Source organism: Sarcophilus harrisii, chromosome 2 (assembly GCF_902635505.1).
Source record: "Sarcophilus harrisii chromosome 2, mSarHar1.11, whole genome shotgun sequence".
In the NCBI taxonomy this organism is placed as follows: Eukaryota; Metazoa; Chordata; class Mammalia; order Dasyuromorphia; family Dasyuridae; genus Sarcophilus; species Sarcophilus harrisii.
In genome coordinates this window covers 244,815,292-245,046,123 of record NC_045427.1, presented here as the reverse complement: position 1 = coordinate 245,046,123, position 230,832 = coordinate 244,815,292, and the positions used below count along the sequence as shown (strand labels likewise).

General features: G+C 37.0%; 5 protein-coding genes, 2 long non-coding RNA genes and 1 pseudogene across 13 annotated transcripts; 5 read left to right on the top strand and 3 right to left on the bottom strand.

Annotated features, from left to right (window-relative positions):
• Positions 1–22,281: 22,281 nt before the first annotated feature.
• On the top strand, positions 22,282–61,234 carry STMN3 (stathmin 3). 2 transcript variants are annotated; one of them, XM_031951790.1, is made up of 5 exons: positions 22,282–22,499; positions 45,119–45,214; positions 46,419–46,594; positions 55,136–55,327; positions 56,223–61,234. In XM_031951790.1, the coding sequence occupies exons 1-5, from the start codon at positions 22,481–22,483 to the stop codon at positions 56,280–56,282; spliced, it is 543 nt and encodes a 180-aa protein (XP_031807650.1). In that variant the 5' UTR covers positions 22,282–22,480; the 3' UTR covers positions 56,283–61,234. The 2 variants fall into 2 exon arrangements, with proteins under 2 accessions (XP_031807650.1, XP_012409540.1); XM_012554086.3 differs by lacking the exon at positions 22,282–22,499 and adding an exon at positions 24,215–24,362.
• LOC116421531 lies at positions 50,080–125,726 on the bottom strand. Of its 3 annotated transcripts, XR_004231925.1 has the most exons (5): positions 124,392–125,726; positions 124,021–124,179; positions 100,453–100,506; positions 51,078–51,128; positions 50,080–50,215 (listed from the first exon to the last, which is right to left on the bottom strand). It is a non-coding gene; the product is annotated as an uncharacterized LOC116421531 (long non-coding RNA). The 3 variants fall into 3 exon arrangements; XR_004231926.1 differs by lacking the exons at positions 50,080–50,215; positions 51,078–51,128 and adding an exon at positions 73,150–73,564 and having other exon boundaries at positions 124,392–125,723; XR_004231924.1 differs by lacking the exons at positions 50,080–50,215; positions 51,078–51,128; positions 100,453–100,506 and adding an exon at positions 103,820–103,928 and having other exon boundaries at positions 124,392–125,223.
• Positions 63,673–119,316, top strand: GMEB2 (glucocorticoid modulatory element binding protein 2). 3 transcript variants are annotated; one of them, XM_031951787.1, is made up of 10 exons: positions 63,673–63,860; positions 71,051–71,242; positions 81,267–81,364; positions 82,866–82,993; positions 88,435–88,538; positions 92,876–93,033; positions 98,370–98,441; positions 103,798–103,935; positions 104,571–104,693; positions 115,155–119,316. In XM_031951787.1, the coding sequence occupies exons 2-10, from the start codon at positions 71,112–71,114 to the stop codon at positions 115,799–115,801; spliced, it is 1,599 nt and encodes a 532-aa protein (XP_031807647.1). In that variant the 5' UTR covers positions 63,673–63,860; positions 71,051–71,111; the 3' UTR covers positions 115,802–119,316. The 3 variants fall into 3 exon arrangements, with proteins under 3 accessions (XP_031807647.1, XP_031807648.1, XP_023350214.1); XM_031951788.1 differs by lacking the exon at positions 98,370–98,441; XM_023494446.2 differs by lacking the exons at positions 63,673–63,860; positions 71,051–71,242 and having other exon boundaries at positions 82,871–82,993.
• On the bottom strand, positions 63,855–64,583 carry LOC116421530 (annotated as a pseudogene).
• Positions 125,727–147,168: 21,442 nt separating the features above from the next.
• Positions 147,169–187,982, top strand: HELZ2 (helicase with zinc finger 2). Of its 2 annotated transcripts, XM_012554098.3 has the most exons (20): positions 147,169–147,393; positions 153,007–154,201; positions 155,451–155,634; positions 155,789–155,896; positions 156,208–156,731; positions 156,992–157,630; positions 160,196–160,979; positions 161,992–162,067; positions 162,922–166,543; positions 167,115–167,197; positions 167,482–167,625; positions 169,102–169,269; positions 169,486–169,630; positions 169,997–170,113; positions 172,978–173,173; positions 173,463–173,597; positions 176,058–176,276; positions 184,024–184,180; positions 184,587–184,754; positions 185,348–187,982. In XM_012554098.3, exons 2-20 carry the CDS (start codon positions 153,162–153,164, stop codon positions 185,470–185,472), a joined length of 8,634 nt encoding a protein of 2,877 aa, XP_012409552.1. In that variant the 5' UTR covers positions 147,169–147,393; positions 153,007–153,161; the 3' UTR covers positions 185,473–187,982. The 2 variants fall into 2 exon arrangements, with proteins under 2 accessions (XP_012409552.1, XP_023350215.1); XM_023494447.1 differs by lacking the exon at positions 147,169–147,393 and having other exon boundaries at positions 153,993–154,201; positions 155,764–155,896.
• Positions 187,983–210,409: 22,427 nt separating this feature from the next.
• LOC100915643 (inositol monophosphatase 3) lies at positions 210,410–212,913 on the top strand. Its single transcript, XM_031951786.1, has 5 exons — positions 210,410–210,863; positions 211,295–211,457; positions 211,714–211,809; positions 211,987–212,148; positions 212,462–212,913. Exons 1-5 carry the CDS (start codon positions 210,531–210,533, stop codon positions 212,737–212,739), a joined length of 1,032 nt encoding a protein of 343 aa, XP_031807646.1. The 5' UTR covers positions 210,410–210,530; the 3' UTR covers positions 212,740–212,913.
• Positions 212,914–214,117: 1,204 nt separating this feature from the next.
• FNDC11 (fibronectin type III domain containing 11) lies at positions 214,118–217,677 on the bottom strand. Its single transcript, XM_003757564.3, is given in 3 exon segments — positions 214,118–215,192; positions 217,538–217,619; positions 217,621–217,677. Coding segments are annotated over 3 exon segments (1,116 nt in total). The 5' UTR covers positions 217,663–217,677; the 3' UTR covers positions 214,118–214,200.
• Positions 217,678–217,713: 36 nt separating this feature from the next.
• Positions 217,714–226,547, top strand: LOC116421529. The gene is made up of 4 exons (XR_004231923.1): positions 217,714–217,882; positions 221,874–221,985; positions 225,888–226,147; positions 226,235–226,547. It is a non-coding gene; the product is annotated as an uncharacterized LOC116421529 (long non-coding RNA).
• The last annotated feature ends 4,285 nt before the right edge of the window (positions 226,548–230,832 follow it).

Here is a 230,832-nt window from a genome sequence, read left to right as displayed (position 1 = left end):
CTATATTCCCCCTAGTTTATTCTATTCTTTCTCTCCTTTTACCCTCTTCCCTTCTCAAAAATGTTTTGCTTCTGACTACTCCCTCTCCTAATTTGTCCTCTCTTCTATTCCTCCCCTTTTCCCTTTCCCCTTCTACTTTCTTATAGATTTTTGATGAGAATAAAGTTCACTCACTCTCCCTCCCTTTCCTCCTCTATCCTTCCACTTTAAAAACTTTTTCTTGCCGCTTTTATATGTGATGATTTCCCCCTTCTACCTCTCCCTTTCCCTTTGTCCCAGTACATTCCTCTCTCACCCTTAATTTTTTTAAGATATCATTCCTTCACATTCAACTAATTCCTGCAACCTCTGTCTGTATATACTCCTTCTAACTGTACTTATAATGAGAAAGTTCTTATAAATGACAAGTATCATCTTCCCATGTAAGAATGTAAACAGTTTAACCTTATTAAATCTCATATAGTAGATATTGGTTTGGGATAATTTTTTTATTTCTTCCACACAGACAATACAGAAATGCAAAGGATATATAGGAACCAATACATACATAAAATCATCAAATAGCCAATTATATTTATTACATTGCCTAGAAATATAAAAACTCTTTGTGCACAGTTGAAATTTCCTGGGGCAGCTAGATGACTGTGGATAGAGTATTGATCCTGGAGTTAAAGAGTACCTGAGTTCAAATCCAGCCTCAGATACTTAGCATTTAATAGCTGTGTGATCCTAGGCAAATCACTTAACCTCAATTACCTCTCAAAAAAAAAAAAAAAAAAAAAAAAGGAAAGAAAGAAATGAAATTGCCCATTGACTTCCCATCTATACTGTCTGAATGACTCATGGAAGTTATTAGAGAAGGTTAGCAAGGTCCAGCTCTCCCATCCAGCCACAACACAACTTCAATCCTTCAGGTACAGAATGGTCCTCCTGTTTGTGGTTCTCTTATCTTGCAAGAAGCACACTATTAAGGAAATATTACTCTGGAAAGCTGGTACAGAATCATCAGAGTCAACCTCAATATAAGCCCAAAGCCTCCAAAGCTTAGGATTGTTACTCAATGACCTAAGAGATCCATACTTGGGGATCTTATCAAAATGACTTGAGAGAAATTTATCCTTGCTACATAGTAATATGAGGTAGAAAAGGAGGTCATTATTAAGGATGATGGATGTTTCATGAAAGAAATGGCATTTTAGTTGGGTTTTAAAGGATAGGTAGGAGTTCAATAAATGTAAATTGGAGGTCAAGGGAAGAATGGACAGTATTTAATACATAGGGGTGACTTATGTGAGTAAAGGCACAGAATTGAAAAAGTACAAGGTAGTTACAGAAAAATAGTTGAGTTAGGGAGTAGTATGGCACCAGTATCCAGAAGGTCTGAAGAAATGTGAATTTTACTAGAAAAACAATAATGAGTCTTTGAAAGTGTAGAGGGCAGAGATGGAGTGTGAACACCAGTGCAGGCCAGAACTTCAGGAAAGCCTGTACTTAGGAGAACATGCTCATTCATCACCTAAACACAGCTCTCCATGACCCTAAGAATTTGATTTTGTGCGGACTTCAGACTGAGAAAGACAAGAAATTGGCTAAAAGCATGTGTTCAGCCAGAAGGAACAAGGAACATAACTTCCACAGCTGTTTATATGCTATTGTGATTTTGCTCTATAAAAATCTTGTGCCTTCAACAAATAGATTACTTAATTGCATCCCCCTGACCTTAATGTGACACCAAGCTAGGGTTGTGTCTGCTGGGTGGACCTGATATGAAAGATTCTGAACAGAGGAGTAACATGATAGATTTTTGCATAAGGAAGATTAATCTGACAGTGGTAAGATGAATGAATAAGAGGAATGAGAGAATAACAATGAGAAAACGTGCTAATAGGCTATTACTAGACTTGAAAATTTAACTGATAACAACGGCCCAATGTACTAGTATGGTAGCTGTGTGAATTAGGTGGAGATAGATATCAAGATGGATCCAACTGTATATTAAAATCCTTTGCCTTAAAAAAAAATCCTTTGCCTTGACCCAGAAAGAATTACCTGGCAAAAGCTTTCTTGCATCAGTCATTCTCCAAAGATCAAGTCAGCCAAGAGAACCAATGTTTTTGTAATAACTATATCATGTTATCCTTTTTAAGTTTAAAAAAAGACATAATGACAAAAAGAGAGTACATTTTTTCTGACAAAAGGAAACTGGCATGTGGTAGAGTAATACCAAGACATTTTGCCCTGCTAGATTTTATGTGTATTTGTTTAATTAGTTGCTCTTCATAACATTTATCTGAAGTTACTGTTTTCCATGTTTCCCCCTCTGTGAATGAAATAACTAAGGAGAATACAGGGAAATTAATTGTCCAAGGGAATAGCAAAATGTAATTTTAACCCATAAGCATCAGTCTTCATTTAACTTATTAAATGAAATTAATTTATTAATTAAATTAATATTATATATTAATTATATATATTGTTAATATTATAATATATATATAATTTAAAAATTAATTAAATTCCTTAAATACTTGAAAAACTATTCTTTAAGGGTAATTAAACTTGTTCTGCTTGCAGAACCAGGAACAACAGTGGAAAGCTGAAAAGAGGCTGTCCAAATTGGAGGACTCTTCAGAATGTAGTGATTTCCCCCATATTTTCCTGAGTTCAAATGTGGCTTCAGATACTTAATATCTGTGTGATCGTAGGCCAAGTCACTTAGCCCTGTTTGCCTCATTTTCTCATCAGTAAAATGATCTGGAAAAGGAAATGGCAAACTACTCCAGTGCCTTTGCCAAGAAAACCCCAAAAAGAAATTTTAATGACTAAAATGACTCCACAACAAAAGCCTAAATAATAAATTGATAATGCTTAGAATTTTGTCTCTCAGTTTACCCTAATCTTCTCAATTCTCATGACCTGTTTCTCTGCTTAAGTTATACCCAGAGGTAATTGTTTAAAAGGAAAATTCTTTGGGCTTTTACTTGTTTATAGAATAAATCCACTTATAAAATGGTAATATAATTCAATGACCCATTCACTGCCATTTCTCTTGACCTTCTAAGATATATTGTGGCCAGAATATACTGCAAAGAAAAACTAGGTACTTCCATTTTAAAGATGCTATGCCCCAAATTTCTCTCAATTCCTCATCAAGTAGCCCACAGGGTAATATCTCTGGGGATTAAAGGTCCCTGTTCCATGCCTCATGGCTTCCTTCCAAACTTCAGCATTCTAAGGATGCTGGAAGGTGAAAGAAGAAAAAAAAAAGACATCATAGAAGGTGTTCTCTCTAGAGAAGTTGGTAGCTGGGCTACTTTAGTTGGACTACACAAGCAGTCAGTCTCTAAAACCAAAAGCAACTTGTAGCCCTTGGAGAATTAGGGCTCTCCTGAGGACTCAAGCATGAGATTGAGGGAAAAGAGTGGGGGGCAAGGAAGCATCTATCTCTGCTTCTTTTGGCTGACATCCTTGATTAACATTTGGGCATCTTAGGATGCTTGGTTTGGAGTGGGAGTAAGAACATTGGCACAGGATTCTCTTTAAGTTTTTATTTTTCCAAGCAGATGGGTCAAATATCATGGTTAACAAATGGCAATTCAAGTCAAAAGGAACAAAACTTTTATACCAAAATTTTGGCTCTAAGCCATGTTGGAAATAGTAAGGTTGCTAAAAACAGAATCTTTCTCAGACAGTAACTTAACCACAGGATCTGTTTAAAAAAAAAAAAACACCAGAGTTAAAGGAGCAGCTAGGTGGCGCAGTGGTTAGAGCACCAGCCTGGAAATCGAGGACCTGAGTTCAAATTTAGCCTCAGATACTTAACACTTCCTAGCTGTGTGATCCTGGGAAAGCCACTTAACCCTGATTGCCTCAGCAAAAATAACAAAACAGTGTTAATTAAAATGCCAACTCAGTTACCTGGGTGAGAGGACGAGTTTATGGGTCAAGTGTTCCTTCTGTAGGCCTAACAAGTCTAAACATACTAATATTAGTGATTTTAGAAAATGTTTATGTTAATAATTTTCATAAGCTAGTCTAAGGCCCAGGGTTAGCACCCAGCATGTCATCTACAAATTGAAAACCTTGCTGAAAAAACTGAAGACATTTGCTGGAAGCTACTTTTTCTTCTCACTTCATCTTATATCACTCAGACGTCTTCCGTCTTCCTTCAGTATACTCTTCCTTCCAGTCTTAAATAAAAAGATTGTGCTTTTTCTTGCTATGGTTAATTCTTCCAAATGCATTTTTGATTCCATACTTTTCCATCTTCTCCCAAAAGATTGTCCCCCACTGCCATCCTCATTCTTATTTTCAATCTCTATCTCCTAGCTCTTTCCTTGGTGCCTATAAACATACCCATACCTTCAAAATCCTTGAAAAAAACAATCCTCCCTAAATCCTACATTCTTCTCTAGCTATCATCCTGTATCTATCCTTTCTTTTGTAGCTAAATTCCTTGAGAAAGCTGGCTTACTTCCTTTTCTCTTTTAAACTTTTGGCAATCTAGTTTCTGATCTTATCATTCAATTGAAAATGCTCTCTATAAATTTAACAACACTTATCAAAATTCTTTTTCTCACTTCTCATCGTCCTTAACCTCTTTGCAGTATTTGAATAACCTGCCTCAACTAACTCTCCATTCCAATCCATTCTTTACTCAATTGCCAAAGTGTCTGGAATCTAGGTCTGACCTTATCAGATCTCCCTCCATCATTCTACAGCAAGAATATGCAATGATCAACCATGAAAGGCTTGGTTCTTCTCAGCGGTTCAATGATCCAAAGAATTCCAGTAGACTTTGGACAGAAAATGCCATCTACATCCAGAAAAAGATCTAAAGAGCCTGAATGTAATCAACACATACTATGTTCACTTCTTTTTTCTGCCCCATGGTTTTCCCCTTTTGTTCTGATTTTCTCTCCCAACATGATTCATAAAGCAATGTGTACTAAAAATAAATAAACTTACTACAAAAAAAAGAAAATGTTTCACAGAGGATATGGAACCTAAGCTTTGAAGTAAAGTTAAGATTCTGAGAAAAAGAGATAAAGAGAAAATGTATTCTAGGAATTGGGGGCCAAAGAGAGAATGGTTTGTATAAGTTCATGGAGGTGGGAAAAGGCATGCAAAGTTTGACAAACTATGAAAAGTAATGATATAAAATAAGGCTGCAAAGCTAGATTAGAGCCAGTTTATCAAGGGCTTTTTTTTTTTCTCCACTTGTCTATTTGGCATTTTATTTTTTTCAATTACATGTATAGTTTTCAACATTCACTTTTTGTGGAGAACAAAAAGGCAAGAATATCTAGGAAATTAATGAAAAATAAAATACAAAGAACAGTGGCCCAGCAGTACCAGACTTAAAACTATATTATAAAATAGCAGTCATCAAAACCATTTGGTACTGACTAAGAAATAGAATAGTTAGTTACATGATGACACAAAAATCAATGACTATGGTAATCCAATATTTGATAAATCCCAAAACTCCAACTTCTGGGATAAAAACTAGTTCACAAAAATTGCTGTGAAAACTGGAAAATAATATGCCAGAAATTCAGCATAGACATACATCTCGCATTCTATGCCAAACTAAGGTTTAATGGATATGTGATTTGGGCGTAAAGGGTGATGCCATAAGCAAATTAGGAGAGCAAGGGATAGTTTTCCTATCAGATCTTTGGAAATAGGAGGAATTTATGATCAAAGAAAAACTAGAGAACATTATGAAATGCAAAAATCAACTTTGATTATATTAAATTAAAAAGGTTTTGCACAAACAAGATTAAAAGGGAAGTACAAAGCTAGGATAAATTTTTACAGCCAGTGTTTCTGATAAAGGTCTCATTTCTAAAATATATAAAGAAATTTATAATTTCCCCATTGATAAGTAGTCAATTATCATAGATCATTCCCCAAATGATAAGTAATCAAAGGATATAAACAGACAATTTTCAACTGATGAAATTAATGCCATTTATAGTCATATGGAAAAAAGCTTTAGATTAGAGAAGTGAAAATTAAAACAATTCTCAGATTGGCTAAAATGACAGAAAAAGATAATGAAAAAGGTTGGAAGGGATATGAAAATTAGTACACTAACACATTGTTGGTGGAGCTGTGAAATGATTCAACCATTCTGGAGAGCAATTTGGAATTATGCCCAAAGGGCTATAAAACTCTGCATGCCCTTTGACTCAGCAGTACCATTACTGGATCTGTAGCCCAAGGAAATTATAAAGAATAGAAAAGGACCCACATATGCAAAATGTTTGAAGCAGCTCTTTTTGTGATGGAAAAGAATTGGAAAATGAGTAAATGCCTATCAATTGAGGCACAACTAAGTTATGATATAGGAAAGTAAACAGTGGTATTCAAACTTTTGTTCTCAATATCTTTATCCTATTAAAAATGATTGAGAATATGTCCAAAGAGTTTTTGTTTATGTGGTTTATAGTTATAGATATTGATCACATTAAAAATAAAAACTAATTATGAATTTCTGGACTCTCTGAAAGGATTTCAGAGATTCCCAGGATGCTCTGGACCAGACTTTGAGAACCACTGTAATAGAATATTATTGTTCTTTCCCAATCCCTATATTTATGCCCACCTGCATTTTTGATTTCCTTCACAAGCTAATTGTACAATATTTTAGAGTCTGATTCTTTTTGTACAGCAAAATAACAGTTTGGTCATGTATACTTATTGTGTATCTAATTTATATTTTAATATATTTAACATCTACTGGTCATCCTGCCATCTGGGGGAGGGGGTGAGGGGTAAGAGGTGAAAAATTGGAACAAGAGGTTTGGCAATTGTTAATGCTGTAAAGTTACCCATGCATATAACCTGTAAATAAAAGGCTATTAAATAAAAAAAAAAAAGAATATTATTGTTCTATAAAAACTGATGAACAAACTGATTTTAGAAAGGCCTGAAAAGATTTACATGAACTGATGCTAAACGAAACAAGCAGAATCAGTAATACATTGTACACGGTAACAGCAAGATTGTACAATGATCAACTATGAAAAACTGGTTCTTCTCGACAGTTCAGTGATCCAAGGCAATCTCAATAAACTTTGGATAGTAAACACCATCTGCATCTTGAAAGAGAACTATGGAGATTGGATATAAATCAACTCATGCTGTTCACTTTTTTCTATTTTTTTTCTCATTTTTTTCCTTTTATTCTGATTTGTCTTTCCCAACATGCTTCAGAAAGAAAAGTGTATTTTAAAAATTAATACCCATGTATAACCAGAAAAAGAGAAAACAATAAAAAAAGAAAAACATTTCACTTTTGTAAGATTTTGAGTTCCAATTTTTTTCTCTCCTTCCCTTCCTTCCCTCTCCCCCTTCCAAGACAGCAAGCAATCTGATAAAGGTTATAAATGTGTAATCATTTAAAGCATATTTTCATATTAGTCATATTGGGAAAGAAAAATCAAAACAAAAGGAAAAAAACACAAGAAACAAAAAACAAACAAAAAGATGAAAATAGTATCCTTCATTTTGCATTCAATATTCATAGTTCTTTCTCTCTGGATACAGATAGCATTTTCTATCCAAAATCTATTGGAAGTGTCCTGGATCATTGTATTGATGAGAAGAGCTTAGTCTGTCATAGTTAATCATCACATTATCTTGCTGTTTCTGGGTACAATGTTCTCCTGTTTCTGCTTATCTCACTCAGAATCAGTTCATTTAAATCTTTCCAGGCTTTTCTGAAGTCAACCTATTCATCATTTCTTATACAACAATAGCATTCCATTACATTCATATACCATAATTTATTCAGCCATTCTGCAGTTGATGGGTATCCACTCAATTTCCAATTCTTTGCCACAACAAAAAGGACAGTTCTTTACAAATGTCTTGGATCATTGTATTGCTGAGAATAGCTAAGTCATTCATAGTTCTTCAAATAAGATTGCTGTACTATGTACAATGTTCTCCTTGTTCTCTTCATTTAAAATGCATTAGTTCATGTAAGTCTTTCCAGGTTTTTCTGAAATCATCCTGCTTATCATTTCTTTTTTATGAAATTTTTTATTAATTACCTTATTTTTTCTGGTTATACATCTTTATTAATTTTTAAAATACACATTAGAGGTTATTTGCATAGATTTAATAATTGAACCCATGAGAATATATGAGATCATTATGGGAAAAAGAATAGCAAAAAAAAAAAAAAAAAAAAAGACCCAAGACAGATCCCTAAGGATGACATATGCTTATAGGATAGGAGATGGATAATGGACTGACATAGCATACTGAGGTGTGGCCAAACAAGTGAGAGAACCAGAAGAGAGTACTGTGACAGCAAGTAAGAAAAGGGATAATATCAAGTAGGAGGAGGTGGTTGACAGTGTCAAATCCTACTGAGGTCAGTGATGGTGAGGATGTAGAAAAGGCTAATATATTTATTATTTAAGAGATTATTTGTAACTTTAAGCAAGCAATTTCAGTACAGTAGACACACTACAAGAATTAAAGAGAGTAAGAAGGTGATTAGGAAGTGAAAATAGTGATTATAGATCACTTATTATAGCAGTGAAAGAAAGGAGATAAAGGAAAAAAGCTTGAAGAAATAGCAGGACAAAGTGATTTTTTCTTTTCTTCTTCTTTTTTTTTTTTTGGTTATACATGTACATTCATTTTTTTTTGTTGTTGTTTTATTTTTTTTGTTGTTGAGTCAATTGGGGTTAAGTGATTTTTCCAGGGTTACACAGTTAGGAAGTGTTAAGTGTCTGAAGCCAGATTAGAACTCAGGTCCTCTAGAAAAAAATAATAACAAAGTTTATATGGAAAAACAAAAAGTCAAGAATTTCAAGGGAATTAATGAAAAAAAAAAAAACAACAAATGAAGGTGGCCTAGCTGTACCAGATCTAAAATTATATTATAAAGCAAAGGTTACTAAAACCATCTGGTATTGGCTAAGAAATAGACTAGTTGATCAATGGAATAGATTAGGTTCAAAGGACCAAACAGCCAATAATTTTAATAATCTAGTGTTTGACAAACCCAAAGACCCCAGTTTTGGGGATAAGAACGCATTATTTGATGAAAATTTCTGGGAAAATTAGTATGGCAGAAACTAGGCACTGACCCACACTTAACACCATACACCAAAATGGGTTCATGACCTAGGCATAAAGAATGAGATTATAAATAAATTGGAAGAGCATAGGATAGTTTACCTCTCAGACCTGTGTAAGAGGAAGGAATTTATGATCAAAGAAGAACTAGAGATCACTGTTGACTACAAAATAGAAAATTTTGATTATATCAAATTGAAAAGTTTTTGTACAAACAAAACTAATGCAGATAAGATTAGAAGGGAAACAATAAACTGGGAAAACATTTTTACAGTCAAAGGTTCTGATAAAGGCCTCATTTCCAAAACATAAATGAGAATTATGTTCCAAAACATATAGAGAATTGACTCTAATTTATAAGAAATCAAGCCATTCTCCAATTAATAAATGGTCAAAAGATATGAACAGACAATTCTCAGATGAAGAAATTGAAACTATTTCCAGCCATATGAAAATATGCTCCTGTGATGGTTTTCTTGGAGGCAGCCTTAGTCTCAGTTGAAATAAATAATTCTTCCAAAATCTCAGCCAGCTGGTAAAAATTGCAAATGTTTATTTCTCCTTCCAAATTTAGCCCGGTTAGTTGAGGCCTATCTCTCTGCCTGGCTCCAAGAGATCTTGCAGCTTTGTCCTTGGCTTCTGCCTCTGCTTTCTTCAGCCTCCAGTCAGCTCCGACTCGTGGCTTCTCAATCTCCAGTCTGTGGCAAGTAGTCTTACCAAGGACCAAGGACATCTACAGCCTTCTCTAAGTCCTTGGAATTCTCCAGTATTTATCATAAAAAAGAAATCTGGAAAATGGAGGATGTTAATGGATTTAAGAAAGGTAAATGAACAGATGGAAACTGTGGGAACTCTTCAGCCTGGACTTCCATCTCCTACTCAGTTGCCTAGAGAATGGCCTCTTTGGGTTATAGACATCAAGGATTGTTTCTATTCTATCCCTCTAGATAAGGAGGATATGAAAAGATTTGCCTTTTCAGTGCCCAGTGTTAATTTAGCTGAGCCTTATAAAAGATATGAATAGACAGTTTTGCCACAGGGAATGAAAAACAGCCCTACTTTGTGCCAAATGTATGTTGCTGCTGCTCTTACTCCAGTGAAAAAAGCATTTCCAAAGGTAATATTGTTGCATTATATGGATGATATTTTGGGGTGTGCTCCTGAAGAACAAATGTTAGAAGCATGTCTACAAAAGACCATGGAAACGCTAAGAAACTACAAACTTCATATCGCTACAGAAAAAATTCAAAGGCATGCTCCTTTTCAATATTTAGGATATGAAATATATCCTAAGGCACTTACATTACAAAAACTGTCTTTAAGAACAGAGAAGTTAAATACTTTGAATGATTTCCAAAAATTAATAGGAGATATCCAATGGATACACCCAGTGCTGGGCTTGGCTACCAATCAATTGCACCCCCTATATGACATTTTAAGGGGTGACACTGCTTTGAATTCGCCATGCCAGCTTACAAAAGAAGCTCGAGAGGCTTTGAGAGAAGTTGAACTGGCTTTATCCAATGTGGTTGAAAGAGTCACTCAAGAACCCTTGGAAATATCAGTCTTTGCTATGAAAGAGGCACCCACAGCAGTCCTTCATCAAGGAGACAGTGTGATAGAGTGGGTGAACCTCCCGGCACAACCAGACCAAAGCCTTACTCCATACCTAGTGCTTGTGGCTAGAATTTTATTGAAGGCCATTAAGAGAGCAATACAATTATCTGGGACAAGACCTGATAGGATATACATCTTTTATACTAATGCACAAATTAATGTATGCTGTGAGACCATCCCAGAGTGGCAAATTTTATTGGCCACAGCTCCAAATTTTGCACATGGATCTCCATTAAAGATGACCAGACTATTGCATAATTGGCAGTGGATTTTTGAGGAGAAGATTTCTAAGGTTCCTCTTAAAGGACCCACCATCTTTACAGACGCATCTAAACAAAATATTTGTGCTGTATACTCTGATGATTTAACAATAAAAAGAGTAGTCAGAACTCCTTTTCAGTCCACCCAGCAGAACGAATTATATGCAATCATGTTAGCTCTCACTTATTACCCAGGCAATATAAATATAATATCTGATTCAGCCTATTCAGTAGGTGTGGTACAAAGAATTGCCATAGCTCAAATAAAATTTGCAGCTTCTAATATATATCAGCTCTTCAAGGAACTTCAAGAGCAAGTGAGAAAGCATCCAAGCAAGATTTATATCTTGCATGTCCACTCACATAGTGGATTTCCAAGCCCTATCATTGAGGCAAGAGAGATCCATTGCATCTTCCAACTTGATACTGGCTGGAGGCTGAAGAAAGCAGAGGCAGAAGCCAAGGACAAAGCTACAAGCTCTCTTGGAGCCAGGCAGAGAGATAGGGCTTGTAGGCTTTTCTTCCAGAGTGCTCTGTCTCAGAGCCCTGTCGATGTTCCAGAGAAATTCTTCTAAGCTCCAAGAGCTTCCTCCATATATATCATTTCCCAAAGGTTAATTCCTCCTTCTCAAGGCAGGGATTATGGGTTATCTCCCAGAGTGCTCTCTGGTCCTAAGAATTTCAAGGGAGGTGTGAATTCAGACTAAGCCAGTCCTGAATTCTCCTGTGAACTTCCATTGAGTACTTAGATACTTATGAGCTCTCTAAAGGTGTGAACACAAGCATTGTTCAATCAGTTCCACTTAGTATCTTGTTTCAAGTTCTGGCCCAAAATAACTCTAAGATTAAATTAACTCCAATGTCTTTAACACTTTGTAAAGAAATGTCTTAACACTTTAGTAAAGATTCCAACATGCTCCAAATCATTATTAATCAGAGAAATGCAAGTTAAGACAACTCTGAGATACCACGACACACCTGTCAGATTGGCTAGAATGACAGGGAAAGATAATGCAGAATGTTGGAGGGGATGTGGGAAACAGGGACACTGATACATTGTTGGTGGAATTGAGAACACATCCAGCCATTCTGGAGAGCAATTTGGAACCATGCTCAAAAAGCTATCAAACTGTGCATACCCTTTGATCCAGCAGTGTTTCTACTGGGCTTATACCCCAAAGAGATACTAAAGAAGGGAAAGGGACCTGTATGTGCCAAAATGTTTGTGGTGGCCCTGTTTGTAGTGGCTAGAAGCTGGAAAATGAATGAATGCCCATCAATTGGAGAATGGTTGGGTAAATTGTGGTATATGAATGTTATGGAATATTATTGTTCTGTAAGAAATGACCAGCAGGACAAATACAGAGAGGATTGGCGAGACCTACATGAACTGATGCTAAGTGAAATGAGCAGAACCAGGAGATCATTATACACCTCAACAACGATAATGTATGAGGATGTATTCTGATGGAAGTGGATTTCTTTGACAAAAAGATCTAACTCAGTTTCAATTGATCAAGGATGGACAGAAGCAGCTACACCCCAAGAAAGAACACTGGGAAATGAATGTAAACTGCTTGCATTTTTGTCTTTTTCCCCAGGTTATTTATACCTTCTGAATCCAATTCTCCCTGTGCAACAAGAGAACTGTTCGGTTCTGCACACATATATTGTATCTAGGATATATTGTAACCTATTTAACATGTATAGGACTGCTTGCCATCTGGGGGAAGGGGTGGAGGAAGGGAGAGGAAAAATCAGAACAAAAGTGAGTGCAAGGGATAATGTAAAAAAATTACCCTGGTATGGGTTCTGTCAATAAAAAGTTATTTAAAAAAAAAAAAAGAACTCTGGTCCTCCTGACTTCAGGGCTGGTGTTCTGTCCACTGTACCACCTAGCTGCATTCATTTTTTTCTTTTTTCTTTTTTATTATTATAGCTTTTTATTTATAAAATATATGCATGGGTAATTTTTCAGCACTGACAATTGCAAAACCTTTTATTCCAATTTTTCCCCTCCTTCCCCTCACCTCCTCCCCCAGATGGCAGGTTGACCAATACATGTTAAATATTGTACATTCATTTTTAAAAACACATTTTTTATGAATCATGTTGAGAAGGAAAATCAGAACAAAAGGGGGAAATCTGGAGAGGAAAAAAAGTGAACATAGCAGTGTTGATTTTCATTCAATGTCTATAGTTCTTTTGATGTTTTCCATCCAAAATTTATTGGGATTGCCTTGGATCACTGAACTATGGAGCAGAACCAAAACTTTCATAGTTGATCATTGCACAATCTTGCTGCTACTATGTACAATGTATTCCTGGTTCTACTTTTTTCACTTAGCATCAGTTTGTGTAAATCTTTTCAGCCTTCCTAAAATAAGTTTGTTCATCATTTTTTATAGAACAATAATATTAATTACTTTCACATACCATAATTATTCAGACATTCCCCAAATTTTTGCCAGCACAAAAAGAGCTGCTACAAACATTTTTGCACTTGTCCTTTTCCCTCTTTTATTTTTTTCTTGGGATACAGATCCAGTAGTGGCACTGTTGGATCAAAGGATATGCAGTTTTATATCCCTTTGGGCATAGTTACAAATCATTCTCTAAAATGGTTGGATCATTTCACAATTCCACCTGTAATGCCAGAGAAACTGAGCAGGACAGAGATCAGAGAACAATTTAATAGTTTATTAAATGGAGAGATTTACTGGGACACCAAATGATCCATGTTTGGTCCCAGGGCTGAACGAAACTATAGTCTCAAAGAATCCAGCCCTGAATGTCAGACAGCAAGACTCTTTTATAGGATTACAATGACATAATGGGGGAGGTACCTGGATGGGGATAACCTAATGGGGGGGAGGCACCTAAGATGACATAATGGAGGGAGGTACTGGAGAGGTTACCAATATTCTAATGATGTCTAAAATGAATAGACCTTTATCCTGTCAAACATTAAGAAGGAAAGGTTATAACCTGAGGCACAGTAACTAAATAGGACAATTAGAGAAACTAGGTCAGGACATTAAAAGGGAACTGTGGCACAACACACCAACAATGTATTAGTGCAGGGGTCCTCAAACTATGGCCCACAGGCCAAATGGGGCCTGCTGAGAGTGTTTATGTGGCCCCCACTGGGTTATGGCAAAATCAGACCGGAAGTGACGTTTGACCTAAACTTGCGTTAGCAACGCACACTTCCGGCACAGGGCTGAGGTGGCAGAGACAGAGTGTGAGGTGATACCGAGGTGAGGTGAGTTCCCAGGCCAGGGTGTGTGGTGTGGGGAAGGGAGAGAGATGCAGAAGATGCAGAACTGATGGCCTGCGGCCTTGTACAGTAATGGCAGCCACCACAACAGACAGGCACAGGGGATATACAATGCATGCTGTGCATGTCACGGCCGCTGCAGGGGGAATTCACTGCAGCAGTGAAGGTTGGAAGCAAGAGCACGAAGAGCGGGAGAGAGAGTATGGGGAAATGGAGGCATCACAGTGCAGAGGCAGCTTGGAGGAAGTTGGGCATTGCAGTCTGTATGTCTCTATGTGGGCAAAGTTATTGCTGGTATATTGTTTTTGTAGTGCTGTATATATATATTGGTATTTTACTAATAGAAATTTGGAATCCTTAGGAAATAATGATGTCAAGAAAAAGAAAAATTGACTCAGAGTGTAGAATATTCAAAGAACAGTGGACTTATGATTACTTTTTCATACAGTACAAGGAAAGAGCTGTATGTCTGATATGCCAGAATATAGTGTCTGTGTTCAAAGAATATAATTTGCATCGACACTATGAAACTCAACATTGTGATGACTGCGTATTTTAAAATCAGCCTGAGTCAGGAATTCAGGTTAAGAGAAAATCTTCAATCTTTATTCTCAGTAGAGGTGAAGAAGGATTGGAGGTAAAGGAGGATCAGAGTTAAAGGGAGATTAGCAATGTGAGCAGCTGGGTCAAGAAGCCAGCCAGATCAGAAGCCAGCCAGCCTTCTCTCTCCGCCTCTCTTCCTGCCCCTCAGCCTCCACCCACCAGAATCGTCATTTCCTATACAACACATCAGGACTTGCAAGTCCTGCTTGCAAGTGGGCGGGGCCATTCTTTCTCCAAGCATATATATTAATAGAGTTGGTACTATTTAGCCTCCGTGCCTGGGACCTCAGTGCATCAACTCAAGCTTCAGCCCATTACACAACATAGAGATAAATATGATTGTTTGGTTGGAGAAGTGAGAAAAGATAAAATATTAAAACTGAAAAATACATTGACAACTCAGCAAAATACTTTTGGGAAGAAGAAGCAGCTAAATATTTCATCACTGTGAGCAAGTTTTCAAGTTGCCAAGCTAATAGCACGCACTGGCAGACCATTAGTGGAGGGAGAATTTGTTAAAGAATGCCTTCTTTCTGTTGCCAAAGAGATGTGTCCAGAGAAGGCTGATTTATTTAGTACAGTGAGTCTTTCAGGACCTACAGTTACACGGAGGATTGAAGAAATTGGAGACAATCTGCATCAGCATTTGCTAAACTCCATAAAAAAATGTCATATTTTTCCTTGGCACTCGACAAAAGCAATGATGTTCTTGATTCTGCACAACTTCTAATTTTTATTTGTGGGACGAATGATTATTTTGAAGTCATAGAAGAGTTTGCTGTACTGCAAAGCATCAAAGGAACAACTACAGGAGAGAATATCTATGAAAAGGTTTGCCAAACTATGAATGGTTTGGAGCTGGACTGGGCTAAACTAGCCAGCATGACAACTGATGGCACTCCTAGCATGGTGGGGTCTAAGAAAGGAGTAATTATTCACATTAACCAAGAGATGGACAAACATAACCATTCTCATCCAATAACCATACACTGCCTCATCCACCAACAAGCAATGTGTAGTAAATCACTGAAGTGGAACTCTGTTATGAAAATTGTGGTATCTTGTGTTAACTTCATTAGAGCTAATGCACTAAATCACAGACAATTTCAGGAATTTCTGTCTCAGGTAAATGTTGTGTATAAAGATGTTCTTTATCACACAGAAGTCCATTGGCTGAGTCGAGGGAGAGTTTTGAAACGTTTCTATGACTTACTTACACAGATTACAACTTTTCTGCTTTCAAAAAACAAAGCTGTACCAGAGCTCAATGATGCAGAATGGAAATGGCACCTTGCCTTTCTGACAGATGTAACAGAGCTACTCAACAATTTCAATATGCAACTTCAAGGAAAGGGGAAGCTCATCTGTGATATGCAATCACATGTCAAAGCACTTGAAGTAAAATTAGGCCTCCTCTCAAACAAGTAAAGGAGGAAAACTTCTGCCATCTCCCCACAACTCAAAATCTGTTAGCGAAAAAACCACTGATTGCATTCTCAAACAAAACATGTGTGGATTCACTGGAAAAATTGCAAAAGGAGTTCCAATTTAGATTTAAAGAGCTTCATCTTCATGAACAGGACATACAGCTTTTCTATAACCCATTTTCTATTGACATTGAAAATGTGGATACAATTTACCAAATAGAACTGGCTGAACTACAGAATTATGACTCTCTGAAAGACGCATTCAAGTTAAGCAGCCTTCATAATTTCTGTGCATCTCTCCCCTCTGGGACATATCCTCATCTCAGAAACCATGCACTCAAAATGGCAACCATCTTTGGCAGCACTTATGTCTGTGAACAGACTTTTTCTAGAATGAAACATTTGAAATCTCCAACCAGATCAAGACTAATGGATGCATACTTGCATCACTTGTTACGACTAGCAGTGACAAATATGGAACCAGACATTGACCATCTCATTAGCCAAAAGCAGGCCCATAATTCCCATTGAAATATTGGTAAGTTTGTTGATTTAATTTTACTTCATTTTAAATATCGTATTTGTTCCCATTTTGTTTCTTCACTTCAAAATAAGATATATGCAGCGTGCATAGGAATTTGTTCATAGTTTTTGTTTTTACTATAGTCCGGCCCTCCAACAGTCTGAGGGACAGTGAACTGGCCCCCTATTTAAAAAATTTGAGGACCTCTGTATTAGTGTCCCAGTTTTCCCACATCCCCTCCAACATTTATCATTATCTTTTCCTGTCATTATAGCCAGTGATTTATTTTTAACAGTAGCATAGTCATAAGAATGTTTATGGGAAATGAGAAAGGAGACAGTACTAAGAGAGAAAGAGAGATTGAAGATGAGAGAAAAGAGAAAAAGACCTCTCAATTTTTAAAATTTTCTTTCCCCCCTCAATTATATTATATATTATAAACAGAATTTCTTCTTTCCTACCTCTACCTTTTGCTTCTTGTCCTCCCAACATGAACAGGCACCTAAGAAACCCTTTTCCCCACACCTTCTTATGAATGTCCCAATTCTCTTTCCTCCTCTTGGATAGCTGTTGATTTTCATCTCCATGCTTGTAGAGGGTAGAGGTGGAGTGTGAACTCTGGTCCAAGCCAGAACTTTGGGGAAACTTATACGTAGGAGAATATGCTCATTCATCATTTAAACACAGCTCTCCATGACCTTAAGATTTTGATGTATGTGCAGACCTCATGACTGAGAAAGACAAGAAATTGGCTAAAAGTATGTGTTCAGTCAGAAGGAATGAGAAATATAACTTCTACAGCTGTTTATAGACTATTGTGATTTTGCTCTATAAAAATCTTGTCCCTCCCATGAATAAAGGAAATCTCCCTTGCATTCACCTGATTTTCTTATCAACACCAAGCCAGGGTTAGGTCTGCTGGGTGGACACACCCTTATGGGGAAATGCATTGTAGGAATGTTCTGGAACCAGTTCAAACTGAGTCTTGAGAGGGATTATTAAATTTTCAATGCGATCATTTTATACTCTGAAATTTAGCACAGGTTAAAAGTCAACAATTTATATATATATATATATATATATATATATATATATGTGTGTGTGTGTGTGTGTATATACATATATATGCATATATAAAAATTATTCACAGAATATAACATTTAATTAATAAAAATAATTATTAATATATTAATTTATTATATAATAATAAAAGTATCAAATTATTGTCTGTCTAGATTTAAGAAAATGATGGGGAAAATGTTAATAACACAAATTAAACTTAAAGGCTTCTTAAGGGAGCTGATTACCAACACATACTTACCAACACATACTTGGAACTCAGAATCTCCACTCTATTCCAATCCTCAGTTCCGCATCCCTCAATATGGTGAGCTGTGTTCCTTTAACTCCTTTCCATTCTCTTTCCAGGCAAAGAGGACTGTGCCATGTATAGGAACAAGGAATCACTAACTACAGTTCTTCCTGTAAGATGGAGAATCACCAGGCCATGCCATCTGCCCTGCAACTACACCCTTCCACCCACTAGGCTGTACCATCTGTTCTTTCACTATGCCCTTCAGACCCCCAAGTATTTCCAGCTGTCTTCCATTCCCAGAATATACTCATTCCTCACCTCCACATCACAGACTCTCTAGCTCTCTTCAAAGCTCAGCTCAAATGCCACTGCCTACAGAAAGTCTTCCATGACCCATTCTTCTTATTGTGCTCTCCTAATTACTTTATATTTATTGGGTACATAATTTGCATTTACTTGTATATATATATTGTTTCCCTCAAATAGAAATTCCTTTCAGTTTTGTTTTTGTATCCCCAGTGCCTAAATAATGCCTGCTATATAAGTACTGAAAAAATGCTTGATGATTGTTTTTTGAATAATGAGGCAACTCTTTCAGGTTTGGGATGGAAAGGAATGGGATCTAAGGTACAAAAAGAGGAGCTGAATTTGGCAAAGAGGAAGGTTATCTCTTCCTCAAAGGTTGAAGCAAAGAGAATGTGTGAAGAGGAAAGAGGACTTTTGATGGATACAGTAGGGGAGTTACGATAGCTGGTGACAGAAAACATCACTTAATAATGGAACCAAGGTAATATGATGAGAAAAAGGAGGTATAGGAGGGTCTTTAGGAGCTTAAAGAGAAAGAACTATTCCAATAAACCAGACTAAGGAGTGTCATAGTATATAATAATTGACTAAAAATATTAGCATATATTAATGAAGACCCAATTTGTAGTCCCAACTTACCACAGTTTTTATAATTTCTTATTCACACATTGGAAATAGAAGTGATTGTTTGTTGTCCTTTGATTTCAAAGAGAACCAAAAATAAGTAGGAGTGGAGTGAGTGGGAGTGGAAAAGATAGGTGGTGGTGATGTGATCCAGAGTTAAATGTTGGCAGAATGTAAATGACAAAAGGAAAAGTGGGCAAAGATTCAAGGATGAAGGACAGTGCATAGCTGAACTGTTTAACTATAGGATCAAGACTATAAAGGTTTGAAGATAAGATACGGGAAAAGAACTGATAGGCAAAGAAATAGGTGATGATTGAAACTGGAGCCTTTGGAAACGAAAGAATAGGCTTAGAAGGAATGTGGTAGTGGGAGAAGTGGGAGGATGGAAGATTTTGATCAGAAATATGCAAGTTCTTGAATTTAAGGTCATGGTAGTAAAACGTTTTTGGAAAGTGGTAAGGTTTCAAGTCTACTCACCTTTATGAGTAGATAAGGTAGAGCGGATATGAAGGTAATACGAATCAAGATTGACATATTGGAAGGTCAGGTTGTAGGAGGACAGTAAAGTGAATTTAATTCAATTGCACAAGCACTTATAAAGTGCCTTCTCTGTGCCAGATGTTGTAGATATAGACAATAATGGAAATAGTTCCTGTCTAAAGAAACTCTCTCCACTCTCACCCCACTCTGTGTGTGTGTGTGTGTGTGTGTGTGTGTGTGTGTGTGTCTTTCCTGCTGGCTCCAATTTATCACCTTTGTGTCTTTCAAATTATTATTTACTTTAGGACCCAGGATGATAAGAGTGCCTCTGTATATCATATAATTTTCTTTCATCAGGAAGCTCTAGGAATGTATTCTCATAATAAGCCATGTTAAAGATAAAAGGGCAAGATCTACATGCTGGTGTCCAGAAAGAGCTGCCTTTATTTCCTTCCAGATACAGGCAGTGAGTTCTTGCTGAGATTGTACTAAGAATTTGGGAATAAAACTGGTCTAGATATGGTCCAAGGTTCCACTTATGAGGTATGTCCAATAAACTATGAGACACAATATGTTGGGTATTATATCCTGTGAATATGAGGGATCACTTCCCCATTTCCAAACTGATGTCAAAATCTGCCAATTTTTCTTTTGTAAGGCTCTTAAGGTATATACTCTCTTCTCTGATGATGATACTACTCTGGTACAGGCCCTCATGGCCTTCCTTACATCTGAACTATCCCAAATATCTAACTGCCACAAGTCTCTCTTCATTCTAGACCATCCTTTACTCAGTTTGTCAAGTGATGTTCCTAAAAGCACAGGTCTGACTATATCACTTCACCCTAGCCTTCCACCCCATTCCTGTTTAATAAACTCCAGTGGCTTCCTATCACCTGAAAGACTAAATATAAAATCTTCTGTTTGACATTCAAAGTCTTTCATAATCTGTCTGCTCCTATAATTTCCAATTGTCTTATTCCTTATACCTCCTTCCTTCCCCCACAAACTGCAATGTGGTATCACTGATCTCCTTGTTGTTCCTCAACAAGAAAGTCCATCTCCCAGTTCAAGTATTTTCATTGACCATCCACCATGGCTGTTGACTGTCTGGAATGTCCTCCTCCCTCTTCATCGTCCTTGTGACTTCCTTGCCTTTCATCAAGTTCTGGTTAGAACTCCACTTTCTCCAGGAAGCCTTTCCCATATAATTTCTAGTACTTTCTGTTAATTGATTATTTCCAATTTATCCTGTGTACACATTATTTGTACATATTCATCTTCATTAGATTGTGAGTTTTTCAAGAGAAGAGACATCTACCTTTCTTGTATACCTAGTATTTAGCACAGTGCCTGGCACAGTAGGCATTGAATTGTTATGCCATAGTTCTCTTTTATTGTCCTGACTCAGTTTCCCTAATTTCCTGACACAGTGTCCCTAAATTGTCCAGCCTCAGTTTCTAATTGTTCTGCTCAATCCTGCAAAACCACCCTTCCTCTTAATCATCAGAATATTTGATAAGAATAAAAAATCTTATATTTAAACAGATACCATTTTATCAGGATGCCTCCCCCCATTATGTCATCCCCATCTCTGGTGGCTCACCCCACCCCATCAGAGTCCCATTCCCAATCTCAGTACCCTGACTCTGTTCCTGCCTCAGTCTACTCCTTGTGTCTGAACCACATGTATATGTCATTGAGAATTCACTGGATTCTTGGAGCCAATAGTCTCATTAAGCCCTGGGACCAAACCATGGATCCATTTGGTCCCAGCAAATCTCTCCCTTTTAAATAAAATATAAATACTCTCCAATCTCTATCTTGCCTCAGTTTCTCCAGCATTACAGAATAAATACTTGATGACTAAGGAGTGTTCTATTCCAGATGTGAGATAGGAAATATAAAATCATAGATTTGCAATTTCCTGATATTTTAAACAGCTTCAAATAACTATAGAATTTTGAACCATTATTTTGCTTTGGGGAAAAGTTCAAAAGAATTTAAGGGAGCTCTTTGACCCCATTTCCCAGCTCATATATTCCTGTCTTCTTCAACTGTAGTTATAATCCAGCACTAGCTCCACTCCTCAGTGTTTAATCATACTCCTCTTTTTGGTGCAGTATACCGAGAACAGAATTTGAAGTCTCTAGACATAGGTTCAAATGTTGATTCCTGAAAGTCATTTGATCTCTGGGTTTCAGCTTCCTCATCAGCAAAATGAGGTCTTTTCAATCCCACTCAATTCTAAATCTTTAACTACAATTACGTGAACTATATATTCAGAGAATCTGCAAAGCAGTAAATTATTTTTAAAAACTTGAATTTCCCCCAAACAGTCAAATTAAAACAACAAACAAACCCACAACACCTTCCTCACCTATTTTTTCCCCTCATCAATGAAAGAGGCAGAGGGGGCTGAACTTTTCAGGCTGGTCCATCTACAATAGAGGAGGGAGGGTGGAAATTAAGGGCGTTTTCCAAGAAGAAAGGCTATCCATTCTGACTGAGACTACCGTTCTTTCCTTTCCATTCCAGGAAGCTTCCGTGGCATTAGAAGGAAAGGAAGGCAGTTTCTAGAAGGAATCACGGACATCTCAAAGTAACTTGCTTTGATCTGCCCATTAATGTTCTGAATGGATGACCCCTCTTTTCCTTCAACTCTTCCTTTTCCACTTCCCTGCCCCTCCTTTCTTCCTCCCTCCACCCTCCCTCCGCCCTCCTTCTCCTGTCCTCCCTCCCTTCTCTTTCTCCTCCTCCCTTTGGATGGCTGCAGCCCCCTAGAGCTGAGTGGCTGGCTCTCTCCTCTTTTCCACAGCATTGCAGCAGTCGAGCCTACAGCAAGTAGCTTCCCATCTCTGCAGCCACCTGCGTCTTGGGGCCTCCGCAGCTTTTCTTTCAGCCCCATAGCCTGGCAGAGCCTGAACGCCCAGCACCATGGCTAGCACCGTATCTGGTAGGTACCAGTACGCCCTTCAGAATTCGGCTGCTTCTGGTCTTTGCAGAGGGAGCCATAGCCTTTTCGAGGGGCGGCTGGGCGGGGTTGGGTGGGTGGGGAGAGAGAAAACCGTAGCTACTAGCTATTGTCTTCTTGGCTGGATGTTTCAGAGATTTTATTTTTTATATTAGAAAGAATACCGGTCTTGAAACCAGATTGGAACGGAATTCCAATTCTGGATCCGATACTTATTGTGTGACCTTGGCAAAACACTTAACCCCTCGGTACCTTACTTTCGTCATCTGTAAAATGGGACAATTACCCTTGCATTATTTACCCAAAAGGAGTGTTTTATGGAAAGCACTTTGTAAAAGCATAAGATTGTATAGAAATAGATGCTATTTTTGTTTGTTTTCCATTCTCAGTTGCTTCCCCTCGCTAATCGAGAGTCAGGGTCTGCTATCAAGTCAAGCAGGCATAGGAGCCCCCGGAGGTGCCAGTGTGAAGACCTGCCTGGTAGGGGCAAAAGAGACTAGAAAAGCAAGAAGGGGTAGAACAGCCTGGGGTTCTGAGGGGAAAGAGTAGCTCTGTTTACTGCGGATTATTCGGAGATAGAAAGTCCAGAAAAAGATCAGATCCTCAGGATCTGGATGCCCTAACCTAGTAGGGTGAGAAATCGGAGTAGGTTGGGGAAAGAGAAAAGGAGAAGAAAATTCAAAAAATGAGAATTGAGAAAACGTCTAGGGAGCCTAAGAATGGGGAGCGGCCCCGCATTTGCAGTGTCTAGTCGCGTATCCACTCCCCCGCCTCCCTTGCGGTAAGGAAGAGCAGGGCGCGGCCCATCTCCTTTCCCCAGAACCCCAGAGGGCCACCTTTTTCCCTTGGATTTGATGCTAGCAGGCGTCCTCTTTATGGGGTGCCCTATCTACCAGTAACCACTCCTCTCCTCCTTCCCCAACCCCCTGCTGCCCCTCTGCCCCCAGTTCGGAGTTGCTCTGCACCACTTAAAGAAGCTCCTGGGACTGAGTGGGAGATGGGTGAAGGTTGAGCCGTTGCAGCACTTGCCTGGGTAGCTGGAAGCTCAGCAGCGTACTTGAATTTTCTTTTTCTACGAATTAATGTTGCTCAGCCCAGTACTCCACTGAGACCTGGGACAGAGGTCTAGGCTATAAATGCGGATAGGAAAGGGAGCAATGGATCTGCATAGATATAGTGACAAGGAGCCAGACTCCTGCTGCATGGATCAATATCCCTTATACAAATGATGAGCAAGGGAAGGGAGGTGGCATAGACATATTAACTAATGGATTCTGTTAGATTAACCTAAAGCTATAAAGACACATCGATGAATCAGTTAATAGCAAAGATAATGCGCATCCTCGGAAATGGATTCTACTTTTAGGACTGCACAGCTGAAGGATCCAACTCCTCACCTGCACATTGATATTCTAAATTAGTGACCTCTCTTTCCTTTTATCTTTCTTTCTCACTCCTTTGCCCTTCCTTTTTCTTGTCTTTCCTCCTTAAGAAGTTCCCTTAGGTGGAGGAAGCAGGGATTGTGACAGAGGTAATGTGAGGACTGTAGAGAAGCCATAGTGGAGGCTGTTTCGAAGACTCCGTCACGCCCCACCCCCAGAACATCTCGGGAGGGGGTGGAGGAGTGGGGAACACTCCCTGCAGTAGCGGCAACAGCAGCATTCTCTGCACCTGGCCTCATTTTTTCCTATGCATCCTCTGTTCTTTGCTAGCTTTGGTTGGAAAGATTTTATATTGCAGTGGTTCGTCTTTGAGTGACCCTGTGCGAATTCAACAAATTCATTGAGCACTACTACGTTCAGGTAAATAGACTGGGAGTGAAGAAAAGAAGAGGATCAAAAAAAGGTGAAAAAAATTAGTTCTTGATCTTCCAAGATTTTTATACTCTAATAGAAGGGGATGGGAGGGGAGTCTTACTTAGCCTGTGGAGAGTAGCCTGTTCTTTTCTACTTTGTTGCAGAACTGGCTCTATCTGCTTTCATTAGCTCAGTTAAAGAAAGAAAGAAAAAAAAAAAAACACCAGGTGTCTGGATTTGAAACTATTTTATGAATACAATAAGTGAATGACACTGTATACCTACTATGTATGTATGCCCTTTAAGGCATTTGCTATTATTTACCATCCTTTCATTAGTTGATTTCCCACTCTTCCCCCCTTTCTAAGAATATTTTAAATTTCTGGGGAAATGGGTAACAGTGTTTAGAGCTGGAAAGTATCTCAGAGATCCACTAGTCCATATCCATTATTTTACAGATGAAGAAATTGAAGTCCAGGGAGGTTAAAAGATTCAAGGTCACACAGGTAGTAAATATCAGAGGCCAGAGTTGGACTCCCGGATGTTTTGACTTCAAATCTGGGTTAAAGAAAATCCTAGAAAAGACCTTGAGAAGACATCACATTTAATCCGTCTCTCTACCTCCTGACAAGAACATATCTAAACCATTTTAAATAGGTGAAAAATCTATTGCCTCAAGCCTTCAGAGAAAAAAAAATTACACAGCTTCTTGGGTCATTTAGTCTCTTGATCCTCAATGTTTAGTAACATTGTCAGGAAATGATTCTAACTAAAATCCAATTCATTGCTTCTATTCTGTTCCCAGAGATGATGGAACAGCTGGTCACTTTATATAACAATTCTTTGTAAATCTGAAAATAATTATTAAGCTTCATTTAGCATTTTTCATATTTAGGTAAAATGAATTATGAAAGGTACAGAACCAGATTTTGACTTTTACTGTTTTTTATTACTGGTTTTTCCCTAATCTTTTACAAATTTAAATATACCTTTTGAACTGTGGGCACCATTACACTATCATTTTCTGAAATGGTTGAGTGATGCTGACTATGACAAGAGTATTAAATTGTGGTTCTGATTTTCTGTATTCCTGGTAGATTTTTCATTTTGTAAGCAATCCAGCATTGCTGATTCATCTCTATATGAGATGTTTCACTCTTAGTCTCTGGAGATTTTTCTATGTTTGCCTTTCTTTCTCCAGGGTATCACCCTTTCCCCCTAATTTAATTCCTTATATTTTGATGAGGAAAAGCTCTTAAAATTTAGGGACTGGGTTTTTATTCCATTGCTGAGAATCCTAAAAAAACAACAACAAACAACTAAATAATACTGGAATAAGGCCCAATCTCTGCCAAACAACATAATTTTCTCTTCGGTTGATATTAAATCAAAGCTTTGAGTCCAGTCCTTCAGCTAGTTTGCATTTCATTAGTTTTATTGTGTTATGCAATTTTTTTCCTTTTCTTTAAAAAATGTTAAGATAAAAATGAAAACCTCACTAAAATTTATACATAGTGCTTTAGTACTCATAGTACTTTAGTATCTTTCTTGTAGACTGTATGTTCCAACCTGAAGAATCACTATTCTAGCACATCTTTTGATCTTTTTTAGTGCCTAGAACACAGTAAGCACTTAATTCTTGTCTGTTGAATTGAACTAACTAAATGCATTGAGGTAGGCCTGTCATAAAGTGGCAAGAGCCCAGACTTGGAATCAGAAGTCCTCTTTGTTTGAGATTTATTTTTTCTGTGTGATCCTAATTAACTCACCAACTCTCTGAGCCTTATTTTCCTGATTTATAAAATGGAAATAATGATACCTTTCTACTTGCCTTACAAGGCTGATTTAAGTCAGGCACTTTGTAAAGCTACACAAATGTAAGCTATTATTATTCTCCTAATCTGCTCTTGTCCTCCCTGTCAAAGAAAATAAAATTCATTGACAACACTATGGGTAATTAACTAATACTGTCTTATAGAATCATGGAGTTTAGAACTGGAAATGACCTATCTCTGCTGATCACCACAACTTAGAGATTTCTAGCTGAATATCTCTCCCTTCACTCTTTCATTTTATTTTTATTGTTAACAGATGAGAAACTAAGATTCAGTTAAGTGAAATAACTTGCTTATAGTTTCTAAGTAACAAAAGTTGGGATTAAAAACTGATTTATTCATTCCAAGCTCAGTTATTCTCTACACTACATATATTAGTTTGTTTCTGATTGCTTTAAACCTGTTTTCTATACTTTATGCATTCTCTAAAATTATAGTTAGTGGCCTTGGATGCAATCCAAGAGAATCTTAGGATGATGGGAAGTGACTTGCTTACTGCTAGTAAGTGGTAGAGGTTGCAACCTTTAAGAGCAATATGCATATGTTATCACTGTTATTGTTGTTGCTCAAGGTCACAACAGCTATAAAGTGACAGTCTATTCTCACACCTAGTCTTCTGACTCTAATTCTAGCTTGAAGCTGCTGCACTTCCACTCTACCAACATGGCACTCTGTGATCTATAGAACTAAAGTAATCTAATTGGCTAATTTATTTCTGAAAGGCCTTCCTCACTTTTGGATCATTTCCCTTTTATTCATATTTCCTGTTTTAACCTCCCATATGCTATTTTCTTTGGCAAAGAGCAAGATTTGTATTTATTTTAAAAAAATTTTGCGTGTGTGTGTGTGTGTGTGTGTTTATAAGGCAGGTGGGATTAAGTGACTTATCCAGGTAACATAGTAAGTCTTAAGGCTCTGAGGCCGGATTTGGTCTGGTCCTTCTGACTTCAGAGCCTGTGCTTTATCCACTGTACCATATAGCTGCCCCATTTTTTAAAAAGTGCTATTTATTTTTACATTCTTTTTTCTTTTTGAAATTATTTATTTTATATTTTATTTTTCCCAATTATGAATAAAACTTTTGACACTATTTTTAAAAATTTTTGAATTCCAAATTATCTTCTCTGCCATCCCATTGAGAAGGCAAACAGTTTAATAAAGGTTATAAACATGTATCATGCAAAACACACTTTTATATTAGTGTTGTAAAAGAAAATATAGACATGTTATAAAAGAAAACAAACAAAATCAAAACAGAACAAAAAGCCCCAAGAAAAGGAAAGAAAAATTTAAAAAAATATGTTTTGATCAGTATTCAGACTTCATTCTTTTTTGGGGGATGGATAGCATTTTTAAAGATCAAGATTAAAAAAAGTCTTTAAAAAAACTTTTTAAAAAGTATTAATAAAAGTATTCTGTTACTACCAGGATTCCTTCCAAGTCTATTTTATCCTTTCTTATATTATATTTGACAACATACTTTTTCATCCATGTCCTCTTCTCTCTCTTTTAACATATCTATTCCTGTTGAGGGCACCATAGTCCTTCTAGTCATTCAGGTTCACAATCTTATCATCTTGGATCCTACCTTCACCTTCCTTATCATTGTCAGTCAGTTGACCTTCACAATATATCTTGTATCTTTCCCTTTCTTTCCCCCTTATACAACTACTGCCCTAATTTAGGCTTTTATTATTACTTGTCTAGACTACTAAAATAGCCTTCTAGTCATAATCAGTCTTACTACCTCTAGGTTCCCTTCTATTTTATGTTCTGCACACAGTTGCCAAATTGATATCCTTAAAGCATTGATCTGACCAAATCAGCCAGAAAATTCCACAGAAAAGGCCACTTGCTTATGGGATAAAATGCAACATCCTGTATTTGACTTATTAAAAACTTATTTTTTATTTTTATTTTTTGGAATAAATAAGTACTTTGATAACAGAGTATATTAAGAAAAAACTGATTGTACATGAAACCTTGTAAATCTGCTATATACAATTTGCTATTCCTTTTAAATATATAATAAAGCTATCATGAAATTTTGCCCTCCCCCCCCCTTTTTTTTCCTTCCCAAGTACTCTCCTCCCAATTTGACTTTTAAAGAGGTTCACAATCTGGCACCAATTTATCTTTCAAGGCTTACTGTATATTACTCTTCTTCACAAACACTATCTTTAATTAAAGTGCCCTGCTTTCTGCTTTCTGTAGATAACATTGCATCTATCTATTGGTGAGGAACTCTCCACCAATGAAATTTATAGTCCTATAGGATTGCAGGAGTAATTGAGAAGTTAAGACTTGCCAGGGATCACAAAGTCATTATATAACTGAGGGAAGACTTAAATACTCATATTCTTGGCCCTTAGAGACCAGCTTTCTATCTGCTATGGCAGTCTGCCTCTCTATATGACTCCTCCTATTTATTGAACTGACAATCATTGTATTTTAGCGTTAGAATAAATGAATGAATGAAGTATTTATTAAGTATTTTCTATTTACAAAACACTATTCTTTGGAAGGAACCTTAAGGTTATATAGTCTAGCTCCATCATGTTACAGATCATGAAACTGAGGTTCAAAAGAATATGAAGCGTTTTATTCTTAGTTTCTTTTAAAAAAATTATTATAGCTTTTTATTGACAGAACATATACATGGGTAATTTTTCAACATTGTCCCTTGCAATCACTTCTGTTTCCAACTTTTCCCTTTCTTTTCTCCACCCCCTCCTCTAGATGGCAGACAATGTCATACATGTTAAATATGTTAAAGTATATTTTAAATACAATATATGTGTACATATTTATACAGTTGTCTTGTTGCACAAGAAAAATTGGATTTGGAAAGGTAAAAATAAACTGGGAAGAAAAACAAAAATGTAAGCAGTCCACATTCATTTTCCATGTTCTTTCTCTGGGTGTAGCTGGTTCTGTTCATCCTAATCAATTAGAACTGAACTGGACCTTTTCATTGCCGAAGACATCCACTTCCATTAGAATTGATCCTCATATAGTATTGTTGTTGAAGTGTATAATGATCTCTTGGTTCTGCTCATTTCATTTAGCATCAATTCATGTAAGTCTCTCCAAAACTCTCTGTATTCATCCTGCTGGTCATTTCTTATAGAACAATAATATTCCATAACATTCATATGCCACAATTTACCTAGCCATTCTCCAACTGATGGATATCCATTCAATTTTCAGTTTCTAGCCACTACAAAGAGGGCTGCCACAAACATTTTTGCACAAAAGGGTCTCTTTCCCTTCTTTAATATCTCTTTGGGATATAAGACCAATAGTAACATTGCTGGATTAAAGGGTAGGCACAGTTTGATAACGTTTTGAGCATAGTTCCAAATTGCTCTCCAAAATAGTTGGATCCATTCACAACTCTATCAACAATGCATCAGTGTCCCAGTTTTCCCTAATCCCCTCCAACATTCATTATCTTTTCCTGTCATCTTAGCCGATCTGATAGGTGTATAGTGGTATCTCAGAGTTGTCTTAATTTGCATTTCTCTGATCAATAGTGATTTGGAACACCCTTTCATATGAGTAGAAATAGTTTCAATTTCGTCATCTGAAAATTGTCTGTTCATATCCTTTGACCATTTATCAATTGGAGAATGGCTTGATTTCTTATAAATTAGTCAATTCTCTATATATTTTCGAAATGAGGCCTTTATCAGAACTTTTAACTGTAAAAATGTTTTCCCAGTTTATTGCTTCCCTTCTAATCTTATCTGCATTAGTTTTATTTGTACAAAAGCTTTTTAACTTGATATAATCAAAATTTTCTATTTTGTGATCAATAATGATCTCTAGTTCTTTGGTCACAAATTCCTTCCTCCTCCACAAGTTTGAGAGGTAAACTATTCTATGTTCTTCTAAATTTGTTTGTAATCTCATTCTTTATGCCTAAATTATGAACCCATTTTGATCTTATCTTGGTGTACAGTGTTAAGTGTGGGTCCAAGCCTAGTTTCTGCCAGAGTATGAAGTGTTTTGACTAAGGTCATACAGCAATGAATGGCAGGCTGCTGTTTGTCTTTCATTCTCCAAGAGGACCTGACATCACGAAGGTGACACAGCCTAAATTCAAAGCCAATTTTTCTGAAATTGAATCTAACACTCTTTACAATATAGCAGACTGCTTTCCACTTATATTGGCTAGAATAAAAAGAACTTGTACAAGGATACTAATGGGCAGAAAACACAGAACAAGACACATGTTTAACAGAATATAGGGTCTGTTTTTTACAACTCAATTATAGTCACAAATTGTTTCTGCTGGCATAGCTTAGCTCAGGTGCTTAAGAAATGTTATCATGAATTGTCAAAAGATATGACCAAAAAATTTTCAGATGAAATTAAAACTATAGTCATACAAAAATACTCTAAATTAGTATTGATTAGAGAAATGAAAATTAAAATAATTCTAAGATACCACCTCACACCTATCAAATTAGTTAAGATGATATGAAAGGATAATGATAAATATTGGGGAGGATGTGGGAAAACTGGGACACTGATGCATTGTTTTTTTGTTTTGTTTTATTTTGTTTTTTAATAACTTTTTATTGACAGAACCCATTCCAGGGTAATTTTTTACAACATTATTCCTTGCACTCACTTCTATTCCAATTTTTCCCCTTCCTCCCTCCACCCCCTCCCCTAGATGGTAAGCAGTCCTATATATGTTAAATAGGTTACAGTAGATCTTGGACACAATATATGTGTACAGAACCAAACAGTTCTCTTGTTGTTCAGGCAGAATTGGATTTAGAAGGTATAAATAACCCGGGAAGAAGAACAAAAATGCAAGCAGTTTACATTCATTTCCTAGTGTTCTTTCTTTGGGCATAGCTGCTTCTGTCCATCCTTGATCAATTGAAACTAAGTTAGATCTTCTCTTTGTCGAAGAAATCCACTTCCATCAGAATACATCCTCATACAGTATCGTTGTTGAGGTATATAATGATTTCCTGGTTCTGCTCATTTCGCTCAGTATCAGTTCATGTAGGTCTCGCCAATCCTCTCTGTATTTGTCCTGCTGGTCATTTCTTACAGAACAATAATATTCCATAACATTCATATGCCACAATTTACTCAACCATTCTCCAATTGATGGGCATCCATTCATTTTCCAGCTTCTGGCCACTACAAACAGGGCTGCCACAAACATTTTGGCACATACAGGTCCCTTTCCCTTTTTTAGTATCTCTTTGGGATATAAGCCCAGTAGTAACACTGCTGGCTCAAAGGGTATGCACAATTTGATAACTTTTTGAGCATAGTTCCAAATTGCTCTCCAGAATGGCTGGATGTGTTCACAATTCCACCAACAATGTATCACACTGATGCATTGTTGATGGAGTTGTGAACTGATTCACCACACTGGAGAGCAATTTGGAACTATGTCCAAAGGGATATCAAATTATGCATAGTCTTTTGATCCAACAGGGCCACTATTAGATCTATATCCCAAAGAGATCATAAAAGATCCACATGTGTAAAATGTTTATAAGAGCTCTTTTTATGATGGTAATGAATTGGAAATTGAGTGGATGCCCATCAATTGGGGAATGAATGAATAAGTTATGGTATAGGAATATAATGGAATACTATTGTTCTTTGAGAAATGATGAAAAGGCTGTCTTCAGAAAAGCCTGGAAAAACTTACATGAACTGATGCTAAGAGAGGTGAGCAGAATCAGGAGAACATTGTACATAGTAACAGCAAGATTTTGTGATTATCAACTATGATAGATTTAGCTTTTCTCAGCACTACAGTGATCCAAGACAATTCCAATAGACTTCAGATGGAAAAGGCCAATCACATCCAGAGAAAGAACCATAAAGACTGAATGTGGATGGAAGCATACTATTTTCACTTTTTTGTTTTGTTTTGTTTTTTTCTTCCTCATGATTTTCCCTTTTATTCTACTTTTTCTTTCCCAATATTATTTATATGGAAATAAGTTAAAAGTTGATTGTGATGCTATTTGAGTGGCCTAAATTAGTGGCTATAAGAAAGTTGTTAAGAATCACCTTTAAATGGGCTGCAGATTTTAGGAGTGAAAGAATTCACTCATTCCCGAATTATTAGTTACAAAATGAAAGTTTATTGTTAAATAGAAATGAGTTTACCAAGATACTGACTTTTATAATGACAGATCTATTGGAAAATGGAGTTTTTGCACTGAGAGAATGCAGTTTTCAGTGGACAGAAGGTTCTGGCAGCAAAGGGAGCTACCAAGGTCCATCTGCAAAAGACCTTCCTTGAAGGAAACTATTATATTGGGTCTTAGTGGGGGCTGGGATAGTCCAAGTTGGCTTATTTACTAGCTGGGTTTCAGCTTGAGCTGGAATTTGAATAGAATTGAATGAGTTTCTTTAATTCAATAGGGCTGGAATTCTTTTGCTCAGGACTGAACCAACCCCATCTAGCTAACAGAATAAAACTGTTTGTCTCCTTTCCCTTGGTTGGGGTCCCTCAGTGAGGCAGACTTGAAGATTTTCTCCTTCAAGGAGTTCTAGAGTTTCAGGGTCCTGTCTTCAATTGTACATGTATAACCTATATTTGCTTGCTTGCTATCTTGGGGAAAGGGAAGGTAAAGGAGGAGGGCAGGGCAAAAATGGAACTCAAAATCTTACAAAAATGAATGTTGAAAATTATCTTATAATTAGAAAATAATATACCATTAAAATAAATTTTTAAGAAATTAAACCAAAACCCAAAAACATGTAACTAAGTAAATGAAAAGTACTGAGATGGTATTGTAATTCCCCTAACTGACATTTATTTTAATAAAAATTATATTTTCTGGGAAAAAAATCTTACCGTGTCAAAGGAACAGCCAGGCAAGCCATCACAGGGATTTAGTCCACTGTTGGAAAAGGCAGTACTCATTTCATGCTACCTCTGTGGATCCTGAACTAAGTGATGAAGTTGTATCCCCTCAATTCCCAGTGATGAGGTTAATGGCAGTAAGAGAGTTATTAAAATCCCCTTTTTTGATTGGCTGCAGGTTTAAAGTGAAAGAATTCACTTATTCCCGAATTATTAATTGCAAAATTGAAGTTTATTGTTGGGTAGAAACCAGTTTGCTAAGAGACTGACTTCTATAGTCAGTTAAATGGAATTTGGTGCTGAGAGAATGCCTTCTCTGAAGGCAAGGTCCTAGCAAATTGCTTGAGCCTCTGCAAGGAGTGAGTTTAAGGGAACCTGTTATATGGCTTTCTTGGTGGGATGCTGGGGCAGCCTGAGCTGATCAGACCAGGATTTCTCAATTGAATGAGAATTTAGAATTTCAAAAAGATCAGTGGTTCATTTGCCCTTGTTTCTCTCATCCTGGGAAGATGGCCTGGGAGATCCTGATCTCTGACATCAAAAAGAGGGAACAATTTAATTTTAAAGGGAACACAGTTTAGTGATAATCTTGTTTTGTGTTTTTTTTTTCTGAGGCAATTGAAGTTAAATGACTTGTGGGAGGGTCACACAGCTAAGAAGTGTTAAGTGTCTGAGATGAGATTGGAACTCAGGCCCTCCTAACTTCAGGGCTGGTACTCTATCCACCGCACCACCTAGCTGCCCCAGGTTTAGTGAAAATCTTAAAGGGAACACAGCTTCAGTAAAGGGAACAGTTTCCCTCCTACTTCATAAGTTTATTTTAACCAAGATAAGAAAATGTTTTCCTGACTTCTCTGCACTGGAAAATCTAACCTTGACTCCTCCCTCTTTCTAATCTTCCCATATCCAATCAGTTGCTAAATCTGTTGATACAGGATTTATGATCCTAGATTCTTATAATTTTACATTCCTGGCATTTCTCCTATTCTTTTCCTTCTCTCCACTTACATGGCAGCCATCTTAGTTTAGGCCTCCATCACATTGCATTTGCACTTCCTATCTTTCCTCCCTCTAATTCAGTTTACATTCTGACGAAGAAATACTTTTTCTAAAGCCCAGGTCTAACCATGTTAACTTCATTGCTTAAAAACCTTTAGTAGTGCCCTACAGCTTCTATAGTAAGGTGCAGACTCCTCCCCTTGGCATTCAAAGCTTTTTAAACTATGCCTTCAATGTAGCTTTCAGAATTTCACACATACTTTACTTCATATACTTTATATTATTGCCAAACTGGTCTATTTATTTGTCCCCCAAACTTGATATCCTAGCTTCAGGCATTGTAAAGTCTTCCCCTTAGCTTAATACCTTGACTCATATCCTTACCATTTCATGAGTACAATACCCACCTAATTAGTTTTCTTGCTTCCTACTCTTCCTTTTATAGTCCATCCTCCATATAAACATCTATGTAATTTCCTAAAACACAGTTCTAACCATGTTACTTACTTATTAAATACATTTTAATGACTCCCTTTACCTTTAGTTTAGCATATAATATAAATTTCCTTTGTTTAGCATTTAAATATTTAGCAACTTGATCCCAACCTAACATTCTGGCCTCATTATATATTATTTTCCTTCATGAACTCTGGTCTAGTTAAACTGGCTTCTTTCTATTCCTCATACTGCACTCTATCTCCTATTCCTTCAAAGCCCATCTGAAGTACCACTTCAGCATGAAGTCTTTCTCACCCTTCTCATCACCCTTACCCTATCTGTTCATGCCCTCCCCAATAAATTGTTTTGTATTTATTTTGCATGTACTTATGCATGTGTCTCTTCCATTTGAATGTAAGCTTCTTTAGGGCAGAGATTGTATGCAATGAAATCCAGTCAAGATTTAAAAATGAAAAGTGAGGAACAATCCATCTCCTTGTTATAGTTGTAAAAACATTAAGAGTAAGAGAAGAAGAGAGTGAGGATTCAGGAAGAGGAAAATCAGAATCAGTGACAGTTCATTCCTGTGTAACTTGATGATTATACAGTAGTAGGTTCACTTACAGCTCTAACATAATTTTCTACACCCATAGTCCTACGATAAAAACAATTGATATTTGTATAGCACTTAAAAGTTTATCAAGTACTTTATGTATATTTATTTCATTTAAGTAGCACAATAACTCCATGAAGTAGCTACCGCAGGTAGTGGAAACAAAGTATCAGAGAAATTTCATTATTTTCCTGTAGTCACACAGGTAGTCTCAGAGACAGGATCTGGACTTGTTTTCTTTATTTCAAGTTGAACTTTTTCTGCTGTGTCATACTATATCTAATGGCTGTACAGTGATAATTTGTGTTTAAGGTAAAATCATTTATAAATTATGCTCATTTGGTTTTAGTATTATCTTGCTATAATTGTAATTTTTAGAAATTCATAATGTAGGTTAACAAGTATTAAATTATTCACAATACTCTCTCCACATTCCAGGTATTCTGGACACACAGACTTTTACTGTATTTATATATATGTTTGATTTAGATTGAAAGTTTTAGTTTTAGTTTCTAGCAGAGAGAATATTTCACTCAGAAAATAGCTTTTCACAAAAGAAAATTTATGAACACATCATCCAGGGAGGTTTTATGTACTCATGATCGGTACCCACTGGTTTTTGACTTAGGGAATTAGGTTATTTAACTTAACAAACATATTAAATGCTTACTACATGTGAGATGCTGTGTTCATTTCTGGGAATATTTATTTTGGTACTTCCAGGGTTCTGTGGTTTTATTTTATTTTTTTTTATTAAAGCTTTTTATTTTCAAAACATGCATAGATAATTTTTCAACATTAATCCTGGCAAAGCCTTGTTTTCCAATTTCCCCCTTCTTTCCCTCACCCCTCCCTCCAGTTGGCAAGTAATCCAATATATGTAAAATATGATAAAATATATGTTAAATACAATATATACATATATATTTATAAAATTATCTTGCCACACAAGAAAAAAATCAAATAAAAAATGAGAAAAAAAATAAAATGCAAGCAAACAATAACAAAGAGAGTGAAAATGTTGTTATGGTTGTGATATTATTGTTATACACATTTACTATAGTGGTATAGATTGCAACTCATTCCATGTGATTCTTATCAATTATATCTTCCCATAAATCCTGCACAGGGAATTCTTCAACATCTTGAGAGACCTTTGTCTGAATCTCAACACTGTGTTGAGTATAGTCCTTAAAGTCTTCATTGGTTATCCTTTGTTTCTGCTACATGATGAATCCACCTATTTTCAGGTTATTATTTATTATCCTTTAATCATTTATCCTGGGCAAGCCTTCAGTGGTAATGATGCAAGTGAAAAATTGTGTAAAATAATCACTGAAACCATGTCCCCTTTGATCTGCAAAGAAGAGAGATGGGGGTTTCCCAAGTCTAGAGAGAGGGCTCATCCTCCCAGGATGAGAGGAGCAACATTATTCAAAGGCAAATCAACTCTCATTGAACTTTTAGGAAGTCACATCCTCATTCAGGAAATTCTAAATTTTCATTCAATTGAAAAATCCTGGTCTGATTATCAGTTCAAACCACCCCAGATTTGCTCTTAAAGTGGGTCTTTGCCAGTCATTCTTTGCAAAATAGTCCTTCATTAAGAAATAGTGTAATGCTGGAGAAACTGAGGCAAGATAGAGATTAAAGAATTTAAAATATTTTATTTGGATTTCAAAGAAGGAGAGATTGTGTTGGGGGGTATGATGCTCCCAGGGCTGACATCCAAAGCATCCACTAGCCAATGTGAGTTCTCAATGACCTATTTATAGCTCTTAACTCAGGTAGCTAAACAAAGGCAGGGGAGTGGAGTCCAAACTCTGGTGAGTGGGAATCTCCAGGAGGAACCATCAATCCAGTTCTGATAGGTTGGGGGATAGGACCATAAATTCTTACAAACTGGGAGTTAAGTAGGTGTCCAGCTTAGAGCCAGGAAGTCTGAAACTTAGAGATATAGACAATGCCAATTAGGTATCTGAAATAGGACATCTGGAGTCTTATCTTCTGGAATGTCAGATCTCCATAGCCCAATGATCTAAGTTCTAATGGGCAGAAAAGGAAAGTTGCAACCAGTGAAACTGAGGCAGGACAATAAGAAGGAACTGTGGCACAATAGGCTTGCTAAGAGGAAAGCCTCTTTGTGTAAAATAAAATCTCTTTTTGCCACAGCCTCTGGGGTTGGCCAATTCTTTCACTAGAAGGGATCTCATGCATTCATTCATTCATTTACACACGTCATCAGTAATATGCTATAGCTTACTCAGACACCACTTTACTCTCCATTAGCCTTTGATTAACTTTGGAGACTATAGATTTGTTTCATAAAAATTTTATATAGAGGGTAAAGTAGTAATACTATTCCTGTTGCTTCTTTCGTCTATTCAATTTTCCTTATACTATATTTATGTACATCTTGTATAGTTGAATGTAAGCTCTTGGGGGGAAAGGAATATTTTATACAGTTTTTCTGTATCCTGACCTTAGTATTTGGCACATTACCTTGCATATAGCAATAAAAATATGTTTGTTGAATTGAATTGGCTAGTAATCTTCAATATTTTTTCCCCAGAATCCTGTTTTCAATCATAATGATATCTATGATCTTTTAAAACCTCCCTCTCAGTTATCTGGAAAAGAGCTATCTTGATGTCCTCAAAATAATATAGCTTCATATACAGTCTTCCTGACCTGTCTGCAAACTTTAACACTGTAGATTACTGTCTCCTCCTTGAAACTCTCTTCTTTAGGTTTTTGTTGACTCTGTTCCTTCTTGGTTTTCCTTCTACGTGTCTGACCATTCATTCTCAGTCTCCTATACTGAATCTTTATCAAACTCTGTCCTGTACTGTCTTATCTTCCCTCTATGTATTATTGTACTTGGGGAACTCATCAGCTTCCATAAATTCAGTGGTCATTTCTATGCAGATGATCAAATCTTGCAGAGACTACTCAAATTCATGTCCAAAACAAAACTTAACTGTCTCTCCTGAACTCATTTCTCTTCCCAAATTCCATGTTTTTGTTGAGGGAACCACCATTCTCCTTGTCATATTCTTGACTCTTCAGTTTCACTCATCCACATATACAATGTTACAAAATCTTGTTATTTCTCTTTCCAACATCTCTTATAAATGTTCCCTTAGTTTCTACTTAAATAGCCATTACACTAATTCTAGTCCTCTTAACCTCTCATCTGTACTATTTCAATGGCCTAATCAGTTTCACTTCTCCAATTCTCCTTCATTTTAATCCACTTTATACTCAATTATCAAAGCGATTTTTAATTTTTTTTTCAGTAAATAAAAGGAGAGACACTCTCTCCTGCACTGAGAAAGCAAGAAAAATAACTCCCTTATTACAAACATGAATATTTGAACAAAATAAATTCTTGTACTGGCCGTGTCCAAAAAAGGCATATCTCAATCTGCACTCTGAGTCTATCTAAATCACTAATAAATTAGAGGAATACAAATTAAACCACTCCGAGATTTACCTTCCATTTTCCTCAAATCCCTCAGATTGTCAAAGGTTACAAAAAAAGAAAATGACAAATTTGGAAAAATAGGTATATTAATGCCGTGGAGCAGTAAACTGATATAGCCACTCTGGAAAGCAAAATGAAACTGCTGAAAACATTGTTAAACTGTGCAAAGGTTTTTGTAGCAGCTATTTTTTGTGGTAGCAGTGAACTGGAAACTTAAGGGATACCCATCAATCGGGGAATAACTGAACAAGTTATGATATATGAATGTGATGGGATACTATTGTGCTATTAGAAATCATGAAAGAGATGATTTCAGAAAAAACCTGGGAAGAGCTATATAAACTTCTGCAGAGTAAAGTGAGACTGAATGTGGATCATTCTATTTTAACCTTTTTTTCCTTCAGTTTTTTTTTCTCTTGTGATTTTTCCCTTTTGTTCTGATTTTTCTTCTCCAACATAACTCATGAAAATATATAAAAAATGAATGCACACACACACACATATATATAATATAAAACCTAAAACAAAAACTGGCTTCCCTTCTCCTCTTACCCTACCAGTCCCTTGCAAGTGCAACTGTGATGCACTTTTAAGTTCAATGTACATTATTAACATTTTCTCCATCATTTTCTACTCAATTTTTGAGTGGAAAAAAAATCATCATTTGATTTAGACCAATCAAAACAATAAATCAAGCCCAGTTAAATTTGCTGATTTCTGAAGTGTAAATGCTCACACTGAAAATTTAATAATTAGCTCTTATGAGTCAGTTTAAGTACTATAAGCTGGCTCCTGTTACTATTTTAACTTAATTATTACTTATTTAATTATTATTAATATTTTACTAAAGAACTGTCTAGCATTCAAGTTGCTTCACTTGGCAAGGAAATTAAATGTTTGGTGAATGGATTTTTAAGATCTTGAACTTTCCTCATTGTGGAAATTGATTCAGATTTGCCAGATGTCATTAGGAAATAGTGATAGTCTAATTTGTTGTCTTGTTCTTTTACTCATTTCTCATTTATAAGTTTTAACAGTTTGTTCCAATAGGTCAGGATGGCATTGTCTTAGTTTTGTGCTATATATTCTCATTTTTATTCTAACTTGATATTGATTTTGATTTGATCTAATGTGGAAGTTGTCTGATATTGACAGCTGATTCAGAAATGGCTCCTATATTGGCAATCAAATTTTTTTCTGTCAAACTATAATCAATTTCATTTTTTGCAATGTAATTTGGTATTTAGCATGTTCGTTGTTTCCAAAATTTCTCCTTGGTAAGATTACTCATGATTCTTTGGTGTAAGATTTGTGTAAAATCTACAAGTTATTGGTCTCTCATTTCTTATTCCTGAATCACATTTTTCAAATTATTTTGACACTACTGCTTCTCTGATCATCATTACATCCACATAAATATTAAGGTATACAATGATTTAATTTGAACTTTAGATACTAACTTTTTTGTATAATTCATCTGTTGCCTCATTCCCTGAAGCTGATGCCGTTATGTAAATTATAATTTTTACTTCTCTCTACTTGGTTTTCTATCCTACTTCTTACATAGATTATTCTAAACATTCTCTTTTTTCTTCAAACCAGCCTCATTTTCTCTCCCGTGCCCCAAATTTTCAACTAAGGATTTTGCCCCACACTTTACTGAGAAAATAGTGAATTCCCTATGAACTTCCTTTTCTTCTTCTTTTTTTTAACACCTCAAAACCCCCTTGATATCATCCTATCATCACCTTTTTATCTTTTTTATCTTTTGTGAGGCAATTGGAGTTAGATGACTTGCCCAGGATCATATAGCTAGCCTGTATTAAATATCTAAGGCCACATTTGAACTCAGGTCCTCCTTAGCTGGTATTCTATCCACTGCACTATATAGCTGTCTCCTCCCCTACACCCCTCATTTTAATGTAGTGATAAGGTAGTCTTGGACCTTGCCAAAGCCAATTCCTTTTATATATACCCTTGATCTTTTACTCTCCTATTTTCTCCAGCATATTGTACCCACAACCACTTCCTTCTTTATCTTTAATCTCTAATTAAATGCTCCATCCTTATGGTCTATAAACACACTCAAAAACTTCCCTATACTTAAAACACAAAACTTTAGGATCATTTTAATTTTTTCTAGTTACACAGCCAAACACCTAGAAAAAGCTGTCTACACTCTTTACTTCAGATCTTTTCACTCAATTCTCAACCCTCTTCAATCTGGTTTTCATTTTCACTGCTCAACTGAAACTACATTCTTCAAAGTTATCATTAATCTCTTAACATATCTGATGACTTTCTTAGCACTCATCCTTTTTTACTTTTCTGCAATTGGTTTTCCTGAAACTGTTCTCATTTGCTCCTCTTCTTTGTCTAAGATTCCACTTCATTGTTCTTTGCTAATTTAGAATCCACCATCTCTAGGGCTCTGTTCTGGCCTGTGTTCTCTTTTCTCTCTACATTCTTACTTGGTAACATCAGTTCTCATGGGTTTTTGTCATCTCTAGGTAGATGATTCCCAGATCTCATATTGTAATGCTGGAGAAACTGAGCAAGACAGAGATTAGAGAACAATTTAATAGTTTATTAAATGGAGAGATATACTGGGACCAAATGGATCCATGGTTGGTCCCAGGGCTAAAGGAGACTATCCTCTCAAAGAATCCAGCAAGATTTTTATAGGATAACAAGAACAATGACATAACGGGGGAGGTACCTGGATGGGGGTAACCTAATGGGGGGAGGCACCTAGGATGACACAATGGAGGGAGGTACTGGAGAGGTTACTGATATTCTAATGATGTCTAAAATGGATAGACCTTTATCCTGTCAAACATTAAGAAATGATTAGCCTAAAAATATAAAACCTTTTTCTCATCAAACATTAAAAGGGAAAGGTTATAACCTGAGGCAGAGTAACTAAATAGGACAATTGGAGAAAGTGGGTCAGGACATTAAAAGGGAACTGTGGCATAATATATTCAGATCTCATCTTTCTCCTGAACTACAATCCTACACTTTAAATTGTCTATTGAACATATTATCTGAATGTTCTGAGATATCTAAAATTCAACATGTTCAAAACAAAACTCATTTTTCCCTCCAAGTTTACCCATCTCTTTAAATTCTCTATTTTAGTTGAAGGCATCATTATTTTTATCAATTGTCCTGATTTGCAATCTCAATATAACAATTCTTTGACTCCACATCCTACGTTTCCTTTAAAAACACTGAATACTTCCACATGAAGAGGTGAACCCTTTATTGAACCGTAAGCAGGCAATGTAGCAGGCCTTGTTCTGAGAGAGTGAAATTAGAAAATACCAATATATGTTCTTTCCTTATAGCATTGCCTCTCACTAGAATGTTGTTTGTTTTTCCTTCTCAAAGAGGACCATGACATCAGGGAAGTGATTCCATTTCATGCAAGAAAATTGGATTTAAATGAGGGAGGGCTGTCCACTTTTTCCTCCAGAGCCATCTGGGTTCAGGGGTAAGATACAGATCAGGATGACTAGAGATGGCCCAGGATACAATGGGAGAGCTTGACCTTTTTAAGCTAAAATCTTTAGCAAGTCTCAGTTTGAATATACATGTTGAACCCTGACCTAAATATCTGAGTTCCTACTTACTCCTAACATGAGAAGGGTTTGAGGTATCTTTTCTCTAATGCCATTAGCTTGAGCCCTCATTCCTATGTGTCTCTCCTTCATCTTAACCTCTAGTGACTAATACCTCAGTTCTAACCAATAAACATTTTCTTTTACAAAAAGAATATTTACTTAGAGAATTTAGCAAGAACAGAAACACCAATATTTCTGGGGAGTACTTCTGTGATGCAGCTTCTCTTATACCATCTCAGTCTCTAAGAAAGTAAGTTCAAACTTTATGCAAAAACCAGCAGAATTTTCTGCTGGAATAGCCCTTGTCTGGGCTACTGCTGGTCTAGGGCCCAAAGGTCTCTCTTCAGAGTCAATCAAAGAGGTGCTCCTATTAACCATGTAGTTAGCAACTCAGAACCAGTTACCAAAGGTATATGCATACTCTAAAAGCCATCAGCCAAGTACTCTATATATTCTTATATGGCCTATGATCATAGTCCAATCACCATTTGTACTCATCATGTTCTCTTGGCTTTATTCTGGCTGTGTGTGTGCATGTGCACACACACACACGGTCTTTACTGAGAGAATATAAGCTTTTTGAAGGCAGAGATTATTTTACTTGTTTCTTCATATCTCAGCACATAGCACAGTACCTGACTATGTATACTGATTGGTTAATGGTGTCATTCTTTCCAAATGTTTATCATGAACATTTTGCCTTGTATTGAAGTTATTTGTGCACATCTTATCCTTTTTTTTTCTTTTTGTTTTTACTAAATTGTAATCTTAGCCAAGGATCACATCTCATCTCTTTAGACCAAGCAATGACTAGCAGAGTAGCTTGCTTAAAATAGGTTCTTATAGATTACAATTACTTAACAATTATGGAAATGAGACATATCAGAATCAAGTATCCAAAGTCTCCTCTAGATCCTTTTTCATGGAAGGAAGTCAACCTCCTAGTTGTTTGTGTAGTGCTGGGATAGTTCCTACCCTTGGATAAGCTATTCATAGATTTTTATTCCCTGGTAACATCAATAGTTTAAAAAAAAAAAAAAAAGTCTGTATTTAAAAAGTAGTCAGGATAAAAGTGCCTGTGTTAGCATGCTGGATTAAGCAACCTTTATACCTTTTTTTGGGAGGGTGGGATGCATAATAGGTAGTGATGTCAGTGTTCATGAGACCCTTTAAAAGAAATCTCCAATTAACAGATGTAGTTACTGATGAGGTACAAATGATGAGGCTAGTGGTAGTGAAGAGATATGAGAATTGGGATGGGGAATCCCCTCAGGTTGGTGGAGGTCTAATGTGAAAGAATTCACAAACCCAAGAAGTCTGTATGGCAAAAGAGAATTTTATTGTTCATTAAGAAGCCAGCCTGTTAGGAAAACAGACTTCTTAGTGGCAAAGGTCCTGTCAGGGAAATAACAAGGGTTAATGCTGAGAAGGGAATATCTTCACAGTGGGCAAGAGTCTTGGCAGGCAGCTTTGACAAGAAGAGAGCTTCCTTGGCAAAGCATAATCCTGTTTCAGACTTCTGCAAAGATTTGAAGTTCAGAGTTGTCTTTTATTAGCAGTCTGAGGCTGGGGTTTCAATCAATGCCTTGGGCCTAGATTTCCAATTGAAAAGAGAGTACTTATCTTGGAGTTTTGAGTCACTCAATAGGAATAAAATCAACTAACTGGGAGTTTGAAGGCTTTTTCCCAGAGCCTGGGAACTCCCTGAAGGGGATCTGGGCCATCCCTAAAAGATCTCAGTTTCAATGGAGGGTGACTTGACCAAGATCTCCAATTGAATGAAGCCACTTAACTTGGGAAGGGCTTGTCTGGGAAAGGTATACTTTTCCCAGGGGAGAGTCTGAGACCCCAAGTCACCCTTTTTATAGATTTTTTTTTATGGATTAAAGAGGACACAGTTTCAGGTTCACCCCCATCATTACCAAATCCCAGAAAATATCATTGGCCATATCCACATACATTAATCTATTCCATTTTCCATGCCACTTCTATACTTTCTGATTTCTGATATACAGTTGTCTAATATTCAATTCCAGATGAATTTATACTCTCCTGAGCTCAATAATATAATGTTGATATTCTAACTATGCATTCAGTTAAGTAACTCAGCAGTTTGTCTCTCCTAGAAGTTGTAACAACAGACATTATCTAGAATTTTTTTCTTATGTTATTAGTAATTACTCAAAATGAAACCCTCTTAGAAACCACTTTTTTTTCTTTTTAAACACCTTGTCTAGCTCCCTCTAAACTCACTGAGCTGTGAGGCATCTGCTTGGTTCTGTACTGATTGGTTTAGTGTACTAGATATAGGAGCTAAAGGTTTTTACAGCTGTCCTTTTAGTTATGAACTCTCATATTTGGAATGGAATTTACATTTATTAACAGTGGACTATGTAGCAGGCACTTGCTAAATGCTTTACAAATTATCATCTCATTTGATCCTTAAAATAGCCCTGTGAGGTAGGTGCTATTATGATCACTTTGCTAGTTGAAGAAAGTGTGACAGAGTTTAAGTGATTTGTATAGGGTTGTTCATTGACATGATGTCATTGATTCTCTTTGGGGACAAAGAACAAACAATAGTCTTGTCTGACTCTTTGTGACCCCATTCCAGCCCACTTTACAGATAAGGAAATTGAGGAAAATAGAGGTAAGTGATTTGCCCAGGGTCACACAGCTAGGAAGTGTCTGAGGCTGTATTTGAACGTAGGTCTTCCTGACTCCAGGTCCAGTGCTCTATGTGCTGTTATGTGGTATGTATGTGTATGTGTGTGTGTGTGTGTGTGTGTGTATATATATATATATATATATATATATATGTATGTATGCTTGTGTGCATGCATATGAGAGAAAGAGTGAGGCAGAGAAACAGTCTTGAATGTTAATTTTAATGGGAGACCAGAGATGTTTTTTTAATTCTTATTTCATCCTATTTTTTGTTTTTACAGCATACAAGGAAAAAATGAAGGAGCTGTCTGTGCTTTCACTGATCTGCTCCTGCTTTTATACCCAACCCCATCCAAACACCATTTATCAATATGGAGGTAAGTATCCAATCCACTACCATTTTAGCTAGCAAGATCCTACTGCTATAAGTCGACTTTACTAAAAGTATCTCAGTTCATGCCACAGAGCCTTAGGAGAATGGTTGCCAGCTTACAAAGGCTGCCTTGGCCTATAAAAATGACTAAGGAACACCAGCACTCCTTTATGTGATCAGAAACAAAATGGGATAACTGCTTATTTTTGGCATGTCCTTCAATATTTGCTATATGATTAAACAGAAGAGAGAAGTAAGAACCCAGAAAAGCTTTCCCTCCCTCCTTCTGCTTTTATATTTGCTTCTGGACCGTCATTCATAAGCCTGGCTAAAATGATTGACACAGAGGGTGAGTGAGAAGCTTTGAATCAGATAGAAAAGGAGGCTACTTAGGAAAAAAAAAATTAAAGGGTATATCAGGGAAGATGCTGACTTAAAATCCAGCCAGAAATTGAGGCATGTCTCTTTCCTCCAACATAATATCTGTCTTAAATCTTGGATGTGATGAGGTCTAGAGTTGGGGTACCTAAATGAAATTAGGGTTTAGTTGAGGTCTAATGGCAGGTTCGGGGTACAGGGAGTCAAATAGAGCTCCCCTGCAACCACATTGCATTTGGCGCAAGGATACAGAGTTAAATGAAGTCTAGTGGTGGTGCAAGTCCTCAATAAAGGAATTTACTGGCCTGATAAGCTAGATTGATAAAAGAAGTTTATTAAGGGATTTGGAAGTAAGGTATAGTATAGTTAAGTATAGTAAAGGAAATAGTTGAAGGTAGAGATAAGAAGGGTACCAGACACAAGAGTTTCAGTGGACAGAAGGTCCTGGCATGCCAGGTGTAAGGCTGGCATGTTTGGAATCTCTGCCAAAAGAGGATTCCAACTTAACTCTTTTATAATGAGAGATTTAGCTAGAGGGGCCTGTGGGTGTACCCCCTAATTGGCTCAGATCCAGGTGGGGCGGGGACAGGTCCAGATCTTCTATTGGAATTCAAAGGGACCAGGATTTGTGAATCAAAAGGTCCTTGATTGAGAGTTACACCAACTAGGAGGGGCTGGGAATCAGAAAGGAATCTCAAAGGGACCACACCCCCATCAGATGCACCCTGATGGAAGAGCTTCTAAGGTTTCTTCTAAATCTCTCATCTTTGTACAGCTTTTTCCAAGGTAGTGAGCATGATAAATGCATCAAACCTGTCTTCTTCTCATAGACATGGAAGTAAAGCAACTGGACAAGAGAGCATCTGGCCAGAGCTTTGAAGTGATTTTAAAGTCACCTTCAGATCTGTCCCCAGAAAGTCCTATACTTTCTTCCCCACCCAAGAAGAAGGACATTTCTCTGGAAGAACTGCAGAAAAGGTTGGAGGCTGCTGAGGAGAGAAGGAAGGTAAAGAATTCTTTTATGCTATCTATTCACAAACACTAATTATGGTGACTATGACCTTAGTTTTTCCTGCTCTAGCCCTATCAATATGTAAATGAAGATTGACAACTTTATTCTCTTAAGAGTTTTGCTTGTGAAAATGTTCAGCAGGGCTGGTGGCTTAAATTACATGAGGCTTTTCCTTCCTACAGACCTTTATGTAAAATGCAGGAGGGTTTCTTTACTTCCGTCTACTCTACTTTTTTCTACCAAGACTAATGGATTACAGAAAGGGCACCTGGATCTTTAGCATCCTGGATCTTTTTCCTGAAGTACTGGAATTGGCAGTCCTGCACTTATGCAGGAACCAAAGACAGCTCCAATCCCATGGAAATCACACTATTCTGGAGACCTTGCATGAAAAATATCAACATCATTGGATCTCAGAATCTGAGTGACAAGAGTATTTATCAAGTGACTCTAGAACAATGTTGGAGCAGGCTTGAATAGGCTCTTGAAATCTGGTTGTTAAATTTTCTGTGAGACATTTACACCACTAAAATCAGCAAACACAGATTGATCATCAGTGTTTGATTTGTTTTTTGCTGATTGTCTGGACTAGAGAAAATGACCGAGAATGTTAATAATGCAAATTAAGTTTAAAAGTACATCTTGCCTACAATCCCTCCTATACTCAAGCTAGTTGTTAAATATTTACTAACACACTCTTGATATTGGCTAAAGCAGCTGCTAACAGCAGGGGTTCTTAACTTGGGGTTCATGGAGCCTCAAATGTTCTGTGGATAGATTTTTGGGGAGGTCTGTGAACCTGGATGGTAAAAAGTTTATCTTCATTTTTTAACTTCTAAAGAAATTTAGCATTTCCTTTAATTATGAATGAAATCAACATGTAAGAATACATAGATTTCATCGGACTGTGAAAGTGATCTGTGACCCAAAAAGGTTAAAAACTTCTGCTATGAGGGCTTGCCTGGCATTGTGCCTGCAACATAGTACTTAATATCTGTTTACTTATTGCAGCTAATATTATTAGAAGGGGTATCTTCCTTGTTGGTGGATTTGTGAATACATACAGCCATTCTGGAGAGTGATTTGGAATTATGCTCAAAAAGTTATCATACTCTGTATACCCTTTGATCCAGCAGTGTTTCTACTGGGCTTATATCTCAAAGAGATCTTAAAGAAGGGAAAGGGACCTGTATGTGCAAAAATATTTGTAGCAGCCCTTTTTGTAGTGGCCAGAAATTGGAAATTGAATGGATACCCATCAATTGGAGAATGGATGAATACATTTGTGGTATATGAATATTATGGAATATTATTGTTCGATAAGAAATGACTAACAGGATGATTTCAGAAAGGCCTGGAGAGACTTACATGAACTGATGCTGAGTGAAATGAGCAGGACCGGGAGATCATTATACACTTCAACAACAATACTATATGATGATCAATTCTGATGGATGTGGCTCTCTTCAACAATGAGATAAACCAAATTAGATCCATTTGTTCAATAACGAATAGAACCAGCTACACCCAGAGAAAAAATTCTGGGAAATGAGTGTGAACCACTACATAGCATTCCCAATTCCTCTGGTTTTGTCCGCCTGCTTTTTTGATTTCCTTCACAGGTTAATTGTACATTATTTCAAAGTCTGATTCTTCTTGTGCAACAAAATAACTGTTTGGACGTGTGTGTATATATATATATATATATAGTATTTAACGTATACTTAACTAACTAACTTACTTAACTAACTAACATAACTTAACTAACTAACATATAACATAACATATACTGTATTGGTCTACCTACATCTGGGGGAGGAGGTGGGGGGAAGGAGGGAAAAAATTGGAACAAAAGGTTTTACAGTTGTCAATGCTGAAAAATTACCCATGCATATATCTTGTAAATTAAAAGCTATAATAATAATAATAATAAAGGGGGTATCTTTTCTGTATTCCCAAGTCCCATTCTGACACTGGGCTAATGGGAGTACTAACCAGGAGTGCCTAGTTGACAGAATAGACAATTACTCTCTGAGTCCTTTGGAAAACACTTTAAAAAGATAAGTTTTTAAAAAAGTTGTTTTCTTTAAGGCTTTTCTAGTTTCAAGTTATGGACGATGAGGCGCCTGATAACCCAGCAGGAGGGCCTTTTCCCCCTTCTATTGCTTCCCCGTGGAGACTTTTTTCTGTATGTTTGCAGAATTAATTGGCATCTCAGGATACAATAGGTCCCAAAGGAATTAATATTACTCAGAAAAATTTGTTGCCAAATTCCCTGTCTCATTGGCTCCCCTTGGACGTCTGAAATGCTGTCTTATTCCCTTTTCTTGCCCATATGGCCCAAGCCTCCCCATTATTTTGGGTTTCTAAATAGGATCTAGTCTTCCTAGTTTTCTAGGAGGTGGTCATCTTTTTAAAACCTGCTCATTATTATTGAGTCACTCACCTTTATTCTCAGCTCTGGCTTATGGTACATACCTGTGTAGAACTCTATTCTGTTAAATTCAGCAAGCATTTATTTATTTATGTGGGTAATTTTATTTTTTTATAATTGCTTTTTATTTTTCCAAATATATACAAAGATAGTTTTGAATATTCATCTTTTCAAAACTTTCTGTTCCAAATTTTTCCCTCCACTTCTTCCCTCCCTTTTCCCCTAAACAGCAAGCAATCCAATCAATATAGGTTAAACATGTGCAATTCTTCTAGACATATTTCCACATTTATCATGCTGTGCAAGAAAAATCAGATCAAAAGGGGGAAAAAATGAGAAAGAAAAAAACCCAGGCAAATAAACAACAACAAAAAAAAGGTGAAAATACTATGCTTTGATCTACATTCAGTCTCTATAGTTCTCTTTCTGGATGCTGGTGATTCTTTCTATCCCAAGTCTATTGGAATTGTCTTGAATCACTTCATAGTTGAAAAAAAACCAAGTCCATCACAGTTGATCATCGCGTAATCTTGATTTTGTTATGTACAATGTTCTTTTGGTTCTACTCATAAACTTCACTCAGTATCAGTACATATATATCTTTCCAGGATTTTCTGAAATCAGCTTGCTCATCCTTTCTTATAGAACAATAATATTCTATTATATTTATATACCACAACTTATTCTGTCATTCCCCAACTGTGGGGACCCACATGTGGGTTTTTTCCCCCTTTTTTATGATCTCTTTGGGATGCAGATCCAGTAGAGACACTGCTGTATCAAAGCACATGCACAGTTTTGTAGCCTTATGGGCATAATTCCAATTTATTCTCCAGAATGGTTGGATCAGTTTACAACTCCACCAACAATGCATTAGTGTTCCAGTTTTCCCATATCTCCTCCAACATTTATCATTATCTTTTCTTTATTATCTTAGCCAATATGAAAGGTGTGAAATGGTACCGTAGTTGTCTTAATTTGCATTTCTCTAATCAACAGTGATTGAGAGCATTTTTTCATATGACTAAAAATGTCTTTAATTTCTTCATCTGAAAATTGTGAATATACTTTCATCATTTATCAATTGGAAAATGGCAAGCTGTACTTGGTCTGGTCCGTTCTAGATGCTAGTAGTTCTCAAAATTCATTCAAATTTTTGCTTCTAAAAAATCTTGTAGTCCCTTGATGGAGATAAAGAAAATATATAATATAGTATAATAAGGCAAGCATACAGATATCCAAATAAAATGCTGTGAGATACTTGAAGTGCTTAGCTAATGACTTATACTTAGTTCTTCTGTTTCAGTTGTAGCCAACTCTGTGTGACCCCATTTGGGATTTTCTTGATAAAGGTACTGGAGTAGCTTACTATTTCCTGCTCCAACTTATTTTACAGATAAGGAAACTGAGGCAAATAAGAATTTACATAGTTCTTATTATGTTCAAGGTACTGTGCTAAATAAGTACTTTTTACAAATATTTCATTTAATTCTTACTACACTGGTGCTATTAACCTCATTTTACAGATGAGAAAACTGAGATGGACAGAGGTTAAGTATCTTGTCCAGATTGTATTAACTGTACAACCAATAAGTGTCTGAGGTCCAACCTGAACTTAGGTCTTCCTGACTTTAGGCTCAGTACCTCTTGGCTTCCCCTCTAATGGGGGGAATCATTGGTTTTTTACTCTTCATTCTAGAAGAGGACCATGACATCAGGAAATTGATGCCATGACTTGCAAATTAATTAGATTCAAAAGAGGGAGAGTTGAGCAAGGTCATCTGCCTGAGCCATCTGGATCCAGTGGCAAGATATAGATCAAGAGGACTAGAAATGAACCTGGATAAATTGGATGGAGATGGGGGGGGGGGGGGGGGAGATCAGTGAAGATTTCAAGGAAAAATTATACTCAATTGTGACATTAAAAAGAAAAAGGTTATAACAGGCATAATCTAGTAAAGAGATATCACGGTGCACTGGCAAGGGTTAGACTTAGAATCAAGACTCTTCACCTCTGATTTTGATTAACTGTGTAACACTTACTAGAGCTATGTCCACAGGCAAATCACAACTTCTCTGGCTCCATTCCCTTGTCTGTAAAGTTAGATGAAAGAAGATTTGCATTACCTACCCTTCCAAGGTTATTGTGATAAAAATGTGAAGTATAAATCTTCAAGTGCTATAGAAAATGTGAACAATAATATTTGGAGATTTGGAAATTGCAGTCATAGAAGGCAGCATCTACAAAAGCTCAAGGTGGGAAAAAGCAGAATGACACAGGGCTGCTGTGAAGAATCCAAAAGAAGTATGAAACATAGGCCCTCCCTTAACACTTACAATGTCCTATACATCCTTCAGTTAACTAACAATACACTGCACACAGCTGCTTCTCCAGTGATTTGCAATAACACAAGGAATATATTCCCTAACACTTAACAGCTGGTCACATATCTATCCAGTAGCTCCAACTGATCCTTCTAACCATGTTTTAATAAATATTGTACTTTCTCATTAGACAGGGAAAATCTAAATATATGACATTTAGGTAAAATGTACATGTTGTTCAATATATAAATATGCCATATATTTATAAAGAATAAATAAGTATGACTTTGTTGTTATTCAGTCATTTTTCAGTTGTATCTTACTCTTAGTGACCTTTTCTTGGCAAAGATACTGGCATGGTTTGCCATTTCCCTCTCCATCTTATTTGACAGATGAGGAAATTGAGGAAAACAGAGCTAAGTGACTTGCTCAGGGTCACACAGCTAGTAAATGTCCGAGGCCAGATTTGAACTCAAGAAGATGAATCTTCTTGACTCCATTTCTGAAACTCTAACCTTTGTATCACCTAGCTGCCCATAAATATGATTTACTACTACCTAAATATAAATGCTGTTGCTGTTGCTACTACTAGCTTACAAAATACCTTTCTCCATAGCAAAATTTAGTTCAAGTAATTCCAAAATGATGCTTATTATATTTCTCTATAAAACTCAATGAAGAGTGAGCTAGAGTAACTGGAAAAACTTCTTGGAGATGGGACTTGAAAGATTTAGATGTCTTCTCCATCCATTCTTGTTGGGGATTTCCTATGCAGGAAAAGATCTTGGTAAAGTACTTTAGCCAACAAAGTATTATTGCTGAAAAGAATGGGCTGACTGACTGACTATATGATTAGAATGTAATAGAAGATAAAGTTGGACCTTTCCCATCTATTTAATTCTTCCTATTGTAATTCTGTTATTATATAGGTTATCCAGAAAGTGTTGGTTCAGTGTTAAGCTCCTAAAGCTTAAAGGATAATTAAAGTTTAAACTTTTTAAGCTTAAAACTTCACTAAGATATAAGGGATACCTGTAAAATTTATAATCTTATTCCTCCTACCTCACAGCTCTTTCAATTCAACAAACATTAAGTACTTATTTTATACAAATAATGCCCAGCATTTTTGTGGTGTTTTATGTTTGCAAAGCTCCTCATATACACTATTTCATTTGATCTTCACAACAACCAGGTAAGACAAGTGATATTGATGTGGTTTAGGAGGGCACTAAAGGTTGAGATTGGTATAGGCATCAAATTTTGGGGTTCTGACCTGTAAAGAATTCTCTTTGTCAAAAGATAGGTTTATTAAGGAGAAGAGGTTACAGAGAAAATGGAGAGATTCAAAAGGCATCAGGAGTGATAAATATGAAATAAGAGTTGAGAGAGCATATAGTTAGCAAGGAAAGTTGTTTTTAACAATTAATGATAGACAAGTTCCCTAGTGAAATCACAATTTACCAGGAGAAAGGGAACACCCCATGAGGCTGGAGTATGGATTTAGCTAGCAGGTAAAATAGCAAAAGAGATTTAGAACCCTAAAAGAGCTAGTTATCTACAAGGAAAAGACATCATAAGGCATGGTGGGATTTTGAGAGGAGAGACACCACATGACATGGGGAGGGGTGAGGAGAAAGACACCAAGAGGAAGAGTGCTTTGGAGGCCTATAAAAGAAATACAGCAAAAATGGTGTGAACCATAGACAAATTTATAGCGGAAATTTAACCTTGAGTTTGATGTAACATGGATTTTTTGGCTGGACACAGCAAGGTGGGGCCATAATGTCATAGTGATCCCCATCAGTGCCTTTCCTGCTTGCCTCAAGGAGCAATTGCATCAATATTTCATTCTTTCTCTGCCAGCTGCACCCAATTATTCAGTACCTCATCAATATTATCATTCCCATTTTACAAATGAGAAAACTAAGGACAAGAGAGGTTAAGGGACCTGCTAGCGTCATGAAGATATCTGAAGCAAGATTTAAACTCAGATCTTCCCGATTCTAAGTCAACATTCTATCCAGTGTTTCGCCTATGTTAGGAACTGGGGTAAGGTGGGTGGTGCTGGTGATAGTAAAGATTACAAAATAATATAGTTCCAGGTAGTCATGACCTTAAATTGGGGTAGGAAAGAGGAGTGTAGGACAATACAACATTCACAGATAATTATAATACAAGTGGTATGTGAAGGAGGCAAAAGAAAGAAAAGAAAATTTGTGGAAGCTTAGAATACTCTTAGCTATTGTCATTTTTCAATTAATCAACAAACTTTTACATGTTAAGCATTAAACATTAGGGATACTGTAATGCTGGAGAAACTGAGGCAAGATAAAGATTAGAGAGTTTTTAATATTTTATTTGGATTTCTCAGAGGGAGAGATTTTCTGGGACCAAAGGATCCATTTTGGTCCCAGGGCTGATGTTTTAAAGCATTCAGCATTAGCCTCGAATGTGAGATTCCAATGATTTATATGTGGCTCCAAAATCAGGGAGACCTAGGCAAGGAGTGGGGTCTGAGCATTGGTAAACAGCAGGAATTCCAGTCAGGGACCACCAATTCAGTCCTGACAGGTTGGGGTAGGACCATAACTTCTGATAAACTGAGAGTAAAGGGGGTAGTCAATTAGAGACAAAGTCTGAACCAAGAGATAGAGGATGCAACTTGATATCTGAGATAGGACATCTGGAGTTTTATCTTTTGGAATGCCAGAGTGGCCGGATCTCTACAGCCCTAATTATTTAATGAACAGAAAATGGGGGTTGCTTGCAGGAGGATTGAGGCAGAACAATTTAGGGAAATTGAGGCAGGACAATAAAAGGAAACTGTGGCACAACAATACAAAGAAAAAAGTGTCCTCAAAAAACTTCTATTCTAACAGGTTAGACAACATGCAAATATTTAGGTATATACAGGATACATAAAAAGGTAGATAAAAAATAACCTTAAGAGTGTTACAGAAATAAACATGCCAGGCACAGCCTTCAGCTGATATAAATACAGAGAATGCTTGGTTATGTGTGAGGAACAGCAAATATGATTAGCTTATAAAATTTTTGGATGGGATTGGAGAAGATTGGAGAGCTAGGAAGGGGTCAGACTATGAAGAGCTTTAATATTTGATTCTAGATGTAACAGGGAGACACTGGAATTACAGAGTCGAGAGGTAGCATGGCAACGCCTGTGCTTTAGGAAAATCACTTTGACAGCCTGGTGGAGGATGAACTGAAATAAGCAGAGATTGGGCAGAGAGATTGGTTAGGAGGATACGGCAGTTGTCCAAGTCAGAGACAATAAGAACCAGAACTGTCTTAATTTTCATCTCTATGCCCTCTGTGCCTGTGTTGGGTTTTGCACACGAGATGAAAGGTGTAATAAATGTTTGCTGAATTTTAAGGTTTGGTGTTTTAGAACTACTGAAGTTTATTCTGCATAGTTCTGACAAAGTAGCAGTTGTGGGGAAGATTAGTTTTTGTGAAATGGGGACAACCCTCTAATTGCATGATTGTGAGCTGAGAGGTTTGTGGGAATAGCTTCAGCACCATAAGTCTGTTGTTGAAAAAGTGGCAAATTATTTGCCGTTTCTGTTGAATGTTGTTTCATGTCCTACATTATTTAAAGAGTACATCTTTGATCCTTCTTGTTGGGTATCTGTCAAGGAAAGATCACTCTATGATTAGTTAGGTAAGCAAAGATTTTTTATGTTGGGGAAAGGAAAGAAGAGGGACTCTTCTGGAATGGATCACTGGTTTTCACCTGGAGCCCTTTAATTTGCCAGACTCAGGAGGCACAGGTACTCAAGCAGCTGGCAGAGAAGCGGGAACATGAGAGAGAGGTTCTACACAAGGCCCTAGAGGAAAACAACAACTTCAGCCGTTTGGCAGAAGAAAAACTCAACTATAAGATGGAACTTAGCAAAGAGATTCGGGAGGCTCATCTGGCTGCCTTGAGGGAGCGGCTTAGGGAGAAGGTGAGTCTTATTGCTTCTCTCACATCCCATTCCCTTTCTCTTTCATTAGGACTAAGAATCCTTATGGAAGAATTTCATCTTTCTTTTGGCAGATTGGAATGACTAACTTTACCTACCCCACCCTAAAAATCCCCATACAATGAATCTAATGAAAATCAATGGAAAAATGCAGTTTCTATATTAATTAGTGACCCTTAGTACCAATTTTGGTGGGTTGGAATTGTAATAAGCATCCCTAATAAAGAGCCTTTTCTCCAGTCTAGTTACTTTCAATATAAATAACCTGATTGTATATTATGTGCACGGAGAGGCTAAGAGGAAGAGTAGAATCCCTGGACTCTAGTCATTTTGTCCTCAGGTAATCTTTCTGCTCAGAAGCCTTCTCTTCCTTCCCACCTCAGCCCCAACACAAAAATTCTCATTCTTGCCACTCAAATATTTGGCATTGGTCTGTGTAATCCCCCGGTACTACAACCAGGGCTCAATACAGCAGTTCTTTCTCTTATAGTTGATACTTCGTAGTTCTGTTATTGCTATTGATTTGGCCTAATAGCACATTAGTTCTTTTTGGTTGCCACATCACAATACTCAGTTACACTAGAATGTCAGGAAGATTGGGGAGGGATAATTTATGTTACTCTATAAAGCCTAAGAGCCTATTAGGCTAGCCTAATTCCATTAATCCAAGTTCTTCCCATTAATCTCGTTTCTGCTACCCTTCTTCTGAATAGGAGTCTAAAATGGAGGTTGAAGAATCTGAACCTAGGTATAAGAGATTTCCATGATAAAAGAAGGAGGAAAACTATAATGGGGGGGGCGAGGGGGGAGAAAGCAAGAATGTCCAGAAAATTAACGTCTCTAGGTGATCTCTTCTTCCTCTGCTGTGTCTTTGCAGGAACTTCATGCAGCTGAAGTCCGCAGGAACAAGGAGCAGCGGGAGGAGATCTCTGGTTAATGGGCTTTTCTATGTGCTTACCACCTGGTTCCTGATATAAAACAACAACAAAAAAATTTTTGTTTGTCTAGATGCAACTTTGTTTCTTTACTTACCCTTCCCTTTCTCTTCTGCTTACTCCTATGCTGATTTCCCTAGTTTATGCTTCTCTCTTAGGATCCTTATCTATCCAGTCCTTGTGGAGGGCCTTGCTGGCCTTGGAGAACTCTAAACAGAGTAGCCACTAGTCATATAAATATAATTAATCACATTAATCACCTGATAATTCAATTTACTTGGTTCCTGAAATCTTTCTTAAACTAATGTAAAAGATGGAGACATTAATAAATTCAACCAACAGTGGCATGGACATGTGGATTTCTTATCCAAAGTTTGTTCATGGTACTTTTTTTTTTTTTTTTTTTTCCATTTAAGGGGATTTATTCTGAACCAGCTTTCAGTGTCAAGGGGAAAAGGAGTCAAAAGTAATCATTTCTTCACTGATGGTAAACAAGGGGAGGAAGAACAATGAATGTATCCAGTTATCTTCAGGATTAGAGAAGAAAGGAAATTGAATGGGAGAGTTAATATTATGTTTCTTTTTGGGTTACTGTTTCTAGCACTGATGAGGCCCAAGGTTCCAAAAGATAAACCTGAGAACTGTTAGTGGACTTGCTCAGATGGTCTATGTCATAGCTTTATTCCCAGAAAACAAATATAAGGGGTTGAATATATGAATGCCAAATATTAACTCAGCTGTTTTTTTCATTATTAATCATAATATCAGTGCTTAGAGAGGATGAGAGACTAAAGATCTACATTCTATGGAGATGGGAAGTCTGAGGCTATTTGAACAGTTCTAATCAGGAACATGGACATGCTGTTACCTAGAGCAGAAATTTTCAAAAAGCATTAGGATGAGTATTATAATCTAATCTAAAGCATTGAAAATCCAGAACTTTGCATAAGGGATATCAACTTGTCAGACATTCTATGAAGTATTTAGTACTAACAGAGTTGAGTTCATTAGAAGCTCTGCTTTATCCATCTATAAAAACATGTAAAGTTCATAGTTTATTTTTTTCAAAGGACTCAAAAACTGGAAGAGAAAGAACAATAGGTAGACTCACTTCTGCTGCATGGTAGGTGGAAGACCAGGTTTTCTTTAACTGTGGAGGAGGCTACCAGTGTGGACACATCTTCTGATGTGAATGGTTTGGGGTGTCTACTTGTTCTATGAAAGCAACAGCCTAGGTGGACACAAATTCCAAATCCAGATTATAAAAAGGAATAGGTTGAATATTAGAACTCAAAATAAAAGGCAACTGCTAGGTATGACCTAGACCTTTTCATCTTTTTAAAATAGCCAAACTATAGTTTCTTTGGTGGCCATTAGTAGATTTGTGACTTTGAGCTTAGCAGTTCATCTGTAATTTATTGAGAATTGCCTTAAACTACTAAGACATAGAGTGACTTCCCCTGGGAACACAGCTTGTCTGTCATGAGATTGAACTCAGAACTTCCAGACTCTAAGGCTGTTCCTCTATCTGTTAGGACCTACCATTTTATGCTTGGAGGACATTGAAGATTTTAATTCTTTTCTTTATTTTTTAAAACTTGTGAAAAGATTGTTTGCTTTTAACTTCTAACAGCCTTTAAATTTTTTTATTTACTTCTTTTTGGCAGTCCACGAGTGTAATTAAGATAATCGGCTGAGGATTCTTTTCTTTCATAGGACATAGGTAGCAGCAAATGGTGACATCATAGGCTCATGATCTATCCCTGTGAGTTGGAGTTGGCTGAGATTTTAGTGGTCACTTAATCTAACGCCCTCATTTTAAAGATAAGGAAACTGAGGTCCACAGATAACTTGTTCAAGGTTACACAGGCAGTAGTATAAAGTTAGTAGATTCAATTATCTGGTGATTTAAGTGTTGGGAGAGGGTAAAAAGGGCTGAAATCCGTAGCTGAATCTCACCCAAACATTGCTTATCATATTTTCCATTTTATTAATGGGAAAAATAAAAATCCCAAACCTCTCTGGCAGTTCCAGTGGGGTCTTTCTTTTTAGTTTATGAAAGAGAGCATTCAATATCAAATTACCATGCTGACCATCTTTAATATTGCAATTTCTTTCTCTTAAAATTTTGGGACCATCTTTCAGCCTTATCTGGGAACTCAGAATAAACTTTCCTTTTCAAAAATTTGCTCAATCTTAGTAGGGAAAATTGGATTGATTCCTTTTGCCTCCTCAGTCACATTCATGAGTAAAAGCCAAAGCAGGTAAACATCCAGTTATCTTACCTTGGCCAACATAGTGCTTTTACACAAAGTTGTTACTCTAGTACTCACACAAAAGTTTAACAAGTGTCTGAGTCCTTTTGGCTAACTGTATCTGGTGCCAATTTGCTCCCAATCCTCTATGTAAAAACAAACTACTTTTAATTTCCATTATGCTGGGAGCAATGTTGAGGAAGTGAAATTGTTATTTTGTGTTCATTCATATCCCATTTCAAAATGTGATGATTTAAATCTGTGTGTAAGGATCCTACTCCTTCTACATCAAAGAGACTGAGTCCCCATAGCTGAATAAGTTTAGCCGTTATTTCTCCTAAAGTTGCAGAAGACTCTTTGATAAGACTGTCCCCAGAGGAAGCTGGAGGCCATATTTAGGATTTGGCAATTGCTAAAAGCTAAAGTTGCTTAGGGCAAGGAAAAAGATGAAACTGAAGGTTGAATTTCTTAATAGTCATCAGTTTCTAGCAGGTAGCAATTCTTGTAGCAGAAACTTACTATAATTCAGATTCATCTTATTCATATCATAAGGTAAATTTTAAAAGTTAAGAATTACTTAAATTAATAGTAATATTAAAATTTCTGTGTGTGCTAGAGTGTAATGGTTGAAATGGTCCAAATGTTGGGGTCTTATATCTATGGGATATAGGAAACTGTCTGCAATTTATCAACTCTGTCCTGCTCTGTAATTGTTTGCTTGGGACATAATTTTAAACTAAAACTTGTAAATACTTTTTATTAGTGAGAATCCTAAGAAATGTTGTACTCATGAGTTTGGATACAATTCAGGAAAACCATTTCCCCTTTTGACCAGAGGAGAGGGGATTGGTTAGGAAATAGGACAGCCTCGGGGTATAGAAGCTACTCTTAAAGGGGTAAAAAGAGCCTTCTGAGTAAATTTGGATTTGCTAAGAATGTTCGTCAGTGCCTCCTACTCAGAGGATTTAGTCTAACTATCAATTTCCTGAGAGTAACCTATGATAATCTCATGAGTTTTCCTTGGGAGTCCTATTAAGGACTAAGGCACATGTAATTTAGAAGAAAAAGAAATGGTTAAGATAGAACAATCAAGACCAATCCTCCATATTTCTGTTAATAGAAGACTGCATAGTCCTTATCTTAATCCTTGGATGCTACACAGCACTCTTCAACCACCTCATCATTTGGCTGAGAGGATATGATCCAGCATTAGGGAAGTTCAATGCAATTCCCCAAGGACTCTTTTTTTTTTTCTTGGTGGCTTTGCCTATTGCTTTGCTCTCTTGCTAACTTGCTCTTATAGTCTATGCCAGTTATTTGGTTAGCTTCTGTCAAGTCTGGGCAGTTTAGGACAAGATTCCTATCTCTTCATCTTATTCTATACTCTAACTCTCCTCATCTCTTACAACTTCATTAAGAAACAACAAGTCTTATTATGGACATTTCTTCTTTTTGCACGGAACCCCTGATATTGCCTAGATTATAATAAAGAGGCAGATAATATCCCTTGGTCATGAAGAATTTAGTAGAAATTGTTAATTATCTTTAGTGCTGGAAATTATTTCTGACCTCCCAAGCACAAAAGTGTGCTACTGCTAGCTATATAAGACCAACCTTGATGAGGGTTATACCTTCAATCATATCTGCAAGTCATTTTTGAGCTTATCCAGATCCTGAATCCCCATCCTTAGAGAAGGCAAAATGCCTATCCTCCTATATGTGACTAGAAAACCTCAACCAACCCCTCTTTCTCTTGCTACTAGCTCAATGGGTATTCTTTAAAGCCAGAAGAGAAGTCTTAAATTGTATGACACAAATAGCAATTCCCCATAAGTAGATAGAAAATAAAAACTGCTTCATTTGGCTACTTTGTATCATAGCTTTCCATGGCTTTATGGTAGGAAAATAAGAAGGGAGATTAAAAAACAAACAACTATCATTGGAAACCCTGGACAAGTAAAAATGTCAGAAAAGAGGCTGGAATTTGGTAAAAAGGATTGAGGAAAAAAAAAAGCCAACCCAATACCATATTCTCTGTGCAGAATTGTCAGATGAGATTAGCTATTCTGGGGAGGGAGGGAGGGAGGGAATGTTGAATATGTGTGGGTGTGAGTTGACATGGATCTGTGATCTTGGGACATTTGCAATTATAGCTCATTTACTCTTTAAATTTTTAGTTATTTCCCCCCCAACCCTACCTGTCAAATCAGGGTAGTCCTGTTATAATCATACCATATAAAAGTTGTAGTCATGGGGTAGGAGGGAAGTTGGTTTTGTTGTAAACAATTTTTGTGGTAGAAATATAAATAGAAATACTGATTGCTGACTGTCAGTGTAAGTAGTTGTTTACAAATTAATACACACTTCATACAAAGACTATTAAGATTCCATTTAAAAACCGAAATTTTAATGTTTCATTTGGTCACTGGGCCAAAGCGATTTCTAACGATGATCTTATATTGCATAATTCACCTTTGTCTGCTGTACTCAACATTTTATTGATCCTGCAAACATACATCTGTAATGTGTATGCATCCACTATGAAGTACAGAGATGTATTGTCTATGTAATATGTATTCACTGACACTTTCATCCCCACATGGTCAGGGAAAGGCTGGTTATGGTGCTATAGTGATTTAGTTCCTAACCATGCTAGGGGATAAAGTTATATTTTAGGACTAATATTGCATCTGTTAGGTGTCCTTTATGGAACAAAAAGGAAGTGCTGGCTACTATTAAGGCTTTTAATCATTAAACTGGTAGATTATATCTTTTATTTAACTAATCCAGTTGCTTTAAAAAAAAAGGCCAGACCATGACAAAATCAAAGCCAAAAATAAGTACTCAGTACAACTCTAAAGTTTGGGTTTTAATATCACTGACCCTATATAGGATCCATTCTTCACAAAACAGTGTGTACAGCTTTCAAATACATAGAACAAGAAGCCTGTGATGGATTTCCTACCAATCTGACATCATCTAGTTCCTTTAGTGCATTTCATTGTCAACTTAAGGTTGTTGTTGTGCAAAAGAAGTGATGATAAAATAAAGTTGGTATTAAACTAAATTTTGGAATGAGATTTTTTATTATAGTAAAATACTGGAAGAAATCAATACCACCCAATGTATTTTTGAGTGAGCTACAAAATCCAATCTTTTCTTGGGCTTTTAAAACAGCTTTTATTAACATATTTTGCTTTTACATCACATATATTTCCCATTCTCTTCTCTATCCCCCCTCCCAGAACCACTCCTACAAGAATAAGAGGAAAAAGTAGTTTAGCAAAAGTAACCAACACAGCAAAATAGCCTGACATTCTAAGTAGTGTTCCACATTGTAATCCTCATATGAGGAAAAAGTCGTTACATACACTCAAAGTATACATTGTTTTGCTTCATATCAGTTTATATACGCCTTACTCTCCCTGTATTCATCAAATTCATCTTTTTAACTTAACAGTATTCTGTTACATATTATTTGCCTTTGGTTTTTCAAAACCAAATGAATACAAATGCATTGCAAAGATATAAAAACAAGCTTATCTTTTACTATATTTTGTAAAGTGATTTATTTCAAAGGACGGAAGTTCCTTCTACAAGTGACATCTCAGAAAATAATTTTACTAAGCTTCCTTTATAATACAAGATATGCATAAATATTCCTAACAAACTTCATGTTACTTTGGATTAAGTATAGAAACCACCGAAATTTTACAAGTATAACTGGGGGAATCTTCTGGAAATAATAAGGCACATCAAAGTTTACAATCCCTTCCTCACAATCTGATGAGATGGATATAATCTTTATCTGCTCTACTTCACAAACTAGGGCTCAAAAAAATTGAGAGAACTGTCCAGCGTGGAAACAAATGGAACCTCGGTATTCTGACTCGAGATCAATTTCATTTCTACCATCCATACAATCTCTCTGGCTTACATAATCAAACTTTTGTCTTTTTAAACAAAAACTAAGGACTTAGGTGCACTATTATTGTATCAAGGCCACATTAAGGTTAAATTCCTAAACGTCCTAACTTTTTTTACTTTAGCATCCCCAAACAATTTAATGGAAAATTACTCCCCCTATTTTGTATAGAGGTATACAGCTACAAGAAAAACCTGAAATTTTAAAGTTAAAAGAACTGAGAATCACATATGTAACTAAAGAAACCTTTCTAAGAATAAGACATTACGATACAATTAACACAAAGGTGGAACCTTGTGGCTACCAACACTTAGAGGAGAGAAACAAGTTTCTCAGGTGCCCAAAATATTTTGCTACTCATTTTGGCATAACCATTAGGCATTTATTTCTTGGCAAACAATGAGAAAATACAGTGATTCTTCCAATATTTCAAGTGCTTACATATGCAGCCACTCAAGTTTTTTCTCATCGGGACTGAAAGCATCAACACCCATACATACCACCAGAACGGAATAAAAAAACAAACAAACAAAAAAAAACAAATACACCAATTGGGAATCAAGAAAGCAGAAGTCCAAATACTGACTTCTGATACATACTTTTCTAACTAGGACTGATTGTTGGGGGCAGGGTCAGCTGTAGGAAAAACAGGAATTTGCACGATACTTTCTGGGCCTTAAGGAGAAATTCAGACTGTCCCCTATTCAGTTCTGCTGGAATTTCTTCTAGAGTAAAAATGTAGTTTCGAATATATCATCAAAATACAGTATTCCTGTCTCCAATTTCCTACAAAGTGAAAGGGCTAACTTGTTTTATGACGCCCATTTTTACAGGTGGGGAAACGGCAGCTTTCACAGCTGGATTTGGGGAGAGGTACTTTCTGGCTATTTCCACCACCCTCCCTAGGTTAGAGATACCTTCCTGTTTTCCTCTCTAGTTTCACTTAGCGGCCCACCCACGAGCAGCTTCCCTTAAAGCAGGACGCTACCAGAGAAGACGCCCTGACCTCTCCACCCAGCTTGAAGCCCGAGTCTGCTAACGCGGTTGCTCGCTGCAGCATGGATCTAGCCTTCTGCGCGCAAGCGCGTAAGGGCCCGCCCAGGACTTATTTCACAGTTCCCAATCAGCCCTGCTCCGCCTCCCTACGGAGGCTTTTCAAACCACAGGAGCACCAAAAAAGTCACCCCCTCCCCCTTCCGCACCCCTCCTGCGTGCGCGCTCCTCGCCTCCTGCGTCACCCGGGAGGCGCGCGCCCGAGCTGCCGCCGCCGCCGCCGCCGAATATCCAACAAGGAGCGAGCCCAGTGGCCGCCGTCCTCGCCAGCGGAGTCGCCGCCGCCGTCCCCTTCCCTGCCCCCGTCGTTGGGCGTTTCAGCAAGACTGGTTTCGGTTCTCCCCGAGGTAAGCGGCAGCCACAGCGGGGTCTTCCCGGCCCAATCCCTTCCTCTCACCTCCCTCTCACCCCCCCGCGGCGAGGCCTCTCCGGCTCCCCTCACGCACCCGTCCGTCCAGTCAGGGGTCCCTGCGGAGCGTCAGGACGTTACGGCAGGAGGGGGGGGAAGAGGAGGAGGAGGCGACGGCGACGGCGACGGCGGCGGCGGCGGCAACGGCCGCAACGGCCGCCGGCGGCAGTGACTACAGCGTAAATACGGCGCGAGACGAAGCCGGCAGCCGCGTGCGTCAGGCCATTCCCACGCCCTCCCCCTCGCCTCGCGCCTCTGCCCCCCACGGGGGAGGGGGAGGGAAGTGGGAAGGGGGGGAAGGGAGGATAGAGGTGGGGGAAGGGAGGTAAGGGACTGGGACATGCTGCAAAAAGCGACCTGGGTAGGGGGAGGTTAGTGATGTCCCCATCCACCGCCCCCGCATCTTCCAACCTCAGCTTTCCGGGGAGGGCGGGTGGGGCGTGCATGCCGGCCATCTCCTCTCCGTCCCGGAGAGTGCAGTTTCCCTTAGCCCTCTCGCTCGTTTCCTCCTCCGGAGCAGCTCCTCCCCCAGTTGCATGCAGCATGCAGGCCTCCCCTCCGCAGCAGCATGCCCCGTGAATAGCTCTCCGATGCGCTCTTTTAGTTCCATTACATGTCTACAGCTGGCTCCCCGCCCCCCGCCACCGCGCGGCTTCCCTGCTGTTGCATGTACCGTGTCCAGGTTGGTCCGAAGCCCTCCCCGCCCCGGGTGGTGCTGCCTGCAAAATCTCTCTCCCCACCCCGCCCCAGTGGAAGCCCCCCGAGCTGGGTTTGCGGGCTCCGTCCGGCTGCCCAGCCCGGCGCTTCCCAAGCTGGCTAGCTTGGGTGGCTGGGAGGAGAAGGCGGTGGTGGCAGAAGAAAGGAGGGGGCCCCCGCGCCGCGTTGGACGGGGCTGGGCGTTGTGCCCTTCTCTGCTACGCCGTGGGGAGGCAGTGTTTCCGCCCTCGCCGCTCGGTCTCGAGGCTGCTCGCCGCCCGCGCCGGGCCCCCGCCCCTCCCTGCCCAGCCCTGCTGGCCTCTACTCAGTCCCGGGCTCCCCTGGCGCTGCTGTGGGACTGCTAGGTCCCAGTCTCCAAACACTCCTGACACTAACCCTACTCGGCCACGCACGCACGGCCCTGAGCCGGCCTCCCTCTGGGCTCCGTGTTTACTAAGGAAGTCCTCTTTTCATACCCACCCTCCCCCCTTCCGTCATATTCTGGCAAAACACTGCACTCCTTGCAGAACAGCATCATGCCGAGTCCTATAAGGAAAATCTGCTCTTTTATTTTGGTCACTAGTGATACAGAATCAATATTAAAACAGTTAATGAACACGAAAAATAATAGAAGAATCTTAATATGCTATAGAACTTCTGTGACCACAGTTGATGCCAAATTACATTATTTGACAGGAATGTCATTGGCGTTGTACAGTATTGTACAACCAGTGATGCATAGCACTGTTGTCTATACACTTAAGGTCCCAAATCTGAGTTTATCTGGAGATAATCCTTTATTTAAACAGATTGTTGTATGACAAACCTGCTAACCTTGTGGGTAAACTGGGAAGGAGAAAGTTCATGTATAATAAATATGGCCATTTCTAGGCCTTTTTTTCCTCCAAAAGAAAAAAAAAAGCAAATTGCAGTAATATTCTTGGGTATTCTTAGGTCAGTGTCGTCTTTTTGCATGGTGAGTGATGAGTGTTTGAAGAAAAATTGAAGAGACCTTTTTTATGGACATGAAACTAATATGATCCTGAAAATATGTGTGAAATGAGTTCTTACTGAGCGTGTTAGGAGATTTGATGAACTTAAGCAATGTTTCTGCTTTATGAAGAACTGAATTCATTTAGGAAAGTGGGTGAGCAAACCAATCGTAGGTGTGCTCAAGTGGGAACTTGTACATGTAACTTATATGTGGGTGTAGAGTATCTGTAGAAATGAGAAGCTCATCTATGTATTTCTCTTTTGGTTGCTAAAGATGTGGGGGAGTACATATCTCTGTGGGTGAAGTCAATGTTTTAAAATAGTTTTAAAAGGAACAAAATATTGGTTGATCATATAATTGTGCTGTGTGAAGGGATCTATATGCTTTAGCTGCAGTGTTATTTAGCTGGCTAGTAAAATTTAACTACACATGTAATTGGTAGTCCCTGTTAATTTAAAACTAAGAAATTAATTTGGATGAAACTTAATATATTAACATTGAAGTAGCCATTAAAATTGAAGAAGTTCCTGATAAATTTGTGAGTTCTGAATATGATATGGATTTAACTGTTAAATTATGTTTTAAAGCTGTTTGCTTTCACTTCACATTCACATTTAAAAATATATTCCACTTGTAGCCTTCTTTAACAAAAGTTGTTTAAACTAAACCATCTTGAACTCTTTACTTTCCCAAACACCTAATTTAACAATCAAGGTTTAATTTATGAAGTTAAGCATTGTATTTTAAAGAATGCTGTTCAACTCTGCATTAAAAAAATAGACCTAGTTTGCCACCTGTATTAATGTGGACTTGACTATTTTGTATAGAAAACATTTTTTCATTGATAAAGTATGTATTTTTTCATTACTTTCCTTTGAAGAAAGATCGATTTTAAATACTAAATAATAGCTTGTTCATTTTTTAAAAAAGTATAATGATCATAGTTGAGGGGGAAATATTAAACTGATTATTGAAAAGCCCCCTCTCCCCAAATAGACATCATCTTTTGGCTTTCAGAACTTAATGTATATATGTTTATTATTTTTGTGGCAAGGATAAGTTCTGCATTGCCTACTCGTGTCACCATACTAGTATATTTTTTGGATGTCTGGGTGTCAGATCTTCTGTACCATATTGAAAGTTCCTTGAATGCAGGCTGGCCTATACTAGCTCTTGAACTAGTAAGAACTTGGTAAGTGCCATGAAATTTTTTATTGTCACAATTCTCATACTTCTATTTCTTTTAGCAAGTTGACTCTTGAAAAGACCAAATGTTTTAATTCTCTGAAAATAATATACAACATAGGATATTAGTCATGCCAGTCATTTTTTGAAAAGATAAGCTGAAAGAGGTGACAAAAATAAGTGGAATAAAACAACTTTTTGCTTTCATAAGTTGTCTTAGGAAGAGGACTTGGATAGAATGTTAAGTGTGTATGTACACATATACACACATACACATATACACACACACACATGCACATTTATATTTTAGAGTACTTTTATTTAAGTGTGTTCATTTACTCCCAAAAAGCTTTTTTACAAGCAAGGTTTCTCAGATGGGCTTTCAGAATAAAAGACAGTTTTCCATGAACATTTCTCTATTTTGTATGACATTTTGTCCAAAGAGAATGATTGGTATTTCCATAATAAATGGAAAAGTCAGGCTTTTAATTTTAAGTGTACCAGTATAACATTAAAGTTGGAACAGTATTTGTGTTTACCTTGTTTTTGTATGTAGGCTCTTTTGTAAAATGTAGTTCATAGCTTTTGTGATTTCAATTAAGGTACTTTTTGTAATTTCTTTTTTGGGCATAGAATAAAATTTGTTGTGTTTTGGATTTATCACACAGTAAAGATACTTTGGACCTCATATTGAAGATACGGAAAGCTATTTAGGTGCCATGCAGCTAATTTATTTTGTAGCCATGAATAATGTACAACCTGTATTAAATTTACTTCCAATTTATTATTAAAGTATTCTAAGTTTACTTTGGAAAAAATAAGAATTGTGTTCAGTGCTGTTACATAAAGCAACTAGTCAAGCAAGCATGATTTGGAAGGCCTTGAATCCTGGGTAAGGAATTTGGAGTTTATTCATTAATGATCTGTTCCAGACACAATGCCCCAGTTTGTGCTATTAGAGATGCAAAGAATAATAAAAACCTGGTCCCTGCCCTCTAGGAACTCATATTCTAATGAGGAAGACCAAATGCAAACAAATATGTACAAAATTGAAAAAAATTCACTTGAGGATGTCTCTTTGACATTTACAATCAAATTTCTTAAACTGAATAGTTTGGCTATTTTAGTGTAACTTCAAAGTTCAAAGCTCAGCTTAGGGAAAATGAATAGAGCAGTTTTCAGCAGGTGAATTAATAAAAAGATAAAATTTGAATGTCACTTTTGATTTAAATGTTTCCAGTTATTGGAAGGCTCTCTTCATCTAACATCAAGAAGGAAAGTTAAAATTAAGGAAGAACTAGAACTTGAATCAATATAGGATATTTACTTTAGGATTATTAAATATGATATTTAAAAAAGTGACATGCTTAAAATAATTGATTCTTAAATTTACAGATTTTTGTGTAGAAGCTTTAAGCTGCTTATGTAAATGTAAATTTTATTTTAAGCATATACTGTGCATAAAGTAAGTGTTTAATACACTTTAGAGTATGAATTTAAAACTGTAAATATAACTAGCTTCAATTTTGCAGCTTCTCTCACAGAATTGTTTGAAAATGGAGTCCATCTTCTGGAGATTCTGGCCCAGGCTGGGTCACATGCAGCAACTGGAAGATATGCTCATGCACATGTGAACACTTCCCTTCCACTGTATTAGCTTATTGTTTTGTTTAAAATTTGAAATGTTAATAAACAGCATATTATGTATGAGTACTTTCTGGAGCGGTTTCTTTATTTATATACTTAAACTTATTCTTTAAATACTCTTTCACATTTGTCACTTTCCCATAGCCCTCTAAAGCACTATCTTTCCCTTAACCTGTTAATAACTTGGAAGTTACTTGAGTTTTATTCTAAGATGTCATTTTTATTCCTAGAATTCTTTTCACTTTTTTTTCTCAGAATTCCCTGCCCACTGAAACTTTTCCTTTCTCAGAAGAATGCTATTCTTAAGACATCCACCTATAATTTTTTTTTCTTGCTCTTTCCCATAAGAAACATGGGGAAAAAATTATTTTGTTGAAAAATGCTATTTTTCCTTCTCTGATATCTTAGAAATTTATATTTAAGTTCTATCTTCATACTTGGTTTATTTCTTGTGTCCTATTTAGGACTAAAGAAAAGCACTGTAATTTGCAATTTGATGGAATTGTAAACTCTACTTGGTCACCATGCTCTTTTACCTCACTTAGTACAAAATTTGTCTATTTCTGGCTGAATCAGGAGTGTTTGGGAGGACCATTCTCAGTTAGGGAGAGGGCAATTCTAAAAGTTATGAGCTAGTACCATGGTCCTTCTAGTTGCCTACTTTCTTCATCATTATTTGTGGACCAAGAATGGATAGCCAGCTGAATATCCAACTTAACCAGCTTTTGGTAAAGGTATGCATATTTCTCCTCTTCCTCCTCCCCTCAGCCAAATGACTTTAGATCAAAAGCTTTTATGGTCTGTTCTTCTTAGTGCAATATTTGTAAGTAAATATGAGAACATCATAGTTAAATGGTCTTAATTTTTTTTTTTTTTTTTTTTTTTGCTTGTATTTAAAGGCTAGAGTCAAATATATTTCCTGAGATAACTCCTGAGAATTCAGGCAAAGTTGCCTAAAATTTGCCCTATCTTCCTTTTATATTTTGTCTTTTGGTCATATCTGACTCTGTGACCCCATTTGGGGTTTTCTTGTCAAAGATACTGGAATGCTTTATCATTTCCTTCTCCAGCTCATTTGACATGAGGAAACTTGGGCAACCAGAGCTAAATGACTTGCCCAGGGTCACATAGCTAGTAAAATCCCTAAAGCTAAGTTTGGATTGGGAAAGATGAGTCTTTCTAACTCCAATCCCTAACACTCTATATTGCTCCACTTACTGCCCATGTATGTGCATTTATATTAAGCAGAGAAAATAGTATTTGTAGTTTTTTTAAAAAGAAGAGATAACTACTGAGATATTCTTTTATAGAACTTTTTACTTTGAAGAAACTAAATATTAAGTATGGTTTTAAACCAAGATTTTAGATTTGCCTTGAGCCATTCAGTTTCGCAGAAATTAAATGTTGAATTGGCCAGTAGTCTGCAGTCACAAAATGAGTGAGAATATGTATGGATCCAGGCAAATTTATCACCTTTATTAGTAAAGCAATTTAAAACCCACGTGTTAGTGATGACATTATCTTGATAGCACTCTTAAAGATAACAGTAATCTCTTAAAATGTGACCCACTTAGTCATATTGGAGTTGAGAGTTTTATAAAATTTGACATGATCTGTGTTAAAACAAATCATTTAGTGAAAATTTATAAAAAGTTCCTAGATTTTACTTGGGAGAATTTAAATGATTAAAAAAAACCCTGATTGTCTATTCTTTTCTGGATTGTACTTAATTATAGAAAGAGGTGAGGCTATCTTATCCAGCTGATTGTTTTACTTGTTTAGTAAATTGAATTGTGCTTCTCAGATTTGTGGCTGCTAAAAGGATAGAGCATAGCCACGATGACATTCTTTGACAAGGTTCTTTTCACCAATTTCCATATCATTTGGAAAGAAACTCTGCTGTTTATGACAATCTTGGGTTGCTACTTAAAAACCTTGAGTTGTTCAGGCCTGTAACACTTCCTTTTAAGTGCTGCCTTAACCTTTAGGGTCCTTTCTGTAGGGCATTAGATCAGAACTAGAGGGTTGGACTTTGGCTTCCTAGCAAGCAATATGACCTTAAAAGTCCTGTCATTTCTGAGTCAAAAAAAATTTTCTAGGTTATGCTAGGATATACTTATTTTAACTAAGAGGAAAAGGATTGTAGTAATAGTTGGATCCTTGCCTATAATCAGTTAATTGCAGCTCAGTAGTTTTATTTTGAATATTCCTATATACTCAAGATTTTTTTATTACAGTAGGCTTAAGATAAAGCTTATATAATTTTGTACACTGTGCATTGTGTCTTTCAGTGTGAAAACTATTGTAAGAGAAATGTAGTTGTAAGTGTTCATTTTCTTCTATAGTTTTACCAAAATATCCTAGTCACTGTGTATCAAAACTTCTTAAGATAACCTGGACAGTGTTGCTGTGATCTTTTTGTTGTACTGGAATGTTAATGTTAACAGATTTTGCTCAAAATAATTGTGCCATCAGTTGGATTGGGGAATTATTTACATTTTATTGGGCATTTAAAAAAAAATACTTGGATTTGCCCTCTAGTTATTTTATCCAAAAAAAGATGACTTCCCTGTGACCCATTGTGATCTTATTTATTTTTTGGCCAGGACTTATAATCCTGGGGGAGTTACTACATTACTGGTAATTGGTATCCTCATCTGACTAATCATGGCAACCCCTGATGTGAGTGTCCACATGGAGGAAGTAGTGGTTGTGACAACACCTGACAATGCAGTTGATGGCAGTGGTGTAGAAGAAGTGAAAACTGTGTTGGTGACAACAAACCTGGCTCCTCATGGGTAAGAAACTCATCTTATTGCTTTTTGCAAGGTTAAAAATTGGAATCTTATTAGGCCTTTGTTCTCATCAAAGCCGATACTTTTTTTCTTGAATATTATAAGTGTAGCATTCTTCAAGCTTTTGTTTTTCAAGACCATTTGACTGCGCATTGGATAGAATCATGACCTTATAAGACAGAAAGACACCTAGTTGTCATTCTCAATTTAAAAAAAAAACAAACCAAAAAACCTGTCTGCCTCAGGCTCTTCAAAGGTAAATTGGGTGTAATAGTACTTAGCCTTGTAGGATTGCTATGAGGATCAAATGAAATATTTGCAAAATACTTGGCACAGTGTCTGGCACATAGTAGGTACCTAATAAATGCGTATTCCCATTTCTTTCACTTGGACACATTTGTTTTTGAATCAGTTGACATGTTAAGTGATTTTTTTTTTTTTGAGAGGAGATAAAACATACCCATCTTTGCTTAAAATCCAAGAAAACCCCATTGTAACCCTATGATATTTGTCTTCAATTTTGCTTATATCAGATTGATGTCTTAGTATTTGTTTTCATGTCAGTTAGCTACCATGAAGTGGTATCTTTATAGATTTTTCTTATTGGTCAAATTAGTTATTTGTTAAAAACTTTCCACATAGAATTGAAAATTTCATGATTTCTATTAAATTTTTATTAACTTTATTTTTTATATTATTCTTACTATATTATATAGCAATAAAAAATGCCAGTTAATAAGAAACTGATATTTTGTTTTCATTGGCTTTTTTATAAACAAAAATCACAGCCATATTACCAGAGTGATTATCTGTCTTTTCATTCCCACATAAAAGATATGATGGTGATATAGTTCCCATGCAGAGAGAACTTTAAGATTTGTAAAAATGTATACCTACCAGCATCCTAATGAAGAGGTAGTATTAAGTATTTCTATTTTGAAAATAAGGAAACTGAACTGAGAAAAATGAAGTGGTTTGCCTAAGGTCACATATCTACATCTATTAAATGTTAGAGCTGCCACTGAACTCCAGGTGTTTCCCATTTTTTCTTCTGAGTTTTTTTTCCCCTCTTAGTTAAAATCCACTTTAAAAATATGTATGTATCTGAGCTTTTGAATACCTCTGAAGTATAGATTTAAAGGAAAAAGTTTGCATGCATCTTTCCCTCTTTCTCTAACTTATTCATGTTGGTGAGATACAACCTCAAAAGTCTATACAACCCACATTTCAGCTCTAACAGGCTTTTTTTCCTTTCTAACTATAAATCATGAAGAGAAAGTTCTAACTATAAAATCATGAAGGAAATGTGTGAGTGTGTGTATGTGTGTAGAACTTTTAAAGTAGGTGACTATTAATATCTATGTGAAAACTATGATTAAAAAATGTTTCATGTTCTCTTTATATATGTGCTTTATCTGCTAGTTACACAGGGGCTATCTAAACATTAGCTTTTACTTGGTTATATCATGGGCTTATTAGTTTTCCAGAAACTGCCCCATTTTATTCTTACAAAGTTTATAATTTTTTATTATAGCATGTTTGAGTTTATTTTTTTAACTATTAATGAATGATCTTTGAGTTTTATATTAAACAGGTTTTTAAAGAAAATTAAGCACTAACAATAAAGGCAAATGTTTTATCACTTCTCACTTTGTCCTAATTTTTTGTGTGTATAATTCTCAAGAACTGTTCTTTATTTGTTAGACATTCATAGAATCATAAGGTTGAAAGAAATATTTGGATCATCTGGTCAAGTCCCTTTTTATAAATGAGGAAACTGAGTTTCCCAGAAGTTGGAAATTACTTAAGGTGGTAAATGACAGAGCTGGGATTCAAACTCCGATCCTTTGACTAAAGTTCGCTATTCATTTTACTGTGTCACAGAAAGGAAAAGTAGAAAGGAAAGCAAATCTGTATATTCTACTTGGAGTAGAAATCCAATTCTGTGGTAGATTATTTAAAGGGCCCCAAAATGGACTCTATTTTTTTGTCTACTTTTTTTTCTTTCTGTTGGGATTTTCTTTTTATCCAACCTCGCCTTAGAGGTTTGATTGAGTTTGACATTTGTTTTGAAAGAACATCAGCAAATCAATTCCTTTGTGAGCACTGGATCTTCTCTTTTGTTGGGTTTTGGATGTTTTCTGGGGAAGATTTTCCCATTAATGAAATTCTAATAGTTCTTTTTTCCTCTCCATTGTTTTGTCTTGGCATCTGGTTGATTTCTTTGGGTAGAAATATGTACTGCTGGGAGTGAAACACATTTTATGTGACTTTATTTCCTTCCTATTTTCTCTTACTTGAATGGACAGTTACTCTGTTCCGTATCTGAAAAAGAGAGGAAGAGGAATGCTAATCTTCTATTCTTGGTTTTAAATGTCTTCTTGAACATCTATTAAAAGGAACATTTCATATCACTTCTTCAGCTCAGCATTATATATCAACCTTTGATTCAGAGTTTAGGATTTCTAAGGCTTCTTTACGCCTTGGTTTCTATAAAAATGATTGGAAGCTTTTCAAGAGAAATTTGAATTAGGCTCTCTTTAGCTGCGGTTAGTTTGAAGTATTGCAGCAGTGATCAGTTTGCACATAAAAGCCATCCTCCATAAACTGAATGGATGGAACATGTCAAAAAATATTATATTTTATAGCTGGTAGGACACCTTGGGAAATTGTCAAGTTTAGCATTTCATTTTACAGATGAATAAATAGAGACCCAAAGAATTTAAGTGATTTGTGTAAGATGAAACAGTTAGTAGTTGGAAGAGTTGAATTTAAACTTGGATCCTCAGACTCTAAATCTGATTCTCTTTCAACCCATGCTATTCAGTTTCCACATTGTTCTATCAACTACCTTATTCACTTAAGCTTAAAAAATTGCCTCTGAAGAAAAGTTATGAATATATCAATGAAATTTCATGTTTCTTAATAGGAACAACAGAAAGGGCATTGGATAAAGTTGAGAGGATTCTGTACTTAATTAGCTCTGTCACTTTGAGACCTTGACCTTCCTAAACTTCAGTTCTTTCCTCTGTAAAATCATATCTACCCAATTTACTTTACTAGGGAGTAGTGAAGAGTAAGAGAGATTTTCCTTGTGAAATGCTTTGTAAACTCTAATAATAGAAATTTTTTTAAAAACGGTTAAGTCACCTAAATAAAGTTTGAGAAAGATTCACATTGCTACCTTCACTTTAAAGCATGGTGATTTTTACATTGGTTGACCCTAGAAATAAACAGCACCTAACTTGCTTTGAGGTGAAGGTTAAAACTTCCTGGCTTTTTTTTTTTTTTTTTTTTTTTTTTTTTTTTTTTTTTTTTTTTTTTTTTTTTTTTTTTTTTTTTTTGCTATAACTGGTTTCATCAGAATAACGTTTCATGTGGCTAAAAGTTTAGAAAGCATTTATAAAAAGTGCAAAATACAAACTTCTTTTATAGATAAGGAAATTGATACTAAAAGAGATAAAGCACCAAAATAGGGTGTAAAATCTGGGTCTTCTGACTCATCTGTCTTAGATTTAGATGGTAAGTGGCTTTAGTCTGTTGTGTGCCATTTCCTTATTTTTAGAGTGGAAACTGAGGCACACATAGCTCACATGACCTGTGCAGGGTCACATAACTGGTAGATGTTAGAAGTGAGATTTGAGCTCAGGTCTTCCTAACTTTAAGTCCAGCCTATTTTATTTGCCCCCCTTTTTTTTTCTCATTGATTTCTTTATTTTAAAGAGGCTCTTCCCCACTGCTAGTGTCTTCCTTTTGAGATTACTTTCTATTTATATTCTACAGAGCTCATATGTTCATAATTGTTTGCATGCTATCCTTTCCACATTAGGATATAAAATCCTTGAGGGGAATGACCATATTTTTGCCTTATTTTTCATATCCTAGCTTTTAGCACAGTATAGTGTTTAATAAATGCTTGCTGACTGACTTCCACAGTCTGGCTTCTTACCTCATTCAACTGAATGAACTCTTGTTCGATGTTTTTATTAACCACTTAATTTTCAAATCTGATGGTCTTTTCCCAGTTCTCGGGCTTCTTGACCTCTTTTGTAGTATTTTATCTTCTCTGGATTTTTGTGACTATATTCTCTTTTGGTTCTTTCCTATTTGATCTTTTTCTCGGTCTTCTTTGTTAGGTCATCATTCATATCATAGTGGTTATACCTTGGGCTCTGTCCTACTTTTTTACTTGGTGACTGCATCAGCTTCCATGATTTTAATAATCATCTTTATGCAGGTGATTCCAGTTTGCATATATCCAACCTTAGTCTTTCTCTTGAGTTACAATCATCTGGAACTAATTACATTACTAATTATCTATTAGCCATCTCAAGTTAGATGTCCTGAGGACATTTTCAGTTCAGTATATGCAAAACTGAACTTAACATTTGTTTTAATTTTCCCTTTAAAGCCATCTCTCTTTCTAGCTTCCCTGTTTTTTGTTAAGGGTGCTACAACCTTTCTAGCCCCACAGGTTCACCATTTTGGCACTTTTATTAATGCCTTATTCCCTTTTATTTCACTTATCCCAGTGTATTCTTAAATCTGTATGTTTTCTACCTCTACAGTTTCTTTTACTCCTTTTCTCCACTTAAATAGCCACCATCTTAGTTCAGGCTTCTATTACCTCTTACCTGAACTATTGTACTGTCCTCTTGCCTCAGATCTCTCCCCATTTGAATAAATCCTCTATTTCTAAGTGCAACTGGTCATTTCATTTCCCCACTCGATAAACTCCAATATGCTGCTCCTATTGCTTTTAGAGTCAATTTGTTGATGTTTAGGCATTTAAAGCGTTTCATGGCCCAACCCCAATCTACTTTTCTGGTTTTATACATTAATCTGCTTCACCAACTGGCCACCTTAAAGTAATATGAACGCATGTAAAGGCACACGTATGTGATTTTCCATGTCAAGTTTCCCATCTTTTAGAAAGAGCCTTTCCAAATCTAATGATTCTGCTCTCTCCCAACTCCCTAAATTACCATGTGTTTATTGTGTTTATTTTTTATTTATACCTTATATAATTATAAATGTATATATTTCCAGTAGAAAGTAAGCTTCTTAAGTGCAAGGATTGTTGCACTTGTGTCTTTGTATTCCTAATGTTTAGTAGGGATGTGCCTGATACTTTTTTTTTTTTTAGTAGCCTATAATTTCATTTGTATAAGAACAAGCTAGGAGGTGCAATAGCTAGAGTCCTAGCCCTTATCTTCCTGAGTTCATATTCTGACCTAGACTCTAGTTATGTGACCCTGGGTAAGCAACTGAACCCTGTTTAAACTCAAGAAGGAAATGGCAAACTGCTCCATTATATTTGCCAAGAAAACCCCAAATGACTTATAGTGAAAAATGTTCTACATCCCTAGAATAATAATTGATGGAGTCTGACTACAAATTGAAGCATATTTTTTAATTTCTTTTTTTTTTTTTTTTTTGGTGGGGGAATAGAAGGGTGGGGTGGGGGAGAAGGAGGAGTTTGGCCAGTGTTTTCTTTTACAAAATGACTAATATGGAAATATATTTTTCATGACTGTAATTTTATAATCTTTATTAAATTTTTTGCCTTATTGAGGGGGCGGGAAGTGAGGAAGAGAATTTGATACTCACAATTTTTAAAACAAATGTTAAAAATTGTTTTTACATGTAATTGGGGGGAAATAAAATACTGAATACATTAAAAGAAAAAAAAAAGAAAACTGGCAAAGAAAAGTAGGACACTACTGAACAAATAAGTAGCTCCTAGTGAGGAACTTTATGAAAGCATATAAATAGCTGCTCTTCAATTTAGTCTTAAAGAGTTAGAGCCACCACGAAGTGGGATGACCTGTCCAGAGGTCATATGTGAATCTACTACAGAACTTAACATTCTGGTCTTCCTGACTTCAGGGTCTGATGTGCCTGACACATAGTAGGTGCTTAACAAATGCTTGTTGTCAGATTATCTTCTTTCAGATTCCAGACATACTTATTCCCAAAACACTTGTTATTTAGTGAGATTGCAGAAGAAACTCCTAGGGAGATAATTTTGTAATGTCACCTCATAGCCTTATTTGTTGAATCAAATAATGAATAATCATATTAATATAATAAGTTCTGAGTATTAATGAACAGATTCCAAGTTTGCATTTTTAATAAACTAATTTCTGGCCTGGTTTAAAGTAGAACAAAACTTTGAAATTTTGGAAAGTGATTATCTCTTTTTAGTACAGAACTCTCTGGCACAGAAGGGTGGTTACCATAGCAATTAATTTAGGTCTTTGACTGGAAGAGATTGCTAATGGCCTTTAGGGTGGACATAAAAATCTTAAGCAAGACATTGCTAGACGTAATCTTTAAAATAGTCTTTGTGCCTATTTTTTTATTGACAAAACCCATGCCAGCGTAATTTTTTACGACATTATCCCTTGTACTCACTTCTGTTCCGATTTTCCCCCTCTCTCCCTTCACCCTCTCCCCGAGATGGCAAGCAGTCCTATATATGTTAAATATGTCCCAGTATATCCTAGATACAATATATGTGTGCAGAACCGAACAGTTCTCTTGTTGCACAGGGAGAATTGGATTCAGATGGTAGAAATAACCCAGAAAGAAAAACAAAAATGCAAACAGTTTACATTCATTTCCCAATGTTCTTTCTTTGGGTGTAGCTGCTTCTGTCCATCATTGATCAATTGAAACTGAGTTAGATCTCTTTGTCAAAGAAATCTACTTCCATCACAATACATCCTCATACAATATTATTGTTGTTGAAGTATATATCTCCTGGTTCTGCTCATTTTACTTAGCATCAATTCATGTAAATCTCTCCAAACCTCTCTGTATTCATCCTACCGGTCATTTCTTACAAGAACAATAATATTCCATAACATTCATATACCATAATTAACCATTCTCCAATTGAGGGGCATCCATTTATTTTCCAGTTTCTAGCCACTACAAACAGGGCCACCACAAACATTTTGGCACATACAGGTCCCTTTCCCTTCTTTAGTATCTCCTCGGGGTATAAGCCCAATAGTAGCAATGCTGGATCAAAGGGTATGCACAGTTGGATAACTTTTTGGGCATGATTCCAGATTGCTCTCCAGAATGGTTGGATTTGTTCACAACTCCACCAACAATGCCTCAGTGTCCCAGTTTTCCCACATCCCCTCCAGCATTCATCATTATTTTTTCCTGTCATCTTAGCCAATCTGACAGGTGTGTAGCGGTATCTCAGAGTTGTCTTAATTTGCATTTCTCTGATCAATAGTGATTTGGAACACTTTCTTATGAGTGGTAATAGTTACAATTTCATCATCTGAAAATTGTCTGTTCATATCCTTTGCCCATTTATCAATTGAAGAATGGCTTGATTTCTTATAAATTAGAGTCAATTCTCTATATATTTTGGAAATGAGGCCTTTATCAGAACCTTTAACTGTGAAAATGTTTTCCCAGTTTGTTGCTTCCCTTCTAATCTTGTTTGCATTAGTTTTGTTTATACAAAGGCTTTTTAATTTGATGTAATCAAAATTTTCTATTTTGTGATCAGTAATGGTCTCTAGTTCATCTTTGGTCACAAATTTCTTCCTCTTCCACAAGTGTGAGAGATAAACTATCCTATGTTCCTCTAATTTATTTATAATCTCGTTCTTTATGCCTAAATCATGGACCCATTTTGATCTTATCTTGGTATATGGTATTAAGTGTGGGTCCACTTTGTGCTCATTTTGCTCTGCAGAAGGGCTCTTAAGATTTTTGGGGAGAAAATGCCTCTCTTGCAGATTCATGATAAAAATGCTCCTTGAATCTTAAAACACTATATATTAACAAGTTGTTATTAGTCACAAGAGGGTTTGAACTCAAGTCTGTGGTAGCTTCCTTCTGAATGTCAGCCAAAGACAGACTGTTCTAAAGTATGTATGCTCTATTTCTAGCCTGACTATTATAAATGCATATTTGAAAACATGGAAATACTACATGGTGTATCAACAGACACCTTGGGGATAGACAGCATGCCTGAGGGAGATATAGAAAATACCTGAGGCTTTTGTACTCCTTATATAGTAACCATATTCTCTTTTGTATTATAAAGGGTGTCCCAGTAGCTTAAACTGCACTAAGACTTTGGGATAACCAATATGTTTATTTGTACATATCTTATCTCTACCTCCAATCCCTAACCCCATACTGCAAAGTGCCTTATTACATTTTACACTCATTCTTGAGGGTATTCAGTAAGAATATCTTATTTATCTTTGTAACTTTCAGTTTCTGGCACAGTTTATTTCTGAGGTTGAACAAGTAATGTGCTTAGTAACATACTCTGAAATCTTTTCCACAACCTTGTATGGATTTGTATTGACTCTGAGAGAGATTTGTTTTTGGTGAAACTGATAAGATAGTATTTATGTCATTTATTGGTGACACAGTCCTTAACTGTGAAATAGAATGCAGTTAACTGGCCCATACTGGGTGGGGCCTTCCTAATGCCTCCTTTTCTTATGAGTATTATTTACTTTTATATTTTTGCCAAATTTATCTTTTCCACCTCTATGCCTTTGAACAGGCTGTTTTCCCTATTCCTGGTTTGTTCTTCCTCATTTCTACCTCATAGAATTCCACATTACAATGCAATTAACTCCGGAGGGTGTAGAGTATTTCATTTTTGTGATTGTTTCTAGCATTTAGCCCTGTGCTTAATATGTAGTAGACAGTCACAGCATGGTGCCTGGACAAATAGTAAGTGCTTAATAAATGCTTATTGATTGACTGACTTAATACTTATTAATTGAATCATGTTCCAAACAACATAGTTCAAGTGATGATGCTTATGACTGAGCAGTGGTAGACAGAAACAGAACATTTCAGTGAAATAAATGTTTGAGTATCTTCAAGTTTTTACTAGTTGTTTTTATGATGGTGCTATGTTGACAATGTGAAAGCTGTTATCCTTCCAGGGCTTCAGTTTCCTTGAACAAAGATTGAGCCTGGTAAACCTTAAATTACAGAATCTGCATGCTGACTAGAAAGGAAATTTGGTTCCATAGTAACTTGAAGAGATGTTCAAAAAAGAAAATTAAAGATAAAGAGCAGGAAACACCAAGTTATTTAGGAAATTAGCTCCAGAACTGTGATTAATTTATTTTAATGAATGGATTAAATGTCATTGTTCATATTTTTTCTTGTATGTTTATTGATTTCAGTTGTGTCTGACTCTTGATCCCATTTGGGATTTTCTTGGCAGATACCAGAATGGTTTGCCATTTTCTTCTCCAGCTCATTTTACTGATGAGGAAACTGAGGCAAAACAGGGTGAAGTCACTTGCCCAGAGTCACACAGCTAGTAAGTGTCTGAGGCCAAATTTGAGCTCAGGAAGATGAATCTTCTTGACTCCAGGCCCAGCACCCTATTGTGCTATCTAGTCATATAATGCTTCTTAATTTTCAGGAAATTTTTTTTTTTAAGGACTTTAGAGATCCATTTTATCTAACTATAGAGCAACTGTCCTGAGCATTCCTTCTTTGGGATGCTAAATAAGATAGTAGTTACATGATTGAAAACAAAAGAATATTAAAAGTAATTAGCTGTAAAGATGAAATAATTCCTAATGTCCCTTTCAACATTCTCTGGTTTCTACTTATTACTTGTCAAAGAGCAGAAACCAGAAATGTATTTATTATCAGTTCAACATGGGACATCATGTAAAAAGAGAAAATGGTTTTGACTAAACATTTAATTAACAAGTAAGATAAATCAGTCTGCCAACATGTATGCACTTAATAAGTGTTAGGCACTGTGCTACAAGGGGCATAAAAAGAAGGGCTGCAGTATAAATCTGCCTGTGGTTTGAATTCTAGTGGAGGAGACAGCTTGAAAATAACTAAATATATAGAAAATATACTGAGTAATGAAAGTCACTTCTTCAAAGGGAAGCATTGAGCTCTGTTCTAGAGAAATAACTGATCAGATTAGATTGTGTGCTAAAGTTCAGTAGTTTTGGTATGCATGCTAATGATTTAAATTTTAATTGCTTATCAGGGGAGACCTTACAGAAGACAACATGGAAACAGAAAATGCAGCAGCTGCAGCTGCAGCTGCTTTCACAGCTTCTTCACAGCTGAAGGAAGCAGTATTAGGTAGGAAACATGCAAAGTATTTTTTTCATAACTTATTCCCATTATTCTACATCATAATATTTTAAAGAACTGTTTGCCATTTATCAATAATTGGACATTATCCTAACTTAGAAGACTTGTTTTATTTTTGGAAGAAACTGTCATTTTTAATAAATTTTCTTTTTAACTTTCATTACAGTAGTTGTAATTTTTTTAAAGATTATCTCTATAATATTAATCCAGCTTTAAAAATTTGAGTCTATGATTACATCTTTGCTATTATTTTAATTGATAGAGAGCTTATCACAGAACTTTGCTGCCCTCTTCTGTTTCAGTCTTTTATTGTTTGCTCATTTGAATAATTTATCAGGATTGTTAGGATTGTGTTGATATCTCACCATCAAAAATTATTTACAGAAAATGTTAGTAGATATTTTTATGACAATTTTACTATTTTTCTTTCCATAAAATGAAAAATCTTATAATCATTGAAAACAGTATAAGGAAATTTCAGTATAATTGTTTTAAATAAAACTTCATTTTACCTTCTAAAGGAATTCTTCAGCTTCTGGACTTTCGACTTCACTAAATTTAGGGCATTTCATGAATATTTATGAAGTTTTTATAAGCAACCCAAAAGTTGATTTGTAAATTAATTAATTGGAAATTAGATCACAGTTTCCCATAGAAAACGTATTTTTAGGTGATAGATGAGTTACCAGACTAATCCATATTGAAGCCCATGTTATAGCTAAACTATAGTGGCAATAATTTTAAGCTATGTCATTGACTAAATGCTAGCTAAATCAGAGTACTCACTTACATTACTTGTCTAATCTCATCCTATCATTTCCTCTTCTGTGCTTTATCACATGCTGCCTTCCATTGCTGGAATACACTTCTTCCAAATGTGAAATTCTTCTTTTCCTTTACAGCCCAGTTTGGGTGACACCACATCCATAGAACCTTTCCAGATACCCTCTAGCTATAAAGTAATCATCCCTTATTCATATTTCTCCTTCCATTCTGTTAATGACCTCTCTTATGGGATTAGGCAATTTTTACATGTGGATTTTTTTTTTTTAATAGTTATCTAAATGTGTGTCTTATTCCTGTGGAGATTTGTAGGGCAGGTTTTACCTTTATGTCCCTAAGGTCCAGAACATGTTTGTTAAATTGAATTGACATAGAAACTAATGGGCTAGCCTGAGAACACCACCACCACTTTTAGGCATTATTTCTATGGGAGAAGATTTTTGGATTGCCAAACTGGAATTCAGGATGATGAGAACACATCTGTAAGTAGCAGCAAAAGGGAGTCCTTTACCCTTGTCTTTTTTTTCCTCCCCAGAATATAATAGATACTTGTAACTAAGTGTCCTATCTCAGGAATTGCCTATAACTAATTCTTTTAGTCTGTAGATAATTAGTTGTGCTTTCTGCATTTGCAGAAAATGGTACTGAGAGATTGTAATTGATTTTCTTTCATTTCCTTCTTCCTATCTGTATACTTTGTGAGAAGTGAAGATGGCTGAAGAGGAGGAGAGTTTGGAGACTGAGATTGTTTATCCCATCACCTGTGGAGATAGTAAAGCCAACTTGATATGGAGGAAGTTTGTATGTCCTGGCATTAATGTGAAATGTGTTCAGGTGAGGATATATAACATTCTTCTGGCATTGAATGAGACTGAAAGATGAGTAGAACCTTATTTTTGAGTGGGAAGACTAGTGGTGATAATGTATTTCTGAGAATAAACCAGAAGTTGCATACAATCCTGAGTTACAATTAGACTTTCAGCTGAAAAATTAAAGATTAAAGTGCAACTCCTTCTGCAATAGGAATTAAAACTCTTCCTGGACTAATAGGTTCTAGGGATTAGAAAGTGCATCTTCCACTCCAGTGATAATAGTAGGATTGCTCTATGATGTCTGGATGATTAAATCAACAAGAATTTACTAAGTGTTTACTATGGGCCAGGAATTAATTGCTTAGCATTCAAAAAAAAAAAAAGGGCAAAAGTTTGTTGCCCTCAAAGAACTTAGATTTTAAAGGTAGCCATAGGGAAAGGAGAGACAATATGTATATAAATATAGGTGTATATAAGGTCTGCATTTTGAAAGAGTACAAGAGGAAGTTATAAGTGGAAATTTTATATTAAAAGTTGTTAGACATTTCAAGCCCTTTGTGTACGTAGACTTTAAGTATCTTCTCCATTTACTCACCAGTTAAAAGAAAAGTAACATTTACCATTTTGTTGATTCAGTTCTCTGAAGAAAATTTTTAATTGGAATTGTACCTAGAAAGAAAACTATTAACTAGGCTACTTGTCAACAATGAGATGTAATATCAAGCATGAGATTTTCTTATTTCTTCACTTATGATCTTTCACTATTCCTTTAGTCAAGAAGTTTAGCAAATATTAAATTACTACTGTGACTGTTGTGTGCAGAGTATATTCATAATACTCAGAATATTCATATATACAGTTTTTTATGGAGCGTGTGGAGAGGTTTACCACATTAAGATTGTAAAATTTCCTTCATTTATGATCATTCACTATTCTTTTAGGAATTCAGCAAATATTAAATGATTACTGTGTGTAGAGTATATTCATATACTTAGAGTATTCATATATATGTAGTTATTTTTATGGAGCCTGTGGAGAGGTTTACCACATTTAAGATTGTAAAGCTCTTTAAGAAAAAAAAAATCCAATTTTGAAATAGGAATTTAATGTAGAAGAGTATTCTAAGAAAATAATCTTTAAAGGCATATGTTTTATAAAAGACTATTCTAAGAAAATAATAAAATACAATTAAAGATGAGAGGTGGAAAGCAAGACACTTTTCTACAAATGGTTCTTCGTTCAAATTCTGTTAGGAAATTGTCCAGTCTTCTTCCCCGAAGCATAGTTCTTATAAGCAAAACTAGTATCAAAGAATTCTTTTTTTCCGACTCTGCCAACACCCAGTAACTCATCCTCAATTTTTTACTTTTTTTATTTTTTGCTTTTTAAAGTAAATAACACTTTGGCTTGACTATTTAATCTTAACAGTTGTTTTTATATTTAATATATCTTGTAATTGTAAATATTTTATATTTAGTTTTAACAATTGTAATTATAAAATTTCTTGTTAAAGGGAAAGTCTTTTTGTTTATAAATTCTGAATATTTTGGATTCTTTAGCTTTTTTTCTCCCTATTTAAGTCCAACTTATGTAATGCAGACAAGACAATATCAATTGTACATAACCACTTTTAGATTTCTTGAGGCTTACCTTATAGATCATCTAGCAAGCATTGATTTATCTTTCATATTTCCAGGATACTCCATAAACTTGTCTTACTCTACCTATAGCTGCTTCCTGCTGTTTTAATCAGATCAACCTCTAGTCATCCTTTATCCTTTTTGCTACATCTAATGTTTTATCTAAATTGTCTTGTGTTTAAACTAGATTGCCATGCCACATTGCTCTGGGTTTTTTGGTTTGTTTTTTTATAACATATTTTCTATCTCTTTTAGGAAACCTTCTTTTACTCATCAAATGTACTTCATAAACTGTATCAAACTGTTTCATTCCATCTAACCCTTCCTTTTGTATAAGTAATAGTTAATATGTATTTATGGATTTTGTTTTTTCTACCAGATGTCAAAATTAGCTTGCAAAAAGCCCAAGTACCAAACCAGATTAAAATGTAATTAGGAAATGTTTAACAAAATAAATAAAAATACATTACAATATCAATAATATAAACTTGTGGTTTTCTAAATTAGCATGTAGTCCAAAGGAATCTGATTCTATTTGTTTATTTTTCTAGTTTTCCATATTATATATATTTAGACTTTTAAGATTTGGTATTAGATAATAAATCCCTTAAGGGTGGTGACTATATATATATAGGTAATAGATATAAATATCTATAGATACATATAGATATTCAGATATATCACCAACTCTCAAGGAATTTATAATCCAATATGGATACAAATGTAGATTTCATTTTCTCTCTCTCTCTCTCTCTCTATTTTGTAATGTTCTCAGATATTTTCTGTGGCTCCTTCTTTGAGTCTTCTTCCCAACTCTTTAAATTGGTGGCTTCCCAGAGTTCTGTCCTCTCATCATTTTCATCTACTCTCACAGCTTCAGTTCTCATCTTTGTTGCAATGACTCCCAAATTTTTATCCCTAGAACTAATTTTTCTCCTGAACTCCAGATACATATCTTCATCCTAGTGGGCTGGTAGCCCTTCCAGCTTGATATACCTAAAATAAAACTTACTGACTCTTCATCCTTACTTCTTTGTGTCTGTCAATGGCACTGCAGTTTGTCAACTATCCACATTCAAAATCTGTTATCTTTGATTTTTTCTTCTCCCTCATCATCTGTAGCCAGTTAGTTACCAATTGCCATTTCCACCATTTCAGTCAACTAAAGCACTTTTCTTTTCTGTTCTCACCAATATTATCCTAATATGGGCCTTATTGCCCGCTTTATTACAAAAGCTTCCTTGATAGTCTTCCTGCTGATACCTCCTTATTTCCCCCCCCTTGCCATCTATCTTTCACACTATTGCCAGATGAATCTTCTTTATGTAAAGATATTCCTAGAATTTTTCTTTAATGCCTCTTACATTGTGGAAGACGCCCTAATTTTTTTTTTTTTTTTCCTAAGGCTATACCAGCAGAGTGCAAGTTCTGGCAGGTCATACCAAACTGGAATGATGTAAAATATAGGTCTTAAAACATTTATGTATAAACCCAGTACCAATCTAAGTACAGTAACTTTTGATTGGTCACTAAATGATGATTTATTTGATCAAGGCAACTCATGAAACAAGTAAAAATCCAAAATAGCTCTTAATCCTTTGTATCTCTCTTCCATATTCATAGAGGCAAAGGGACAATGGATATTTCTTAATTTTTTTAGTCATCCCTGAGCTTTAGTGAATTGATATGCCCCTAAATTATGTTTGTAAGATTAGTTTCAATACAAGTGAAACCAGTACACAAGAGGAAGTTCCAAGCTAAATGGAAGGATGGCTTCACAAACTCTTCTTGAAGGCAATTAAAGAAGTTAGCCATATTCATTTTATTGTGCACTCAATAGTAACAAGAAAGACTTCTTCAAAGAACACTTGGCTATTTTATATTTGCAGCATTCATGATGAAAAAATAGGTAAGGGCACTATCCTGCCTTGAACATAGTTGTAGCTCTATTGCAGTGAATGAAAAAGTAGAGAAATTCTACAAGGAACAAGCCAGGTTCCACTAAACCATATTAACCTGTGCTTCGATTGGTACAGTGTGAAGGTGAGTAAACAGAAGTATAAAAGTTATGTTGGGAAAATATGATTCAGGATAAGGAATGAAGCCAAAAGCTTATATCTTACTCAAAAGGTTTATATTATGACTAGTTTCTTCTTAACATCACAAAAAGTTAAGCTAATTATATTTTAACACACCTATTTGATTCAGAATCAGACATCTATATATAGATTGGTTTAAAAGGCTTTTGCCTTTTAATTATCTTACTTATTTTATTTTATTATTTTAATTATTAAATTATGATAAAAAGATGAGAAACTGAATGCTGTTATTATATCTCATTTAGGCGAGATGTTGCCTTTAAAAATGTTCCCATTTTTCCGTCTCTACCAAGACCCAGTAACTCATCCTCAGTTTTTTACTTTTTTATTTTTTGCTTTTTGCTATAGACAAAAGTAAAGACATTGATTGTGATTATTCCCCTAAACTTTAACTAGGAGACCAAAAGAACCTAGAAACTGCCTTAGCCAGCAAACAATTTCCTTGCCAAGTGGAGAGGCATGGTAGCCAAGGTAACAACAGTTTAGAATACAAGCTCAATTGTAAAACATTGAGAAAGACGGAACATTTTGAGCAATGCTATACAACAGTGAAAAACAATAAAAGGAAAACAAGTCCCCAGAAAGCTGGGCATGAAATCCAACTAAGCCAGATTATTCCAGAGGCATTTATAGATTAAATCAGGACATATAGAAACAAAATGAGTGAGAGCACTTCTATAGCAGCTTATTCTTTTCACTGAATAATGTGACATGATCTTTCTAATTTTATTGTACACGGCTCACTTCTATATTATTCTTCCTGCAAACTGGATTACATGAAATCTCTTATTTATGTAGTCAGTATTTTCTTATGCCTGGAGTTACCTCTGTCATCATTTTTACCTTTGAACGAATTCTCATCTTTCAAGATACATCTTACATGTCAGGGTCTCTAGTAAATCTCCCCCAAATTTCCAAAGTTGTAGTGCATTAGTACTTTAAGGATTTAGGATTTTATTGGTGTGACAATTCCCTCCACTAAGGCAGATTCTAATCCATATAAAATAGTATAATTTTAGCTGCCTTAGTTTAAAGAGGTTTAATGACTTGTTTAAGGTCAGTCAACTAATTAAGTAGGAGAGACAAGATTTGAACCTAGTTCTTCCAATTTCCAAGGTCAAATGCTTTCTTTAGTCTCTGCTACTTCCATGAAAATCTTCTGCTCACTCTTAGCTCCCTTCCTGTTAGCCAGTCATTTGTTTTCATCAACTTTAGATTTTTTAAATAATCAGGTTTATCCGGATAACTAAAACCATGCCACATCTCCATAGAACCAAAGATTTTACCTGATCAAATAACTTCCAACATTCTATGCAGTAAAGATTACTTACTACTAGAAGATTATTATTATTACTATTACTACAAGATTGCTAATATAGAAAATGATCCTAAATTTCCTATATTCCTGCATATTTCTTTGTATCTGTCTTGTTTTTTAAATTTTTTTCCCACATTATTGTAGCTTTATTATTGAATAGCTTTTCACATTTGTGTGTCACACACAGATTGTAAGCCCCATGAGGGCAAGGATTACTTCTTAATTTTCTTTGTATCTCTTCAAGTATCTAGCATTGTACTTTGCATTTAAGAAGTACATAGGTGGTGAATGTAATGAGTGAATAAATTTCTGATAATCTTTGAATACTCTGTAGATTTTTGCTAAAATGATATAGTCAGAATTTTACACATAGCTACTGATTGTTTTGTTTTTCTTTCTTCTTTAGTATGATGAGCATGTGATCAGCCCTAAGGAGTTTGTCCACTTGGCTGGCAAGTCAACTCTGAAGGACTGGAAAAGAGCAATCCGCATGAATGGGATCATGCTCAGGTCAGCCTATTTGGTAGCAAACACCTGGATGACAATCTAACCTCCCTCTGATAGGGAGAATCTCAGACTGAACAACAAGTTCTGAGCCATAAGTTGAACTGATAAGATATTGTAACTTTAATCATCCATATATGTCATGATTACTATCAGAAATACCCAAAGTAAGCAGCTCAATTGCTAGGGCCTAAGCTTTCCTTCTATCTTTGCTCATTTGCAGCTGGGTAAACCCTTTAAGGCTAAGCTATCAATATTCATAAGTTTTTTGTGATAGGAACTGAAAATTCTCTCTCCATTTAAAAAAGGCCAAACAAACAAAATTTTAGTAGTGGGTAATTTTTACTGCACAGAATGTTAAAAATTAGTAGTTTAAAATCCTCAACTATTCTAGAATTGGCCTTGATCCTTTGGCATGAAGCTGCTTGTCCTCTGCAGTTGATTTAAGGACAGGTGATGACTTAGCAAGAGGACACATCACAGAAGATTTGGAGAATTGGAGATAATGAGTGAGATTAATTCCCTAGTTAAATAAGGATAGAAGGAAGATGAGGAAAAGAGAAGTCTCTACTTTAGAGTTTTAGAGAGCCATTTTTATTTATAGATATTTCAGTTTTTCTTTTCTCTATTATGTTTAGAAAGCCGATACTTTACTGTACAAATAATTTCCTAGTGCTTTCTTGCCTTAGCATGACAAGAAATTTAAAGCAACTTGATAAAATTTTTTATTTCACTTGGCTTTCAGTTCCATGTTTTCATCTAACTACCACCTTAAAATAGCTAGGTGGCTTAGCAGATAAAGCTGCAGTCAGGAAAAACTGAGTTCAAATGTAGTCTTAGTCATTTACTAGTTTACCTTGGGCAAGTTATTTAACATCTATCTGCCTCAATTTCTTCAACTGTAGAATTGTTGTGTGAGGATCAATGAAATAATATTTGCCAAAAGAAAAGAGTGCTTAAGCAGTGCTTAAGAATAATTTCTGACTTCTTATTCATCAGCCAGGCATTTGTGGCTCTTTTCTATGTCTTTCCTTTTTCTGGCAGGTCATTCCAAAATTGTGGCAAAGCTCTTAAGACTCTTATTTTTCATATTGTCCTCCTACAGGGAGTGTAAATGAAACTTATTTTGAACAATTCTTCCATGAACATTTTGCTTGAAATGTTTAGAATACTGCTCTCAAAAACTTTTTTTTCTTTCTTCCTTCTCTTTCCACCCTCTGTCTTCTCTCACCTCTCTCTCCTCTTTTCCCTTTCTTTTTCTCTCTCTATCCTCCACCCTTTTCATTTTGGCTGAACCCATTCTTTTGAAAAAATTTTAGTAAGCTGAAAAGTTGAATCAATTTAGACTTCCTCTTAATGTTTCCTTTGTTTAGTAAGAATAGCAGACATTAATACAGTGCTTTAATGTTTGCAAAGTGCTTTACATTACAGAATCTCTAACAAGTTCTGGAATTGTTCTGGGGGTTATATAGGGATTTGTCAATTAAAATGTTTATTATTAACCATTTTAGAAGTATATTTGTTGACATTTTCAGGCATATAATACTGCTACCTTATATAGTCCTTAGGGTCCTTTTAGGTACTTTACAGATATAATTCCTAGTTGCCCACTTTGTATAATGGCAACTTTCTGCATCATCTTTCATTTAGTGGTCTCCTGGATATATTTTTCCATTACCTTTTGAGAATATCTGTGTCTGTCGAAACTAGTGGTTCTCAATCCTTTTCTTCTTAGGATCTTTTTATGCTCTTAAAATATTATTGAGGATCTCCAAAGAGGGTTTTTTAAGTAGTTTTTAATCTATTAATATTTACCATATTAAAAATTAAAACCTTTGATCCTCCTGAAGGGATCCTGATGACCCCTAGAGTTCCCTCGACCATACTTTTAAAATTACTGGTCTACACTTTGAAATGAACCCCCTTTACTTTTCTTTGATAATTTACAAGCTGCTTAAGCACCCAGAGTTCCTTAGTTGCACAGTCAATCCTAGAATGCTTAACATACTGTCTTCCTTGATATCCTTAAGAAGGAATGGGACACTTGGGTTGAATGTAAAAACTTAATACTTTTCAGCCAATATTTCTAGAAAGGTTTTTTATTATCAAGTAAACTTGAATGTTATATTCCTTCCAGTCCATTTAATTTTTGGCCAAATTTCTGCCTGGCTGTTTTAGCAATGATAATTTCTTTTCAAGTTTGTCCTAAGGCAGAAGAGCTTATCACCTTTATTATCCCATTCTCATTTTCTGGTTTTCAGAACTGACTTTCTGAGGAATAAACTATTTCTCCAGCAGAATAAACTTCTGTTTGAAAAAATGGAACCTTTTGGTAGAATCTCAGTAGCAAAATGATCAATCCATCTGTGCCAGTCATTGGCAAACAGATTTTAGATACAGATTTACAAATAAATAAGCTTCAAAATTAAGCCTGACCCCCTTCTGAACTTTATATCTTAGTTTTTCTCTTAAAGTATAACTTGTTTTTTTCCCTCATTTCAGTAACAGTGTAAGTTTATATAGCACTTTTATATATTTTCAAACTGCTTTTCCTGATATTATTTTTTAAGTTCCACTTATCTCATTAGGCAGAGGGAAATATGTCAGCCACTGATGTTTCAGAGTTATAGAGGAAAAGATGAAAACTTTTCTTTTGAGTAATCTCTGCTTGAGCAGTAATGCTATAAGAAGGAGGAAATGGAGAATCCTCATTCATATAGGAAGTTTAAAAAATATACAACTGATACTAAATGACTAACAATAAGTGTTAAGGAATCCAGAGATGAAAATGATCTGCTAGGTTGTCTCCATTCACCAGAGTCCAAGGCAGAAGGATTATCTGTAGTAGGCTTTCTGACATTTATTTCTTAGGGTTTTAGCACATTTATTTCTTAGGGTTTAATTAGCATAAATTATACAAGCTCTTATGTTCTAATATCTTAGACTTTGTTGCCTATTCCTTCTTCCCCCAACTTTTTTTTTTTTTTTTTTTTTTTTTTTTTTTTTTTTTTTGAATTTTGCTTCTAAAATGACATGAGAAAATGGCCTGGGGATTGTCTAGTTAGCTTCTGGAGGGGGGATTCTCCAACAGTTCCTTTTGTTAGACAGTAATTTTCTTCACATATCCTTTTGGGATTTGCACTAATAACCAGAATTCTTAAGTGCTATTCCTTTCCTTCTAGTTTCCACAAACATTCTTCAAAATTACTTCTTACCACTATCTGAGTCATTTTTGCTCAATCAAGAATTAGATAATAATCCATTATGAATCAAACACCATTATTTTTCTGTCTTCATTGGCTTTACAAATGTATAACGGGGCATTTGGATTTTCAAGCCAAAACATAAAAAAGGATACTCTTATCTTTTCATTGTAAAGCCTAATACTCTGCAGACCCAGTTGCAGTGCAGGGACTTGGTAAGCATTTGTAGTTTGATGAGGAACCTTAATTAGCTACTTATTTCTTCTGATTTCTCTACTCTTTTCCTTGTTTTCTATTAGCTTTTTTACTTTTCCCATGTTGGAAGAGCAAATGGTAAGAGAATCTTGGTCAAGTTGATAATTTATGCAGTTTCAGTAATATATTTCTGAGAAATCACTGTCATGGGGATTTAGAGCTTGAGGGGAGAATCTTAGAAAAAGCTTCCCTTGTATGCTGCTCTTATAAATAAAGAAATGGAAGCCCAGGAAAATTTAAGGAACCAGTGAGTGGCAAGCCAGGACTAGAACCTAAGTCTCCTGATTCCTAGCCCAGTGCTGTTTTCTCTATATAACATTTCCTCTTGGTTCTATAGAATTTAAGAGATCTTTGATAACAACGTAAACGTCTCTTGATGATTTAGTAAGTTGAAGGCTATTGCTAACTGGGATAGCTACTGTGACTTTTCTGTTTAGCTTTTTAATTTAGTGGAAAGAGTGCTATATTTGGAGTCAGAGGACCTGGCTTCTAATTCTAGCTCTGCCACCTATACCTTTCTATCCATAGGTAAATCATTTAACTTCTGTGGACCTCAGTTTTCTTCATCTATAAAATGAGGGGATTGAACTGGATTACCAAATAAAAGATTCTGTGATCCTTAGCGTAAGGGACTCAAACCTTGTAGGGGCTGCTTGGCAGAAGTCTTAACATGTTCTTAGTTGCCATAAAATCATTGCTGAAGTTTCTTTTGCCTGAACATATATTGTTCCTTTCTTACTTTTTCCAAGTTAAGGAGGAATAAAAGATGATTAAGTAGAAAGATAAATAGTTTATGTTTGAATTGGGACAATTGTACGTTTTTACTTTAGTGTCCCTTTGGTGTTTGATGATCAGCTTGTGAGTATATATAATCCTTTGCCACAGGAAGATCATGGATTCTGGAGAGCTGGACTTTTATCAACATGACAAGGTCTGTTCCAACACCTGCCGCAGCACTAAAATCGACTTGTCTGGTGCCAGAGTGGCTTTAAGTAGTCAGACTTCAACAGAATACATCCCTATCACCCCTGCTTCTGCAGATGGTATGTTTTCTTTGTGCCCATTACTGACCGAGCTATATAAATATGGCTTTATACTATGTGACTATATTCTAAGTATAAGATTGTTTCATATTATATTTTGTTCCATATTTATGCTGTTTCCTTTTCTAAATTTATAATCACTGCTCAGAATAAGCTTATTTAGGCAGTTCAGGTAAATAAGATCTGATTGTAGCAAACTCTTCCTTTCAGTGGCTTCTGTTTGCAAAAGGAGAGATGAATAAGTGAGACTATCTACTAAACATTCAAGAATTCCTCCTTGCCTCAATTGTGTTGGCTTCTTTCTGTTTATCTTTGTTTTTATTAAGAATATCATATAGTAACTTTACTACTTCATATTTTCTATCAGCATATGAAGTTTGAACAAATGATTAATAAATCATAATTTTTTTCACTATTTTGCCTTAACTGAATTGCCATTTTCATCTGATAGAATTAAGTAATCCTTAGAATTCTATCTCATGGGTATTTTTTTTTTTGAAAGCCATAATTAAATCCTAAATTTAATTAATAATATTTCAGTGGGCTGAGTTGGGTTTTCAATTCTTATTAATGTTTTTCTCAATTGTTACTGAAGAAGAACTTCATTTGAAAGAGGGTTTTTTTTTTTTTGAACTAGTCCTAAAGCAGTAGTTATTTTCTTGATAGTTCTTCAGTTATTGCATATTCATGCTTTTTAGTACTTAAGGAAGAATTTTGAGAATTTTAGATCCATTTTATCTGACACTAACTTTAAAAGTTTGCATGTTCCTTCTTATGCAGAATCTGTGATATAACAGTATCTCATTTAAAAGTCATGCCCAAGAAACCTTGGTAAGACTTACAAGCTTTAGGTAGTTAGATATGTGGTCATTGATACTTCTTTTGCATCTTATGAGAGAAGAGTGGACTTTCACTAAGTGCTAATTAAAGTGTGTTGATAGTGAATTTGTAAATTAGAGATATGTAAAGGTTATTTAGCTTTATTTGCTGAAACTGCACATTTTTCCTCAAGTCTTGCAAATCGTTCTCCTTTTTTTGTCAACTTTGCTAATATCTCAGAATTACCTTAATTTGTAATTTTCTGATTATCAGTGATTTCAAATCATATGACTATTGATAGCTTGAATTTTTTCCTTACCTATTCATATCCAGTTGGGAAATGGCTATTACAAATTTGATTCAGTTTCTTATAAAGCTTGGAAATGGGTCTCTTGTCAGAGAAACTTGTTATAAAGATTTTCCTAGTCTCACAAATCAGTGATTTTGGTCATATGATTGGTTCAGAGCCCATGCATGGATTTTCAGAAATTTATTCCAATTTCTGAAAAAAACAATCTAATGCCAATAGATAGTTTATCAGTATTGAGGCATATAATTGGAAATAGAATTTTTTTAAGCATGTAAAGGATATTAAGTGTAACTTAACGATCCTAATTTTACAGAAGAAGACACTGAAGTTAGGAAGATTTAAAATGACTTAAATATAGTCATTCAGTTAATTAGTTGTTTTCTGATTACTAGAAAAACGCTCTTGTTGCACTAATATCATAGATTCTAGTTCTATACTTGCTACAACATTGAAATAAATATGCTTCATAATATGTTAAAAATAACTCTTATATTTTTGATCTTTCCTAGTCAGTGCGAGCTAACCAAATAAAAGTCCAAATTAGGGACATTAACCCAAATTGCCTTTGAAATAATTAGGGGGTCTTATAATAGCTGTAACTAATATCCATTATGTATAAAATAAGAAAACTTTGTAATACAGCTCCTTGAGAGCTTGGAGATTTTTCTTTTGTAAGTGAATTCTTATAATATTTAATATGAGTACTTAAACTAATTTATAATTATCATCAATTCATAGACTTAGTATCTGAAACAAATTAAAAATTAGTCCAGGCCTAAAATAAATCAGGTTGTTGACAAGCAAGAATATATGCTTATTAGAGAATATTAACTCATCATTCTTTATATTATTTATGTTCTCTGCTTAATTGTACATTATCAATGTAAATGTGGAAAATTCTCATAAAAATTTGTTAGTCTTGTCTAAAGAAAAAAAATTAAGCTACCAATCATTAATAGTTTTTTTTTTAATTAAATTATTTTATATAGTTAAGGCTAGAGTGTGTGCAGTTTTAAAAATACTATGTGTAAGTGGTAGATTTGATTGGACATTCTGGAGAAAATCCAGGATGGCCAAATTGAGATATACTCAAATAATTTAGCAAAGTACCTTGTCAAGACCTCCATTTTGTAGAATCAAATCAAGACCGAAAAGAGACTATTGAATTCTTCTTGTTCAACTCCCTCATTTTATAGATAGGTAAAATGAGTGTTAAAGAGACTGAGTGACTTGGCCAATGTCCAAGATACAGAGAAGAATTGGAGTAACTGGAATTTGAACTTTCAAATAATTTTTAAATCCTGTGCCCTTTCCACTGTCCCTAGTTTTTATTCATTCAGCAAACATTAGATTCTTGTTATGGGCCTTGTACAGTGCTAGGCACGAAACATACAAAGGCTAAAATAGTCCTTGCCCTCAAGGGTCTTGAATTCAATTGGTAGAAACAACTTGTGTACATAAGACACAAATAGAAAACACATACAAAATACTTTTGGGAGAGAACAAATAGTGAACGGTATCAGGACAGGGCTCTTGTAGGAAATGGCATTCTGATAGATGTAAGTGAAGAGGAAATGCATTCTATGTGTGGTTAAGGACTGATGTAAAGGAATGAGGTTGAAAAATGGAGTATTATATGTGAGGAACAACAAACGGACCATTTTGACTGGAATGTGGACTAGGTAAAGGAAAGCATTTTGTAATAATTCTGGAAAGGTAGGCTGGAATCAGGAAGAAAAGAGCTTTAAACAAACAGAAGAGTTAGCGATAAAACAGAGCCAGACTCTAGAGCTTTTTTGACCAGAGTAGTGATACAGTTAATTTAGAAATATTTTTTCAGTTGTGTGACTGTTGAATTAGAGATGGATGAGAACTGAGGCAAGGAAACCAATTAGGAGGCTATTGTAATACACCAAGTAAGAAGAACTGAACTAGGAGGCTGACCACGTGAATAAAAAGGAGATAGATATGAAATATTATGAAGGTAGACTAGATTATCCTTGGCAATAGTGGAAGAACATGGAGAGATTAAGCTGTGAATCTGGGCAATAGGAAGGAAAATGGTACTCTTAGGTAAAATCAGGACGTTCAGAAGAGAAGAGTTTTAGGAGAAAGTTAATGAATTCAGTTTAAAATATGTTGAGTTTGAGGGGGCTGCTAGGTGGCACAGTGGATGGAGCACCAGACTTGAAGTCAGGAGAATCTGAGTTCAATTCTGGTCTCAGACACTTAACACATCCTAGCTGTGTGACTCTGGGCAAGTCACTTAACCCCAATTGCCTCAGGAAATAGCCAAAAAAAAACCCCAAAAAAAACCCTTGAATTTGAGATGCCTTCAAGACATTCAGTTAAAATTGTCCAGTTAGCCATTAACAATTTGGAACTAGAGCCCAAGAGAGAGAAGTTAAGATTGGATGGATTGAGAGAGGGTGTGTGTGTGGTGTTTGAGTTGTCTGTATAGAAATGATAAATGAACTTACAAAAAAACTGATAAGATTATCAAGAAAAAGGGAATAGAATAGTAGTCCCATAGTAATCAAGAGTGCTGTAGATGATGATCAGGCAAAAGAGACTAAGAAGGAATATCCATCTAAGTATGAAGAAAACCAAGAGAGAAGTAGAAGAGAGTATTGATGAGAGGAAGGTAGTCAACAGTGTCACATACTTCATAGAAATCAAGTGGGAAGAGGATTAAAAAATGCCAGAGGATCTGGCAGCTAAGCGATTATTGGGAGAGAGAAGTTTCAGATGAATGATGTTGTTGGAAGTCAGATTGTGAGGGGCTAAGAAGCAAATGAGAGGAGAGGGAGTAGAAGCAGTGAATCTAGTGGCTGTGATTTAATGACTGAGCATGAATAAATAGTAGAGTCAAATGAAGGTTTTTTAAGAATGGGGGAAAGCTGAGGATAATTTTAACCCAAAGAGAAGGAACTGGGAAGGAAGGAGGAGGAGGGGAAAAAATCAATTTGGGGTGAGGGTAGAAGGATGGAAGGGGTGGAAGAAGCAGTATGTAGAAGAAATAGAACCTAGGGCAAAAGTAAAGGAAGAGAGAATGGAAATGAAGTTAAGGGGTCTTGAAATGAGGAGTAAAGAAGAAGAGGACATTCCAAGTGAAGGACCTCTGTATTCTCAAAAAATTATGAATCGGGGTTCTCTAAAGGGAGTGGGGAGGGGAACTATTTTGAAAGGCTTTCAAGAGAGAAGAAAAGGTATTTGGAATAGCTACTCTAGGTCATAGGATTTGAAGAAATTGTGATGAATCAGGTCTAGAATGTTGAATGGCATATCAGCATTTGTATTAAAATTCTCTAGTATTAAATGAGGTGGCACTTGGATTAATATATTTTATATATTGTTTACATTGAATTAGAAATTTAGATTCAAAATCGACCTTCTAGGTCATTTAGTATGTAAGCTTGAGGCTATTTTATTTTTTATTTTATTCTAATTGCTTAACAGTGCCTTGCACATAGGCCTTAAGAGATATAAATTAGCTTAGATCTATTCTAATGCAACTGCCTTACCTTCCTGATAAGAAACCTTTGACCAAAGAGATTAATTGATTGGCCTGTGATCTCACAGATTTTTTCTAACAAATCTGGGACTAGAATTTAGGTTTGTTGATTTGCAGTCCAGTGTTTCTTTCCATTATACTGTGCTACTCTTTCTAGATGTAAGATTGACTACTGATTAACCCTTGATATTTTTCCTAGCAACATACAAAGTCTTCAATTTTTAAATTTAGAAGTATAGAAATATGGAAAAAAAAGTCAATGAAATTAAAAATGGCTATTACAGTCCTGTATGATAATAAGAATGACTTAGGATGAGCCTATACAGTGCTAAATAGAACAGATTCAGACAGAAAAATACTGACATTCTATCATGTTATTGATATTTATGGAAAAGATGTTATAAACTAGAGTAAATAATAGAGAAAATAAAAGTAGGAACTTAATCTGAGACTACTTAATATTCAAATTCTGAGATACATAATGTAGATAGATATAGATATACATATGTATATCTGTCTCTTTATATAGCATTATCTTGGAGTGAAAATTAAAGAGAGCAGTAATATAATGGATAACAGAGAGGAAATAAATCAAAATTAACAAAAGCTGCCTACTATTTTGAAAAACAAAATCTGTATAAATGATTATGGGTTTGGTTTTTGTTTTTGTTTTTGTTTTTGTTTTGGTTGCAGTGAATGGGTCTCCTGCTACAATCACCATAGAAACTTGTGAGGACACTGGTGACTGGACTACCACCATTGGAGGTATAATGCATGAAAACTGCAAGATAAAGGGTAGTGATTGTTGACCATTTATTTGTCATTAATCATACAATTGGAAACTCTTATTAGAACTTTGAGGAAATGAAAAAGGGAACCTCAAGGGAAGGTGCTGTATATGCAGCATTGTAAAAATTTTATGTGTGGTAAACAGTTAGGTAAAATATAGGAACTATAGGAACTATATTTTATGTTATACTTGTATACATGGTAAGATAAGGTTTGGGAACTAATTTTTTAAGTATAGGGGAATAGCTATCTAAGAAGATGGTGTCAAAGAACAGACTTCATATAGCTTAAAATAAAAGAAATACAAATAGTTTTTTCTGGAATGGAGTATAACAAACAGAAGCTAGTAAAAAAAAAAAAGTTTCTTTACCTTGAAATCTGTGAATTTCATCAAAAAAGGCTTTAAACTGAAAATGTCAAGTGTAGGAGAAAAAAATGCACATATATACCCACCCAACTAGACATTATGGAATATAAAAAATGGTACATAGGAAGAAGATTCTGACTCAAGATGACTAGTATTTCAAAAACAGATGATATCCAAGAAGAGAGAAACATGCAATCTCATTCCACATAATGCAAAATATGAGTAATAAACAAGATGAATAAAAGTTATTAATGTGGGAAAGTTAATTACTACCTCCTGGGTATGATTGCTGGGCTGCTACTCATGATGAATTTGATGATTAAAGGTTTAAGTTTTATTCAAAAGGAATGGATTAGTAAATATTGTATATTAAAAACAAAGGAAGTATTTGAAATACAGGGGAAAAATATGGTGGAACATATTTCAATGAAAATAAAGATCATTCATAAATGATACTGAGGACTACTAACCAAAAAGATGAAGTAGATGAAAATTTAAGGAAACGTAACACAAACTTGATACAAAGGTCATCTGGATATCTGCTGGAGCTCTTTATCAAAAAAGAACATGTAATATATTCTTGATTTGCTTTAATTATTATTTCGTTCTTCAAAAGGCAAAGAAAGTGATGGTAGGAACTCCTTTTCTGGACTTGATTCTGATCAGCTAAGAGAAACTGGTTGCTGAGGTAGATACTATGGAAACCTTGGGAGGAAGTGAATATTGCATCTTTGAGCCTTGTAGAAAAAGAGGAGGAAAGGTTGGCATTATGCACTGCACATCTATATTTGGGAGGAATTGATTTCAAAAAATTAAGAAACAGGCGAGGTAGGATCCCAATGCCTAAAATTCTACTGAGAAAAGTGGCATAGGAGGATGGATGAGAAACTAAGTAAATGCAATTCTGCAAATAGCCTGTTTTGTCAAGGAAGAAAGAGTGGAAGTGACAGATATGGAAGTGTAAGAAATTTCTTGATCAACTCATGGCTGGTTTTTTTTTTTTTTTTAAATATAAAAGATGGAAGCAAAGATACGTTATCAGAATGAATATTTAAAAATAACACAGCCCTGTAAGAAAGTGACAAGTATGCTAAATCTTAAAATGAACTGGTACTTGTAGTGACTGCCAAGGGCAACCAAAAGTTTTTTAAGAGTATAAGAAAGTTTAAAGTAGGGATGGGACCACCAAGATTCTGGACAGATGAAGTTATACTAGACTAACCGAGAAAAGACAGAACTAGTTATTTCTGATTTTGTTTCTGCACTCTCCACCAAAGAGAACAGTTTTTTGTTGAAAAGGATTAAAGCAAAAGTGGTTGACAGACATTTGAGAGAGAAGATAAGTGAGGAAACAGAGCATCTAGCTGTCTTCAGTGTGTTCAAGTCACATTTTAGAGTTCTGAAGAATTCGCTGATAAGACTTCTGAACTGTTGCCTAAGTGCTTTTTGAAAAATCATGTAGAATGAATGAGAAACTGCAAGACTGGAGAGAGACATAGTCAAAAGTCTTGATTTTCAGAATAAGAGCATCAGTATTTATGTGTGTAAGTTTACCTTTAATTTTGGGAAAAATCTATAATTATTTAATTTATGGTAGCATAGCATGAAAAGAGGTCTTACCTAGTTTTTTAGGGATTGATTCCCCTTGCATTGCTCAATATTTCTGTCAGTGACCTAGATAAAAACATAGGTAACAGAGTTTTAAATTTTGCAGATGACACAGAATTAGGATAGATAATTCAATTGGATAATATAATGAGGATTCAAAAAAATTGATGGACTAGAACAGGAATTCTTTGTATCGTAGATCCCTTTGGAAGTCTGGTAAAAACCATTATTCTTTTAAAAAAAGTTCTTAATTGCATAAAATAGACAAGATTATAAAGAAAATCAATTATATTGAAACAAATATGTAATTCCCCTCCACTATTTTAAGTCCATATATCCTCTGAAATCTGTCCATGTAAGGGTTAAGAACCCTTGGTCTAGAATTGTGAAACAAATGTATGAAATTTATACTTCAGTACCTAAAGATTTGAGATCTCATGATTCAAATCTCAGTTCATCCTACTTTTATCAATGATCTTCCATAGTAAGAGTCCCTACCCACAGAGGGTCCAGATAAGATCCAGAGGGCCACCTTCTAGGATTTTACATTTTGTGAATAATGGTAGAACACTGGCTATCAATACATATATGGTTGACTTATCTTTTCTAATGACATTTCTTACTTTAGTTGCAGAAGGAAAATCATCATTGGAAATCATAGATGCTTCTTGATCCTTTATTTTTTTATATCCCAGTAATGAAGGTGTCATCTTTGTAATGTTTCATTTTCCTTTAAAGGAGTCTAGTCGGTATCATTTGCTTATTCATAATGAATTTCAACATAAGAAATTTTTGTTTCAGTACTAATTAGTATACATCTGAAGGCAAGAAATTATAGGAAATTCTTTTTTTTTCCTCCTTCCATTCTTAAGTTAGAAGCATTTTGTATAGATTCGGTGCAAGCACTCTTAAATTTATGTTCTGCTTAAGTGCTACCACCTATGTGAAGCATTTTCCTGACCCTGTTAGTTATTACCAATCTCTTCAACTTGAAATTACTTTGTATTACTTTTTACATACTTTGTATTACTTGAATACATGTTGTATCCTCATAATAGAATGTAAGCTTTGAAGGCAGGGTTTGTTTCATTTTTGTCTTCATATCATCTTGTGCCCATCATAGTATTTGTTACATAGTAGGCACATAATGCATGTTGAATTGGGTTGATTTGAAACATGCTGTTGTTGCCTCCTTGTACTTACCACATACTTCATTCTTTGAATCTTGCATTCCCTTGACTTTTTTGAAATTGTAGTGTTTTGGATCATTAAAAGCATTGTGTTGTTTGCCAGCACTCTAATCTATTAGCCTACTCTGTTTCTCTTGTTCATTTTGCTATCAATTCATTGTAGTATCATCCCCAAATATCCCCAAATATATTGTACTAATGTAGTGAACTGGTTGTCCAAAGGATCTTGTCATTGAGGAAGCTTGGTAATGTGATAGAGTATATTAAATCCCATTCATTGCCTGTCAAGTGGGATGTGTGTGTGTGTGTGTGTGTGTGTGTGTGTGTGAGAGAGAGAGAGAGAGAGAGAGAGAGCGAGAGCGAGCGCTCTAGAGTATATGTGTGTGTTCCTGGATATCTTTACCATTCATGGGCATTCCCTTAGGGACCCTCTCTGTTCAAGAGATCCATGATAGTATACATATCTTTGACTAGCCCACACTTTCTTGCTATATTTCTCATTAGATAGTAATAGTCAAAAGGTCATTTAACAAAGATATTTCTGTGGTTACATTTATCAATGACTCATATAATTTGAGCATATGCACGAGAAAATCCTTAGTCAGAACCCTCTTAAGATTCTGATTTACTCCAGTAAATCAAATGCTTTTATTTTTATTTATTTGTTTTTGCTGAGGTAATTGGCAAGTTACTTAACTTGCCCAGGGTCACATAGCTAGGAAGTGTTAATTATCTGAGGCCAGATCAAATTTGAACTCGGGTCCTTCTGACCTTTTTTTTTTTTTTTTTAAACCATCAAACAATATAGAAAGAATCTAGTAAATGTGTACCTTTGCATCACTTGAAAATTAAAAAGATCTATAATCTATTATGAAATTCTCTCCATTCTCATTTTATTTAATACCAAGTAAGACACAGATACATGTATAGATTATTCTTTTAAAGATTCTATAAACATGATTAAATAGATATTATGGGTCAATAGTTATTGATAATCTTAATCACTTTTTAGGTATTAATATAGTCCATGATTTTTTCTGCCATTTTGGGGGTGGGGTGGGAAGTGGTACATTATTTTTTCTGTGGTATTTTCCACAAAGAAGAAATAGAAATATGTCAAGTTCTGTATTTGGGTTCAAAAAATCATCAGCAGAAATACAGGATGGGGAAGACCTATTCAGGCAATAATTCTTGAAATTAGGTTGAGTATTTTGGTGATTTATAAAATAAGGAGAATCAGTAGTATACATCGCAGACAAAAAGGTTAATTCCTTCTTAGGCAGCATTAATAGACATTTAATATCCTGAACATGGGACAAGAATCTGTCCTGGTCAGATAACCCTACAGTTTGGGGTTTAGTGATGGATACTATTTTAGCAAATAGACTAACCAACTAGAGGTGGTCCAGAAGAGGATGGTTAGGATGGTGACCATGCTATATGTTTATTGTTTGAAAAGAATGGGTTTGTTTATCCTGGAGAAGAGAATGTGATAGCTATATTTAAATATATGGAAGGGTCATTATTCTTTTAGTTTCCAGAGAATGAAACTAGAAGCAATGAGTGGAAGTTACAGATGAAGTTTATAGTTTAATGTGAATAAAAACTTTCTAACATTTATAGCTATCTAAAAGAGGAATGAGATACCTTAGGAGATAGTAGGCTTCCCATTGCTATTATAAGTATTCATTGGCAACATTAAAGAGAAGATTCTTAAATGTTCAGCTGTGGATTGGACTAGAGGGGATTGTTTTTTTTTTTTTTTTTTCCTTCCTATTCTGGGATTCTGAAATCCTGAAATGAAAGACCTGTTTCTTATATACTAGGACCATATTAAAAATTCCATTCTACCTCTTTTTAAGGCTTAGCTTAGGTGCCACTTACTATGTGACATCTTCCCTTCTCGCCCTAGTTACAAATAGTCTCTCCTTCCTCAAATTACATTGTAATTGTTTGCATGTTGTTTTCCCCCAGTAGAATGTTAGCTCCTCAAGGGAAGGTACTGTTACAGTTTTGTTTTTGCAGCCTTAGATGCTAGCATTATGCCGTGTGTGTAGAAAGTATGTAATTAGCTTTTGTTGAATTGAATTCTGGGAAGAAGAGACATAGTTAATTGTATTGAACTTTATTCTTGACACCAGGGGTTATTTTCTTTTTATTTCTCCAGATGAGACTTTTGCCTTTTGGCGAGGGCTGAAGGATGCTGGTCTCTTAGAAGAAGTGATTCAAGAGTTTCACCAGGAGCTGGTAGAGATGATGAAGGGATTGCAGCAGCGTGTCCAGGATCCTCCCTTACAACTTCGAGGTAAGAATTTGATAGTTATCATTATACTTATAATAGATACTGATTTTGTTCCTATATTGTTTGATGATTAGTATATTAACTTCCATCTTCTTCCATTTTCCTGCCTCAATGGAGGTAAGTTTGGGAGAATCATACTTAATATACATCCTACAGCACGGGCCTGACTGTTCTACAAAAGTCTGATTTTAGAAATTCTTTCTGCCAGTTAAGAAAATTATATCTTACTTATTTTAAGTTAAGTCTTTTATATTATATGAATAGCATCAAAATCTTAAAGGAAATATAGGCTACAAAGTTAACACCTAGATGAAACATTCTGCCTTTATTACATTAAAGAGTCTTCAAGATTTTAAGAAGTTTGTTTATATATATATATATATTTTATACCTCTTACCTAACGTTAGTTCTTATTCTGGGATCCTGATTTGTTGTTTTCCCAAGAAACATGCCAAGATAATTTGCTTATTAAAAAAGTTCTTTTGGATTTAGTTTCTAGTATGTGTTCCTAAAAACAATTCAATGTCCTAGAAAACCATTCTCTCTCTGAGAAAAGGTATAGGTATAGGCCTTCCTGTGGGAAGTTTTCAATCTTCTTTCAGAAATTATTATTCCTGTCTCACATTTTTCTTTTAAAGATGCTGTCTTACTCAACAATATTGTACAGAACTTTGGAATGTTGGATTTAGTGAAGAAAGTCCTGGCTAGTCACAAGTGCCAGATGGACCGATCCAGAGAACAGTACACTCGAGATTTGGCAGGTATGTACTACTAGGAAAGAAAAACTCAGCCATAATTATGGCCAAGTATCATGCTTTAGAATAGAATGGTTTTCCCAGAATACATGTTAAGAAATCTGTTAAACATTGATTATCTCCATTATTAGCATCAAATGAACATTGTAAAAATTCAGAACTGCCCAGTATTATTTTTAGATTATGTGCTGTCATAGCTGTGTTGATGCATAATGTATTTTAACAACTAAATAATAAGTATGAAATGTTTATTTCAATTTAATTCAGCAAACAGTTATTAAGCACTTTCTATAGACTAGACATACTGTCCAACAAATGGGTGAAACAAAGACAAACCTACAGTAGTTCTTGTCCTTAAAAAGCTTCTGTTCTGTTGGGGGAAACAACATATAGATGGATAAGTACATTGAAAGTATATCTAGAGTAAATACAGAGTAATTTGAGGATGGGAAGAGAACATTAGCAATTAAAGGTATGGACAAGTTGGAGAGGAGACAGATTGGAGTCAGATCAATTAGGAAGCTATTGTAGTTTATGTTAAAGGTGATAAGAGCCAAGGACGTAGGTTGTTAATCAGGTGAGTGGAGGGAAATAGTGAATGAGAGAGATGTTGTAAAGCCAAAAACAAAACTTGGCAATTAGTTGGATGTGAGGGGTGAGAAAGAAAATAATCAAAGATTCCTTTGAGGTTTTAAACCTGGCAATTGGAGGATAGTAGTGATTACATTAAATATAGGGAAATTTAGGATTACAATTCTAGAAAACAAGGGATTTGAGATTCTATATAATCTAACCTGCACTTTTTTCTTTTAACAGATTAGGAAACTGAGGCCCAGGGTAATTATTTGACTTGCTTAAAGTCACACAGATCCTTTGACTTTCTACTCTACTGTTCTGTCCTTGGTCAAGATGGGTTGGTTCTATTTTTAAGATTTCCATAGGATGTTCAGAGAGAGAGAGAGAGAGATAATCTCTAAAACTTAGTAGATAAATAGGATATGGATATATAGATTTGGAAATGATTCTCACAGGATTTTTGAATCTATGAGAGCTTTTATGAGAGTGCTTGGAGAAAAGAGAAGAGGGTTTAGGAAAGACCCTTAGAGGAATATATATGGATAGCACGTAGATGAAGAGCCAGCAAGAAACTAAGAAAAAGAGTAGACAGATAGGTAATTGGAAAACCAGGAAAGTCCAGGTAAGAAAAGAGTATCCAGAGGGGATGATTAGTAGTGTCAAGCACTATACAGGTCAAGAAGGATGAAGATGAGGTCAAGAAAAGGCTGCTGATTTGTCAATTAAGAAATTGTTGACAACTTTAGTGTTTTGGTGAGGTCAGGAGCCAAGTTATAAGGATAGTGAAATGAACGTGTGAACTTTAACATTACCGTTCTGAATGTGCATCTTTTAAAATAAAAATTACTAATGATCTTTTCTCCCCATGTTTATTAGTACTTACATTTCTTCCTCTGAATTCCTGAATAAAAGTTTTCCACTGATACAAGACCAGTGCATGGATCACATCTGAGAATACTTGTCTAATATTTCTGTATTTCTAGTTCATTGCTGCTTTTCTAAGAGATGAGAAATTGTTTCATTACCAGTCTTTTAAAGTCAGAGTCCTGAGGTCTTTCAAAGTTGTTTCTTCTCTTTTCACATTATTATTATTATTGCTATAAATTGTTCTACTGGTTCTGTATCAATTCACATAAATCTCTTCATATTTCTTTGAAACCATCATATTCACCACTTCACATGGAACAATAAAGTCTCATCATATTTGCATATCAGGAGTTGTATTGCCACTTCTCAATTCATGGGCACCTATTTTGTTTCTAGTTCCTCTGCTACCACAAAACGTGCTGCTATATTCTTTCTCTACATAAATACTTTTCTTTTGTCCTTGATGTCCTTTGGGGTATGTGACTAATTGTAGACGTGAGTAAAATTGAAAGTTTAGTGACTATAGGGATATAATTTCAAAATTTTTTCCCAGAATGTTTGAATTAATTCATAACTCTACCAACAGTGAATTAATGATCCTATCCTCTCAAAACCCCTCCAAACAATGACTGTTTCCTCTTTTGACATTTCTGCCTATGAGGTAAAATTTCAGAATTGTTTTGGTTTAAATTTTTCTTATTATTAGTAATTTAGTTCAATGTTTAATTGTTTAATTAAGCTTTTACTTAAATCCTATATTGAAACATCATTATAACTACTTAAACTAGTTTAATAGCAAAATTTAGTTATTAATTTCAGTGAATGAATTATCACTTTTTTCTTTTCTTTTCCATCACTTGACCCACTTTCTCTACCTATCCCTAGTTCTCAGCAGAAGTGCTCCCTAGTGATAAATATTTATCAGATTGGTATAGATGATAGTAGAGCAAAATAGGAATTGTGGAACATGTATGTGTGTATACACATATATATGTATGTGTATATTATATATATATATATATGTATATATATATTCACATGCACATATCTATATGTATACTTTTTCAAGAGTATATGTAAGAACACATGTATATAAACAGCGTATATGTCTATATGTGTGTGTGAGAGTATATTAGCATGTAAAAGTCTCAAGGTATATGGCCAAAGATGTGAAGGGAAATTATAAACTTTTATTATTTTGAAAAGGCAACAGAAAGGACATTAATAATTATTGATCCATATGCCTGTTTTCCAGTCTCTACAATCTTTTTATGAGAATAATACACATGTACACATAAAGGGAGTTTCTAATGAAATTAAGCTTTTATAAATGATATTCTGCATTAGATTACATCTGTATGGTTGCATAATTTTATCTGAATTCTAGAGATTACAGAATCCCATTGTGCTTATTATTTGATGATTATAAAAAATTGGGATAGCAAAAATATACTTTAAAAATGTACTTTACTAGGAGGTTTTTCCATGTATATTGAAAATCAGCTATTACCTTTGAAAGAATATGAGAATAGAGAGAATTTAACAATTCTCTGATTATTTATATAAAGTAAAGCATAGACAAGGAGATGTATATTTATCAGACATTTACTAGCATCATGGAAAAATAATCAGTGTAAGAGTTTAAGAGAGATTTCATATAAACAATGAGTACCTTCCAGATATTACCAGATGGGTGCTATTATACTGATCACATCAAGCCTCAGAATATCATGGAGTAGTGTCTGAATCCATAATCACTTAACTTTTTGGCTTATCAAAATAGAAAAACCAAAAAGATGAAGATTGTTTATTGTTACACTGTATTTACTTTCTTGGACAACTTGAAAGTTATCCTTCATATTTTTTATAAATGTAAATGAGCAATGAATTACACCTCAGAATTGAACAGGAAATGAGGTTTGCTTTTGGGAAGCTACAATTTTTTTAAAATTAAAGATGCATCTTTTAAACACCAGTTTTCTTCCATTGGTGATATGTAACTATGATTCATGGAGTACTGTCATCTCCAGAGAACTGAAGTTGAGGATCACCCTAAGTTCAAAGAAGAAGCCTGTGGTGAATGTGAGCAGACTGAAAAGTTACACAAATAAGGAATCGGTATAAAGAATGTTGTCGGGGAGATATACAGCAAAAAAAGATGGGTTAGTCACATAACAAGTGCAAAATATAACTGATAGGCTTTGTACTTTCATCATTGGTGTATTTACGCAATATGAAAAGAATGTGAGGAAAGCCACGGGCTTACTAGGTTGAGTCTCATGGCAAATTTATGGGAGAACATGGACAAGAGACACAAAGGGTGAGTTGTGGTTTGCATCATTGAAGAAAAATAGCCATATCATTTAGCTTATAGATCCAGTGAAGTATCTGTATTCTGTGACCTCTGCATGGCATTCTACACTTTTGACCCTTCCTACTAAGGCTTTTTCAGATATGTTTCACAGATGTGCCTGAGGGAAGTTCTTAAACATATAAGGGATAAAGGTTATCCGTAACAAAGAATGAAATTGTTAACATGCGTTCCAAAAATTGAAAAGCTTTTGAGAAACCATATCATTCTCCTACCTAAATAACTAATCCTGTCTTTTTATTGGTTATTCATTTTCTTCCAGATATTTTAAAATAATGGATGCTTACCAAATTTCTGTCCTCTTTCATCTTCTCTTCACTTTTCATAATCTTATTACATGGCATTCTCATTCACCCCCATAGCTTTAGTTTCTATCTTTATTTAGATGACTCCAAAATGTTTCTCTGTGGTTCTCATTTTTTTTATTAACTCTAGATCTTCATCTCAACTATATCTGCAAGACAACTCCAGCTGGATGTTACACTATTACCTTATATTAAATGTGCCCCAGATCAAAATCTGCTCCTCTTAACTTGATTATTTCAAGAAGGGATACCAGCCTTTACCCATAAAATCAGAATATTAGAGCTGAAAGGAATCATTTGAGATAATTATTCCTTTAGATTGATCTTACGAGAAAAATGTTACTTCATGTCACATTGTAAATATCAGGCTGAAATTCAAATCAAGTATTTTGAGTCTTTTGACAATAAATATGATTTTTCTATTACATCAAGCTCTTCCTATGTTTGAAATACTGGTCTTATCTTTGATTACTCTGTTTTGCTTACGTAGTTTCCAAATCCTCTTGATTCTACTTCTGATATCTTTTGTATCTATCTCCTCTTCTCTGTTTCCACTAACAGTATCTTATTACATGATCTTTCTATTTCTCACTTGGACTTTTGTAATAGTCCATTAATTTCCATTATTCTTTAATTACAGAGAATGATTTCAGGAATTTTTTCACAAATATGGCTTGGGGAAGAGTTCTTAAGAAAACAAAGGATAGAGATGATCACAAATAGATCATTTCAGTTACATGAAATTGAAAAACTTTTGCACTGTCTGTGCTAGGGAGCAGAGCTAAGATGACAATGTAGCAGGAAGAAGTATATCCTAGCTCCTCCCTCATAGCACTGCCACAAAGAGCCGGAAAACACACCAGATTGAGTCCTGTTCAAGAAATCCAAGAAAGATCTCAATGAGTCATTGTTGCACTATAAAGCCCCAGGTCAGCACAGTAAGACTGATAGAGAAATGTATGAACCTTAGGGGAAGAGTCTGGCCTGGAGCATGCTTCATGGAAGATTCAAGCTCTAGGTACTGAAACAGGATAAGGTTATGCACCAAGGCAGAAAGAGATCTCTTCAACTGTTTCAGGGTATCTTTTGACAACCTTGACACTCTTCTGATCCTGGTCATAGATTGCGGGAGAACTAAGGAGAAAGAAGTCTATGCTTAGGGGTGGCCTTCCAAAATGTGGAATTGGCACATAGGTCTTGGACTGTCCACTAAAAGAGAAACAAATTCAGAAGTAATAGCTATGTAGCTTTGTCTCCTGGAGGAGAGCAGTAGAGCATTTTTGCAACTTAATCAGAAGCCTGTAATAGAATAAGCAGACAAAAGGGGAAACTAGAATTCTGTTCTGCAGAACTTCCCAACTAGTTTGATAGTGGTTGAGAAACTAGAAATTTCAAACTGGGACAAACCCACAGTCATGTTTCTCAAACCCAAATCAGAGTCAGAATCCTGCAGAACTTAGACAAGGAGGACAGTTAGCAGACTTTGTTTTAAATTACACCACTTTTGGAGCACTGAAGGCTTACAGAACCCTGAAAAACCAGAATGATACAACACTCAATATTGCCACGAAAGCTGGAGAAGGTCCCAAGACAACAAAAGCTCAGCTCAGATATTTACCCCCAGAAGTATGCAGAGACTGGCTCCAACAAAGTCCAAAGTCAGAAAGTAGGTTGTAATAATAAGAGTTGTTTTGGTGACAGGAAACTTGAGATATATTCAGAAGAGAATGACTTCGAAACAATTACAAGCAAAGCCTCAGGGAAAAAAAAAATGCAGCTTGGGCAAAAGTCACAACCAGAATTTCTAGAAGAAATAAAGCAAGAATTTAAAGGAAAAAGTACTAAAGGTAATTAAAGACTCAATGAGAGTAATAGAGGAAGAAAGTGGAATAGAAAGCTATGTAAGCAAACTACATGAAAAGAATTAACAGCTTGGAACAAGTTATACAAAACCTTATGCAAAGGGGAAAAAATTACTCCCTGAAAATTAAAGTTGACCCAATGAAAGCTAATGACTCCATGAAATACAGTGAAATATTAAAACATTCTTAGCTATATGGAACATTGCTTCATATGTCTCATTATAAGAGAAGTTCAAATCAAAACAAGCCTGAGGTTTCACTCTATCCATTAAAGATGACAAAAGATGATAATAGTGTTGGAGGGGTTGTAGAAGCACAGTCTTACATTTAATACTGTGTTGGTTTAGCTTTGATTTGGTACAACCATTTTGAAGCATTTCAGTCATGGGGGCTATCCAAAGAAAATGTCTGAAGCCAAGAGATTTGTGGAACAAGAAGGAGGCCAGTGTTACTGAATTAAAAAGTACTTGCCAGGAAGTAAGGAATAATAAGGCTGGAAAATGGGGAGGCTATATTATGAAAGATTCTGAACACTAAACAGACATTTTTATATTCGATCCTAAAAATGATAAAAGATCTGAGTTTATTGAGTGGGGATGGAGTAGGATGAGGGACACCATCAGATCTATTCTTTTTTCTTTTTTTTTTTCCTGAGGCAATTGGGGTTCAGTGACTTGCTCAGTGTCACACAGCTAGGAAGTGTTAAGTGTCTGAGACCAGATTTGAACTCGGGTCCTTCTGACTTCATGGTTGGTGCTCTATCTACTGCACTACCTAGCTACCCCTATCAGAGCTATTCTTTAGGAAAGTCACTTTAATGGATAAATTGCTATGGGGAAAGATATGAGGTAGGCAGACGCATCAGCAAGTTATTGCAGTAGTCCTGATGTGAAGTGGTGAAGGCCTGCACTGTGGTAGCATCAGTATCAGAGGGAATAAGGGATATATCTGAGATGTTGCACAGTTAAAAGTGACATCACAACAGATTGGATGGGTGATGGTTGTGGCAAGAGAATGAGAAGTCAAGCTTGACAACATAGGTTGTTAGCCTAGGGTAATGGCAGTATAGTGTTGCCTTTGACAATAAGAAAGTTGTTGGGGGAAAAATAATGAGTTCAGTTTGGACTGTTAAAGTTTAAGATATCTATTGGACATCCAGTTCCAAGATGTTTGAAAGGCATTTGTAGAAGGGAAACTGAAGGTCAGTAAAAGAGAGAAAGGTAGTTATAAGAATCTTAAGAGATGATAATTAAATCCATGGGAACTAATGAGATCACCAAGTGACTTCACTTGGTAATATATAGAGAGAAGTGAATTCGGTTCAGGACAAACCTTGTGGGGCACATATGGTTAGAGAATGTGATATGGAAGCAAATCTAACAGGAAATTGAGGAAGAGTAGTCAGATAGGTTGAAAGAGAATCAGGAACAAGTAATGTCCTAAAAGTGTTGAGAGAATAGAATATCAAGGAGAAGATGTTCAACAGTGTAAGCGAGCAGAGGACTCAAGAATAAGAAAAGGTCGGTGGATTTGGCAAGTAAGATCATTGGAGAGAATAGTGTTGGTAGAAGCTTAAGAGAAAGAACGTAGAGGCACCTGTTGTTATATTTTGTCACAAAGGAAAGAATAGAGGAAAATAGTGAGGATCGATCAGATGAGAATTTTGTTTTTTGAAGAGAGGTAAACTTAAGAACATTTATCAATGGCAGGGAGAGATGAAATTAAGATAGAGTGAGAATGACAAGAGGGGTCAATCTGTTAGAGAAGACAGGAGGGAATAGAATTGCTTTTACAGGGAAAGGGGTTTGCTTAATTAAAAAAGACCATCTTTTCTAAGATGAGTGAAAGGAGATAGTGGGAGAAAGCATCTGAGTTTAGGAGATGATGGAACTCACAGTGAATATCCTCAATTTTTTTCTATAAAATATGAAGATTCTAATCTGTGAGGAGAGGAATAGGAGGGATCCATGAGAGATTTGAGGAAGATTGAAAAAATTTGGAAGAGCCTCTGTGCAGAGTGGAACAGTGAATTGATAAGGGTAATGTAGAAGGATTGCCTAGAAGCAGCTAGGACTCCAGGGGGTGATATATGCCATGCATTTATAGTGAATCCAGTTAGAACAGTTGCTTCATCTTTGTGTGAAGGAGCAAAGGTAATTTTCAGTGCTTAGACTTGGATAGATCTATATGGATCTCTAGGTCTAGTTTTTTCCTGAGTTGTAATCCTAATTATAAACTTATCTATTCAGTATTTTGAACTGAAATGCAGACATCTCAAGCTCAACATGTCCAAAATAGAACTCATTATCTTTTCTCTTAATCCTACTCTTCTGAACTTCTCTAGAACTGTCCAGGATACTAACATCCTTCTTCTAGTCACCCAAGTTCACAATCTCAGTCTTATCTCTATCTCTTCATTCTTGTCAGTTGCCAAATCATATTCTTTCTTCACATCTGTTGCATACTTGCCCCTTACCATTGTCACAGCCATCACCCTTGATCAGTCCCTTTTCACCTCTTATTTGGACTATTACAATAGCCTACTTAATTGGTCCTTGCTTTAGGTCCCTCCTTACTTCAGTCCATCCTGACCCAGATATCACCTTTGTAAGTAAGTGCTCAATAAATGCCTGTTGATTGATTAATTGATAAGTGGTTAAAAAAAAAGTGGATTAAATGTCTGTGCCCTTTGACCCAGAGATCTCATTGTTGGGTCTATAGCACAAGGAAGTTAAAAGGTTCCATGTATAACAAAATATTTGTAGTACCCATTTTCTGGTAGTAAAGATCTAGAAACAAAATAGGTTCTCATCTAGTGGGCAATATCTAAACAAAATATCATGCGTGAATGTGATGGATTATTACTATGCTGTAAGAAATTATGAGTGATGAATATAGAGAAGTGTAAAACTTAAATGAACTGATAAAAAATGAAGTAAGCAAAATCAAGGAACTGGTGACAACAATATCAACATAAAGAACAGCAGCCACAAAATAAAAGTGAATGTTACAAAATTACAAAGTATAAGCAAGGTCCCAAAGAAGAAATAAGAGAAGATAATTTCCCTTTTTTTCTAGAGGTAAGAGGTACACAGGTGTGAAATTATTGTTTACATCATTTATATCAACTTGCAGTGTTGTACTCTTGCTCCTAGAGAACTAAGCAGAAAAAGGAAAATGATATCCACAATGAGCACAATAAAGCAAACAAAAAATCAAAATTGAGTGTCATGAAATTATGATGACTAAGTTTGCTTCTGGGGAAGAACTGAGAAAATGTACTTCTTTCCCTTTGTGTTTACTGATATTTGGTTAATAAAAGTGAATAAAGAAGCATTTTTTAAGGACTTACTGCATACAAAGCCCTGTACTAAATGCTGCTGGAAACAAATTCAAAAGGAGAAAGTTATTTTCCCTCAAGGAACTTGCCTTCTAATAATGGGAGATAATACATGTAGGGTAGTGGTGTCTATAAGGAGTATTTTGGTAAGTCATAGAGATGTTGGGTGGTCCATTCCCAGTGCTATTAATGATTTGATTATGAGTCTAGAGCTGGAAAAATAGTGGATGTATTTTGCTTAGTGACAGATTAGATAGCAAGAAAATGGCTGGAGCCATCTTAGATATAGACACCAAGAGAACAGCATGAGCCTTTGGGTAAGAGCTGGAGATTTGAAAGGATTAACTTTCCTAGATAATGGTCTTTGGTTTGGAATGTAACATGGTGGATGGAAAGAGAATGCACCTAGTGTAGAGTGATGTGTCAATTTTGCTGATCTGATTTTTTATTTCTCTTCATTTAAAAAAAATCTTTGTTACAGGAGATAATTTTGCTTTACAAAAAGGATTAGAGCAGGGAGAAGGTATATTTTGCAAAGAAGCTAATGTAAAAACAAAAAGATATCAGTTTAAAAAAAAAAAGAATCTCCAGTGGGTCCCTATTAACCATCAGATAAAACTGAAACTTCTTTGCCTACAAATCTAAGCCCTCTACATCTTAACACCTTTGTTTTCTGGCCTTAAATTTATATTATTTTCCTCTTTGCATTCTAAACTTGATCCATTTCAATCAAACTGAATCACTTTATCCCCCCCTTAGTAGTTCTCCATTATGTTTTCTGGTTTCTATGCTTTTATTCATATCCTTTGTCCCACTCTGTACATGCTGAATTTTTACCCATCCTTTAATATCTGACTAAAATAATCACCTCTTCATGAAATCTCTCCTCCTGGTAGGGACCAACCTTCCCTGTTCAAACCACAAAGCTCATATTATACTTTTCTTTCTTTCTTTCTTTCTTTCTTTTTCTTTCTTTTCTTTGCTTCTGTAGTATTTTAATTAAACAAGGATAATAGCACAGTGTTCAGCATAATTGTATGTCTTTCAATACATTTTTCTTGTGTTTGGATTCCTCATCAGTTGCAGATGGTACTCTTTCCCCACAATCATTGGCTTACCTCATTTTGTTTCTTGTTTCCCCCTCAGCTTTAGAGCAGCAGTGTGATGAGCACCGGAAAAGAGCCAAGGAACTGAAGCATAAATCCCAACACCTGAATAATGTACTAATGACTTTGACCCCTGTCTCTCTTCCACCACCCATGAAACGTCCCCGACTTACAAGGGCTACCTCTGGGCCAGCTGCCATAACCTCTCAAGTACTGACCCAGTCTGCACAGATAGCCCTCACTCAAGGAGTACCAGTCTCTCAGCTTGCCAACTTACCCCTGAGCAAAGTGGTATCTACTCTTCCATCTACCATATTGGGGAAAAGTTCAACCCAAGTTTCTCCCGCGAGTTCCCCAGCCTCACCACTACTTGGGGGATATACTGTATTGGCTTCTTCAGGTTCTAATTTCCCCAGCACTGTGGAGATCCATCCTGATGCTTCCAACCTCACTGTACTCAGCACAGCAGCAATGCAGGATGGCAGCACTGTGGTTAAAGTGGTGAGCCCTTTCCAACTGCTCACTTTGCCTGGCTTGGGTACCACCATACAGAACGTAACACAGGTGTCTCCTAGTGGTAGTACAATTGTGACCGTGCCATCTAGCGCTGTGGAGAGTGGAGCAACATCAGAGGAGCATACCACCATTGAGGTAACCACGGTGTCAGAAGATCATGATCAGAAGTAAAAAGAATAAAAATTTTTTTTTAAAAGAAGGAAATGGACCTGTAACAGAACACTTAAAAATGGATTGTGTCTTTGAGAGCTGCCTTTTCCCAGTCTGTGCTGCAGAGTTAAGAAAATGAGGGTAAAAAAGGTAGAAGGAATCAAAACTTGGAGATAACTTGGCTAAAGTGGGTAATGGTGAGGCTGCTGAACCAAAGAGAGAGAAAAGAGAGAGAGAGAAAAAACACCAAAAATAAACAAAAAAGGGTTAGATGAATTATTACAACTTATAAAAAATTTTCAAGTACTAAACTTTTCTCCCCCTTTTTTCCTGGGATATGTATTTTTCCATCTATTGCTTAATAACATGGTTTCACATTTAGAAGTAGCAGGAAAATGACTAGCAAGAAGTCCAGGTAAAATAGGAGGGTGGATGAAAAGTAGAAGATGAAAAATATTGAAGAGATATTTGTGAATGTGGACCTAAAGAACCTCAGGAAAATGTTGATTCTCTAAGAGTAACATTACATATCAGTTCTTGGGGTTTTGATCCCAGGGTTTTCTGTTGCTTTCTTGTCATTTCCTGTGAAGGTTAGTTTGGTTTACAGCAAAGGGTATTTGGTAAAGTTCAGTTAATGCATTTTTGCACCAAATGAGGTCTATATAAGACTTAGGAGCTTGGGATGGCAAATATCTGCACAACTTGGTGCAAATCAGTAGTCACATGTGCCTGTTTTTGTTTTTTTTCCCAGTTCTAGCCAAGTTCCTTGCCTGAGGTCTGAGAAGTGTTCAAGGGAAAAAAGGGACAATAATAAAGGTCTTGGGGACCATACCCAAGTGTGGAAAATCCATGGATCCTATGGATTTGGTGTCTTCCCACAGTTTTTCTGTAGGTTTTAATTTGAATAGTTTCCTTCCTTCCCCTTCCTTTTATAATTATATATACATTATATTTTTATATAATGTATATGTGTACACACAGGTCTGGGAGAAAACTTTAGAAGAATCTTTCAAGGTGCAGGTGAATGAGTTCAAAGCAGGCCACATTGAGATACAAACTTCTTTCTCTGTCTCAAGGTGGGTACTAATAAAGGAGAGGGCATAAAAGGGGCCAATAAATGTGAATATTTTACCCCCAATCTAGGAAGATTGAGCTAATGAGTCAGTCTATTTGTCCTATATATGATCCTGACTAGGCCAGATTAAACAAGTAGTTTGAATATTTCAAAAAAAATCATTTCAACATTCAGGGAAAGTTAAAATTTGTAACATTTTTAACAAAAGAATGTTAGATATATAGGTTTCCTAAAATGACTCTGGAGTTTGTATGTTTCATAATTTTAAATGGCCTACCATTGTATTGGAATCCTCAGAAGATAATCTCATAAGTTTATCTAAACCAATATTGAAAATTCTTGGGCTACTTTGCTTTTCTCTATGCTAGGACTTGGGAACCTTGTACTGAGAAGAAGTAATTCTGGCTTTTTAGTGGCCATCATAACAGCTAGTAGGTTGTTTTAAAAAATTGTGTTACATTCACATGTAATAAAGAAGTAATCCCAGGAATTTAAGAATACACCTATCATCTAGGAACCCAGTATGATTAGGCTTTGCCCAGTGTTGGGATATACTAAATAGATATGAAAACAATAACAGGTTACCAGAAATATAACTAAAATTTTGATAATAGTAGGGCACTCAACTCTTTGTAAATCTAGGAATAAGGTACATACAGTATATTAAATGTTACTGGGTTATAAGATTTAAATTTGGTGGTTACTCAGTGTTGCTTTCATACCTCACACATGCAGCTTTTTAGCATAGATTTATCTCAAGAGCCACCACTATAGCACACTTTTGTCAGACATAGCCTGACTATCTCTGCCACCTGAGCCTTCAACAACTGGAAGTTTGGTGTGTACAAATCCTGTTTAAATAGTAGAGTTGGATATGCCTAAGCATATCCTTGGCCTCAGAGCACTTCTTTGGATTTGCCAATAATGTTTAAATCATGAAATCCAACTGGCTATTCCTAAATGTTTAAAACAGCACAAATATATGGCTGCAGAAAGATCATGTGCAGTGAAAATGTTTCCTGCTCTGGGATCTGGGTTTAGGAGGATTCTGCTCATAGAACATAGTAAGGAAACAAACCATTGAATTCTGCTCGATTGTGAGGTCATAAGCAACTTGCTGAGATGTTCTGTGTTCCGTATCATATGCGTAAAGGGAAAGCATTGCTCATAAGATACTCTCGAGCTACCGGAGAGACTGGTCTTAGAATAAAGAATACAAATTACATTCTGGGTCAAAGAAAAAGTTATTTTTCATTAACTAATTTTGAAGTTTCCCTTGCCTTTTTTCTTTATTTTTTAAAAGAAGAAAAATTCTTTATTAAGGCTAAGGACATTTTCTTGCAGGAAAATATCTTGCAGTAATCTGGAAGATCAAAGTGCCTTAGTCACAATTTTAAATTTGGAAATTCTTGGATTTAAATTATTTTTTTTTTGTAATTTTCTGGCCTTTGCTGACTTTTAAATTCCTTCTTCAAATTGTCCCCTGATTTATTGGGAAGGATTGATTAGCTCCAGCATGTGTTATTCTTTCCAGCAGCCTCATAGCTTATTCCAGGGAGCTTGGTGATAAGGAAGTTGAAGTCTGTCAGGTATAATTTCTTAAGAAATAGAAGGAAGTGAAAATATTTATTGAAGTGATTTTTCTTATACTTCTTTCTGGCTATAGAGTGTGTCCTGTGTTGTAAGTTTACTTTATTAGGGCAGCTAAAAGTATACAATCTCATCACTGGCCTAAAACATATTTTTCTTTGTTTGTGCATGCACGTGTTCTTGTGTGTGCATGTATTTTGAAGGAAATTTTGGCCATAGCCCAGTTCCTGCCCTCATAGACTAATTATGCCTTTGCTTATAGGTCAAGCCAGTTTAACGTTTGTTTCCTATAACAGTCTTGCAGCCCAGCAGCCCTTTCATTCATTGTCTGACTAGTGACTATTGTGGGTATCTTTTTTCTTAAGTACATCAGGGCTACATGAGGAGACCAGTAGGTCACTCATTGTTTTTTTACTCTATTTGAAGCCATCATTAGAAAACTGACTTAATTTAACATAGTGTGGCTTCAAGTGGAGTTTATTTTAAATGCACCACATTATATTCCTTCGAATTGATTCATATACAAATCTATTGCTTTTCCTAAGACATTCCCATTTCTCCATTGTGACTTTTATCCAATATTGCTATTCTCTCACTGTGTCAAATTACTGAAGCCCTGGTGTCTTTTCTGTTAAACTTTGTTCACTTTTCTGTTATGAGTCATTTGGTTACATACCAATAATGACTTAATTATATTCACTTTTAAAATAATTTTTTCATGCTTCAGTTATGAGTCATATTACCTGTAGAAATTTGATTATACTTGACATAATTAGTTTAAGGGACTAAAAGGGAGTGGTAGTATTGACTCATTATTTTATATATGATGTAACAAATTTAAGTCCAAAGGCTAAATGTTCTCTCAGTGCTGTAGGTTAAAGTATACCTACCATTTTCATTAAGCCCTGTAGCCTTACTATGTTAACAGTGGTTCAGCAAGCCAATCTAGCAACAGGTTTTTTTCTGATGCTCATAGAATCCTATGCTGATCTTATCAATGTCCTCAATCTTGAAGGCTCTGTATACACAGTGAATCAGACTTAACAATAGTCATCCTCATATTTTCCTTTCTTAATAGGGTGCTGTTGGGATAAGAATCATGTCACTAATAAAAAAAAATGGTTATTACCCTTGGGAAAAGCCTTTCATATGGTTTTCTATTTTAAATACTTAATTGCACTCTACCTTTTCATGCTGTCTATATAACATCCACGGTCCTTTCTAGCTCTAAATCTATGATCCTATGATCTTTAATAAATGAAGCTAAAGGACTAAATGGAGTAAGTGGGTTAATTTCACTTACAGCAAGAGCAGGAAACCTTTCCCTCCTTGCCCCCGTTCGACCTATTGACCCATGAGGGAGAAATTCAATTTTACAATCTAGCACAAATCAAAAGCAACAATGAAGTGCCACAAACAAAATTTAAAAATTTTTTGCTTATTGTTAACATGTTCTCAACTTCAAGTTCATGGTTTTATTAACTCTGTTCCCTAACTCCATCATCAGTACCTTTAAAGAATTGATAAGACCACAAATACTAACAAGTGTTTTTCTAAAAGTGCATCTTTTAAAGACCTGTATTTTTTTTAAGGACTTGTCACTGGCTAGATAAAATCAAGCAGAGAAGGACAACCCCAGACCTTTGGGCCATAGTCTTAGAGGATAATGCTACCAGTTTAAGTTTCTAACGTAATTAGTAAATGATTTTCTCCTAAAAAGGAGAGGGTTTTTTTTTTGTTTTTTTTTTTTATGTGCAAAGGTATGGATCCATTTGTTCTTTACAATGATTTTTGAGCCCTGTCAATAGAGATTCCTTAGTTAACTTTTAGTATTCATTGTACCTAATAAAAGATGACTTCAACTGAATGAAAAGATCTTGTTATTTTCAAACCCTTAAGTAATATTTTAATAATTGAATCTTTTGCTTCATTTGGAAATATGGGGCTAAGGCTGAGATATATGGTATTAGATAATGAAAGGTGTGATTTCTGGAAGATACTGATACATACTTAGAGAAATCATACCCCACTTAAACTCATCTACAAACAAATTATTACTTCTGTAGCTAATATTTTCATGTACAGCAGCACACAGCAGGCCCCTTCCCAAAACCCCTGCTGTATTTAATTTATGTAAATTAAAAGTAGCACATGTACTCTACATACTGTCTTTTTAGGACACAGGTCCCAGTTAGCATTCTTTACCTTCACAAACCCCTCAAAGGATACTGCTCTCCTTACATGGGTCAGGACTTTAACCCTAAAATTAAAAGTAAGAATACTCTGAAACCATGTACAAGAGACAGGTTTGCCATAAAATGAAAACTGTAAATATAGACAGACTGGTTTTATTTAACTTCCATTTTCCAGAAGATCTGGAATTGAAAGTTGCTTTTCCTAAGGGAATATTTGTTTCCTATCAGTGCCTGCTCAGAGATGATTTGGGAGGAAGGGTTGACATTTTGAGTTCTGTTTTGTATATTGTTTTTGCCAGTATCTGCTTGATATTTTGATTTAAAATAAAAAAAATTTTTTTCATATCTTGTGTCTCCTGATTATTGAGGATTTTTGAATCAGGTTTAGTGTAAAACATTGTATCTTTTTGTTTTCTATTTTTTCAATTACATGTAGAAACAATTTTTAATCATGTGTGCTTTTTCTTTTATTTTGAATTCCAAATTTTCTCCTATATTCCTTCCCTTCCTTTTTCATTGGGAAGGCAAGCAGATTGCTATAGGTTGTATAGATTTTCTATATATACATACACATATATAACCAATTTATACACACACACACACACAGAGTCATGCAGAATACATTTCCATATTAGTCATGTTGTAAAGGAAAACAGAGTCCCTCCATGCCCCCCAAACCTGCAAAGTGAGCAAAATAAGCTTAAAATTTATGCTTTGATTTGCACTTAGACTCCATGAGTTTTTCCTCTGGAGGTGGATAGCATTTTTCTTCACAAGTCCTTTGTAATTGTCTTAGATCACATATTGCTGAAAATAAGTCATTCACAGTTAATCATTATACAATAGTGTTTCTGTGTCCATTGAAAAATATCCTGCTGTAGTGTCAGCTCTTAAATGCACTTGAAGAACTTATGGTATATAATGAACTTTAAAAAAAATCAGGGAATTCAAATTTGAATTTGGATGAACATTAAATTTTTCTAAGTGCCCACTAGAGATACAGACTAAATGAAAGTCTGCCCTGGAGGACATTCGAATAGGAGGTGGGAATAAATGGTGGGTGGGATGCAACATGTATACAAGGTAAGTAAATTAAAAGTAGTTTACAGAGAACAGGATCCATAACAGTTAAGGAAATCGGGAAAATCCTCTTTTGTAGAAGGTGACGTTTTTTTGAAGTTAGAGATTCTAAGAAGTAGAGGTGAGGAGAGAACACTCCATCCAGGTTGGGAGTGGGGTGGGGTTTAGGAAGTCTCAAAGATAGTCTGTGCATGGTTCAGAAGCAACAGGCATAATGTAGCATATGGGAAATTCAATTCCCTTCTAATCACCTGCAATCTGGCTTAAGTTCTCATTTAACTGAAGACTCCTCTCTACAAGATTATTAATGATCCCATAGTTGCTAATATTTAATGGCCTTTTCTCAATCCTTTTTGACCGCTCTGCAACTTTTTACAAGGTCCCTTTGTCAAACCTTCTCTTTTGAACTTTCTTACTATCATAAGTACTACCATCCTAATTACCTACACTAGAAAAGTGGTTATCATCCCCATCCCCTCTTCATTCATGTCACATAACCAGTTTCTGAGTCATGGCTTATTTCCACAACTGTTGTGAATCTCTCCTCCCGCCCCCCCTCTCAGTACTTGGCACCCACACAACCATCACCCTAATTCAGACCCTCCTCTTTATCTGGGTGATTGCAATAGCCTTTCCAGTGCTCTCCCTGATACTAGTTTCTCTATATTCCAACCCATCAGTAAAACTTTATATTTTTCCCCCCCTCCATACAAGCTTTACTGCAGTTATGTTGATCTTCCCCTGATCCCAGCCTTTTTTATCTGCTGATTCCATATTTGAAATTTGCAAGAGACACCTAAAGAATTTGAGAACTACTTCAACAAATACTATTGCTGACTTTTCCGTCTTTTTTTAAAGTTGTTCATTCTTTTTTTCAGTTGTATCCAACTCTTTGTGACTCCATTTATGGTTTCTTGACAAAGATACTGGAGTGGTTTGCCATTGCCTTCTCCAAGTCATTTTACAGATGAGGAAACTGAAGCAGAGTTAAGTAACTTGCTCAAGTCACACAGCTAGTAAGTTGTCTGAGGCTGGATTTGAACTCAGGAAAATGAGTCTTTTTGATTCCAAGCCCACTACTCTATCCACCTTTCTTGAATTTTTATCTCAAATCCCACCTTCTTCAAGAGTTTTGCTGGCTTTCTCCCATCACTGCAAGTGCCTTCCGAAATCTGGTATTATATCCAGTATATAAGTAATACTAGCATTTACACGTACAGTATATTTAATTTCCAAACTTTCTCTACCAATGCAGTTGAATAATTTCTATAACTTTATGGTTTTTGAGAACTGCCTCAGACATTGAGAGTTTAAATGACTCCCAAGATCACAGAATGAATTTGTATTAGAAATTAGATTCTTAAGATTGGCCCTTTATTCATTACAGCAACCCAAAGTTTATAATACCATGAACTACTGAGAAGGTTATAATTTTCTCTTTAAATTAGTTTAATAGTGACCATATAGCTTTAAAAATAAGGATACTTCTATTTGAAATAACTAAAAATTTGTTCATTTACCTTTTCTGTACAGGCTATACTCAAATCTTTAAAAATAAGAATACCTCTATTTGAAATAACAAACTTTGTTCATTTGCCTTTTCTGTATAGGCTATTCTCATTTTTTTTTTTTTTAATTCTCGAATTTCTTTATTTAAAATTTATCACCTTTAAAAATCTGGTTCATGAAGGTGGACAACACTTTAGTTTTTTGATCATTTAATTTTTGTTGTGAATACAAACCAACTTTATTTCCTTTCCCCATGTACTTAAATCATAAATGTGTCATGTTTCTCAAACAAAAATTATTAAACAATGATATTAATATTAAGAGAATTATTTATTGTATATTAAATCAATATATAAAGTTGTTACTTGTTACTAAGAATAAGTAGGCAACTTTTATTTTCAACTTGGTTCTACACTTATATACAGTATACCTATGACAAATTAAAAATGCATTGTTAGGAATAAGACAACAAAATTGTAAAATAAAGCTTCTGTTAACTTGTCTTAAAACCCAAAACACTCTGGCTTACATTGAATGACCAATAATAGCTTTTGTAGCTATTGAAGGTTTTTTTAGGTTTTGATGGTTTAGGATGAGTATAAATATCAATTATTTTTTGTTCTGGCCAGAAATTCTGAGGGTCTTTCCTTCCCAGAATGATATCTTTGTGATGGTAAATTGGGGTATCTTTGATCTCAACTCTTACCCAGCTTTTAGTCATTGAATAGGCATTGTTTCAGACCAACTGAAACCTGGAAAAGACCTAAATTTAGAAAATCAAAGTCACTTACTGCATCTTGGGACATTGCTGTCATCTTGATTTTGTCTTGCCACTGGACTGGAAGGAAAAGTAAGGACTGACGTCTTTCACAGCTCTGCCTCAATTATGTTCAGTTCATGTGCACCTTAAGACCTCAATCACCTCGTAATGTCATTTTTCTTTTCGAGAACTAAGGATGAACAACAATGTCCAATTTATACTGTACATATTTTGTTTTTTATATATGTTGTCTCTTTGGTTGAAATGTGAACTCTATGAGGGCAAGCACTATTTTTGCCCTTCTTTTGTTAAGATAATAGGAAACATCCTGTTTTCCAGAGCTAGGGCCCAGCAAGCAAGCTTTGCCCTGAGCTTGACATAACAACAATCCTTTTCCTTTACCTTTTGGAACTGATGGTCCCTGAGCCTGGGCAAGCACTGACAGGCTCAGCCACGAAGCCCTGCTGTGAGTGGTCTTATTGTCACTAGGCAATCTTGCCTCACTGTGGCTGCTATAACTCACTGTTGCTGTTGTGCCTCACTACTGTTGCTACACTACACTGTTTGACTCTTTGTCTAGTCAGTCATAAGTATATAAATCAAGGTTCAGCCCCACAAAAGTGGGTCCTCTCACTAGGGGTGGGGCCCTAGCACATGGGGTCTTGTTGGCAAACCGTCTCCCTCACTTTGAAATTAAACTTCTGTTTGATTCCTGACTCTCCTGTCTCTAGCCTGTTCTATTTGGCTCTGGCCACCCACAGGTTAGAGGCCAGTTCCATCTGGTTGACATTAATTAGTGTCAGAAGTGGGATTGGACTTGGAACCAGGCCAATGGACGCTCTAGTACCAGTGGGAATGAACTAGGTGCCACCAGAGATTTATTTCCCTGGAGTCCTCCTACTCCGCCCCCCCCCAAACTGGTGAGTCCTTTGCCCTTGTCCCTGCTCCAATCCTCTGAGGTCCTGCCTTGGTCCAGCTTGCCATTTTTTGTAAGGAAAATTCTAGGGTCCCTCCAGCAATCCAGTTTGTCTTGGGTCAGTCTTTCTCCATGCCTCTGCTTTTTTTTTTTTTCTTTTAAACTGCATGCCTCTGTAAAATTGAACCCATGTGCCTCTGTATGGATTGTAACGGCACACTTTGTTAAAACTGTGTGTTTTCATATGTCTTGTTTTCTTTGTGCTAGTAAAATGTTCATTTCATGTTTGTGTTGTGAGCTAGATTCTGTTATCCTGAAAGGTTTAAAATGCAGCCTATAGCTAGAAAGTTTAGAACACTGGGAAAGATTAATGGACTTTTACAATTGAAGTATTGTCCCAGTAAGCAGGGCTAATTCCTATTTTAGGCTTTCCACGAGAGATTAGGATATAAGAGGAAAAAGAAAAAACCTGTAAGACATTTTTTCCCCTGTCATTTCAGCTTTAGGTATGTTGGATTCATAGAAAAAAAAGTCAGAAATCTAAGTTTGTAGAACTGCTAAAAATCTTAGCATATTTTGGAAGTTTGAAGAATTATCATCCTTACGCTTGCAGGAGCCAATTAGATACTTTGGGGATAATTCTGGGAATGAGCTCCCTTTTGAAATACCTTAGTTTTGATGTACCACTATAGAATTTGTTTTTAGGAAAAAAGTAATGATTAGATTTTATGAAATTGAAAAGTAAATGGCAAGATTAATAGCTTCATTGTTTTAGGGCAATGAAGGAAAGTAGCTAGTTTAGAAGTAATCACAGAATGATGAAAGAAAAAAAAAAGATAAACACTTTGTGCCTTATAAGCAACTTTTGTTAACCTTTTTTCTGACCATGAAGAGAGAAAAGATTGTTCAAACCAAAGATCTCTTGTGACTACTGCAGGTTAGAGGATCCCTTTCTCTACTATTCCCCATTAAACGCTTCTTATCTCAGATCAGATTCCCAAATAAAGGTGTTGAAAAAATGTCAGGAAACTTGAATTACATTCTAGTTGCAGAAATTTATTAGCTGTGTAATCTCAGACAAGTTATCTTATATCTGTTTGCCCCAGTTTCCTGATCAGTAAAGAGAAAAATAATAATAGTACCAACCTCCTAGAGTTATTGTGAGATCAAAATAATATAATGATTATAAAGCGCTTAACATGAGAAGGCATGTGGTAATCACTATATTATTATTTCTTTAATTGAATGTAATTGTTCTATACCTGATAACTGTAAAACGGTTTTAATGTAAAAGGGAATAAGATTAATGATTTTTTACATGGATTAACTTAGAAAAGCAAGTATTGCTATCATGTGGAGTTTTGTTTCATGTTTTAAATACATGATGTTTGTATTTTTAGTCATATTTTCAAATTTTCTTATATTGTGAAATGTGAGAGACCAAAGTAACAGAAATGCTATTAGACAAAACAACTTTTAAATCTGGAATATCTAAATAACATTCACTAGAAATCTATCTAGGGATTTAGTGAACTGCAAATCAATATGAATCAGTGAGTAATGAATCAATAAAGATGTAGTCAATAAATTCAATCTTATGCAGATCAAGAGAGATCCTCTGTCTAGGACTTACTAGTTCTTTTTTTTAAAATAGCATTTTATTTTTTTCCAATTGTATATCAAGACAATTTTAGCATATATTTTTATAAGATTTTAAATTTTATATTTTCTCCCTCCTTCCCTTCCTCTTTTTCTAAAATGGCAGGCAATTTGAGATAGGTTATATATGGGTGATTATGTAAAACATATTTCCATTTTAGTCACAAATGGGAAAAAAGAAACAGATCAAAAGGAAAAAACCCCATAAAAAATAAAGTAAAAAAAAGTATGCTTCAATCTATAATTAGAGTCCACCAATTCTTTCTTTTCCTTATGTGGATAACATTTTTCCATCAAGGCCCCTTTATATTTGTCTTGGATCCTTGTGTTACTGAGAAGAGTTAAGTCATTAATAGTTGATCAGCATACCATGTTGCTAATATTGTATACAATGTTTTCTGAATTCTGATCATTTCCTTTTGTATCAGTTTATATAAAATTTTCCATGTTTTTCTGAAATCTTATCTGTTCATCATAGTATTCCATTATAGTCACAAGCCACAATTTGTTTAGTCATTCTCCAACTGATGGGCATTAGGATTTACTGGTTCTACTGGACTTTGCCCAATCTGATCACATTTGGAGTATTATGTTCAGTTCAGCAAGGTAGTTTAGGAAATGCATTAATAAGACAGTGTTTAGAAGATTTCAACCAAGATAGTGAAAGGATTTGAGTTGGAGGATGTGTAAGGAAACTGTAAGGATGTTTTAAAATGAAGAGATAAAATTGTAAAAGAAAATTATAGTTGTTTAAAAGTATGTCAAAGACTTTTCTATGGAAAAAAAAGATTAAATCTTGTTCTGCTGGACCCAGAAGTAAGAACTAAGTATGATGACTGAACTGCTGAAAGACAGATTTAGGCTTTATAATAATAAGAATTTTCCAAAAGTGAAATAAACCCCTCTGGAATATGGTAGATTTCCCCTTTCTGAAGATCTTTAAGAAAAGGATAATTAGATGATCATTTTTTACATATATTATAGAAGAGAATCTTGTTCAGATCTCATTGGACTAGATGGCTTTCTGAGAATTTTTGGTGTTCTCTTCTTTTTTATAATATATATGATGGTTCTCTGGGAGCAGGTTTCTTGGGGAGATTTTCAGGAGGCAGCCTTAGTTTCGGTTCAAAGTAATAATCACTTCAAACGCAGCCAGCTGATAAAATCCAAATGTTCATTTTCTCCTTCCAAGTCTTGTCTCTTTCCTTGGGCCCGGGTAGCTTTCTTAGAGGCCTATTTTTCAGGGGAAAGGCGAAGGAAGAGAGCCTGCCACGATGATGGCGTGAGATGGGATGAATGAATATGGTTCTGCCTCCGAGAGTGGGCTTCCTCTGAATTGACTCACTTCACTAACTCAGCTCCTTTTTATGCTCTTTTAGAGGTGTGAACTCAAAGGTTGCCTCCTCTTCTGAGAGAGTGAGACTGTAGATTTCTGACTTGTGAATCTCATACTGAATACTGACTTGTGAATCTCTCAAAAAGTGTGAACTCCAATGAGTACTTAAATACATTAGTGAACTAGAGAATTTGCTAAGTACCATGCTAAATTAGGCAACTGACTTATCACTTTGTAAGGATTCTAACATGAGAACTCTTTTTACCCTGAGATTTTGTGATCTCCCTAACCTGCAGGAAGTCTTCCTTTAGAGTTTTTAATAATTTGCTGATATCAGTGCTATTATATTCAGGTTGATCATTCCCTCATTCTTACTTTATGAAAAGCTCATTTCCTTTTCCAATCATACATGCTGAAAATCATGTGGTTTTAAATTTTTTTAAAAAAATATTTTCCTCCAAATTATATGTAAAAACAATTTTAACATGTTTAAAAAAATTTTTGTTTAAATTTTCTTCTACTTTCTCCCCCTCCTCCCTTCATTTGAGAAAACAATTTGATATGTTATACTAATATGTGCAGTCTGTAAAACATTTCCAAACTAGACTCATTATGAAAGAAAACAGACCAAAAAACACAAGAAAAATAAAAAATATATGACTTTTATCAGCACTCAGATTCCAGTTCTTTCTCTGGAAATTGATAGCATTTTTTCTCATAAGTCCTTCAGAACTGTCTTAGATCATTGTATTGCTGAAAAAGGAGGCCATTCTTAATTGATCATCATACAATATTGTTATTACTGTGTACAATATTCTTGTTTTACTTATTTCATTTTGTATCAATTCTTGTAAGTCTTTGAAGATTTTTTCTGAGAGCATCCTGCTCATTATTTCTTATAACCCAATAGTCTACCATCACATTTTATACCATAATTTGTTTGCCATTCCCCAATTCATGAATATACCCTCAATTTCCAAGTTTTTTGTCACTACTAAAAGAGCTGATATAAGCATTTTTGCATATAAAAGTCTTTTTTTCTTTTTTTAGTCTTTTTGGGATATAGAGCTAGTAGTGGTATTACTTGATCAAAGAATATGCACGACTTTATAAATGTTGGGCATAGTTTCAAATTGCTCTACAGAATGTTCAATTTTGTATACCATTTCATCAATAGTTCATTAGTGTCTCAATTTTTCCACATCCTCTCCAACACTTGTCATTTTCATTTTCTGTCATATTAGCCAATCTGATAGTTGCGGGATGGTAGCTCAGAGTTGTATTTCTTTAATTCATAGTGACCTAGAGAAGGGCTTCTTAAACTTTTCCTTGACCCCTTTTTGCCCAAATAAAATTTTTATGGGATTCTAAGCATATAGTTATCTGAATCAAACATTTATTAATAACAAATCATAAATTTATTTTAAAAGTTCTTTGGTATACATATAATTTTATCATTTATTAAAAATGAAAACACATTTGCATACTAATGAGATATGCTTATTTGTTTTTACATACAGAATTAAATCTTGGTGCAGTATTTGATACCTTTTACTATTGCCAAGTTTTTCTTGACCCCCACATTCAATTATGTGACTCCATAAGACCCCATGAGGTCTTGACCTACAGTTTAAGCTTTGATTTGGAGCATTTTTCCATATGCCTATAACTATACATAATTTTGATTACTTTGACTGAAAACTGTCTGTTTATATACTTTGACCATTATCAACTGAGGAATGGTTCTTATTTCTATAAATTCTTTATTTTTTTTTAAGGCTTTGGATGTAGCAGTTTTGACTTTTTTGTCTTCTTCTGAGTTTGTGTTTTGAGCTTTCCTGTCACCATAATAACTTTATATAATCAGGATCTGTTTTCATTGTTTGCTCATTTTTCAGTCTATTTCTTGACTTTTAATTCTATGCTAAAATGGGGTTTTGCTTTTGAAGTGGAGAAGGCATTGTCCCAAGCTTCAGGTTTTTCTGTGTGTGTGTGTGTGTGTGTGTGTGTGTGTGTGTGTGTGTGTTTTCAGAGATAATTCTTGTGTCCTCTATAGTTCTTCTAAGATGGTATGATCTAGAAAGAGATCACATCACTTTGGATGGATGTGTGTACTATTCTCTGACCCATGAATGACCACAAGCACTCTTTTCTGCTTCAGAACTGTGGCCAGGGTCCAGGATTATTTGAAGCCATAAGGTCTAATGTGGTAATGTTTCTCTTTACTATGGGACTAAAACCCAGGTCTTTCACTCAGATCCAAGTGTGGGCAATGCAACAGATTCTTTCCCCTAGTACTAGCAAAATGACCATTTACCCTATGAGGGCTGGATCGTCAGGAAACCACTATTGCTATTACTGATTCATTTGCCCCCAAGGCTTACTACTGGTTTTCTGGGGCCATTTGCTCTGGACTGTGTTCCACTCTCACACAAGTGCAACAGACCTTTTCTGCAACCTGCTAAATTGTTTTGGACTGGAAAATTGTTTCACCCCATTCTTTTGTGGTTTTTGCTGCCCCAGAATTTGTTTTGAGACATTATTTAAAGTTGTTTCAAGGAATTTGGGGGAGAATTCCCTTTTTCTGCCATTTTGGCTTTTCTCTCCCAGATCATATATATTTTTTTTATCACATGTAACTCACTGTTGGTAAATATGCTGCCATCTACTTCTATTAATCCTGTTACTATTGTCATTTAGGTCATTTCCAATTTTGATTCTTTTGAGATTGTAGAATTCAATTATTTACATAATATGAGTGCCACATATGACCTAGATACTACAAAGTATGACATTGACCTAGGAAAGACTTATTAATGTCTGCGCAAATAGACTATTGATTTTTTTCAGAGCTAATATTTGTAAAAAAGAAAGATAATGGAAAAAACAATTTGACTCTGAAATAAGCAAGTTATTGTGAATTCAAAATGGGGAAATGGATAACACAACTGATCTCAACATTGTTTACAATAATTTTATCCAGAAGTTAAACCAATATAAATGAACTTTCACAGCAAAGAGTGCAAAAGAGTCCAGAATATGCCTTAGTAAACAAACTTCTAACTTCCTTGCCAAAAAGAGAAAAGATGGTTGCCAAAAGCAACCCCAGATTAGAATATAAATTTATTTGTAAATCGTATGAAAGAAAGATGGTGGACGATTATAACTTTATCACCTTATACAACAGAAAAAAAGAGTATAGGGATAAAAACAGGTTTAATAAAACCAGTTGGAAAAATATCCAACTATGCAAAGTTCTATTAAGGCCATTCAAAGATGAAAATGAAAAAATTAACAGGAAAAAATAGATTTGTAAAAACCATTTCAACAAACTACTTTCTCCATCAAGTATAATTAGCTCCTACCATCCCTGTCACAGAAGTGTTTATAGAAAATGTAAAAATGGTGCAGGTGAGACCAAAAATGGGAAAAGCAGCCAGACTAGACCAAATAGTTTAAGCATTCTGAGGAAGAGACAGGAGACAACATATACCAGTCAAGCCAAATGATGATTACAAGTTCAACTACCTCTCCTAGAACCCTAATGGAGATAGCAGTGCCTCTCCTACCCCCACCCTGACAACTAGCCATACTTCCAACCTGATCCCAACAGGCATGAGAGAAGCAATTCCTATGAAGGTTATGCTTCCATAAGCTTCCTGACTACTAATACATTATATATCTATTAAGTGTCTCAGGCTGGATTTGAACTCACAAAGAGGAGTCTCTCAGGCCTAGAACTCTATCCACTATACCATCTATCTAGCCCCTTCTGCTTTTTTTTTTCTTTTTACACAACATCATAGTTATCTCTAAAACTCTTCCCATCTCCCTCCCTTCCAGTGGGTCATCCCAGACATATTTGTAAAAGACAAAAAGAATAAAAGAAAGAAAAAGAGGGGGAAAGATCAGCACAATTGATCAAGTCATTGAAAAAGTTTGAAAATATGTGCAACACTTGTAGACTTCCCACCTTTATGAAGGAGTGGATTTGGAGTCTGCTTGATCTTTATTATGTAGAGAGCCTCTCATATTGTGAGGGTTGTTACCTATATGTAAGAAGAAAATTTGCTTATGTAGGTAGAAAGAAGGCAAAATTAGCATTTCTAGCCTATACCTAACTTTTCTTTGAGAGAGACTTAATTCCTTCCAGGAGGGGAAGAAGGAGGTGAAAGTTAAATGGTTTGGCCACCTTGCTCTCCTCATAGAGAGGGGATACTAGAGTAGAATTATAATTATTTCTTTACATATTACTATTTATGGGGATAAGGTTTTCAGGTTCAGTTTAACTTATGATAGCTGTTCATTATTGGGTAGAAAACAAGGACCTCATGCTTTGTTTCAGTTTGATTCTTTTCCCCCTAAATACCAGGTCCACAATGAACACCCAGAAATTTTCAAAGAAACCCATTTACCCAAATCATGGTAAAACAGAAAAAAGAGAAAGTATACATAGGAAAGTATGTTCCAAACAGCAGCTTTCATTTGAAGCAAGATAACTCAGTTTAACTAGGAGAGTGGTCCAGATCTCATCCACAAGGAAATCCCTCCAAATTCTTGGTATAGAATTGGGAATATGGACCTGATGGAGACTGATAGCTCCTTCTATATTATCCTCTCAAGTGGAATTGGTTTCATCTATCTTCTCTCTTGAAGTAAGAAGCCAAAAGCCTCTGAAATATGGCTCAAAGCCCAAAGTGACTACAGAATCTGAAGTAACTTGAAGTTTGAAAAGAACTGGAGTTCCTCTATCTCTCACGTTCATTAATGTTATCCTTCACATAGACATAGGGCATTGAACACCAAGAAAGTGTTTTATATCAATAAGTTTTAGAACTAGAATGAGGAATAAATTTATAATTTTATTATGTTCACTTTAGAGTTATGCATGTAGGGTTGTTCATTCTATTTATGTTGTTGTAGTTATTGTGTATAATGTTTTCTTGACTATGTTTACTTCCATCTGCATGAGTTCATATCAATTTTTTTATGCTTCTCTGTATTTATCCCATCATTGCTTATAGCATAGTAATATTCCATTATAAGAATGCCATTCTTTGTTTTAGCCATTCCCCAATTGATGGACATATACTTTATTTCTAATTCTATGCTATCACAAAAAGTGCTGCCATAAATATTTTGGAATATTATGGGAACTTTCTTCCTATCAATGCTTTTTTAGGGCATAAACCCAGTAATATAGTCTCTGGTTCAATTGATATGGACATCTTAGTCACTTTATTTGCATAATTATAAATTGCTTTCCAAAATAATTGTACTATTTTACAATTTCACCAATAATGTATTGGTGTGCCTAGTGTGCCACATCCCTTCCAACATTGACTATTGCCATTTTTTTGGTATCTTTGTTAATTTTCAGAGTATAAGGTGAAACCTCAGGTGTGGTTTGATGTGCATTTTTCTTATTATTAAATATTTGAAGCAATCTTTCATATGTTGGTAATATTTTAGCATTCTTCTTTTGAGAACTGTCAATTCATATGCTCTGACTACTTATCTTTTGAAGAGTAGTTATCAATTATATACATACATGTGTGTATCTATATGAGTATATAGGTATGTATATACATGTATATATTGGCTCTTTTTTTGTCCTTCATTTTCAGAGAGGACCAATAACATCACAAGGTAATGACTTACTCAATAATTGGATTTAAATGAAGCAGAATTACATAAAATCATCAATCTCACTTTCTCTTCCAGTCACTGAAGGTCAGTGGCAAGATAAAAGTCAGGATAACTGGCAATAGTCTAGGATGTAATAGATGATTTTAGTGTCTTCCATGTCTGACTAAGTTCTAAGTACACAATACCTGCTTCCCCATCACTTGAAGAGAGATTGTTTTATTTTATTTGTTTCACTTTTTTCTCAATATTTTATTTTCCCAAATACATGTAGAATTTTCAACATTCATTTTTGTAAGACTTTGTGTTGCAAATTTTCCCCTTCTCTTCCTCCCTCCCCTCTCCCAAGATAGCAAGCAATCCGATATAGGTTAAAAAAATGCAATCCTTTTAAACATATTTTCATGTTTGTCATATTGTGCAAGAAAAATCAAACCAAAAGGGAAAAAACCATGAGACAGAAAAAGTACAAACAAAAATGTAAAAATAATAGGCTTTGATCTATTTTCAGCTTTGATCCATATTTAGTCTCCATAGTTCTCTCTCAGTATGCAGATGGCATTTTTTCATCCCAAGTCTATTGTAATTATCTTGAATCACTGCATTGCTGAGAAGAACTAAGTCCATTACAGTTGATCATCACATAATCTTGCTATTACTGTGTGCAGTTCTTTTGTTTCTGCTACTTCCCTTAGCATCAGTTCATGTAAGTCTTTCCAAGCTTTTCTAAAATCACCTGCTCATCATTTCTTATAGAAAGTATATTCATATAGTATCACTTATTCATCCATTCCCCAACTGATGGGCATCTACTTAGTTTCCAGTTCCTTGCCACTACAAAAAGGGCTGCTACAAAAATTTTTATACACGAGTCCTTTTCCCTTTTTTATGTTTGAAGAGACTGTTTTTACAAAGAACTCACACAAGACAGGAGCACACTTGGAGGTCAGTTGTAATGGTGCAAGGTCTCTCTCAAGGTCTCTTCAAAGAACTTTTGTAATAATTGTAAGACATGGGGAGATGCTGGCACTGGACTTCCCAGTCTGGCATGTCCACATCAAAGAATGCACTGTGCTCCATGACCAAACCAGAATCACAGGAGCCCAAAGGAAATGTGAGATGAATAAATCTGGAGATATCTCTATCCCAAATGTTCAAATGGACTATTTGTGCCTGACCTGAACTAGACTAGCCTTCCAAGCTCATATTGGACTGATCAGCCAGTCTGATCAGTGAGACACACTGTACATTGACCCCAACATTGTGATGTCATTGGTCCTCTTCAAGGATGAAAGATGAATAACAGGATCATATTTGTCTCATTAAAGGATTTAGGCGGGAATGTTTTCTTTCTCAACTTTTGAAAATATGTTATTGGTTACTAATTATTCTTTAAAAGTTTGATAGAACTCTCCTATGAATCCAAAAAGACCAGCAGTTTTTTTTTTTTTTTTGATAATTCCTTTCCTTTATTGAGAATGGGCTACTTAAGATTTCTATCTTTTTCTGATACTATGAGTATTTTATATTTTTGTAGACATTCCTCTTTATTTTGTGTTCTCAGAGTTTGCACAGAACATATTCTGATTATTTAAAACTTTTTTTCCTGGCTTTGTTGTGATTTCATCTTCTTCATTTGCTATTTATGTTTGCAGCTTGATTTGCTATTTTATTGATTTGATTTTCTGCCCTCTTTTTAATCAGCTAAATAGCTAAAGGTTTGTCAATTTTGTTTGTATTTTCAAAGAACCAGATTTAGTTTTATTTACTGTTTCTATGGGGGAATTGTTTCTATTTTATCTTTCTCTTTTCAAATTTTGAATATAATTCCTTTGGTTTTTTATTTATTGACTTTCTAAGTTTTTGAAATGTATATTAGTTAATTACACCTTCTTTTTTGTTTAGTTTGTTAATATATGCTTATAGGGATCTGATTTTTTCCCCTTGAAGATTGCTCTAGCTAAATCCCAGAAATTTTGATATATTGTTTTATCATCATCATTATTTTCATATACTATTAATTGTTTCTATGACTTGTTCTTTGGTCCACTTATGAGTGGGATTTAGGATTTCATTGTTAAGCCTCCATTGGTTTATAGGCCTTAAATCAATGATTTTTTTTTTTATTATATTATAGTCTGTAATGGACTTATTTACTATATAATTCCTTTTAAAATTTGTAATATCTCTGTGCCCTAATATGTGATCAATTATTGTAAAAATTCCATGAAGTGCTGAAAAATATGTATATATTTTTTGCAATCCCATTTAGAAGATTTAGAAGATGCTATAAAGTGGAGATAGAGTCAAGATGGTGGAGTAAGAGTTAGCATTTTTGTCTAGCTCTTACAATACAACTCTTCTACAATAACATAGAAAATATACCACCCCAAATTTTGATCAGGAAAACCAAGAAAAAGTCACAGTGAGTCATTTTTGCATTACAAAGCAACTTAAGAAGACAGATTTAAAATGTCTGTGGACATTGGTGTAGAGACTGGTTAGGAGTAAGACATAGTGGTAGTGGTAGCACAGTGGAACTGTAAAATTGTGGTGCTCAGGAACGTAAAAGGAATGGATAGAACACCATGGTGGGAAGCACTATGACAGAAAGAGATCCCAGCAATCCCTGAACTAGCACTAGAAGCTGGAATGGGAGCACTATGGCCACACTGTTACCCATTACCCATTTCTAGGTCACTGATCCACAGTGGAGATGAGTAGTCTCAATGGAGCATAGAGCCCTAAGTCTTGAGCACAAAACAAATACCAGAAACTTCCTTGTGTAGATCTTATCAAAAGAGCAGAGTGATGATTCTGTTTTTAACCTTTAGTCCAGTATATAACCTGTAGTAGAGTAATTCCTAGAGGCAGAAAGGAAACTAAGATAGAGCACCAAGATAGGACATCCTAGGGGATCCCAGATCTAGTGCTAGGAGTAGGAACAGGTGCCATCTGGTACCTCTGTCAACCATTACTCAGTTCTGTATCACTATTTCAGGGTGGAAAGGAACAGCTGTGAAGGAATATAGTGCCCTAGCTGAGTACTGAGCACAAACCAACTTCCAGAAACTCAGCTGTGTGACTCTGAAAACAGGAACAGAATGGTGACTCAGTTCTCACCTTTGGTTTAGCACAAAAGTCTGTGGTAGAGAAACCAATGTTAAAGAATAAGACCAGAGGGGACTAGTAGATTAATTGCTCTGAACCTGTAGAACCTCAGAGTGTGCTAGCTGTGACTGAGACCAACAAAAATCTACTGAAATTCAACAGAAGCCAACAGACCCAAACCTGGGTCAGGCACTTAAAGAGTTCAGACCAGGAAGGATAGGAATAGATTTCTTCCTGGATCACACCACTTTGGAAGCATTGAAAACCTGTAGACCTTCAGATTATAAAAGCAGCTGAAGCTCAGGCCAGACATGATACTGCCCTCCCCCCAAATCCCAGAAGTGAACAGAGCTCAATACTAACTTAAAATCCAAAGTCAAGAAGTAAAATGGAAGAATAAGCAAACAAACAAACAAACAAAAACTGACCATAAAAATCTTGTCGTGGCAAGAAGAAGACACAGATGCATAAGAAGACAATGTCTTCAAAATATTTATAACAAAACCTCAAAGAAAAATACAGCTTGGACACAACCTCAACAATAATTCCCAAAAGATTATAAAATATGAATGAGATCAAGAAAGAGATTTTTTAAGAGAGCAACAACAAAAAAAAATTGGGAATCAAAAATAGTAGAAAAAATGGGGAAAGAAATGAAAGCTAATTAAGAAAGTTGTGAAAAGAGAATTAGCAACTTGATAAAAACAGGTAAAAATATTTACTGAAGAAAATATTTTTTAAAAATCAAAATTCTCTGTAATATTGTAGCCAAACATAGAACACAAATTAGAGAGAAAATACTGCAGTCAAAAAGAAAAAAAATTCCATTACTGTGAAGCCATAGTGCAGATCCCATAATATCTAGCAGCCACTACTATAAAAGAATGAAAAGCTTGGAATATGATATTCTGGAAAGTAAAGGATATATGATTATGACCAGGAATAACTTACTCAGCAAAATCGAGTATAATCCTACAAGGGGAGAACTTTGAAGGGTTTCTGATGAAAAAGAATAAGAATATGACATTCAAATACTAGATTCAAGAGAAACATAAGAAGTTAACATGTATGAGAAATAATAAGGGATTTTAAATTTAAAAGGATTAAGCTATTTACATGATTACATGAAGACAATATATCTGTAAACCCTAGAAATTTTCATTACTAGAGATCTTGGGTTTAGACTGATAAGAGATTCTGAACATAATTCTACTTTGTGTGAATGATCTGAAAATGAGAATGGAAAGGTAGGGCAAATACACTAGGAGAGAGGGGCAGATAGAGTAAGAATGGGAAAATTATCTCACATAAATGCAACAGTCAAGGAAGAGTTTATACAATGAATGGGAAGTGGTAGACTGTGGGCAACATATGAAATTCACTTACATCTGGTTCAAGAAATTAAAAAATATACTTCTAAAAAGGCACTATATTCTATGAGTGAAGCAGAATTGTATTAGAACAAAAGAAAAGTGAGATACATAAATTTAGACATTTTTACTCCAAATATTTGAATGGAATATTTGCACCTGATCTGTGGTAGAGTGTTCCAAGCTCATATGAGTCTGATCAACCACAGTCAGACACACTGTATTTTGATTTCAATGTAGTGAGAACATTTTGGTCCTCTTTGAGAACAAAGGACAACAACCCCAAGGAATTAGCAATGATACCAATTAAGGCAATTAATTAACTTAAAAATAAATCCTCCAAAATCAAGTCTTTCAATATAATAATAACAAAATACAAGAAGCAATAAAAGAAAGGGGAATCCCATTCCAAATAACTAAAAAATGCAAAAATATGTGGTGATCAATCTTCCAAAGCACATAGTGATTTATATAAATTCAATTACAAAGCATACCTTAAAGAAAGAACAACCTAAATAGAGGAATAGTCAGTGTTCACGGGTAGATCTTGCCAACATATTAAAAATGATAATATCAAAATTAATTTATACTTTTAATGATATACCAATCAAATTGTCAAGAGGATATTTACAGACCTTTTAAAAATAACAACAAAATTCATTTGGAAAAAAAGTCTAGCAATTAAGGGAAATGATGAAAAGAAGTAAGAACCAAGAGAAAATTGTACTTCTAGACCTCAAACTATGATACATAGCAGCAGTTTTCATAACCATAAATGGAGTTAAAAATAGAATAAAATAGATAAGGGAGATTCAAAAACAATAAAAATTAATAACCACAGTGTTTGATAGAATAGAAAATGTAACTTAACTAGGGAAAAACTCCCCATATGAGAAAAACTGCTGAGAAAATTGGAAAGTACTCTGACAGAAATTAGGCTTAGACCAACATCTTCTAGTGCATTCCATGATCTATTCTATATGGACGCTTAACCTTAATTTTTTGGCGGGTGGGGTGGGGGGAGGAAATGGAGTTATGTGACTTATCCAAAGTCACACAACTAGTTATATGTCTGAGGCTTGATTTGAACTCAGGTCCTCCTGATTCCAAGGCTGGCATGCTATCCACTGTACCACCTATCTGCTCCTAGTTAATCTTAATATTAAAGATCATACTACAAAAAAATTAGATGAGAAACAGATCATATAGCTTTTCATAGCTATGGGCAAGAGATGTGTTCTTAACCCCAAACAAGATAGAAGCAATTACTAAAGGATAAAATCAATTACTTTGATTACTTGAAACTGAAACGTTTTTGCACGGACAACATTGTGCATTTAAGATAAGAAGAAAAGTAGTCAAATGGGGGAAATTTTTTTTGCATGCAATTTCTCTCATAGGGTTTGATATCCAAGATACACACACACACGCACACACACACACACACACACACACACACAGAGTTAATAGCCTTTTTCTAATAGATAAATGATCAGAGGATATGAGTAAAAGTTTCTTAAAAGAATTTAAAAGTTTTTTTAAGTATTTGCAAGAACATAAAAAGACTCCAAATCCCTACTGATAAGAGTACAAATTAAAACAATCCTGAAGTCTTATCTCATTGGCAAAAATGACAAAAAATGGCAGCAGTCAATGTTGGAGAGGTTTTGGGAAGATAAACACATTATTACATTATTAAAGTAGTGAAAATTTAAAAAAATGAATGTTAAAAATATTTCCCCCTTATATGTAGTTGGAAAAATATGAAAATTTTCACCTTGAGGAAAAAAGTGAAGCACAGCAGGAGAAAAAAAGAGGACAGGGTAAAATCCACAAAGACAGTAAGATATTGGATAGAAGAAGGGACACGAACCTGTTACTTAAAAACTTTTATCCCCAGTGAGGAAGATAGAAAGAATAAATCAGAAAATGAAATTAGTGCTGGATCTGGAATCAGGAAGAGCTGAGTTCAGATGTAACCTCAGACATTTACTAGCTGTGTGACCCTAAGTGAGCTTTTTTAATCTTGTTTGCTTCAGATCCCTCATTTGTAAAATGAACAGAAGAAAATAGTAAATTACTCCAGTATCTTTGCCAAGAAAACTCCTAATGGGGTCATGAAGAGTCAGACATTACAAAAAATGACTAAACAACAATACATTATTGGTTGAACTGTAGAATGACACAACCATTTGGAAAGCAAGTTGGAATTATGCAAATAATATGACTAAAATATCTATATATTTTGAATGAGAGATTCTATTACTGAGTTTATACTCCAAGAAAATCATTGGTAAGAAAAAAAAAAAGACCTCAAATACTCCAAAATGTTTTAAGTAGCACTTTTTGTGATCACTAGGAATTGGAAACAAAGTAGATGCCCATGAGTTGGGAAAGTGTTAAACAAACTGATACATTAATGCACTTCGATATAAGAAATAATGTATGGGATGAATGCAGAGAAACATGAAACAATTGATATGAATTGAAGCAGAGTAAAAAAGAGCCAAGAAAAAAATATATACATTAAATATAGGAAAGTAAATAGAAGGAAAAAATCAAACGAAAATGAAGCAAAATTATAAAAATCAAATGGAATCCAGATGAAGAGTTAGGAGAATACATTCTGAACTTAGTCCTTGATGGAGCATGTCCATAGGTGTTACACTTGTTGCACATATTTTGTACTTTCTCAATATATCTATTACTTATGCTGTTTTTTTCCCCTCTTAAAAAGATCATATGGGATGGGTCTCTTTAAAGGAGGGAGGGATGTATAGAATACCATGGTGATGTAAGGAACAAAAAACATGAATAAAAATTACTTTTAAAATGCTCTAAGAGGATAGCTAGTTGTTCCAGGGGATAGAGCACTGGCTCCAAAGTCAAGAGAACCTGAATTCAAATTTGGTTTCAGACATAACACTTGCTAGCTGTGTAACTCTGGTCAAGTTACTTAATCTCAATTGCCTTGTGGAAAAGAAAAAAAAAAATACCATTAAAGAAAACTGGAAAATAGTATGGCAGAAGCTAGGCAGAAACATCTCAGAGACTTTATCAAAACACAGTCTAAATGAGTTTACTATGTAGAGATAAAGAGTGATACTATAAGCAAATTAGGAGAGCAAGGGATAGTTTGCCTGTCAGATCTTTGGAGAAGGGGAGAATTTATGACCAAATTAGAAACAGAGAACATTATAAAATGCAAAGTGGAGAATTTTGATTACATTATATATAAAAAGTTTTGTGCAAACAAAACCAATATAGCCAAAATAAGAAGAGAAACAGAAAGCTGGCTGAGGCCAGCCAGGCCTCATTTTTAAATTATATAGAGAAATGAGTCAAATTTATAATTATATAAGTCATTTCCCAATTGATGAATGGTCAAAGAATATGAACAGACAATTCTCAGATAAGAAATTAAAGCCATCTATAGCTGTATGAAAAAAATGCCCTAAATCACTATTGATTTGGAGAAATGCAAATTAAAATCATTCTGAGTTACCACCTCACACCTATCAGATTGGCTAAGAAGACATGAAAGAAAATTATAAATGTTGGAGGGGATGGGGAAAGCAAAAGAATGCATTGTTGGTAGAGTTGTGAACTGATCCAGGCACTCTAGAGCACAATTTAGAACTATGCCCAAAAGGATATAAAACTATGCATACCCTTTGATCCAGCAGTTTCTCTATTGGGTCTGTATCCCCAAAAGATCATAAAAGAGGGGACAATATCAACACGTACAAACATATTTGTAGCAGCTCTCTTTATGAAACTGGAAATTGAGTGGATTCGTATCAATTGGGTAATGGCTGAATAAATTATGGTATATGAATGTAATTTTCTTTCTATGAGAAATGATTAACAGGCTAATTTCAAAAGAGATTGGAAAGACTCACATGAACTGATGCTGAGTAAAGAGCACAGAATCAGAAAAAAATTGTACATAGTAAGAGCAAGATAGGTGATCAACTATGATAGACTTAGCTCTTCTCAGCAAATTAGTAATCCAAGACAATTCCAAGAGACTTGGGATGAAAAATGTCATCCTCAGCCAGAGAAAATACTATGGAAGCTGAATGCAAATGAAAGCATATTATTTTCATCATTTTTTGGATTTGCTTTTTATTTCTCATAGTTTCCCCCCTTTGTTCCAAATTTTCTTTTCCCAACATGACTAATATTAAAATATGTTTAAAATGTATAACCTAAAAAATACACTAGAAAGCATAGGAGTGAATAGGAACATCCCTTAAAATGATAAATAGTATCTAAATTAAATCAAGATTAAGAATTATTTGTAATGGAGACAAGATAGAAGCCTTTTCAATAAGATTAGGGATGAAATAAAGATGTCCATGATCATTGTTACTATTCAATATTGTATTAGAAAGGCTAGCTAAAGAAATAAATAAGAAAATTATATTGAAGGAACAAATGGCTTATTTAGAGAAATGTAAAGTCTCAACTAAGAAATTTCATCATTATTTTCATTTATATTGTTGCAGTCATATATTATTTTTCCTAGTTCTGTTTGCTTCACTTTTCATTAATTTACATGTGTATTCTCATGCATCTCTGTAATATTTTTTTAATATACTCATTATTTCTTACAGTGAAGCAACATTTCATTATATTTATGTGCCACAATTATTTGGTCACTCCACAATTGACTTTGCTTCCAGAACAGGAAAATGAATCTTAGAAATCACCTAGTTCAATTCCTTCTCTTAAAAAGTGAAGAAGAGCTAAGATCCACAAAAAGGAACTGAAATACAATAATATAATACAACTCAATTCAATATAATATAATACAACAATGCAATACAACACACTCTTCTGCCCAGAAATTAAAACCTTCCACAATTGTTCCAGATTTCTTTCTTTTCATCCTCTTCATGAAAATGCTGTTTCAGTGAAACTGGACTGCTTGATGCATCACATCTATGGCATTTTATCTTTTGCCTCTGTGGCTCTGCCCAGGCTCTCTATTTTGCCTTATCTGGCATATTCTTTCTCCTCAAAGAATTCCTAGCTTCCTCCAAAGCACAATTCAGAGTCTACCTTCTTCAGGAGTCCTTGGTTGATCCTTCCAGTTGTTAGCACTCTTTCTCTTTAAAGTACTGTACTCTGACCCACTTTGCATTTTCTTTTTATTTATTGACTTGTATAAAGGTTGTATTCTGTTGCAATCCCTACTCCCCACACCCACACCCCCTTCCTGTGACTCTGCTTTCTCTTGGTATCCCACTATCTTGCATACACTGTCTGGCTTCCTAGGAGATACTTAATGCATTTTGTTTAATTGAATAGTATTGGATTGAATAGAATATTCCACCGCAAGGCAGATAAGACATTTCCATGTATGGTACTTTGTGTACTAGGAGCCCTCCTTAGACCAGTCCATATTCTGAAGATAACAGTGAATCATTCAGACTGTTCTGGTTTTTTATGGGGCTTGACACCTTTCTGTGTCCATACATTTTTATACTATGCATTGCATGGGACTCATCATTGGTTAAAAAAAATAGTGTACTTTTCTACTCAGCATACCAGTTTTCATTGATCTTTTGGTTCTTCTTTTGGTTCATTCCTCTTTTGGTTCCTTAAGCATTTTTGATTCCTTAGAAATTATTGTGTTCAATGATTCATTGTCATATAATATCCTTGGGGGGAGAATATGTGTGCGTATATATGCATATATATATATGATTCTTTTTTTTTTTTTTAATGGATTTCTAGGTCAAGGAGCAGCTTGGAATTGTTCACGGCATTGCACAACTTTCCAAGTGGAATCTAGTTCGTTTTCTTCTTTTTGAAATTTTTTTAGCCCATCTCTTTGTTCATCTGCTGTACCTGTGAATGCTGCCTATACTGATGGATTTATTCAATGGGCTGCCAATTCAACCACCTGTTCTAATCTGGACGCAGGTACATTATATCACTTTGTTTGAATATGGTACAGTAGATAAGAGTGCTGAATTAGGAAGATATTGGTTCGAATGCAGCCTCACTCACTTTCTAGCTGCACAACAATAGGTAAATCACTTAAATTCTCTCAGCCTTTTTCCTAATCTGTAAAATTTCGATAACAGTTATAGACCTGTTAAAGTCAAATCCGATAATATTAGAAATAGGACCCTAGGAAAGATGCCAGATTGTAGGGAACTAAAGAGGAAATGACGGTGAGGATTGCAGTGTTTGTCAAACTAAATTGACATTGTTTGCTTGGAAAGGAGGGAAGTTTTTTTTTTTTTCTTTTCCTTTTTTTGACTCTCCCCTTTTTCCCCACCCCCGCCCCTCAAATTCGTATGCCCTATATGAGTGACCGAAATCCTGTGAGCTTTATTTATCCTGGAGCTGGCCAGGAAAGATCTACTCCGGGATGGGGATGTTGTCGTAGTGGAGGCTGGAGGTAATAACCATGCAGTCCCTCGTGGGCCCCCACTTTGTTTTTCTCACTTGCAACACAGGAAAAGCAACGTCTCTATAGACCGCAAATCGTGAGGTTTTGTAGAGTCTGTAAACAGAGAAGGCCCGCCCCTACCACAGCTATCTCACCACTACTTCCCCCTTCTCCCCCTCCCCCGCTCCCCGGCTCCGCTAGAAACCGAAAATGGAAACCGAAAGTCTTTGTTATCTCGTTGGTTTTTTGGTCCCTAGCCCAACTCATGGGCCAGTAGGACGAGCTAGATCCAATCCTGATCAATCTCTCTGAGCCTGCAGGGCATCTCCGTACCCCTCCTCTATTCACTCTAGTACTTTTCCAGGCCATCTCTTCTCCCACCCAAAACACCCCCTTCCCCAATCTCAAAAAACAACCAACAAACTTATATCTGACGTAATTCTCCCCCATCCATTCTTGACCTGATCTAGCCCACCATTCGGGTGCCAACCTGTCAGTCCTAGCCACAGGTTTACTTTTTCCCCTGCTCTTTTCTCAAACTCTAGGTAAATTCTAGAATTTAAGCCTGCCCTAGTAGATTCACATCTGGGCTAACACTCAATACATGATTTTTTTGTGTGTGGTTTTTTAAAACCTCTTCCCCAGTCACCTCATGAACTAGGGGTGCTTCAGTTTTCTGTTACTATTGGAACTCTACAACAAAACCTTCCTTTCCAAATCAGAGTGGATGATTTTGGGAAACCTTGTGAATTTCCTTAGCTCTTCCTCAGAATGTAGTTTTTCTGGTGAACCTGGCTTCTCCAGCCAAATATACCATTAGCCTCACAACTCTAAAGGCTAGGAATAAGTTTGAAGTGGGAGTACTCTCCAGTGTCCTGACTACAGGTTTTCTGACCTAATTGCCCTTTCGGTGACTTCCTTTTAGAATCTTGTAAGAAAAGGTTGCTGTGTCCTTCCCTTGACATTTTGCCTAAATGTGAAATGTAAAGTCTAAATCTTCACACAATCTTCAAATGATCTGGTTACTCTTAGCTTGGTTTCCACTGCTACAGAGCAAGTAACCAACATATTCAAGCATTTCCCTTTGGAAGTCTGGTAGAATTACAAACCCCTACTATCATGTCATGAAGGTGGAGTTGTGTGTCTGTGGGAGGCTGTGGGATGGTTGCAGAGTTTGGCAAAGAACATAGAAGATCTGAGTAGTAAGAGAAGGCTTGGAAAAGGAAGTGGAATTTGAAGGATAACAGAATTTGAATAGATGAAGAGAAGAAAGAAGTTTGATCGAAAACCATTATGGAGAAAATGAGAAAATGAGGCTTCTTGGGGACCACGAACAAATCATTTCTGTCTGGATTCCTGCTGGAGAGAAGCAGGAGAGAGAACTGGAAAAGTAGACTGGAGTCAAATTGTGAAAACGTTGGACTTTATTCTGTAGGCTAACCAAAGGAAAGACATAGTCATATTGGCACCATAGGAAAATCAATCTGATTGCATAGGCATGGAGAGATTAAGAATCAAATGATTGTGTGTGTGTGTGTGTGTGTGTGTGTGTGTATGTGTGTGTGTGTGTCGTTCAGACAGGCACTAGCATTGCCATCAGAAAAATATCCTCCAACATCTGTTCTGAAGTAAAGATACTGGTACAGACTAGGCTGTTTCTCTTGGAAATGGAAAGGTCAATGGTGATTCTCCCGCCCCCCCCACCCCCATATCAGCTTACCCATCTACTTTGCATGTCTTTTTCTGACTGTGTAAAATAGATTGTAGAGATTGGAAATGTGGAGAACTATTAGGAAACTTGCAAATAAATCAAGTTGAGAAGAGTGAAAGCTGAAACTAAGCAGTTGCTTTACATATATGATCATAGAATTTTGGTTGTTTGGGATAAAGAGGGAATCAGAGTAGGAGTAGGAATGCCAGAGAGTCCAAAGCACAAAGGATTGGGTGATACAGAGTTGAAGTTAAAGGCAGAATTCAAGATAAATCAGGTATTTGATGCTGCCCTTGACAGGGATTTCAGGATTCAGAAGGAATGCATAGTTGACCTGTAAGATTCCTAAGTTTGAATGTGTCATTTTGTGAAGATGTAGTGGCTTTGTTCTTGAAAGAATCAGTCTATGAAAGAGAGAGCCTGCTGTGCTTATTTATGTTTTGTTTCTGAGTCAATAAACACATATGAGCTCGGCCACACATAAACACAAAACCTATGTGCAGAACACATATGGAATGTGTTCCACTTGCTATGTGCTAAACTCCAGGAGAGAGTGGTCCTTGTATGTACTTAGTTTACCCATTGTATGTGTTTTGGTTTTCTGACAAAAGTCATAAAGCCTATAAAAAAAGGTGGATCTCTGTGTGTGGAAAACATACAAAGCTTATGAGAGAAGATGGCCACTACGTGTGTGTGAATGTGTGTGATGCAAATTGTCAACATAAAAAACTCCACCTAACTTGAAGGTGGTGTGAAGATACTGGGGGTGGGGCGGGGCGGGAATGGGGTGGAGGAGGCGGAGCCGGGGGTGAAGGGGGAAAGGTGGAGCGGATAAGCTGGGGGTTATCGGAGAAGGGGGGAGACGAGAGGAGGCGGAGCCTAGGTTGGGAGTGGCTCCGGATGGGGGATGCAAAGCGTAGGGAGGCCTGGGGAGGCCTGGGGAAGGCTGGGGAGGGCTGGGGAAGACTGGGGAAGGCTGGGGAGACCTGGGGAGGGTTAGGAAGGCTGGGCTTGGCAAGGCGGGGCGAAAGGGACTGTCCGGGGTTTGGGGGAAGGGGGAGCAGAGTTGTCTAAGCTGTGAGGTAATTTCCGCGATTTGGCGTCAGAGGTTTGAATAGCCCCGGGGGCAGAATCGAAAATGATTCGGGAGCGGAGGAGGCCTTGGGATTGCGGCCTGGGACTGGAGGCCGGGGCGTAGCTGAATGGCGAGAGAAAGAGCTCCCGGGACTACGAGAACCAGAGCCAGGTCCGGGACAGTGGGCAAGGGTGGGTGTCGGGAGGGGGCGGGGCGAAGGGAGCAAAGACTTGGGACTCCTAGCTCTTTCCCGGGAACGACGCTGTGTTGATATTCTGGCCCTAGACTTTCTTGAGTGTCAGGGGGTCCAACCGGGGGTCCTGGGCTGTTGCTTTTGCTAGGGATGGTCCAGGATCCCTATCCCCGGGTAGCCTAGACTCAGGAACTGATAGGTTAGGATGCAATGGAGGTGAAAGTGAGGGAAACATCTCTAACCATTATTCGCAGAGCCCCGGGCTCCATTCTTTGGTTGGGGGAATCTATCTTTCTCTCCTTATTAGAGGAATAGCCTAAGGCACAGTACACCACTGAGAGTCAGGGGACTTTGGCTGGAGTCACACAGCGGCTGAGGTGTCAGTTCGCCTTTGCTGCTCTCCAGGTTGTTTTCCCCCCTCTTTCTTGTTTTTATTTTTTCCGAGTCTTTCCTTTCCACTATGTCAATATATGCCGAGTACCTACTCTTCTCTACCTTCCGGCGATTCTTCTAAATTTCTAGGGAATGATGTAGGAGAGATTGTTATTTGTAAAGGGCTGCCGACCGAGGGACTCGAGAGGGGTGAACCCCACACGTAGAGATGATATATTCCTTTTCCTGAATCCTCTTAGGTGGGAGAGCCAGAGTTGATTGTAGTTTATCTGTTGTTGAGCTGAAGCCTAAGAATCCCGAGGCAGCATTAGGAGGTTCTTTAACTGTGGAGCCCTGGGAAAGAAACAGTCGGGGTTTTGGCCTTGCTTGACCCGAAATGTACCTCTGCTGACTCACAGGGAGGCTCAGTTTAGACTAATACATCCCTAGTGAGGCTTGGGGAACTTGCCTTAAAGAGGGGAGAAAGGACAGTAGTTGTGAACTGAGACCTTGGGCACTTGGCCGGGTTCTGGCCCTGGGGATCAGAGAGGATAATGGTTGCTCCTGCCCTTGATAGTGTTTTTGAGTCAGCACCAAAGCTCTTTGGCCTGGGAGCAGGAGAAAAATCCGGGAGCCAGAGAGAAATCTGCCCACCTACAGAATAGAGGGGTGCTGTGGAGTGGCTGCTTTGGCTGAGAGTTTTGCCTCCCTTTCAGTCTAAAGACTATTCTGCCATGTAAGCGGTGATGACAAAAAGGAGGGTATTGACGAGAGAAGAATAGAAGCCCTTGGAGGAGAGGGTTCTCTTGAGAATTTGAGGATCTGGCAGAAGTGAATTTTGTCTAGTTAGGTTGTGTCACCTAGATCATTACCAAATCGGGTTTTAGCTCTTCATCTGTTCTTATTCTCTAAGGGGACTGACCTTATGTCAATCTGGAAAAAGAGTTTTTGCTTGGGGAATGAACTATAGTGTTACAAATACTTTGTTTCATTGATCCTTTATCTAGACTTCTAAGAGTCTCTTAAAAAACAAAAACCAACAACTCTCCCTATAGATAACAAACCAAAAAATGTAACATTTCTAAGACAAACAATCCTTAAATCTTATTGGTTCTTTCATTGATTTTCCTTGTGAGCAATAGGGAGGATCTGAATGGCTTTCCAGATCTGGAGGGATGGCAACAAAGTTTTGATTAAGTCTGGGTTATGTTATTTGATGTGTTACTGGTTAATTTGTGTCCTTTTTTCTTTTCAAAATTTTTGCCTTCTTATCTGTAATCAATCAGTAAATGATAATATATTTAATATAATAATAATATTATAAATGTTTGATTGATTGATGTTAATCAACAAATATTTATTACTTGGAAAGCAGGCTGATAAACATTGGTGATACTAAGAAGTGAAATCAGATCTTCTCTCAAAGAATTCACATTCTTCTAAAGGAGAAATAAAATACAAACAACTATTTATAAATAAATAAGTATATACTGGGTAAATTGGAGGTAATCACTTAGGGAAAGCATTAGCATTAAGTGATTCAGGAAGGGCTTTTTATCCAAAGCAGGATTTTAGTTTAGATTTGAAGATAGTCATAAAAAAATAGAGAATTCCAGGCATGGGGAATTGTTAGTGAAAATTAATTGAGTTGAAGGAGGGAATGTCTTGTTCTAGGCCAAGGAGGCTAGTATCTTTGGATCATAGGAGTAAAATTGGAAAGATAGGAGAGGACCAAATTGTAAAGAGCAATTTATGTTAGATTCTGAAAGGAATACGAGGCCACTGGAGTTTATTGAAATGGGAGTGGGGGAGCATCACTAGATCAACCTTTTAGGAAGATCAACTTAATAACTGAGTAGAGGACAGATTGTTCTGGGGAGAGACTTGAGGCAGAGAAACCAACCTGTAGGCTGTTTTTGCTCTAGTCCAGGCATAAAGTATATCAGTAATAAGGCTATGTGAGTGGAGAGAAGGAGGCATATATTAAAGATGTTAGAGATATAAAATCTATAGGACTTGGCAATAGATTGGATATTAGAAGGCATTTTTGGAATGAGGTGGTTTTTGAGTGTAAGATGTCTATAGGATATCCATTTCTGAGATGTATAACGGGTAGTTGGGTTACTGGAGCTCAGGAGAGAGGTTAGGCCTGGACAAATGGATCTTAGAATCACTGCATCAAGATAGTAGTTGAATCCATGGTAGCTGTTGAGATCACCAAGCAAAATAATATGGAGGGAGAAGATGAGAGCCTTATTTAGACGTTTGGGACAACCATGGTTGGTGGACATTACCTGGATGAAGATACTTTATTATTATTATTATATATTTTTTGCTGAGGCAATTGGGGTTAAGTGACTTGCCCAAGGTCACACAGCTAGGAAGTGTTAAGTGTCTGAGATCACATTTGAATTCAGGTCCTCCTGACTTCAGGGCTGGTACTCTATCCACTATGCCACCCAGGATGAAGATACTTTAAAGAAGACTGACAATGAGTGATTAGGTAGCTAGAAAGATAGCAAAAGAGAGCAATATCATGAAAACCCAGAGAGGGATGAGTGATCAATACTATCATATATTGCAGAGAAAACAAGAAAGATGAGAATTGAGAACAGATGATTAGATTTGATAATTAAAAGATCATTGGTAACTTTGGAGAATTCTATTTCAGTTGAAAACCAGACTGCAGGTAGTTAGAAGGGAATAAGAGGAGAGAAAGTAGAGGTAGCAAGTGTAAACTGCCTTCATTTTCTTTTTCTTTTTTTAAAGTGGGAAAAAATTTGCTTCAATCTGCACTCAGAATTCATCAGTTCTTATTCTGGGAGTGGATAGCATCTTTCATGAGTTCTCTGGATCTGTTATAGATTAAAGTAGCTAAGTCTTTCATAATTGATTATCATTACAATATTGCTGTTATTGTGTACCATCTTCTCCTAGTTCTGCTCACTTCACTTTGTATTAGCTCATATGAGTCTTCCTAAGTTTTTCTGAAGCTAACCTCTCTATTATTTAAAGTGCAATTCATCATCTTAAAGTACAATAGTATTTCATCATAGTTATATACTACAACTCTTTCAGCCATTCCTCAGTTGATAGATATCCCCTCAGTTTTCAATTCTTTACCACTACAAAAAGAACTGCTATTAATTCATAAACTACCTTCTCAAGGAAGTTAGACACTAAAAAAATAAAAGATAGAATGATAGGTATTGTAGGTATTATAGATAGGATGATGAGGATTTTTTTTTTTTAAGGTAATGGAGACATGGGTGATTCTATAGACAGGAAGTAATAAACTATTAAATACAGAGAAACAGAAGGTTAGCAAGAGTAGAAATAAGCTAGAGAAGGAAGAGGATGGGGTCAAGGGCACATATTAAAGGGTCTGTCATGGCAAAGAGATGGAGAATCCCTTGGGGAAGGGGTAAAGGATGAGATAGTGGGAGATTTATGAGTCATATGAGATGAGAAGGGAAGAGGACTCTTTTATGAATGGGTTCAATATTTTTTTAGAGAAGTATGAGGCAACCTCTTTAGCTGATAAGGCAAAGAGGAGAAGCAGGATTAAAAGTTAAACAATTAGCCACTGTGGTGAGTGGGATAGCATAACTCTACTAACCTGAGTTAATATACTATTGGTCCTCTGGGTCTTCTTAATATAGAAATAGAAAGAGAAAGGGGAAGGAGGTTGTGGTTTCTCTAGGGGATGATTTTTTTTTTTCTCTGGGACTCTGATTCCAGTTACTCAAAAGCTAAAGTAATATGATTCTCCATTATACAGATTGGAAAGCTGAGGCCTTTAGGTGTACCAAAGACTTATTTTATTACATGGGAAAATCAGACCTGAGGAATTAAAGAGATAGAGATAAATATAGTTAAGAGGGAACCTTTAGATTTCTATTCCATCCAATCTGTATTTCTGGGTGCAGACAGAGGTTATCATTCAGTCCTTGCTTCCCTTCCTCATGCAATGACCCATCTCCAAAACTTTCCAGCTTGCTTTTCCCTCCATCCTACCCTGCTTCTCTTAACCTATCTCAGTCATTGACATGTGGAGTGGGGGAAGAAAGGGAGAATTTACTGGGGTGAAACCTTGTATTCTGGGGGCCAAGTAGAATCTGTTTCTCTGCATGGTTCCCAAAGGTCACAGACTTTGCTTTCCTTCCACCCTTTACCTTTTCTCAAAATGGAATTTTTTTTAAAGGGATTTCAGCAGTACTGGATGCAGATAGACATAGAAAGCTTGAAAAGATTCTCAGTTTACTAGTTTGCAGAGTCAGATATTAAGTCTCCTAAATGCTGGAAAATCAAAATGAGGAAGAGGTCATTGAATATTAGTCCCTTGAGAAATTTTTTCTTAAAGTTGTTTTGTCCATATGAAATCTTAGTGGTGATTTTGGGTGATGATGATGATGATGATGGTGATGGTAATAATCTCTCCTCATCAGGGGCCAGTCTGGCACTCTGAAAATTGGCACATCTCTACTTCAAGGAAAAAGGAGTTGGGGATGGGGATGTAAGGAGAAGCCCATGGTCTTTTCTCCAACTGTGATCACAGAGCTCTATGTCTGCCAGTCTTCCTCCCTTGCTGCCTCTCCAGGGTAGAGTGGCCATCATAGGAACCTCCCTTCCCACATCCCAAGCTGGCCCTGCCTCATGAGTCCCTGGGGGAGGCCTGGATGACATTTCAGTGTTAATGGTAAAGAAAAATGTTTATAGGGCAGATAGTCTGCCAAGTTTTTGTCATTTGATTTTTGTAGATGAGTAAAAGAGAAAATTATTTTCTTTGACTTGAAAAAGTACCCAAAGCTTTAGGTTTCTCTTTTATAAAACCATGTTCATCTATGTTTCCATCCCCTCCTCCCCCCCCCCCCCATATAGCTTTTCTGTGAAGTTTAATCTTCCAAAATGAACCTCTCCTACCTTTAGTCATCTTGTCCTTATGGTCATTACTGTTATCTTTTTGTCCTATACCCACAGCTATAATTAGACACATTTCCAAGTTTTCCACTTAAGTCCTAAAGCTTTGTTTTAGATTTTAACCCATATCATATTGGGACTTTTCCAGGGTAGGGCCATGCTTCTTCTTTCTTTTTCCTGATGGGCTCAATACAGACTTGATAGCAAGTGACAATCCTTTGCCTTGAAGGAACTATCTCTTCTATCTTCCTCCCTTTACAGTCCCCAGATCAGAATGATGACTATTCCCATCTCCCTAGGGTTCTGAGTTCAGAACATGAGGTGGAGGATGAACTGATCCTTGAGGACCTTGCTGTGCCTGCTGCAAACTGACGCAGTGTTTGGGGCATCTGAAGTACCTTTAGCTGGAGTCATTGGATATTTTATATCTAATTCAAGCGTCCTGTGGAAGGAAATGCCGTCACTCAAAAAGGGGCTTCTGGCTCGGCTCCAGAGCCAACTGGATCAGCTTCAGAGCCAACTGGACCTACGTGTGGGCTGCTCAGTCTGCTCAGAGCCATTGAATGAGAGCACATATAAATGGCATACCATAGAACACAACTGCCCCCGTGAGATTCTCCTGGCAAGGGCCAAGGGAGCTCCTGAGCATAAAGAGTGGAGAAAGGTTGGACGCAGGCCCAGCTTCCCCCGGCCCAGACGTTACGAAGTATGCCGCTACTACAAACCTGGGATGGGCTGCAGGAAACACCGCAACCAGTGCACATTTGCCCGAAGCTTAGAGGAAGCATTGGTTTGGACTTTTGAGAGGGAAAACAATATCCCCAGACTGTGGCTGAAAGCTAAAGTACAGGGAAGCTTGTATCAAGGGACTCCCAGGATTCTGACTGCAGCTGAAGAAATAGGGGCTGAATTTGGAGGCTACTTTCAGGAACTTTGTAAGCCTTGCTTCCGGAACTGCCCTGCACAGGTGACTCTCCGGGGCCCAAACCTGCCATGCCCACAGCATGGGCCCTCTCCCCTGCTTATCGTACACATAAGTGAGGGTTTTAGAAAAAAGCAGCTAGTGGAGATCCGGCCCCGGCCCCGGCAAGGCCACCTACTGGAATATTGTATGTACGTGTCTCGAGGACATCCGTGTCGGCACGGAGCTGTCCGCTGCCAATATGCTCACAGTGATGTGGAGATGGCTGTGTGGGAAGCAGAATCAATGGGCTGCCTTACTCGCTCTGACTTGCTTGTGCTACCAGCCTCACTGGAATCTGGAGCAGGCTCTGGGACCAGCGGTGAGGTTGGTGGTAGAAATGGGAGCCCATCTGCTCCACCCCAGATTCAGCTGTATTGCCGTGTCTGTCTTGTAACTTGCAGCTCCCAAGAGAGTTTTGAGAACCATTGCTCATCCCTGGAACACACACAGATGTTGTCCTATGACCATGGGGCCCTATGGGAATACCGGGCCCCCCCCATTGGGCTCCGCAAATTCAAACTTTGCAGCAGGTAAGGTTTTTGGGGCAGGAAAGGCAGCACTTCATTTAGCAAACAGTTGTTAGCAATGATTGTGTGGCTAGGCGCTGTATAGGAGAAAGGAGGAGTTAGTGCTTAATGTCAGCACTCAAGGAGCTCTTTCCTATGCTTCCCCTTCTCCATTTATCAAAAATGTTATGCTTCTGTGTGTAGGACATTGACTGGGTTTAGCTGCATAATGTTACCCCAATTCTATACAGTACATGGCTTATAGTGAGTTAATCAGCAAACATATGTTATGAACTTTCTATGTTTTAGGCATTGATCAGTATTTGGGATACAAAGAAAGACAAAATTACAATCTCTACCCTCAAGGAGTTCATACTCTGCATTCTAAATAAGGAGAACACATGTAATCAACGATATGCATATATGGATATACAGAGTATAAATGTACAGTGTAAATGGGAGTTATTTTTAGAAGGGAGTCACTAGCAGTGAAGGGGAGGGGAAGAAGGAAAAGGGGAACACCAAGAAAGGCCTTTTGTAAGCTAAAAGTGGGATTAGTTTTCTCAGCTCTTTATCTCATTTGATCATCATAGCAGTTTATGAGGTAAGCAGGAGAGGTATTTTCCTCATTTTACCGATGAAGAAACAGACTGAGAGATTTAAATGACACAGGTGAAAAGTGATTGTAAGAAGTCAGATTCAATTTTGGAATTCTGGCTACCTGACAGTTCAGTGTTCTTTTTGTCATATCACATGTGGAAGCAGCTACCTTTTTGTGCTCCCATCCCCACTCACTCAAGGATTAGCTTTTCTGGGGTACTGGATACCTTAGCCATTCCTTGCCTTCCTTCCTTTCTCATCAAGTTTTAGATTTCATATAAGCCATTGGACTAGATGTCCTCAGCTCAGGGTTCCAGCCTTTGTGAAAAATCTGTAAATGTCACCCTTTTTGCATGATCCTGTCTTTCACCAAAGCAGAACATTAAGATAGGCTCATAGATTTAAAGTTGGAAGGGATTTTCTAGGTCAAGGTCATCTTATTTTATAGATGTGGATATTGAGGCAAAATGCTGTGATATGCTCAGTCACCTAAGTGGTAAGTATCAAAAATGGGTTTTGAGCTCCAAGGTCTTTTGATTCCAAATCCAATATGCTTTCAATTTGACCTTGTTATTACGTCAGTAGCAGTATGGGAAAAGGGTAGGGCAAGACTTTTATTGCCCTTATCATTTCACTGACTACTGACTGACTATTCTGTTTCCTATTCTCTCAGGCTAGATATTTGTGAATATGGGAATGGCTGCACTCAGGCACACTCCCAGGAAGAGCTTCAAGAGTGGATTATGCGGGCTCAGGCAGCCCAGATGAGAGAAGAATCGGCCCGGCAGGATGGACTCCTCTCCTACCAGGACCGGCTTTTACATGAATATCAACACTGCCACAATGAAATACAGGTGGTGAGTAGGGGTTAGGGAAAGGACTTTGAGGAAGGACTTCAGAAGAGGGCTGAAGGGTGTACATGTGATCTCATGAACACTTGGGGTTGGGATGGGGAGCTGGGATGTCATCACCCCTTCTGCTAACAGCTTCCTGTGCCCATCTGCCACTCAGATGTCCGAGTCTATACGTGATGTAACTATTCACTGTGACCAGCCCTTAAAATGCCAGGTAGAGGACAAGAAATCGCAATGCATATGGAAATTTATCATCCATTCTAAGGTTTGTGATACAGTTTGGGGCAGTGGGTTATAGTGGGATCTAATTCTCTCCTCACAACAATGAAAGCAGTCATGGAGATGATTGCCAGTATACTTGATGAATTAGGGATCTAGAAGATTGGTGCTAGAGTGGATCCTGTCTTCTGGGGGCATCTAGGACTTAGGAAAAGCTATGGCTTAATGCCCCAACCTGGCTTTTGGGGGAACAGAAGGAAACTGGGGGAAATGGAGAGAGATGGGGAAAGGTTAGGGGTAGATGGTTGATGTTATAATGCTGATGTTACAACATCTCTCTCCTCACTATCTCTATAGGACCCACTGCAGCACGTGGCCCTCCTCAAACATCAGATGGGAGCCATCTTTTCCTTGGTGTGTCCTGGGCTTCCACAAAGACAGCTTTATGCCCAAGGCTCAAGGTTCCATGTGCAGGATACAGCGATGACCTTCCAGGTGGAGGTGCTGGTAGAGTGTATCACCTTTGGCAGCTATGAACAATGGGTAGCTTTTGACTTTGGACGCCGACCTGTCCTGGTACAGAAGCTATATGTTCAAGTGGGCCAAAAGGAGACCCTTGGGCCTCCCCCCTGTATCCAGGACCATAATTGTCTTCTTGAGTTGATCCGCTGGCACAGTGGAAATCGATGTGTGGTGCCCAATGTGGGCAGGACAGCTGAGCAGGTGAATCTGCTAGCTAAGTACAAAGTGAGCCCCCAGGAACTGGAGAACTACAGGTCAAAGGCTTCAGACCAGGTCTCTATAACTCCAGTCAACTATCGGGAGAGGATGCACCAATTCTTGTATATGGAAGAGGAGGCTCAACAGGAGCTGGTGGCCAAGTGAGCATGGGATGGAGTTATTGCCTAGGAGAAAGGGGAGGACAGGAATTGGGGAACAGAGGGAGGTAGCAATTAAGGGTTTGAGATTCATGTCTCCCTCTGATGCCCTCATCATCCCAAGATAATCAGAGTCAGAGGAGATCAAGAAATAGCAGAATAGAAATACAGTAAAGTTTGAGGGATCTGGATGGGTTAGAGGGAATCCGAGGAGAGGTTTGTAAGAGGCACAGCTCACTAACTTATTTATTTCTTTGTCACAGATTGAACCTTCAAGTCGAAGTCACATTGACCTCCAAGATGCAGACCTTGGCAATGGGCATGAAGTTTGCACCATCTGGGGAATTGTATGCTAAGGTTCCAATTCCTTGTTCCCTGACACCAGACACAGACCAGGGCTATTTGCTAAGTAGAGCTGTTAGCACTGCTTACGTGGCACCTGTCCCTGCCCCTGACAATCATGTGTATGAGGTTCGGGTGGAAGTTAAAGCCACTTCAGAGCAGAATGTGTGGCTCCTACTGCCAGCCCACTGCTGCTCTGCCTTGGGACTTAAGGATGAAGACACACAGCTTATGGAAATCCAGTTTCAAATCGACAAGACTATATTTGGGATATGGCACCAAGCCATTGATGCACTTCAGGATGATAGACTGGTGGCACCTGATGTACCTGCCTGTTCTCTGCCTTCTTTGAGGCCCCCTCCCCAGGAACTCCGTGGTAATCCCAAGCAGAAGGAGGCCATCTCCTTTATCACAGGGACAACGAGTGGTCAGAGCCGAGTGCCTCCACTGCTCATTTATGGCCCCTTTGGGACAGGCAAGACATACACACTAGCTATGGCCACGCTAGAGGTTATCAAACAGCCAAACACAAAAGTGTTGATCTGTACTCACACCAACAGGTGAGCCAAGTTGGGGCAAGGGCAGATGCAGCTTTCTTTGGGTCATGATTGGGGTTTGATTCAATTAACATTTACTAAAAACCCATGAGTTGTATAGTGTTGTATCATGGATCATACTGTAGAATGCTGGATGATACACTAGGAAGACAAAGGTGAAAACTGGCATAGTTCTTGTTTCCAGGCAACATATACACAGAGTCAAAATCAGAATTTTGGAGTTGGAGAGACCTCCATGGTCATCTAGTTTAGATTAATGTGAGGGAATAAGAAGAATTCCCCTGTAATATATTTGGTTATGGTCTCCAAAGACCTTCTGAGAAGGGATACCTACCATAATTGAGACAGGTCATTCTACTTTTGGATGACTAATCATTGGAAAGTTTTTTGAATAAATTCTTTTTGTAACTCCCTTCCTTATGATTCCTATTTCTGCCTTTGGGGGTCAAATCCATCAAGTCTAATCTCTCCCCCATATGGCAGCTTTTTAAATATTTGAAGACAGGGATCATGTATTCCACCACTCTTCACTTCTCTAGATTAGATTACAACAATAAGACTGATAAAAGGTAGAATGTGATTGGACAAAGGGAGGAGAGAGATTACTTTCACTTGGCTATAGGTGTCAGAAGGGGATAAAAGTTCCATAATGGAGGTAGAATCTGAGATGGGTTTCAAAGTGAAGGACTTTTATATTTAGAGATCGATGGATATATGAACTAACATATGATCTCTATTGGAGTGTGTTAGAACCAGCCTAAATCAGAGTTAAGTTATTGATTGTTAAAGTTTCAGTGTGAGCATTCACATCATGGAAATTGGTAAACCCTACAAATTAGGGCTTAATCTAATGTCTTAGGTTTAAGAAAAGTGATGGAGAAAATGTTAATAATGCATATTAAACTTAAAAAGTGTGCCACAATCCCCTCACCTCCTCTGCCCAACCAATTGTTAAATATTTACCACCATACTCTTGGATATAGATAAATTAAGTTTCTGGTCCCTAGAGATCTTCAAGCATTTTGGAGGATTCCATGTAGCACTCTAAGAAGGGAAGTTTGTCTTGTTTTTTTTTTCCTTTTTACTTTCTTCCTTTTACCATCAAAGAAGCCTATTTTGTGATTTGTTCCCCAGAGTCCATTGTTAATCATTTATAAACACACCAGCACAATGGCTTTATTCTACATTTGGAAGAAAATACAAATACAGACACAGAGGTTGAAGAAGATAGGACAAAGAAAAAGAGCAGAGGGAGTAGTCTTAATTTTAATGAAACATGAGATACATGAAAAGGAATGGACTTATCTGGAGGTTGGATCAGTATTAGACCTTCCCCACTGAAGCAGAATTAGTTCAGAATTCAATTGAGTTTAGACGAATATTGGACCGAATTTAGACACTCATTGAGTCTAGGTTAAACTTAGGTAAACTTAAATTGGACCAGGATTGGATTCTGGTTAGACTCATGAATTGCCTTCCCAGAGCAGGGTCATCTTCCATGAAAACTACCGTTCCACCAAAGTCATCATTTCCTTTGTGTCTCGGAATTTCTATGTGGCTAAGGGTAACCCTATGGGATTAGGGGTATATCAGGTTTGGTCTAGGGGATGAACTAAGAAGGTAATCATTGGACCAGTACTGGAGCAGAGTTAGACTAGATACAGAGCAAGATTGAACCAGAATTGGACCAGTATTCCACCAGCGCAGAACCAAGGTTAGGCCAGCAAACTATCTAGACTAAAGCAGCATTAAATTAAGAGTAGGTCCTGGTTGAATCAGGGAAAAGGAAAAAAGACAAATCCCACCCTTTCTAAAATTCTACCTTCTTTACTTGTGTTAATACTCTTAGGGAAAAGCATCTTAAAAAACAAAAAACAAAAATCCAAACCCTGTTTCTATTGAATTAAAGGAAAAAGAATAGTTTTCCCTACTAACCAGGTCAAGAAAGCTGGATACTATTCCCCCTGGAGCCTGGGAAGGGTTGATGTCAGCTACCTTTCCAATCCACCTGGTGAAGGTGGGTTAGGAAGGGAAGAATAAAAGGAAGGTTCAGAAAGAACCTTTGGGGCCCAGCTATTTTAGCCATTCCATTTCCTTTTAAGGTATCTCCAGTTAGTCCAGTTCTGAGATGGTCATGTAGTTTGCTCTTAATTTTCTGCACCAGTGGACAAAAGCAATGACATAGGTAATACAGAGTTGTGGCTATTGCACCCACTTCCTTGGAACATGTTGTCAAACTGGAAGGAACCTTCCTCACTAGCTTCCTTTCCTCCCTTCCCCTTCCTCCCACCCAGGTCTGAGTTTGCCTAAAATGTTTCTCAAAAGATTATCAAATTTCCCTTAAGCACTTTGGACCTCTCCTTTGCCTCCTTTTACATTGTACAGTTTGCATATCTTCTATTAGGATGTAACCTGCTAGAGGGACAGAAAATATGCTTTTTTCTTTGAATACCCACAATTAATTAGCATAATGAATTAGGATATGAGAGGTAGGAAATAACTGTTTAAAATTTAATTGAGGAAATCCTGTAGCCATTTTCTTGAACCTCTTCTGTTTTTCCTCTGTAGTGCTGCTGACATCTACATCCGTGAGTACTTTCATGCTTATGTCACAGCTGGACACCCTGAGGCTGTGCCATTGAGGGTCAAAAACACTGAAAGCTTCCTCAACCAGACAGACCCGACCACTCTGCAGTATTGCTGCCTCTCAAGTGATGGACGGTCCTTTTGCTTCCCAACTCAGGAGAAACTAAAGCAGCACCGCATTATAATCACTACCACTACCTTGTCCCGCTCCCTATGTGTGCCATCTGGGTTTTTTTCCCACATTCTCATTGATGAGGCTGCTCAGATGTTAGAATGTGAAGCCATCATCCCACTGGCCTATGCTACCCAGAAGACACGCATTGTCCTTGCCGGGGACCACATGCAAATCACCCCCAAACTCTTCAGTGTTGGGGCCAGGAAGTCTGCTGACCATACACTGCTTAATCGGCTGTTCCAGTACTATCAGAAGGAGACTCATAAATTGGCTTCCCAGAGCAGGGTCATCTTCCATGAAAACTACCGTTCCACCAAAGCCATCATTTCCTTTGTGTCTCGGAATTTCTATGTGGCTAAGGGTAACCCTATTCAGGCTAGCGGACAGATCCCTGCACACCCTTGCAAGTACCCACTCATGTTTTGCCATGTGGCTGGTACTCCTGAGAGAGACATAACAATGACATCATGGTTTAACAGGGCTGAGATAGTGGAGGTGATTGAGAAGGTGCAAGAATTCTATCGTATCTGGGCCTACCAATGGAATAGCCCTGACCTAAAGCAAATTTGTGTTGTGTCCCATGGTTCTCAGGTGATTGGCTCCTCCTTCCATCTCTGTCTTTCCTCCTCTGCAGGGATTAGAAATAATCTTGGTTTGTTGATGGGCAGGCAGAACTTTGTATTTAAACTCCCACCTCTAAATGATAGCCATTTCAGATGCTGACTGGTCATTCTGGGAGCCCCATAGTTCTTCTTGGGATTCTCAAGCAGTATCCTCCATATGGATTGGGGAGTAATGATCATTTTTAGACCATTTTGTGGTCTAAACTTTTCTCCTTGATCTGGAAAAGAAGGAATCCCTGGGATCCTTCATCATCATCACTCTCAATGATTCATCTTCATCAAGCATAATCTATAGAGAGAGAAGCCCTTGAAGGCCGAACAACCTGGGTTGAAGTCCTGACTCTAACCTATCCTGGATGTGTGACCATGGGCTTACTTACCCTTTCAGAGTCCTCAGTCCACTTTCTAAGAGAAGGTGCCAACTTGTATTTGTTGAGAGTTTCCTCACTAACAAAATTTCAGGTCTAGTTCTTATCCTCATTTTTATCCCTTGTAGAGAAATATAGAAAGATGCTCAAATAGTAGAATGATTGCCTTTAGCAAATATTATAATAGTTCGTATTTTTTATGATAACATTATATTGGTACCACGTAACAGTGTTTCTTAATAGAGGCTGGAAATAGTAGAGATGGGGAGAGGGATGTGTGTGACCAATTATCCATCAGAATGAAGCTGTTAGAAACTTTTTCTCTGAATAATCTATGAAGGCTTTATGGAGGAGATGGGATTTTGTAAACTGTAGCATGATCTAAAGAATGTGACTTACCTTTTCTGTCATTCTGGAGGGGGAGTATTGAAAAGGGAGGAGGAGTGTTCTTTCTCCAGGTGAGGGCCCCAGATGGTGGTATTTGGTTCTGATAGGGTTCATTTGGAGGCTGTCTGGGTATTGAGCTTGTTCATATAGGGTGGGAGTCTTGAGGAATATTGTTTACTTTGGGTTGAAGCCACTTGCTGATCCCCCTGTTGGTCTATTTTTCAGGTAAAAATATTGAGGCAGGAACTGAGGAAGAAACAACTAGGAGAAGTAGCAGTGGAGAATTTTGAAAATCTGCCAGGTAAGTGTCTAGTGCCAGGGGCATAAAGTTGGGAGGTAACCTGGGGTGCTCTGGGGATGGGGGCATGGAGGACCCTATTTAAGTGTCTATTTAAAGCTGTCTATTTAAAACCTTATTCAGTTACCAGTCACTGTTACCACAGCCAGGTCCCTGTACAAATAGATGGTAAAGAGGTCTTATTTTCTAATTTCTAGAGTTTTTGATAGGGAGACTTCTTAAGAACAGGGATCAAGGTATATAGGGATAGATGGATGGATGGATGATTGTATGTTGGGGGAGATAGCATAAACATTTTTACTTTCTCAGACCCTCTAAAACTATGATCAGGCATTAGTCACAACTTCTTAGGGAGGAGAAGCAGCACACTTAAAAAGGTCAAGTGTTGGGGTTTCTTTGTAACCACAGTAGGGGACTCTTTGGTCAGCCTGACAGTGATCTTGGGTGTGTGAATTTTAGTGTATGCTAAGGGTGGGGGAAGTCAGCACTTAGGGTACAGGGGCCAGGAGTGGATAGTGGTGGGGAAATTTTCTGTTGGATTACATCCACTTGGAAAGCTCATGATGATAGATATCAAGAACCTTGATAGCCATTATGCAGTACAGAAATGCATCATTTCTTTAGAACTAGACTTATTTAGAGGGACTGAGAATCACATGTCTAAAAACTCTGTCACTGGCTGCTTCTTTTCCCTATAATGGGAAGGGTCCCCAGGACAAGTTCTCCCTTTATCTGCCTCCTCCCATTGTCCTTCCCAGGGTCATCTGGCTCCTTGATCATGAGGAGCTCCCACATGGCCTAACCTGCTTTTGGCTCATGGCTGTGTTCTGATTCTTTGGTCTTGGCTTTTCTCTCAGGTCGTGAATTCCGAGTGATCATCCTCAGCACAGTCCACACTCGGGACAGCCTGCTCAACAGCTCAGTCCCCCACCTAGAATTCTTCAGTGAGGCTCGGGTGCTGAACACCGTGATGACCAGAGCCCAGTCCCAGGTGGTTGCTGTGGGCGATGCTGTGGCCCTTTGTTCTTTTGGACGTTGTAGCAAGGTATGGAAGCACTTCATCCAAGAGTGTATAGAGATGCGCAGTGTGTCCCCTGTGGACCTCACAATGGAACAAATCAAGCAAGATGTGGCACACAGGCAGCGCTGGGCCCGGCAAAATGGACTGCATCCTATGAACTCTCCCAGGGAGCACTCGTTAGAAGAGGAAGACAATGACAATGACATTCCCTCATGGGTGTCTGATGCTGAGCTCAATGCTGATGATCCCATCCTCCAGGAGTTGCTGGATGAGAGTAAGAATGTGGCAGTGACAGTAAGTGAGGATGGGCTGCTGAATGTGACATCAGGGTCCCGGTCCCGCTATCAGGGACAACAGTATTTAAGCTTTCCTGTGCCAGTGTTGCAGAAATATCTCCGAATGCAACCCAAGATATATAGGAAATGTGAACTGATAAAGGAGGCCTTTGAGAAGGCATCTGCCTTCACCATAGATGACTCCCCACCCCTCATTATTCAGATCAGAGGACGCACCAACTGTGGAATGGCCTTCACTGGGGATCAAGTTCTAGTGGAAATCCTGACTCCAGAATTGGAGGAACAGGGGTACTCCTGGCGCCCCATGGGCCGAGTGGTAGGAATACTAGAAAGAGGTGACCGTGAACTCATCTTCATTTGCAAAATGGATGAGTTTGACCCCCGAGTTATGATCCCCATTGACCCGTCAGTCACCAAGATCTTTGTGCCAGAGTTAAAGGATAAGCCCAACACGATTCCTATCCGCCGCCTACAACGAGGACACATCAAGCTTATTAGCTATGAGAAGATAACAGAGGAGACCAAGCGTAATCAGCTCTTTCGTGTTCAGATCATCTCTTGGAAAGAGAGGTTCTATTATCCCTTAGGCATCATTCTTGAGATTCTTCCCTTGCCTTTGACCTTAGAACAAGGTTTAAAGATTCTGGACATGGAATATTCTCTGAATGCTAATGGAAGATACCCAACTCCAGTAATTAAGGAAGTGAACCAACACAACTGTAGTAAATTGAATCTGCACCGGGGACAGTGGAAGGACTGCCGGGATTATTTGACCTTTACTGTGGACCCGCAGGGCTCCCGGGATCTGGATGATGCTATCAGTGTCCGGGACCTGGGAAGCCATTATGAAATTGCTGTCCATATATCTGATGTGGCTAGCTTCATGCCAAAGGATGGTGCACTTGACCGAGAGGCTAGAAAGCGAGGTGCTACCTACTATGCTCCTGGAAAGGATCCAGTGGCCATGCTCCCTTCCAGGCTCAGCCAGGACCTGTTCAGTCTCCTTCCCCAGCAAGAACGTCGCACTATCTCCCTGATTCTTACAGTGGAGAAGGAAAGTGACCGAGTAGTGCAATGGCATATCACACCATCTATGATATGCTCTGACCTCCAACTGACGTATGAGGAGGCTGAGGTTATTATTAAGAGTCATCCTGGGGGTGGGGCCTGGCTGCCCCTCCGCCTGGGCACTGTAGAAGGCTGTGTTGTGGCTGCTTATCACTTCTCCCAAGTCCTCCGCAGAAGCCGCCTTCAGGGAGATTGCTACTATGACCAACCAGATGAAGACAGCCCTCTCGGCTCACGTAGCTCCCACCAGATGGTTGAGGAGCTTATGATCCTATTCAATAGCTATGTAGCTGAATTCCTGGTGCACCAGGATAACACAAAGCTGATCACCCCATTGAGGTGCCAGGCTGAGCCCAATCCTCAGCAAGTAGCTCAGTTAAAGGATAAATACAGTCACTTGCTCCCTCTGTCCCTTCATCTCTCTTATCGTCTCTGTGGCCAGACCACCAGCACTTTCCAAGGAACCAGTTCAGGATACAACCTTTGCATCCTGCGCCCGCTTTGGGACCACCTGTGCCAAGCTGCTGACAGCAAGGACTATAACAAGATGGTGGACTTAATTGCCACAGATGACATCCACCCCACTCTGGCCCCAGCTGGACTGGAGTTCCGAAAGCTGCTCAGCCGGTCCTACTTTAGCCGCTCCAACTCCACCAGCCTGTCCAGGGCTGGGCATTACTCGTTGCAGGTGGACTGGTATACTTGGGCATCATCCCCCATAAGGCGCTATATTGATGTGGTGCTCCAGCGGCAGCTCCATGCTGCCATGACCAAGGGCCATCCTGGATATTCCCCTGAAGATATTGACTTACTGTGCCATGACTTCAACCGGAAGAATGGACGCGCACAGGCTTACGAGCGCAAGGCCCACTGCCTTCACCTTGCCACCCAGCTCAAGACCCAGCTGCTGACAAAGCTGTGCTTTGTGGTAAATGTGGAATCTGCAAACCGCTTTTTCAAGGTGATTTTCCCCATGAACCGGGATACCCTGCCTGATCCCCACCTTGTCAATTATCGTGCACTGCAACTGGTAGAGCAGCCCACCTTCATCCCTGAGCACCAGAAAATGAAGTTGGTTTGGAAGAGGCGAATATACTCTCTGGATAAGGGCAAAGCATGGATGCCATCCTCTAAAACCCTGGTAGACACCCATGTCATGCCAGTAAGCAGTGTCATCTGGCAGGACCTGCTGGTTGCAATCCAGAGTCAGAATTTTCAGAAAGCAGCAGCCTTGCTCCTAAGGTGTCGAGGGACTGTTCAGACCTCCCACCATCGGTCCTTAGGCCAGGTGTCTCGAAGCAAGTGCTCGCACTATGTAGAGGTGATAGTAGAGCTAAGTACAGGGGATGCCCTGCAGATGCAACTGACTACTGATGTCCAGAGGGGCTTCCTTGTGCCCTCCATTCAGATGTGGATGTTGACCCCAGGTTTTGCCATTTGCCTGGAGCATGCTGAGAAACCCATTGACTGCTTTTCCCGCTATGCTTCACAGACAACGAAAGATGTGTATTCTGAGGCACAGGAATATTCCCGGGTATGGGAACCACTCTGTGCCATGGAGTCCGCCTCCAGTGCTGTGGCTGAGAACGACTCTATTCTCTTGCATGGTGTTCCCATTACTTGGGACCAAGAGCGGAATGACCAGGGACAGATGCAAGGTTCCTTCTGCTTAACCTATAGCTTCCTCAAGGAATGTGCGATTGACATCAACTTTAATTTCTGCTACCTCTGCATCCGGTTGGAGAACCTGAAACTCCAGGGTCCAGTAGAAGGGGAGGAGGAGAGGGAAAAAGGAAAGGAGGCTGCTCTGTGTCAAGGCTTTAGGAAGCTCAGCTTGGGCCACACGGCAGCAAACCCATCTGTGGTCAATACTCTTGACTCTTGTTTGAATGTAGACCCTGACACGTATACCTGGGTGGCTCATGGGCTGACAGATGAAATGGATCAGGATTCCAAAAAAGTTGATCGAAGAGAAGAACGACAGAGAATCCATTTTTTCCTACATCATGTAGCCATGGAGAGCATTCCCGTGGAGGTCACCAGAAAGGAAGCTTGCTTCACCATTGAGATGATCCCAAAGCTTCTGCCAGATATGTGAGTGCTCACAGAATGGTAGTGTGGAGGATGTGTGTGTGTGGGGGGAATGATGGGGAGAAGTGACAGGAGGTGGGCCAGGTCTCCCACCCTGGGACATTTTCCGAGTGTTCTTTCTGCTATGTTTGAAGGGTTTGAACCTAGGAGATTAAGGGTTGGGCTTTTATATGCTGATTATTATTATTATTTTTGCTGAGGCAGTTGGGGTTAAGTGACTTGCCCAGGGTCACACAGCTAGGAAGTGTTAAGTGTCTAAGGCTAGATTTGAACTCAGGTCCTCCTGACTAAAGGGCTAGTACTCTCTCTATTGTGCTACCTAGCTGCCTGTATCCTGATTAATTTTTTTAGGCCATTTTGCAGAAGTTCCATTTAGTCTGGAGAAGTCAGAGTACTTTCTAGCCCCTTAACCTTTTGGTCTTGTGTCTAGAACCTCTAATGGTTCTTCATTAACCTTTTGCCAGGCAGTTGTCTGAAGTGACAGCTGCTTATGTTTTCCTTTCCACCCTTTCCCTGAACTGTGTCATGGATCCTGTTAATTATAACTGAGGATTTCCTTCTTTTTTCTCCCAAGCCGGAAAGAGGAAGCCATCTGGAAACTGAAATATGCCTCACCACTTGTCACCAGCATTGCCTTAGGCCAGCCCATTAAGGAAGGTCAGTTACATAGTGGCATTTGGGTATTCAGCTCCTTACCATCCCTGTCTGGCCCATGAATAGTAAGGAGGAGGAGCAGGTATAGAAGAATGACCTTGGGGCAGGCTCTCAAGAATTTGATTTTGGCTCTACTTTCTCCCTTGTCCTACTTTCAAATCTTCTTTCCCTTTATTCCAGCCCCTAGCATTGTTTATCCCTTCTCTGACCTCTTCTTCATTCTCTTGATTTATTAAGAAAAAATCCTACTCTAGATTTTCCTCTTATCCTCTGTTCTGTATTCTCAGTGTCCTGCGTAGCCATGAAGTCCAGTATCCTGAAGCGCCAGACCTTTGACATTCCCCGAGGAAAATTCAAGCTCAATAAGAGTCAGAACAGTGCTGTGCTAGAAGCTCTTCAAAAGCCTTTTACCCTCATCCAAGGGCCACCAGGTGAGGTAGACCCTTTAGTTCTTTAGGTAGGGAGTGACTTTAGGTGAAGTGTCCCATTGGAGACCTTTCATTAGGCCAGTGAGGTGGCCAATGCCATCATACCCATTTTTTTTTTATTTAATAGCCTTTTATTTACAGGTTATATGTATGGGTAACTTTACAGCATTAACAATTGCCAAACCTCTTGTTCCAATTTTTCACCTCTTACTCCCCACCCCCTCCCCCAGATGGCAAGATGATCAGTAGATGTTAAATATATTAAAATATAAATTAGATACCCAATAAGTATACATGACCAAACCGTTATTTTGCTGTACAAAAAGAATCAGACTCTGAAATATTGTACAATTAGCTTGTGAAGGAAATCAGAAATGCAGGTGGGCATAAATATAGGGATTGGGAATTCAATGTAATGGTTTTTAGTCATCTTCCAGAGTTCTTTCTCTGGATGTAGCTGGTTCAGTTCATTACTGCTCCATTGGACATGATTTGGTTGATCTCATTGCTGAGGATGGCCAGGTCCATCAGAACTGGTCATCATATAGTATTGTTGTTGAAGTATATGATGATCTCCTGGTCCTGCTCATTTCACTCAGCATCAGTTCATGTAAGTCTCTCCAGGCCTTTCTGAAATCATCCTGTTGGTCATTTCTTACAGAACAATAATATTCCATAATATTCATATAACACAATTTATTCAGCCATTCTCCAACTGATGGGCATCCACTCAGTTTCCAGTTTCTAGCCACTACAAAGAGGGCTGCCACAAACATTCATGCACATACAGGTCCCTTTCCCTTCTTTATGATCTCTTTGGGATATAAGCCCATTTTTTAAATGAGAAAATTGAGTCGAAGTGGTTTACCTGAGGCCATATAGGTAGCTCTGTTGGGATTTGAACACATTTTTGGAGTGTTTTTTCCGCTACACTTGAAGGATTTGGATCTAATTCTTTTTCATCTCTGGGTTCAGATTAAGAATGTGGAGAACTAAGTATTGTCTATAGTTATCTTTCCTCCTCCAGTTCTCATCATGTTGGGACAGGGGCATTTGCTCCTGTATAAAATGAGGGGATTATTGGGAAGACTGTATAACACAGAGTGTCATATTCCTTCCTTATTGTAGGCAAAACAGACTAGGGAAGATGTGTAACATGCTTAGAAGGGAATTGTTTTCCTTAGGCCATAGGTAATGCAGCATACCTCGCTACCTAACACTGGAAGATTCAATCCATAGATAGTCTAAGAGAGGTTAAATGTGTTTCCCAAAGTCGCATAGCTGATAAGAGTCCAGATTCAAAATCAGATCCTCTGAATTGAAATCTAGTGATTTTTGCTACCAAAGCATGCAGTCTCTTGACTCCTGTTTGGGGTCTTGAGGAGACCATTAAGAGCCAATTGAAGATGAAGTGAGACTGTAGGCCAAGATGGGGGAAGAGTGAGCTCACATTGCTGATACCTGTTTCTGGGGCTTTAGGCACTGGGAAGACGATGGTCGGGGTCCATATTGTATACTGGTTCCATAAGCTAAACCAGGAGAAGCCTGAAACTGCTCCGCTGCCCTTGAGAGGGGAGAAGAAAGACAAAGGGGAGAAGTGCATCCTATATTGTGGGCCATCCAACAAATCTGTTGATGTTGTTTCAGGTAAGTTGATTCAGCCATTTAGCAGGAAATATTTGCCTTCAGTTTTTCTTTCTACAATGGGTAGCTCAATATCTTCCATCTTATTTTGTCCTTAGGCAGATACAGGGTTAATATCTTCATCTGACACTTGGTGGAGTAAGTGATAGGTTAGGTATCTCCTTACTTAGGGTTAAGGGCTAAGAAAGATCATACACTAATATCAGTCTTTTTTCCCAGAAATCCTCCTTCAGTGGAAGGAGGAACTCAGACCATTGCAAGTATATAGTGAACAGATGGAGGCCATGGAATTCCCTGTACCTGGGAGCTATAGAAATATGTTTCGCAAAAATCTCCGGGAAGGGAAGACAAAACCTGAGCTCAGGTAGGAAGAGTATCTTGTGTAAACCATGCTAATACATAGAATAATATGTTTCTCTCTCCTAATGTGCCGCTGAGTGCATTTGTGTATAAATATATGAGTCTTCTCCCTACTCCCACTCTTTTCCCTATCTTGATGTCTGTATGTTACATGAGCAGTGGTGGGAACCAAGTTGGTGATCAGGTTGGATTTGGGTAGAGGTCTAGACTTGTTCACAGGGCATGGCATGAGTGGAATGGTCTGCCTAGATCCACAGGAACCCAATCCTGAGCAGTAGACTTGGTGCCTCAGTATGGTTACTTTGGCTCAGAATAAGATAAGGTAGGAAGAGATGGAGCACAGAAACTGAATCACAACCTCCCTCCTCAGACAGATCATCCTTCATCATCGTATCCGGATGCCGTCCAATCCATATGCTCGCAAGATTATGGAATTTGATACCAGAGTGAAGATGGGGGATCAGTTTTCAGAGGAAGAGATTGAACTGTGAGTAGCTCCTGGGGAAGAGTTGGGAAAGAAGTGTTTCTGAAGGCCTGACTGGAAACTCTAGAGAGTCTGATAATGGTGTGTGTGTGTGTGTGTGTGTGTGTGTGTGTGGGTGTGTGGTGTGTTGTGTTTTGGGGTGGGGATCGATGTGTTGAGAAAAGAGGCAGAGTGAAAATCTAATCAGAAAAGCTTTAAATGTTCTGGAGCAGGAGGGTACATAAATGTATCAATCTGCTTTCCAGGTTCTAGAATAGTCACTTTGTTACTGTACTGGTGATAGATGGAGACATTCTGTAACAATTACAATTGTGTCATACCTGATGGAGCTAGACATTCTAGAATATGACCCCTGATCTTTTTGAATAGCAGGTTGTTTCTTTTTACTTCTTTTATTTTTAAATAGTATTTTATTTTTCCAAATATATGCAAAAATAGTTTTCAACATTCACCTCTGCAAAACCTTGTGTTCCAAAATTTTCTCCTTCCTTCCCCATCTCTTCCCTCCTCGAGACAACAGGCAATCTGATATAGGTTAAATATGGCATATTATTTCTTTAAAAAAAATTTCCCAATATACTCCTCTCCCCTCCCTCCCCTCCCATGAACCTGGAGATCCTCTCTTTATAATAAATAATTTTAAAAGGAAGAAAAAGTTCTGAGACATACTAGTCAGTATATTAAGTCTAATAGAGTATCCATATATATACCCCCAAAGAAAAGAGGGACAGGTGCATTCTTATCTCTTCCTTGGTGTCAAACTTGATAATTATAGTTACACAGTGTTCAGTTTAGATTTTTCTGTCCCTGTTTACATTATTGTTGTCATTTCTAGTTCTGCTTACTTCACTTTGTATCAATTGTAAACATCCCATATTTCTCTTCATCTTGGTTCAGCATATATTCTATTACATTCATGTATATACTTCTTCTCAGTAAATGGGCATCTTATATATTACAAAAAGTATTGCTATAAATATTTTGGTATTTATGAGGTTTCTCTATCTTTTCTATATATTTTCTCCCTCCTGTCCAACCTTTCACCACCCCACCACTGGAGAAAAAGAACAACAAAAGGCATATAACAAAAATGCATAGTCATACATTAGGTTCATGTTTCTTAATGTTGGTGTTTCCCTCTAGCTCTTTTTGACTCTTTTAAAAATTTAATTTCAATGTCAGCTTATTTATATTTTTTAAAAATTGATTTGTGAATTTATGAATCATGTTGGAAGAGAAAATTCAGAGCAAAAAGGAAAAACCATGGGAGAGGGAAAAAAACAGAAAAAAGAAGTGAACAAAATATGTTGATTTACATTCAATCTTTATAGTTCTTTTTCTGGATGCAAATAACATTTTCTGTCCAAAGTCTACTGGGATTGCTTTGGATCACTGAACCACTGAGAATAACCAAGTCTTTCATATTGATCATTGCACATTCTTGCTGTTATTGTATACAGTGCATTATTCTGCTTATTGATGTTCTCAGTATCAGTCTGTGTAAATCTTTCCAGGTCTTTCTAAAACCACCTCGTTCATCATTTTTAATAGAACAATAATATTCCATTACTTTCATATACCACAACTTATTTAACCATTCCCCAATTGATGGCCATCTACTCATTTTTCAATTCTTTGCTACCACAAAAAGAGCTGCTACAAATATTTTTTCATATGTGGATCCTTTTCCTTTCTTTATGATTTCTTTGAGATACAGACCCAAGAGTGGCAATGCTGGGTCAAAGGGTATACACAGTTTGATAGCCCTTTGATCATAGTTCCAGATTACTCTCCAGAATGTTTGGATCATTTCACAATTCCACCAAGGATGCATTAGTTTTCCACATCCCCTTCAACATTTATCATCATCTTTTCCTGTCATTTTAGCTAATCTGAGAGGTGTGAACTGGTATCTCAGATTTGTTTTAATTTGCATTTCTCTAATCAATAATTTAGAGCATTTTTTTCATATGGCTATAGATGGCTTTAATTTCATTGTCTGAAAATTATCTGTTCACCATGTCCTTTGATCTTTTATCAATTGGGGATGACTTGTATTCGTATAAATTTGACACAGGTGTTTAATATTTTTTAGAAATGAGACCTTTATTAGAAATACTGGCTGTAAAAATTTTTCCCCTAGCTTTGTACTTCCCTTTTAATCTTGTTTCTGTTGATTTTGTTTGTGCAAAAGCTTTTTAATTTAATCTAATCAAAGCTGTCCATTTTGCCTTTTATAATGTTCTCTAGTTCTTCTTTGGTCATCAATTTCTCCCTTCTCCAACAATCTGATAAGTAAATTATCTCTTGCTCTCCTAATTTGTTTATAGTATCATTCTTTATGCCCAAATCATGTACCCATTTTGACCTTATTTTGGTATGTGGTATGAGATATAGATCTATGCTGAATTTCTGACATATTGTTTTTCAGTTTTCCCAGCAATTTTTGTCAAATAGTGAGTTCTTATTCCAGAAATTGGAGTTTGGGGGTTTCTAGATTACTATAACCCTGGTTATTGTGTTGTGTATATTTTATCTATTTCACTGATCTACCACTCTGTTTCTTAGCTAGTACCAAATGGTTTTGATGACTGCTGCTTTATAATATAGGTTTAGGTTTGGTACTGCTAAGCCATCATCCTTTGAATTTTTTCCCCATTAATTCCCTTAATATTCTTGACCTTTTGTTCTTTGAGATGAATTTTGTTATTATTTCTTCTAGTTCTATAAAATAAGTTTTTGGCAGTTTGATTGGTATGGCATCGAACAAGTAGACCAGTTTAGACGGAATTGTCATTTTTATTATATTAGCTCAGCCTTGCCATGAATTCTTGATTCTTTTTGATTTCTTTTATTTGACTTCTCAGATATAAGTCCATCACCACGACGGCCCGGAAATATGAACTAAGCAACCATGACATAATCCTCTGTACTTGCTCCTGTTCAGCCTCCTCCATTCTCACCAAACAACTCAATGTCAAACAAATTCTCATTGATGAAGCTGGCATGTCCACAGAGCCTGAAAGCCTCATCCCCCTTGTTAACTTTCCCCGGGCTGAGAAGGTGAGATAGTGCCCATCTTAATTTTCCCATTTTTCTGGCCTATTTTTCCTTTGGAGTAATGAGGGAGTAGAGCAAGTGAAATAGTTGGAATAATATCTGGTACAAAGAGTTATTGCATGTACCTCCAGTGCCTGATCTTTCTTGGTCCAAAAAAGAGACCTAGGAATTAGATACAATTAGGAGGAGTAATGAGGTCAAGATGTCTAAAAGGGATATAAGTCAAAGGCTGGAGACCCTGCCCGTGTTTATCTCTAGGCCTGGATGAAACTCTTTCCTATTTGGGTTCCAGGTGGTGTTGCTAGGGGACCACAAACAGCTTCAGCCTTTTGTAAAGAATGATCACTGTCAAAACCTGGGCTTGGAGAAGTCCCTCTTCGAGCGTTACCATCGTCAAGCCTGGATGCTGGACACACAGTATCGAATGGTGAGAGGCCCGATCCCTTTCTTTTTCTTTTTCCTATTCCTTTAATACTTTACTCCCCAAACCCCTCCTCACCCACAAAAAAACAAATTTATACCAGTAGGTATCTTCATACACATAGGCACATGCATACAGTGAGAGGTAACGATTAAATGACTGAGGAAACAAAGGTTCAAGTTTCCAAGGATTTTGATTTATTATTATTGCTAAGCAATGCATAGCAATTGCACAACAAATGGAGATCAGACCTCCTCAACTTAGGACTGGTTCTGAATAGAGGAGGAGATGGATTTTTATGTATTAAAAACAAATAAAACTAATTAATTAAAAAGAAACAATACAGCATTAAGTTATCTGCTTTCTAATTGAATGAAAAATTAAGGACTTTCCAAGTTGTGAGGGGGAAAGGTAACAGTTGCAATTCTCTAAATTCAAAAAAGAGGTAAATCCTTCCTCCCAAGTATCTGTAAACAATCAAAGGAACACGGAAATAATAACTTATTGATAAGTTTGGGGCCAATCATCCGATAAAATACACAGATTGCTTGAGTTGTACAATTGTAAGAAAACTCTTCATGTCAATCTTTGGATCTGACTGGATTTCTGATCAACATAACCTTAATTATAGTCCTTATATTAGTTATGATCCTAAGAGACCCTTAGTTAAGGGTCTCTAAACAACAGGTAGAGGTAGTCCAGCTTCCCAGTCACAAAGAACTAAGTTCAAACAATTCAGTAATGTTTTCCCTAATTCTCCCAGTTGAATAAAGTTTTCTCACAAGACAGAAATTGGATTAGACCCATAATTGACCCATAAAGCTAGTTCCAGAAACAAGATGGAGTCAATGTGGTTCACTCATTTCCCACAATTAACCACTTTCTCTTTTGATTCCTTCAATTTTCCCAATATACATATTTATATATATACCCAGTTGCTTCACAAATACCTATAAATACAGCCACATATACACAATCATACCCACATTCCTACATTTATACATATGAACATAGAGATGCTCTTATAGATAAAAAGTTATTTGCGTATACAATAACAGGAACTAATACACTCATAGACACACAAAGTACACACACACATCCTTCCCCTTAAATATATAGACAGATATAAAACTTATTCTGTATGCATTGCATGCTAGATATATGCAGAGATATATATATATAGCCACTGACCCATTTCCTACTACAAATACAGATACCCCTATAGATGTGCTCTTTCACACAATCCAATTTCCACTTTTTGAATCATTGGTCACATGGCAACAAAGGGCCATTTAGCTTTCTTGAGGTCACAGTGACAGATCAGTAGGAGGAATCACCTGGGAAAAAGAGGATCTATGAATAGAATTAGGTTATTTCCCAATTACTGGAAGAAAAGATCTTTGATTAGGAGGGCTTGATTTGCCCTGTAAAAGGCCTTGTGACTGAAGGAGAAAAGGATGTTAGATGAAACTCTTTAGACCAATGAAATCTTGGGTCTGATTAATAAACTAAGAGGGGAAAAAAAGAGGAAAAGATATGGAGGAAAAAAGAGGGAGGGAGAAGACAGTTGAGAATAGTGTAGAAGGAAATGAGAGACACAGAGGGAGTGAGGGAGGAAGCAGTTCAATTGAACAAATATTTGTTAAATGTCTACAGATGCCTGATACTGTCTATTCACTGAGGAAATCAAGCCAAAGGTTAGATAGTTCCTTCCTATAGGAGAAATAGGAAGTAGAGTAGGGAGCAATAAAGAGAAAGAAAGAATGACAGAGAAGACATAAGAGGAGAAAAAGACAGAAGAGAGCAAGAAAGTTAAAGAGAAGGCAAGAAGAAGGGTTGGAAGGAGAGAGAAGCTCGGGAGGTCTTGAGACAGTAGTCTCAAAATGGAGGTCATATATCTTGCAATTTACTTGAGCTGTGGTCTTCTGTTGGTCCTCTGGCAGTTGTTACCTATTGTTTTTTGAAATGCTTATTAACAGATAAACCACCTAAGTTATAACTTTTTCCCTTTAACTTTGAGGTCTGTGTTCCTCAGTCATATGACTGGTGCTATGTTGTATTGTTGTATGAATATAGTGAAAAAGAAAAATCTGATAAAGATATGGAAGACGTGAATAGGGCATTTGACCAAGCAGAGGTGGCTTGAAAATTTCTAATTAAGTCTGTTCAAAGAGCCATCAGGGTGAACATTTTGAAATATTGAATCATTGGTAACATTGATTGTGCCATAAGGAATGGATCTTCTCCACATTTAATATATTCTCCTGAAGCCAAGTTGGTTATCTGATGTTGTCTTGACTTTTCTGCCCATTTATAACCTCTTGATTAACAAATTCCTATACCTTGGAATGATAGTTAACCAAGTTATATTAAATATTTGCACTATGCAAAAGGCTGAAGATACAAAGAAAGGCAAAATGGATTGTTTTATTTGTTCCAACTCCATCTGTTTCTTGCCCCTAATAGCACAAGGACATCTGCAAATTCCCTTCCAAAGAATTTTATGACAATAAATTAAAGACTAGCATGGAACTAAGGCGAACGCCAAGTGTCTTCAGCCACCAAGATCAAGAAAGCTGTCCCATCATCTTTGGCTATGTCCAGGGAGAAGAGAAGAGTCTGGTAGTCTCCACAGATGAAGGAAATGAAAACTCCAAAGCTAACCAAGATGAAGTGGAGCAGGTGGTAAGTGCTCAAGTCAAAGCTGGGAGGTGGGGGACACCTTGAAGGACTGGAGAATTTTCCAGGTACAAGAGCCTAGTAGTGAGCATTGTGAATCACAGAGTTCAGGGATTGGAAGGGACCATGTCACTGAAATGCTGTTGTGAACTTTTCAAACATTCTCTCAAAACAAAAACAACAACCCAAAATTTTCTTCTTTTGTCTGGGGAGAGTCTGTCCCCTTATCAACTGCCTCAGCAGCCTGGGGCTCTGTAACAGAACTGGTAGAGGGGATCCACACTGCACATCCCAAGATCATAGTCTCAGTGGAAAGACCCTCACAAGTCATCAAATTTACTCCAAACCTTTACCAAGTAAGAATCTCCTTTAAAACTGTCTTGACAATCATTATCTAGCTTTTGCTTAAAATCTTTTAACAATGAGCCATAATTTCTCTTGAGACAATTCTTTCCCCATTTTGGAGGGAAATTATTAATATTACTGTTAAAAAGTTATTTTGTCACCTTTTAAAAAATGTTTTATTGATTCTTTTTTCCTTTATATCACAGTCTTTTCTGGAAATTCTGGAAAGATTTTTATGACAATAAATTAAAGATTAGTGTGGATCTAAGGTGAATGCCAATTTTATTCAGCTACCAAGATCAAGAAAGCTAGCCTAGTCAATTTCCCTCCAAAATGAGAAAAGAATTGTTACGTATCTTTGGCTATGTTCTGGGAGAAGAGAATTCTTCAAATTCATATTTCAGCTAGGTGATGTAGTAGATAAAATCTGGAGCCTGAACTCAGGAAGATTAGAGTTTAAATCCAGCCTTGGATATTTCCCTGGCTATCACTTAACTTCTGTTTGCCTCAGTTTCCTCAACTGTAAAATAGCACCTACCTCCCAGGATTGTTGTGAGGTAATGAAATAATAATTATAAAGCACTTAGGGTATAGTTCATGGCACATAGTAGTGACTATGTAAATGTTACATGCTATTATTTAATAGCATTTCCTCTTTTCCAACCTGAATCCTCCCTTGTAATAGAGAAAATGTATAAAGCAAAAACATCCAGTACAATGATTACATCTGGCCCAATATTCATCATTATGCTCTAAAATATTAATATATTTCTGCCATGAGGAAAGAGGCATATTTCATTATTTATTTTTATAATTATTTTTCAATTAGTTCCTTTATTTTCTTTTTAAAATTTTAAATATATTTTTATTTTTCCCAATTACATGTAAAATAATTTATTTACTTTGTTTTTAAAACTGTGAGTTTCAGATTCTCTCCTTTCTCCTCATCTCCACCTGCATTGAGAAGGCACATGTGAAGTTATGCAAAACATTTCCATAAAAGTCATGTTGTGAAAAAACCTTAATACAAATTTTAAAAAGTGTATTCAGATACAATCCTGTATCCATCAATATGGGAGGTATTACACATAATTACATAAATTACATAAGCACATAGTAATATAACACAGGCTAATAGTGATGTAACAAATAACATGAATCAACATGAGGAATTATACATGTCCATAAGTCCTAGAAATAGTCCAAAAGAAATCTATTGTCCATTAGTTCATGTGCCAGGATTCCAATAACTCCTGCAAGTTTTGAAGTCCTGCAATAGTCTCATCAACAATTTTTCATCTCAGGAATCCAGTGATTCCTGCTGGTTTTCAAGTCCTGCAACAGTCTTATCTTGTGTTGGAAATCCATTGATTCCTGATGGTTTTCAAGTCCTGAAACAGTCTTTATCAACAAATTTTCATCTCAAGGAATCCAATGATTCCTGCTAGTTTTCAAGTCCTGTAACAGGATATTCAGATACAATCAGTTCTTTCTCTGGATATGGATACCATTTTTCATCATGAATCCTTCAGAGTAGTCTTGGATCATTGTATTGCTGAGAATAACAAAGTCATTTATAGCTGACCATCACACAACATTGCCATTACTTTCTACACAGTACATTTCACTATGCTTGAGTTCATGGAGGACTTTCCAGGTTTTTTGAGAGCATCCTGCTCATCATTTCATATAGAACAATAATATTCCATTATAACCACATACCACAATATATTCAACCATTTCCCAGTTGATGGACATCCCCTCAATTTCTGATTGTTTGGCCTGAGAAAAGAACTGCTATAAATATTTTGTGTACATATAAGTCCTTTTCCTTTTTTAAAAAAATATCTTTTGGGATTCATGTCAAATATTGTTAGGTCAAAGTCTAATTTTATAGCCCTTTGGACTTAGTTCGTATCTTTTGATCATTTATCAATTGGGGAATGGCTTTTATTTTTTTTTAATATAAATTTGATTCCATTCCCTATATATATTTGTTTTTGTTTTTGTTTTAATTTTTTAAAAAGATTAAAAAAAATAAAAATAAAAATTATTGGTCTACATAAAAGCCCTAATCAAAAAAAATCAAAAAAAAAAAAAAAAAAAAAAAACAAGCCTGGACATCATCTTTGAAGAAATTATCAAAGAAAACTGTCCTGATATTCTAGAACCAGAGGGCAAAATAGAATTTGAAGAATCTACCAATCACCTCCTGAAAGAGACGCCAAAATGAAAACTCTTGAGCCAATTTCTAGACCTCCTAAGTCAAGGAGAAAATATTGCAAGTATACAGAAAGAAACAATTCAAGTATAGTGGAACCACAGTCAGAATGACATAAGATTTAGCAGCTTCTATATTAAAGGATTGCGGGGGCTTTGATATATATATATATATATCAGAGAAACTTGCTCCAAATTTTTTTCTCAGTTACTATTGTTAACTGCATTTTCCCTATTTATTCTATTCTCTCCTTTTACTCTGACCTTTCTCAAAAATATTTTGCTTCTCCTTAAAGGATAAGCCTTCTCTTATCCCCTTCCCTTCCTATTTTCCTGCAGGCTAATATAGATTTCTATACTCATATTGTGTACGTATGTTATTTCCTCTTTGAGCCAATTCTGATGAGATTAAAGTTCACTCATTCCTCCTTCTTTGCCCTCTCCTTCTTCCCTTCCATGGCAAAAGCTTTTTCTTGCCTCTTTTAAGGCAGATAATTTATACCACACCTCTTCCTGTCCTATTCTTCTACCCTTTGATTTTATTTTTTTAGATTTTATCCCTTTATATCCAATTCATGCCTATGCCTTCTGAATTTATGTACCCCTAACTGTGATAATAATGAGATTGTTCTTATGAGTTATAAGTATCATCTTCCATGTAGGAATATAAACAGATAAACCTTATTAAGTCCCTTATATTCCTTTCCTGATTACCTCCTTATGCTTCTCCTGAGTCCTGTATTTGAAAATAAAATTTTCTATTTATCTCTGGTTTTTTCTTTTCTTTTTAAAAATAATCATAGCTTTTTATTTTCAAGCATATGCAAAGATAGTTTTATTTCTTTTTTTAAAAAGCTTTTTATTTTCAAAACATATGCATAGTTTTCAGCATTTACCCTTGCAAACCTTGTGTTCCAAATTTTCTCCTTCCACCTCCACCCTCCCTCTCTCCTAGACAGCTAGTAATCCAACATAGGTTAAACATGTGCAATTCTCAACAATTTCTACATTTACCATACTGCTCAAGAAAAATCAAATCAAAAGGGAAAAAATGAGAAGAAAAAAAAACCAAGCAAGCAAACAGCAATAACAAAAAAAAAAAAGATGAAAATCCCATGCTGTGAACCACATTTGGTCTCCATAGTCCTCTCTCTAAATGTGAATAGCTTTTTTTCATCACAAGTCTATTGGAATTGCCTTGAATCACCTCACTGTTGAAAAGAACCAAATTCATCACAGTTGATTACCACATAATTTTGTTGCTGTGCACAATGTTCTCTTGGTTCTACTCACTTCACTTAGCATCAGTTCATGTCAAATCTTTCCAGGCTTTTCTGAAATCAGCATGCTCATCATTTCTTATAGAACAATAATATTCCATTATATTCGTATAACATAACTTATTCAGCCATTCCCCAACTGATGGGCATCCACTCAATTTCTAGTTTCTTGCCATTATAAAAAAGATAGCTCTGGTCTTTTCATCACAAATGCTTGAAAGTCTTTTATTTCATTGAATATCCACCTTTTCCTCTGAAGGATTTTATCAGTTTTTCTGGGTAGATGATTCTTGGTTGTAATCCTAGCTCCATTGCTCTCTTGAATTTCACATTAAAGTAACTGAGAAAAAAATTTGGAGCAAGTTTCTCTGATATATATATATATATATCAAAGCCCCCGCAATCCTTTAATATAGAAGCTGCTAAATCTTATGTCATTCTGACTGTGGTTCCACTATACTTGAATTGTTTCTTTCTGTATACTTGCAATATTTTCTCCTTGACTTAGGAGGTCTAGAAATTGGCTCAAGAGTTTTCATTTTGGCGTCTCTTTCAGGAGGTGATTGGTAGATTCTTCAAATTCTATTTTGCCCTCTGGTTCTAGAATATCAGGACAGTTTTCTTTGATAATTTCTTCAAAGATGATGTCCAGGCTTTTTTTTTTTTTTTTTTTTTTTTTGATTTTTTTTGATTAGGGCTTTTATGTAGACCAATAATTTTTATTTTTATTTTTTTTAATCTTTTTAAAAAATTAAAACAAAAACAAAAACAAAAAAGAAATATAAAACAAAATAAAGCAAAACAACAGAGAACACTGTCATGTGTCCAGCAGAATATCAAGGAGGATTCAAAATATACAACAAATTACCAGTTCAAGAAAATATATATGTATGTATGTATAAGAAATTATATTCATGAATGTTCATTTTTTCTTTACTTCCTCATAAACTGTTCTTTGGTTCTCTGCTGCACACCTTATTTACTTGATTCCCCCCCCCCTTTCATCCCCACTACCACCCCAAGCAAGCTACAGTTCAGATATATATATATATACCTCTGTAGATATATACACACATACATACACACACTTCCTCACAAATAACCCCCCCCACACACAAATACATACACATTAGACCAATAATTTTAAAATTATCTCTCCTGGATCTATTTTCCAGGTCATTTGATATTTCACATTGTTTTCTATTTTTTCATTATTGTTTCTTGATTTCTCATCAAGTCATTCCTGTCCAGTACTAATTTTCAGAGAATTAGGCAACATGATTTCTTAAGTAAGCTTTTGTACCTCCTTTCTCATTTGGCTAATTTTGTTTTTTAAAGTATTCTTCTCCTCATTTGCTTTTTGTAATTCTTTTGCACCATTCTCAATTCTTTTCCCAATTTTTTCCTCTCTCTTTTTTACTTGCTTTTCAAAATTCTTTTTGAGCTCTTTTTTAGCCTGTGATCCATTCTTATTTTTCTTGGAGGCTTTGGTTGTAGGAGCTTTAACTTTGTTCTCTTCTTCAGAGTGTATATTTTGATTTTCCTTGCCACCATAGTAGCTTTTTATGGTGAGAATCTTTTTCTCTTTATTTTCCCAGTCTATTACTTGGCTTTTAACTCTTTGTTAGAGTAGGACTCCATTCTAGAGTAGAGGATGCATTGTCCCAAGCTTTAGGGATTTTCAGAGAGTCTTCTAAGAATTTGACCGCATTCTTTTCTGGCCTGGAACTGTGAGGAGTGTCCCTGCTCTACTGTGGCTCTAAGTTCTAAAGCAAAAGAGAATTAATAAAGAGACTTCCTGTGATTTGAGGCCTCTGGAAGCTGATGCCACCACCAACACTCATGCTCAATTCTGGTTTGTTGGTTTCCCAAGGCCCTCTCACCTTACTGTCAACCCTTTCCTGCTGACCTGTTGAATTTTTGGCTGGAAAAAGTGCTCTGTTCTTTTTTGTGTGTTCTGACTCTCTAAAAATTGTTTAGAGCCATTATTTAAGGAACTGGGAGGATTTTGGCGGAAGACTCAGTGAATCCCAGCCTTTACTCTACCATTTTGGTTCTGCCTGTCAGTTGTTTTCTTTTCTTTACACTTTACAACTCACATTTCACAGTTCAGTTATCCTTTACAACTGTTGTGGTGATTATTTATATTTTTCAGTTTATTACTTCTGTATTGCTCTATCTCAATTCATACAAAACTTCCTTGATTCTCTGAATTAGACATTTTTTAACTACACAGTAACATTCAGGTACATTTACATGTCAGTTTTTTTCAACAATTATCTAGTTGATCAGTTACTACTTAGTTTACTCTTTGCCAACTCATTCCAATTTTGGACAATGTTAGATATGAAGAAGGTCTACCTTACTGAACAAAACTTGGCTTATCAACCACTCATTGTCCTGCTCTCTGGAATCTAGCAGATCTAGATGAAATGTTGTGTATAAGATATAGTGAGTGAGCTTATTTGGTGAGAACAGATTAAAGATAATTCTTCAGCTGTGCTCTGGCCAGTGTAGAATGTAGTGGAACTCTTCCTTCATTTTGCATAATGTGTAGACACATTGTTATGCTGTACCTCTACCTAAGATTTCTCATGTTAGTTTTTTGGTCGTCCTCTTGAGAAGGAGCATGATATGGTAGATAGAGCATTGAAATTGCATTTCAAATCCTTCTTTAGACAGTTATTAGATATTTTATATGCTGCATAAGTAACTTAACCTCTCTAGGATTCAGTTTTTTAATCTGTAAAAATGAGAGGTTTGGATGTGGTGGCCTCTTAAAGTCCCCTCTATCTTTGAATCTCTGATTCTGTGATGTCATATAATTTATTATGAATATGTAAGAGATGTTATAGACCAACATCCTAGAATTTAGAAACTGATTTTCAAAAAATGATTCAGGCAGATATCAAAGCTATCTTTAGTCATTTAAAAAATATTCTAAGTCACTGTTGATTAGAAAAAAAGCAGATTAAAATAACTGAGATATTGCCTCATACCTATCAGATTGATCAATATGATAGAAAAAGTAAAGTGATAAATGTTGGAGGGGAGATGGGAAAACTGGAACACCAATGCACTGTTGTTGAAGTTGTGAAGTAATCCAGCCATTCTGAGAACAATTTGGAACTATTTAAAGGGCTGTAAAACCATGTATATCCTTTGACCCGGGAATAACATTACTATATCCCAAAGAGATTAGGGGAAAAAAAGAAAATGACCTATTGTACAAGGATATTTATATCATCTTTTTTTGTGGTGACTAAGAATTGGAAATTGAAGGGAGTGCACAGTTGTGATATATGTGATATGGAATACTATTATGCTGCAAGAAATGATGAGCAGGATGATTTCAGAAAAATCTGGAACAACTTACATGAACTGATGTGGAGTGAAGTGAGCAGAATTAGGAGAACATTTTACAGAGTAACAGCAATATTGTATGATGAAAACTGTGAATGTTGCAGCTATTCTCAGCAATACAGTGATCCAAAATAATCCCAAAGAACTCCTGATAAAATGTTATCTGCATCCAGATAAAAAATTGATATAAGATTGAAGCATATTATTTCTGTCTGTCTGTCTGTATCTCTGTCTTTTCTTTTCTTTCACAAAATGACTAATATGTTAGTATTTTACATGCTTGCACATATACATCCTATCTAAGATTGCTTACTGTCTCAGGGAGGGGAGGAAATAGGGATAGAATTTTAAACTCCAAATTAAAAAAAAAGTGAAAATCATTTTTACATACAATTGGGGAAAAATAAAATATTATTTTAAAATATGATTTGGCCATTATATTTTTGGCACAATAGATTGACAGATTCATTGAGATGGATTTTTGCCTAGAACAGGATTACTCTCATATTGCACTCTGAACTTTTCTGTGATTCCTGTGTTGACAGATTCGAATAGCAAAGCAGCTGACCTTGGATAGGACCATCAAACCCAAGGACATTGCAATCCTCAGCCCATACAATGCCCAGGTATCAGAGATCAACAAGAGACTATTAAAGGAGGGAATTACTGGAGTGACTGTCTCCTCCATCAAGAAGAGCCAAGGTGAACCTTAAACCTGGTAGAAAACGGGAAATGCTATTTAGTCTGTTTTGAGTTGTGTTGCTAGAGTACTCAATAGAGTACTCTTCAATTAGGGAGAACTCCTTGAAAGAAGTAAAATAGAAATAGGACTTTCTGAACTTTTAAATTGACTGGGGAGGAAAATGGAAGAAGAGAGTGGAAATAGTTTTGGTGGGAGGTAAAGTAAGAGCTTTAAGTAATTCAAAAGAGAGGGTAATCAGGGTAAAACTCAACTGAGTAGGACTGAGATAGGAAGTAAGGATAAAATTTGAAACTATATTTTTTAAAAAACAAAAAAAAACATTTTACATATAACTGGGGAAAATAAAATATCATTTAAAAATATGATGCTTAGATGTCACTCCTGTGTCTTGATTTCATCTCTTAGGAAGTGAGTGGCGATATGTCATTCTAAGCACAGTCCGCTCCTGCCCTCTTAGCGAAATTGATGGGAAGCCCACCAAAAGCTGGCTGAAGAAACACCTGGGTTTTGTCAGTGACCCACATCAGGTCAATGTGGGGATCACTCGGGCCCAAGAGGGGCTCTGCATCATTGGTGAGTTGGGACAGGATTTCTCTGAGGAAGTGCCCATGGAGAGGGCTGTGATACACAGAGTGGAGGGAGGAGAAGGTAGGAAATAAAATGGGATTCCACTAACTGACTTTTCACAAGCATAGTGGAACAGCAGTGACCAGAATCTTGGACATTCAGGCCCATGGTCTAATCTGGGAAGAGAACTAGCTGATTTGAATATGATAGAGAAGAGTAGGAGAGAGGCTGAATGAAAACAGATTCATTTTGACTCATTGGTCCCAGGAGATGATGGAGGATTATATGGTAGAGACCTGATTCTTCAGTCTCTCTTCATTTAGGGTAGATATTTACAAAACTGGGTGATCAAAGATAATGGCTTCTCAGGGTCCCAATGTAGACATTAAATTGCCATGTTACTTTGGCCATTTAGTTCTTCTGGACCTCCATCTGTGCAATGGGGATGACATTTGCACTGCCTCCTTCATTGAAGGATAGGATAGAGAGAGGAAAGTGATGTATGAGGATCAAATGATATTATAAAGGTGACTCTATAAATGTAACTCTAAAATCTAGTATATCATTAAGGCTTCTAATTCCTCTTTCTTCCTCTGCAGGAAATCACTACCTCTTGAGTTGCTGTCCAATGTGGCATCGGCTCATTGATTTCTACACCAAGAAGGGATGCTGTGTCATGGCTTCCTCAGTGCAAGTGCGTCAGAGGCCAGCTATCTACCACTAAGATATAGTCCTCTTGGGCCATAAGGCTTATTTGTGCACTTAGAGGTGGATAGTCAATGGCCACCCCTTTCTCCCTCTCCCCCGATGGCTTTGCAATCTCTTTGAGACTTTTTTCTCTCCGACACCAGGAATGTCCAGCATCTTGAGTACTTTATTTTACAAAATGCCAATGAGAAAACAAAATTGACCAAAAATCCTCCCCTTTTTTCTGTCCCCTTTTCCTAGCCAAGGGAGCCTCATTTAGTGCATCCCCATGTGCCTTTTGTGACTGCAGCCAGTGGGGACTGATGGAATCTGGGGGAACTGCCTCTGATGTCTAGCTTACATGAACTCAATAGACCAAAGCAGACCAGGACCAAGCCTTCAGAGAGAACCAGCAATAACATGATCCTTTAGAAATTTTCTCTCCTCTCCTTACCCCCTGGAGAGAAGGAGGAAACTGTTATTATTTGAATAGAATAACCATTTGGCTTTTTAATCTTAGAGAAAAAGGATAAGAAGCAGGTTGAGTAGTAACCCATACTCTTCTTGCCCTATTTTAAGTGCTCTTAGTAAGAGTGTTCTGGCCAGATTGTTGACTGAGAAGCCTCCAGGTGCAGTGTAGCCTCTTCTCTGTCCAGGCAGAGTGAGGGGTCTGGGGAGGCCCAAGGGATTTCTGCTGTAAACCCAACTCTGGAGTTCATCCTTGGTGCTGTTCTGAGAAGATTCTGGGTGAAGCAAGAGAACCCTTAGAGAAGCTGCTTAAAAACAACCATTATTCCTGGACTGTTTTAAAAATTTAATTGTTGATCTGTGGCCATGATTTTGCTTGTCAGTGTTGTACATTGAATATGTTTTTTTGTTGTTGTGGTTTTTAAAATAGTCAGTTGGTATTGGCTAGAACGGGGAATATAGCAAGGATTCTGGCATCCAGGTTGAAGGGTGAGGTCACAGCAAATAAACTGACAGATCAGGGTGACCTTCCCCAGCTTTCTGGAGAGGATGGGCATTTATCCTTTAGCATACCATTGCCCCGGCCTAATAAGTAACTACATCCCATATATCTCGGTTAGCTTAAGACTGCTTCCACAACACCCTGGCTTGAGGTTTGGGGTTGGACAGCAGCATAAAACCAAATTCAAACCAACAAACTCTTGTTTGCACTAGCTATTTTGGGGGAAGCTCCTATTGTAATGTGAAGGGAGGAGATGTGCAATAATGCTGTCTTTGTCAGGTAGGGGGTGCAAGGCAAGGTAAGCCCAGGGCTGTGGAGGGCTGCCCAGAGAAGAGGCTGGAGCAGACTCAGCCCAAGTACCCCATGCTTAATAGCAGTAAGGATAGAAATGCTGCACTTGCCCCTATGGCTGTACCTCTGTTGCAGCCAAGATACCTCTGAGTCAGGGTCAGGCAAAGGGTGGGGATGGGGTGTGGTGGGGTGGGGAGGATGGATGCCTATAACCCCTCTTCCTGCTCCTCTGCAGTGAAGGCCTTGCTTTGCACATCTTATGTAGTCCTGCAGGCCAGGACTCAGCTCTCTCCAGGACTCTGTCTGTTTCAGGGCATCAGCTGCTGCTGTCTGGTCTTGAGCTTGCCTTTATGTCATATAAGCAAACCAATTTGCCCTCTTTAAAGAGGGAACAAAGAAGAAATCAGCCTATTGGCCTGGAGCCAGGGCTGGTCTCCATTGTAGGGACCACAGTGTATTTTGTGCAGAAATACTGTGTTGCCTGCTTCTTGGAAAACGTTTCTATCACTTGCTACCTTATGCATTCCACTGTGCCTGGCTCTCAGTGAGCAGGGCGGGTGGGAGGAAGGGAAGGAGAGAAGATTAAACGCTGGAATACTGTGTGTTTTTAACAGGACCCACCATCTGCCCAGACTAGGGGTACCCGGACTTAAGAGCTGAGGTCTCCCTTGATGAAATCTTTCACTAACTTGGGTACAGACGGCTATCAGCACAGGCTGCCTTTGAGCGTTCGTCTGACCTTTAGAGATTTCTCCATTTTTTCAGATTCTCTCAGACTGGGGGATCTAAATTCCTTCTATTCTGCCCTTTTCCACTCCACTCCCTTTCCCCCACCATGTAGCTCCTAGGAGAGGAGCCCTTAATTAGGGGCATGACATATGGGGGGAACAGAAGCAGGTGAGTCTAGCTTTTGAGCACTGCCTCTCAGGTTTCCTGTGAGCCACAGCACTGTGGCAAGCTCAGGGAATGGAGTTTCCTCCCTCCCCCTCACCTGCTGTCACCCTAGATCTTGGTGCAATAGTTCTTTTCTGCCAGCTCTTGAAGTTGCCACTGAGGTGGGGCAGATATGTATTTTAGGGCACACATTGCTGCAAGGTATGTTTTTTATGTGTTGCTGCAAAGTAGTTTCTACTGGCTTTTGCATTCCTTAAGGAAAGGACCTAATTGTCTGATTTGAATGTTTGACAAATCAAGGATATAGACTTCAACATTCCATTTTTTTATACCTAAGCTTGGACTATGCACTTGTATGATTTAATATTAAATTAATTTTATTATAACAGCAATACTCATGAATTGTAGTTTGATGTCTCAAGATAGTATTGTGTTTTGTGTATATGAAAATACTGGGAATGGTAGAGAATGAGATGTCTGCCCATGTGTGTGTTTGTATATGTGTGCACTTGTGTGTGATTGAGAGACAGAGTGCCTGTGAGTGAGTGAATGATTGAGGCTTAAACATTTTTAGAGGAAAAGGGGAGAGATGGAAAATGCCATCTATGTGCCCATAGGGGTCACCTATGTTAGATTTGAGAAATGAATTTGTTTTTATGGATATGTGTGTTGGGGGTGGGGTGGGGTGATAGTATTGATGGGGAGAGATGAGTATCTGCTGCTCTGGTGATGGATTTGTGTGTGTTGGAGAGGACAATGGATGCTTCACTCTATGGGTGTATATGTGAAAGAGATTATGATTTGTTAGGAAAGAGTGATTTTCTATGTGTGTTCATGTGAGATTGAATATTTACCCCTTTAATAAAGGGGTAAAAATACCCCTTTGGGTATTTTAAAAAGTGAAACTATTATTCCCCTCTGTTTATGTGTAAGAGAATGTTTGCACTGAACTTTATACATTGATATATGATAGGGAAGGTAAAAAGTTAGTGCATTTGCCTCTGTCTGTAAGTGGGGGATGGCTGTGCTTGTCCCTCTATGGGTAAGTTGGTGAGGAGTGAGTATATTTGATTTTTTGTGTATGTGGCTGAGAAATGCTATTTTTTCTGGTTCTATGTATATATTGAACATATATTTGTGAAGGATTTAACTTTATCACAGGTCATTTTATTTTTTATCAAATTTTAAGAAAATAGATTTTTTAAGTGATATTAATTTGTTTTTATATCACTTAGACTTTCCCTTTTATCCTTCCCCTCTTCCTTTGAGAGATTATTTTAAAAATATTATTTAATTTTTCCAATTAAATATAAAGACAATTTTCAACATTCATTTAAAAAAGTTTTTTGAGTTGCAAGTTTCTCTCTCCCTTCCTCTCTTTCCACCGCCCTAAGATCATAAGCAATTTTATGTAGGTTCTCTCTCTCAATCTTAAATCACTCTTTGTCTGTCTCTTTCTCTATAATGTACATTCATATAAAACATTTCCACATGAGTCATATTGTTAAAGAAAGGCGCAAACAAAAAAAATAAAGTATATGAAAAATAGTATGTTTTGATCTGCATTCAGATGCCATCAATTCTTTTTCTTGATGTAGATAATATTTTTTTGTCATGAGTCTTTTGGAATTGTCTTGGATCACTGTATTTCTGAAAATAGCTAGGTCATTCACAACTGATAATCATACAATATTGTGGTTACCGTGTATAACATTCTGGTTCTGTTTACTTCACTCTGCATGTAAGTCATGTAAATCTAGATTTTTCAGAAATCACCCTGAAAGCCAGCCATTATAATGAAGAGGAGGTTTTGTGGTAGCAAAGAACTGGAAACAAAGTACGTATGCATTGATTGGTAAATAACTAAACAAACTGGCACATGAATGTAATGGAATTTTACTTTTTTCTAAGAAATGGCATGATGAGTCCAGAGAATAAGGACTTACATGAACTGATACAAAGTTTTGTGAGCAGAACCAGGCAGACAATATATAAAATTACTACAACAATGAAAATGGAAAGAATAACAATTCCCAACAATCGAAACTGAATATTACGAAATTAAAAAATAAAAAGTTAGACATGGGAAAAAATCTAAAAAAAATCCCCACTTGACTTCTGTAGTAGGGGAGGTGGCAGAGGGGTAGGAAGAAAGTTGTTTTATTATTTCTCTTTTTTGACCCAAGCTTATTTTTGGTGAAGTTGGTCACTTGATAGCATAAGAGGTCCAACACTGTAATCCTGCCTCGGGAACCCATATTTTTGTTTCGTTTTGTTTTCTAATCCTATACTAATCTCTACCCCCCATCCTCTGGAGACATGGTGATTCCTAGCCTTCTTGAATCCTAAACTGGCTTAGTACTTTAATTTATAGATATAATATCCAGTTCCTAGTTATTTTAATGCTATGTTGTGCCTTTAATTTTCATACCAATTCATGTTTTTTTTACTTAGCAACTGCATAGATTGTATTTTCTACAGTTTACTCAAAAGGGAAAAGAAAATACAAATACAGAAATGATATATTGGTGCTAACATCATCTGGCAGTAGTCGTGAGTCTCTTTACATAGAGGGTAAAACAGAATGATCTTAGGAGGAAGCAACTATGATGCTCCTAGTTATTATTAGGAAACTTCATAACTGTCATTGAGGAGAGATCATTTAGCATTGATTAGAGAAAGAAATGATGAACAGTAGTGGTTAGCATGTGTCTCCCTACTCACCCCCTCCTAAAAAATTAAAGGAACCCTTAAAACATTTCCTAAATGTACAAAACCAAACAGAAATAAATTCAGAAGAAAGCACAGATAAACCAAACAATTTTGGAAGTAATGTGTGGAATTTAATGTGTTTTATATACAATCCTCTTTTTATTCTACTGATTGAGAAACTTTTTTGGGAGGGTGTTTTAAGTTCAGAATAAAACTTTTTTTTTTTAAAGTGATGACTACTGATTAAAGTAGATCAGACAGTGATACAGATGACAGAAAAAGCAAAACTACTAGATTCTTCCTTTTTTTTTTCCTACCGAGAAGGTAGGACTTGTACCTTCTGACTTGTAACAATAAACATTATTAACAAGAAAAGCCAAAATAAGTGAAACAATAGTCCAGCAGTATTTAATGGTCCTTAAAGAGTTCCCTATCATAAGACCTGGATGAGTTATATCACAGGGTCCTAGAAGAAATGGAATTGATCAAGTAATTAATTAATCAATTAGCCTGCTCTTAATGATCTTTGAAAAATCATGGGTAGGAAACAAACTCTTTCTGTTGTGACTACCATGGAGTTAAGGTCTGACTTGCCTAATGCCACTTAATCCTGCACCATATCAGCTCAATTTCAGAGCTGAGAGCTGGCTATCAACATCCATATAGCCCTGGCAACTGAGTATCAACCTGGAGCCAAAGAACACTGAAAATACTTATTTGTAGCACTGTGACATCAAACTTAATAGCCATATGCTATTACATGAATTGTAATACAACATTTAACAATCTCCTTAATAGGAAAGTAACATATCCCAGAATGACATTTCTAAGATGGTACCTCTTTAAATGTTGTAGTCATTGAAAATCTGCTGAAACAGACTGATGTCTGCAGGTGTGTCCAATAATAGAAGGATTTGAAGTTACAAAAGCAAATGCATTTGAAGTTTTCAGTCAAGTCAAAATAAGCCAGAAAATAGTAAAGTACTTAAAGATAACAATAATTAGTACTTATATAATACTTTAGATTTTACAGATCACTTTATATATGTATTTCATTTGATTCTCACAATAATCCTATGAAGTAGGTACTATCATTACCCACTTTAAAAAATAATCTTTTAATTTTCAAATTATATGCAATATTCACCCTTGCAAAACCTTGTGTTCTAATTTTTTCTCCCATCTTTCTTTCTACCCTGTTCCCTAGACAGCAAGTAATCCAACATATGTCAAACATGCAGTTCTTCTATATAAATTGCACTTTTGTCATGCTGTACATGAAAAATCAGATCATAAAGGGAAAAAAGCAAGCAAACAACAACAAAAAGATGAAAATATTATGCTGTGATCCACATTAGTCCCCGCAGTCATCTTTATGGGTGCAGATGGTTCCATCACAAGTCTATTGGAATTGACCCAAATCACCTCATTGTTGAAAAGAGCTATGTTCATCAGAGTTATCGTGATGTTGTTGCTATAGCATACAACGTTCTCTTGGTTCTACTCACTTCACTTGACACTACAAAAAGGGCTGCCACATACCTTTTTGCACATGTGGACTTTTTCCCTTTTTTATGATCTCTTTGGGATACAGACTCAGTAGAGACATTGCTGGATCAAAGCATTACCCACATTTTACATGTGAAGAAATTGACCCTGAGAAACATTAAATAATTTGCCTAGTGTCACAGCTATTTAGTGAATGGGGCAGAATTTGAATTCAAATCTTCTTGACTCTAAGTCTTACCAATATCCACTGTACTACATTTAGCTTTCCTTTGTCCAGGATATTTTTGCATATTAAAATTTGCAAGGAGCTTGTCAGTACAGTGGTGGATTCAATTTGGCTGTCAGAAAGCCAAGTGAACTTTTGATCTCTTTATGATAGAGATCATAGGAAGGAAACATAAATTGGAAATAAACACAGTGCAAGGCTGGACATTCAGAATTAGGACAATTTGTTGATGTTGAAGATCAGAACCAGTCACTGCAGTAAAATCATGTATTTGGGATCTTGTATAATGAAATATTTATTTTTTTGTCTTGCATTGGCTATCTGTGGCAGCAAAGAACTGGAAACAAATTGGGTGCCCATCAATTAGAGAATGACTGAAGAACTTGTACTGTATGTTCATAATGGAATATTATTCTGTGGTAAGAAATGATGAATATGAAGAATTCAGAGAAGTATGGGGAATCATGTAAAATGAACAACTAATGGAGTAGGATAGTTTGTTCTGATACCTTCATTATGTAACAATCTAAATCTGTGCTTCAAGCTTCAGACTAAATCATTTGTAAACATTTATACAAGGTCCCTTGAAGTACTCTGCTTTTTTCTGAGTTTGACTCCCTCTTTCAAACTATCATACTAGAAGATCCATAATAAAAGATTCTTAAAAATGAACTCCCCTTTCAAGTTACATTCAAACTCCCTCAGGGTCTGAGTGGTAACCCTGTTGAGGGGAATACATCTCCTATCCTTGCCATTCTAGCTCTTGAGCACCTACTCAAAATGTCATTATCTACCAATATAATCAGCCACTCACAATAATGATACTTTTAGATCTTCAGCCTGGATTCTGTGTTCAATCAGAATGAGTGGCAATAGGAAAGAGTAACAGATTCATATGAAAATTTTCATTACTTCTAGATGTCAAGGAAGGTCACTGTTAATGGACATTTCTTGGTCAATGATGTCAATTTTCTGCAACTATCACTAATCAAATTGCTAGTCTTCTTTTAGCTGACTCCCTCTAGTTGCCACAATTCCAAGGAGAAGAACTTCAGACTCTTTGCTCTGCTTTCTTCTCCACTTCTTTTGCTGCTACTTTTTTCTCTTGTTCTTCTGTTCTTTTCTTCAATGGCTTAAATGAGAACCTCTTGATTATCTATAACTTATTTTGGCCCTAAAAGTTGTGATTCATAAACTTTTCTCTATATAATTATCAATTCTTTTAAAATTACATCTCTGTATCCAAATGTTTGTGTGACTTGACTTAGTTTTATCATCTTTAGCAGTTAAAAACATATGCATCTTGGATAAGGTTACTCTCATACTTCACTTCTGAAGTCTTCAAGAAGGTAGTTTGTCACTTTAATGCCAAGAAACTTTTCTCTACTTTTGAAGAAATAAAAGATCTTTTCCTGCCTCTTTTGGACATTATATTATTCCCACACAATCTAAGCACCATTCTATACTGTTAACAAAGAGATCCAAGTTCTCAATTTGACATCACAGGTCATTTCTTTCCAAAATCTCATCTGAATGTATTGTAGTTTTGTATACAAAAATAATTTTTCTACTCATACTAGGTATCAAAATATCCATTCATAATAAGGGAATCTAAGTGGCACAGTGGATAGAGTACTGGGCCTGGAGTCAGGAAACTTCATCCTACTGAGTTTAAGTCTGGCCTCAGACACTTACTAGACTTGGTAAGTCACTAAACTCTGTTTTCCTTAATTTCCTCATCTATAAAATGAATTGGAGAAAGTAATGGAAATCGTTTTGGTGTTTTTGCCAAGAAAGTCCCTAACTGGGTCATGAAGAGTTGGACATGACTGAAAAACGAACAACAAATACCATATACTTTGAAAATTAACACGAATCTTTTCCTTTACACTCCTCCTCCTTTTTCTCTCTCTTTTATCATGAACTGCTCCATATAGCAAAGGGCCTTAAAGATACAGTGTACATATGTATGAACTGCTGTAGAATAAAATAAGCAAGACCGAGAGAATACCATATATAATAGTTACAAAAATGTAAATGAAAAGATTGCTAAAAACAAGTCACTCTAAACTAGATGGTGAAATATGTCTCCTTTGCAACTGAAGGGAATGATTAGTACAGAAATTTGTGTACAATGTACAATGTAGCCAATGTACAATGTAGCTCCTCAGCAAGCCAAAAGACCCTGAATAAAGATTGACATTATTTTTATGGACAAAAGGAAGAACATCCCCCCCAAAACCCAAATCATAGAAGGCAACATCTTAGATGGGGAAAACAATATGATTGATTACAAATCTTATAACATCACATATGAGGAAAACAATGCAACTGTTTACAATAGGATTGGTTGGAAATTGGGAATGTGGGGGCTAGCAACTTCTCCCTTCATCTTATCATTAGGAAATTTTCATTGATTTAGTACAGCTGCAAGAATAACTAATGCTAGGTAGAGAACAGAATTCCTCTAATTAATCAAAGACAGCCAATGGCATTGGGATAATAGATTTCTTTGAATTAAAGTGATTTATTGGGAAATGGAACTTTAAAACTTAGAGAGGAAGACTGAACATCTGAACCTATGAATGTCTAAACTTAACTCAGAGACAAAGGAACATGACTTAAGCAGTTACACAAAATGTCTGTAGTTGGTAGAGAATGTAATCAATTACAAAAGAATAAAAGATACAATATCAAATTGATCTCAGGCAGAAAAATGAAAGAAAAGAGTATACAATTAAAGCCACCCATGTTAAGATAAGTAAGGCAACTCAAAAAGTTTTTTTAATCTTTCCTGAGAGTTTTGGCCATGCAGAGATGCCTGAGAAATTCAGAAGAAGTTATTCCTAGGAATTTCAGACTTCTCTATCCTCTAAGAATGAGGAATTACTTAAAGAGGTAGGAGTCCTTCCTAAGGAGATATTCCTAAAGAGAGACTAAATATCGCCATTAAATTAAGAAACTTCTTTTTACCTATGAGAATGGTGGATGCTATATCTTCTATGGCAAACAGATACCAAAGAACCCAAATTGTTGCTTTTCTCTAGAGATGAACCATGTCGCCCAGAACAGTCCTGTGAGTATGTGATTGGACAGGCCTGAGACATACTTGAAGGCATTTGAGCCTAAGTGATGAGATCAAGAGATAGCTTAAAGGGCACTGTTACAAAGGCAGGAAGAACAAACATTATCCAGCATCAATATATACAAACTTTAGTAAGATGTTTGGGGGAGAGATATAAATCAGAACATCCCTATGATAATGTTGCTTCCAGTATTGTGCAGCACAAAGGAGAAAAGCCTATTGAATTCCTCCTCAGATGGAGCAATGGATACAGAGACTGACACAAATAGACTCTGTGAATCCTGAGAATGCAGGAAAAATTACACTGGAGAAATTGTTCAAGGACTTGATACATGACCCTCATGCATCTGATGTCATCAGATCTATGCAGGCACAGAAACCATTGCTAACAATGGCTGAGATGAGACAGGTACACTTGAGCTTCAAGGATCAATATAATCCATGGGACTTGACCTTGGAAGTTTCCAGGCCTTCTCAAGTGTGGGCCATAGGAGCAAAGCAGGACAACAGCACCACTAATACTGAACTGCAGGCATAAGATAGCATTGTGTAGGAGAAGAGGATTCTCTTCTCCTTGGAGGGGTAGAGGACCAAAGAAATGGAGGGCATGAAAACCTGACATAAGAATACCTCCATCAGGTAAACATCAGAGTACCATATCCACCTTTTGTTATAATTGTGGATTGGGTGGCCATATTTATGTTAATAAAGACAACATAGCATTTGTCATGAAAAAGTTAAAATCATCTGATAGAACTTTGGAAAACTGGGAGAAGGAGGTCACTCTGGGTACCAAAGATAGTCACACTTGAATTCATCATGAATTCATTATGGGTCTATACCATCTGAGTTCATAGCATTTCATTCAAGAGTGACAGTAAAAAATTAAGAATATGGCCTTCAATGCTTTCCTGGACAGTGGATCTCAAGTTACTATTATTTCATAATTTTTTATGAGATATTTCAAGCCTAAGACAGTGCTTGGATTTTATAATTTTTTCTTTTTTAAAAAATAAATTTATTCAGTATTTATTTTCCCCAGTTACATGTAAAGAATTTTTAATACTCATTTTAAAAGCTTTTGCATTTCAAATTCTCTCTCTTCTTTCCTCCTTACCCTCCTCATTGAGAAGGCAAACAGTTTGATATAGATTATATGTGTGTAGTAATGTAAAACATTTCCATAATTGAATTGATGAATTATTTGCTAAAAACTATCCATACATGAGATATATCCAGGTGATCTTGAAATTTCCCAAGGAAATTTCTATTGGCATTAGTAGGAAGGTGGGCATTCTGATTCTCGTATGTTCAGACATTAACATTCACTGGAGTGTCATCACTGATTGGAGCTAATTTTAGTCTCTTCAAAATTGTAGCAGGATATACATGTGATCCCATACCTGCACTCTTTGACCATCCATGTAGACTGTGTCAAAGTTTTCAAGAGGGCAGAAGAAAGAGGTTCCAGTGAACACAGCAGGAGCCTCAGTTGTTCACCCTCTGTGCTAGACTCTAAAGTATTTGACTTTGAGGATTCCCCAATATTACAAAAGTGGAAAAATAGGTTTGGGCTAATACTCAATAAGAATATAGGATGTTCTTATTGCACGGATAAAATGTGGCATGTCTTCAAGGTGCAATTAAAAGAATCTAGCTCATTGATTCCTGATCACTTAGAGAACAATCTAAGAAAATTCCTCTGTTTCTGATGGAAGATCTCAGGAATCAACTGAAAGAAATGCAGAATAGCATCATCTAAAATCCAGCAGTTCCTATGTATCACACACAATGGTGGTGGAAAAATGGGAAGATACAGATATTTATTAATTACCAATTTGGAACAAAAGGACTAGTATAGATCACTGTTATACCACCATTCCAAGATGCCTTGGATTGTCTACTAGGTAACCAGTGGTTTGTAGTCTTGGATTTGTATAGTAGCTATTTCTAGGTTCTTGTGTCTAAAGAAGACAAGGAAAATACTACTCTCATCTGTCCCACTGATTTTTACAAATTCAAGAGACTTAGCAACTTGCCTGGTTACAAAATGACTCCAGAAAATTAAAGGAGCCTTATCAGTACTGTTTTATTACATCTACTTATTACCCATAGAGGAGTTATTGCTATTACTTTCTACACAGTTCATTTCACTTTGCTTGAGTTCATGGAGGACTTTCAAGGTTTTTCTGAGAGCATGATGCTCATCATTTCTCATAGAGCAATAATATTGCATCATAATCACATACCACAATCTATACAACCATTCCCCAATTGATGGGCATCCCTTCAGTTTTCAATTTTTGCCCTGAGAAGAGGGCTGCTATACATATTTTTTTGGTACATATAGGAACTTAAAAAATCTCTTTTGAGATTTATGCCTAGTAGTGGTATTGTTAGGTCAAGGGAAATGCATGGATTTCTAGCTCTTTTTTGATTATTTTAAATATTTGATTATTTATTATTTGGGGCATGGCTTTTATTTTTTATAAATTTGATTTAGTTCCTCTGAGAAATGAGGCCTTATCAGACAAATTTGCTTAAAAATTCCTTAATTACTATTGCTAAATGAATTTCCTCCAATTTATTCTATTCTCTCTCTCCTTTCACCCTATTCCTACTCAAAAGTGTTTTGCTACTGACTATTCCCTCCCCCAATATGCCCTCTTTTCTATCATCCTCTCTCTTTTCCATATCCCATTTCCCTCCTACTTTCCTTCAGGGTAACTTAGATTTCTATATCCATGTTGAATGGATATGTTATTTTCTCTTTGAGCCAATTCTAATGAGAGTAAGGTTCACTCACCCCTCCTCCTCCCTTCTTTCCCTCCATTGTAAAATCTGTTTCTTACTCTTTTTATGGTAGTTAATTTACACTTCTCCCTTTGTACCCAGTACATTCCTCTCACACCCCTTAAATTTATTTAATTTTACTTTTTAAAGCTTTTAATTTTCAAAATATATGCATAGTTAGTTTTAAACATTCACCCTTGCAAAATCTTGCATTCCAATTTTTTTTCTACTTCCCTTTTTCCCACCCTCTCCCTTCAAGAGTAAGTAATTCAATATGTGTTAAATGTGCAATTCTTCTATACATATTTCCACATTTATCATGCTGCACAAGAAAAATCAGATCAAAAAGGAAAAAAATGAAAAACAAAAACAAACAACAAACAACAAAAAAGTGAAAATACACTCAGTCCCCACAGTCCTCTCTCTGAATGCAGATGGCTCTCCCCATCACAAATCCATTGTGACCTCATTCTTGAAAAGAGCCAAATCCATCAGAATTGATCATTACATAATCTTCTTGTTACTGTGTACAATGTTCTCTTGGTTCTACTCACTTCACATAGTATCACTTCATGAAAGACTCTACAAACCTTTCTGAAATTATCCTGCTTGTTGTTTCTTATAGAACGATAATATTCCATAATATTCATATTTCATAACTTATTCAGCCAATCCTCAATTTGCGGGCCCATTCAGTTTCCAGTTAGTTCCTTGCCACTACAAAAAAGGGCTGCTACAAACATTTTTGTACATGTGGGTCTTTCCCCCTTTTTTATGATTCAGATTTGAACTCAGGTCCTCCTGACTTCAGGGCTGATGCTCTATCCACTACACTAACTAGGTATTTAATTAATTAATTAATTTTGTTTTTTAAAAGATAATTTCCCCTTCATATTCAACTCATACTTATCCCCTCTGTCTATATATACACCTTCTAACTGATGAATTCTAATACTGAGAAAGTTCTAATGAGTTACAAGTATCACCCTCCTATGTAGGAATGTAAACAGATTAAGTCTTATTAAGTCTCTTATGATATTACTTTCCTAATTACCTCCTTATGCTTCTCCTGAGTCCTGTATTTGAAAATCAAATTTTCTATTCAGTTAAGGTCTTTTCATAAAGAATGCTTGAAAATGCTCTGTTTCATTGAATATCCACCTTTCCCTCTGAATAATTATATTCACTTTTGCTGGGAAGGTGATTTTTGATTGTAATCCCAGTTCCATTGCTTTCTGGAATATCATATTCTAAGTCCTCTGGTTCTTTAATGTAGAAGCTGCTATATCTTGTTATATCTTGACTATAGCCCTACTATACTTGAATTGTTTCTTCTAGATACTTGTGATATTTTCTTCTTGACCTAGGAGTTCTGGAATCTGGCTGTAATATTCCTGGAAATTTTCATTTGGGAATCTCTTCCAGGAGGTGATTGGTGAATTTTTTCAATTTCTATTTTATTCTCTGGTTCTAGAATATTAGGACAATTTTCCTTGATAGTTTCTTGAAAGATGATATCCAGGTTCTTTTTTTTTTTTTTTTTTTTTTTTTGAGAGGTAGGTAGATCAATAATTTTAAAATTATCTCTCTTCAATCTATTTTTCAGGTCAGTTGTTTTTACAATGAGATATTTCATATTTCTCCCACACTTTTTCATTTTTTAAATTTTGTTTTATTTTATCTTGATTTTTTATCATGTCATTAGTTTCCATTCGCTCAATTCTAATATATAAGGAATTATTTTCCTCAATGAATTTTTGTACATCCTTTCTAATTTGGCCAATTTTGCTTATTAAGGCATTCTTCTTTTCATTAGTTTTCTAAATTTTCTTTTACATCATTTTCAATTCTCTTCCTATTTTTTCCTTTCTCTCATTTGATTTTCAAAATCCATTTTGAGCTATTTTATAGCCTGAGACCAATTCTTACTTTTTTGGGAGGTTTTGGATGTAGAAACTGATTTTGTTATTTTCTTCTGAGTGTCTATTTTGATCTTCCTTGTTTCCATAGTAGCTTTCTATAGTCAGAAATTTTTGTTGTCTGTTCATTTTCATTGCCTATAACTCAGATTTTAATTCTTTGTTAAAGTAGGGCTCTATTTCCAGGGTGGAAGGTGCATTGTCCAAAGCTTCAATAGTTTTGTGCAGCTGTTTTCACAAATCCTTTTAGGGACCTAACCACAAGCACTCTTATCTGCCCTGGAACTGTTAGGAGTATCTCTGCCCCACTATAGGCTGTAAAATCTTGTGTGCTAAAGCAACAGTCTTTCTTAAGAGACCTCCTATGAGCTGAGGCCTCCAGAAGCTGCTACTGCCACCACTACCCATGTTCACTTTTGGTTTGCTGGTTTCCCAAGGTCCTTTCATCCTACTGACAAACCTTTACTGCTGACTTTTCAGGTCATCTCTGGTGTCTCTTGGCTGAGAGGTCTAGAAACAGCCAGTCCTGCTGCTGATTCAGAGGTCTTGCTTTGCTGGGGCTGGGGCTGTGACCTGGCCTGCCCTGGCTTGTGGGTTACTATCCTGGTTCCATGAACCTTTTCTGCTGACCTTCCATATCCTCTTTGGTGTCTCTGGGTTGAGAGGTCTGAAAGCCACCCATATTGCTGATGATTCAGAGGTCCCTAGGCAAGTTCCTGCTTTCCTGGTGTGAGGCTGTGGTTGAAGCAGGAGCTAAGGTTGAGGCTAGGGCTAAAGCAGGGACTGGGGCTGAGGGACCAGGCCACAGCTGTATGCTGAACTCCCACCCTGGCGCCACAGACCTTTCCTGCTGATCGTCTACATTATCTTTGGCTTGAAAATTTTCTACTCCATCTTTTTGAATGTTTTGTTGCTCTAAAATTTGTGAATTTGGAGCAATTTAGAGGAATTCCTGCCTTTATTCCATAATCGTTAAAGAAAAAGTGATCAGAAGTAACCTTGAATCTGAAAACCTAATTCCCTCAATTAGTTATATTTAAGAGATCAGATTGATATAATTCTAGACTCTGTATCATCTCTTTTTGGAGAAAACAGAATAATTACTACAGGTTCCAATCCCAGGCTTCCTTTCCAACCAAAAATTAAAATCTCCCTTGGAGAAGAATAGGTGAAAAAGAGACTCAAGATGTCTATTCTGCTTCCTTTTTAGTCACACAATGGCATCCCCAACAAGTAAAACTTTTTTTTAGATGAAGGAAAATCCTGAACAATGAGAAAGGCATTCTAGGACTGAAGGAGACAGTCCAATAGTCTTATTTTTTTTTTCTTTTAAAATAATTTGTTATTTTTATTTTTTCAATAATAAGCATTTTTAAAGTTAACGTTCTTCCTCCTTCTTCTCCCCACTTGAGCTAATCTTTAAAGTGCCATCAAATGAAGGTCTTGATATATAGTTACATAATCTGCCACAATAAATTCCCCCATTAGCTTTATCTGAAAACTATATATCTCTACATTTTAAGTTCATCATCTCTTTCAAGAATTGGGCAATATCTTTCATCTTCAATCTTTAGAAATTCTGTTTTTTATTTTGTTCATCAATATACTAGAGTCTTAAAAATGTTTTTTCCTCTAAAATGTTGTCATTGTTTAAATTCTTATTTCTGTTTACTTCACTCTGCATCAGTTCATACTGTTCTTTCCTATTTCTTTTGAAACTGTCCACTTCATAATTTATTATGGAAAAAATTATGGGAAAATTCCATTACATCTTTATAGATAATTTAGTTATTACTCAATAGAGGATGCTCCCTTAGTTTTCAATTTGGGGATACCATGAAAAAGTTAGTATGAATATTTTTGTATATATATAGATTCTTTTCATATTCACTCATTCATGAAGATTGAAGCTTATCTTGATGTAACTTCTGGGATTCTGGTCTAGATCTAATATTTTTGAATATTCTGCTGACTTTTCTAACCAGGTTCTATAAAATGAGAAATTATATGAGTAACTGGAGTCTTTGGACTTATTAAACATTATGGTACTGTGTTTATTTTCTTCTGTATGTTGTGTATCCAATTTGTTCTACTGGTCTCTCTGCCTGTCTCTGTCTCTGTCTATCTGTCTCTTTCTGTCTCTCTGTCTTTCTCTCTCTGTGTTTCCCCCCTTTACTCTCCCATCTTAAAAATAAAACCAATTCATTTTAATAAATACTACTTTATAATACCATTTTAAGATCTAGTACAGAAAGACCCTGTTCTTTATTACTCCCCTATCCCCCATTCTTATTCTTGGTAATTTCTTTGTGTTATTTTGTTTTTTTAGCTCTACAGATATTACTTTGGGAGTTTTATCAGTATAGCCCTGAATAAGTGAATTCATTTAGATCTTGTTATAATTTTTATTGTATTGTTTTGACCTAACATGCACAATTGCTATCATGAACAATTTCTCTAATTATTTTGGTCTGTCTTTATTTACGCAAAAAATAGTTTATAGTTAGATTCACATAGTCACTGGATGAATCTTGATAGATATATACCCAAATATTTCATAGCTCTCTAGTCATTTTGAATGAAATTTCCTCTTTTGGTTTTTACTCCTGGGTTTTGTTTGTTGCATATATATTTTTTTAAATTAATTTTTTTGTGAAGTAATTAGATAATTGGATAAAGTGACTTGCTCAGAGTAATTGTTGTGTATATAGTAATATTAATTATTTATGTGTATTTGTCATATCCTGAAATTTTGTTCATATTATTATTTAGAATATTAATTGATTTTCTAGGTTTATCTAAGTACACTATGATATCATTTTCAAAAATTGATAATTTTGTTTTCTCTTGGCCTGTGCTTATTTTATCTCTCTTTTTGTGTGTGTGTGTGTGTGTGTGTGTGTGTGTGTGTCTCATTTCTATAGCTAGAATTTCTAGTTTTATGTTAAATACTAGTGATCATAATGAGCATTCTTGCTTTGTTGTTGTTGTTCAGTCATGTCTGACTCTGTGACCATGAAAGCTATACTATTCATGGGGTTTTTGGCAAAGGTAATGGAGGAGTGGTTTACCATTTCTCTCTCCAGTACCTCCTGACAATGTTATCTCATTGTTGTCATTAATGTTGTCTATAATATATACTCTTTGACCCACTTGCCTTCATATTAGGGGATTTCAACATTGAATTGCTGAAATATTCTAACCACTTAATTCTTTAACCTACTCTCTTTTTGTGAGTTACTCCTCCATCCCACCTCAATCACAAATTAAGATTATTCTTGATTTTCTGCTCACCCACAAATGTACCGCCTTCATTTTTAAGAATTCAGAAGTCCTCTTATCTGGCTACAATTTATTGGCATTTAATCTCTTCCTCTGCCTTCCCTTACAAAACCTTACCATTTGTCTACTCTGTAACCTTGATCTCTTGCAATCTATCTTTGCTGCAGTAGCTTCTCTCCCACATTCTTGCCATTTTGACCCCTTGGTGAAGCAATTCAACTATATTCTCCTCTCTTGAGCCTTCTTATGATATCACTAATTACAATCAGCTAAGCCTCATTCTTGAATCACTTCCACCTCATCCTACCTTCATTCCCACACAGATACTGAAACAGGATGGAGAAAATATCATGGCATTTCTTCTACACTTTTTCATTCCTCCTCAAACCTTCCATGGCTCTTCCTCAAACCCCACCCCCAAAATAAAAGACTTTTTAATGTGAGCTCCCTCTTTATCCTCTCTTCTCCATCTCTTATTACTCAGATGCCTTCTGCCACTATTGCTTTCTTCACTTCTGTCTTACATGATGAAGTGGTCTAATTCCTTATCAAGGTTAACTCTTCTACTTGTTCATCTTCCCCTACAGATTGCCACCTCTATTATTCCCATTTTTATTTATTTTCAATCTTTATCTGTATAATGGCTCATTTTCTACTGCCCACAAACGTACTTATGTTTTCCCCATTCTGGAAAAAACCCTCCAGTGATCTTTCTATCCCTGCTGACTATTGTCCTATATCTCTTCTTCTTTGTAGTAAGTAAACTCTGAAAAGTCATCTACAATGTTGCCCCCATTCTTCTCTCATTCTCTTAACTCCTTACAATCTGGTTCAGCCTTTACATTTCATCTAAAAATATAAATTCCATCAAAAAGAAAGATGGTATTTGTCCTCAAGGAGCTAACATTTTAATTGGAGGGGGAGGAGGAAGACAATACACAAAAGAGAGGTAAAAGGCTGGGGGGAGGGGGAAATGAGGAAGTAGGAGGGTGAAGGGGGGAGGAGGATGGGGGGGTGTGATTGGATGGAGATGTCTATTGAGTGAACATGGTTAGGAAGCTTGGAAACCAACAACAGGATTGGGAGGGGGAACTGAAAGCCAGCCTAGGTACCTGCATGAAGGCCCAGGAGAAATTCACAAATGGGAAAAGGAAGTGTTACTGAAGGATATTCCAGGTTGAGAAGGCTGTAGAATATTCCAGAGTGAGGAGACCCTTGGCTTTGAGGGAAATTCTAGAATGAGAAGTAATGACTAGGGCTGAGGAGAAATCAAAATTTCTGGGATAGAGCTAAAGCAGTAATTGAGAAAAATCATGTCCCTATTTAGGATTTCATTGCAAGTAAATTTTTAAAAATGAATTAATTTTTTCAATTTGCCACATAATTTTTTTTTAATACTTGAGTACAATAACAATAGAGGAAATAACAGGAAATTCATTTTGTAACAGTGACCTGATCAACACAAAAACAATAAACAATATAATTCTTGGACATTAACAATAACTAATAAAGGGAAGATATGGCATAAATATTTACGGATTGACAGTTTGGGGGAGAGAAACTTTGGTATGATTATGGTTCTCTAGTCATACTATTTGGAAAGTGACATAAGCTGTTTCTACATGCATGTCATGTAGCAGAATTGAATGTAAATGAAAGACTTGGGCTAGTTTCATTTACTATGAGTAAAATCTATATAGTCCCATAGAAAATAAAAAACCTAAAAATACCAGTATTTTCTTTTGAGGCAACTTTTACAGACTAGTTGATCTTTCATGTGTGTCTGATTCTATCAAGTAATTTCTTAATACAAATTAGTTTTCTCCTCATTGAAAGTATTTTTTCTTGAGAGCTAAAAAAAGCTGAGAAAATGGAATTCTGCTATTTTGACAAGGTCCCATAAATGCCCAAATATTCATGATAGTACTTTGTAGTAGTGAAGAACTAAAAACAAAGTAGCTGCCCATTTAATGTGGAATGACTAAACAAATTATAGTACATGAATATAATGAAATATTACTATACTATAAGAAACAATGAATACAAAGAATTCAGAAAAACATGGAAAGATTCACATAAATTGTGGCAGAATAAAGTACCCAGAACTAAGAAATGGATGTATTATGACTATAATATGTATGAAAAGTACAAAAAAATTTAAATTGTATTCTGTGTAACTATAACAACCAATCTTGGGCCTACAATAGGAATGCCAAAGAGGCAGGACAGTATGGGTGTAAAATATTTTACTCATACACACATACATATATTCAATATAGTCTGTCTCAATTTATTTACTGAATTTCTCTTTTTAAAAAATGGTTTTCCTGGGGCAGCTAGATGGGACAGTGGATAGAGCACCAGCCCTGAAGTCAGGAAGACCTCAGTTCAAATCTGACCTCAGACACTTAACACCTCCTATTTGTGTGACCCTGGGCAGGTTACTTAACCCCAATTGCCTCAACAACAACAACAACAACAAAAAGATTAAAAAATAGGTTTTTTTAATGCAGACAAGATTAGAAAGGAAGCATTAAATTGGGAAAACATTTTTACATTTCAGAGTTCTGATAAAGGTCTCATTTCTAAAATATATAGAGAATTGGCTCAAATTTATAAGAATTCAAGCCATTCTCCAATTGATAATGATCAAAGGATATGAATAATTTTCAGATGAAATTGAAACCATTTCTAGTCATATGAAAAGGTGCTTTTAAATCACTATTGGTCAGAGAAATGCAAATTAAGACAACTCTGAGATATCATTACACACCTCTCAGATTGGCTAAGATGACAGGAAAACAATTGAGAATGTGGGAAAACTGGGACACTAATACATTGTTGGTGGAATTGTGAAAGGATCCAACCATTCTGAAGAGCAATTTGAACCTATGCTCAAAGAGCTATTAAACTATGCATACCCTTTGGCCCAGCAGTTTTTCTACTGGGCTTATATTCCAAAAAGATCTTAAAGGAGGGAAAAGGATCCACATGTGCAAACATGTTTGTGGCAACCCTTTTTTTAGGGGCAAGAAACTGGAAACTGAATGGATGCCCATCAGTTAGAGAATGACTGTATAAGTTATAGTATATGAATGTTATAGAATATTATTGTTCTATAAGAAACAATCAGCAGAATGATTTCAGAAAGGCCTGGAGATGCTAAGCTAAGTGAAATTAGGAGATCATTGTATACGGCAACAACAAGAATATACAATGATCAGTTCTCATGGACATGACTCTTCTCAACAATGAGATGATTCAGACCAGTTCCAGTGATCTTGTGAAGAGAGCCATCTACACCCAAAGAGAGGAGTGTAACAACATAGCATTTTCACTCTTTTTGTTGTTTGCTTGCATTTTATTTTCTTTCTTATTTTTTCCTGTTTGATCTGATTTTTCTTGAGCAGCAAGATAATTGTATAAATATGTATTCATATATTGGAAAAAAATAAATTCTGTCACTCTTTTAAAATAGGAAAAATAAATAGTTTTCAAAGGGTCATTTAATGGAGAAAGGAAGTGAAGGGATATATTGGGAAATTATAGTGCTTTAAAAACAAAATATTTTAATAACTATAAATGAAAAATTGCTTGAAATTTCAATGTATTTCAAGTTCAACATAAGTCAATTGTGTAACAGGGCAGGTAAAAAACATAATGCAATCGTAGACTACATAGCACCTGATATATTCTTACATGTGGGCCCCTAGAAAATTTTTATAGGCTTTAGGATCCTCATGAGTCAACATTACTCAACTTTAGAGTTCACAATCTCCCTCTGATATGTTTCCTTTTCCTAGTCAATTGTGTACACATTAATTCAAAAGAAATTACAGGGATCCTCAAACTATGGCCCGTGGGCCAGATTTGGCAGCTGAAGACGGTTATCCCCCTCACCCAGGGCTATGAAGTTTCTTTATTTAAAGGCCCACAAAACAAAGTTTTTATTTTTACTATAGTCTGGCCCTCCAATAGTCTGAGGTACAGTGAACTGGCCCCCTATTTAAAAAGTTTGAGGGCCCCTGAAGAGAAATATAAATGACAAGAAAGATCATTCCATTAATATAATTTCTCCACATGCTAACAAACAGGAAACATATTCAGAGAAAATGTATGGCTAGGGAATATACCTAATGCGTTTCATCTCAAGGCATTACAGAGTTACTGTTGACCTCTGGTGATACTATTGGACTTCTCTCTTCTAGGTATCACCACTGAGTTGCTCCTGCTTGTTCCTAATAATCTTCAACTACAATGGAGTTTCTTTACTAAGACATACTTATGCTATCTGCTGCTCTTCACTTGTGATGTGACTTCTTAAGGCAAGAATTGAATTAGTACTTTAACGCTTAAATCCAAGGGATAGCTTAAGTGATACAGATTCTAGCCAGCTGTACCTAGTCTGCTAAGGCATTTAGGTGGCACTTAGACACTTTAAGCATTTTAAGTCTATCTTTTTAGCTCCTGCTACCACTTGGCATCTTTCAGTCTGTTCATGCAAATCATAAAGACTGGTTGAAGAATATTAAAGGGAACTGTTGACCTTCTATTTCCCTCCATGTAATAGTGCATGATGTACCCATAAAAACTATTTACCACTATTTATTAGAGTTTAGGGTATCCTAATAAGATTTACACATTAATGTATGAAATCAAACTTTATTGACTATTCAATAATATGAAATCAAACTCTCTAGGAACAAGTAACAACCCTTATTCCTAGACGCTCCAGTAAGCATCCTCATGACAAAGTTTCTCTCTACTCAGCCAGAGGCTCTATGTTTCTATCTGAAATAGAAATCTGAAAAGTCTTTGCCAATCAATATGGCTTTCAAGCAAATATAGGATGCTCACTTTTCTAATTGTGGGGAATACAGGAGTTGTTCTAGTCTCAATTCAGAAGTAATTTAATATCTTCTATCAGTTTTTATGATTTTGACTATGGGTATTTACAAATTACAAATGAATTATTGGTGATTTATTATCTAAGCTTATGATAAAAGGAAACTATCAATTAAATCTAATATCTTTAGCAAACATTTAACAGTTATTTAGCAGATTTGGAGGGATATGCACATCCAGAACAATTATTTGGGAACAACACACTTTATTTTAAAACTATTCTACTCAGATCCTTATATTATTACAGAAAAACAGTTTACATAACAATTTTGCTATAGCAGGTACCAGCTTAAAACAAAATGGTGTTGCTTATCCCAAATTAACATGCTTAATCCCCCTACATTCTAGTATGTTTTCCCTATACTGCATTAACATTAGCAAAGTATTGTAGGTAAAAATTGATGTGTCTTCTTTGTGTAAGTGTGTAAAAAATGAAATGGGCATGTTTGTTCTATTAGGTCTACCAAGCCAAACTGCTATTCTCTCCTTTGAGAAGACATGATCTGGAATATTGTATTCTATTCTGATCACTATATTTTTATTTTTTAAACATTTTTTTTGCTTTTAGTTCCATATTTTTTCCCTCCCTCTATCCTTTCCCATCACTAGACAAGGCAAGAAATATGATACCTATTATACCATGTGATACCACGCAAAACAATATTTAACATTAGCTATGTTGCCAAAAAAGGAAAGAAAAATAAAGAGGAAAAAATATGCTTCAACATGTACTCAGATTCCATCAGTTCTCTATTTAGAGGTGAATAACATTTTTCATCTTTTGGAATTGTGCATCATTATATTGATGAATGTTGCTGTCTTTTACAGTTGATTATTGTTACAATATACATGTACATTGTTCTTCTGGTTTTGCTTGCTTTATTTTGTATTGGTTCATAGATATTTTCCACAGTTTTTTTGAAACCATCCTATTCATTTCTTAAAGTACAGTAGTTTTCTGCAAAACTTGTTTAGTCATTCTCCAATAATTGGGCATACTGCTAGTTTCCAATTCTTTGCCAACAAAAAGAACTGTTATAAATATTTTTGTACATATGGGTCCTTTCTCCTTTTATCTCTTTGGGATGTATACTTGGGAGGAATAATGTTGGGTTTAAGGGTAAGCACAATTTTATAGCCCATTTGACTACTGTATTTTTGAAAGGACACCAAAAACTAGAATAGTTCTAAAGGGGAGCAATAAAGATGATGAGAGTACTGAAGATGACAACATATGAGGCTAGCAACATATGAATAAGGTGCTGGGGACAGTTAATCTAAAGAAGACAAGACTTGAAAGACTTTAATATGAAAGAGAGGGTAGACTTGTTCTGCTTTAACTTAGAAATCAAAATTACAGACAGTAGGTAGAAATTGCTTCTCAGTACAAAATTTAGTAAGCCTTTGTCTTCAGGTACAGTATCCTATCTATTATATCAGCTCTTGGGCTCCAAGAAAGGCAGAAGTGCTGTAAGAATCCCTGAGCTGCTCCCCAAGAATAAGAAACTGAAAGTAAAATACATAGAGACAGAGGCACTGCAAAGACATAGAACCAGGGATACATCCAGAGGAAGAAACTGGAAAGGACAAAGAGGAAAAAAAAGGGGGTGTATTTAGGGGGGGGTCAGAGTGGACTAAGACAGAAAGACAGTGGAAAACAGGAAGAAAGAAATGAGAGACACCTAACTAGCAAAGAGAGAACAGATAGGGCAGGAGACACAGAAAAGAACAGAAAAGGCTACAGATACAGGGAAAGTGACTAGGGGCCATAGGGAATGAATAGGCTATTCAAGACTTACTGTAAAGAGCAGAACCAGGAAAATCATTTATATAATAACTTTGTAAAGACAAACTATTTTGAAAGCTGTCAGAACTAAGATCGATTCAATTACCCATTCATTATTTCAGATGATGCATGAAGAAACATATGAACTAATCTACCTCCTGACAGAGACCTATTTAATGAGCAGAATGAGATAGAAATATTTTTGTACACACTCAACGTGGGAATTTGTTTTGTTTAACTATAGAGATTACAAGGAATTTGTTTTTCTTTTTCTTTTCTTTTTAAATGGGGATTAGGAGTGAGATGAAGAGAAAATATACTTGTTCATTAAAAGACTATTTTTTTTTTAATAGCGAGATCGGAGGTGGAACGTCGAATGCATGTCAGTGTTAATTTTATTTGTTTTAATTTTGTTACAAGAAATCCCTTACTGGAAAACAAAAACATCAGTAAAACCTAGCTCGCGAGGGCGAGCGCAACAGAGAGCCAGTGCCCGGGAGACTGTGAACAGAGAGAGCCACACCCCCACGGTCAGGGAGAGAGGCCAGAAGCAACGTGGAAGGGGCGGATCGCGCTCTGCGGAAGACCGCGGGTGGGGGCGGAAGACCGCGGGTGGGGGCGGAAGGCGCTGGAATCTGGGCCCGAGGCTGCGGAGGCTGCAGCTGCAGAGGCTGGGGGCTCAGCCAGGACTGCTCTGCAGTTACGCGGCGGGAGGTGGAGCTCATGGCCGCTCTGGGTCGCCGCCTCCCTCGCCCGGCCCTGGCGTTGCTGCTGCTGCTGCTGCTGGCGGCCTGTGGCTTCCTGCTGCTACCATCGCTGCCCGGCGCGACTGGAGGCGGCCAGCGGCTGGACTTGCGGGACCTCCTGGCACTGTCAGTGGCTGCAGCCGAAGCCGGGGGCCGGAGGGTGAGGGCTGTCCATGAAGCCGGCTCGGATTTGCAGCAGAGAAGCAAGGGCCAAACCCAGGAGGGCGCTGAGGAACTGCTCACCGCGGGGGACCTGCAGTCCCACCGCTGCATGGCCAGCCTGTGGGCCAGTACCTTCCCCGGCATTCGGGTGAGGACCACGGGTAGCTGGGTGGCGGTGGGGGAAGAGGCTGAAGCGCTGCTCGATTCAGACTTCTTAAAGACATCCCAGAGTGGGCTGTTGTACAGGGTCCCACGTCCTCCCCCCAAATCTCTGGGATTGCCTTAGGGGCTCACAGAGGAAACTGAAATCCCAAAAGAGCAAGCTCAGTGGAATTCAGGCCCCTGAAGCTTAGACTAACGCTGAGTGTAGAATGTTTGCTGAGATTCCAGCATGATTCAAAGTAAATAGTTCCTTCTTTCCCCAGAAATCTTTAATCAGAAATCTGTCTTTAGGCTGAACCCCAAGTTATACCTTTCTCCACTACTTAGCCCTCTTCTCTTCCCAACGTTGTGTGTGTGTATTGGGGGTGGGTGGGTTGTGTGCTTTTAGCTCAGGGTAACAGCTCATTCACCACTCAGGTAATTTCTGAGGAGCATGATGAAGCTGCCTTGGACCTTTCAGAGCCTTGGGATGGAAATATACCACTGGAAATGCAGGAAATGGTCCCAAGTGGCCAGACAGTGGCTATGGAGAGTGTGACAGTCTGGATTGATCCTTTGGATGCTACACAGGAGTACACGGGTTTGTGGAGTAGTGATCAGAAATGTTGGAAAGGAGAACCTGGGAATCAGGGGTTGGATTTGGGAACCCATTTCTTTTTAACTCTTGGGAATTAAAATTCAACAGAGAGTACTGTGATGATAAAAAGGACCCTTCCCTGCTCTCCCCACACAAGACCAGAATAAGTATCAATGTGGGATTCTTATGGAAATTGTGCCACATCCACCCTGTGGCTATTTCCCAATCTTGCTGCTCACCTGTGTCCTTGTGTTCCTAGAGGGTCTCCTGTCTTATGTGACCACAATGGTATGTGTGGCAGTGGATGGGAAGCCAGTCATTGGAGTAATCCACAAACCCTTTTCAGGGTTCACAGGTAGGGAACATGGGGCCAAGGGGGGTGGTGGCAGTGGAGAAGGGAGCTTGTTCCTAGTCTGGAAGGAGTAGTCTAAATAGTGGCCTAAAGTGGTTCCTTATGTCCCTTTTTCCCTTATGGCTCCTTTGATTTTCTTTAGCCAGATACCTAACCTTCTCACAACCTCCTTTTTTGTAGCTTGGGCACTGGTTGGACATGGGGCCAATGTGAGTGCCCGGGACTCATATGATGAAAGGAGTCCCCGACTCATTGTTTCCCGATCCCATGCTGGGACTGTCCGCACCTTTAGCCAGAAAGCTTTTGGGACCAATGTGAACATCATCCCTGCTGGGGGAGCAGGTAAATGAGAAAATAGCAGAATGTACACTATGGACCTTGGTTAAGGGCAGGTGGAAGCTGGGAGCCAGGGCAGAGGTAATACCATTGGAGATGGGCAGGCTTGGATTCAGGAAGCAGAGAAATGGGGTTGGTTCTGCTCTGTTCTCCCAAGACAAGTCCAAAAGGCTAGGCCACTGTCTTGGAGGCACATCCCCATTACTCTTTGTGGGGAAGATATGGCCTGCTCCAGATTTATGGGAATTATGGGATTATTGGGGAGGGTAGAAAGATGGCTTTTTGGCCAGCTAAGGTAGTGCCTTTCTGCTTTCCAAAGGGTATAAGGTGCTATCCCTCTTGAACCTCAACAAGGCTGACCAGCCAGATCAAGCGGATGCCTACCTCCACATTACCTTTATCAAGAAGTGGGACATTTGTGCAGGGAATGCTGTGCTCTCAGCCCTCGGAGGTCACATGACCACCCTGGATGGGAAAGACATTGATTACCTGGATTCCCCAGGGAACAAGGAAGGGCTGATCGCCAGTGTGGGTCTGGACCACCTGCAGCTGGTGAAGAAAGTCAGTGGTTTGGAGGAGGTGGTGAGAAAAGCATAATCATGAGGAATCCTGTAATGCTGCTGTCTCCTTCCCATTCCTCTGTCCCTTAGGACCCTCAGCCAGGGGCTGAGGACACAAGAGCAGAATTAGGAAAAAAGTTCAGCTTCTCTTGAGGAGAAGGGTAACTTTTTTAAGATTTTATAATAAATTTTTTTTTTTTTAACCATAAACCTTTGAACTCTTTTTATTTTGCTCTAGACATGACTTCTGGACCTGACTTTCCTGGACCAGGGATATTCCCTGAGTGTAATAACTTCTGTAGTTCTTCCTGTAGAAGAGAATATATCTACAAAAGTCACATGAGAAGGAGCATTTAGGGGGAATTATTTGGGGGGGGGGGGGAGAAGTATAAAAGCTTCAAGGAGTTTGTACAAACTACAAAAATTTAGGGAGTTTCAGGTTTCCTGGACAAAAGTGGACACTCCTGAGGCAACCTAGTAGTTTTAATCTTTAAGCTTTAACATCTCTACAATGCTACATTTCTAATTCAATTCCCATGATAGTAAGGCAGCATTTTTCCCAATTGATAGGAATCAGGGCCATAGCAGAAAAGAATTTTAACATGCTAGGATTTCAGAATTAGAAAGGACCTTATAGAAAGGCTAGTTCTATCACCTTTGTTTTACAGATGAGGGAAATTAGACTTTAAGAGGGGTTAAATGATTTATCTAAGATCACATGGAAAAGTAGTGAATATCCTAAACTAGAATCTTGTTTCTTAATTCCTTGTTAAAGACTCTTTCCATCACATCCCAAGATCTGCCTGGTGTGGTTCTGGAAGATGACTGAAGCTGACCGCAGGAATACCAGGGGGCTAAATCTGAGAACTCTGATTCCCTCTGATAATTCAAAATCCAGAAGACCAAAACTGTGTGTGTGTGTGGGGGGGGGGGGGGGGGGGGCCATGGTAGGAATTCTACCTAGGCTTTAGAGTAGCCCTGGAGAAAGGAGTCTGTTGGCTGTCATATTCCAGGGCCTGGACCCCACAGGCATTTCCTACCCATACCTGTGCATGTCTCCAGCTGGCCATCTCTTCCTTTCCCAACATTGCTAGGGCATCTCCAAGCTCTCAGAACCTTCAGTGGGAGGAAATGTCAGAGGACCTAAAGTGCTCAAGAGTTAGGAAGACAATTCAAATGGACACTTAAAACAGGTTAACTGTAGGTTCTCTCCCTATAAACATGTTTTAGCTGTATCGACGTGACCTTATCTGAAGTGGCTGACATTTCCTGCCCACATGAGGAGATGCTGTGACAAAGGAGGAACCTTGGGGATGCAGCAGTGGGAATTCAGGGCTAATGGAGGCCGCTTGGGGCGATCGCTTTGGCCGAGTCAGAAAAACACTCGCGTGGCTGCTGTTACCTTTAAAAATAAGTTGTTTTTTTTTTAATTTTGCCCTTTTTAAACTCCTTTTTATTAACGGATAAATATTAGAAAATTGTCTCTCAGGCTCTGTGGTCAGGGGCAGGCCAGGCTGGCCCTGCTCTCTGGGGTGTGAGCCCCTTCTGGGGGTGCTGGCTTGGTTTTCAAGGTGAGGCTGTCCCTCCACGGCTCATACACAAGTGTGTAGCTCTCAGCCCTCTTGACTGTGAACTTGTAGGTGCGGCTGGGCAGCAGGTTTCGGATGTCGAACGTACAGGTGGCCACTGGGATGACACCGCATTGCACCCGCTCCTGCTGACTCCGGGGCTCCAGCAGCTTGAAGCGGAGCTCGAATTGCTCCGGCACGGCTGGCTGGATCGTCACAAACCAGCGCAGGCTTGCCCAGTCGTGGTGGGCCACTGATTCCTTGCGGTCGAACATCACGGGCATCTTGGTGCTCAGCATCAGCCGTATGTGGGGGATCTTGGTGGCACCAATGTCTGACACCAGGCGGTGCTTGATGTGCAGACGGCCTGGCACCATCATGGCTAGGAAGTTGTCCATCACTGCCGACAAGTCTGCCAGCCGCTGCTCCACTGTGTCCCAGCAAGACAGGAAGGGGAGCGTGTCATGCGATTCCAGGAGGGCCACCAGTTTGGCCCGCCCTCTGTCCAGCTGTTCCAGTAGGTCACTGAGCAGCAGCAGCTGGATCTTGGTCTGGGCTGTACCCACTTTCTTCATGCGCTGGAATTTCCAGGGGTCAATAAGCTGGAACATGGTGCTAGGCAGCATCAGGGGGTTCTGGTCACCTAGGGCCAGGTGCTTTGGGAGGATCTCGATGTAGTAGGAGCACTTCTTTAGCAGCTCCATGCGGGCATGGTGGCGTTTCAGGAGGTGGGGGCTCAGGTCCGAGGTCAGGAACTCCCGGAGAATGTTCCTCCGATCTGTGTATGTCCTCCAGGCCTCAGTCTCTGGCTGCTGCTCCTCCTCTAGAGACTGGAGGCTCTGTGGGCTGCCCAGTTTCATCCTGTTTAGGCCCAGGTCCATTGCCCCAAAGCTCATCTTTTCAGGGCTCTGCAAGGAGGGAACTGAGGACCATAGTTGAGAAGGAGATGGGTGAGTGACTCTACTCCACCAAGATTAGACTCCCCCTGAGGGTAGGATCATAGATTTAGAGCTGGAAGGGATCTTAGAGGTCATTTTGTCTCTCCCCTTCATTACACAGAGGAGGAAAACGAGACCGGGGAAGTTTAAATGAGTGGCCTGAGGTTAGTGAACAGAACTGGGATTGGAATTTAGGTTCTCTGACTCCAAACCAGTCATTCTTTGCACTGTCCCAGGAAGTGGACATTTCCCCAGTAACTGTGGGATACCCTTCCCAAACCTTGTTGGACTCTTCCCCTGATAGACCACCAGACACTTACCATTGCTATTTCTCCAGAGAAAGGGCAAAAGGGTTAGATTAGGTCTATGTTGGAAATTTACCCCTAGGCCAATGGGGTGTGGGCCAGGGATAACCTATCCAACTGGCCTTTTCTGGGAAGAGGAATGAGTGAGTGAGCATGGCCTGAGCCCTTGGATGCTGGTTCGGTGGTCCAAACTGACTAACCCTCTTCCCAGTTCTTTCTGGAAGGAGAGTCTTGTGGGAAAGTGCCAGCAGTGACTTAATTCCATCTATACCCAGACCTCTGTCTCTTCTCTGCTCAGGGTAGGGAGGGAGAAATACTGATTTTCTTTCTTTCTTTTTTTTGTGCTGAGGCAATTGGGGTTAAGTGACTTGCCCAGGGTCACACAACTAGGAAGTGTTAAGTGTCTGAGGCCAGGTTTGAATCTTTCAAGGTGGTGTTCTATCCACTGCACCACCTAGCTGCCCCAGACGTGCTGATTTTCTGAAAAATGGGAAATAGGAACATAACTGAGCTCAACAGGGGTTAGGACTTATTTTGGTGTTCTCTTAATTATCCCTCCTTAACATTTGCATTATACTTTGAGAGGCAGCTTACTAAATGGAGAGGACCCTAGACTTGGAGTTCAAAGACAGGTTCAGATTCTGCTCCCCTCACTTGCCACCTGTTTGTGACTTTGTCACTTTGTCACCTAAGCTGTCTGATCCTGCATTTCTTCTTCTATAAAATGGGGATAGTTATACTTGTATTACCTACCTCATTGAGCTTGTTGTGAGAATAAAAAGAGATAGTCTAGGAATGGGCTTTGTGATAGGAAAAAAGTTCAAGAAATATGAGCTATTTGATAGAATCTTTAGGTCCTCAAAAATAAACTTTTGGCTAGATATCATTTCCTTGCTACAAATTAAGAAAACGACAGCTAGAGAGGTTAAGTGATTTGTGAAAAGTCACAAAGGGAGTAATGGCAGATAGAGGAATCTAACTGTTCAATCCCTGTTCAATCCCAAATCTGATGCTGTTTCAAATACATCACTGAAAAGGTTCCAACATTACCATTGTTGCCCATCAATTGCTTATAGAATCATCCTAGGGGATTATTCTACTTGTGCCTACTTCCAATATAAGCAGTATGGGGGAGGTGTCTACAGGGTTGGGTAAACACAGTAAAAAAAATTTTTTTTTAAAGCACATGAATTTGCAGCCCAGTGGCTTAGAAGAGTAAGTTCTTTAAGTTCATGGATGGGTCCTTTCTTCAACACTTTCTACTTCCCTATTTTTTTTTCTCTGATTAAGCTGGTGTTGCAAAAGTTGAACTTAGCAGAATTAATACCCACTAAACATATTGGACAGAGCATCCCTGATTTTTAGAATGGGTTACAAAGGTATATATATATATATATATATATATATAGTCTGGGACCTTCAGGAGGGGATTTGGATTCTTGGGAGGACACTGTTAACCTGACTGTCTGGGAAACAGGACACACTGGGGCTATCTTGAGGGCTATCCCAATTAGGTATCCAGAAAGAAGTGGGACAGGGAGGATATTTTGGGGGGTTTGGTGAGAAACCAGAACTCTTGAGTCTTCAAGGCAAAAGGAATTTGTAGATTTTTCTGCCCTTGGGAAACCTAACCAGTATTTAGATTCTGCAACCAGTAGATAAAATTTGGCTTTTGGCTAGCCGTTTGTTGAAAGTCTGCCTCAATCTTTGCTCCCCTCCCTAGTGCCATAAATGCTGGCAGCCCAATTCTTGGTTATATGGGGGGTCTTCTTAGCTTGGCTGAGAAGTCACCCAATCTCAGGACTACTTAAGGAGCTGGGAGCATATCCTGTTGACCCATGATGTCTTGAAGACCCCTTCACAACTGGTACCTTAATAGTCCAACTTCATCCGGTCCCTTTTCCACCCTCCAGATTCCTCCCAAACCAAAGTGTTTCCCATGCTGCTCCCGTTCCTCCCCCAACCCCCAGATTCGAGGGTTTTAGCAGCCAAGCTCCACTCCCCACACCCGGTCCTCCACGTACCCCTAGGGACTTGCCGCAGCCTCGGAAGCAGAGCGGAGCCACAGGGCTGGAGTGTGGCCAGACGCCCCAGGCTCCCAGGACTCGGCCAGAGAAAAGAGGCGGTTGCTATGGTAACCCTGGGGCATTGTGACGCCCAGAATTTCAGGGAGACCTTTTCACTTTTTCAACCCACCTCCGGGACAGAGAGGTGAGACCTGGATCTTGATATCGCTCCTTCCATTGGGGCCCGAAAGCCACAGGGTTAGAACGCCAGATGAGACTTTTGAGTCTTTGGTGACCAACCCCAGCTTAGGACGGAAGAAGGAGGAGAGAGATAGCAGCTGACATGATTGGGAACGGAAAAGAGTGAGGTTCATCCTGGGTTTTTGACGGTGTGCTTTTCCCTGCCATGGGTGCCCTTCGCAGATTTCGACTATTCAATTAATGAATGACAGGCTTAAGGGGCTGAAACTAGGTTTAATGTGGGATCTGGGAGGGAGCGTTGGAGTATGGACTGTTGGGCTGCCTCAGAGATTTCATCAGGTCCGCAGGGCAACAACCCCCCACTCCCACCCCCATCTCCGCTCATTTATTGGTGGCTGAAGTAGAAGGAAGGTGTCACTTCGTCCTCCCAGTAGTACAAGATTTAAAGTTAGGGTGATATATATACATAAATATATAATCTAGTTCAACCTCATTTTACACGTGAGAAAATAAGAGATTCTGGCTCTTATAAAGTCAGACAAGCAAAGATGCAGGGCTGAGAATTAAAATATCTCTCTGATTACGACTCGTGTTTTTCCCACTATATATACACCTTGTTGCTCCCTTCCCCCCTCTTTAAAAAACAATTTTCTTCAGAATGGAGACTCTTATCAAGCTGCCTCTCCTTGATTAGGTCTGAAACTGAGGCAAGGATAGGACAGGTTGAGAGGATAGATTTTTTTTGTGAAAGCGAGGCCGGGTGGGGGGGGAGAGGGGAGGAAGAAATGGGGAAATCCTTGGTAGTTACTTGACAAGATTACAGGCTCAGATCCAAATTTGATTAACATTTCCTAAGCCTGATACAATACCCTGATCCTGATACAATGCCTGGTATGTAGTAGGCACTTAATAAATGCTTGCCAACTTGACCCCTTTCCCTATTCATCTGTCTCTGGATACATGAGCCCAGGAATCTGGAGATAATTTCTTAAATGAACTGAATTAATTTTGCTGTTTGGACAGGGAAAAAGCAAAGATAGCAACATCGGGGTGTACAACAATGAATATATGTGCAGACACAATCAGGGACTCTCCTGTAGCTATTTCACCACACTTCAGAGGGCAGACCCCACCTTAGGATCCAGAGTGCTTAGGAATTGGGATTGAAAAATTTTTTCTGGGAAAGGGCAGTTTGAGGGGCAGGATACAAAGAATGGAGTGGGATTTGGCTGAGGGATAAATCAGAACAAAACTCTTTTCAGTGAGAGCTGGTGAATGTTGATGCCACCAAGGACCACCAGGTGGTAGTAGAGTTTGATACCCTCCTTGCTTCCTCTTCATTTGCATCTGTTTCTGGGGACTGGATGGCCATAGGTGCCTGATAACTAGCCTGCCCCTTTTTCTGTACTGAACAGAGGAAATGTGGCAGAAATAGGATTTGTGACCCAACTTTACCCAGGAGGAGAGCATTGATCCTGTGATTGATGGCTCAAAAGTGATCTTAGAATCTGGTCTAACTCCCTCATTTTATAGAAAAGGAAAGAGAAGACACTTGCCCAAAATCAAACAGCTGAACTGAGATTCAAATCCAGGTCGTCTGGTCTTAATTTGAAATCCATTGCTCTTTCTGTTATATTTCACTGGCTCCAGTTCATGTTGTGCTGAGTTGTTTTTCAGCTCTCAGTCTTTGTGACCTCATTTGGGATTTTTTTGAGCAAAGATACTGGATTTGTAATTTCTTTCTCCAGATCATTTTACAGATGAGGAAACTGAGGCAAATAAGGTTAAATGTTTTGCCAAAGGTCACATGGCTTAAACCTAGTCACATGTCTGAGACTAGATTTGAACTCGGGAACATAAGTCTTCTTGATTCCAGGCCCAAACTCTCTATCCACTGTGCCACCTAACTGCCCTTTCAGTTCATACCTAATGACAAATGGCAATCTGTTTTATTATATCATCTAGAACAGAAGGAAGGCCTACTCTTTGTGAACACCTCTAGTGATCAGAGCTGACAAATCAGTTAGCATGTTAACCCAGCATAATCGAGACTACTTTTCAGGTTAGCTGAGAAACAGAGCAGAATCTTGAGAGAATAGGTTCTAAATATGAAGGGTAAATAATGAAACTGGGCTCCAAATTGAGAACCTTGGGCAGCTAAGGTGGCTAGTGGAATGACAGAAGGACACTTAAGGGGAATGGGAACCTCACCAAAGATAGGGAAAATTTCACCCTCTCCATTTTTTAATTTACATTTAGCCATAGTGGTAATAACAGCTCTGGGAAGTAGCCATGGTCATTGAGAGAGTAACCTGTTGGTTGAATCAGCACATCCCATACTCTAGTCAAGGAAAACTCCAGAGGAATGGGATTTTTGCAGGATTTTCATCCATTGCTTCAAACTCAGATTATAGTCAGCAGGCTCACAATATTCGCAGTTCTGTTCTATTCAATAAATATTAAGTACTTACAATGTACCAAACACTGTGCTGGTCAATGGATATACAAAGACAGGAAAGAAAAACAATCCCTTTTATTAAGAAAGCTTACATTCTAGTGGGGGAGATATACCATCTTCACTTATTGGAATAGAAATGGGAACTAAATCCTTGATTTCAATGATATGGGTAACTTTCAGGTAAGGAAATTTTCACTATCAATACAGGTTGATGCTTCTTTGTTACTAAGTGTCTTAGTTATTTAGAGAGCACTGAGATCTAAGTACTTTCCCCAGGATCACACAGCCAATATTCAAGCTTAGATATTCTTTCAATATTCTTAGATAAGTTACTACAGAGTATGTCTGCACAGAACATACATAAAAGTTTCCTGTCTCTATCTTAAGAGATTTAATTAAGGCAACTAATTGGTTGAGTATTTCTATGCTACCATTAACAAAAGGTAAGCAAAAGATATCAGGGTGTGAAAACTCTGGGAATGTGGAAAGAACATGGACTCAGGAGTCAATGAATTGCAATTTACATCCTGTGTCTAATGCTTGTTCCCCTTGTGAGCTCAATAAATCAATCACTTAACTTTCTAGATCTGCAAATAAAGGGGTTAGACTAGATGGCTTCTAAGGTCCCTTCCACCTCTAAATCTATAATTCTATGAACTCAGTTAAACTCCAGCCTAATTTAGTTTTTTAAAAAAAAAAACCATAAATTTTATTTTCAAAGACCAACCTTCTCTCTCTCATACTTAACTTCTCTCCCTATACCCCCACCATTGAAAAAGCCAAAAAAAAAGCCCCCAAAACCTGTTGCAAACATGTAGAATGAAGAAAATTCTTTTTTTTTATATCTTTCTTTTCTTTTAAAGTCTGAGTTCATCTCTCTGAAGAAGGTAAACAGCATGTTTCATTATGAGCTATTTGAAATCATGATTGGCCATTGTGTTGATCAGAGTTCTCATGATTTCATAGATATATGTGTATACATATGTATATGTGTAACGCATATTTTGTTTTAATCAATCAAAATCTCACTTTCTCTTTCTGGTCCAATCTCTTTCCTGTCCCCACTGCCATTAAAAAGACAAGGGAAAAAAACCAATTACAAACATGTATAATCAATAGAACCAAATTTCCACATTGGCTATGTCTTAAAATCTAAAAAATGTCTCATTCTGCCTCTGAGTCCTTCAGACATTTATTGGGAGGTAGGTGTTTCACCACTGGCCCTCTGGAATGCTGATCATTACATCACTTAAAGTCATTGATCCCTTTGGAGAATGAAGGATGAATAACAATATCACACTGATAAGAGTCAGCACAATAGTATTCAATTACACCTATATTTTAAAACTTGTTTAACCATTCCTTAATTTATAGACAATTCCTCAGATTTTCATTCTGTGCTATCTCAAAAAAGAGCTACACATATTTTTGTATATCCTTTAGATTTTGTTTTGTTTAGGATTAAATTTTATTTCAATCTATCTTATCTTTTAAATCTCCCTCTTTGCTTCCCCTCTTTCCCTCTGATTTCTCTGTTGAGTGAGTTTCTGTACCAAGTATGTAAGAGTGAGTTTCTGTACCAAGTATGTAAGAGTGAGTTTCTGTACCAAGTATGTAAGATAATTAATTGTCCTTAATCTTCCTTTCCTCCTCCAGTATATTCTTCTTTCTTTCACTTTTTATTCTTTTCTTAAGATCATGAAGACATAACAAATCACTCCCAGGCCTTGTCTAATTGGACTCCTTTTATGAACCCTGATGATGTGAGGGATCAGAGAAGAAATGTATCATCTCTCCATAATTCAATGTAAGCAGTTCTTGTTAATCCTTTATCATTGTTCATCCATGTTTATCTTTTTGTTTCTCTTCATTCTTGTGTTTGAACGTCAAAATTTCTTGACAGTTTTTTTTCCATCAAGAATGCTTTGAAGATCTTTATTTCATTAAAGATCTATTCCCCCCCCCCCACCTCGCCCCCTGTAGCATTATACTTAAGTTTTTTGGGTAAGTTATTCTTGATAAATTATTGTAAGCCTATTTTCTTTGTCTTCTGGAATACCATATTTTCCATGTTCTCCATTCCTTTTGATTCCTAAATTGGGTATGATCTTGACTATGGCTTCTTGGAAGTTGACTTTTTCCTTTCTTTTTGACTGCTTGTGATATTTTTTCTCTGACCTAAAAGCTCTGGATTTTGTTCCTGGAAATTTTCTTTTTGGAGTTTCTTTCAGGTATCCAGTGGATTATTTCTACTTTTACTTTGCCTTTTGGTTCTAAGAGATAAGGACAGGTTTCTTTTAGCATTTCTTGAAATGTGATGACTTAGGTTCTTTTTTTTTTTGGTCGTGGATATTGATAGTCCAATGATTGTTAAATTTTTTCTCCTCGATCTGTTTTCTTAGAAAAGATGAAACAAGAGTTTAAAAAAAGAGTTTAAGAATGTTTTTTAAACTCTTACTTCAACTCTTCCAGGAATTCTAGCTGAGTTTGTGTCCTGGCTGTGTTTTAATATGAGCCATTGTTTATAGAAATTCGGGAGTTATCCTCTCCTCCTTTTTGTGTCTTGATTGCCCTTATTATCATAAGAATTAATTATGGTGGAATTATTATTATTATTATTTGCTCATTCTTCCAGACTACTTCCTGACTTTGGATTTGATGTTAGACATTTCTGGAGGGAAGGTCTGGATTATTCCTGTTGCTGGTTTTTTAGGGGAGGTCTGATGGATAAATTATGTGCTATATTATTCCAGAATCTTAGGAACAGACTGAGGACCTGCAAGCATTTGTTCCTAAAATGGTCTGATTCAGAGAAAATGCTGATTGCTGCTTCCCTGGTTTGAGCCTTGCAAGTTTCTGACCTGATTTTGGGTCCAAGAAAGAGTAGACTGCTGCTGGATTATGCCCCTCTCAGCTAAGAAGCTCTTTTGGCTTAGAGTATAGGTTTCTCTTTTTGTCTGGTATTTATCTCTCATTATTCTACTCTTCTTATTTCTCTGTAGGGGGGCAAGATGCTTACATGAGATCCTGCTTGGCAACTCAGGTCTGAAGCATACCACTGCTGTTGCTAGCATCTGAATTTGCTCCTTTGCCCATAGTCTCCTTAACTGGAAATATCGCCATAAAGCTAAAGCTAAGGTCCTCTTCTCTCTTCATTTTGCATCTGTGATCCAAGATTGGAGAGTGGATGATAAAAGCTGCCAGTTCATAAATGTCCCATCATGATAGTGTTCCAGTTTGGATCTGGGACAGCTTCTTGTTCCTATGCACAGTTTCTCACCAAGTGCTATATGCTCTTCACCTGACCTGTTCCCCTTTTCCACAGATTTCCTATCTGTCTGCTTATGCTAGATGAATAAGTGGCTGGCTTATTGTGACTTTTTCTGGATTTTTTCATCAGGATTCAGTCCGACACATCCTTTCATTCCACCATTTTGGTTCTACCGTTAGTTTAGTTCTTGTTAAATTGTTAGTTTTAAAAATGAAGCACTGTAGAAATAGCTGATATGATCAGCTGCCCATGTTCACTGGACAAGAGAGATTAAGCAATTTTCAGAGATGGTTCAAATTCTGACAAAAAATTGAGAGATTAGAGAAGCATTTGGGCTTCAATTACAGAAGTCTCTAGAGTAATGCCTTTCCATGGAATCCAAGCCCTTTTGGTTTCTAAACAGAAAATAGTTGTATGAAAGGGAAAAATACTTAGCTCATCTTTCTAGAGTATCCAAATTTATCCTCTTGTATTTTGGCTCTGGAAATATTTTTTCCTTGTAGAGGAGGGAGTTCCATTTACTTTCTTTCTTTCTCTTTTTGGCTGAGGCAATTGGGATTAAGTGACTTGCCCAGGATCACATAGCTAGGAAGTGTTAAGTGTTTGAAACAAGAGTTGAACTCAGGTCGTCCTGACTTCAGGGTGGTGTTCTATCCACTGTACCACCTAGCTGTTCCATTTACTTTCCTTTAAAAACATTACTTTTGGTTTTATATAACCTATATTTCTTCTGATATCCTTTCTTTCTCTCTCCCTATTCTGAGAGAGTTTTTTTGAAAAACAAAGGAAAAGAAGAATTGAAAACACCAACAAAACCAATAAACACTTTAAAAATGTTAGAAAATGTATGCAAATTTCCACATCCATGAATTTCCTACTTCTGCAAAGGTTTGGGGGAGTAGGTAGATACTACTGATTTTTTTTTGTAATTCTTCAACATTCACTTTCCCTTTTTTGTGATGGTTCTTTCCAATTATTTATTTTCTTTCTGTCATCATGTATATTATTTTTTTTTTGTTCTGCTTATTTCCTCTGCAAAAATTTGGACAAGTCTTTCTGTGCTTCTCTTCACTGCTTCTTATAGGACAGAGTTCATTAAATTCATGTCAAGTCAAATCAACAGACAAATTTATTAAATACCTATTATGTGCCAGGCATTGTACCAAGTGCTGAATATAGATAGGCCAAAAAAAAAAAAAAAACCCAAACCTAAAACAAAACAAAACCCAAATACTATTCCTTGTTCTCAAGAACTTCATAGTTTATGTGGAATCAATATACAAACTTCCATGCACAAAAAAGATACATAAAGGATAAATTGGAATTAATCTGAGAAGGCACTAAAGTTGAGGAGGACTAAGAAAGACTCTTTGTAGAAGGTAGCTGAGGTTTGAAGCCAGGGAAGCCAGGAGATGAAGATGAGGAAGAAAAGAATCTCACACATGGCAGCCAGTAAAAATGCACATAGTGAGGGGATATAGAATGTTCAGTTAAAGTAATAGCAAGCCACGGTACTGTAGAGAGAGAGAGAGTGTGTGTGGGGGGGGGGCGGGGGGGGAGAAAGTGGAGTAGGGTCTAAGAAGAAAAGAATCAAGTTTTGAAGGGCTTTAAGAGGCAATATCGATCCTGGATTTGATCTATATTCTCTGAAATTTAAGTATAATGGTTACACGGTTAGACCCTTGTAAGAAGACCACTTTGTGGTACTTTTAAGACCACCACTTTGACTGCTTTGAAGGAGGAAGGACTGAAGTGAGGAAAGACTTGATGCAGCAAGATCAATCAGAAGGCAATTGCAATAATCCATTCACAAGGAGATCAGGGTTTGTACCAGTGTTGTCAGTGTAACAGGAAAGAAAGGGGAATGTATGAAAGGTATTGAGAAGATAGAATCCATAAATCTTGACAAACGAACAAGTTGGGATGGAGAAATTGAAGAATTGAGGATATCAATGTTTTCAGTTTGGGAAAGTGGGAGGATGATGGTACCTTCAACAGGGGTTTGAGAGAGGGAATATAATGAGTTCTGTTTTGGACATGTTCAATTTAAGAGATTTGTGGGATATCCAATTTGAGATATTTAAGATACAGTGGAAGATATGAGTTTGAAGATTAGTAGAGTGGGCTGCACAAAAAGAGCTGAGAATTATCTGCATAGAGATATCTGATGATACAGATTTCCAAATAGAATAATACAAAGGAAGAAGAGAAGAAGGTGAAAACAGATTTTAGGGGATACCCCTGGTTAATATTTATGACATGGCTGAAGACCCAGCAAAGAGGGCTGAGAAGAAGTGATTTAAATGTGTAGGAAGAGAAATAAGAGGGTAATGTCAAGAAAGCTTAGAAGAGAGTAAAAAGGAAAAGATACTGACTGACAATATCAAAGGTTACAAAGAGAAGGATAATAAATGAGAAAAGTTTTTTAAATTTGGCAGCTTTGGAGATTTCAATTTCAGCTGAATGATGAGGCCTGCAGTCAGAATGAAGAAACAGAAAGAGAATGAGAGGAAAACAAGAGTTTAGCCACAAAATGAAGGAGATACACAGGACAATAACCAGTGGGAATAGATAGACCAAATGAAAGTCTCTTAAGGATGCAAGAGATATGGATGTGTTTGTCGACATCCCGGGAAGCAGACAGTAGATGAAGACATTGAAGATTAGTTTCTCCTAAGGGGAAGAGCCACCTCTTTATGTGAGTGAGAGAGTAAATAAAGAGACAAGGTAAGCATCTGAGTAATGTAATTTGAGTTCTGATAAATTATCTCACTTTTTTTTCCAGTAAAGCATGAAGCAATGTTTCTTAGCTGGAAGAGATGGGGAGAGCCATATCTAATTTGAAGAAAGGAGCCATGGGAGGTTTGAGAAGGGCTGAAAATTTTTGGAAAAGCTTCTATGTATACATGGCAGGGAGGAATACTTTAAAGAAGTGTAAAAGGATTGCCTTGTCACAGTGAGGGCCCAGTTGAGATTATGTAACAGAAATTTGTAGTGGAGCCAGTTAACAGAGTTTCATGATTTTCATGAACTCCAATATATTTAGCTATTTCCTAATCAAAGGGTAATTTCCATTTTTTTGCTACTTTAAAAAGTAAAATTATAAATATTTTGATGTATACAGAGACTTTGTTCTTATCAATAGCTGTTTACTTTTATTACTATTTTTTTTTTTTCTTGTTTCCTCCTTTCTTTCCACTTTGCCTCATCCCCACATAATGCTCACCATCTTCTGCTGGCCTTTTCTCTGTCTGTCTTCTAGACATATTTCCTTTGATCTTTAGTGAATTTTACTTTTTGATTTCTCTCTGATAATCTCATTAGCTTGCTTTTAATACCTTTTTTTCAGGACTATTGCAATTAACCTGGCAATTAGTCTCTCTGCTTTCAGTCTATCCTCTCTGTAATGTATACTCCATATGGCTGACAAAATGATATTCCTAAAACATATCTCTGGCTACATATATACACAATCTGCCTTTTCCCAACCTCTGTAGTCTTATTTAATACACTCACTTTCATGTACTATCCATTACAGTTAAACTGGCCTCCTCATATATAATACATCATCTTCAGTCTTCATGCTTTTGTGCTAGAATGCAGGCCCTCCTCATATTTTCTGTTTATATCCCTTCAAGGAACTTTTGGAATTTATTTTTGTATTCTCATTGCCTAGCATGGTGCCTTGCATTAATTGGTTCTGTGCATAGTTATTGAATTGAAACCCTTTCATTTTCTTATGACTTTGCCCTGAAATTTATGCCAAACCCTACAGAGCACCTGCTGCACAATCTTTCCAGAGAGACAAAAGTAAAATAATTTTTTTCCCCTCCAGAAGTTTACTTTCTATCAGGGAAGAATACAGTACAGATAACTAAGTACAAATACAAAGTTTACACAAAATAATACTAAGGAATTTCTCTTTGAAAACATTTATTTTTAAATTTTGAGTTCTAAATTTTCTCCTTCCCCAACTCATTGAGAAGGCAAGCAATATGATATCCATTATACATCCTAAGGTAGGCAAAATATAATTTCACATTAGCCATGTTGCAACCATTTTTTAAAAATGCTTCAAACTATTTTCAGAGTTCATCATTTTTTACTCTGGAGATAGATACATTTTTCAGCATCAATCCTTTGGAATTGTTATGGATGGTTGTATTGATTAGAGTAGTCTTTCACAGTTGATCATTATTATAATATTTCTGTTATTATGTATGATGCCTACTTCTAATAATTTCATTTTGTATCAGTTCGTAAAAGTCTTCTCAGATTCTTCTTAACTTATCCCTCTTCATTTTTTATAACACAATTATAGCACAATAACTCATCACAGTCATGTAGATGACCAATCAACCAATCATTTTCAATTGATATCACCTCAATTTTCAATTCTTTGCCACCACAAAAAGAATTGTGATTAATATCATTATACACATAGGTCCTTTCCCTTTTTCTTTGTTATCTTTTGGGATACAGACTTAGTAATGGTATTGCTGGATCAAAAGTATGCCTTTATAATAGTTTGTTTATGTATAGTTTGTGTGTGTAGGTGACAAATAAAATTTGTCAAAAGTCATACATAAAGACCTGAAAAGAGGGTCAGCTGAGTCCACTTAGCATAATAGCTATCATCTCTCTCTCAAGTGTGATTCCCTGCTTCATGTCTTCATGCAAGGCTTTTGATAAATTTTATTTCTCACCTCATCTCAGAAGGGCTCAGCATCAGTTCCTACAAAATCTCTTCCTACTTGCTGGGGGAATTATTATGATAGAGTGGGACTTTTGCTATAATAGTATAGAGTATATTGTCCCAGTATTACTAAGGGCATAAAATCTTGGGTAATTTTAATTTTCTTCTCTGAGTTCATTATCTGAAATGCTGGGAACTCTGTACAGGATCCCTAAACTCTAGGAAGCTTTGAGACTCCTTTCTTTGATAGAGATCAGTTATTTTTGGATGGGGGAATTGGATTAGGGTGGTCCAAGAGATTGAATTTAGATTATGGAGTTTTGACATTACTGAATATGTAGCAAGTATGGTCTTAGTTACAGTAGAGTAGAGTAAGAGGCCAAAGATATAGCTCACATGAGCCTTCTTTGGTCCCTACCTATAAGAAGTTCTCTGATCTGTGACACTCAACTGTGAGCCTGTCTGAAGTCAGTGGGGATTGAGTGGGTAAACTGAATTTGAGGTAACTGCCCTTAAATCTAGGGATTAGCAAAAATAGTTATGGTCTGAGCTGCCAAGTGAAGCTAAATGGTGCTATGGATCTCCAGGCTGGGCTTGGAGTTAGGAAAATGCTTCTTGGTGAAATTAAATTTGGTCTTGGATACTTACTAGCTATCACTTAATTATGGTTTGCTTACCTTCCTCATCTGTAAAATGGGCTGAAGAAAATAGCAAATCACTCCAGTATCTTTGCCAAGAAAACCCCAAATAGGGTTGGAAATGACTAAACAATAAATTTCCACCAAAACCTGGCCTACTGGCTGAAGTGAGGGAGTTGACTGGTTGCAGCAGGAAATAGTCATTGAGGTTTTTAATATCAAAAAACTAAATTATTCTCTGTGATTTTCTGTTGTTGTTCTGAATACCTCTCTAATCCCCACCCTATTCCTCTCCAAATTCCAAACCATTACTACTTTCACCCTCTAATAATAATGCACACACATATACACAACCAGAAGAATCGCATGTGCTAATTCTTCTTGGTTGGGGTGAGGAAGGCAGTCTCTTATATTAGCAGAGTCTGTTCCCCATGCCACAGGTGGATATTTTGCTTCTTTGCTTATCTTGGCTTCTGGTGTCTGGAATGTCAAGGACCCAGGATCCTGTGAAGGGGAGGGCTGAGGAGTGGAATGTGCTGAACTTGACATTTATATTATTTCAATTAACTTCTAGTGCTCCATAAAGATCAGTCTGTTTTCTGCCCATATAATGTGCTCTGTGAATTCAGATTTTGGATTTGGAATCAGAGGATTTCCTACCATATATGGAGGAAATGGACAAAGCCTGTGTACTGACAGTTGGGGGCATCTAGGTGACATGAGTAGAGTGAAAAGACTGAAAAACAACAAACAAGAGTTTGGGGGAAAACATCTTCTAGAAAAGGTAACCTTTGAGATCAAAGAAACAGACTTATAAGGTTACATAAATTGTTATCCTTAAGTTTACAAGGACAGGAGAACTCTTACTGATTAGATCTTGGAGGAGGCTTCCACTTAATATAATGGAACTTGCCACAGTGGGTTACTCTAATTAGATTAACTACAAAGAAAACATTCTCACTGGAACAGATGTGATCTTTGGCAGTGCTGACCCTCTAAGGTTAATCCATTCACTCCTATTACTTAACGCCACAAATAAGGAAAGTGGCTGAATAGCCTCACCTAATAGGCTCTTTTTGCCACTAGTAGTGTCAGCCATGAAGCTGTGTCTTTCCCATTGCTTTGGCTATTGGACTTCTAATCAAAGGAACAGAGGTGGGAGGAATCACTCTTTTGGAAAATCTTAAGACCTCTGAGTGGAGGGATTCCCCAATGCCATTTGATCTTGGGCCAGTCATTTCTCCTCTGGAGGGGTCTCAATTTCCTCATCTGAAAAATGAGGGCCTTGGACTACTAGATGGTCTCTTAATTCTTATGGTCTCTTAATTCTCTTCTAGCTCTAAACTATTTCCCTATAATACCAATCCTTGTAGATGAGTCAGAATGATTCATTTTCCATGGTTATTAGTAACTGCAGGATTTAGAGATTATCTTACCCAAACTCATTCCACAGAGGAGGAAACTGGCACTTATTAAGCGGGGTTAAGTAATTTGCTCAAGATTACAGAATTGGCAAAAGGTAGAGCTAGTACTGACCAATCCATACTTGAAAAAGGAAGCATTTTTATATTTCTGATTACTGACCATACATTCTCCACTTGATGAACTTCAGTGATGGGAAACTTGTTAAAAGAGCCTGCTCTCATTTTGGACGGCTCTGGTTAAGAATTTTCTTTTCTTATATTGTGCCCAAATTGGTCTACCTATAATTTTCCTTAATTAGAACTAGGACCATAGTTCTGCCATCTGGGATCAGGCAAAGCAAATTGATCTCTTTTACACATGATAGTCCTTGAAATATTGCAGCTATTCAGGTCCTCCCCAAACCTTTGCTCTTTCATTTTTAGATCAAGCCTCCTCACTTCCTTCAATTTTCAGATGGCATGATCTCATCTTTTTTAAAAAAATTAATTTATTACAGTCTTTGTTAGTCTCATCTGTGCATGTTTCTAGCTAGTCAGTAACCTTATGTGCTCCCTTTTCCTCCTCTTTCCCCCACCCCAAACTGAAGAAAATATTTCCTAAAATGGTTTGACCAAAGCAGATTAT

Bases quoted from the DNA above. Each gene is read 5' to 3' on its own strand.
- STMN3 (XM_031951790.1), top strand. The intron at 45,215-46,418 runs GTAAGTATCCAA...TTCTTCTCATAG, and splicing joins CACCATTTATCAATATGGAG to ACATGGAAGTAAAGCAACTG. The intron at 46,595-55,135 runs GTAAAGAATTCT...TTAATTTGCCAG, and splicing joins CTGCTGAGGAGAGAAGGAAG to ACTCAGGAGGCACAGGTACT.
- GMEB2 (XM_031951787.1), top strand. From the start codon at position 71,112: ATGGCAACCCCTGATGTGAGTGTCCACATGGAGGAAGTAGTGGTTGTG. The intron at 88,539-92,875 runs GTCAGCCTATTT...CCTTTGCCACAG, and splicing joins ATGAATGGGATCATGCTCAG to GAAGATCATGGATTCTGGAG. The intron at 103,936-104,570 runs GTAAGAATTTGA...TTTCTTTTAAAG, and splicing joins TCCTCCCTTACAACTTCGAG to ATGCTGTCTTACTCAACAAT.
- HELZ2 (XM_012554098.3), top strand. From the start codon at position 153,162: ATGCCGTCACTCAAAAAGGGGCTTCTGGCTCGGCTCCAGAGCCAACTG. The intron at 173,174-173,462 runs GTGAGATAGTGC...TTTGGGTTCCAG, and splicing joins ACTTTCCCCGGGCTGAGAAG to GTGGTGTTGCTAGGGGACCA. The intron at 184,755-185,347 runs GTGAGTTGGGAC...CTTCCTCTGCAG, and splicing joins AGAGGGGCTCTGCATCATTG to GAAATCACTACCTCTTGAGT.
- LOC100915643 (XM_031951786.1), top strand. From the start codon at position 210,531: ATGGCCGCTCTGGGTCGCCGCCTCCCTCGCCCGGCCCTGGCGTTGCTG. The intron at 211,458-211,713 runs GTTTGTGGAGTA...TTGTGTTCCTAG, and splicing joins TGCTACACAGGAGTACACGG to AGGGTCTCCTGTCTTATGTG. The intron at 212,149-212,461 runs GTAAATGAGAAA...TGCTTTCCAAAG, and splicing joins CATCCCTGCTGGGGGAGCAG to GGTATAAGGTGCTATCCCTC.